The following is a 288358-nucleotide window of genomic DNA, read 5'->3' on the forward strand; positions in this document are numbered from 1 at the left end:
ATGAGCAACCCACAAATGATCAAGGGCAGAAACTGGTTGGACAAGTTACTCTCTCCACCTGCTTTTCAGACTTGCACCAAGATGTGCCACCAAGATGCCTGTCCCACCTCCTAGTGCCACTGCTGGAGACGGTGCTGCACAGAGAGGGGCCTCATCCAGCAGGCCACGTTCAGGTTCTCGTGGAAGGCCCACCATCCTCTTGCAAGCTCTCTGCTTTTCAAAAGGAGAAGAATTATGAAAGTGGTGACCAGTGATGAGTGGCAAGGGGGGGGACTCTTTATCAGGGAGTGGAGCAATAAGACGAGGAGTAACAGTTTTAAACTGAAAGAGGGGAGATTTAGATTAGATATCAGGAAGAAATTCTTTATTCTGAGGGTGGTGAGACACTGGAACAGGTTGCCCAGAGAAGCTGTGGCTGCCCCATCCCTGGAGATGTTCAAAGCCAGGCTGGATGAGGCTTTGAGCAACCTGGTCTAGTGGGAGGTGTCCCTGCCCATGGCAGGGGGGTTGGAACTCGATGATCTTTAAGGTCCCTTCCAACCCAACCCATTCTATGATTCTATGAAAGAGGCAAAGGGCATTGTGACTAGAGGTCAAGAAGACGTGAGGTGTGACTATAACATACAGCAGTGTGTGATAACAAGGAGTTGAAAAGCACTTCAGCACGTTGCCTGCTCTGTAGGTGTTCAGGATACAAAGCTAAAATGTCGGGCGGTTTATATCCTCTTAGCATTCACATCCCATACCTGTGAAAGCTCCAATTATCCCTGTGAGAGTGGGTTTTGTTATCCTTTTAAAATTCTGCTGTTCTTTTGTCCTCAGGTGGCTGAAAGTTCCTGACATTATTTCATATTGTGCAAAAAAGAAGTCTTTTATCATTTTAAGAGTGATAGCTCAGTTGTGACAGTTTGCAAGGAGGAGACAGTGGCAGAATCAAGATGCAAAATTCAGTACCTATGGAGGAGTTGAACAGGAAAATGGCTCAGCCTCCTCAGGTAGAGAAGGATTTATAATTGTCAACATATATTGTAGGAACATATAAAAATATTCAGTGGAACTTTATCTTTTCTTAATTTCAACAGCATACTGAAGGTGTTTGTTAGGAATTCTGCCTGATTTCCAATATATCCTCGTAAAACTGTTTGCCACTGTAGCAAATTATCAAGACACCATCAAAGCAGACCAAATGTAGGACTTTTCTGTATCTCTCTCTTCAGCAGTTGGAATAAAGTGGCGTATCCCTTCAGAAGCGTGAGGGTATACCAGCAGACATGGCTTCAGAATTTGTTTTCATTCATCAGCATTACAAGTCTGGTGGAGAACATTCTGAATAATAATTAATTGATTATATGATGATTGTATTTGTGCGAGTACTTTGCTTTCCCATGAGCTCTGTCTTTAACCGCATCCCAGCATAGCATTAGCAGTGTCTGTCTTTTGCTTTATTGTTCAAGTTCAGTCATTCTTTCCATTTCTAGAGCCACCACAGAATTCATAATTGAACAATTCGATGCAAAGGAAAAGTGTCTTCTGCTATAATTAAACAGTCTCTCTGTGCTGCAAACATCATAATAAATCAATCAACATGCCGAAATTTGTTCAAATGACTATAATTCTTGTATCTCAAACTCTGATAATGGTCCTTTAAATACAAAGCCACAAACAATGGGTAAATAAGAAATAATCTAAAGGAATGGTAAAGGGAGGAAACACATAATTTCTCTGCAACATAGTGGCCATATTGTATTCCATCCAAAAAGTCTAGCAACAGCAAGGCAGTGACCGTGTATTAACCACTGAGCAAACCTCATAGCCTTTCTCTTTCACCTTCCCCTGCTTTAAACTTTGGAATAATAATCTTCCTGCATGTTGCAACTCCTACTTAACTTCCATTGATGGTTTTAATTGTGTAAGGATCTAAAACACATAAGCTCTTCTGCTAGTCCCCAGCTTTAAAAAAAAAAGTAAAAAAATCAAGCAATGGGCAGCACAGAAATATTGTAGAACCTCTAGGCTGATCTTCATTATGTTTATATTTTTTTTCCTGTAGCCAGGGTGATCTGAAATGAAGCCTTTAACTAAAATGATATCCAAGACTCCTCCTCTATCACTTCTAGAACTGGGCCTTAAGAAGATAAACAATGGTCCTAAGACTTGTGATAAAATCAGCCAAATTAGCACAGCATGTAAATCTAGCATATTAGGAACATTATGCAGTGAAGATGGAAAACTACAGTGCAAGAGGTAAAAGTAATTCTACACACAGAATGGCAGTCACTTCAAGATTAAACATTTTTTGGGTCACAGGCATTCTTGTCTGTGTTGATTCATCCACACATCTCATCATGTCTGATTCCTTTTTCCCAATTAAATAAAATGCAATCTTATTATCTGATTGGTTTTCTGGCAAGGACACTGTGTTTTCATCTTTCGCTTCTTAAAAAGAGATGCAGATTCTTAAACAGCTGGGCATCCAACAGAAATGATCTCATTCTTTAAATCTGTAGTGTCAAAACAAGACAGAAATAACCTTTGAGTGCAATGAATATTTTTTACAAGATTAAGGTCCCACGCAGGAAATGGGACACAGAATTGTTTTTATAATCTTTAATATGTCTCTCAGAAGAAGGCTGAATTGACTTTTGGAAAAAAGTGCACTTAGAACTTTCTTGTGGCTGTACCGTAATTAAAGTTATTGTTGCCAGGCTAATTTATACTCACTAAGAGCCTCTGCTTTCCCCTTTGACTGCATGAGGAATTTGATTGCAGGATGGAGTAAGTTTTTCCAGTAGCCCGGGTAATCCCTGTTCTTCCTACCCATCGCTAAACCCTTTCTTTACATTAGTGTGGTTTTCAGCTGCACTTCACATCTGAAAGCAGAGCTTTCAACAGTTACTGAAATAAATTCCAAAATATTGTGACTTACGCTACACGCAGAGCTACAAATCATCATACCAATAAAGGGTAAGGTCTAAAAAAAATTATCTTTGTATTCCTAAGAAACTAGAATTTTAATATAAATCCTGAAGTATTGGGGTTTCTCAGGGCTCTTTGTGGCTGCATGAGTGCTGGAGTCCTCAGGAAGCCATGAAAGCAGAGGCCAGGTATGGGTGCAACTTCCTGCAAGGTCCTCAGCTCCTGCTTCCTGCACACCACCGCCTCATACCAAAGCCTTAGGTGATTTCAGAAGTGAGATGACTAACCGAGATTGCTTCCCTCAGGAGTTTTGGGGTTGGTTTTTTTTGTTTGTTTTGGTTTTTTGGGGGGTTTTCTGCTGGCTCAGGAATTTGAGTAAATTTTCTGTGTAAGCTGGAACAGACTAAACCTCTGAGAAGGAGAGGAACAGCTGTGAAGGGAAGAAATATTCCTGCTCGGAATGGGCTGTCTTTCTCACATTCACTTGAAAAGTAGTTATACTTCTGTGTATGTGTTATACTTCTGTACACATGTGCTCGTGAATACTAGAATATAATTTATTGTAATAACAAACAGGATACTCTGGTCTCTGGGAAGAGCTGCAAGGGGCTCTAGAGCAGCAGTGTGGAAAGAGCGACAGACCAGCAGCCAGCCCAGCGGAGAGCTGAGCCACGGGCAGTGGTCTCGGCTAATCTCAATCCAAGTCCCCCTGGAATCCCTCCAGCAAACAGTATTTGAAAAATTCCTGTGACAGATCCGTCACAAAGGTTATGTACTACCTGACTTTCTGCCTGAAGCTGCCTCTTTTCCCAGCATCCTGGCAGTTGCCCAGGCTATCAAAGAGGGGCCAAGTGCCTTCGCTCTTTTTCGGGGGAGAGGGAATTTGGGGAGGCAGGAATTTCAAGGCTGGGAGTTGTGTGAAGAAACCCACCGTCACAGGGGGGGGACACGGGGAACCACATTCAGCAAACTGTATTTTCAACATCCCATGATCTCAAGTGTCAGAACAGAGTGCTCCAGATGGACAGCAAGCCAGCTGTCCCGCAGAAGCGTCTCAGGGCCAGGCTGTCTTGTGCGCTGCTGTCACCGGCTCAAGACAACTTGGAACTGAGCTCTATAAATATATATCTCTTATGCCCTCCTCACTCATTTCACAGTTCCCTCGAAGAGCTGACAAGACTGCTCGAAAATAAATTAGCTTTTCCCACATAGAGATGCTGATAATGTCATAAATAATTAGAGCTGGTCAAAACCACTGAGACTTTTTTTAATATTTTGCCCTAAATCGGGACAAAAAGTAGCATCTTACTCTAAAATAAGAAATTCTAAAATATTATAATTATAAATATAAAAGTTATAAAAAGGCATTGTAACACAGAAGTGAAACATGTCTTTCCTTAACACATTAACCTTTTAAGGAGGCAGAACAAACCAATATTCACTCCAATTTTATTTTTTTTAATTTTCTACTGAAAAGTAATTTTCTTTTTCTTTTTTTTTTTTTTTAACCTGAGGTTACACCCCATTTTTGAGAGAGGGTTTTGAAACAGCAATCTGTTTCAAACACCATCACCATGCAGCCACCACGCTGGGCTCTTATCTGGCACCTTGTATCGCTGTGGTCTACACTTCCATAAATAGATATGCCCCGGCTTGAACCACCATGACGGGAAATCACACCCTTTTTGTCGATCAAGAACGGGTCACACAGATAGGAACTGAGCAGAGCTATGACCAAAAGCTGAAAGGGCTTTGACAGACCAGGTCAAGCAGCCTCACGCTCTCACTCAAAACACTCTATGAATGGAGACCAAACCATTTGTTATGAGAAAAGCTGTGCATATGATTTGCATATTCCAATTTTTTATGGTTTTCTATGAATCAATGCCTTGGAAAACATATGTTTTTTCATGCAACCTCTTCTGTCAGGAATTCTCTGAAGAATGAAATGTTAATGTGAAAAAACCTCAGATGCCGTAGCATGCCGCCTCAGTTCCAGTCAATTATTCCACCTTTTTTACTTGTTTTCTGGAATTTTTCTTTGTCAGCATAAGACCTTGAGCCACTCCTTTGTACCGTAGCCCACCTGTCCTGGAAACAGTGACTGGTGACTGGCTTCATGAGCAACTTCTAACTGACCCAAAGCTCCCACAGGGACATCTCTAGTGGACTGCAAATCCCACTTGGACACCAAACTACCATGAACTCTACAATCAAGAGAAGCTTGCTGCAACACAGAATAGTGTTTTTGCAAGGCAGCACTTGAACGTGTTCTTAGTTTTTAGAGACAGAAAGGCCTTACCTCTGTTCTTCTGACTACATATCTACCAGAAGCTTTTACACGGAAACCCAAAGTTTTCATAGTTTGTGAGAGTCCCTTTTGCTCAACAGTTCAGAATTCCAGCCCCTTCTGCAGGACCTTCAGTCTGGTCCCTGCCCCAACCTCCCTTTTTAAGTTTCAAGCTGCATTCAGATACATCTGAGCTGATCCCCTTCCTGCTGTCCTGGGCTCAGCAGAAGGAGAAGAAGAAAGGAGAAGTTTCTTGCCCAAGCAATTACAAAAAGGGATGCTTTGGCTTTTGTTCTCTATTGTGTTTCCAAAGTAAATCTTCTCATCTCTTGATTGTCTGTTCATATGCACCCTGGCAGGTCTACCTGACTGACACCATCTGTTATTCCTGTGCTTGGGGAAAGAAATTAGTCTCTTCAGTCTCTGTAGGGAACCACGTAAAAACAAACACTGAAAAACTAGTTGCTGTTTCTAATATACTGCAAAGGCTTAAACCAGTGATGTTTATATCTTGAGTTGCATTAAATTTAGGCTGTGGGCAAATGCCCAAATCCTTTAGCAAGTTGTTGCAAACGTTTATTGACAATAAATATGTGACATGAGTATCCAGGATGTCTATGAGTAAGAGGTGTTAAAACAACATTTCTGCAGACAACTGCTTGTAACATATCCTTGGGAACTTGTAGCTGAAGTACGTTTGGTACCTTGACATAATTTGTAGATGTATTATTTCAAGGCCCAAATTTCAGGGGAAAAAAAAAGTATTTTTAAAAAATGAGAATGCCTTAAATGTTTAAACAAACAGAATAAGAACTGGGGGTGGGGTGTGTTTATGACTATGAAAATTAATCCCCCCTTTTAGGAGTCCTTCTCTACACTTCGTCTTTTCATCACTGCTTTATTGTGATGCTTTGGGTCAATTAGATATTTATCTGAACTGGTAAGGAAGGGTAAATCCTTAAGAGAATATTAGTTAATTGTAGCAGAATTAATCAGTTGGATTTCATGAGGAAACTTGCTGGGAACGCTTGAAACGGTTTTTAATAAAATGGATACTGTAGTTCCTCAGAGCTAAAAAAAGTTAATGAGTGCTTAAAGCTTGAAATGTTAGATCTTAGTCACAGAAAGTCTGGAGGGTGGTAACCTACAATAACTACTACTAATATTCCTCCTTCCTTTGCTTTAAGGAGAAATATCTCCATAGCTGTGAAATCAGCAGCTTAGAAAATTCTTAAATTACATGCTATGTAGCTTTAGTGGCTGCTTTATTGAAACAAGAGTTGGCTGACACTGCCATAGCAGTGTCAGAAGCTCTTTCCTTCATAAAATATCTCCCTGATTAGACTGTGGGCAGATATTTTGGCATTAAAGCTATTAGACTGTGGTTGATTTCATTGAGTTTAGGAATACATTTTCCTTAAGTATTTTATTTCTTATTTCAGACAGTAAAATTAGAATTAAACACATACGCATCTTTGTTTAATCAAGGCCTATTGTGAAGGACCTCCCACACAGCTCTTATTATTACTGTCATCTTTTTCCTGCTTGCAGGGGACAATAACCCAGTGCTTCTCCAGTAGACATCGCCTTGAAAGAGACCTTGAACATTTTTCTGAAAGATCTGTTCCTATTAAGTTCCTCAGATTAAGTTTCTCTGTTTCAAGATAGCAGTTTTTTGTGGGTGACTGGGGCTTTCCTGCCTTTCCCGTCATTTTTTTCCTACTATTTCCAAGTAGTGGGACAGGATCAACACTGTTCTGGAAGTTCTCTGGCAGTTTCCAAAAGTGCTAAGTGACAATTAGACATGCAGTACCATGCATCACAGCTTTTTTGCCAGCCACAGGGGAAGATACAGGCTTAATGTCTTTCTGTCTGAAGATGTTTTCATCACCGTCCTGAACCAGGTACTATTTTACATCCCAGAAAGTGAATATAAAATAGTAAACATCAGAGCGGTATCATATTTACCTTGCATTTATAGCAGTGTGTATTACCTAGCAAAGTGCAGGGCAAGGGGAATTCATGTCCCCGGTACCCTACAGACATAGTATCATTGTGCTAAGTGATTTCCAGATGTAACACCTAAATGTAACACAATTTTGAAGGTCATTATCATGATCTGCTACAATGGTGATAAATGCCACACAGTCTTAAAAAAAGTGCAAGCTACCAACAGGCACCACGTTATCATTAGTAAGCAGTTTGGCAAAGAGATTTCTGTGAAGACTAAAAATGGTAAGTACTCTCTAGTCATAATTAACTCCAATGCTGTGGACAGTAAAGGTCAGAACTGAAATATCTGGCAGACTCAGAGACTGACTGCATGTTGCCGTGACCTAATTCTATCCAACTTACTACAGAGACTTCTTTATCACAACCAGCAAAATTATTCAGTTACAACGAAAAAAAAATCTGGTGATTTCTACAGTTTCTCTCTTGTATAGTAAGGGAGAAAATAACATGCCTGAGCTGACTGCCATCATCCCAGTGAACTTGTAGCACCACTCAAATGTTATCCAGTGGCAGAAAACATTTCCTCACTCACCTTAAAGTGATTGCGATAAGCTAATTAAGTATTTTATACTCTGCTAGATGACTGTCTGCTTATGTGTAAAGGAGATTTTGTATCTTCAGGGTTGGCAGGATACATGCTCACAGTTCAAATAATACTCAATTCTCACTAAGCAAACACAAATCTACCTCTAGACGCAAACTACTGCAGCCAGATCGCAAGCATTGACCTCCAGGCAAAAATGGAGGTGTCAACTGGTTTATGTATGGAATTGAATCATATTGGTTGTCAGACTTCAGTTAAGCTTTCCTCTGAAAATTGTGGAAGGAAAGACTGAATTGCCTTTTTTGTTTCTTAAGCTATTATTAGAATCATAGAATCATTCAGGTTGGAAAAGACCCTTGGGATCATCGAGTCCAACCATCTTCCCTACACTACAAAGTTTTTCCCTACACCATATCCCCCAACACCACATCTAAACGACTCTTAAACTCATCCAAGGATGGTGACTCAACCACCTCCCTGGGCAGCCCATTCCAGTGTCTGATCACTCTTACTGTGACGAACTTCTTCCTAATGTCTAGTCTAAACCTACCCTGTTGCAACTTGAAGCCATTCCCTCTTGTTCTATCGCTATTTGCTTGTGAGAAGAGACCAGCACCAACCTCTCTACAATGTCCTTTCAAGTAGTTATAGAGAGTGATGAGGTCTCCCCTCAGTCTCCTCTTCCTCATACTAAACAGTCCCAGCTCCCTCAATCGTTCTTCGTATGATTTATGCCCCAAATTAATTGACATTATTTCTATAGGTCCACGGCCATGCACCTTTTCCCTTGGCTTTCAGTTTACCACTGAAAGGAATGGCTAAACAAAGAGTGGCAGGGATCACCTGCCATCTCCTTCACTTTAGTGGCAGCAAGTAGGGAACTGTAAAACTGTAGAACAGTGAGATAAAGGAACAAACATAGTATTTTAAAGACTAACGATGAAGACGCTGTATCATAGTATGTGGCTATAAAGGCTTCCTTTGGGAGCAGCTGGGTTCACAGCCCCAACTGCCTATCGATATGTGTGCAAGGAGATGTTGTCTTAAACAGCGTGTGAGCGTCACTGCCGTGGGGATGCCACAAATATGTTCCACTTCCATGAAGAAAAGCACAAACCGCCCTGCTGGTTGCAAAACTATGGAGAAGAGACACCACTAATGAGGCTTTGCTTTTTTTGCTTTTCTGTGAAAAAAGTCAGCAGATCTTTTTCATTCACAGGCACAAAAGAAAGGGTAGGGGAAGATGCTCACTTCCAGGCTCTGCAAATGCTAACAGAAAATGCAGTCCAGTGACAGCTAATTAATTTATTGTCGTTATGTTGTGAAATCACCATATTGATTTGCCATAATTGTGGGAGGATTAGATACTATGTGTTCAAGTGGCCTTAAGTGTAGAAATAAGCTGCCTTCAGAGATCAATTAAACTGTCCCTGGAAGTACCCATCATTTTTGTACATGAGAACCCATTAATACAGTGAAGATGGGAAGCAATTGGGAGGGATGAATTTTAGAAGACATTTAGTTAAAACTAACGGAAGGCAGGTACAAAACCTAATTGGACAACAATATGCTAAGACTAATTATTAATGGACCACTGTCAAAATTGACGGATCAACCAAGCGACATTTTTCTATCAAGCTTTGGGCTATAGGAACCTGGCCCAGGACCATTTTCATTCGAAGTTTCATTTGCAACCTGGATGATGGACTAGAGAACATTCCTACTAAATTTGCAGACAACATGAAACTGTGAGGGACTAAAAGGATATTGGCTCACAGGATTAGAATTCCAAGTGATTTTGACATATTGGGAAAATATTCAGAAGAAGGTATGAGAGGGAATTCAGAGGAAGTGATGCAAAGCTGTACACTTAGGTCATGTTTCCACAATCCTAATTGTGAGATCTGCACATTGCTCAATCACCTACCATTATGACCTGAGTCGGTAGCAGATGTAATGTTTTACATCACCATTTGTAACCTGTTATTGCATGAGCAACACACCACTGTCACCTCTACCTCAAACAGCAGCAGTAGGCTCAATATCTCCACAGAAGTGGTCAGAGAGCTGCGTGAAAAGGCATGGACCCATCCAAAGTACCTCATAGACATCAAGGCGAGCACGTTCAGAAATGGACTGTGCAATTGTAGGGCAGTCAACGGTACCAAATCTGGGTTGCTGCAGCCAGCCCTCACTTCCCAACTGCATTCCCAGCCTTTTCTTTTTGCTAGCACTGCTTCTTAATGCAACCACATGCTGAGACAGTTCAGGGGCTGACAGCTGGCTCCACAAAGAAAGTGATTATTTCTCAGCCAGAGCAGTTCCTGGAGGCAGCTCACCACATAATTGTATAAGCTTGTGCAACAGAAGGGACAGAAACATGCATCTGGGGTTGAGGGGGACAGCAGGACCACAGCAGCCCAGATGTGGTCAGCTTCAGGTACCATAGCACTATAAAAACAGAGAGGACTCAGCTAAGACTTCTGTGAGGAATTCACTCTAGCCATGAAGATAAAGGGACTCCGCCTCCAGAAACATCTTGTCCCGTGACAAAAGAGATATCTCATAGCTATGAGATGAGCTCCAAATACAGGGGGATTGCCTGTAGAAAATGTGCTTGATCACCTAAAGGCCAGAGCAATAGCACTTAAAACGAAGACAGGCGGATCTCAGACTAACCTTAACAAGACTCTGCTTCTCTGCTGTCTCCTGCACGGTATTTGCAGGAGCAAAGAGGAGCAGATGGCACAAGGCAGAGAGTGAGAAGCCCAAATGGAGCCACGGTCACCACCTGTGCCTGCCACAGCTTGTTCACTCACCCGGGATAAACCGGAGGGGCAAATTCTGCAGAATGCCCTGACCAACTATTTTATGCAAAACCCCTGACTGCTGCTTGCTGTGCTGTGAAATTATGCATATGCTGGAGAGAAAGCAATAAGCAACTGTTTTCTGCAAACCTTGCTCCCAGTCCGGTTTTTAATGGTGCTTGCCCTGCTTTGCATCCCAGGCCCCCAGCCTGCGCCAGAGCAGGCATAGGGCTGGCACAGCCTACGTCCCACAGGCTGTTATTTCATTGATTATTCCCAGCACTGTCTTAAGAGACCCCAAAATTACTATTGCAACTTTCCTGCTTTGGCAAAAGAAAAGTGCAACCGCAACCCCAATCTGTTAAAGTGTAACAGAAATTGTTAAAATGTAAGGAGGGGCAGAGCTACAGGCAGGCAATTGCTGTTCTGAGAGGCAGGGGTGTACGGGCAACCCCAGAGGATTAAATCCCAGACTCAGCGCCTTGCTGCGTGTGTCCTGCTGCACCCAGCCCATCCAGGGACCCTCACAATCCACTGCTCCTCAAGAGAAGGTATTTTCCAGCACTAGAAGGAATGCTCTGGGGTGCCCTGGCCACACAGGACTAATTTCACTTCTATTGCTTGGGAAAACTGCACTTTTAGAAGACTCTTGTGTCTGCATTTGTGAAAATACTTACTTTACAGCCAGCTACGGTAGGTTGGTTTCAAGGTCCCAGTGTTTTCGAGTCAGCCAGGTGCAGGGATGAGGAGGAGTGAGACGTGGGCACTTGACCTAAGCTGCCAACAGGGTTATTTTATACCATGAGCATCACATTCAATATAAATTAGAAAGTTTGCTGGGAAGTTCTCTCTCTCTCCCTTAACGACTGCGATCCTGAGAACTTCTTGCCCCAGTGCTGGACCCCTGAGCCCTTCCCTTCCTCCCCAAGCCATAGCGAACGTGGGGAAATATATCAATTGCCATACTTAGGGCACATGCTGAGGGTGGCATGCTGGAGGAAGCTGCAGACAATGCAGAAAGTGGCAGAGAATGCAGCGGCCTCTTGGCTACTGGCACCAACTCTGCATCATCTGCTCTCCCTTCCACAAAAGCACAGAAGACATGATCACCTGGACAGAATCCATAAGGGAGCAAAAAGAGCAATTGGAGGTCTGGAAACATAAGGAAAGATTAGAAGAATAAGACCTAATTATTCTGTGGAGGAAAGACCAAGGAAGCCTCCCAGTAGTCTTCAAAACTTTCTAATGGTGAGGAGTAGAGCACTGGAACAAACTGTTCACAGCGATTACACTCACTCTTAAGTCTTTAGGAGCAGCTCAGACTGGGCCCCATGAGGAATGATGGTGGTACAATCCTGGGATGAATTGGTGGGCTGTGCCACCTCTGCCTAAATTTTTAGGATTTTATAATTGATACACATCATTGCATTTGCATCCTAGAGCATACAAACCAATAAAGAGATTCATTAGATATTGAAGAGGATTATAGGGATTTAGTTAAGAATATTGTTGTACTCAGAGTCCCCTCTTATTACATGGAAAGGATTCTTGCTCAGAAATCAGAGGTCCAGACAACTCTGCAAGCCATATTACTGATGCCGCTCCTCTTCAGTTTTCAAGTTACTATTCTATTGCTCTTGTAATTACCTTTATTATAATTTATTTTAATTAATTTTACTCAAATTAAAAATAATTACTCATAACTACCGAAGCCAGAAGGACTTTATAACTTGTATTTGTTTAAATAGAATATGTTGCCACCTATTTGGGCACTATTCTGTGTATTTAATACTGCTAAACCACATTAAGTTCTTCATCCAGATCTTCTTAAGTCTTTCAGTATATTGCACTAACAAGTACGCTCTGGAGAAATGCTTCTGGAATCACCTCCTGTCTTTTAAGATAGCATCAGAATGGTTCCAGTAATTATTCTTTCAACCAAATGCATTTTACTGAACTACCTGCACAATCTGAGTTACCTATGCCAAGTAATAATAACAATGAAATAGAAGATCAGCACAGGAACTGCTTCACCAATCCCTGACCCCTCACTTAAATGCCTCTATGGAAATGTTCATTTTGCGAAGCTTCTCCTGTTTTTGCTGGTCCCCTAGCAGATATTTGGTCCTTTTACTGGCACCCTTGTGTACCCGAAACTCATTGCTTGTTTCATTTCAGCTGCCTGGGTGTGCCCACACAGTGCTGCAAGGAGGAGGAAGCCCAGAAGTAGTGTGGGTTGCCATCTCAGCAGTTGCCCAAAAGGACAGGCTTTGCTACTGCTTATACTCTGGTGCTGAGTGACAGTGCAGGATACAAGTTATGATCATCCAATTCTAGACTTTGTGGTGGTAAAACAGTTCCTGAGAAAACAAACATCCTGGTACACCGCAGGTTTATTCTGGATCCTATTAATAATTCCTATTCCCTGCTTCCAAAAACACACTCTTATTGCCTTTTGATCCAAAAGGTTAGCCAGTTTTCTGGGTTCTAGGTGGGTTGTTCCAGGGAGACTGGGCAGCTGATATTGGGGCAATTACTGTGTTTCTTCTATTTCTCTAAATACAAGAAAAATCAAAATAATAGTATATAATTCCACATCTCCCATCTCCAAATCTCTGCCATACAAAATCTGATTAAAAATCTCTTTTACTTTCTCAGCTTTTTCTCAGGTCATAGTACCAGGCTTCTGTGGGTGTGCCCTATTCCATATTTATTTATATGAGTGATGTTTCTGCCTCCTTTTGTAAAGACAAGCAAAAAAGAACAAAGCAATACGCAACAAATTCCTCTGCTGATACATGCTTTCTTTTGGGTGGAGCCTGCTGCTGTTTCAGTTGCTTTTTTCCATTAAAGTGTTTAGTAACTTCTTAGAGTTAGTCTTAAATGAGGAATCCTAAAATGCTCTGTACATAACAACATATTCACCCTTGCTGAATGTGCATGAATCTTGATTTTTTACTGTAGTACAGGAGTTTAGGCCGAGAAGAATATCGTAAAGCAATCCTTTCATCTGAACTTCGCAGAAGTTTCAAGTATGCTTAAACTAGCTTTGTAGACTGTACTTCCCTTGGTCTTTGTCTTCTTTTCTGTTTATTTATACTATTTTAACCCCTCCAGTAACACACAATAAATAATAATTTCCTTTCTGTTAACATCTACCATTGTATAATGATTATTCCACTGCATGTTTACTACTGTTTTATAGCCAAAAATCACCATCACCACCAGCCTGAGGAAGCTTAATTCAAGAAATTGTTAGTGCAGGCTAGTGATTAAGAATTTAACTCACAGAAATTAGGAAAATGAGCAAATGCAGCTACAGTTCAGCTATGTAGTTCACACAATCCTGCACGAAGTGAAAGTCAAAGAATTTATTATTTATATTACACATTGCATATAGAATCAAAATACTCTTAATGGAATAGCATTTTTTGATAAGCATGTAACAGAAGGAGCCAACAGAAGTGTATTTCCCACTGGTAAGTCAGTAAGTCTGATTCAGCTGGAAGCTGAATTACCGTTTGCAGACTCAACAGACTTCCAGTCCTAGTGGAAGAAAGGATAACTGCATGTTTTTCCAAGAGAGAACTACTCAGAAAGAACAGACAAGATCTCAGGATTTTTGAGATCTTTAAAAGACAGAAGATTCCTTAGTACTCATTGGGCAGAATTGTTCTTTCCTTTTCTCAGACTGAAAATAGAAGTGCATTGAGAGATTTTTATACTAGAATGACTGTGCCATGCAATACCTCCGCTAGCAGGTGACAAGAGAAGCACATCTAAAGATGAGCATCCAGACAGATATTCAGTCTTGCTATAGTCCACCTTTAATATGCTACTCACGCAGGCATCCATCCATCAATGCAGTTTTACTACTGCATCCCCACAGTCATACCAGTAAGTACGTTTTCTTCCTTTGAAACAACACACTTTGCTGTATGAACATGTCTCATCTGAGAAGCTTTAAATCATCCTGGGACCTCCTTGGCCAGGCAGACCCTAACACATAGCCTTTCTTTAAATCTTTGTTGGCACGTTCCTCATGAGACATACAGTAAAGTCACTCCCATCCCACTGTACCACTGAATTACTGCATAGCTCCCATTCCTGTGCTTCAGACGCAAGTACTCTGTTTTGCCACTCCGTTACATTTTAGCTATTTTCCTTTTATAAAGTGAGTCCAAAGCATCACCAAATCAGAGTTCTCCACGTGTTCTGATGATAGGTTTTATAACTTCTTGGCATAAAAGTTTTGTTATAAAATGAGGTCGTTACAGGACTGCTATATGAGGTCACTGAAGAGCTCATACACCACCTGTTATATACGATGTCAACTAGTAAAAGTGAACTACCAGTAACAAGCCATGACAATAGCCACACTAATGATAATGATGCTTCGCTACCTCATAGTTGTTTGGAGTTTTCCACAAAAACAGCACTTTTCATGCAAATAGGAAGTCAGAACCTGCTAATAATAATTTATGAAAATTACATACTGTTTTGCAACAAGCAAACATTATGTTAATGCACAAAGTCTAAATGCTCTTTTGGACTAAATAATTACCCCCACTGTACTCCTGGGAAGGCAGAATTGTGCAAAGGAGAACTGCACTAGATCAGACATATGGTCAAATAGTGGCACAACTGAGACCTCAGTGCTTACGGGCACATTTTATTATTGCTATAAAATAACGATAATTTGAGGTAAAATGAGACAGAACCCTTCTTCTGCAAACTCCTATAACATTGCTTTCATTCTCATTCCCAGATATTTCCAGGCAGTGATTGTAGTCTTTAGAAGAGCTGAGCTGGCATCACACAGCACCAGGGAAAAACAGAGGATTATAACAAATAATGCACATAGGCTCTCACGGGGAACTTAGAATGAAGATAGAGAGAGGTTAAGCACCAGCAAGAGGTCATTTTATGTAAATAGAAGTGGAGAGCACTGAGTTTAGTCAGCTGATTATTTATCTCATATTAAATTTTGCTTGAACATTTGGCTGTGGGATACAAAAATGCTAATGTGACTCTGTGGATATTCTTGAAGGCACAATAAATTTGAAGAGTAGATAGATAATCTCATAGAAATAAATACTTTGGACCATGCTAAAATGGCACTCACGACAATACCACTTAGACATTAGAGATATTACAATAATTGGTTCCATGTAAAACAGATAGCTAAAGACATTGGATTAGTTCCCAGGAGCGTGCTAGAATACATCACTGAAGATGGGTTCTTTAATTGAATGCATATAGGAATAGATATAACAGCTTGAGCCATACCCAGTATGTCACAACCCTTAACAATTATGGCTACATTTCATTTTGTACACCATCCCATCCCCTAAAATAGCTTGTCTCAATTTAAAGGTACAGAATCCAATCTATTTTCTTAAGTGGAGTTTTATATTCTTTGAGGAAGGAAACACATCAACCTGCTTTATACTGAAAAGAACCTAGCACAGTCCTGGAGCAATATAAATAATAAATCTCTTACACATTTATAAAGAATCCATCAGTATGATACATATTTAACATACATGCACTTTAAATTTCATTATATATGTATGTGAACATTAACTCCACTTTCTGGTTTTCCATAAATTGTAGCCTATAACTGGTTTATAAATATGGGCTAAGTATTTTTATTTTCATTTTCCATTTTTTTAAGTACGCTTATAAAAGCTGAAAAACTATTTGCAGCTATGTTTACCCTTTTCGTACTTGGGGAAAGTGGTATCTCTCCATTTTTTTAAAGGGGCTGCTAATATCTAGACTGATTTTTTTATTAAGTGCAGGAAATTAAGTAAATTTCCATTGGTAGAGTGCACCTACGCTGTTCTGATTTTGCAGTTGTACATGTGGAAAAGCAAATACAAAGCTACTCAAGCCAAAAGGACCACAGACCACTGTGATCAAATAATCAGACATCCTGTATTAAAGAACTTCCTCCAAATTTATAGTTCTTTTTCCAAAAAGATAGGTATCATAAAGCAAATCATCTCTACCTTTGGCCAAAAACAACTGTGCACTGTAAAGGCTCTCTTATGAGAGCTATCACAAGACAATAGCTTTGGAAATGAAGTGCAGTATTATCTGTTAGTGTAAAGATAATGAAAATATGTGAATGGAAACCATGTGATTTCCTTGGAGTGTTATATTAAATCTCCTGATTGACTCATAAATTGCTCTCGAATTACTGCACTAACTCTTTTCCCTTGGTTAGAGGGTTACTCAACAAGTTTTCCAACATTGAAAAAATGCTTCAGAAAAAAATCTGAGCTGCTTTCGAAATGGCATATGTGCTTTGAAGCATATACTGGAATTCATTATAAGTTTTTGCAGACTCTATTATTCTCTTGCAGGACAAAATTAGATTGTAAAGCCATAAATCTCAAATTCGGTTGCTTGCAGTTTGCACCAGGGTAGCCTCACTTCAGAAGTGTTCAGAAACCACACGCTCCATTCACAACTGTGGAAACTGTGGTGGCTTTGTTTTTCTGAAATTAATTACTGTGTTTCATTACTTATAGATACTGTTAACCTAAACATAAATGAATCACACAAAAATAATGATTAAATCTTGCTTTTTTAATTCATGAAGATAATCTAATTCAGATGAGTCAGACTGGTCATGTGGATAACAAAGCAAAAAAGACTCAGATTTGGATCTGTAAATTTAATAAAAATACTGTTCAGGTATTTTTAATTTAGGCTAGGAAAAGCTAACAGTCAATTAATAAGCTGAGCTCAGAGAGCCTGAATTTCCTGGGAAGCCCCCCTGCTGGTCCAAGATACTCCCCATGACACGCCATTCATGCACAGAGCAAGTGCGGGGCAAATTCTCATGCTCAGCCTACTCTGACCCATATGAACAGTCTGGTTGTGTGAAGCCAGATTTTCTTCATGTACCGCTACTTGGGATGTTAATGCAGAGGAATTAAAAGGCTGACTTTAGGGTCCTTAGATGCACTGCATCTAAGCAACTGCACTGTGTACAAACTCTACTCCATTTGAATTCTTCATGGCAAGTCAGTTGTTACTATTTTTTTTTTTTATTTCCTTCACATGATACCGTAAATGTTAATGTTAACATAAATGAAGGATTTTTAAAATTAATATTTTTAAGCAGGTAAACTTACTAGCTACTACACACCAAGCAACACACTGGCATGTGATTTCTTTCTCTTCACTGATAATATGCTCATAGTTTTTTGCGCCCCAAGGCATGAAAAGTTCATTACTTACAGCACAGGATATTACATCTCCTTGGATTATAAGTGTCGGTATTTTCTTCATGGACTAAATAGTTCAAGGCAGAAATCTCTTCTTTTTTTTTTTTTTTTTTGGTTATTTTAAGGCACATGATGATTGTGTTCCTTTTTTTCTTCCTATCTAGACTTTAACAACTGATTGTTTGCTCTTTTTCCTCTGGGTACTGATGATACTTTTAGCCACTGAGAACTGTGTACTCATTACCACTTTTCACTACCTTTAGTCATTAGATAGTGACACCAAAAGAAAGACTGGCAGATACCTTAATCGAGAGTTAGTGCAACTCTGCACAAACACAAATAAAGCTGACGTAAAAGGACTGAACTTTGTGGCATCCACAAGTCTGTACATTTCTGCTGAAGCTCGTCACTGTCTGCCACTAATCCTACAAAGCTTGGTAGGGATCAGCTGCTGATAACACCAATGAAAGAGGGTCTTTGTTACAACACTCTTGGGTTTTTGTACATATTGAAGACCTTGTAAGCCTTATTCACATTGTCTGTTACTTACCAAACATTAACAGTGTATATAATTCAGTGCTTCAGACACTTCAGACAAATCTGTATTTTTCTTTTTTTTTTTCCTGATATTTCCATTAATCACAAATGTTTGTTATTTACAACTCATGTTTATGATTTAATTCTCTAGCCACAATAAATGACTCATAAATAAACATTTGATTTTTTTAGCCTTCTCTTTAGTGGCAAAATAATGATTGAATTGATAAAGTTCAAAGCTAGAATGTTTTGCCTGTAGTGGATTTCTTATTACCATTATAAATGTTATCTTCAAAGAGTTAAAGTTAGTTATCCCAATCCTCTCTGTTTAATGAAATTATTTTGTTTCCTTAAACTGTGTTTAATAAGTAATAAGGGAGACTGGAAAATTAATATACATCTTGCTGTATTGATTTACTTTTAGTTCATTCTGCTTTCTCTCTGAAGTCTATAAGCCTTCAGGTCCTATCTAATCTATTCATTTCTGACATGCGCATCTTTCTCCTGCCTAAGCACCCCTGCTCTTCTTGGAACAGCCTCAGAGAGGATTTAAATCCTTATGGTTTGCTTTTTCAGCTGTTTACGATTTCCCACATAATTTTATTATGTATTTCAAAACATTATAATTGTACTCTAAGAAACTCCATTATCATATCAAGTCTAACTTAACATTGAACAGCATTATCCAAGTATAGTCCCTGCATCCATTGTCCTGCAACTGCAGGAACACCGCCAGACCCTCCCATGAATTCTAAAAGTGCCTGGCAGCAATTCCATACTTAGGACTGCATTTTAAAATTGATAGCTACTAGTGTTGGAGGGTAATGACTTAGTAATAGGTTGTGCATAAACAGGTAAGATGCAAGCAAAGTTAAGACTGTAGTGCCATGCACTATGATAAGTGCAATGAGAGCAGACTGCATAATTATTTAGATGACAGCATAGGATATATAATGGTGTGCTTAAAACCCACAAAATGCTAAATTCAAACCTACAGAGTGCAGGGCCACTGTGACTGAAGCAGCTAGATTTAGCAAAGTGAGGTGCCAGCTGTAGCATTACTCAACACATTTAGGATGCGCCCGACAGTTTGGGAGACAGCCACATTCAAAAACAGACTCCTAAACATGATGCCAAGAGGGAAAGGATGAAGAACCGATCTCTACATATCAGTTTCATCCCTTTTTGGGTATCAGACATAAAGAGACAGGTAAGCACATCAGCAGTTAAACTGAACTACATGAGAACAGGGATTGTATTGACCAAAGCATTTCTTGTTTCATTTTTCTCAAAGGAAATTAAAAATGTCTTATAAGATTAATTTTGTTTTTAAATTGGAATCAGTGTTTCACTTTCAGAAGTTAAATCCAAGAAAGGGAGCTTAGACTCATGGAACTGGTGCAGAAGACACAGCTGCTTTTTAAGTCCAATGATTACAACATACTTACAGTCATTCTCAAACTCGTCTGACTTAAGGGATTTTCAAACACAAGGTACATTTAGTAGTGTATATTAGTGTACATCAGCACACTGTCCTATCTCCAAAAGTGCACTTACACATTTTCTGGAAGACTTCAAGAATTCAAGACCTATGGCAGATTGCACTCCAGGCCCCATGCTGTATTTTTGTACATTTAACTTACCACTGCAGATGTGAAAAGCTGTCCCTCTCCGAGGAGATGGACCACGCTCTGCTTTTCGGTGGAGCTGTTCTCAGTCTTGTCTGCTGATTGTGTTCAGTTGCATCAATTACTTAAACATTTTCTGAAAAAGAGGGACAATGTCTCAAGTCTAGAAGGCAGAGAACTCACTTAAGCCATAGACTGAAATCGTTGACTTCTGTGTCTCAAGAAAAACTCCCTGATGTAAAAGAAAAATTTCCAAACTCTCCAGATGTTGACTGGCTATTAATGGAAACTTAAGACAGACGTATTCACAATCTTAAATCCACTGCCCACCAGTCTAGAAGCGCTTCCTATTTGATAACTCCATAAAATCAGACCCACAATTGAATCTAAGTTTTGTAACTATAATCCTGATACGCAAAGCACTGCCTGAAATGGAAGATGCAATGGCTGCACCAATACTACCCTGTAAAATCATCCTCAGCGACAGCATCAAGGTCAAATCAACGAACTTCGATTAATCCAGTGAGAAAACACCCCTACATCAAATGTCAGACACTTACACTCACATTCATCTCGGCCCAAGGCTGCTACCCACTCCAAACCTGCCTTCGGTACTCTGTGCTTTCCAGAAGCCTGGCTGTTGTCATGTGCTGCCTCAATTCCCTTTCCCCAGGAGCAACTGAGATAGGCAATGATCACACTCTTCAACCATCTCTACTTCTGCCTGTGGGCAGCGCTCAAGAACACAAGAGCACACAAGTTAAAATATGCCAATAATTAGAGATTTAACTTTCTCTGTACTGCAAGGGGAATGCACTGCATGGGCTAGAGCTGATCTGCCACCCTCCAGCAGAGATGGACTGGCGATATGCTGTAGAGATGACATGAAGTTTTCCTTTGTCCTCCCAAGAGCTGCCAGACTCTATGGACAGCTCAGCTCTAAGTTTTAAGCGGATGTCAGAAATGCAGTTAATCAGCTGGTCCTGCATTAGCATGACTCATCCCGTAGGATGGACAAAACAGGATACACTACCCTTCATCTTCACGCTCTTTCTATCCCGACCACTTCCTTTTCTTTTTCACCTCCCGACCTTTCTGAAAGACCACTTTCTTGCTATCACACCATTCAGTGCTACTGCCTGTTACCCCTCAAGCTCTGGTACAAGTTCTGTGAGGTCTTCAGACCACAAAAGTCCGTTCCCAAGAAGGGTCTGAGCAGTCAGGCTGGAACTCCACATGGGAGCCTGAGGCTTGGGTTGCCATGAAGCCCTTGGGAAACTGGCCAAGGCAGAGGAGGCAGGCTTGATATTTGCCTCAAGTCAATGTCTCACACACCACAATCTCATGGTATCATGATGTAATAAATAAGGTGTCATTGCCATTCTGACAATGTGATACCTGATAAAGCATCTCCTTGCTGGGACACCTTGGAAGCACAGTGAGTAGGCCATATCGACAACAGTGCAGACAGCACTAACCCATAAAGACAATCTAACTCCAATTTTTGTCAACTCCCAGTCTTCACTCTCACTTCCCCTTTCTCCAGCAGTTAACTCTTGGGCTGAAGTTTGTAGTCCATTAAGATACCTCCTACCAACTGATTCCACATTTCAGTATGCCAAGTACTAGAAGATAACATTAAATAAGAAACAAAGATGTATGGAAATTTATTAAAAGTATGAGTAACCTCAAAAGATAGCCAAAAAAGGTTTGTGGCAATTAGATTCGGAACTGAGAATCGGGGCTTTCCATTGACAAAGGTCAGCAGTCAACTCAACTGTGCGTCACCAGCAGACATCTGTGTCATGTTGCTTTCCTAAGATAACTTGCCTAGATAAGACAGTATTTCCTCACTGATTATAAAAGGAAGAGTTCTGCTCTGAGACCAGGGTTCTTCTTGCACTGGACTCACCCTACAAAAGTGTTCACCTACAGCTGTCCTAGTATTTTTTACAAATTTGTGAAAACTATGTAAGATTTCCTCTCTAATAGTCTGGACATATCTTAGTTATCCCCAAGAAAAATTTAGAGCTTTGTCTGTTGACAGCAGGCTCAAATTGAGTCAGCAGTGTGCCTCGGCAGCCAAGAGGGCAAACTACATGGTGGGGTGTCATCAAACACAGCATCACCAGCCGGTCAAGAGGTGATTATCCCACAGTATTCAGCATTGGTGTGGCCTCACCTTGAGCACTGTGTATAGTTCTGGGCCCTACGATGTAAGAGGAATGTGAAGGTCCTTGAGTATGTCCAGAGGAGGACAACAAAGCTGGTGAAACGGCTGGAAGGAATGTCCTTTGAGGAGTGGCTAAGGACTTAGGACTTGTCTAGTTTGGAGAAAAGGAAACTGAGGGGTGACCTCATTGCTCTCTCCAGCTTCCTGAAGAGGGGAAGTGGAGAGCGAGGTGCTGATCTCTTCTCCCTGGTATCCAGTGACAGGATGTGAGGGAAGGGTTCAAAGCTGCACCAGGGGAGGTTGAGACTGGACAGTAGGAACCATTTCTTTACCAAGAGGGTGGTCAAACACTAGAACAAGCTTTCTAGAGAGGTAGTCAATGCCCCAAGACTGTCAGCATTTGAGAGGCATTTGGACAATGCCCTTAATAACATGCTTTAACTTTTGGTCAGCCCTGAATTGGTCAGGCAGTTGGGCTAGATGATCGTAGGTCCCTTCCAACTGAAATATTCTATTCTGTTCTACTTGTATAGTCATAGTGCTGTACAATACAAACTATGTCTTCTTGGTATAACTTGAGGGAATTACCTTCTCCACAGAATCCCTCCTGCCTGAGAGCCTCCTGAGGCAAGAGTTAGCCCAACTGTACAGATTTTGCAGACTCTCTCCCTGCTACTCAGAGCTGCTATAAGCACTTCCCCCTTTGCAGGTCTGAAACGCCAAACTAGCCAAAGGTGAGGACTTTACCATACAAGGATAGAAGACTTCAGGCTAGAAGACTTATTTTTGTTCCTAAATGTATTCTCCACTTAAAAGGTCATCATATTTTATTTAACAGACATTCATGAAGTACATGATCACATATGTTTCACTCTTGATTGGAAGCCTGATTCTGGGAGACAGAATAGAGTTATGGTCTTTCATTAAATTCTACTTAAATTCATTGCAATGTAGCCAAGCTTCATTGCAATGGGGAAACTGAATTTCTATGTTTATTTTTCTTGTTAAAACAAGGTGAACGTCAGTCTTAGAAAGACTGTCAAACAAGGAAACTATCTCTGTCCTGCTCAGGCTCTAGCCAGATGAAATTGCATTTAATTTCTTAGGGCTTCATAGTATTCTAAGTTGTCTTTTTGAAGACAGACCACTTTTATTTTTCAAATTCCAGTGGGGCAACGGAGCACTGTTATTTTCTGAACTGGCTTTCGGGATTCTCTCCTTGACTGCAAATTTATGAGAGAAATAAAAGTGCTTTGTGTTTGACAACAAGACAGGCTTTTTTTTTTTCCCCTCTTTCTAAAAAAATCTTGAATCCGAGAACATTCCTCTTGTCTCTTCACTTTGTGCCCATAGGAACTAATGTCTCTTCATTCCCAAACACGATTCAGTTGTCTTTGGTGTAAGTCCCGTCACCTGAAAGTTTGCTGGTTCTGGGACCAAACTGTAATTCTGCAATTTCTCAGAAAAGATATCACCTTGTCCCAAGTTATATATCAGGGAGCTGATGCAACAGAGCACAGTGTACTGAGTATGGTCTAGCAAGTGCAAAAGTGGGTCAGAGGCTGCAGATCTTGATGATTTTCATTGGTGATCTAGAGCTGTAGGATCAGAGAAAGATCAAGAAAGTATGTTTATGGAAAGGCAGTCTACCTCCATTGCGTTATCTTCTTGGGGCACAGCTGACCTGCTGACAGGGAGGATGTGGTTCAGGGTGACATGAGGCTTGAGAAGTGACCTTCCATGATGTGGTTGTTCTCGTGAATACTGTGATCACAGTGGTGTTTCCCTCTCCTGACATTACCTGAAAGGTTGTGGTGGTGAAGTAGCAGGCCATCCAGTGGAAACACAATCTGTACAGCATGAATATTAGAAGAACCTTTCTGGGATTCTTCAACAGCAGGATAACTCTTTGGCAGTCGGCATCCCCGAGGGCTTGCATCTGATGCACGTTCTAGAAATGGCCCAGCGGCCTGCAGCTTGATCCACACAACACAATCCAGCCTGAGGCACTGTGAGAGGGGCAGCACCTGAAGGCATCTTGAAAGAGCCGTGCAGACATATTCAGTCTGACCCACTGAAGCAAACACTGGATTCCAAAACCCTGAAACATTCTTATAGAACAGACGGGAGTACACACATTCATCCAGAGCATACCTTACAAATACTGTGACCATAAGATTATTATTACCAAATTCAAATTAAAAAAATGGTGCAGTTCTGGAAAACCTCAGTAAGCAAAATTCCCACCACACTGAAGGGTGTGCAGACAGTCCTGTCCAGTTTCACGCTCTAAGTAGCATACTCTCCTGCTACTGGTTAAAATAGTATCCTTTGGGAGTTTTGAGGGGAAACAGCACACAAAATACCAACACTCTTCTCCACATTTTCTTTCTTGCCTTTGTCTACATGCTACCACTTCAGTTGCAGGTGATGTTTTTGCTAGTAATACTATAGAAAATAGACCTTTATAAATTCTCCACAAAAGTCTGTAAAAGCAACGCAAGGGAACATGATTACGTGGTAACAGTGGGAAAAGCATGTGCTTGTAACTTGTAACAGAGGTTCCCAAGTAGGGACTTCCAAATGCAAAAGGACTTAAAAATTATACTTTTCTAAACTAACGTTTTTAATTTGCAGAATTTGCACTTATTTGTAGAAATAAATCTCTAGAAATATACATATAACAGTGAGTACATTTTCAAATAGGAATTATTTTCAACAGAATAATGCCACGATTTCATTCTTAAACAACAGACACACTTGCTATTCTAAAGCTGCTTCAAGCTGTAATCGGTATTATTAAAACATGATTTAGACCTCCAAAATCATAGGAGAGACTTAAAAATAACCAAATATCTGTTCTTTTGGGGGTTTGTACCTTTAGAAATCATGAGAAGTCTTTCTCTGAAACTGTGGGAAGTAATTTCCAAAAGTGGAATCTCTTTAGAGAATGTTTATCTGAACACCAGGGATTGATGCTTTAAGAAAAATATTGTAAGACTTGGGATAACAGGATCCAGTAACCAGGCATATCACACAGCATTTTACTTATCTGCTGTGCCTTATACGTGTTACATAAATTTCTGAGTTTAACATATACTTGCCTGAAAATTGTCATCCAGTAATTAGCAGCTGACAGACTACATTTATTTGCATGCTTATTTTTTAAGTTCAAAGTTAAATAAGAGAAATTAGATTTTCTATGAACCACCTTCTTCTTGTGTTCCCTCAGATCACCTTTAATAGAATTAACAAATACACCTCAGAATCCTTGTAAATACTGAGTACATACAAAGAAGGCCAAGAAAAAAATATTTCCGCAAACTATCTGGACGTATCGAAGAAAGAAATTCTGTGAAAAAAAAAATATCAAAGAAAGAGCAAAAACAATCTGTTATTGAGCTACTCAGTGAAGGGCAATAATGACATGCCTGCTGTGGAAAAAAAAAAAATTCCGTACACATCTTGAGTCCTATCCCAGGCAGCTGCTTCAGGGATCATCGAATATGCTAACCAGCTCATCATGTTCTCTCCCGGCTATTTTCACAACTCCTTTAGCACGTCCTTTCATTAAACAGACATTAACTTTTGCCTCTGTCTGATCTGTGACGTTAACCTCCAACTCTGAACTGTCACATTTGAAGGACATGAAGTCTTGTCCCTCATTCTTGTTATTATTCCCCCTTAAACATCCCAATCTACCTCATCATCCTTCTTGAAAACCCTACTTAAAATGTCCTAAGAAACATTTGGGCTACAGTGTGTGAAGATCACAGACTTTCATACAGACCAATAATGGTCCAGTATTTCCCTATATTCACTCAATTGCCTTTCCATTAGCTAATTTTAGATGCTCAGATCTCCAGAGGCTGCCTTATTGTTCTGTGTTTGTATAGCACCTGGTCCTTGGTTTGGGTTCTTAGTTACTGGCAGTGATGCAAATAAATATTTTGAGATATAGGTAAGATTTCTAAAGGCTCAAAACCCAAAAAAAGAGAAGAAAATTAGTTATTTTTAAATCTATCTTACGATTTTGAAGGTCTGACTTTTTAACAACACTGCCTGATGAAACTATTAATGTCGGTTTATAGTCAGAGTAGGAAGAAATGTTTGTACAAATCAAATATTACAATCTTCATATATTCTGCAAGGGAAGGAGACCTAAACCCTAAATTTCACACCACTTCATGGAGTTGTAGTCTATACATATCCAGAAGACTAGAAGCTTCTCAGCAGAGCAGAGCAATGTGCAAAGATTGGATCTTTGGAAGCGTTTTTGTTACTTATTTCTCTTTAGTAGAAGACCTCTAACGGCATGACTGGGCTAAAGATGACAGTGACATCTTATCTAGTATTAATTGCAGGAAAGAAAGACAGAAAGACACTTCCAAAGCGAGAGGAGAAGAAGCAATGGTGAGCAAGCAAGCAGGAAAAACCTAGAGACAAGATAGTAGTACCAGATCCCGCATAAGCAAGCCTCATTCATTATCAAGCCATTCCACTGCAAGACTTATTCACAGATTCAAAGAATGGGGCTGGATGCTGAAATTAAGCGTCACTCATAAATACCTAGAGGCCAGAGTGGACAGGAAGATGAGCCAGTATGATACTGGGCCCAGAAAGTCTAATGACACTCTTGAATCTAACAGCAAGGGAGTAGAGAACCAGAATAATAATTTACTGAGGAGTTAGAACTATAAAAATGATGGAAGTGCTGAGAAAATATCCTTTCAGTGAGAGACGCGGGACTTGCACACACTAATAAAAGTGTTACTGCAGAGTAACGAGTTGCCACATGTCAGTTGACCCACAGTCACCATCTGTGTACTCAATCTTGGTTTGTGGCCAATGCAAAGCAATTCAAATTAGCTTTGCCCTCTTTAAAACCGGGGAGTTGATCAGCTTGGTTTATCAAAAAAAACAAAACTGAGAAATGATTTCATTATACTGTGCAAGAATGTTCATAGGGAGAAAAGTCTGAGTACTGAATAGCTCCTTAACCTGCTGAAAAAATTGTAATAACAAGCAATAGGTGGAAGACACAGAAATCGTGACAAAACACTAACAGAAACAGTGGATTCTCCAAACTGTTGAGTCTTTATATCAAGACTAGATGTCTTCTAGAAGGTTCACCCAAGCACAAGTCTTTAGATGCAGAAACAGGAGAGCTGAGCGAAACGCGCAGTTTCTCAAGCAAAAAGGCCTAACAGTTTCATTAGGATGGCAAATTTTTGTATTTATTAAGTTAAAGATCAGAAGATACCACTGTAATCATGTAACCTAATCTGATGTGTAAATATGGTCTATAGAATTTAAAGATTCATTGCATGATGATACTGTCTTAGTTGTATATACTCCATTATCAAACTGAAGATGCAAGTGCTAGATACTACATTGATATGCTGCAGATTTGCACTACACCTGGTAGAAGAATTGTTCCCAAAAGTGAAAATCTAGTATTATTTGCCTTTCAGACCACAACTTTTTCATCCCCTTCAAAATTTCTAAATAAATATGCCATATCGGAAGATATGAGAGATAATTTAAGCACACTATTACCCAAAATAGCATTCTAAGTATCACTAAAGGTATAACCATCAGCTGATAAAAAAAGCAAAGATGAAACATCATACAAATTCTTAGCAAGAAAGACTATTTATACTCAGCCTGGTCACAAATATGCTCATTTATTTTGTGACATACAAATATAGACAAGAAGTTTAATGCATTCGCACCGGAACAATTTATACCTGTACAGGCCCCATTAACTGAAACGTGCACAAGTCTTAAGGAGGAGAGGGGTTTTATAACACAAAATTATACAGAGGCAGAAGTAAAAAGCAAAATAATGCTGCTGAAATTTATGAAAGGAAAATAAAGAACAATTAGAATGGAAAAACTACTAAGAATTAGAATAAGAAAAGGACATGCAAATAGTCACTGCTTATTCATCTGCTTTGCTACAACCAGTAAAATAAATACAGTTGACAAGCTTCATCGTTTAGATTAAAGGAGAACTTTGTATAACCATAACAAGGATTGCAAAGGGCAGTAACATTTGGGTAGGCCTGTAGCTATTTATCTGGACATTTTACAAACTGCAGCAAAAGAGTACCTGCTTACTCAGCTGAATTCCCTGGAGAGTTTTAAATCACAGTAATAAAGAATCACTTATAGAAAGCTAGTAACTGTATCACCAGAGGGGATGGAAAGAGCCATGGGAGAGTTTCCGGGCCAAAATACAAGACTTCCAAAGCTTTCTGCACTAACAGGCTGGAAGTCCTAAGGGCTTTGAGGCCAAGAGAAACCACCGCCGTGGATCACATCCCCGTATTCCCAAGGCAAGCAAGCACCGTGCCTGCTCGGTGACACCTTGCCCATCTCCCTTCTGCTGCGACAAGTCACCAACGCCACTGCTGCCGCCAAGTTTTGCACTTTCTGCCTCGATTAATCCTTGTGGCTTTATATGAAGGAACAAAGTGTCTCCTCTGATAACAACGCTTCCTCTTTGAGTACAGAAAAAGCTTTCGAAGAATTCAGATATAAACGTTACTTAGCCCAACAGTATTTTTGCACAGAGCTCTTGGGAACGACAGCATTTCTTGATTTTAGGTCCCTCGAAACTAGGCAGCGAACTCATGAAACAGATTAAACTGTTGTAATACAGATGATGGAAAAGGCGAGGTGAGGGAAAAGGCTGTCCCTGCCACTCCGAGCAGCCACGGCGGGGACAGCATGGAGACCTGTGGGCTCCCTCCCGTCCCTCCTCGCATCAGGTAGGCATCGCACCTCACCTTCCCCTGCCCTTGGGTTCTTGTTGTTGTTAAACACGATCTTAATTACACGGCTGGATTTGTCCTGCCTGTCCCTGGGATTACCCAGCCGCTGCCTGCCGTTAGACCCGCGCTGTTCCCTCACGTCCGCCCGCTCCTCTCTCCCCGGCGGGCGGGCGGGGAAGGAGGGGGGCCGCCATCTTCTCAGGGCGGGGGGCGAGAGCCGCGGCGGCAGGTCTCCTACGGGCGTACGGAGACCGAAGGGGGGTGTCCACGCGGCCGCGCCTCGGCCCGCCTCCGCTCTGTGTGTGCGTGTGTGTGTGTGTGTGTGTGAGGGAGGGAGGGAGAAAGCGAGCGGGAGGGCGGGGTGTGGAGGCAGCTCCCGCCGCCGCCCCCCCGCTCGCCGCTGGGCGTGTGCCCGGCCCCCGGTGCTGCGTGACCGGGCGGGGAGGAGGAGGAGGAGTGTGGGTGCGGGGAATTTCCTTGTGTGGCGACGGAGGAACAACACCGCTCCAGACGGCGGGGCTGCGAGGAGGGCGCTGCCGCCGCCGGTTGTCGAGCGATGTGAGGGGGAAGCCCCCCCTGGGCCCTCCCCTCCCCCCGGAGCCGCCTGCTTTCCCCCCCCCCTCCTCCCCTCTCCCCTCCCATCCCCGCCCCGCCATGCCGGACCAGATCTCCGTGTCGGAATTCGTGTCCGAGACCAATGAGGATTACAAGTCACCTACCGCCTCCAACTTCACCACCCGGATGGCCCAGTGCAGGAACACGGTGGCGGCCATCGAAGAGGTGAGCCCCGGGCGGGGACGGGAGGCGCGGCCCCCTCTGGCCTGGCTGCCCGCCGCGGCGGCGGCAGCAGAGAACAAGGCGCTACCGGCGCTGGCTCCTGCCGCTCCCTCTCCCCGCCCGCCCCCGAGGAGCGCCCTCGGCTGCCGCTGAGAGGAAATGGGGCTCGCCTGGCTGGAGAGGGGAAAGAAAAGGAGCGGAGGGGGAAGGGCTGAAGCGCTGCTGCCCCCCGGCCCGCGGGGCTCCCGCTCCGCCCGCCTCCCCGCTCGGCGGGGCAGGGGCGCCGGCCGCCTCCCACCCCCGCTCCTCTCACCCTTGGGGGCAGGGGAGCCCCAGCCCTCCTTTCTCTCTCCCGGCGCCGTCGGTTCCGCCCGTCTGCCCCCCTACCTGAGGGGGAACCTGTACTCTCCAGCTTCCCTTTTCCTTCACAGCCACACCTGAAACGCCGCGGCCCCGCCGCCCCTCCTTCCCGCCCCGCCAGCTGCCCTGTGGGGCTTGGGCCCCGGCCGGAACGGGAGGCTGGAGCGTCCTTTCCCCCGTGTGTGTGTGTGTGTGTGCGTGCCTGCCTGCCTCCGGCACAGGTGGGATTTAATCTCCTTTGCAGTCCCCCGCACCTAGAAATTTAAACACCCTTCCCCCCCTCGGGCGTGTGTTTTAAGGTAGTCTTCCCTCAGGAGCCGCTCCTCCGCGGTGGTGAGGCGATGCCGGCCCGGCCCCGCCGGGGCGCGGGAGCCGGAGCCCCCGCCGTATTGCCTCCCCTTGGGCAGCCCGGGCTGCGGATACTTGGTGTGAGCCGCTTTTGTCTCGGGAAGAGCGCTGTTTGTTTTTCTTTCCGTAAAGGTACTCGAAACGTGCCGCTGAACCTGATGGTCAGAGCCCTCCCTGCCACGGAGGGTGGCTGCCAGCGCTGGGGAGAGAGAGAGAGACTCTTTTCCCTCCTGTTTCAAATCAGAGGGAAATCTGGGACAGGTCTGAACACAGTGAGAGCACATTCCACATCCCAGTCATATACGCACGATGAATTGAGAAGCGTCTGTGTATCTTGATTCCTCTAGCAGCTTCTCTGAAGTAACTTGGCGGGGAGGGGGAGGAATCTTACTTGTGATGCAGATTAATTTGCTCCATCTACCTGTTACATCAGTTTTTACAGTGTGTGTTTAGTTGATTTGCTTTGCAGTAAGCATATATTTTTAAAAGAGCCTCTTCAGCAAAAAGAGTCTTGTCAGTAGTTGATGTCCCTTCTTACAAAAGAACTGCCACTAGCAATGGATTATTAACGTGTCTTAAGTGAACAAAACCCAGGTTAGGTGTTTAAACACCCTTTTCAAGATTTTCCTGTTTTGCCAGTTCCCAAAACCACTAAAGCAAGGAGTTGAATTCAAAATAATCTGCACAGAAGGAATTACTGTTTTGTTCCTGAGGTAATTTTCTTCCCTGCAAGCTTGCACTTAAATGCCTGGATTTAATTATACCTTATTAACCTGATAGTCTTAAGATCAACAATTCTGTATCAAAGACAACTTTTTCTTACAGAATATTTATAGTAGTGAATCATTTTAGTTGTAAGGTAGAGCTGCCTAATAATTGATTAGTTAGTGTAAGCGTTTGGGTCAAAAGCAGTTTTGCTAGATTTAGAGATTTTTCTATTACAAGTCCCACAAAAATTGGTCACTCTCTAAGTCTCAGTTTCTAAAGCTGTATGGTTGCAAAAATGTCAGAAAAAACATGAAAGAAGTTTTTGATTTTCATTTTCACATCTGATGCTACAAAGTTTAGATATGATGGTGTGAAATTTGTAACATATGCCTTTAAGGTCTTTTAAAGATTCAACTCAGTTAAGTTGCATCTTGAAAACCTTTTTTTTTTTTATATTAAGAGAATGATATTAATTTAAAAATTTGAATATGGTGGATTCCTTTCTTATTTAATCTGTCGGCATGGCATTTGTTTCTGTGTCATCTCTCTGATACATTGATGTTTGATTTTTAAAGAAAATCAGTATAGCAACTCTTTTTTTGTGTCTGCACATTTCATATATTAGACACTGTCTGCTAGCTTAGGTACAAAAATGATCTTTGATGATAATGATCATAAAGAATGTATGTAGTGTCTTACAGAGCCAAGTAAAGTTTGCAAGGCAGGAGATGAGAGTTTGCACTGGCTATAGCTGTTCTTAATAACATTGATCTATCTAGCACTTCTGGCAAAATATCAGCAGTTGCTGCCTGTTTGTGCTGCTGTCCTAAAGCACGTGTTGAAATGACTACTGATTTTTTTTTTCCTTTGTGATTTATCAAGAGCAACAAATAAATTCTCATGGTTTCAAAACTGTGAAATCTTTTTTCATACTTAAAGTTGTTTGGTTTGGAAATACTCAGGTCCTTTAGCATGACGTGCCTGGTTTTTCAGGTTAAATGTGATCCTTTGATAAAAAGCTGTCCATACATTGTGTAATAGAGAAGTCAGTGCTCAGCACCTTTTTTTTTTTCCTAAAAGGCTAGGGAAGAAATAGTTCATCAGCTTGTTATGAACTAAGACTTAGTAAAGTCTAAAAATGTACAGGTAATACGAAGAACCTGTTTGCGTTTCTGGTGTCCCAAGTACTGTGAAGCATCGGTTTCTAGCATGCGCTGCTGTGTTGCAGTCAACAGTAGGGTTCTGAGAACTAGGAAGCCTGGTTGTGTACGGTTTAGAGAATGTGTTACTCAAAACAGTTAATAGGTAAGTCGAAACCGTGCTGACTGCTGGCTTTCTGTATGCATTGATTTTAACAAGTGACTGTACGAGCTGGTTTATTAACTGAAGACAGTTAAGTTTTCCTTTTCCAGGGTATTGTATACATGTATTACATAAACAAATTAACTGGTTAATACTGATACCTTGAGGATGTCTCTTAACTGCTTTTCCCAGCAATCTGGTTCTGGAATGGACTATGCAACTGTCTACATGAAGCCAGCTTGAGTCTCCCAAGCCTCACACTCCAGTGGAAGCAGAGGCGCAGGGAGAGGCACTGTAGAACCACAGGAGGTGGGGGCTAGTGTGGCTTGGAAGACTGAGCTCAGCTTTGTGCAAACACAGATATCTGTTTCCAGATCCCAATGGGAAGTCTTTTGCACTTACCATTAACACTGCTGGCCATCAGTTTTGTAATTCTGTCTTGCTTAATTAGCAGGTGTCTAATAGTGTCTTAAAAGTTTAGTTAATGAGGCCTTGCTTTCAGTGATGGAGTGGAAAAGGCTTGTTAAATGAGGAAATCAATAAGATGTTGGGCAATTATAAGTGTATAATTTACCAATATGTCTCTGTGGGCAATGGTATTGCCTTAAATTGGTGTTTTCTGAACTTGGATTAACTGACCTCTGTCAGGTGCAGCATATGATTGATTTTTAGTATCAGTGGAAAATACTTTGAGTTTTACTGTTTTATGTGATTGTATGCGCTGATTACAGACCCCAGATCATGGCCTTTGAGACCACCAGAAGCGCCTGCATTGCAGTTTGGGAACCGGTGCCTATTCAAACATTGGAAGAAAGAGGATCTGATCCTTTGCTCTCGGTAGTGAAAAAGGGATTAGGAAAGGCACGCTGATGGAACACAATGTGATTTCAAAGGAAAAGGAATCATATAATTTCTGCATTGTTCTCAGATTAGGATGTTGCTTAGCAAAATGTTGGGAATCTTTAGCTTCTGCTAAAACAAAATTACAGGCGAGCAGTATGTGCCACAGGCCCTTACAGGTTACTGTTTAATCTTTGCATGTATGATAGTCACTAAGATTAAACAAGTTTTAATTGATAGAGTGCAGAGCATAGTCACATGATTGGGGGAGGGGTTGCTTGAAATCAGGAATCCAGTCTGAGAAATGCAGTCTTTTGAGTTGACTGTTTCTATTAAAGGTCCCGGGATCTAAAAATGTGTGGTGACCATTCTTAAGCTATGAATGCTTAAATCTGGTTTTAGTACTGCTGTTACTTAGAACATACACTTCTTTCTTTTACATGCTATAAGTTAAATAAAATAGTCCCTAAACTGTAATGGGGCCTGCAGAGAGGTCCTAATATCTGTGATCTTTAAAGATTTTTAGAAAGTATTTTATAGAGTGATTTAATGAATAGGATCCAAGTGTGCCACTTTTTTTTTTTTTTTTTAAGCACGGATTATGTTTTACAATAAAGATTGGAACTGAAGCCCATAAAAATCCTACCTACTTATTTGTATTCTACCTCTTTATCGTGGTCCAGTGCTTCCGGACCAAGAAAGAAGGGCAGGGGGCTTTTGTGCAGGCTATTGTGTAAACAGAGAGTAGCAGACAGTTCATGTGCTGAAGACATTTCTATCTTAAGTCAGGACTTGAGGTGTAAAGTTTACCCCGCCTACTTAAACTTCACTGCATACACAGATTTCCCTATAAAGAGAGGAGAATGGAAACATTGAGACAAGTTTAATAGGTTACTGGAACACCCTCCCCAGCAAAGTAGCACTTGCTACTGGGATGAATGTGTTGTAGGAAACAGACAGGACAAACGTGTGCTGGAAAGATGTAAAACACGCAACAAAAAGAAACAGTTTAGTGGTACCAAAGATGGTCTTAATTCTCTGGATAGAAATAGAATTTAATTGTTTGGGGTCTATTTAAAAGCCACTTTCCAGGAATTTCTGTAAAATTTGTGAAATTAATGTTAAAGCCATAATTTGAAATTTCAGATCTCTACTTGCCTTTGTTCTAGAGGTCCTAATCCATGATTATTGCACCTCAATTATTCTATTATTTTTTTGCAGTTTAAAAGATTTTTTTTGGGGGGGGGGGGAGGGGGTGTAATTTCCACTCCTAGGAATGCAGCATGTCATTTCGTTGTCAAAACCTTTTCTTCCTCACTGTTGCTTATAATGCAAGTTTTTTTATTGGAAGTGGTATCAACTTCTTGCCACCTAAGGCTATCCCACAGTTTTCAGCTGGCTTGAAGAGGTGTCAGAGATCAATGCTTATTACATTTCATTCCCTCTTGTACGTTAAAATTCTGTACTTCTCACTGCTCCATTTTGGTTCTGCAAAGCTAACTGGGGCGAGAGGTAATAGCAGCTTGGTAGGGTGGGCAAATGTGAGGCTGGATACATGCATACACGTTTGTGTTTTTAAAATTTATACTTTCCCCATCATGTATATTTTGTGTGTTAAGTCTTTAGGGCTGGAGTTCTGTTTTCCTATACTACATTGTCGTGACTTGCTTTTAAAGCTATGTGAAGAAGGCGTTTTTGTATAATTTTAGAAGCAGTAGGAAATGTAATATACTGTAGTGTGTTTGGGGAAATTTATTGCGATTATTTGTATATTTTCTTTTATCTTTGTGCCCACTGTAATATGCTCTTTGGTGGAACATATTTGCTCACTTTTCTTACCTAGTTGCTAAATACAGTTCCATAAATACTTGCTGTTTAAAACTTTTTTTTTTTTGTTCCACTTCTGCTTCCTTTCTGGAATCGTGATTCTCTGTCATCAGCATCCAAAGCGCTTTCTGGAAAAGTCATTATGACACAAATGGGAGGATGATTTCAAAAGGAGTGTGGGAATTTTTTTCTTTTTGAGAGAAATATAAAGGATGGAAGTTGCAGAGATACAGGAGCTAAACTGTAGGTCTTCAGCTGAAGCTTTGTGCATATTTTAGAATACCTTAATTTAAAAATTTAAAAAACCTTAAACCTTTTAAGTACAGTGTGCAGTCAGTTAAAACAGTTTCTAGCCGTGCAAGTAGATTGCTGTACACCTTACCATGGTGCATTCGATGATGCATCTGCTTCCTATTATCAAATGCCCCCATAGGAGGATCAATGGAAAATATGTGCATTTCTGAAGTATTTTACTAACTTTTTGTCTTTTGATTATTTTTTTCCCTGGTGAATTTCTCAGAACCGTCTTATCTGGATTTAGCTGTACTTCATGCTGCTAAAAGAGAGTAGATGTGGAAGGTGGCTGCCTCTGCTTAGGTTTAATGCACCTTCACTTCCTCTTCTCATTTTTGTGTTGTTCTCTCTGTACCATAATATAGAGCAATGCTAGGTAAAGGTGAGGCCTTCGTTCTGAAAGGCCTTGCAAAGTCACAGGACACAAGCCTAATCCCTCCTCCAAAGTACTTGCAGCCCACATGTCCGGTGGGCATGGCTGAGGAATACAGGTGGAAGAATTCAAAAAAACTTGGTGCACCTGACTAGTGTACTGTGTTTGTAGCTGAACCACTCTGAAGTGGTTTCTTTTTATTCATATGCATTCAAGTAGTGGTTCTTAAACATTGTAGTTCAACTCTTAAATTTTTTATTTTTTTATAGTTTGCACCTTACATATATGTGCGTGTATACATATTGCATACAACCATTCCCTATCTAAATTTCTGCACCCCAGCTTCTGAGCCTCACTTTTAACCCACACATGATCTGTCTGCCCTGTTTCCCCAGAAACAACCTTTTGCACCTGGAGCTCCAGAAAAGTTGGGCCTAGCCCTATTTAGGTTAGCTCTTCCTTATGTTGTCTTGGGTATCAAGCCTCTCTATATTTTCTTGATGTTTACAGTCTTCTTATCTCTCTTAATTTCTTAGAACTCCTTTGCTACAGAGGCGACTGGGGCTTTGCCCACCCTCCATGGAGCTCCCTGGCCTTGCCCCCCCTGCAGCGGCCTTGGCCCAGCCCTGTCCATGGTACTAACCACGGCTGGGGCTCAGATGGGCTTCGTGCCAAGCTAGGGTGGGTGTCTTCACCCCAGGGCAGGTCTTCACTTCACCCCAGGTCTTCACTTGCCCTCAGTCCTCACTGGCTCTAAATAAATGTTATAGCCTCACGAAGTTGCTGGGGGGGAAGAAGAGACGTTCTTTGGGGTGAATTTTTTCTGCAGCTTCTCCGGCTGTGGGGATTCTATGTTTAGTGATCTGTATAGCTCAGGAGAATTTGTAGATGCTATAAAACGTAAGTGTTGGTAAGAAAAGTACCGACTAAGCATTGGTAGGAAATCATGAAGGTGTGATTCTAAAAACAAAATTGGTGTTCATGGCTAGAGTTAGTCTGATCAGAGGGAGATGGAGTCATGACTGAAAAAGAGATGATTGATGTTGCCTGCTAATAAGTATTAGAATCAAAGACCACTGTCTTACATTTGATGCAAAGGAGAGTTCTGTTACAGGTATGGAGAGGGATTCATTGCACAGAGGACAAACCGAAAGGTTTAGTATCATCAGTGGATGCAACTGAGGAAGACTGTATTTGTTAAGGCCGGAATGTTGAAATAGCAAAAATTAAATTACAAGATCATGGCTTAAAAACCTTTAGCTTAGAGTGAAAGGCTGTATTTTAGAGATACTATGCAGAAGGGATCTGCATCATTGATGGTAGACAGGTTTCAATTTAAGAGAACTTGTTGGTTATGGTCTGATAAAGTCAGTTGTCTGTTAACACTGCAAGTATGGCAGAAGAGTGTAAGAGGAATAAATAAGAGCTGTATTTCAGCCACATTATGGTCAGGCATCTGTGACAAGCCAAGATGCTGACTTTTACAGAAGGAAACAGAAGCGGAAGCAAGAGAAACTAATGTGAGAATTGCTGGTTTAAAGGCAGGAATCAAGTGCATGTTGTGGATGAGACTGGAAACAAGTGAAGTGTTTGTTGAATGGTTGGGGCTCAATTCACCGTGTACTAAAAGCAAAAGCAAGGCAAAACAAACAAAGGAATTATATTTAGGGGAAAAGTCATTAAGCTGAGAGCTGGTGAGGTCAGCAGAACTGAAGAGTGTATATATTAAAGCATAAGGAATGTTCATGAAGTATACCAAGAAAGGGGAAAATTATGGGGTGTTTCAAGTCTGTAGTTTTCCCCTAAGAAGAATGTCACAAATTAGCAGAACCTGTCAGAAATAGGAATAAAAAGCCAGGTAGTCAGAGGAAAGTTTCCATTAAAGAGTATATATAAAGGTAAAAGATGAATTTGCAAAAATCAGGGTTCTTTAGGAATGGCAACAGGTAGTAAAGAAAACAAAAACACTCTTGAAGCACGTAGAGTCGCGAGGAGAAAAAGAAAGGATAATACACAGTTAGAATGTTGTAGTATTAAAGGTAATGTAGATATTGCCAAATCTAAGCAAGTGCTCTGCTGCAGTTTTTGAGCTCAAAGTGTGGGAGAAGGTAGAATGGATAGCAGGAGTAGAGATGCAAGTAAGTAAAGCAATAAACAAAACTGTGAGCTTAAAGCACTCGGTTTTTTGGGGCTGGTTAATGTATTTTCCAGGATTCTGAAAGAACTAGGATGGTAATGAGCAAATGCATCTAACAAATCCTCTGAAAACTAGGGCGATACCTGTTTTAAATACAGAGGGTTAAAAAAGCAGGAATGGAGAGAAGAGAAGTATTTACAGCTAGTAAAAAAGATTGCAGTAGATGCAGAAATGTAGAGGATGACTTAAATTGAGGAGAGGAGATGTTCATACTCAAAGATTGCAAGTGTTCCTGGGTGAGTGGCAGGCTAGCAAAGTAACCAGTTCCCCTTCCTGCTTCCAGAAATGCTTGAAAAATAGTGTAAACAACTATTTACAGCAACTGCCACTGCTATGCAAGAAGACAGTACTTTCACATTTGCTTTCTTTTTTTAATTTGTAGCATAGTCAGATATGCAAGAACTTCACATCAGGAGAAATTGTGTGGCTCCTTGTTTACTCTTGTATTGGTGCTGGCAATTTCTTATGGAAAAACAGGATTACCGAGAATCATATTTGTAAATCTTTAGAAGGTGGTTACACCCAGCTTTCTTGTAAAGTTAAAACGTCTGCTTTGGTCCATTTTAACTGTGACATTTATTTTTTTTTTTTTCCCCTTAAATCCATCTGGAAAATGTAGATCTAGTTACGGGACAAACGGAAGTTTGGTGTTTGTAACTATTGATTTTATTGCAAGCTGATGGTTGATTGTTTCTCTTTTTTCCTAGCCTTTTCCCCCCACTCAGTCTCATGTGTGTTAGCACCAAGCTCAAACTCTTCTGTATGCAAAATGCTCACTGTACGCAGTTGCTTTCAGTGGGGACAGAGACATAAACTGGAAGAGCTTTGGAATTAGATGAGAGATTTTTCTGTGATTTGAAGATGACCATCAGCTTCTATTTGGACTAATTCCAGACTTCTTTCATGAAGTTTACATCAATGTAGGGATTAAATGGAGGAGTAAATTTGGCTAGGGAAAAATGGGAACACAAGAAAAAGACTCAGAAAGTAATAGCTGAAATGTCTAAGAGGTAATATGAGGATCAGTCAAAAGGGAAGAGCAAGGAAATGGGATCTGAATTCAGGACAAACTGGGAGTCAAGAGAATCATCCAAAGGCAGAAGTACTGTGATGGCCTATGAGGAACGGAGAGTCAGGAACTGGCATATAGGCAGAAACATTAAGGAGGGGAAAAGGTAATGTATCAAAAGTCTAAGGAAGTTCAGAGGAATCAGAATTTACAGGAACTGCAAGGGAAGGGGGAGTATGGCAGTGTTTATGCAGGAAGTAGGATGAAAACGCCAGGCAGAGAATGTGGAGGGGGGGCTAATGTGAAAAGGATCACTATAGTAAGGAGGCAACCAGGGATACAGGGAAGGAATAGTGATGGAGGAAAGTGGTTAATGGTGATATAGCTATGTCCTACCCATTAGTTTAGAAGCGTGGAAGAAGAGTTCTTCATGTTTTATATCCAGAAAATGGGACATAGTACTAAGTATTATGCAGACCTTTCTAGCCATTGTATGTGTCTCAATTTTGCTTGGAAAAAGAAAATAATTTACCTTATGGGGGAGAATTTATTGATGGAGGAACTGAGATACAGCGCTGTAACTGAATAGCTTTTTTCTCATGAGCAATGCTGCTTTGCAGGAAATAAGCTTGGGTAGTGTGGTTCAGTATTTTTCATGTAGAGTAGTAGGCTTTGTTTTCAAGTGAGTAGGTGCTGGACAGAATTTGAAAAATTTGCTTCTTTCTATATGTGAACTCTGTTTCACAAAAATATTTACTATGGAAGTGACATTATGCAGTGAAGCGTATTTCTTTGGAGTATATTCTTTAAGAGGTGGCTGTAAAAGTTACCATGAAAGAAGCTATAGTATAAATTCTAGCATCTGACTTGTTAAACCGGGAAGAAATAGAGAATTGAGGGGGAAGGCTGGAACTCTGCTCCTCATTGTCTTGGAGCAGTATGGTGTATAGAACCATCTGCTGTTTGTGGACCCCTCAGCTATCCCTGATTAAAGATCAGATTATCAATGTAGTTCTAGTCTGAAATCTATAATTCTGTCTGGGCATTATGCTAAGTATGCGTGTAGATACATCAAAACAGCTGAAGTGATTAGAGCTCAACAAATTAGTTTTACATTCCTGAAAGCTTTGTTCTACATTTAGAAAGCATATAGGAAGGGGAAAAAAAAGTAGTGAAGCGACGTGAACATTCATACAGATTATTTTCTTATATTTTATGGTTTCCGTTCTTTGTTAGTGAAAGATTTCTTTCCTAGGATATGCAATTTCAAGGAAACTTAGACTGTATTCTAGGGAAGTCAACTTAGAAACAAATGCATTTACTAATCATTTTAAGCCCTTTCAATCAAACAGGATTACTGGTTGGTATAGCAATAGGAGTGGAAATTTCCTTAGCACATGCAAACACAGAGCCCCTGCTCCATTGTCACATGCAAAACATACAGTATAGAGTTTTGCAAAGCACATGTTTTTAATCATTTGGGGTTTTTTTTCCAGAACTGTAGGTGTATGTTACACAACAACAGAAAAGATACAGCAGAGTCCTCCTACACTTTGAGCTCCATGTAGACCAGATGCTAGCTGTGCTGAAGAGAGTAGCATTGAAGAAGCCATGAAGGAGTAAATCTTTTGTAAGCTGCCTTTTGTTTGATTTCATTCATTCTTTTGCTTTGTTCATTCTCTTCTCTTGCTTAACTGCTCTGGTTGTGGATGGCAAGCTTTTCATGTAGGTATTTTCAGTCAGTCTACTCTGTGCTAGGGCTGGAGTGGTTATGTTTGCCACTGCCTTCCCTGCCCCTGGAAACATATGGATGTGCTGATGGTGCTTGGTTACGTATAGGTTCAGGCGTTTATCTCTTCAGTTTCATTCAGCTGATTCAGTAGCTGTTTCCTATTTCTTTTAAGACACAACAGAAGTGTTGATAGGCCTGGACCTGCTTCTCTGTTCTAAACTGCTTCAGTTTTAAAAACAGAAGTTGCTCAGTGTTTTGTGTTAGGTAGTGGCTGTGTAGGAATTTACCTTCCTAATGCTTAGTGGTATAGAGAAGTACTGCTTACTGATTTTATAGATATCTTTTATGTACATGAAATCCCTAATTATTTTGGTAAAGGTAACCCTGGGGGGAAAACTTTTATTTTTACATCAAATACGATGTAAATGGGTGTTTTATACCTACTGTTTGGTACACTAATAATTGTGGGACTTGAGATTCACTTACACTTCTAGGAAGCTGCCCTTAGTGACGCGAGTGCCTGAACAGTAAGTTTCAGTTATACTTAAAGCTGTTGAAATTCCAGCAGAATTTAAGATCATTGTTTTCAAGACTGTAATAGTGTCTTGAGATTTCTCTAGTTGGGCACCTAAAATTAATGACAGTATATGACAGTTTGGGTGCATTCTTTCATTTAAAAACAAATTCCCAAATGGAAATTCGTATAATATTATGTTTATGCATATATAAAACAAGAACTTATGCTCTTTACTGATAGCTACAGTGAGACAAAGCATCAACAAAATTAAATTAGTGCAACTTCTTTTTTCCATTTAACCAAAAGAGGAAAATACTGATGTTATCTAATGTTTGATTGCCAGAAGTTGACTGATCTTAGATTTGCTGCTGTTAATTATGCTATCATCCAGTTACTTTTTAATGGGGAAAAAATGTATTAATACTGAGAGACCATGCAGAGATTTTCAAAGGCGTTACACTGAATTATAGAGAGGTTGGAGTGAAAATTGCAGGCTGAAGTCTGGAAGTCACCATAGAATAGAAATAACTTTACAATGTTTCAAGGTAAAATGAGTTTTATCATTTGACATTGGGCTTTCATGTGAGAACTGGCTGATGAAGCTAAAAGGTTAACTATCCAAAATGTATTAAGTTGTAGAAGGAAACAACTCCTCACTGAAGAAAACTAAGTTGTAGTAATTCATATGCCACCAGTATTATAGGTAGATGCCTTTCATAAATTTCTACCCTAATAATAGAGAGGTGATGTCTGATGTATTGCTTTACCTCTACTTACCCTAGTTTTGACAGCTGGTTCAGTGTTTCCCTAGGAACACTGAGTACATTTGACGTGATTTGTCTTTGTCTCTTCTGGAGTCCCCTCTAGTTACCTGCCATTCTTTGTTGTGGGAGTCTGGTGTCCTAGAAGTTCCAGGTGTGTCGTGAACTAGATAAAGTTTGTGTGCCTTTTTTTTCCCTTTCAGAATGGCACCTCATATATAAGTCTGCCAAAGAGGTTTGTAATACAGATTTTATTACTTATTTTTGTGAAGAAGTTCTCAGAGGCCTGGTAAGACTGAGATTTGATTGTGGTGTGTTGGTGTGGGCTCTTTTCTTGGTTAATTTCTGGTCCCTAGAATTATTGGATAAATAAAGAAGAAAAAGTCAATGGAATGTTTGATGGGGAGGGATAGGTCATTTTATGGTACGCAGTTCATCTTTGCACATACCATAAAGGTTTTCATTTTTATGATAGAGTGAGTGCATCATATATAGGGAAAGCTTACTATTTAGTTTTTCATCATTTTATAGATACTGCAACGGGGATGTCTGCCTGGTTCAAGTAGAGGGTTTGAAGACTACTGAAACCAAATTAGACCATTGATATGGGAACTTTTGATTCTCTGGAAAGTGTTTCATTTGTTGATTACACCCATAAGTAAAAATTCTCTATTCAAAAAGCTTGTCATATGCAGAATAAAAGGGCATTATGTTCTGCAAAGATTAATTCTTCTTGGCTCTGATGGTGTATAAAAGGATTTAATGCTGGGGAAAAGAGTACTGAATTGAGAAATCTGCAGAAGGAAAATCCTGTCAGCCTAGCTCATCGTAAATGCTGTTGAGCGATACAGGGTGAGGATCAGCCTCTTCCCGACAGCTGGGCTCCGAACCATGCAGGGCTTTGATGGATGCTGACAGCAGACAGAAATGCAAAAACATGAAGCCAGAGAAAAGTCTCCTGCAGGCTGAGGACCGGCGAATTTTGACATGGGTAAAGGGATGGGAAAGTTTGCTTGGCCGTTCAAGACAGTCGTCACTGGAACTTTATATTGTTATCTATGTTACTCTGTTTTACATAATGCTATATCTGAGGATGTTGAAGCATGCAATACTAAATGCATGGATGGGGATGTCAGGAATTGGCTAGTGCAACTGGAAAACTAAACAACAAATAATAAATAAGGGAGTTTTCTTTACACACTCTTTGATTAAAAATGAGCCACTGTAAAGATTAAGTGCGTCAAATCTACTATATTTCTTATGAGGTCTGCATGTAAAGTCCAGTTGTCTTTGAAAGCAGATAGCTGCAATGTTGGTGGTGAAATTAGGAAAAGAGAAGGAAAATTTATTTCTCAGTATAAAATTTGGGTAATACAGGAGGTGGATGTGTTCTGCAGAAATAGTTGGCCTGAGCAGTCTCCATTCTTTCCTCTTAGGCAAGAGGTTTTTAATGAATAAAATTAAATAATAAATAACATTAAATAAAAATGCTTGGTGTCTGCCCCCTGCTTAAGTATCTGTTGCATTTCCAATTTTATGTAGGGAGGGAAGCATGTGGAAATGGAATGATTAATACACAGACACAGCACCTTTTTTTGTTCAGTGTGCAACAGTATCATGTAGTGACTTGTATTAACCACATAACATTTTGTAGGCTCTGAACCTCTGATTGGGATTTTTCTTTACTGATAAAAGTGGTTTGTTAAAGAATTCTGATTTTTAGGCATCGCTTCTTTGTTTTACTAAAAGATAATATCATTGTACAAAGTCATTACGCTCAAGTGTGTGTTTGTATACAGCACACAGTAGTGTCAAATTTTCCTATCTTTTACCTTTGCAACAGAATTACCTTTTACTTCCAAGTGTTAAGTTCTCAAAGCAGTGGTATTACTCCGTTCCACCATGCACACCCTTAGCTGTATGCGCAATAGTTTAGAGCCAAAATGTTTACTACATTTTTCTGCTGGAGAGACCAGTGCTTGTTCAAACAGACTGCCTTGGCATCGGGCCCGCAGGAACCACATACCCAGATGCTGGAGAAATAATGCTTTGGTGGAAAGGGACTTTGCAGAGACAATTCTGCCATAAGCCCTCTCCTTTTTATTACACGTCTGTCTCTGTACCTTCACAGTCTCTTAAGTAGATGGGTCTCATGCCTTAGAGTTTATTTATACAAATAAACTGTCATAGCTGCTGTAGGATATAACATTCTGGAACATTTCTTCACATACACACTCCAGATAAAAATAATTACCCCAAATTAAAGTTTTAAAAATTATTATTCTTCTAGAATACGTTCAGAGGATAGACTGCCTTGCCCCAGACTGTACCTATGAGGTTTTTTCCACCCTTTGTATCAGTCCCTCCCTGAATGTGCCAACTGATCAGTGGAAGGAAACTGGAGAGGATTTAGAAAAGAAACTAATACATGGAGGGAGGAAATGACATAACAGTAGGAGAATGGAAAGAGGATCTTGGAGGGGGATAACATAATTTAGGAAGTTTTTTACCACCTGTAACAGAAAAAGTGGATTGAGACCAGCAGTGTAGACGGTTGTTCATTTCTAATAGAAAAATAACAAGTGAGATAGGATGTCTGTGGATATCTCAGATCTTTTGAGTCAGAGAGGATTAATTACAGCAAGTATCAGATTGCCTGTAAAGATACACCAGAAACGCCAAACGATTGTGCTTGGTGGGTACGAGTATTCAAAACTTGCTGTTGTTACTTTTTAAATAAGACCAATCCAGTAAGGCACAAGAGCTGATCCTTGCTCTGCTGTTTCTACAGTAATTATTTGATCACTTCTCTTTTCTTTGCAAACTGACGGAGTTTCTTCCTCCGTCCTTTTGTTTTTGGAAAGGACATTCGTATTTTTGTTCAGAATCTGCAGCAGCCTCTGGCATTATTACTTATTCTGAAACACTGGAATGGGTGAAGTACAGGAGGATTTATGGCTACTGATTAGCCCATATTTTAATGCAAATTGCTAAAATTGAGAGTGAGATTAGATTTTGTTTAAAAGATGTAGTGGTTAAGATAATTGTTTATATTGGATCTAAAGTCAGTATGTTAATATTTTATTTGTATCTTTGTCAGTTAGATGTGCAGTATGGGGAAGAACACATAGGTTCCTGTCTCCAGGATTATTTTTCAAATGACTTGAGGATTTAGTTTCCAAAATTTTCTTACTGCTTTAGCAGTACTTCCAAGCATTTGTTGCTGTTGTTGTTCCAATAGACTCTTTATGCCTTTAAAAAAAAAAAAAAGGAAAAAAAATTGGTTGCCTTGAGACTTTTCACAAATTCAGATCCAGTTCTTTGAATATTTTCAGCAAAAACCCCATCCAAATAACCAAAAATATGAAATAGTTAATTTTAGCATTTCTAAAATGAAACTGCTGTGGGTAAGAAGAAAGGAATGTATTAGAGACTTTCAACTGTTTTAAATAAAAAATAGAGCAAAGATGATGGCCTCCCGCTTCCCCTTCCTCCCTCACTACTTCCCACAGTAGGCTGTCGTGCCATCATGAAGGCACTCATACCGAGCTGTGAGAAGGCAAGTTTAGATTTTTTCTTTCCCTTTACTGAATTTAGAAAATGGGCTTCTTGTTTCTCTTCAGAATAACCTGGGGGGCTATCTAGTGTTTCTGGTTGAAAGTGTCTCAGTCTTTTGTTTTAAAACTGGTTGCTGGAAACTGGGAGATTATCCTGGGGAAGGATGTATATCTGCTTTTCTTTGCTTGCTGCCCTAAACATCTGCTGTTGGCCACTATTGATATAGGGTATCAGATTAAGTGGAGTGTTGATATGACCCAGGGTGGCTATTTTTCTGTTCTGCTACAGAAAAACAATTATTTTCTGGGCCACAGAGAAATAGTGCACTGGTGTAAGGACACTTGTGTAAGATTAAAAACCCAGACTTCTGCTGTAAGTTTGGCACAAAAGATGTTTAATGAACATATAACCACTAGAGCCTGGGGACTCTCCATTTATGCTGCTACTGCCTGTTTTTCCCCATACCCTTTGGTTCTGTAAAAGGTGCCAAAATCATCTTTGGGATGTTGAGTTACTCAGTTTCTGCCTTCCTGCTTTTTTAACTCCCCCAATTAAATATGATAAAAATAGAACAGTTTGGTTTCCTCCCACTCCACTGAAAAGAGCAAATAATACATTCATTTTTTGTGCCAACCTGAAATGTATTAAGTATATTTATTAATTTGAGCCAATACCCCTTCCAGAAGAAAGAAGCCTGTATATTCAACAGGTCTATTTAGACATGAATTGGGTTGATGCTAGTTTTGAGGTTCTTTTTGTTGTTTGGGTTTTTTTTAGAGAAGCAGCAATGAAATGTGTGAACATTGTATTTCCCAGTGGGCTTAAATCTTTCTAAATGTGACATGGACTTGAACAGCTTTATTGTTATTATTATTTTAAAGTGTCAGGGCAGATAGTGGCGTATGGAGTAGGATGCAGAATAGCATTTCAGGAAGTTTCAGTAACTTCGGACTGATTTCTTTCTGGTAAGATGGGGTTGGTTCTAATTAGTTGGCAGGTTTTATTGTTAAGAATAGAAAACTTTGAAGCAGTTGAAATGGAAATTGGCCTTTGGCAAGTGAAACTGGACCTTGTTCCTACATGAGGAATAAAGCTTTGCTACTAATCACTGGTAGTTGAGTCCTCTCTCTAGTGCTTCTTTTGAGAGCTGTGTTCTCTTCTGTTTATTTTGATATGCTTGTCCCCCTCCCTAATGTATTTGCTGCAGACATGTTTGTTGCTAAATTCTCATCAGGCATATAGAACTTTAAAATATTTTGTGTAATTATTTGAATTGTTTCTTCTACACTCTGTACGGGCCTCAGAAATGCATTTTCTTCATTATTGTCATTTTGAAATTTTCAGTCTGTGGCACCCCAAATACCTAACACTTGTATTACTGAATACCTTCTGAAAAATACATCAGCAGTGTGTCCAAAGCTTATTTGTGATGGGTGCCAAAATGTTAGCCTTAACTTGGTAGGAAAAAACAGCATGAATTACAAGTTTAAAAAAATTCAGCTATTGCAGGTAATTTTAAGGTTGAGGTTTTTTGTGGTGCATTAGGAACATGTGTGGTAACTGCACAGAGAGAGAAAATAATTGAAGATACAGCAAGAGAAATGAAAAATTACAGATTTTTCAAGTGTAGCAAATAGGCATCTTTTGTAATCGTTTTCAGTGTGCAGCCTTAGGTTGTAAGGTACAACAAAAAAGTTTTCAAACTAAATCATGTTTCTGTGCCATTTTAAGAGAGATTAGCTATGCATTTTGAAGAAGAATACTGATATGAGCACCAGGTTTGATAACAAATCTCCTAACATTCATGTATTTTAATCCAATATTGCCATTTATTTAGAAGCCTTGAAATTCATGGCAAGAGAACAAGATCAATACCAGGCTGATCATAGCATATTTGTTTTAGACTTGTCAAACAAGTGATCTCTATGATCTCTAGATGCTCTACAGCAACACCACATAGATTCTGATGTAAAAAGTAATTTACCTTAAAAATGGTTTCACAAGATTAACAGTAGAAGTCACAGAAAAGTAAATGAACAGAAGACATAAATACTGTGTTTGGAAAAATATTGCACTGACAAGGGCACACTCAAGAAGGTCACTTTGGAGTTTGTGTTTCTGCACACTGCATAAAACACCACTCCTACATTAATGTAACTTCTTTTTTAATGTACTGTATAGAATTTGGGGTTTTTTCCATAAATCAAAGCTATATTTACTGTTTTTAACAAGAAGGAAGTCTGAGCACTCATCAGTAGAAACTGAGTGGGACTATGGAAATGATTTATATGGCCTCTTTGACTACACTGGGCTGAAATAAACAGATGCCAAAATAAACAGTCTTTTTAAGAGGGTTTTTTGAGTCAAAAGGAGAAGCGTTACATGAGAGGACAAAATGATCCCACCATATGAATTACATGGTCACTTTTTCTTCCGGTTCAGAAGTTTACTGGCCATTTTAAGTAGGTAAAAAGAAACGCTAGAAAATGCAATGCCAGAAGCCATTTAAAATTTCACTGCTTCTGACACTGTACTGAAAGTGCACAAAGCAGTTGAACTAGGGGAAGGTAGCGTTTTGGCATGTGTGTGTGCATCAGTGTAGTGTGTGTATATTTATGAAACAAATACAGGATTAGAAATTCAAAGTATAATAATGCTACAACTGTATTTACACTGATTTCTAAGTGCTAAGGTTTGGACAAAGAAAAGGACAAGAAAATATGAAGAATGGTACTAAAGACAAAGAGCCATCATTTTCAAGTTTTGTGCCAAAGTGGCTCCTTTGAAACCCTATTTATGAATAAGCACCAATATCTTACAATTAAACAAAGGCAAAGTCCCCCTCCCCATTTTTTCGTCTATAAGCAAGACTAAAATACAGTATTAAAGATGCAGATTTTTTCAGTATTTTGTCCATCAGGCAGCATTATCAAAAGATTTCACAAAGGAATGGAGGACTAGAAGAAACCTCCTACGGGAGCAAGTCTAGGTTCTTACCACAATAGGAAACAACATAATAATATTTCATAAATTTATTCAGGTCCCTCTTAAAATGCCTAGATATGTTACCCTCTATCTCCTGTTTGGAAACCTTTCCAGAATTGGATTTGTTTTTCCCAATTCCTAATCCCAGTTAGTTCGGGTACAGCTTTTACCAGGTGTTCTTATGCTGACATTATTTTTCAGCTTAAATCCTTTTTCCTCTTTGTTACCACCAGTAAGGAATTTAGGTAGGACCCTTTCCATTCAGGAGAGAGGAGGCCACCTATGGCCTGTCTGTCAGGGGAACTGAAGAAGCACAAGGTTTGGGCAATCGGTGCCGTATTATCCAAACACAATCACGTTGATCAGTAGTTACTTAGATTGCCAAACAATCTAGGATGCCTGAACATCCTTGGGTGACTGGGGATCATTTCAGGAAGGCAGCCTGTTCTTCCTATGTTTTGTGCTTTTACATTTTTTTAAAATTATTTAAGCGTTTTGTGCTTTTTATTTATTTATATTTGTGCAATGGGCACATTCCAATTCCCTCTAGCTATCTGCTTGAGCTAGCCCGTTTTGAGTTTCCTACAGCTTATTCCCAGTAATCTAGTTATAAAACTAGAGCAATTCAAGAAAGACTTTTCATTCCATTCCATGCTTCACAAACTGGTGGATGAAACAACACCTACATTGCCTCCAATTTTGTGTGTATATTTTTGTTGTGTTTATCAGAGTAAAAAAATCCAGTGGTTCAGAGAGACATGTAAGCTGTGAAGACCAACAGTTTGGACCTACACCTTTTTTGCATTCCAAACACTATACATATGTAGTATTCACTGACTTTTTTTTAATTTTTATTATTTGTTTGTTTCCTTGTCCTTGGTGGAAGGAGATCTCTTGTATCTTAATGTTTTTGTTTTTCATGGCTGTATCATTTTAACACCCTGTGGTGATTCTGCAATCGTCTGGTAAGCCTTTATTCTCCTTAATTTTTTTCTGACTGATCTCCTAGTTCATATACATATTTTTCCCTTGGATACACAACTTTGCAGTCTTGACTGTTGAATTTCTTCCCATTCTCATTAATCACATCAGTGAATTGAATCAACAATAAAACACATTTTTAAAGAATGAAACATAGTTTATTTTTGTGACAGTTTGTTCATATTGCTAATTACAATATTCTTTTAGGTTTTATATGCAAATGCAATTGCATGGAGTACTGACTGTCACAAATTACTTTGATTCCTCACTCTTTGGTTGATTTTTTTTTTTTTTTTTTTTTTTTTTTTTTTTGTCTGGGAGAGAGGAGAAATAACAAATTGAGTCCATGTTGCCTTGATACAAAGGTAGGATACTTTGCTATACTGGGATAATTTGTCTCTGTTTCTCGTGGCTTTGGAGTGGATCACCTACCTGAACAGAAGCTGAGGTGAGTCCTCAGCTAGCAAAGTCAGTGTTGAGTCAGTGTTAGTCAAGATGGTATCTAGCCGGCTTCAGTCATATTGGTTCCCTGGATGTTTCAGCATCGTTCTACAGACTCAGTCTCTGCTATCACCATCAAAATGTGGTAGCAGTTTCCAGACAAACTGAACTTACAAAGCCTGTTTCTATTTTGGTGAATGAATATATGAAGAAATGTTGAGACTGATGTAACGATAAGGGTTAAAAAACCCCATAGCTGATGAAGATAGCAGCGTAGTAAAAGTGCTCACCACACTCACGCAGCTACTGAATTCTTGTTCAGAGATGTCCCTGGAGGATTCCTCAGCAGGGGCACCTGGGTATGTTGGTCCTCCTACTCATTCCTGTTTTTTTCCCATTGCCTTTCCCATTGGGTTGTGTTGTATCAAGGCACTGCCTGCTAGCCAGAGCCAGAAAGTTTACCCAGCTGAAAAATAGCATCCCCACCCCGCATCATTTTCAAGAGATCAAGATCGCTTCTCTCTGGTGGTTTACAACACATACACACAAGGACTTGCACAGGCCCAGCTGAGGAGGCAGGCAGGGGAAGAAGAGAGGACCCAAGGAAGCCCGACTTGACAGCCCTGTACGTTTTCACCACCTTAGGGCTTTATGTTTTGCTTGTTCTGTTGCCCTCAGTAGTGTCTGTGGTTGCTTTTTTCCTGTCACCCTTGTTTTGAGTTTTTATGTGGACTGGCTGGCTGGGATAGCGAAATGCTTGAATTGTCATCACTGCTGTGTTGGGGCAGTAGCTGTCATTTCTATTGGGCCCTGGCTATGCTGTCTTTTACGGGCTTGCTCTTCCACTGCCTAATTCCAGTAAAAGCAGGAGTTGCTTGAGAGAAGGTGCAAACCAAAATGATGACTTTGATTGAGGAAGAGGACTTGAAGTGTTTCCCTTACTGAGGGTCTGTGGTTTCTGACTGAGGCAGTCACGGACCAGAAGATTTTCCTGAATCCATGTCTGTCTGGATCATTGACCACAGTAGTGCAAGTGGTTCATAATTCATCCAATGCATTTATCCTTCCAACACTTCTCTTTTTTAAGAAGTACTGTCTTCTTTTCTTTCTTCTCCCCCTCCCCCAAATTAAGGTGCGGAGATTAAATAATTTATCAACTGCGCACACGAATCTGAGACTTAGCTGGGAACTGAATCTATAACTTGTAAGTCTCTGGCCATCAGTCTTCTCTTTGGACTGTTGTTCATAATGCTTGTAGTTGGAGACATTCCTTTCACTTTGTCTCCAAGAGGGTAATTGCCCTTTGATGCAGTTGTCGGTGAAATTATCATTCCTCTGTAGTCAGCTGATCTGAACTTATTTTCTGAGGTTATTTTTAGAAATCACTGAATACACAGTGAGGGAGTTTACCTGGTGTACTCCCATCCGGACAGGTGACTAATCTAACCTTTGAGATCGCACTGTGCACAGGTTTGTTAGAGTGGATGCAATTCAAATTGCTGGAAAGGGTGAATAGAACAATGTGTGACTTTTATGGGCTTTCTTAGAAGTTTTTTTTCCCCTTCCTCTGTATTTCAGAATTCCAGGTGAAAAGGCCTCTGCATTTTTCCTACTAATATGTTTCAGATGTGAACTATAAAGATGCTGGAGGTAAAAGTTCCAATGGATATAGCAGTACCATGACACTATAACGTTAAGGCAACATCTAAATCTGTTGGTTTCCATGGAATGCTGCAAAGATTTTGCCCAGCTATTTGTGGTCTGAAGGGATTCAGTTTAAGACTACTCCCATAAATATGAGGGATAATATTTCTTTTTGCATTCAGTATGTTAAAATAATGGGATAGGATCCTAGGAACTGGCTTTTCCACATCATTTCTCTTACACAAATTATTAACAATAAAACAATGGTAGATCAGATGTGTAGCTGCTGCAATTCACTGAAAGCTTTTGAATGGAAACTGGAATGAATTTGGTCCTTTTTGTTTGCTTTTTTAGCATGTATCATGCTAAACAGCTCTTGGCATAATATAATTTGTAATGTTTGGTATTGTTCTTCAGTGGAGTCTAAAAGACATCCCCATCTCTGGAACTCATACTTATTTTCTTGATGGTTCACAAAGGTTTTTTTCTTTCTTTTTTTTTTTTTTTTAATCATTTGTAGAACCATAATTCTGCTTCTCTGTTCCAGAACAATTGTACGGTTTTGGGTCTGCCCATATTTCATTTCAGTAAGAAAATCGTTACCTGCTTCCAATTCTTTCTTTGAAACAAATTGGTTATAAGTGCTTGTGTGTTTTGGACTGGATTTAAACTTTAATTTTATGTTGTGTTGGTGAAAGCTTTGCCTAGTGATAAAATGTGTGAAGTACAGTTGAGAGATATGCAATTTATTTTGTTCGGCATAGCAGTGAGAAAGTTCATATGGTTGGGAGTGCAATTAATTAACTACATTATCCAGAAAAACTGAAATTAAATTCCATTTTTAATATTCTGCCTGGGGAAGTGATATTGCTTGTTTCTTCAGCAGTGTCAGAACATACGATGGCTGAAACTGTTTTAAGCTTCTTTAATAATTTAACATAGGAAGAAGATACTGTGTAAATAGTTTCATTTTAGATGCTGCTGGGTATACGTGATGTTGGTCACGAGCGAAAGAGAGATGTGTTTTTGTGGACAAGAGTACAGAGTAGGTTGTATGGATGGATGTGAGAGCAACTGGCAAGTCATTTATTAATTACAGAAATAAGGTTAACTAACATAATAGTGTTATAATTGCAGAAGGTTTCCAGGGCACAGGTTTACCAGAGGACTATCCAGCATTTCATATTTAATTTTTCTCTTCTTTTTCAGGCTCTGGATGTCGACCGAACTGTTCTGTATAAAATGAAGAAATCTGTCAAAGCCATAAACATATCTGGTTTGGGTAAGCACATAATAATTCCTGGTAGTTTATATTGGCGTAATTGGAGGATTTAAACAGTCAGTTGTCTCACTGAATCGGAAAGAGTTATATGGGTAACTCTAAGAGAAAAATGTACATTTTAAAATAGGAGTCTTGAACTAGCTGCTTGATCATGAACTCAGTAAGGATGAAATTTCGTGAGGCAGCTGAACCCATCTAGCTGGCACACTGCTACCAAGGGGGGGAAGCCATGCTCTCCTCTTGCCACCTCCTCTGGGCTACCTGCTCCTTCTGCCACCCCTGGTGTTTGGCAGATCCCAGGATGAGATTTTTAGCACATATAAAGCTGCATATGCAGTGAAATCAACTGAACTGGGATTAGATGAGCACCTGAAACGGTAAGGCATATATGTATTATCAAGACCTGAGGGCATGGCAGGGGTGAAATTACTCTCTTTGGCAGCGGTAAGAAGCTCCATTGGTTCTACTGCTTTGTAAAACCTCACCCTTCCTGGGGGCTTCCAGTTATGTGTGTTGAGAACTTCATGATGAGAGAGCTGATGAGCTGCAATTTTTTATTGTCATGATGCACAAAGTCAGATATTTCTCTTACAACGCTGATAAAAATACAGAGAACTATTGCTGTATGCATTTTTATGTGTGTGCCAATCTCATGGAGTTTTGTGTTTATCTTCTTTGAAAAAATAACTGAAGCTTTTGTTTTTGTGGATCAGCAGCATTTTGTGAATAAGAAACAGTACTTGTTTTTGTAGATAAGAAACAGCATATTTTTGGCTTTTGTTCTCACTTTGCAGTTCATAGCAATTAGAACTAACAAAACCTATATTATATGCAAAATAGATAGGCCTGGCGACCTTGGAGAGCCACCAATATCTTAAAACTTGTGGGCACATTGGTGTTCAGATATATGGTTGTTACAAGGACTGCTGTTGTGGTATAATTCTTATCAGCTAATTGAAAGAAAGTTCTTTCTTGCCTAAAGTAATGAAGCGGTTATCTTTGGACCATGGGGAGTCTAGTTTAAGATTCATCTGGAGCTATGTCATCTGTTACACATTTATTTGGCACCCTTTCTTCTGGGTTTTTGATTGGGCTTTTTTTTTTTTTTAACTTTTGAATGCTTGACTATGCCTTATGATCAGTGTACTTGTTAGAGCTTTGTAACAAATCACTGCAGTTTTTGCATAAAATCAGTACCTTGCCTAGTTTTTTAAATTCATGCTGCCCAATCTTGACAATAAAAGTCTGGAGGAATTTCTCTTCCACCAGCAGAAATATCGCTAACCCAGCCACTTGGCCAGCTCTCGGGGTTTCTTTTGATAAAACAAAAACTGTGGCCCTGCACTCATAAGTTACTGTTACTGGATTTTTAATGTAGGTTCCCTGAGTATTGAGTATACATGGTTTTGCTTTCTTTTTTAATGTGTGAATTTAGAAACCATTATGGAGGTTCGAAAGTGATTCCAATTTGTACATAATTTAGTTTCTTTCTTAAAAAAAGCCTCTAAACCCTTGAACAAACCTGGCTCAGATTTCTTTTTTTGATAGATTCCAAACCTTTTGTTTGTTAGGAAACTTTTAAAATACATCAGGAAGAAACTGTAGGGGAGGGAGAGTATTTTGGAGGGTTCCATGAACAAATATAATTTTGTGTTCTTCAGAAATACTTGTGGAGTACCAGCTCAGCTAATAGTATTGCTGCAATAACTGCTATCAGCATTCTGGGGAATGTCTCAGAACTGCTGTTGAGCTGCTGGTTTGTTGGCTTTGTTTAATCTGATACATAGATCCAGAAGAACAGTCCCTAGGATGCTGGGAAATAGAAAACTCTTGGGGATGCTGTATGGAATAGAAAGCTCTTGTTTCCTAAAGTAAAAAGTCAGCATGATTCAGCTGCTGATTGCACATCTAACTACAACGATTAATGGTAGGAACCTTTTCACCTTGTTTTCATGCTGTGGCAGCCTTCTCTTTTTTGCTGTATGAATTGTGCCCTGACCTCCACCCTCACGTGGGTTCAGATACGCTAAGCTGGAAGCAGGAAGTAGAAAGAGTGCAGAAAATAATATAGAAATAATTCAACTTACTGGGTAGCCATGTGAACTAGAGGCGTTGTGACCTGCCACATCCCTGGCTTTTGCTGTCTGTGCCAGCTTGTTCCAAGCTTGTTCAGGTGTGTGTACGTCACACAATAGTGTTAGTTGAACATCCTTACTTCGTCCTACAGCTCAAGTAGGCAAAGAGTTTAGTAAGTGCTCAGCCCCTGCTGTTGATGCTGAGGAAAAAGAAGTACAGCTCAGTGCTAGGACTTAGTTTTTAAATTGAATGGCTATAAGCAAACTATCTTTTACAAGCTGCAAGTTCAAGCACTGAATGCTGAAACTTGTAGAATTAATGCCGTTTGTGTAACTTCAATTCTGCATGTACGTTATGACAGTTTTTAATTACTTTATATTATACCACTGCTCCACAGGGTTTTAGTTTCATATATTGGAAATCAAAGAAAATTTGTAGCGACTTGAGAAATAAAGTTCGTGAATGGCTGTCCAAATAGGAATGTGAACAGACAGGCTTGTTTTTAAGTTGGAGTGTGCTAGGTTTATTGAACAGGTTGTATAATTAATTCATAGAAATTTGGAGAAAGGACATTGCATCAAGAATCCTTTGGATATTAAATGTGTTGATGTATACAAATGGGCTTGAAATGAAACTGGATCATTGATTGTTTGAACAGATTAATCCTCTCTAAATAATCTTCAGGGTTTATGCTGATCTCATGTGTTCAGTGACCAAGAAAGGCTCTTTGTTCTTATTAATGCATAATTTGTTTTCTAGGGTGTGGGTTTTTTTGTGACTTCCTTTGAAGAGTTAGAAATTGGCCATGGATAGAATAAGAAATAGGCAACATTAACTTTTCGAGGTGCCAGCTTGGTGTGCTTTGTCCATGTGCTCAAGCTTGACATGGTCACTAAGCTTGGGTTCAGAAAGACTGTTTTATTCCACAGATCAAATTGACAGGGACTTTTTATGCCTGTCTACACAAGCAAGTAATCTGGTGTCCTAGGAATTAATCGCTAGGTCGGAGTAGTTAAGAGTAAGACCCCTCAGAATTCCTTTGTATTTAAATCAAGGGAACTTGCTGTAGGCTTAGGTTTCATCTCATTCCCTGGGCTGAATAACCCCCCAACACGTGCAGCTCAAAGCTTTCTGAAGGGCAGAAGCCTTAGGTGGTACTGGATGACTTGTGTTGGTGCAGCCCGCACTGATTCAGAATCTGCTGTCTCCATTAGACACTGGACCACTTCTGGGGCAGAGCTTCTGGTTTCCTTGTCTCAGGAAGGAATCTAGTTGTCGTGAACCAAAACTGCTTTGAGAACTGAACTGGCCTGTGGTAAATTCAGGCTGCTAGGATTTGCTTCAGGTCCCCACTGCTGCTCTGAATTGGCGAGCTAACAGAGATACGAGTTTTGTCCTCATCTGTAATGGAGTTTGTAGTCCCATTTCTCTCCTAAGATGACCTGAGAGTCTTATTTGATCTCTTGCCTTCAATTGTAGAGATCCAGGACTTTGCCAACACACTTAATCTCCTCTGTTTCTTTCTTCAGCACACAATTAAATGTAACAGCACACAGTTAAAGAGTGTTAATAAAAGACTCATTATAGGAGTTGGGAATTGTTATGCGGTCTCTGGTATGGTACAGAAATATTGTGGGTCTTTTTAGAGTGGATGTGTCAAATGATTGTCTAGTCTTGATGACATATTGTCCTTTGTACAGCATGTGAATAGATACACATAAACCAGAATTAGTAAGATACGTCATACTTCTGGCATCAGCATTAAAATATAAATAATATGTTTATTGTATCAAGTACACATTTTTAGCAAGAAATCTTCTGAATTTTTTTTTAAATCAATTATAATTTCAATAACCTTTATATACTGATGACATTTTCATGTTTTTCTCTTTTTGAAGCTCACGTGGAAAATGAAGAACAGTATACACAAGCACTGGAGAAATTCGGAGGCAACTGTGTTTGCAGGGATGACCCAGATTTGGGAACAGCATTTTTAAAATTTTCTGTGTTTACAAAGGAATTAACTGCACTCTTCAAAAATTTGGTAAGAATTACTTAAGAAGAACATGTTGAAATTTTAAGGCTATTACAAAAGCTGTATTTCTGAATTATAAAAGCTCTTCATGTGGAAGACAATTTGTGTTTTAGCAACCACTATTCTTAAAAAAATTCTTGGCTTAGGAAAAAGTCTCATGCCCTGGCCTTTCTTCTTGCAAAACACAAAACTCAAAAAAACCCAAATCATAACAAAACAAAAAAACCCCCACACCACAAACCCCAAATAAACCCAACAAAAATCCCTTTTCCAACAATTCTCACAGCTAAAAGTGTTATAAAAAAATAGTTATAAAAGTAGTTCTCACAATAAAATTGTTATGACGTATTATAAAATGCACATATCAGTTTGCTTTAAAATTGATAAACCAGCAAAACCTTACTTGGTTTACTCTGTGTTCATGTTGCTATTGCTTTACTTTTTCACACTTTCCATTTGTATTTATAAAGGAAGATTTCAGCGTCCCTGGAAGAGAGAGTCCCTTGCTTCTCAGGGAAGAGTCAGGAAAACAAAGTCAAACATAATGCTATAATGACAATAGCGTCCACTGGGGACCAATACTGCAACTGAAGCCAGTAAGGCTTAAAAGCACTCTTCAGTGAGCCAAATGGGATGGAGCCAAATGGAAGAATGGGAGTTTTAATTATGAATGGAGAATTTTCAGCCTCAATTTCACATTAATCAGAGGGCACAAAAAGAGCAGATTCTGACTATTCCTACTAGCTAGAGTTTTCCCATGTCTGAGTAAGTCCTAAATTTACTTGAAACCACAGAACTTTTAAACCAGGGGCTAGGAAGGGGAGATGACCCGGATTCCTACAAACATTTAAAAGTCTCTGCCTGCTGAAATCAATGGGATGGAGACACATCAAATGCTTTTGTGAGTCTAGACCAAATGTCTGTAGTTTGCAGCCAGCTGGTCATAATCAGTTCTTTGGGGAATGTTTCCAGCTGATGGGATTTAGGGCATTCTCATCCACTCCCTGATGGTGTCCTCTCTTTTTGCCCAGTTGTGGTATTGATGAGAGAGAAACTAGCCCCGAATGTATTTATGAACAGTGAAATGTATTTCATATTGGTCATATTGATTTGAATACCTCTGGATGTACAAATATTGTCTGAGATTATGTATCAGAAGAGACATCCTTATTGGGTGTGAGTCAGTCAGTTATCCTGCGTCTCCCATACAGAGGTAGACTGCTCATATGGAAGGGGAAATAGAGTGGGTCTTCTAATTGATGCCTTCTGTTGACTGAAAAACCCTCTCTACCGTATATTAATTGCAATATGGTGACTTCATTAGGCAAATGGACCTGGGAAATGTGATGTTTAGGTGGATTTAAAAAGCAATCTGCTAAAAGCTGCACCCCCTCCCCAGAAAAACCTTTTAATGTATTATATTTCAAGGAGACTTTTAAAAGCTAAAAAATGTTGCCATTTTACCAAAAATCTTAATTATTTGTTCTCTTAAAAACAGCAATTACTACCTTTGCAAAATATTTCTGACAAGAATAACTTTTCTTCCACAAGCTGCAAAGGAAAACAAAACCAAAATAAATGTCTATAGGAAGTGTGATGCATGTTTTTATTGGTTTTTTAGCCACTTAGGTGTTTTGTGTGTCTTCTCCAATGAATATTTCTAATTTTTTTTTGCTTTGTACTGCTATGTATTCTTGCTTCAGTTTGTATGTGTGCAAAGAGGATATGTCATGAGACAGTAGCTAAATCTTTAGTTTTTCTCAGTTTGTGGTTTGGTTTTCTCTATTTTTGAAGCAAATAATTTTGCATAAATATAAATGTAATTTTGGGTGGTTTTTTTTTTTTTTTACATTGCAAAAGTGTAGGTACCTGCTCTGTTCTTCAATGCTGTCTGGTGAAGGACAGGTCTCTGTATGGTTCTGCTCTTTCCTAATGTGCATCATGTTGTTGAGGTTTGAAGTTTTCTGTTTTCTCCTGCTTAGGAAAGGAAAGCTGAAGAAATAGGCGAACCTAATGCTTCTTGAATTGGTGTCTAAGAAAATAGTTTCCTCCAGAAAGAAACACATATGAAAAAAAATGTAAACTTTATTATTGCCTGAAAATACTATATTTGTAAACAAGGATTCTAAAATTATAAAAGAATTACAAAACAAAATTATAGTTTTATGTAACTTTGCCTATTAGAAGTTAATACCTCTAGAATAGATTGTTGGTAACCAGTCACTTTGAAAATCTGTTCTCAAGCTCACTGAGGGAGGTCTACTTTTCTAAGAGATTACAGGGCCATTGACTAGTGTAAAAAGTCCTATAGAGTAGCTGGAAATAATTTGGGGTCCTATTTTTTTGTAGGCATACCCATATATGAAACAAGCCCCATGCATTCTCACAGGGTGGTGAAGTATCCAACTCTGAATGTTTTAAGCATGTTGGCAGTAAAAACATCCCCTTCCTCTGGTGTTTCCTTGTAGCACCCAACAAATTCTGGTTGTAAATAGTTTCATCAAAAATGTAGCCAGGGTCATACAACCTGCTGCTGTTTAAAAAAAAAAAAAAAAAAAAAATCTGAAAGATACCTTTTTAAATAGATCTTTCCCTGGAGTTTCATAGGGCACTGGATTTCCACAGAAGACATTAGCTGAAATGAGTGGGGAATGTGCAAGGAAGTGAGAGGACGTGTTCGGACTGGAGCAGATGCCAAAGCTATTAACACTGGCAAAGCTTTAGGGTTACTGTCAAGTTTTGCTTTGTCGTATGTTTTGCTTTTGTTTCTAGAAGCTGATGTGTTCTGTCAGCTCTGGCCTGGGTGGCATTTAAAGCTGTAGCTCTAAAGTGCTTCTGCGAAAAGATTTTCCTTAAACTTGTCTTTAGTAAGCTAAAGGAAAGCTGTTAGAAAGTTCTTCTACATTAGCAGGGATTTTAGGTTCTTGTTTTCTCTATTATTTTTAAAGTTTTCCCAAAAGACTTTGATGTTTTTGTGGACTTATCAAGCTATCAGTGTTTTAAAGTATTTCATTAACATCTGGAGTTTTTTTCATCTTGGAATCCAATTATTCAACTGTAAACTATTCAAGTTAAAGTTCAGGTCTTGGGTTTTTATATGTGTTCTGCTACACTGCTTTTATGTGTGCACTTTTAAATAGTGCATAAAACTCAAAAAACACCTTGAAGAACATTGGTTCTTCACATTTGAAGTGATTTACAAAACGCATCTTTAAGAGAAGAATTAAAATGACATTTACTGCATATCAGGTCCTTGTAACTACTCATTTTAGCCTTTCTATCACATTGTTTGCAGTTTGGATCAGTTTATGATATACTGTGCCTTTTTTTTTTTTTTCTCTTGCTATAACTGAAATATCAAGCTTCAACTTTTTCTGGATTAGAAACGTTTTTAAGATGACTGAGCAATCAATATGTCATTTTTTGGTAGTGAACTATCAGAAAATACTAGAGGCTTTTTCAGAAGTAACCCAGTGCCTTTTGTGGCACGTACAGCATTGCTTCTTGATGGTAACCTTGGTGCTAATTCCCGATGGAATGGTAGCACTCGCAGTTCCCAGGCAGGTTAGGTCTGTATGGTGCTTGCTTATAGTGTTAATTACTCTGTCTTCCTAATAAATTTAGTGCCAAGTGGTAAAGGTGTGAGTCTTAATATGAATAATGTTTGGATAAGGAAAGGCTCATTGCAATGTGTTTGCACTTTAAATGTTTTTTTCCTTTCAATCCTATTAGATTGCTTCACCAAGAAGAAATAAAATCTGTAGTTGCCTGTCATCCTTGTCAGCACTCCTTGAAAAGGGATTTGATCTGTGAAGATGAAGTAGCTATATAACAAATTCCATTTTCTGTATCTGTTGTTCTTCTACATATTATTGTCCTTTCTTTTTCATTTATTTAAATTTAAAGCTAATGAAACATGATGGATTGAGAGAACTGGAATCTGATATTTCCACTCTGTGGAAGGTAGCTGGGAGAAAGATTCTATGTGAGAAGTTTTTCTATTAATAAACCTTGGATTTTTAGCCAGGAAAAATGGAAGAACAACATAATATTTTGTAACCATATGCTCCTGTTTGACTTCAGTTTTTATATGTAAGAAGGATATTTGCTTAAATATAAAAGACAACAAAACTGAAGAAAATATCTTTTCTGTATTAGACAATGAATTTAAGAAATTAATGCCCAGAATTTTCTTTTCGGGATAATAGGTAAGACTAAGGTTGTAAAAATATGTTTAGTGCCTGAACCTTCACAGGCATATTTAGTTTAGAAGGACTCATCTTAATTAGTGTATAAAAAAAGCTACTGATATACATATTTGAGGTTGGAGTATTATATATTAACAATACATATATATATGTATTGTTTCTGTTTTTCACTAGTACATCTGAGGAAAGATTGGCTTAATGGTGAGAGGATAAACGTAAGAGTACTGTTTGATTTACACTTGTAAAGATATAAACCAAGATGTAATAATTCCTCCTTAGTGGCATGGGTTCAGCTCCACCTGGAATCTTATCTTTATTTCTTTGCCAAAAAGATATTGATCCAACTGGAGGAAATTGAGAGGACAGTAACAAAAAAATGATCAGGGCTTGAATAGGTTGATTTATGAAGAAAGCTTAGAAGAATTGGAAATGTGTGGTTTGCCTCACAGATAACTTTGATTATGGAAGAGGAAAATAATAAATTGCATATAAATGGGATCTCACTGTGAAAATATTAGTTGAAGTGTCCCAGAGAAAGTGGTGGAAGCCTACCACTTAGGTGTTTTAATTTAGGTTAGAAAATGTGCAGTTGGGAATTCTCCATTGGCAAGGAAGATGGGCTGGAATAACCTCAAGTCTCTTTCTTGCTTTGCTTTTGAAATACTTCAGTTTGGGCTTTTAAGAATACCTTTAACAATGTATTTCCTGTCATTCTGCGTTTGCACTTCCTAATAGAGAAGTTGCCGGCCTGTAGTTCGTGTATCAGTGGTGGTACAGGGGCTGTTCCCAAGTAGTGGTAACATGTGGTATCTTGTGTGAAGGCATTTTTCTTGGCAGCTGAGCCAGTAGCTCCACATGGGCACTTAGTGGTGTTCAGCTCCTGCTTCGCTGGAGTCACTTTTCCTATGGCACACACGGGTGGTGGGTGATGTCCCACCTCAGCCACCAGCCTGGGGGGATACAGTTTGTGCTACAGGATGCACCACCTTGCTGGAGGTGGAGCAGGGGGTGAGGACAGCGGAAAGGCAGTGTTGTGTCCTTCTGCGTGGGAAGGAGGTGTGGACAAAGATGAAAGTTTGCACTACAAGTCTGTACGTTACGTGATTTTCTGAAGTCTTGGGCTTAGATGCTAAAAGCTCAAAGTTCAGCCAAACAAACTGTGTCTTGTCTACAGCGGATGTTCTGATTTCCATTTGTTCCCTGCTGTTTTGATTGACATTGTCGTACTAAAGCTCACACCACTGGGAAAACTTTGGGAAAAGTATTCGATCCGATAGTACTTGCCATAAAAAAATGAAAATAACAAACAATGATTTGTTCACAGGCAGTACTTTTGGCACTTGGGCACACCCAAGTTCATTGGGGGCTGGGAAGCCCTCAGCCAACTACATCTACAATTTAGTAATAGCAATAAGAGTCATATCGTACATTGTTCAACTGCCTGAATTTAGTTTGAATTAAAAATGTTTTAAGGTCCACTCTCTTTATCTGCACATTAAGAAAAGTTTTTAACTTTTTTTCCCTTGGATTTAGAAAACAGCAAAGCCTACTCATGTATTGTAGGCACCGCTATCTGAAGCTGTTCTGAAAAAGACTTTAAAATAAACAGGAGGGCTGGCAAGTGAAGAAGTTCAGTGTTTAGCCATAGGGTCTTTAAGTAATTGAAAATCTTCTTTCCCCTTTGCAAATGTTGGCTTGTGTGTTGCCTCTGCCAGTTGCTTCTGGCAGCTACGTGTTTGTTTATTTTTACATTCTCCCTCCTGCCATTTCTTCTTCTCCTCCCCTGAGCTTTCTCCAACTTAGGAAGTTTTAATTTATTACCCTGTCTCTGTCATCTTATCTTGTTGGATGCTGTCAGAGGAAAACTGCGAGTGTGCCAAAGCTGCAGTGTTGGAAGTGGAAACCAGGTCAACTATTTTTTTTTTATTTTTTTTTTTTTAAAACACATGAAACTTGCTAGTATTCCTCTGACATAGGATGACTTTAATTTCTGTGAAGCTTTTCTGCACATTTGTGCACGTCTCTTTTTAAAGAATATTTTAAAACGTAAAATAGTCAAAATGTAGAGGCTGTTATATACGTTTTAGCTCCCTGTATACACACAAAGTAGGAGCCGCAGCATATTAATGCCTCGCCGCATGCCAAAAATGGGTCTATATTTTTAGATAGTTCAGCTCAAGCTTCTCAAGAAAGAGGGGAAAAAACATGTAAGATCTTTTATCTGTATCCTTCTTGCCGATTTATAAATACGAACAAGTATGATTCATCTAACTAGGTTAATAATGACAACTTCATGCATTATGTATGTTTACATTTGTTGCAAGTAAAATAGGAGCACCGTGAATACAATAGACTGGTAGCAATATACAGGTGATAGCATATAGAAGGAATTAATTTGAATAGGCAGGGGTTCTCCAAACTTCTAAAAAGAATGTTGGCGTTTTTCTCCTATTCTTTTTTTAAAGTTACTTTGGACTTTCAGGCTCCACGACTTGAAATTCTAGGAAACATCCAGAACTGTTTTAGAGGCCGATTGATGTTTATACGAATATGTCTTCAAGCTCCAACGGGGTAGGTTTAGACTGAACATTAGGAAAGAATTTTTCACAGAAAGAGTGGTTGGGCATTGGAAGAGGCTGCCCAGGGAGGTGGTTGAGTCACCATCAATGGATGTGTTTAAGAGACGTTTAGATGTGGTGTTGGGGGATATGATATAGGGAAGAACTTTGTAGTGTAGGGTAGATGGTTGGACTCGATGATCCCAAGGGTCTCTTCCAACCTGGATGATTCTATGATTCTATGATTCTATGATTCTATGTCTGGGCTAATATTTGAGTGCCTGACAGTCTTTCTTTCTAGCTTAAGGAAAAAACTATTTGAGCCTGCTGTTGAGAAATGCTTTACTCTTGCTTTGTGCCGAATTATCTGGATTAGAAGAATAATTAACTGGAGGCTATAAAGTGTTGATCTTCAGGTTTGACATCTGACTGTAACATACTAATAAAGTAGAATAATAAAGTAGAGAACTTTGCAAAGGATGAGATCTTAGATGAGACCTCTGCTGCTTCTCTACCTGGATAGCCATTCTAGATGTGCATGCCCAAAGATATGTGTGTTCTTTCTGTCTTTTTCCAGAAGTTTGTTTTTTTTTTACCTAAGTTTTGTGTGATTTAAACCATTTCACTTATCTCTTTTATCTACAACATATAATTTTATTAACTTTGACCATGGTTACGTTGATATGCAGAAGTTGCAGCACTGCTGTGAACTTAGGAGCTGGATGGTTTCCAGCTCTGCCAGCTAAGCATGTGTAAATGTTGCTCATTCAATTTTTATAGGAATTATTTCAAAAACAAATGCAGAGAGTTGAAATTTAACTTATTGATTCAAAAGGACTGTAGTTGAGTCCTGCAGCTTTTTGGGGAGGAGGAAAAGTAGGGTGAAGAAGGGGAAATGTCACTTGTGGTAAGAGTTTAAAAGACCGGATTTTTCTGTATTTCTTCAACCTTCCCATGCAGAGGCAATCTGATTAAGCTTGAAAATTGATGTATATTCACTTTCTCTTTGATTGCTGGCTAAAATTTCAAGCAAATACATTAAGGCAGTAGAGGAAGAGGAAGGGTTGGGGTTTGGGGGGCTTTGTATGTTTTAATAGCAACTGTTGAGTACTGGGGGTGGGACTTCTGAGTCTGTTCTAGTGAGGCTACCAAGTAACTCTAGAGTGATAATATTTTGTATTTTTCCATTCTGGGGCATCCTAAGCATAACAACTGGAAATACTTTTTTCTTGAAGTTCCTGTTAGTGTCCTTGCCTCTCTGGATGGGTTATGCTAAAACGATTTTGAAGTTCCTGAAGAAACAGAAACATTTGTTGCTACATGATGCAAAGTACTTTCTGTACTTTAAACATTTGAAATCCATCTCCATATATACATTTCAGTGCTTCTTAAAAAAAATAATCACATTTTAAAAGAACAGCTAACAATAACATCAAAAAAAGAAACTCATCCAAAGGCAACCTTCATGAAACTGCTGCAAAAGTTATTCTGATTTTTTTCCGAACTCCGGTTTTTACTCTTTAGTGCAATCCATTTGACTTGTTACAGTTTAAACTCTGTGCGTAGACATCATGGCCCATACCTTGAATCACAGAGGATTACACATGAAGTCTTTCCTTTCTTGGTGTATACTAGTTACTTTCTTAGTCCTACTCTTTCTTCAGCCTTTTTCTGTAACAAAATATTATTGTACAGATACTTATCTAAAACCATGATTTGGATACTGTTGTCTTAGTTTGAAATTTTTTTTTCTTGAAATTTTCTTTTTTCTTGAATTAATGGCATACTCAAGACCTCATAAAATCCTATTTCAAAGTTTGTATGAGATAAACAAGGCAGATGTATTACTTTTTAAAAATACATAGAAAATACTTGAATAGTGGCTTTTTTACAGGCCAGCACTTTTTTTCTTTATAACTTCTATCAGAGTAAGATGCCATGTATTGTGAGAGTAGCAGATACATTTTATGACATACGTCTGAAGAGAATGAAAAATAAACAAGATTAATTTAAAATATACAGATGAACTTAATATGTAAGTGCTGAAAAATTGCACGATTGTTTTCATGTAATTTAAACAGTGAAATCAGGCGATGTAAAAACTAGTGGTCTTACTTTGTAGTCATTGTTGGATGAAATATTAATCATCAGCAGTAATTCTGCAGGTTTCCTGCTGGCTTGGGTTACAGTGTTTTCAGAGTAAGTTTAATTAACTCACGTTGCCTCCATCTTTGATTACTGGCTGTACTGATAAACAGCTTCATAAAGCAGGGTTAGGAAAATAATACCTTGTGCAACACTCTCGTAGTTCACACATTTCAGAAAGTATGTTCTGTGTTAAAATATATTAAATATTTTGATGTAATTTTCTTGTTACAGATTCAGAATATGAACAACATAATCACTTTTCCATTGGACAGTTTGCTGAAGGGAGATCTGAAAGGAGTAAAAGGGGTATGGTTTTCTTATTTATATATAAAAATTATTGTTGGTACATAAATACATTTAGCTAGCATATTAATCTTATTTGATGGAAGGCATGGGATACTAAAGTAATGTATTAGCTTAATAAACAAGAGATGTTTTTCTTGTGTGTGAATCGAATCATCCCTTCTGCTTGTGGTTTGATATGCTCTTGACCATGTATACAAAACAACATTTGAGAAGCTTTAAAGCAGCCCTGAGGGCAGCAGAGGAAGAGATGTAAGAATTTAGATATTTACTTAGCTAAGGAGGGGGTAGTACTATATTTAAAAGGATTATTATTAATATATTTATTTAGCATTCTAAACTTACCTGTGTCTATACAGACTATTAAGAAAGACACATTAGACTGCATGAGCATAGGATTTTTCTTAACAAAGCTGGGATCTGTTTGTGCCCTGAGGATATTTCATATTTGAAATAATAATAACTTAGGACTCAAATGATGATATGTTTATAATAAATTTCAAAGCCTATGGCCAACAAACTTACTTGGCTTATGCTTCATTTACTACTGAGCAAACAGGAAGCGACTGGCAGCTATTGTTCTAGGACATCGAAGGAAGAAGAAAAATGTACATAGACTAAAAATGGTCTCTGTAAATTACTGGAGGATAAAGAGATTATTTAGTAAGATAGGCTTATTATCTTTGTGTTGCTTGCTTACCACATCTCACTCCTCTTGTTCTTTTCTTTTTCTATGTCAGAATAAATACATTTATTACAATACAGTGTTCGCCCCGTGTTCCTGACTTGAGAAAATAATCAAATACTGCTTTGATTAATTTCAAAATTGTTGAAATAACTAGCTGATATGTAAGAATTAGTTCCTAATCTGTAGTTGTAAAGTTTTTCCAGTGTCTGACAGTTAACAGTGAGGTTTTTTTGTAGTTAGCTAATCTCTTGAACTCCAGCAGAATTTCAACTGCTGCATTTTTAGACATCGGTGAAATAATTTTACAACCTGTTAAGAACATTTTATCCAAATTGGCTTTTTCAAAGGGAAAAAATAAAGGAATCTGGAACATAAGTAATTCAAAATTCTCACAGAATCAGTTATGTTGAGCCGTATGGCCTATGCTGTTCCTATTAAGTCAGTGGGAAACTGATTTCTTGAACTTCAGTGGGATGAATCAATTTCTCAGCCAAAGCTATGGCACAGCCTCAGGACAGGTGCTTCTTTACAGTGCAGACAGAGATGGAATAATGAGAAAATAGTGGATTGGATTAATTGTGTACTGTGCTCTTGGGATGACATGTGGTTTACTTTTAAGGAGTAAAACGGAGCTCTAAAAAGCATAGTAAAAAGCATCCTAGAGATGCTTTTAAAAACATGAGTGAATTAATTCTGTGTACAAGCTTGTTTTTCCTATATGCAGGATTCCTTTTACGCAATCCTCAGGTGAGCTATTCGAGAAAGAGTGGAGGCCCTTATTCTGGTAGATGCTGCAAATGCCAAGGTGTGTCTTCATCCTTAGAACCACAGTGTTTTTCATGTAAATAACTAACTGTATTTTTTTTGTTTTTCTTGACAGGACCTGAAAAAACCCTTTGATAAAGCGTGGAAAGACTATGAAACAAAAGTGTATGTATCTTTTAAACTTTTATTTACAAGGGAAGTATAACTGAAATCTATAAAGGTCATTATTTAATGTTAAGCTGTTAAGGTCCCAGCCAGAAGTCCTAGTTGGGAAGCTGAGCTGTTTTTTGAAAATACAAGTGCATGTACACAATCATTTCAAGTTCTGTAATATCCAACTTATTTTGTGAGTAAACTGCCTTTTGTGTGTGTTTATGTGTCAGTGTGCCATGACAGTTAGTGCCTGTGGTAGACTTCTTTGCTTGATGAAGTTGCAAGTAATGAACATAATTTCCCAGTGTATGTTCTTCCACTGCATATTCTTCCACTTCAATCGAGAAAGTTTTGCTTTAATTGGGAAATAAATCTTTGAAATTTTTAATAGTGTCCATATTACTACCCTGTAATCTACTACGTGTGAAAGTCCACTTCCTTTTTGTCTTCCTTTACTTTTGGAGGACACTATTATATAAAAGGAAAAGTTAGCCACCCTGTGTTTTCATCCTTAACTGCCAAGAGTGCAGCAACATAATTGTACTTGATGTTCTTTTAAGCATGTGTTGTTGGTGGTTTTTTTCTTCTTCTCATCAGTGACTAATTCATTATAATTAGCAAGTTTCTTTAGTCAGAAGAGCACAGAAGAAATTATATACTTTATGCCTGAGTGTTTTCAAATGTCTTAAAAATATATCAAGAATATGCAAGTCAAGATTTAGTTCTGAATTCATCAGCCTGAAACTCTTGTAATGACTCTTTAATGTCTCTGGCTGTAGTGCATCTTATGAGACCGTGCTCAATGCAGATGTCTCTAGGAAGGTCTAGAAAGACCTTATTTGATACTGAGCCTTTGGCACTTAACCATGAGGTGGTAAGGCTGGTGGGGGCATGGGTTTGTTTGCTGCTACCATTCCAAAACTCGTGATTCCAGATTGACCCAGTAACCTTGCTAAACCACATCTAATTAATGCGGTTTATTTAAAGATAGGGATAATTTCTGCATTTCATGCCAAGGTTGGATGCTCTTAGCAGGTGTCTTGTGTACTAGAAGTGGATGAATACCTATATGAGTCTTGTCACCTGTGTCTCATGTTGCATGTTCAGCCCAATCTACTATAAGCCACTTATTTTAAGGTGCCTGATGCACAATATAAACAGCTGTAAAATTAGTTTTCATAACAGAATTTTATATCCAGCTAGATTAATCAAATGAGTCAACAAAGCTCAGCACCTACAATCAAACAGAATTCGTTTTGGTACCTTTTAAATCTTCAAGTGGTTTAGTGCCCTACATCAGAACGGTTGTTTCCTGGGTCGACCAAGTCAATTTTATCAGCACAGCTGATCTTCTTAATAGTGCTGTGTGTTTCAGACCATTTCTGATGGTACAGGTCCAGAAGAATCACATATGATGACACTGTTTAACATAAATAGCTTGCAGATCCCCAGCCACCTAGATAGTGCTAGATTCTCAGCCAATTTTTTTATTTTTTTTTTTTAATTGCGCAAAGTTATAATGATTATCTGGTGGTACCCAGTGTCTTGTACAGTCTTCAGAAATTATTCCTGTGGGTGGTTTACTCACAACTTAGCTAAATTTTATTATTCCTTTTGTGAATAACAACGAGAACAGTCTAATTACCGCTTTCTAGGCTCAGTTTGTGTGGAGGACTTGTGTGGCTTTTGGTTTTTGAAACTGCCTCACTGTGGCTGGATTTTCATAACAAGACATTCTGAAATGTTGAGATAAACCTCCAGTCCGACAGTGTGAATCCTTAGAAGATTGTGATGGCTCTAGTGTTTCGTGTTCTTAATACCAGTGGACAATCTCATTTGGTGCCGTGCCAGTTATCGGCTGTTGAAGTAATTAAGATTTCTAACCATTACCCATGGCAGTAGTTGATCTCTGAGGGTGGGCCATAAAGAACAGTCCTGTAATTTAGTCTGCTACTGTCTACCTGTGCTTGATTGCTGGATCTGAAAGCTTGTTTACTTATGTGTAAATTATTCATAGTGACATCCCAGAAAGTTTATGTGCAAAATTTAAAATACATTTGCACACTGCTGGGACACATACCAAGAATGCTGTTACTACTGGACCGAGATCTCTGATGCTTTTAGAATTTCTGATAGAATATTCACCGGGATGAGTATGTTGCAGTGATGTAAAGATTTGTACTTAGATCCTCAGTTTGGTCAGAGCAGGTGGTCTGTTTCAGAGTCAGGTACTCCAGAATATTTTTGTTTGCCTTTTTAACTTAGTTAAGTACTTGAGAAGTAAAAATGCCCATAGAAAATGTATTTGAATCTGTATATTTGGGGGTTCTCATTTGAGTTTAAGGACAGTAGACACTTGGAAATGTTGTGCATGTTATTTCATTCAGGACCTGAAAATGTGATGTTGACATGTTTATTTTCTGTCTGTGGGATTGAATCCAATGCTGTGCGTATGATATCATGAGGTTGGGGTTTTTTTTTTCCCTTTTAACCAACAGTCCTTTAGAAAGCCTGCTTTATGACTTTGCTTTCAAATAAGACACTTGAGTTTTGATCTGAAAGAGGTTCTTTTTTGCACTGTAAGGACATACCTCTTTCCAAGTTACCTCTGTAGTTTCTGCAACATTTTTTAACAAATGAAGCACACCTTCTTGACAAGGCTTATTTCTAAGCCATTTATTTGTCAGGTTATCCAACATGCAAAAACTGAAGGTAGCAATTCTTTCAGATCCATTACCATTTTCTGTGATATTTCCAGGAGATGGGATGGTGCAATTGCTGTGTGCTTTAGTTTTTTTAAATGGTTAGATGAAAGCTCCACATCAATATTCTAGAGTTTAAAGCTCTTAGTCTAGCCTGTTGGACTCCTTCACTTTGATCAAGAGCAAAGGATCATCTGCTTGAGGTTTGGGATAGCGAGCCTGGGAATTCTGTGTACAGGAAAATTCTTTCAAACAAGGGACATTGTGTATGTGTGTGTGTGTGTGGTTGTTTTACAACAGCAGAAATTACTTAGTGTGGCTTAAGTTTGGCAGTTAGGGAATATTGTTTTTCAGTGCAAGCTACCTCACTTCTACCAAGGAGCAAACCTATTTTCCATAGTTTTGTTGAGTTAAATTCAGACTGGAACTTCCCCAAGGCCCCTGCTCCTGCAGTAGGACTGTGGGATTTGTCTGACCCTCTTATGCATAAGATCAGTTCCCAGATAAATTGAGATGTTGGCAGCTGTCATTATCGAGCGCTGGTCTTTACGAATCAGAGACGGGAAGTTTAATGATGTGATTTTTGAAGAGAATTTTGAGAATTTTCATTTGAGCCTGAGCCTGTTCCGGTCAGCTTCATCATCTACTGAATTTTGGACATAGGAAAACAGTGAGGTTTTTCTGGGTTGCTATTATATAAGCCATTGAGGTTTCTTGAGATAATAACTGTTTTGATTCTGTGGCTATCCCAAATGGATCTGAACTTCCTTATAGCTGTGCATTTTGGTCATCTGTAGCAGTGGGTAGACGCCGAGTCATCTCAAGAATTCTATATTGCAAATTGAATTTCTTTGTTGTGATATCTTCACAGTCTCTGCAGGGCACAAAAAGGGCAGAGGGGCAGGGAGAGCTAACCTCAGTCTCACCTACAGCTTGTGTTGCCAGAGTGGGATGGTGGATGTAGGTGTTGATAGCCAGAGGTTTGCTCAGCCTTCTTCAGTCTCTTACCTTAGATGACTCCTTGTTTGGACTGTGCCTAAAACCAGCCCTAGGTTTATGCTTAGTTGGCTCTCTTTTCCAGTGATACATCTTCAAATGTGAATATTTCTTTCTATTCTTTTTTTTTTTTTCCTTGCCTTTTCTTTTCCCTGTGGGTTAACAAACCCTTCAAGGCTTCTAGGCTGCTCTTTGTCTGCATATCCCTCTGTATCATACGCTTAAAATCACACTGTTCATCTGCATTTCCTAGTCACAAGTACAGACCTGTGAAGCTAAGTGCCAGGTATCAAAGTGGTATTTTTGTAGTCTGTGTAGAAGTGACAGTGTCTCATCCTGATTTCTGTCTTGATAGGCTGTCTTTATAAGGAAGAATTGGAGCTTATTTGCCTCAATATCTTGTCTCTCTTACTTGCACCTTTGTGATGACATATCTGGTGCTAATATACCCAAGCGTGACCTATTTGAAAAGAAGTTCAGTTAATTCAAAAATGGCATTTGTTTTGCTTTGTCGCCATAGCAATTTCTGAGCTGCTACTTCAAGCTCTGTATGTAATTAAGTGTGCTTAAAAATTACTATGTATCTAGTTTTGTTTGGGAGACTAATGTTAAGATCCATTCTTAAGCTCTTGAATCACCATCCATCGACGTTGATTATTGTGCAACTTCTTCAGCCTGTAGCTACATAACTTCTTGGAGTATTTTCCTGAAGATCACCGTAGCTGAAGTAACTGAGAGGCTGGATCCATTTTTCTTTATACCTCGGGACTGTTTTTGAATAAGGGAGTAAGAGGAGCAAATAACCCCATAGCTTTATGCCAGCCTACTTCCATCAAAAAATTGGGAACATCCTGAGGTGACATTTATGAATAATTCATCTTTTCTCACCATCATTAACATGCTTCAGTTGAAGCTCTAAAGATTTTAAAATGTTTTTAAAGCTTGAAAGTAGTTAAAAGCAGCGCATTTCTCTTAGGACCTCAATTACAATCTTTGTTTCCCATATAAGAGCTGGGTGATGCTGCCTGCCGCTGCAGCACCGCAGCGGGATGAGCCTGTCTGTGTCCTTTGGGGAGAACTGGTGCAGACTGGGCCCTTTTTGTTACGAGGCAGTTGCTTTCCCCCATGTACTTAAACACTAATGGCAGACGCGCCGGGGGAGCATATGGGGAAGGAGTACACATGTCATGAAAACTGCTCATTCTCCCAGCAGGCAGACTGTATTCAACAAGGCAGCGAGCCAGATTTCACCCACATTCTTCAGTGTAATGGGTCCTGTTGTGGTAGATTTTGAGGTAAAGACATTGTATCAATTTTGCCCAGGAAACAGAAGCATGAACTTACTGAAGCATATTATTTACTCATTTTTTAGCTGAATAGTAGTGTCTGTATTCTAGACATAAACCTGTCTTTCCTGAAAAGAAAGAAATGTTAATTTTTTTAATAAAGGTGTCTTACTCTTAGGCCTGTAAATATATATTATCTTCAGAAGTCCTCAGCGAGTAAGTGTTGTGCTAATGCTATGAAATGTAAATGCTTAATGAAAATGAGCAAGCTTTTCCTGGGAAGGCTGGCTCCCCCTCCTTCTTCGACATTCTCCTTTTAAAAACCGGGCATGAGGTCTGTTATGCACAGCTGTGTGAAGAGAACAAGTTGTCTGAATGTGTTTATGGGATTATCAAATCAGGGCAGTAGGCTGAGATGCATTACGTTACTGTGCAGAAATGCAGGCACTTATATCTGGATATAACTATCATTAATGGTTTGTTTCTGAACCATTTGAAGCCAATGGAAGAATGAACAAATTCTACAGTCTTCTGTAAAGATGTTTGTACAGCTATTTGATTGTGATGAAGTTTCCAGTTTGGCAAAATAACTTTTAAAACAATATCTAAAAAATATATTTGAAAAATGTGCAAATTACTTCTTCAGAGCTATAATGTGACTCGGAAGATCATTGATATTCATAGATTGTAGGTATTTCTGCCACATTTCCTTTTAAAGCATGTACATGAGACAAAGCGGAGGTCACATCTTTAAAATAGCGGCATAGAATGAAAGTGCTAACCAAGGTAGCTTTAATATAGAATCATAGAATAGAATAATAGAATCATTTAGGTTGGAAAAGACCTTTAAGATCATCAAGTCCAACCGTTAACCTAGCACTGCCAAGTTCACCGCTAAACCATATCCTGAAGTGCCACGTCTACACATACCTCCAGGGATGGTGACTCAACCACTTCCCTGGACAACCTGTCCCAATGCTTGACAACTCTTTCAGTGAAAAAATTTTTCCTAATATCCAACCTAAACCTTCCGTGGCACAACTTGAAGCCATTTCCTCTTGTCCTGCTGCTTGTTACTTGAGAGAAGAGACCCGACTCCCACCTCACTACGCCCTCCTTTCAGGTAGTTGTAGGGAGCGATAAGGTCTCCCCTCAGCCTCCTTTTCTGCAGACTAAACAACTCCAGCTCTGGACATGCTCCAGCACCTCAATGTCTTTCTTGTAATGAGGAGCTCAAAACTGAACACAGTATTCAAGGTGTGGCCTCACCAGGGCCCAGGGAGACAATCACTTCCCTAGTCCTGCTGGCCACACTATTTCTGATACAAGCCAGGATGCTGTTGGCCTTCTCGGCCACCTGGGCACACTGCTGGCTCATATTCAGCTGGCTGTTGACCAACACCCCCAGGTCCTTTTCCATCGGGCAGCTTTCCAGCCACTCTTCCCCAAGCCAGTTCATGAGCAGCCAGTTTCTCCAGGAGAATGCTGTGGGAAACAGTGTCAAAGGCTTTACTGAAGTCCAGGTAAACATGATCCACAATATGCTGATTTGAGCCTGAGATTTCATACTAAGTATTTTTATTTTGAAAGAGAATACCTGCCAATTAAGTGGAAAAAGCTTTGAATGGATCTGCAGATATTATGGGTGAAACACTGGAAAGATCTGGACACGTTTTGCTCACTCTGCCCTCTTCTCCCCCATCCTCCAGTGCAGGATGAGTGAAGGGGACAAGCTTTCCAGTGTTTCCAAAGGGAAAAGATGACTTCTCCATTCAGGACTTGGGTGATAAGAGGGAGAGTCATGCTTTACTGTCAACCTTGACAGATAGTAGGATAAAATATAGCTCTGTCACTGAAAGGCTAGGATGCCAGAGCTGAACTTGGACAGTCAGGCTGAAAAGGAAGACTAGACAAAGAAAGAGTATTTGAATTGAAAATGTGTTATATTACTTTGTCAAACAAAACAGCCCTTGGAAGCGCTTCATTTTCCAGAGTGCTCCCCGTTCAAATCTGAGCCTTCCAGGTGCTATTCCCAGCCTCTGCACCTTCTCTTGTACGTCCCCAGACTCAGTCTGGGTTACTGCTATATGGGGAAGAAAGGAGAGGAAGAAGGACAGAGTTGCTGCCCAGCCAACCAGTTCGCTACGGCTGCATGTACAGAGGCTGGTCTAGTTGTTTACCCTTGTTCACTGGCTGAAAAAAAATACCAGCCTTTGGCGTGTTAAACAGTAAAATAGGTCCTATCCTTTTTAAAGTTTAAAGAAAATAAAAATGCCTACTTTGATGTTTATTTATACTATGATATGTACGACAAAATTGATGTCTTTGAAATACAAATTAAAATTTATACTGAAAAAGCAGTTGGTTTTCACATTGGAGCTGTAAAAATAGTCATATAGTAGAAACTGAATGGGCAAGACCATTTACTTTGTACCTGATCGACTTTTCTGTTGTAGTAATTCTTCATCCTGTTCTTCAGCTTTACTTGTCTATTACACAAATCTGAGCTCACTGTATATTAGTCATGTGCAGCTGCGTTGTAAATGGACTGAAGTGTGCTCAGATTTTAATTTTAGTCAGTAAAGTCTATATATGTGATATATGTTGCATGAGCTTCAAAAACATCAGCTTGAGAAAACATCTGCTTATTTCTTATTGCTCCTAGAGGATTTTTCTAGAGTTTTCCTAATTTTCTTATTAATTTTTCTTAATTGATCTGCCTGGAAAACCTGAATACCCTACAACACTAGGAATCCCACAGCGGTACATTGTAGAACTGTCTTTGCCAGAAGGATTTGGTTAATGTCACGGTAGAGTGACACTTGAATCTGAGTTGACCCGTGCATTTGGGTAGGAAACAGCCAACCTTTAGCACGCGGAAGATTTCCCGGCAACACTGCTCTACGTGGTTTCTTTGTTGCCTTAGAAACAAAGTGCTCTGTAGTATCAGTCAGATAGGAGGTAGCATATTACTGTAGCAAAACAACAGGTTAAATCCAGGATTACAAAGCTGAAAATGTTAGGTAGAGACTAAAAGCATAAATAATAAGGAAATGCAAATGGGAAATGCACCATCATATATCTCTGGTATTTGTCACCGAGAGAGGGTTTGCTTTTTTTCTAAAGCATCTCTGAATTTTTTGAAGCCATGGAGCCTGGAGCTCCAGCAAACAGCTTCAAGGTTGTCTTATTTCTCTGAATTACTTGGTACATGTCGGTATACTTTAGTCTTGGTTTAACTACTTTTTGCCTGTGGAGGATGATTTATCCTTTAAAGAGAAGAAAGGACTCTTTCACCGAAATCTAGCTCTTTCTTTAAAAGGAATTCAATTTCTCAAAGCAATGTATGCTGTAATATTGTGCATAATGTTTGATTCTTTGGCAGTATTAGTTGTCTTTTGGTTTAACTAGCACGTAGAGATACCTTATTACATGTTAATAAGCTCTGAAAATTGTAGAGGTGGCTATGTCATCCTGTGTTCAAGTATTGTTCTCTGTAAACGATGAGAATATAACTATCGATTGCTATTGTGGTGTTAGACTTGACTCGCATTTCGGTGAATTCTCTGGCCTTGTGAATTGTTAGATTAATGTGGAAATTGGGAGAACTAAAACTGACCTGAATCTTTGCTCTGAGGTTTGACTTTTTTAGAACTATCAAGTGTGATAGAATGTAAACTCTCCTAGAGTGTGTGCTAGAAAGGAGATGCGTATTTGTCATTTTCTGTGAATCTTTGTAATGGCTTATCTTCCTTGTCCATGGCTGATATTTGGTTGATTTTTGTGTTTGAACTCTCTATTCTGTGGCTACCAAATGGCATAATTGGCAGTAAGTGGGTAAGAGTACAGACTTATTTTTGATGAACACAGAATGTTCTGGAATCGACTTTTTATTGAAGCGAGTGAAGGTTCTCAGCATATTTAGGCTGTCTGCTTCTGGCGGGACGCGATGGGCTGAGGAGGAGTGCGGAGCTGGCGGGATGTGCTGCCTGCTGGGACGCTGTGCTGCCTGCCAGTACCCAGAGCGCAGTGATGCTTCTTGAATTGCTGTTCAAAATGTTTCCCTGTGGGAATGTTATGGGATGGGATTAATTCTAGTTTTCCCTGGCTGCTTGAGGTGTAAGAAGAGGCAGCTCCTCATTCTTGAGAGGTACAGAATCTATTGTTGACTGGAAGTCCTTAGACCATCTCGGACATTTTCCCATAAGCTATTCGGGTAATGTTAACATCAGGTTAAGAGAGCACTTGAGACATGTCATCTTTTCGGAGAGAGGGCTGAGAGACACTTGACTGCCCACGAGGAGGTACGACAGTGCCTGTGTTATTTGTTCCTCTCATCTGCTTCCTGTATTCCTGTGTAATGCTTCCTCTTGTTCAAAAGCAGTATAGCATTTCCTCAGGAAGCTCCTTCCACAATTTTCAGCTTCTAAACTGTACAAGTAGCAAACTAAAAGTCTTTCACCAAAAAGTAAACACCCTCATGTATTTTCTTTTATTAATGTCTCTTTTCATATCGGGCTTGTCTAACTGGGTAGTACAATTATGCTACCACCTTTAGGAATAATATGGAGAATAGCTGTAATAAACACAAGTGTGTTTAGGGGAGTTATACTGCACGGCAGACATTGGTTATTCATTTATATTCTGCAGGAGAACCTGTTTTATTCAGAGCTCTTGGAAAATGTTCATGGAAACTTTTAGGGAATTAGGACAGCTGGTCTAGCAGACTTTGAAGTCTGCAACACAGCCGGCTGGCTGGCATTCCCAGTGCCAACTGGCTCAGTAGCAAGTAGAGATGGCAACTGTGATTTTGGCTTCAGGAACCCTGTATATATAGAAGATGACTTGATGACAGGCAAGACTCAATAAATCTGATGACATAATTGAACTCTGTTAACCAGTGTTTGGTCAGTTGGGATTAAACATCTCCCTACATTTTAAATTAAAATTCATTATTTTGTTTCTGGATTTTCTTTCTTCAATGCAAGAACTTAGTAGCTTCCTCTCACTTAGTATCTTTTTTTTGTAATATCTGTCAGGAAATTATTTTAACAGATGATTGACTTAGATTTCAGCTACTGTATGTCATTGCTGATCTTTAGTCATTGTCAAATTTCAAATGAAATGTCATCTGGAAGTAAGTCATATGCAAAGCTACAGAAGTCTGAGTCTGCATCTGTCAGTAGACTTTGTGAATAATCAGATTTCCTGAGAGGCTGTGGATTTCTCTCTTCATTGATTGATTCTTTGCCTTACAGTACAAAAATAGAGAAGGAGAAAAAAGAGCATGCTAAGCTGCATGGGATGATCCGTACAGAAATAAGTGGAGCTGAGATTGCAGAAGAGATGGAGAAAGAAAGAAGGTTCTTCCAGTTACAGATGTGCGAGGTAAGATTCAACATGAAATTAATATTGTTCTGCTAATATTTTGAAGAAAATTTTGAATAACAATTGTTTAATGGCAAGTGTGATGTTAAAGGGAAATGCCAAGTTATTCATGGACTCCATTTGTTAAAACACATTTTTTTTATCCTGATGTGCTAACTTTGCAGGGAACTTGGATCTCTTCTAATTTCACTTAACAAGTAAATTGTAGAAAAAATAAATAATGCAAAGCTCAATTAAATACTAAAAGATGATAATCAATATGACTTTACACTACTACCTCACTGTAAGTTATTTAAAGCCCTAGATCATTCTCTGAATTGTTCCCTATGCTGACAGCTGTTGCGTTATTATGAGGGGAGACTCCAGTCTAGCACACTGTTGGGCTGGTGCTGAGAAAAAAAGTGCTAAGGATGGAATCTAGTTGTCTTTCAAGATGTTTCAGAATGTTTCTACTTTGAAATCTTCGCGATTTTGAAGTATGCTAAATGTGATGTGAGTATTTTCAGTTTGATTTGTTTAAGGACATGTCAGGTTCCGTGGCTGGGAATTCAAGTTGCTGTGTTCATTCTTTCAATGCGTTAACTCGAAGATATACCATGGGTGTTTCTTCTATTTTTACTATGGTGATTAGAGCTAATTTGCCTCATTTGCCAACGTAGCTTATCAGCAGTTGTCCTGAAGACCACTTGTAGTAACTGCATGCACTGATACCTAGTAGAAAGGCTTCACATTCTTATACGGAGTCAGACTAAAGTATTCAAAACTGATGAAGGGATTTGAGTACCCAATAAACATATGGATGTTGCTAGCGAGTAGTCATAAACAGGGACTTCATTTTGGTTTAGTTAGTATATCGGAAGTGTGACATATTGAAGTTGTATCATAAGTACAGGCTAGTTCTCTATAAAATGTGAAAGTGAACTGAATACCAGGTGCCTAGAGATCAATTTTAAATTAACAGGAGCTAGATTGGTGATTCTTCTAACTAAACACTATCCAGTGCACATGTCTACATTTAGGCTAATCATCTGTTCACCTGAACCAGCATAGAAAAGCTGCAACTTTGAAAGCTGGCACTTGGATACTGCTTTATTTTAGTGGGCTTAAAACATTTAGGGCGTTCTGTGGCTAAGGGAAAACCAAGTGCATTAGAGCATTGCTAGGAAGACATTCACTCCTTTGCTTGGAGGTCAGTGTCTAAACAGGGGTTAAAAATTGTCGTCATTTAAGGGACAGTTAAGGACTCATGTAAATATTTGGTCAATCTTACTTCTGCTTGCATGGCTGACATCTTTTGTGCTGTGGCATTCAGGGGAGCAGCTGTCACTTAATGTGGACTTTGATTGTGCCTAATGCAAAAGGACACTAATTACACTTCTTTTTTAGCTTGACAGTAGATTTTTAAAATCTCCTGCTAAACCAATTTGCTGTAATTATCGTGTATAAGGAATTGATAGAGAAAACAATAAAATCAGAAGGCAGATTTTAAAAATGCTTAAAATTATCCCTCACTTTTTTTTTGAGTAAACTGCTTTCTTCCTTACTGACATGTATTTAGTAATGAATTAAACAACTAGTGAGACAGACACCTAGGTGGGCTGCTAGGATTAAGATTGGTTTCCTAAATTTACCACACAAACCATTTTATGCTTCCTTTAACACAGGCTTCCACTAGGAGCCATGAAGGATGTTTTAACAATTTGAAGTAATCATAGTGAAGTATCCCCCCAGAGTATTAAAAATTGGTAATGACAAAAATTGCTTTTGTGTAATTAACCCTTGAAGCTACTGTTTGATGCATTCTATTTAGGTCTTCTAAATCTGCAACTGTTAAAGCTTGTTGAAATATAACTGAAAATAAAATACTTTAAAAATACTGTAGCGGTAATATTTAATTTATTTTGTGAATTTCTGTTTTAACAGTACCTGCTGAAAGTCAATGAAATCAAGATTAAAAAAGGGGTGGACTTGCTTCAGAACTTGATCAAGTATTTTCATGCTCAGTGCAAGTATGTTTTAGTTTTCTTTTTATCTACACAATAACTGGAGCAATGTTTCGTTTTAAACTTCTGACATCATCATAACACTTTTCTAGATTTTTCAAAATGTATCTAAGATTCAACTATTCTCACTGTCTTTTCACAAATTGCTGTTATCATAGATTAGTCATTGCGTTTGCTACTGTATTCCAAAACACGTAATGCGGTTGAGGTAGTCCCATAGAATATAACTGTCTGTTCCCAAGGAGCGATGCACAGTAATTTGGCATATTTCATAAACTACTCTTGAAACAGAGCTATTAGTTTGGTGTGTTAGTGGTCCATTAGTTTTGACGGGCTTTTTTGAGTGTGTCTAGGAATGATCTAAACTAATTCTGTGCTCAAGAAAAATGAATTGCGTAAGCAGTGGGATAAAACTGTATTGAAAGAATCGCTCTTTTTCTAATTAATTCAGGACTCAGTGGTAAAACACGAAGCTCTCATTAGAATGATGTACTTTTTTATGGTAGTCTTACAAATCAATAATACGTCAATAAAGGCATAGCTATAAACTTGAAAAAGCTGCTGTTAACCTGTTCAAATCAGTAAGTTTTCATCTTAAAAGACCAATCTGCATCTATGTAGGTTTTTTCCCTGTATATTTCCCTGTGCTGCTTTTAAAATCAATTTCACTTGTACGGTGTCATTCATCTGCCCTGTCCATTTAATGAGATCTCAACCATATAAATGCTGTGTTGTGTTGTCACTTTCATGTCTGCTTCCCAGAGTGAAAATATTTTCTGTTGCAATTGATGGAGCGATTTTTAATCAAATGTGTGTGTAGTTGGGGGTTTCTTTAATTTTTTTTTTTTAATCTCTTTTTTTTTTTTTTTAAAGAGCTGTAATACTTGACATTGATAACATTACTGTGCCAATACAAAAATACATATGATACAGTAAGATGTAACATATTTAGTTTGTATATAGGTCATAATTAATGCTTGGGAAACAAAAGGGTTTTGCTTTTTGTAGGAAGATTGCATCACACATTAAATTAATGTGGCTCCAAGAAGTCACAATTATTTTATATCTATTGGAGCTTTTGCTGTTCTGTTCTACAAATGAGTCTTGCTTGTTCTGGCCCTTCAAAAAGTGGGATGAGGACCTGTATTTGAGATGAGAATGAGCAAAACTTATGTGGCAGTGGATTGTGGCAGTTCTGAATCTAATTGGGGATTTTGCACGTTAGAATAAACTATGATGGAAATAAAGAGGTGGGTCAGTCAAAGATGCATAAAAAAATAAATGTTTAATGTTTTGAAGTTTATGGCACGGCATAATAATATGCACGTCTGCCTTTGGCAACTTTTAAAACAGAAAATGCAAAGTAAAGTTAAATAACAGTTTGCTTGTTTTTTTCTTTTAAAGTTTCTTTCAGGATGGACTAAAAGCAGTTGAAAGTCTCAAACCTTCAATTGAGACACTTTCGACAGATCTTTATACAGTGAGTAGCAACCTTTCATGTTTGTGTTGTAAACTTAGTTTTTTACAGTAAAACTGTGATCATTTTGGTTCAGGTTGGCTGAATGTAATAGCATTTTAAGACTGAGTATATTTTTGAGTAAAATTTTGGTTTAATATCATAACCAGAAGCCTCAGTTTCAGTTCGGGACCCCACTGTGTAAAATGTTAGGAAAACAGCTTTTGCTCTAAAACGTTTACTGACTAAGTGGAAAATAACGTGGTTTCAGATTGAACACAAGGAGGAACAGTGTGAGGCAATATCAAAATCTTAACCCAGCAACATCCTAGCCATTATCAGGTTTTCTGAAGATAAGAAGGAAAAGAAACTCATCACATTATCTTTTCTCTTTGTGTTTTCATTCTTTTTGAATATTTCTCAGAAAAAATGAACAAATGAAGTAGCAAGCTTGGAAGAACTGTGTTGAAACAATAATATTATTTTAACCTGTGTTTTTCTTCATTCAAGATTAAACAAGCACAAGATGAGGAAAGAAGACAATTAACACAGCTTAGAGATATTTTAAAATCAGCACTCCAGGTTGATCAGAAAGAGGTGAGCATATAAGGTGGTTTAACTTTGGAATACCCATTTTAATTACTTCTAATGTAATGTATTTGAAATACAATTATTTCAGCTTTTATCAACCAGCTAATTTCTTTTGTCTGTTCATCTTTGTTTTGATGCTGATATCGAATGTTTCTGACACAGGCAGGTTTTTTTAAAATTAATTCCCACTAAAAATATATGAGACTTACTGCAAAAATTTCTTTTTGTTACCAATATTGCAAAATACTTTAGATGGTGCACTGTGTAAACTAATGGACAGTGGTGCCTATGTTGCTCAGACTGAGAATGGAAGAACTTTGGCAGTATCGAGGAGACTCCATTAGTTCAATGTTACCTCACAATAATATTCCAAACTATATAAAGATTATGTAAAGCTGAACTTCAAATCCCAAAACACCTCTTCTCCTCATCTGCAAAAATGACAATTAAGGTTGCTATTCTGCTGCAAGGTGCCAGTTTTCAAATGTGCAAGAGCTGGGTCAGTTCGGCAATGCAACTTTTTTGAGTTTCAGTTATGATTACTGTTAAAGAATTCTGGAGTAGTTTTGTTTGGCAAGCTCTGATCTGGAAGCAAGCATCTTTTGTATAATCTAACCCTAAATATTGGGTTTACTTTTGTTTCAGATTGCTAGTGCTTCCTCTTCATATAAATAAATGCCAGCCAGCTTCCTTTGGGTGGCTGCTGGGCCATAAGTAAGTGATGAATGAATCTCCTCCCTCCTTTTCAGATTCTCTTTCTGAGAGGGATCACAATGAAATAGTTTAGTCTGTAGAGCTCAGACTTCCTTGATCTTTTCCGGTCTTGCTTTCATCTTCCCATAAGGGTTATGGTGACTCCTAGCTATTATCAGTGGCCAGATGATGGTTGTTGAGCAACATAATGTAGTGAAACATGTTCCTGCCCATGGCCTGGGGGTTGGACGAGGTGATCTTTAAAGGTCTCTTCCAACCCAGACCATTCTGTTATTTGAACAGTCTTAAATGCTCTTCACTTTGAGGTGCTGTTTGTTACCATGTGAAGTTTGTGACGGTGACCAATGTGTACAGTCCCATACAGTTTGCAGGCACTTTCTTAGGTTCTGCCTGGCACTTAGGACTAAGTGGTGCATTTGCTAAAAACTTCCAAATTTGAGCTCTGTGGAATGAGACACCAGTGATCCTAGTGGAAATGGTGACTACTTTGGATTCACCATTGATTGCCCACTCTCAGTAAGGAGTCCTTGCTGTTTAGGGTGTGTTAGCAGGCTCCCTATTTTATTCAGTTCTTTCTTCAAGAGAGATAATAGAATGTTTCTTCTCTATGTTTAACTGTTTATCAGTGATACTGATACTAAATGTTTATGGAAGATATGGTGAGCACACATCTTTTCACAGACTGAAAAATGTAATAATACACATAAATGTATTACTTGTACTGTTCTTGTTGCATTTAAAAATACAGGTGGAAAAAGTGCTTTTTAAAAATTCATTATTTATTAATTCTGCAAATTTAGATGTAGATGCTTACCCACAGAGCATAAGAAGTACTATAATGATTTTTAAAGTGTTTTGAAGACATCAATTAATCAGTGGGATACCAAACAATCCTGGTATAATTTACTGTACGATCCACTAATATTATTCTTGTTGCACTGTAATTTCCTTTACTATAACTGATTTCTTTTTCCTTCCTGAAATGCATTTACATTTTGTGACCGAAGTCTAGGAGAGTAAGTGTTACTATGTTTTAATGAAAATAGTTGGCATGATTTCCGTTCAGATTTCAAGAAACTGGATTTTTCCTCTGAGCTTTTTTCTGTTGGTATGAAAAGACTGGTTCTTTTTTCCTCCTTTTCTATTTGTTGCATTACCAAAAAAAAAAAAAAAGTTTCTTTTTGGGAAAGCAAATTTTAGTAAGACAAATTCTTGATTTCCTTTTCACAGTTTTTTGGAAATTAAATCCAGTTGCTTGATTTAATGTTCTTGCAAGATTTTGAAGACATATGTATTTTTAATTAAAATGGACTTCATGTACAAAATAATAGAACGTTCACAAATATTGTTTCTGTTGTCTTTAAAAAAGAAAAAAAAAAGACACAAACCCTCATAGTGAACCTTTTTAGTTGTGCCTGTATACATAGTTTCCTCCTGCACAGAACTTCCTCAAACCTGGTTTGCATTTAAACTTCTTTTTGAAACCTTAGTGTGTGTGCACCTCCATAATTTTTAATTTTTAAACTTTTATTTTTCGAACTGTAGAGCTCCTACAAGTTTCAAGGTCAACTTTAGAGTCATATTGCCTTCATTTCTCCCTTCCCGTGTCCCCTCTGAAGGTAGCCTCACTGTAGTGTTTAGATTTGCTTCTGCTTCTTCTACATGTTTGGTAGAACCTATAATCCATTTAGGCCACTGCAAAATAGGATAAATTTTGTGTTTCTTGACAAAAATGATGGTAGCTGTGCTATAGGAGAGGCTGCCTGCAGGGGCTTCTGGCAGATACATCTGGTGGAGGCTCTCTGGGGCTGTAATAGATGAGGGATGGATCTCTGAAACATCCTCTTGGCAATGATCTGCAAATGTAAGAAAAGCTCAGGCTCATGGAGAGCTGGAAGGGCTTTTTGGCAGCTTTATGCACAAGGATGATCCGGACAGTCTAAAATCCTGCTCCATGGGAGCTATTAAATGGCTAGCCAAAATTTGCTGTGTGTAAGTTAAAGCACCTTCTATGGAAAGTTCTGTTGTGTTCAAATAGTGGGGCTGATAAATAGGTTTTCAGAATCCCTCTTATCAGTAGCCACAGACAGTCTTTACAGAATACTGTTTTCATATTTCTTTCACTTTTAGTTATGCTATTCAGCTTGATTTAGAAGTCAGTTGGTCTTTATAAGAGATCATTTCAAACCTCTTTATAGTCAGTGAAGTGATTCACTATAAACACAGTGCGGTGAAATGACTCACCTTTTTTTTTGTATGCCTATCTGCATTTCAAAGCTGATAAAGTGGACAAAGTTCAGTTTCTTAGGGTTGTGTACTTCAGTCTGTTCTGATCTTGTGATGTTCAAGAGATATTTCAGATGACAATACTCTGTGCTAGGTATGTCCTACATCCTGCGGTGGGTCCATTTCCTCCCATAGGTAACGTACATTGTTCCTGCTCTTCTGATGAGGCCACTGGGTCTGACCACCGTTATCTGTGATTTGTACCTGTTATGTGCAATATGCAAACCAGAAATAAGGGAAGATCCTTTTGGGAGCCTGCATATGGAAAAGGAGTGCTGAAATTGCCTGGAAGGATGTTAATTGTGATGGTGATTTGTGGTATGGCATCCCATCTATTAGGAGACAGATGAAAACCATGAACTTGCTTGTCAGAGAGGTGTAGAAAACCATCACCTTGCAATCGTGTTGGACACTTGATTTGGGCACGGCCTGAAACGGGGATTTAAAATTGAAAATCTCCTTGTCTTGTCCTTAACTCCCTTTCATGAAATAGTATTACATTTTTTAAAGATACTGTCGTAATAATGAATGTGTGGAAATACACGTCAGCTACAGCAGCTTCCTTTCTGGTTGAAATCAGGCAGGAAGCTTGTGTTACTGGCTTGCCAGTTTGGCCAAACACAGCAGCTGAGTGTAAACAACAACTAGAGAGGGGAGGTAGCCAAAATGCAGCAGAAAATATTCCACAAAAAGTAGCAGCACAGTCTTAACTAATGGGAATAGTGCCACAGGCAGGTGTTGGAAGTCATCTGGGATCTTTACATAATTGAGGATGTGGAGAACTGAAATTAATTTCCTGTAAGGCCTGTAATCTTCTTGGGAATGGAGTTCCCTTTACTGAGTAACAGGAGGCAGAGACCAAGGCGTTGGTAGGACACAATAGGCACTGTCAGATCAGATTTTCTTCAGAAGTCAGTAAATGTATGCATGCGGCCGTTCTTAATCAGTGACAAGAATTCTTTTTAAATGTTGTGTTGTTTTTGTGTTGAGCAGCCAGAGTGCAAAAGCAAATAATTCTGTGTAAACAGGCCGGAGAGGAACAATAAACAGACTGTCAAAGCATCCCTTCAGATTTAAACCAAGCACAGACATTTAAGTGGTGGTTTTGTAGTGCTTTTAAAAGCCTCAGATGAATGTTTGCAGCTATCTGATAGGGCTTCCTAGATCAGTAGCCTAGAGATGGGGAAGTGGGCACAGGTTTCTTCTGCTGAAAAGGAGCACCAGGGAGTCCTGCAGCCTGCCTTGAGCTCAGCTCATGGTTCTCAGGACCACTGAGCTCAAGCACTGTATATATTCGGCATGAGCCTGAGATCCTGCAGCCTGGAGGTGCGGAGTCCCAAGTGCACTGAACAGGGGTGTAGGTGGTAGCTCTGTCCCTACCATCATACTTTGGGCCTGTCAGGTGTTGCCACTGCTGTTGAGGAAGATCCTGAACAGCTTTGGCTGCATTAGTAGCTTTGGTAGCAGAATGTGCCACTTAAATGAAAGTGAACTGCTTCCTTTGTGTTTTTTTTCCTTGCTGTACTTCTGTTTTCTGCCATAGGTAACACATAAGAAGTGTATTATGTCCATAGAGCAAAGACAGTGAAAAAGAAAACAATAAATAAAAGTACTAGTCATTGTAATTGTATGCATTGAAAAGTCCATCCCATCATGTTAATGCTGCTAATATAGCATGACAAATCCAATTCCTCATTGTCATGTTCTTATTTTTTAAGAAGTTGGAGTCTTGCAGCAGTGGGTCCTGCCTCTGAGCTGGGTAGTTCTGAGAGCAGTGAGAAGGGTTTAGTTTATCCTTGTCACTTCCGGTCCCACAATTCTACTTTGTTCAAAATATTTTGGTTTAAATTATTCTTCTTATGGAATTAACTTTTCAGTTTTCCTGTGTGCCTCCTGAATTATGTTTCCAGGAGGTCTCTTCTGCTTTTCAGAGAATGACTTGACTCAGTTGCCACAAGGAAAACCACTTCTTCAAATTTGTGCATGTAATTTTTTACAATAGAGGAGCGCACTAGGAATTGCAGGTAATAATCTGCAGTGTTTGTACACTGCAGTGTTTGCATGAGTTGGAAAGCCCACTGCTCAATTAATTTTTGGGTTAAACCCCCCATATATTAAGGTCAATAGTAAAGGTAAATAAAAGCAAGTAAGAGGGTTTTGCCAGGTGCTGATAATGGCTACTTCTCAAATGGTTTTTGTGCCCTCTGAAAAAAGAAATGGATCTTGTTCTCTCTCATTGAGGAGGAAACGTGTGCTTCGTTTGGCCTGTAGGATTAGAGCAGGAAGGAAAGGCTCTGAAACTCATTAATAGGTGGGACGTTTTGGTTGAAAGTGTGGAATGTATTACAGATTCCTGTTCTGTATATTTCAGGATTCTCAGATTCGTCAGAGTACAACTTACAGTTTACATCAGCCTCAGGGAAACAAGGAACATGGCACTGAACGAAATGGTAGTCTGTACAAGAAAAGTGATGGGTAAGTACTGCTGGATTCTACTGAAAAAAAAAATTAGGTTCTAAGAGCTGAAGCAGTGTAATGCTAAATATATTAAAAACTGAGTCACTTTTTTTTTTTTCTTCCCCCCGCTTTAAACCAGAATCAGAAAAGTGTGGCAGAAAAGGAAGTGCTCAGTTAAAAATGGTTTTCTTACAATTTCCCATGGTACAGTAAGTATTTGTTTACAGTATTTTATGTACATGGTTGCTAATACAAAAAGGCAAACTATGCTGGTCTATATTTATAATTTGGGATTAGCTTGATGCAGTGTTTTGAATATGATGGATACATTTTTTAAGGCGGTCTTTCAGAAATATATCAAGATATACACAGTATCTAAAAATACAACTGTTTTAATACTCATGACGGTTGATGGGGAAAAAAAAAATTGGCTTTTTTAAATGACTCATTTAGTTCATGTAAACTGTTCAAATTTTACCAGATTATCTAAAAATACAAATTTTAACTTCATTTTTTTTGGAAAGATATAGTTGGGCATCAAGCCATCTTTTAGATATGGGTTAAACAACTTCTTATATTTACATGACAAACTGAATCTCTTCTCTTCCCCAGCTTTGCTTCTGTGTGGCAGTCTGTTAGGAAGGATGCTTTCCTGGGGAGTAGCTCTTGGGGAAAATCAACTCTGAAGGCAACTTCTACCAGAAGGATAAGAGACAGAGAGTTAGAAGTCCCTCTTTCTTTGCTCCCAATATTTTAAATGCATTAACAAACTTTTAATATTTACACTTAAAGTTTTAAAACTTTATACTTTCATATTTCACAGCTTTTTTGAACTCAGATGGTTTTGCTTTCCCATAACTTTTCTGTTTCTATATCGCTTTCTCAAAACTTTCTTGAAAGTTTCTTAAGGCAAAAATCAATTCAGTGACGGTATTTCCCATTCTTGGTCTAATAAACAGTCCTGTTTCTTGATCCTGTTATGAACTGTTCTGTTCTTCATCCTGTTATGCCTGTTGCTATGACTACAAGTTGACCCTGGCAGCAAAAATGAATCAATCTCTCATTTGTCCATCTAACCACAAGCCGTTGCCTTCTGAATTGACAACCAGCAGTTAAGGCAGAGTACAAAACCAGGCCTGCAAAGTAGAGTCATTACTATGGCTTTGGAATTGTCCACTAGTTTATCCCTGTTCTCTTTTGAGTGCATAGGAGTGTATCTTTGTCAGAGAAAAGTCTATTAGTGTTTCTATACTGGTGTCTCCATGTGCTGTAAATGCGGTTGGCATTGGACATGCTGCGGTGGTACCAGCAGGAGCATAGCTAGGGCAGCTTGGAGCTGGCAGAGGCTACAAAATCCACTTGTGGAGCAGAATTTTAAAACTTTCACACGCAAGTACAGTTACTGAGTCTATCGAGATACTGCTGCTGTTCTCTTTTTATAAGCTGTCTACCAGATGGTCTAACATTTTTAGAAGCAGTAGGTTCCCACTGAAATCAGTGGAGCTGTAGTTGGAATTCAGTTGCTAAGGTAAATACTTAAATGTGAGTTTAGATATATGGGTTTCACAGGTTTGGTCGTGACCTTTTTACATTACAGAATTAAAAGAGTACGTTTTTGTTTTAAAATATACTTCTAAAAAGTATTTTTACTTATTTGCTTACTTTTCTGTTATGTATTGATGGCAGTTTTGTGTCAAAAATTAATGCTTGTTTCATAGACATTGAAATGGGTAGAAGCAATTTCTGTCTGTTAAGGATTTTCTGGACTGCTCTGAATGTCTTCTGAGACTTCTGAAGCCACAACATTGATTTCCGAGCTTTCTCAAGGTTGATATCTCCTGGTCTCTAAAATATGACGTGTCATTCTCTCTTCCCAGCTGTTCATCAAAATCAACCATCTCTCAGAAATGCAGTTGTCAGTTTTGTTTGCTTTATCAAATACAAATTTGTAAATGTTTTTCCTTTAAAGGCTAAGTATTCTTCATGGAATTTTCTTCTTTGGTCATATGTAGCCTGTCTTTATGAGGGACTATTTTCCAGTTAGCTTCTAGAACAGCTGTCTTCAGGCACTTGCAGATGCTGTATTCTGACTTAAACTTGCCTGCCAAGTGCTCTCCTGATAGGGATGGGGAGAATGTGGTTGGTTCTCTGTCAGTCACCCAGCTGTAACACTGAATACGTATGTCTGCATCGACATATGTGCAGAAGTTGCACTTTTAGATAACTAAAAGCTTCAAAGAAATTAGCATTCATATAGCAACATGCAAGGTCACGGTTGATGGAAAACCAGACACTGCTCCTTTGTGTAATTATTAGCAGCTGGAAGTTTTCTGACACCTACCTGACCGTGGTTCAACGCACGGGGATGAAAAAACAATGATAGAAGCAGATTGAACCATGTAAATAGGAATTCCCAAGTGGTTTCTGGATCAAGAACTCACAAGGGAAAAAAACTTACATTTGATGAACCTCAGATTCCTCAACGTTGATTTGTGTTTAAAGAGGATTTTGCTGGTTTTGCTGGTTGTCTGTATAAAAGGAATAAGAGAGACATGTTGTCAAGGAATCTTTTTTGTTATTCTTGCTTTACTGCTGGAAACTTTAATCTACTGTTATGATTAACAGGACAATCTAAAGGCAGAAGCTTCATATTTCATAAGTTATAGAAAACTAGTTAGGTCTTGAATGCGCTTCAGATCCAAAGTCCTGGGGCAAGTGGATTCTTTCTTAACCTGAATTTAGTTGCATTTTTACATAGAGCGTACAAGAAAGGTGTGTACGAGTTGCCAGTGGCTTGTTTATCAAATACATTTAGATTTTTGTTTGCTTTACTTTATATTTTCATTTTAGGCAGTTTCTGGACACTTCTTGGACAAACAGTTACATTAAAAATGTAAACACCGGAAACTTTAGTGCTACAGATATTGAGTGTATTTAAATATAATCAAGAGAATGGGCCCAAGCTGGCATTTTCAAGATGCTCTCTCGTATGCTTCTGGTTACAAAGAACTCTTTTTGATAGGCCTAAATAATGAAAACTGTATGCACTTTTACTACTAAAAGGAATGTCTGGAATTTGAAAAGCTATTTACTAGGCAGAGAATACAATGTGGTTGTCAATTAATTGTCAGCTTGCTGCCTCCTAAAACTCTCTTGGGTACAATTTATGTTACATTGCCCAGCAAGTGACCTGCAGGTTTCTTGTTTCAAAGCACGCATGACTTTGTTATGTCTGCTGCTTATGTTGGGCAAAGCATGAGCATGCTGTTTTTCAAGGACACCATGCTCCTCTCTTTTTTTTTTTTTTTTTATTTCTTTTTTTTTTTTCCCCTAAACAGGAAAAAAAAAAAAGCAATTGTTTCCCTTCTTCTGTTTTTCCATGGTTCTTATTTTTTTACTGGTCTTTAGAGGTAATGATGTTGTTACTCATTGTTTTATCAGATTGTTTCAAGGAAATCTGTATTCTTCAGACTTGTTCTCCCTTCTATTTTGAATGAAATGTTTTCATCAATAAATTTAGAAGAGATTGAGAAGATCTATGTTTCTTATAATTCATTGCAAGTTAATTACATTATGTGGTAGTTCAGCTTCATTTGATAATAGTTCTTTAGGTTAAATCTTGTTTTAGCAATTTGATAGATTAAAATTGGTAGAACGCAACAATAAGTGTGGTAATGCGTTTATGTGTTTCGCTATCTTTATTATAGTACTTTCCTAATGATTTAAACAAATTACTATTTTTCAGATATTATTGTCTAGAGTTATTTCCTCTGTAGTTAAATCTCTCTGTTGCCTCTCTAGTTAAATCTACTTTCTGATTTAATTATTCTAAAAGAGTGAAACTAGTTATCCATCATAGCAAGTGCGAGTCATTCCTCAAGTCAAGGTTGCAAACAACATCTTTCTAGGTCCTGACCCAGGTCTGTAGGGCAGGCGGGTTAAGGGAAGTAGTGATAAATAAAGTGATTTTTACCCCTCTCCCCTTTCAAAAATCTAGTGTCTATCCAGTTATCAGTGAAAAAAAAATCCAAATATAGGAAAAGGTAGTTTACAAACCGCAAAAGAAAACATAAATCAAAACCTGGGTATTTTAAAAATTAAAGTAACAGCCATTTGTCAAATCTTTTTGGCCAGTGGGATGTTATCCTACGTTTTTGGACTGCAGGGCTCAGTTAGTATTAATATACTAAAATGTGTATGCTTTGTCTTCAAATAGGCTAACCGACCTCCAGCAAAGCTCAATCTGTTAACCTGCCAAGTGAAAACAAACCCAGAGGAGAAAAAATGTTTTGACCTCATATCACGTAGGTTTGTTGTTTAGGTCTTTTTACTTGCAGCTAATAGCAGAGGGGTTTGCGTTATTTCTGTAGATGGGTCAATAATCCACTTAAACATTTTTGCAATTGTAGAATGCTTCCCTTTATAAAATGCCCTTCCTATGATGATTTACCATTTCACTTTTATTTTAGCATAATGCAACTAACTAAACCTGTTTCTTTGGAAAACCATTTGTTTTTAAAGCTTTCTTCTTCATTCTGTATCATTTTATGCTGCTTTACAGTAGAGTAACAGTATTTTTTCCTGTGTCATAACTCTATATATTGAAAATGTCATAGCTGATTATTTTGGAAAGTTATGACTTTTGTGCAAGATCAAAAGAAGCTTTTAAACCATGACAAAACTTCTTAAAATTTAAGCATAGTGGTTGCTATGTAACTGAAGAAAATATGAAAAACGTTTTTAGTTTTATTATCTCATAACAAAGGTGAGATAAAGAGTCCACATATTAAAAACACCAAAACTGAATCATTTTGGGAACTGAATGGGATGATACAAAATCGTGTGGAAGAATGTTTCCTTTCTTTTCTCACTGGGACATTTTAGTATTATATTTATGGACTCAATAAAAATACATTACTAAAATATGTATCTTTGGGGAGAAGAAAATAAATCTATTCCTCATTTTTTCCTTTGCCAAAACATAAATTTCTTGTCTGTTTATAAATGTAAGATATGCTACTTCTGTTAATAGACTAGTACTCATGTATGCAATATACAGCTTTTCCAGTCCTGCACAAGCAAGTGGTCTTTCCTGTTTACTTTGCACTTTCTTTATTGATTACCACATCATATTTTGCCCAATATCAGCTTATCACAACATTATCATTTGTCCATTCATATGTATGACAAGGAATAACCGACGTCTTAGCCTTCTCCAGATCACTTTTTCACTTCGTTTTACTATAGAGTTTTAAAACATTCCTTGTTCTTTAAAACTGTAAATTTCTGCATGATGACAGGATAGAAATCTCTCATTCTTTATCTAGCACTTTCCTTTCTGTCCTTTCATGTATCCTCACTCTCTTAACATTTTCCATGTTTGAAAGTATCTTTTAATACCTTTGCCTGAATATTTTTCAAACTTTAGGAATCGTATCTCATTTGTTTCATAAACTTAAAAAGCATTATGCTTTTTTCTTTAATAGTACACTATGATAATAATGCTTAGAATTATGAAAGTAGTAGTAAATTGAAATTTTTTGTCTTGATTTAATTGAAACAGCTTGTTCTAATTGTATTTTGGACTTTGTGTCTGGCAAATTTATCTTGCCATTTTTAATTACTGTGGTTTTAAGAGCTCATTTGGAAACTTCAGATCTTTCGTGTACACACAGATAAATATGGACTCTATATTTTACTCATACACACCCCTCCCCAGCAGAACTTTAGACTTGCGATTACGGAGGTTATATCTAGAACACTGAAAAATTACTATGCTCTTGCTTATGTGATAGAAGCACAGCACTGGAGAAAACAGTTTCTGTTTAAAGAGCAACGAGCCACCTTATGTAAATGTGGGTGTAAACATAAATGAACTGTAGGTAGTAAGAGTGATAGACTTTTTGCTTGTCAACACTCCAGTGATGAGACTGGAAAGCTCAGGAGTCATACCAATTAATTTTAGATTTTTCTGAGAGATTTCTGCAAAAACAGTTTTTCAGTATTTTTTTTTTTTAATTAGTATGTGAATTATTTATTGTGCAGATGACAGAACCTACCACTTTCAAGCAGAGGATGAACAGGAATGTCAAATGTGAGTTACTTTGCTAATGTTATTTTTGGTACTGGTGTTCTACTGAGACGTTACCTTGAACTTCAGAAGTGCCGAAACATTTAATAGCAAAATATTACTGCCATTTTAGATGGACATCTGTGCTACAAAACAGCAAAGAGGAAGCTTTAAATAATGCATTCAAAGGAGATGATAACACAGGAGAAAATAATATTGTCCAGGAACTGACAAAAGAGATTATATCTGAAGTCCAGAGGATGACTGGAAATGATGTGTGTTGTGACTGTGGAGCACAAGGTGACTCAATTAAGCATATTTCTAATTGGTAAAAATTCTGTGTCTCATGAGAGTATTTAAGATGATGTTTTATGCTTTCACTTTTACTCCTTATTTCACAAAAGTTTATACACATAGTAGAATATGTTAACAATTTAATTGTGCTATTTTAATAAGATTGATTTGCTATATGCATACTGTCAGTTGGGAGAAAAGTTACTAAGAAGCTTATTTTTCTCCCATGTATTTTGCTAATTGTAACTTTTGCTTATAGAAATCAATTGAGCTTAATTTATTAGCCCATATTTTATGTAAGATTTAGGTAAAACTGGATAGCAGTAAGATACTTCAAGCACTTTCCTAATACACCTCTCTCTCTTTTTTCACTTTTTATGTTTGACTTTGTGAGCCAGGGCATATGTCTAAGACTGTGCTCATTTGGAAAAGAATGCACCTGCTGACTATGGTTTGCAGTGTTGGGTTTGTTGATCGATGATTTTCTACTTTAATCCTCTTCAAATTATTTTTTAAATCCTGCTGTTTCCTGTGTTCTTTTATGTTACAGAGGCACTGCAGGACTTAGGTGGGATTTTTTTATCTGAAACTGTAGCCGAAAACATCGGATCTGAAGCTGTATGCACTTTATAAATCAATAGTAACTTCCAGCAGTAGATACTGTATAAAACTATGGGAAGAGTCAATCCTGCTGGCTTTAAAGGAGGCCATTCTAAATAGCTACTACCAAACCTTTATCAAATAAATTAATTTCTAAGCTGTCTGTATCTTCAGAAATTAATTATTTGTCTGGAAGTTGAGGGAATGTTATAGCAAGAATGCAAAATACCAAGAGAAAAGACAAGCAAAGGTAACGAGAGGAGAGGGATGAGCTTTAATATCTTTGAAATAGTTGAGTAAGAATTCATTGTAGTATGGTGCTGTATGTATACTTCAGAATCACGGCTGCTTCACTTAGTCTAAAGTCTGTACTTGAAATAAAAAAACCTGTAGACATTGTTTTTTCAGTTTGAACTGCACCAAAACCCCAATTGAGAATGTGTCACAAACTGAACTGTTTGAGCAGCTCCCCTGGAGAGCAATGTCTTTTACAAAAAAAAAAAAAAATTAAATAAAAAAATCTTCACTTCCTTCACCATTAAAAAAATCCTGGTTTGCGTTTCCCAATAGAGTATACGTAAAGACATAAATTAAAAAAACTGATAATTCACGCATAGGAATCTCACTTTACAGAATTTCCTTTCTGTATACTACATTTTCCAGAAGGAAATAATTAACTGAAAAAATTTTAATTCTGTGGGTGCTTTCTGTTTCAGATCCTACCTGGCTTTCAACAAATTTGGGAATTCTAACTTGCATTGAATGCTCAGGAATCCATAGAGAACTTGGTGTTCACTATTCCAGGATGCAATCACTTACATTAGATGTGCTGGGAACATCTGAACTTTTGGTAATCAGAATGCTTTAATTAACTTAAAAATAGTACTATAAAATACTTCCAACACAAGTATATTTTAGTCATGATACGTTCTTTAATGATATGTTGTTCCAATCCTGAAAGTTGCCTCTGGATAAATATAATATAAGAAAGCTTAATTTGTCAATTTTAAGGGAACCTTCTGGAACATAGTGTCTTACAGTAAACTTTGCCTGATCTTAGAATTTGAATTAGTAGAGGCATCATTTTTTTGTGTGTTTCCAAGTCTTTTTACCCTTAGCTGCTTTTTAAAAGAACACAGCTGTTTGACATATAAATGTGCCTCTCAGATTAAAAATTGAAGGACTTCACAAATACTTATGCCATTAATTATTTAGTATTGTTTTAGAAGAGAACTTTAATCCTCAAAGGAAGAAAATGTATCCAGCTTTGCTACACAAAGAGGTTACCAGATATCAGCTGCTCTGTGACAGTTCATATGTGTGTTCTTAACCAGCACAGAGTATTTTGCATTTATTCTATGAGCTGGTGTCTTGATAGATTATGCTGCAGTTACTTGTTTGTGTATTAAATCACAGCTGAAAATTGACATCCAAAAAGGTACCTAATCTGTTCATGGTCACTGACATAGTAGCAGAATCAGGAATCGGAAACAAAAAGCGCCAACTCCCATTTCCCCTCGTCCTCTCACTAGTATTTGTGTGGGCAATAACTGAACACGTTTATTAAGCGAGTTGTGGATTATTTTCTTTTTTTTAACAGCTTGCAAAGAATATTGGGAATGCTGGGTTTAATGAGATTATGGAATTCTGTCTGCCAGTTGATGAGACGGTCAAGCCTAATCCAAGCAGTGATATGTAAGTAAAGAGCCATTACAACTGAAAAAGGCAGGCTTTTAATTTAATATCGCTAATGGGTTGTGCCATTATGGTTTGCACCAGCAGTCCATGGAAGACACATAATGTCTTTATGTATAGCCTTAGACCCAAGGAGCAAATCTTTTTTCTAATGCTTTGCATGTCTGTTTTATTGAACTTTACCTGATTGTGCTTCCCCAAATAGTAAGGATTATTTTACCAACTCTCTGAATCATGATTTGTGGGACAGAACAAATTAAACATGACTTGTTGGGAATTTTAAAGACACACAAGGGTAGGAATTAAAAACATAGCTATTTATTTTGTGCTGTTTAAACACAAAATAGGAATTGGAATCAGATACACATTTTACCTAAAAAATACTGAACCACCTAGTGTTTAGAAACTACACCTAGGACTCATGTCCGTAACTGTGGAATAAAGACAGAACGTTTAATTGAATTCCTCGAAAACACTGAACTGTGACGGCAGAGACACAGCAAGGACAGCTGCCTACTTGGCTGGGTACTACTCCACCATAAAAGAGCTAGTAAACGATGCAGAAACAAACACAGGAGAATTGGCTTTGGATTCAGCTGATTTTACATTATCTGGACTTTCACCGTTCTGACAGAACCAATGTTAAACCGTGCAGTTCAAATATTTTTTTACTAGCACTATCAATAATACAGAATAATAATATTACCAATAAAAATTAATAATTTTACTTAGTATAAGAAGACTTCTAAAAATGACATTTTAAAAAATCATTTAGTTTGACACAGCTACATACCAAATTTGGGGTTTTTTTTAATGAAATGAGAACCTGAAGACGAACACTTTTTAAAAACTTTGAAGGAATACTGTCACATGCTTTAGGAAGAAGAGCTATCCTTTGATTCGATTAGTTATTATTTGTGGTTTTTTTTCTTTTTGCCCATTATATAGTATCTAGATTAAAAGTATGGCTTTGCTAATTGTTATCTGTGTAATGTTGTGTACGTCCCAGGAGCTGGTAAGCTCCTATCTTGCTGTGACGGGAAGAGGAGTAGTCATTTGGTAGTTGGGTATCAACAGCTTTCATCTATCTTCTCTATGTAGGGCTGGGTAATCTTGATCTCAACTTCACACCAGAGTTCAGAGGGGAAAATTCGTGGTCTGTCTTCGTATTGGATATTTGGTACATCTTCTGTAGCAACATTTCATACTGGAAATACGAGACTGCATGTCTTACATGCATACTTAAATGAAAAATTATCATAATGAATGAGAAATAGTCTTTCCCAGATTTCATTTCAAATGACTTGCATGTATTTATGGAAATTCTAATGTGTATCTTCTGCTAAATGTTATAGAAGTAAATTATATTCAATTTCAGGAATGCAAGAAAAGATTATATTACTGCCAAGTACATTGAGAGAAAATATGCAAGGAAAAAGCATGCTGACAATGCAGCTAAATTACATGCTCTCTGTGAAGCAGTCAAATCAAGAGACATTCTTGGATTAGTCCAAGTATATGCTGACGGTGTGGATCTCACAGAAAAAATTCCACTGGCCAATGGCCATGTAAGTGTTGTAAATTTTATTAGACAAATTGTAATAAGTGCAATATGCTTTCTTTAATTAAAAATGATTATTTTCTCTTATTTGAAACACTGTTCTGAACACTTGTCCTTTTGATGATGTAATTTAACAATAACCAAAGAGGATATTAAATAGTCTAATCTAAAATTGTTTTCAAATACTATCATATTTTAAATGTATTAAAGCATTAAACATTACATTAACCATTCAACTGTCTATTTGTTTTCAACCCACTTGTTTGTTTACTTTAAAGAAACAAAAGGGGAATCAATAAATATCTTCACAAGAGATTTTTTTAATGGCACATGTCTGAATATTTTGAAATTAAGTGTTTTAATTGACCTAATTTATGTCTTAATAAAATTTCTGCTTCTCTGTAGATCAGAAGAAACAAATGTGTTCTTTTATTTTATTCTTAGGAGCAAGATGAAACAGCACTTCACCTTGCTGTTAGGTCAGTTGATCGAACGTCCCTTCATATAGTTGACTTTTTAGTGCAGAACAGGTAAGCGTATGGAAAATTACCAAAATGTTATTGATACTGGTTTTATGTCAAGTAATACAAATACTAAATGAATACAAATACTAAAGCTAATTCTAGTATGCATTTGCAAATGTAATTTTATTCTTTGAAAATCTTGTAATGAGAGAGGTTTATTAATACAGGGTAGGAACTCTGTTTAATGAGCTTTTTTCTTCTTTCTTGTACTCCAACAGTGGCAATCTAGATAAGCAAACGTGTAAAGGTAGCACAGCCCTGCATTACTGCTGTCTGACGGACAACGTTGAGTGCCTCAAACTGCTGCTGAGAGGGAAGGCTTCTATTGAAATAGGTAAAAGGGTAATGTGTACTTCAGTTTCATGTTTGTCACTGCTTCAGATGAGAAACGGTGAAGGTGGAATAAGTGCATTTTCTCCTCAATCATAATTCTGTGAATATAATCTTCATTATAAAAAAAAAAAAAAATCAATATTCACTGTTTATTTCAAGTTTAAAATTGATTTATACATTACACTTGCTTTTTGAACAAATTTAGATAACTAAGTACCAATATTTTTAACTGATACTTTGTTGCTGAGTTATATACTGCCATTTCATGGCTATCATTCTATTTAAATGGCATGTTGAGTTACTACTGCTTGTCATGGTCAGAGGGTTGGTATGAGCTGGACCTACGTATGAAGGGAAGAGATAAATTTTGGAGTGTGTTGGTCAGTAGTTCACTTTGTACCTGAAGGTTTGTCTTTATCTTTAGTAACGGACATGTTAATAGCGATGCCTATCATAATAACTTTATTTTCTTGCTACAATATAGCTAATGAATCAGGAGAGACACCACTTGATATAGCTAAACGCTTAAAACATACTCACTGTGAAGAGTTGGTAAGTATTGCATCTTTCTGTGTGTTTGTGCATTTATAAGCAGAATCACATCTGGATATTTAACAGTATACAGTTGCATACTCAATTAATATATTCCAGACAGAATAGTTGTATGCTTAGGAATAGTTATATGCTTATACCAAGTTATATGCTTTTAAGAAGAAAATTATATTTCTTTTTAGATGCTTTGGAAATGCTAAATTTCTCGAGGCCAGGGGATGATTCTGTTTGAGCTATTAGTCCCAGATCCACAAGTGTCTGACATCCCGTTGAAATCTAATCACTAAAGTACCTTTTATGGGTGAAGGCCATGGATGATGGCCATTTTCTTGTTGCCCAGAGGAGTTGTGGATGCCCCATCACTGGAAGTGCTCAATGTCAGGTTGGATGAGGCTTTGAGCAACCTGATCTAGTGAAAGATGTTCCTGCCCATGTCAGGGAGGAAGGACTAGGTGGTCTTCAAGGTCCCTTCCAACCCAAACCATTCTGTGATTCTATGAAGAGAAGTTGGCTGCCATCGCTACTTTTAGTGAGCAAGAAAAATGGATTAGTGGGGTCAAGACTTCTTGATATGTGAGTCTGATTAAAAAAAACCCTGCCATTGACTTGGAATTTCTAAATCAAGGAAAATAGGATATGGTGCTTATTATCAGAAAATGGAGAATGGATCTACAATCATTAATGAAAAGCCTAGTTGCTTTAGATTTGTGTGTGTCGTGTTTGGTCAGAGAGCTTAATTCTTTAAACTTGCCCCGGTGCAATAACTTTCCAGATCACTGAAATCTGTTTTTAAAATAAAAGTAATATTTGTACTTAGAAAACAAAGTTCCTTCTGTATGTGGTTTTTGTTTGGTTTTAAATATGTTGTTTTAAAATATGCGCTGCACAAAACATAGGTATCAACAGTCATCTTTTTTTTTCCTCAGCTTACTCAAGCACTATCCGGAAGATTTAATTCTCATGTTCATGTAGAATACGAATGGCGGTTACTCCATGAAGATCTGGATGAAAGTGATGATGATGTGGATGAAAAGCTGCAGGTTTGTATCAATGCGTTATTATTTTTCTGTACACATATCTGTGTAAGCATGATGTTTATAGTGATTTCAATAACACTACTTTTTACTATAGATATTAAGATACTGCGAAATAAAGTTCTGTAGTAAAATGTAGTGGCTTAAATTTTAGTTCCTTAAATTATAGTTTGTCTTCTTTTTACTCTTTAATATAAGGTATAAAACATATGACCATGTGGTGATGATCAACTTGCGATTAGCCAGATGTCATATCTTTTTCTTAAAGGAGTCAATAATTTATTTCAATATATAAGGAATATTTAGATCTGCTGATCATGAAGCAGAACTAACATGAGAGGAAAATTGCCTTTACAGAGAGGTACCTCATGTTTGTGAAACGGCTCCAGTTGATGGCTTTAATTTTGGAACAGTTTATGTATTGGTTTGTCTTCAGGGTAACTAACATTGTGTATTAATAGCAGAGTAGGGTCTTTATTCTGAATCTTCCTGTAAGTATATTCTTGTTTTTCCTCCCTTTTCACATCTGAAATTTCTGGTGGTGTTGTGGTGCTTTTGAGTCCAGAGTCACAAAATGGTTGAGGTTGGAAGGGACCTCTGGAGGTCATTTGGTCCAACCACCTTGTTAAAGCAGGGTGACCTAGAGCTACTTGCCCAGGACCACGTCCAAATGGCTTTTGAATATCTCAAAGGATGGTCATATTACAAAGTATTCCAGCAGCGTAGGAACTTCATTGCATTTTCAAAATCTAATTTCCCAATTTGGGGACCAACTTCAAAAAGTATTTGAACACCTAAATAAACAGGCAGTGAACAAACTACCATTTTTTAATACCTGAACAACATTTAAAAATGGCTTGGATTTCTAGAGGACAAGTAATTTGAAATGACGTATAGGCTCCTAAATACTAATGACATACTTCAAATTATGAAAGTTTGAGAATTCCATATAAATATTGAACACAATTTTGTTCTTTTTGTGTGTGCAGTGTTAAAATTGCTGTCGTGGTTTAAGGCCAGGTTGGCCAATGACAAGATGACAAATGCTCTCCCCCACCTCTCGCTCCAAGGAGAGGAGGAAGAGAGAGAAAGAGAGTTATGAGTTTAGGGGAAAAAAAACCTGAACTACTATAATGAAATATTAATAATAAAAAGGAAATAATGAAATAGATAAAATATATATAAATATATATACAAAATTGTATCAAGTTCCCGGCAAGATGCCACTGGCAGGCCCTGGGAGAGTTCCAGACTGGACCCAGTGAGAATGGGAACTGGATTCCAGAGCTCACTGGTGGGGATTGAAGGCAGACAAACTGGCAGGGTCCTTCTCAGGCATCAGTTGTGGAAGAAGACTCCTTCCAGAGGAGCCGACCTGACCCCTTTGATCCCTCAGCTTTCATACCGAGCAGATGGGATGGAATACCCTATTGGTCGGTTCGGGTCACCTGACCTGCCCGCTCCTCCCCACAGGTGCAACCCCTCCATGGGGTAAACAACCCAGTCAGCGGACCCCGGCTGCCACAGCAAGGGGGGTGAGCAAGAGCCTCTGCCACTGAACAGAAAGTTGGCTCTGCTCCACCCCAAACCAGGACAATTGCTTATGCTTTTTCTGCTTCCTTTATAAATTGCAAAGAATACACAATAGGCTTTATATTATTTAATCTTCAGTTGTTAGCACAACATTTTTGCTCTTGAAAGTGGCCAACAAAACCCCCCTTTCTCCTCTGGATAATGAAATTTATTTTCTTTCTTTCTAAAAGTTTTAGCACTTTAATGCTTCTCTTGCAAAGTCCTCCATCTCAGCTAGGGCATGAGTTGCTAATAATTAATTAATAGTATAAAACCACATCTTGTATGTTGGGTTTTTCTTTGTTTTCAGAAATATTATCAGTCATAGGTTCATTTTCTTTATCTTCACAGAATGTCCTTAAAAAATGCTATGTTGTCAGACCATTGAATTGGCTTAATGTTTTCAAGACCAATTTTGAGATCAATAAGTTTCCTCTGTTGCAAAGTACCCTTTTTGCAGGATCTTGCCTACATGATTCTTTTCCCCATGTCCTGTCTCTTTAGTCCCAGGTAGCCATTACCTCTGGTGCTTGACTTGAACTAAAGTTAGCAACGAAGAGCAAATAACATGTCAGAAGCCATCCCTCTCAAAGCTCGATTGCTACCTTCTGAGAATTAAGATTTTTCATGAGAATTTTGGTACCTGTGCAAGAATCTGGAATCTGTGAGATTGTAAATCCAGTTCTTCTGGGTGACCTTTCATATTATATCCCAGTATTTATGTATTCCTATATATTGTATCACCATCCAGATAATAACAGCAATAATAATGAACTTAAAGTAGCGTGAAACTTTCTGTTATGTTTTAGAGATTTAATTTTTTCAAGCTATAAAACCTTTTGGGTGCTTTACAACTAGATATGTAGCAAATCTCTTTCGGGGGTACTCTAAATTTGTATTTTTGGTCTGTTTTCTCCCCTCGCTTCCTTCACTGTTGACAGTTGACTTCTGCAGATGAGCGTTCTCTTTTTGGCTGGTCCCTGAGCTCTACCTCATATAGAAGGTTATCTGCTACTCAGCAATGAGGCTAAAGAAATGAATCTGCTACTTCACTGCCCACTATTAATAGGCTTATACTACAGGGACTTTTGAAAAGAGATTAAGGACTATTAATCACAGGCTAGTGTCTGTGACTACACTGAATGCAGTGATGAGTACTGCTGTTGCTTAGGATCACATCAGAGTTCTGTTTATAGATGTCAAACTATTGCACTTGTCTCTCTCTCTGGTAAAGCAATTGAATAAATTTTGTAATCTTTGTCAGAAAAGGTCATATCTGAAATTGAAGTTCTTTTAGTCCAGAATTTTTCATATAAAAGAGAGGGTAACCTAAAAGAAGACTAAGACAATCCTACTGGCTCCTGCTGCTGTTCCACACCCCGGCTGCCTGGTCCTACCTCATCTTTTGCCTCCATTCTGGCACACATTTGTCCTTGTATTGAGCTGTTTCAGTTTGGTAAACCAGTGAAAAGCTAAATCAATGTTAAAAACGTTGGTTTAGAAAGCAGAAGCAAGTGTGGCCTGAAACAAATACCAGAACCAGGACAGGGGAGGGGGCAGGGAATGGAGGGTGTCAGCCAGTGAGGAGTGAGGCTGCTAAGCCAAAGTAAAGATAGAGATTAATGCATTTGGCTGTCACGTACATCATTCTAATAAATCTTTGAACTATATAATGCCATGCTCTAACATGTCTAAAGGCCCTACATGATCAATCCAGACTAGGCATTGAGTATATTCAGAGGAAAATCAATTGCTTATTCGTGATAGTGTTGGTGTAAATCTTTATTCTGCTTAAATGCTGTCACTATAAATGGTTATTTTATTTTCGTACAGACACTATGTCACCGATGTGTTTATCTAATACTATTTCTAAAGGTATATTTATGCTCTCTGAGCTGTGGATTGTTACAACCCATTCCTGTACTAGCCTGAATTTATAACTCCAGCTATTTTAATTATCATTTGATAACAATAATTACTATGCTTGAAACAGGAAAAATAATGCTAAGTGTGCATAGCAAGCAGATGACTTGCTGTAAATCTCAAAGACAACTAATTAGATCTCATTTGATAATGTGCATGAGATGAGCAATGTTCCATCCAAGCTGCCAACTGAAGTAATCTCCCAAACTTGTCCAGAGATACTAGTGAGCTAAAAAGAGCTCATGACAAGTTTTGGCTCCTAATTTGTTGTAGGCTGAGCTACAGGTAGAAAACTTAGATGCAGTTGTGTCCAGTTTTTGAGATCACGATCATCTATTTGGGATCTAGCACTGCTGAACTTCAGACGAGGCTTAGGATCTTCAGTTGTTTATTTACTTTTGAAAATTTTGGCTGATATTTTGATGCAGGGAAAATTTACTTGATCCAGCCTGAATATCTATATTGACTACCTATAGAAGTATAGTCCTGTGTTTATAATGATACAGTATTATGCTATAGGAGTGTACTACAGGAGAAAATGAGAAAATGATAATTGTTTTGAAATTTTGTTGTTGTTAATGTCCACAATTACTTTGTCTTGAAGAGGGTGGAATGTAGGTTTTAGATTATATATTAAAAGTAACAAAAATGCATTTTAGAAGTCATTTTTTCTTTCTAGAAACTAATGACTTTCTATCAACTAATAAATAAAATTAGTACAGCTAATGTGATATCAGTGAGTACTTTTGTTATTGTGTTTAAGCAACCCAGTCCCAATCGGAGAGAGGACAGGCCTGTCAGCTTCTATCAACTTGGATCAAACCAACTTCAGCCTAATGTAGCATCCTTGGCAAGAGATGCAGCGAACATTGCTAAGGACAAGCAAAGAGGATTTATGCCAAGTATATTACAGAACGAAACATATGGAGCAATACTCAGTGGCAGCCCACCTCCCATGCAGCCTGCAGTTCCTGTTACAAGCAGTGCACCTCCTCTACCTCCAAGGAATATCGGCAAAGGTACTAACACCAGAAAATATCATTGTATGTTAGAAGAATAGGATCATAATGGGGTTTTTTATTATTATTACATTTTTAGGTTTTCTTTTACAATTATTTTGCACAGGTAAGTATTGAAACAGTGTATTGATGACTTCATTTTATATACTTGAAGTGAGCCTCAATACACTTAAACAATTTGTTAAAAGGGGGGCTGCAGTCAATTTAGTTCAGCAATTTTTTTTTTTTTCTGGTTATACCCCATCTTTTCATACTTCTGTTTCTTGAAGATATCATTGTCAGAGTTCAGTTTAAACATACAATTTCAATAGCATTTGGCTGCTGTGGAAAATTGTTTAAGACCTGAGAGAATGGAGAGCGTATGCAGGACACGAGAGATTTTAACTTTGCAAAGTCTTCTCTTAATAAATGGAGGCATCAAGGTTGTTGAAATAAAAGTGTAAGTGTCATGACGTGGGGAACTGGATGATTTAGAGAACGGGTAGCTGACTGAAAATGTAATTGCCTGTTACTGGTTATACCCTGATCAGCAGAACAATGTAAAACGTACATGTCTCATCCTGGTTCAAGGATTGTGTGCTTGCAAAATCCGCCATTAAAGCTGATGCTGTGAACTTCATTCTTAACTTCATATATAATCTGGATCATATTAAAGAAGCGTAGAGAAATCTGTACGGGTCCTCTTTGTACAGTACGTTTGGTGTGTTTCATTGTTTGAATACCTTTATTAATCCATTAGCTTTCCTGGAATGTTAAATTTATGTAAAGTTCAATTCAAGAAAAATGACTATGTAAACGCATGCTGTTCTATGGTGCTGTAACTCAGGCTCCGTACGAGGAGGTAGGAATGGGGAATGTTCTAGGCATTCGTGAGTGGCTTTGCCTTTGGGAGCACTGTGCAGAGGTCAGAATGGAAGACCCCATACACCAGTGGCTGTGTCCGAGATGGCAAATTGAACGTCTGTGTAATATGAAAAGTCAGTTATTGGTCTCACAGGAATGGCTGCAGCATAAAATTCAAACTAAAATATGTTATGTGGGGGGCAGAAAAACTGAGAACAATAGAACAGCATGGTACTGAGTTACTTCAAAAGGGTAGCATGAGACTGGGGGAAGTTTAGCAGCACGTAAAATTTAACCAAGGTGGAATTCCTTTCATCTAACATTTTTGCATGAAGTCTAAGCTTAATATCTAGACACATTTTTTACTTGATGGAAAGGAATGTTTCCCCCACCAAACAGGAAGATTCACCCAAGGAGCTTGCACAGTCTGTTTAACTGTTAGATTCTATCTCTAAATTAGTAATATAATCAGATAGATAAAAAGACTATTTTACCCTTTGATATTATTTTAACCATGGCCAACCATACTATTTTACCCTCTGTTTGCCCTTGATGAAATGACACTTTTCAAAGAGCATAATTTTAATTTCATTCCCAGCCCCAGACTTCTTGGCACCGGTGTAGTGCAACTCATGCCAAGAAAGCACACTGCCTGACTTAGGTTATTAATTCCTTAGATATTTATATTCCTTAGATAATTCCTTAGATAATTAATTAGTCCAGCAATGTATTAGCTGATTATTTTATATTCTTAGTTAAAAGGTATAATAGTATCATTGATCTTAGCTTCTTGTTGACTGCTGATGTTGATGTTATGCGTATGGTGTATTACTACTCCTTTATCCTCTTAGCTTGAGGCTGTTCTCCAAGTCTTCTGAGCCTTTTATGCTTTTCCCTGCAACCTAGTATTTATCCATACCTTACCCTATTTCATCTTTTCTTAATATGATGCTCATGTTCTGAGTATGGAGAAGTGGCATGATATGTGCAAAATATTGGCTTTATGAAGAAAACTTGTAGTATGCTTCTATGAAATGGGGACGCAGCTCCTCAGCCTAAGAATGGAGCTGTTTAGGAGGCCCCAAAGAAGTCATACTTTGTAACTGTTTCATGACTAGTTATTATAGCTTCTTGTTTGGGTTAAATTCAGAATTACAGTTTTGTGTCAATTCCAAGTCAAAACTGATGTTTTACTTTGAGTCAGCCATTTTCTTGCAGTACCTGAGAAGATTACAGCTATCAGTCAGGGATTAAAGAAGGTAGCACAACTTGCCTTCTGTCCTTTTATTGAGAAATTTCTGCTTTTTCAATTGTTGACATATTTTAAAGTAATGACTGGAGACAAATATTACTTGGGTAAAGTGTTAGTAAGACTCTACCCAAAAACTTCTGTGTAATTTTTTACACCAGACTCTGATTTCTGCTCTGGCATTCCAGCAGGATGGCAGTGGTTCCTGTTGCTGAGTACAGTGGTCTGGCCGCACCATTTTTAAAAGCACGGGTGTGAATATTAACACTTTGTGCTTAGGGTAAGCAATAATAATAATACAGTATTTTCCTCTCTTTTTAGTTCAGCCTTCAGTTCTTGGCAGTGGTATTCAGACAATTTCTTCATCTAATGCAATGTGGAAGACAAATTCTTTAGGAGTGGAAAGTATAAGCAGGCAGAGGTCTTCATCAGATCCACCAGCTATTCATCCCCCTGTGCCGCCATTGCGTGTAACATCTACAAGTATGTTTCCACTTTCCCCTGTTTTCCCTTCTGCTGTATCTAATCATAGTTGGCTTATTTTTCCATTTTCACAACTCATACTTCCTCTTTTGGTGACTGTAGCTTTGGCCTATCGTTCTCGTCCAGTAACTTTGTATGAACTGTCTTCTCTGTGAGGACTGTACGGTGTAGTGCAGGGTCAACAGGAAATACTATCTATTACTAGAGCTAAAGAGCTCTTCACTTTTATATGTAGTTTCAATGGTGTATTTCTCACTAGTTGTAAAGACGGGTGTTACGTGTAGGCCTGGGGCTATGTCTCCACATTGTGTTTGATTCTCGCAGACCACAGGAATGCAAAAAGATGTTCTAATGCATTGCTAGCTGCTGTTTTGGTGTTTTCAATAGAAATTTTAATTAATTCCTGAACCTAATATGAATTTAGATGTTAATTTTAATAGGATTTTAAGAAAAGGAATTTCTCTAAATAAAATTTCTCAGATATTATTTACTCAGTTACTTTCCATAAAACACAAGCTGAAGGCCTTGATTGAGCAAACAAATCAGCACTTTATTAAATATATTCTGATCTACTATTTTCAAGAATATGAATGACTTTGGTAGGAATTTTCTTTGCTTGTACTTTAATACTTGAATGAATTGAAGAACTTGTGAGCTCTCTGACCTTGACTTAGTGAAACAAAAGGTAAACCTCTTTCCAAAGATGTCCATCCAGTGGAAGGATTGCTTTCTGTTTAAGTTATTGGTTACATTTTTCTTGCATGGGGTTAACTCCTGTAACAGCAAAGCCTGTGGATGAGAACCCAAGAAACAAAACGGTAAATAGAAATTTAATTCCATGTCACTGTCTAACTTTCTTCTCTAGATGTGCTTTCTCCAGCACCACCACCCCCAGTAGCAAAGACAGCCAGCATCATAGAAGCTTTGAACCAGCAATCTAAACAGCAACCAGCTCCTCCACAAACTAAGCCAACCCCACCACCACTGCCCCCACAGCCTCCTAGTAGAATCTCTCAAAGAAAGCCTATTCCTGGGTAACTAATGTCATTTCAGTTTTTAATGTAATTTGTAATTACTAGTAACTTTTCCATTTTATAGTATGTAACATGCAAGTCAATTTTAAAGCATGCCTACTTTCGCCAATGATGTATTCTAGAGCATGTGAATGAACAGAAGGCAGACACTAAGGGAGCATTACAGGGTTCCCACAGTAAAACCAAGACAGGCTAGTGATTTAAGATTGTATGACTTCCAGAATATCTACAGAATGCTTAGTGGTGATGGAAATAAGACGCCACAAAGAATAATCCACTTCTAATTCTCATATAATAACAAAGAAGAGATAATGGGATCTTATGTCTGATTGTGCCGTTTACTGTTCACATGCTTTGCGTAGGTTCAGTTCCATTCAATATTTTCATTCATGGCAAGAGTAGAGAGACCTGGAACAGAAAATATAATTTTTTAAATTTGCAGGAAACAAAGTTAGGAGGGACAAGTGTACTGGAAAACAGGATTATATCTAAAGCAGCCTTGAGAAACTGGAGCAATAGTCAAGGGAGAAGAAGGGTGTCCTTCAGTAAGCAAGACTTAGTACTTAAGAAAAATTAACTACAAAACCGAAGCATGGAGAACAGCAGAGTATGGTTAAGCAAAAATCCTTCAGAGAAGGATCTGCAAGGACATAGTGAATCATACATGAAAGTAAGTCAGACAACTCATGCTGTTATGGAAGAGTCAAAGAGAAATAGCATCGTTTGATTATAGCCTGCAAATTACACGAATTAATCCCTCTAATTGACTCAACATCAGTAATGCCTCAGCTGGACTCCTGTGTTCAGTTTTGGGTATTGCAGTAAAATAAAGATACAAAATAGTGAGGCAGAAACCAGGGGAGATCAATTAGGTAATGAGAAGTCTAGAAAATACGACCTGTGAGAAAAGTTTGGAAGAAATAAGGCTCTCATATATTTTTTTTTAAAAAGGAATTGTAGCATAGATACACGTCTTCAAATATGTACAAAGTGCTGCATTATGCCATTCCTTTTTACATCTCATGGTGGCTCTAAAAAAGACTTGTCTTTAAGTTATGGCAAGAATAATTCAGTTAAACACTAGGGAAAGCTTTCCAAAAGTAAGCATAGGGATACATCGTAGTAACTTGTTTGGGAAATTTTTGGAGACTCTGACACTGAAAATTTGGCAGAGAACAGCCTGTACAAACTTAGGTAGTTATAAGATACGGGGACATGTATGTGTGTATGTAAAATAAATAATACACGTGGTTGGTCCTTTGTGAATGAGAGAGGTAAACAACCTTTGACCTTTGAGCTCCCTTTTTAGTCCTTGGATTGCATATACTATAGAAAGAAAAAGGGAGAAACAACTTGCTGAAGCTTGTTATAATGTACAGACTAATATGGATACATAAGTTTAATGAAGAATTTTAAAATAGCAGTGAAAGGAACTTCAGAACTTAGGAAAATCAGATCTGCTCTCCACAAATTGCCATAGTTGAAGCTATATTATTATTTTGTCTTACATTTTTAAATTAAGTGCAACTTAAGATTGGTGTAATCAAAAATACAGAAGCAAAGTACTATTTCTAAAAGCAAAATAGCTGTCACTGGAATATACTAAAGACATGATAAGAATTTTATAATTTGGAAAATACTCTGTATTGTTGTGATTCAAGTTCTTGTTTGCTTCTTAAATGGGTGAATTTCTAACTTTCTGCACAGGACTGAGAAGTCGGCTGGCTTAACTAATAAAGGGCAGTCCAGAGGACTTGGGTCTCTACAACAAACTGGTAATTGTGGTTTAGAGATTTATTTGATTGTAATTAAGCTATCATTATGACAGTCTAAGGAGGAGTGTTGTTTTTTTCTTATTTACCTTACACATTTAAATACAGTCATTACCAGCATTCTTATTGTTTCTTTTCTTGAGTGAGCCCCTGATTCCTCAAGCTTTTCTGCATGAACAGAGTTATGGGCCAATTAATGTAAATAATGAGACCATGTAATAAGGAATAGAATCACAGAAGGGTTGAGGTTGGGAGGGACCTCTGGAGGTCATTTGGACCAACCTCTCTACTCAAGCACGGCCACCCAGAACTGGTTGCCCAGGACTATGTCCAGATGGCTTTTGAGCATCTCCAAGGGTGGAGACTCCACAGCCTCCCTGAGCAACCTGTGCCAGTGCTTGGTCACCCTCACAGTAACTAAGTGTTTCCTGATTTTCACATGGCACCTCTTGTGTTTCAGTTTGTGCCCATTGCCTCTGGTCCTGCTTTCTAGCTTGATGGCCACCAGCATATGTTGGTGCATGGGCTTGTTCATTTTCAGTGCAAGACTTTGCACTTCCTTGCTCCAGATTTTCCCCTGGTCTCTGAGACCCGGGATTCCTGAAGACAGGTCTTGCTAGTGAAGACAGAGGCAAAGGCGGCATTCAGTGCCTTAGCCTTTTCCATGCCCTGTGTAACCAGATCCCCCATCTCGTTGAGCAATGGGCCCACGTTTTCTCTAATTTTCCTTTTGTTACCTCTATATTTACAGAAGCTCTTCTTATCTTTGACATCCCTTGCCAGATTCCATTCCAGTTGGGCTTTAGCTTTCCTATCCTCACCTAAACCCCACTCAAACAAAGGATGCATTATGAAAACATTAGTTAGTTTACTCTCTTGTTTGCATGTGTCATAAACAAGGTAATAGATACATGCTTTAGAATAGAAAAATGTGCTTCTAGTTTGAAAATCTAAAACTCATATAGTGTCACTTTAATTAAATTGCAAATTGATATTGCACTTTTCATGCTAATGAACCAAGTTCATTATTCAGAGTTCATTATTGATTCTGCTCTTTTCATTGTTCAAAGTAACTACTACTTTGGGACATCACAATAATGTCATCTCAATAAAATATCCAAAGTAAAGTTTGTGTGGATTCATGTTGGTTGTAGCGGAATTTCTCCTACCCAGTTTCCCCTTCCACTGGATGTATTATGTTCATTGGTTCTTACTGTGATTCTTTTTTATTTCCCCGTGATATACCCAGGGGAATTTGCTAATGACTATCTGCCATCTGCATCAGGAGTCTCCTATGAAGGATACAGCATCTTGATAATGATGGTCTTTACTAGGAAAGAAAGGTTCTAAAAGCACACAGTCTGTAGTGAACGAATGGGGAAAATGGGATATTTGGTTCTGCTTTTGTCTATTTTATAGGCTTTTTTATCTTTTAGTATATTGAAGATCTTAGGTAATTGTCTTTGGGAAAAGAGGCCTTTTTTTGTAAGGAAAAGGATAGAAAAAATCTGTTCAGTTAGTTAGCAAGAACCATTAAAAATTAAATACTCATGGGATATAAAATTATTTGTATCCTTTAAAGAATAATTAATTTGGTTTCAATTTGTATCATCGCTCTTACTTTTTTTTTTTCTTTAAAGCATGCCTAAAATTTACTTGTTTTACTTACCTTAGCAGCAGGAGAGTCGTCTTCTGTATGTGAAATTCCAGTAACACAAACTGGTTCTACAACAAATACACTGGCACAGATCCAGCCACCAGCACCAATGCCAAGGAAATCACAAATAGTAAGTAGACAGTCTGGGGTTTGATTTTATTAAACCTTCCGCTTTCTGTCAAACACACTATTGACATAATAGTGTATCCTGTTATGGAGAAAGTGTGAGAATTATGAAAAATACAAAGCCTGTATCCTGTGTTAAGTATGTGCGTAACTTGTACTAATTATTTATGAAAACTTTGCTTTTCTTGCATTTCCTATTTTAAATTTCAAAAAACCCAAACAAAACCCACAGAGAAACCCAAGAAAGGAAGTATGGATTCTTTGCTTGTGTCCAAATGTGACCGACACAATCCATAGAGTGTATAGTTTGACTTACTGAAGGTAGGTGAGCTTGATGAGTGAATTACTTGTAGATCACATGTAACTTCATTCTTAAACTTCAGTGAAGTAAGTAATAAGGGAGCTTTTGTGATTTCTTTTATAACGGAAGTAGATGTGTTTATTCATAGTTGTTCACATTGATAGATCAAATGGCTCCAGACAAGACTAGTAAGAGCCAAGCTCAAAACAAAATAAATTGGTTCTTTGTGCAGTTGGTGCTCTTTACATCTCTGTCGTGCTTTCACTGCATGACAGGAGAGAAATCTCTTGGTAAATACACAGAAACTTGAGACATCCCCAACCAGAAGATGGTTGAAGGGTGAAGGGGAAGGCTGGAAGTATTGTATATTCTTCTTCTCCACCCTCCCCCAGCCTTACAGTGACTGTTAAAAGAAATACTGGATTTAGATGGACTCTTGATCCAATTGCGTGGCCATTTTATACTCTTATTTATTATTTATAGTCTAGGACCATGAATGGTAACACACGTATTAGTGTCAATACCTGTATTCTTACGCTGGTGGAGGTAAAGGGATGTATTTCCAGATGTCAGTTGAGCTGTTACATTATGTGTAGGTCAGGTAGGTCTTTAGTCCTTGCTCCAATTTTATCTTGCTCTCTTATGTGATAGACATAAAACATCCATATGCTTGATCATGATAGTATTTCCCTGCAGCAAGCAAATCACAATATAGAGAGTCCATACTTTCCAAGATGCTGTATGTCATGAGTAGGTCTACGCTGTTTCATGCTTTACATTCTATAGGAGGAGCGTGGTTCTGTAGGAAAATACTAAACTGAGAGGCAGGAGATGTGCTGTTCCTGGCTCTGCAATTGTCTTATTAATGGGCTGTAGTGAAAAGACCTGCCCTCTTCAGCCGTCACCTCTCTCCCTTCATCCATTTTCCCTTAACCTTGTCTACTGAAATAGTAACTCTCCAGGACAGACGGCCACGTGTTTGTGTGCATGGCCTTGCACGTTTGTGTTGTCCTCTTAGGGTTCCTATTAGCTGTTTCGCATCCAATAATGCTGAAAAGCCACAGAGACATCTGGAGTTCATACTGCGTTAGTTGGGAGTATAAAATCTGCTTTTCTTGCCTCCCCCACTCTTGTTCAGCCAATTTACTGTCTGTCTTGCATCAAAATAACTTTCATGGTTTAGGCCACAATAAAATTAAATGGTCTGATGAATGTAAAATGGAATATCTGTCCCTTTTGCTTACATGCACCAAGGGAGTTGCCATATTAACTTTGTGAAGCTGTTGGACCCCGATCACAATTTCTGTTGTGTGTTCTGGAATTCAGCTGTGAGAACTGGCTACATCCTTTTAACTTATCCATTGATTCCGAACAGTTTCTTACCCAGCTTTCTGTATAAATTAACGTTGTAGTAGCTTTCTATCTGCTTCTCTCCTTTTTCATTTTATGGGACAAATTGCTTTTTAGGAACAGTCAGTGTCTGCGCTGTTTAATATTAATTGCACGTAATCTGAAGAACAGATCTGACTCTCCAGATGTCTGTAGGGCTTCAGCAGGGTGAATTTTGTGAGACTGAGAAAATCAGCTGATTTTCTTCTCTCATAGGACAGAGAAGCAAGGGAAACCTAGCTCAGGGAGTGTGTGCTAGTTAAGGTGATTTAGCAAAATCAATCTAGCTAAAGCATCTTAGCTGAGATTTAGTCAAGGGCCTCTCAGCTGAAGAGCTTTAGCTAGATCAGTCTAGCTAAAGAACTTTGGCTAAATCGTTCCATTTAGCCTTATACTCCAGCCTTTTTTGCTGAGTCTTTACCCTGCCAAAGAATCCAGAGGCCAGCGCAGGTTTCGGAAATGGTTGCAGAAGTGCTCATTGAGTAAAGTAAAAAAAAAAAAAGAGGTCTAGTAGTACATGCACTTGTAGCCAGTGGCTTATCTCCTGTACAGTGCATTTGCCCAGTAGCCTGTTTTACAGATGGAAATTCCTGATGTATCTTTTTTTTTTTTTTTTCTTTTTTCCCCAATGTATATTTTAGATTTTTGAAACCATATTGTAGATACATGGGAAACTTTCATTGAATATTTTAGCCTCCTGGGAATGGGATCTATTTTCATTTCCTTGCCTTCTAAAGAACAAGAAATACCTGTAATTACTGCACTTTAAAGTTAGTAATTGCTGTCACCGATGTGAAGCTTTTCTCTCTTGACCTCAGAGGTGGTTGTGTTTCACACTGTAACCTGACTGAGCATCTGGTAGATTTGCTGTGCCGCAGCGCAAGGCTGCCAGCTCACAGGGGTGTGCCCCACAGACAGGGCCCCAGGGTACGCCTGCTCTGGGAAGGTCGGGGGGTTTTATACTAAAATGCAAATGGATGCTTACAGAGGAGCATAATGATGATGTACCTCCCTCCTTCCCCATCCACATCCCCTTTCTTCTGCATGGTGCTCAGCTCTAACAAAACAGCACAGGAAGAGGCTGTTGGGCAGCAGAGGAGGGTGTTTTGCTGGTGGAGAGAAGCAGATTTGTGAATGGAGTCTCTTCTCCCCTTACAAGCATCTTGTTCCGTGGCTGACCTAATCAGAGACTGGGACCAGTCCCTAGGGGACTCCAGGATGATGATGAGAGCTTCTTTTCCTTATCCCATCTGGAGCCTCTGTCCCAAACACCCACTGCATTAACAGACATCTCTTGACCTAAATGGCACTTACAGCTCTGCTCTGGCATCTTAGGGTAGAAAGGAGAGAGATTTTGCTGGCTATGGCTGGGCAAACTGGGGAGAAGGGGGGATTCAAGGTAGAAAGCTTATGCTCTGCCTCCAGGTCCTGTGCCTCTCCGCTCCTTGCATGGAAACACAATGCAGGTAGCATTGGATTTGGCGGGCAACAGAGAGTGAGGAAGCTGAAAATAAATACAGCAGGAGGTCGGGTTGCACTGGAAGAGGTGTGAGATTAGAATGGTGGATACTGTGATACCAGGGCAAAACAATTTCGGCATCACTTCAAACAGAACACAACTAGGATTGGAGTCCCACTCAATATCGGAATATTGCAACTCTTTACTGAACTTCCCTGTTGGAAGAGCTGACACACCGCTCCAGTGGCTTGCAGGCCTCAAAGCACTGCGGAGAGGCAGAGGAAGTATCGGGGGTTTGTGCACTGCTGAAATGGGTTTAGCAGATTAAGAAGGGGCACATTGGCAGGTGGCTCAGGCCTCTCTGATAATGCTGCTGCTGTTACGCTTGCTGTGTAGCACTTGATCTCGATCACGCCGTCTTCTGAATAAAATCAAACTTGCTGCAATGTTGTAGAGCTCTGAAGACAGGTCTGGATGAGCCAAAATGGCAGATTGCTAAGGGAAGCCTGGCCCCCACTGGTGGCGCAATGGTTGCAAAAGGCTTTGGATGCTGCCAAATTCAGCCTGAAACATGAGCACCCAGCATAAAAGATGTAGCTGAACTCTAACCTATGAAAAATAATGGTTGGAAGCAGTTCTGAAGCTTTTTTTAGATCAAGTCCAAGTCTGTCTCTTCCATGCTCTATTATTAACATTTGCTTATTTTTATATTTCAGTCAAAAACTAAACCCAAGAGAGTAAAAGCAATTTACAACTGTGTAGCAGATAACCCAGATGAGCTAACTTTTTCAGAGGGAGATATTATTGTGGTTGACGGTGAAGAAGATCAGGAGTGGTGGGTGAGTATTTTGTGTTTTCCATCAACATACTTTGAAAGAAATAAACGAGATCTAGAGGCTGACAACTGACTTCAGAAGATCCCTTGTTGCGTTTCTAAATAACAAGAAAAGTTTCATCTCTACTGTTTACACTCCAGAGCCTCATCAGCCAAAGCAAAGTCTTGGGAAATTCTTATGCATTAAAACATTTTCCCTACACTGTTAGCTAGAGAAGAACAGAACTTCAGAGTGCATCTAAATTGACAATAAAGCTGTATAAACACAAACAGATTCATGTAAAACCCAGAAGTGTTGAAGCTTGATCCATCCTTGAACTTTTCAGTGATTGTTAGGAGGGGGAAGCAGAAGCAATTTAGCAGAGGCAGAATACGGGCTGCCAGGCATTGCAGAATGCACTGAAATGGTGTAGCAGCGGCACTGCGTCAAGAGGTGTTACTTTCAAAGAACTGCATAAACCAGAATTTAAAAAAAAAAAAAAAGTCTGTAGCTGAATAACAAATTTACCTTGTAGGACTGAATTTTCTGATAATATTTCCTGTTTGCAAAAGAAACAGAACACAGCTGCAGGAAGGATGTAGGGAGAGGCTTGCAGGACTACAGGCAGGAGGTCGCTTGTGTTCATTGTGGTGGTACTGAAGTGCCCTTCTGAGATTAACTTGAAAAATATCTGGACTCTTTCAGATTGGCCATATTGACGGAGATCCCAGTCGGAAAGGAGCTTTCCCTGTATCATTTGTGCACTTTATTGTTGATTAAATTGCTACTGATAAGTGGAGACATTTCTCATTTCCAGCGGTCACAGACATAAGTTTTGCTCTATTTCATTTCATCTACCTATCTGCAGACACCTTGCCAGAGCACTGCCTGAGTCCTAGGTACTGTAGCTTACTTTTTTATTGCCATCATTCTGATTTTGGGACTTTTAAAACTTTTTTTCTATGTGAAAACTTCTCATGAGCAGTTTACACTTTTTTTTTTTAAAAAAAAAAACAAACAAAAACAACTCTTCCTGTATTTTTCAAGGTGAACTGAAAAGCTTTAACAATCAAAATCCATGTAAGTGTGTGAACATCACAACATGATGAATGTTCTTTTCAATCAATTCACTGTAACTCTACTCTCCCTTTTGTAACATGGCAATACCACGGTTCAGTGTTGCTTCCCCAGCCAAAGGAACCGTGTGCCTCCAACAGGGCAGTGAATTTATTCAGTTCTCGACACCATTTGAAGTGTTGGAACCAAAACGCGCAAGCTGCTGCCTAGTTCTAAATCGGACTCGTCCAGCACCTTGCCATTCTGGCTGTCATCCAGGATGTCAACTATTGCAAAAGGAACAATTCTATTTGGGTGTCTTTGGCCAGGTAAAAGTGAAAAAGTATTTCAGTTTACCATAGAAGAAACTTCTTTCTTTCAGAATGGATGTAGATATTTGCTTAAAGTTATCTGAAATCTGTGTTAGTCGTTGAACTTCCTAGTTCTAATTTTGTGAGCTTGAGACTGTTTCATTTTTCTATGCTGCACGTGTGTAGGACCTGTTTTTTGAATGTTCTTTATGTATGTTACATCCATTTCGGTCATTTAATGTGACTACTGCTGGTTAACTAAACTATGGCAATATTAACGAGTTACTACATTAACTCGAGGATATGAAAACTGCACTTCCTGAAATGTACTTAACTATGATGATGGATTGCAGAGCATTTCTTACACTTGTCTCATTCTAGTGTTTAGACTTTGGTTTTAAATTTCTTGAATTTTCTTAAACCATCCAGCAACGTGTTCACAGAGAGAACATATTTGGTGGAACACTTAGGTAATTATCCTTGGTCAGTAAGGTATCTGACACCTCACAAGTACACTACGTTAGGTTCTGGTTTATAAAATTTGTGTGCCACTACCTTGCAAACAATGCTAGTTTGCTGACTCACTCTGTATTTATATGATAGACCCACGTATATGGTAGCTACACTGTTGTTAAATTTGTTTTACTAATTTGTGAACAAAGGCTAGGCCACGGGTGGTTCCCAGTTGGTTGATGGAATGCAAAACACCAATACAACATCTGACGTCGTTTCGACGTTTGTACATTGTGAAATTGTACCGGTTTTTGCTTATGCTACAGGAAAACACCTGATGGCATAGGATGAGAAAAATCGACGTCTAGGTCACATTGGCTTTGATCACGTTTCGTGAATATCGTATCTCTAGATTTATCGAGAGAACTTTGAGTTTCTGACAAATGGTGTTTCAATTGGCCCGTTTCACATTGAACAGAATGGGAAAATAGGCCACCGCCAGATGGGCTTTATTTGGAGAAAAACCACGCTGCGTTAGCGCTGGAAGAGCAACGCTGACCGTACCTGGCCCGGCCCCCCTCAATGGTACAGTGGGCTGGCAGCCTCTCTCTCCAGCCTGTGGGTACAGCCGAGGACATGCGTAACCTTCCTTTCCTAGATGCTGTTGCTGCAGTAAAAATGGGGAACAAACTGGAACGTTTCGAGATATTGTTGTTGCAAGTTGAAGCAAATTAGTCCGTATTTTCAAAGTTCCCAGTAAAAACTAATAGAGTAATAGTTTAGCACTACAGTTTTATTCACTTACTGATATGTTCAGTTTGCAACACTATTTTGTATGTTTCTATCCCTGATAGAGTCTAGAGAGTAAATGGGCATATTATTTTGCACAGATCTCCTAATGTACAGTATTTTTAACACAGAATCTTATAGTGTATGTAACAACTCGTAAAGTTAAACAATGATGCAAATTTTCCTTGAGTTCTGCTAGAAGAGGAATCCACTTTGCAATGTCACAACCTCGTTCACTGGTTACTTAAAAACTAGGAAACTTGTAGAATAGAACTTAGCAGCACTAACAGTGCAGACAGATACAATCTTGAGGACCAATAAAGAGCAGCTAAGCAAAATTTATCCCTAGATTTTCCACGTTTCTCAAAAGTTTGCTCCTCTGCCAGAGGAAAAAGAAATTCTAGAGCCTGTAGATATCTATTTATAATATAAAATTAAGAATTTTAAGTCCAAAATTTTGGCATATTTCATACAACTTTTCAAATCTGATTAAAATGATTAAAAAAAACCCTGTTAATAGACAGACTATTAGGTTGCTGTGTTAACTGTTTAAAGGAGCAAGTGACACTTAAAATGCAGCTTAGAATGCTATGAGATGTATAATATTCAATTCAGTTGTTTTTATTTTGTTTAGTTGCAGAGCAACTGTATATATTGTATAACCTAAAATCAACTCTTATTTTCAATGTCCTGGATGCAGTGATTTATAATTAGAGCATGATTAATAAATTTTACTCTTGTTAACCAGTCAAATGTCTGGAAAAAATAAAACTACTTTTAAAATCACTTTGGCTACTTCTCTTCTGTTACTCGGCACTGCTTGGGCAACGTTCTTCTTTTCAATGTGTACAATGAGAAACAGAAACAAGTAGCACTTGAGCAAAAAAATGTACATCTTGTGGATTTTCTGTTGAATGTAGAAACTGTGTAGAGAGCGCACTTAAGAGTAAATTGGAGGTGCAAAGCACCAAATGACTACCCTTGCAATTAACACCTTGCTCCTGTTTTGTTCTAATATCTATGTTAAGCAGAACTGAAGTCTACATTAACAAATTGTTTTTTCAGACAGAGATATAAGCAAGTGTCAGTTTTATTTTACATTTCTACAATATTGACATTAACATACAAAACACGATTTAGGAAAAAAAATTCATGTTAAATATAAAATTCTGTATTGTCCTGGAAACTGAAGATGGAATAATTTCTTCAAGTCACGTTTGGGGAATGAGAAAGTACCATATGCAAGGCTGCGTGGCTCTTCTTGGCACAGCCAGTCTTCTCTGAGTTTGGGTGTAACTACAGTCAGTCCGTGGTGTCACAAAGGAGCCCCGTTTCCTCCTCACACAAACGCCTCTTGTACTACACCCTCGTGTGCTGCTGAAGGAAATCAGGACTTCTCCGACATTAAAACTGAATCAAAGGCTGTAGATAACACTTTGCAAATAGCTTGTGCTTGTTCCTAAAAAAAACAACAAAAAAACCAAAACAAACCCAAACACACAAATTAACTCTTTCTGCAGGACTTCTAAACCGTCTCAAAACTCACTGAAAGCAGAACGTGACCTTTATCATTCTTTTGGCAGAGACATGCAAAATGGAGGAGCACAAGTGAGATTTAATTTGATTTCTGTGGTCTGCAATGACATGTGGGAAGCTGTTTTAAATAAGCTCTTTTGAAACAAGTCAGAGTTGTTAGCTTTCATCATAGCAGGACACCAGCATTCAGACAGTCACTTCATGTGTTCCCCCTCTGCTGCTAAGGGGGTGTGTCATATCATAGTGTCTTGACAAGGAATTCTCCTACTCTTAAGAGGAGATCGCTTCCCTTGCTTATGAATACGAATGCATGCTCTACTACCAGACTCGTTACTCAAGCCCTCCCTGCTCTGTCTGATCTTAAGGAGGTTTTTGTCTTTAAAAATACAGAGGATTGTCCTTAGCAGCTACGATAACACTCTTGAGATTGCAAAGAGCTTTTCTCAGGCACGTACATTCACCGGCAGTTTTAGGGAATGTAGGTATTTCTCCTCAAAGCTGATCAAATGCAGTCAGCAGGGCTTTTCTCCCCTCCTCAGCCAGGACATATTTATACTCTTTTTTAATTAAGCAATTCCCCTTCTGGCAAAAAGTCTTCACAGGGGCCCTGGGTTTTAGAATCTCCCTTTACAATCGAAATACTGTAAACATAAACTCTTACCAAACTATTGCACTGATATACCCAGAGGCTGCATTCTTCAGAGGCTGCATCTGTTGTCTTCAAAGCCAGTAAACTTTTTCCTGCTCCCAGACCATCATCATAGCAGACCATCCGTACAATTAAATAGAGAGCATGCCTATGTAACACATCCTGAAACCATGTGGCAAATAAACGTTACTCTGGAACAGCGCAACAGCTATTTCAGTTTCCCACCTCTTTTGATTCTCTCTCTGTCTCTCTTACAAAAGAATACTTCAGGTTTATTTACAGGAGAAAAGTATTCCTCGGTAAAATTATCATTTTTTAGTTGAGAGTTTAGTCAAGATTCAAAAAGAGTAAGTGGAGGTTTAGCACAACGTTAGCTTTCATTTTTGCTTCTATTTTAGAATTGCATTCACGTGTGGGCTACGTTCCTGGCCGTACCACGAAAGCACACATTTGGTTCCCACCGTCCTCACCCGCCCGCTGTGCGCAGGATGGGTGGCACGCTCCGTACCTCTGACGCAGGGATAACTTAGAACAACTTTTTACTTTTCCAGTATTTTTCCAGACAATCCCCTGTCCCAGTTCTGGGAAGGGTAAACAGGAGAAACTGTTCCCAGAAGAGGGTATGGACAAGGCTAGTTGCTTTAGGGTGGAGGTAGCCCATGCGGCTATAACCGGGCCACTCGTGGCCTGAGCCACAGCGTGGGTCCTGACTCTTGCGGAGATTAGTCTGGGAGACTTCTACTCTCCACCACAGTTGCAGCATTTCACCACATTCCCAACAGTTCTGACCTTGGCCATTCCAAAAAGGGATGGGTCGATGTCATCCAGTACAAGGTGTCTGCAGGCCTACCCTACACAAAGCCTTTCTTCTCAACCAATCCTACCCAACCCATAATACACATCTGCTTTATTCCAGTCATACCACCTCTAGGGTCTTACGACTTCAAAACAGCTCTTTTCCTACGTTCGTGACATCAAACATCTTGTCCCTATCAGTAGCTGAAGAGTGTAAAGAAACACCCACTTGGATAAAGAAGTTCTAAAAAATGGACAGTGAGCTTGATGCCTGCTGTGAAACCCTCCCGGGAGAGCCCTCTGCCACAGCTCCTGAGACCACCTGCTGAAAAACATCTCCATCCCTGACATTTCCTCAGCAATCCCTCACAATTATTCATACCATCACCAACTGTCACACCACGCTGAGGGCAGCTGAAACCAACATGGAACTTAACTGGATCAACCTTCCAGTTTCTGTGTGAAAGATGCCAAGATTCACCTCCAAATTACTTGTAACTTTGTAGAGTTACTTGCTTGGAACTTGCTACCATGCCAAGGTGCATATGGATTATCGCTAAAAGAGGGAGGATAGAATAAAGTCCACAGTCCCCCTGTAAATTCATTTCCTCCCCTCCTTCCAGTATTTGGCTATGAGGGGATTCTGCAGCTGAGAGAGAAACGAGATGGGGGATGGACAAACCGTACCATACGTGTATGTACATATATATAATGTACAAATACACTCAAACGGAACGTGAAGAAGGCCAAAGCCTCAGTGTGACTTCTATAAACACTTCACCTTCAGTTTCTAGTGGCTGCATCCACAAACAATGGAAATGTATCAGTGAACTACGTCTCTGTACATATTTCAGTCACTAAATAATTTCTCAAACACTGGCTGGAATCCATGAGGAAAGTTTTTTATTTTGAGCTTCAGTCATTTTTTTTTTTTTCATCTGAAATAAATAGCTGCCTATTCACCCGGAAAGGTATCTACAAATGGCAGAACTCTCACCGTTCCCCCCAAGTCATAAAGACTGAATTCTTTGTACGAATGCAGAGAAAACCTTTCCATCTTGCAACTCTATGAAAGAGTTAGGTGGACTAACACACTAAAGGACAAATTACATGTCAACAGTAACAGAGATGCAAAAAGCCAGAATTTGGGAAGCAGAATGCAATGCAATAAAATGCCAGTGCAAGCCAGCTTAATCACAGCGGCTTTATCAGCTTGTGCATGCTTTCAGCTCAAAGCCAGAAGAATGATGGATAAAAGTCTTAAAACTACCTATTTGATCTTTACCAAAGTACAAAGGAATTTAAATAGTAGTGTAACCTATGTTCTTAATGAGAACTAAGAATTTAGGAGGACGGGAAAACAAGACACCCAAAAGAATTCAAAGTTTGAGTAGCAACTACTACACTTCTTCCCAAGCATTTGAAACACGTGTTTTATTTTCTGAAGGGACCGAAGGAAACTTTTTGCTCCCTTCAGAGTATTCAGCTATTGAGCAATGCTATTCACCGTCCTCGTACTTGAAGCTTTTACAGACAGGCATTGAGGGGATGTTGACGGGTCATGACTTCATAAGGCCAAGTATTTATGGTATCTGGGGCTCTGAGGGCAACCAGAAGGAAACCACATGGCTGCAATACAAAGCTATACAAAGGCAACTGGAGGGCCCCAGGGAAGAGACCGGATTTTTATATTTAGCAAAAAAAGCTATTTGAAGTGCGCTAAAGGAAAATAAACTACATGTAGGAAATGATGCAAACAAAGAATAGGCTTGATCAATAAAGTGAAATCATGAGGCTTTAATGCTGGAGTGAACTCATGCTCTTGGATTTGGAGTGCAAGGCTGGAACTTCAAAGAGGAAGACTACTCAGGTACTCTTGAAAAACACATCCTTTGCTTTTTCCTCTCCACAATAACATCAACAGGAATCACACTGCTAACTCAGGCTAAGGAACCTAGGTCTTGGCCACCACAGTCATGCTACTTTTCCACATGAGAGGATGGCACAGGGAAGGGAAGATGTGCCCAAAGAGCATAAAGGCTTGCTTGCCTTTTGCCTGGTGCTCTGTCTCAAAAGTTATGGATTTTTGTCATAAATCCAACCAGAGAGCTTTTTTGTTTGTTGTTTTACTTTTGCTTAAAGCCAGAAGTGACATTTTGGTCACGCAGATCATCTATCAGAGAAATAAATGCAAACACTTTTCAACTCTCACCAAAAAGAGAGTTATTTGTGAATCACTTACATACTGATCAGATGTTGAAACTTTAATGCCGTATTTGGAAACTCCCATAATAAACTCCTCTTCACCTGGAACAAAAGGTAACTTTCCATCTTGCTTTGGAGGGAAACAAACAAAAGCCTTTAGTGCAGACAGAAGAACATGAGCAATGGAGATACATAACAGAAAACGCGTTTAGGTGTACTTCAGTCCACTGGATCAGGAACAGCACTGACCCTGCTCATACCTTGTGGTGTGGTCTGCCTGCCACTCTTGCACTCATCAAATCCCTTAGCTTTATGTGGAACGCGTTCAGGGGAGATTTAGACTGGACGTTAGGAAGCATTACCTTACTGAAAGGGTGGTCAAACACTGGAACAGGCTTCCCAGAGAGGTGGTCAATGCCCCAAGCCTGTCAGTGTTTGAAAGGCATTTGGACAATGCCCTTAGTAACACGCTTTAACTTCTGGTGAGGCCTGAAGTGGTCAGGCACTTGGGCTAGATTACCGTTGTAGGTCCCTTCCAACTGAAATATTTATTTTCTATTCTATTCGCTACATGATTCCAGAAAGGAATTTATCATCTCAGGGGGAAGTGGTCAGATCAGATGGGCTGAAAAAATAACGCATGCCCTGTCATGCTGCGCTGACTCTGGATCATCTATGTTCCACACTGGTAGCAGTTTTGCTATTTGGCTGTAAAAACACTTTTAACATATATTCAGATACTTGAAATGTCAAGTTGCTCTAAGATAAACAGACATTCTGCGCTTTTAAAGATACAATCAGCTACCTAATGAGAACAACCAGTTACGGCTTTTAGTACAAAAATAAGTACAAGCAAACACAGTTTGGATGACCCAAATATTATTCAGGTTCTTCAGTCACAGGTTCGTAAGTGACTGTAAACAGAAACTTGACATTTTCCTCTACAGGAAAACTTCTACACTACTGAGGAAATCTGGAGGAGATATTCTTTCACAGATACTAATCCTAACAGAGCTGAAGACGATACAATGACTTTCAGTTGGGATACTTGGTCAGTAATGGCTCAGGAAAAGGGCCTTGGGTCTGAGCCTGCGTCTTCAGAACAGCTTTTTGGGTGCATCTTCTCCAGTTACTTGATAGGATGCAATTGAGTGTGCCAGCTTTTGAGATTCATAGCTTTGTATTTTTTAAAGTAAACTAATTTATTCTAGCAAGTCTAAAATTTACAAAGAAGATGTCATATCATGTGATAATACGAGAGAAATACACCAAGCTGAAGATATTCTGACATTGTTGGTGTTGTCTTTCGTAACCCACTTACCTGTGCAACATCTATGTAATTTATCAAGTCCAATGGCCCTTCGAGACTTTTGCTCTCGTTACACTTCAATTTTTCAATGGCACCAACGTATTTAACTCTGAATTCTGCACACGTATCAGAATTACTATTGCTTTGTCCTGCAACAGAATAAAACAAAGCAGGAAATACAGCTTCCAAAAAGTTATACAAGATTTATGCTGTGTAACAGACTGGTAACACAACTCAGTTTTTCTTAATTAGACACTTTACTTTGAAAACTGTGACTTAATCCTAGATGAATCGTTAATAATACTTCAGAGGCCTAGAGCTATGCACGCATTAGTCACCAGGCTAACAGATTCACCCACGAGTTATTAAAAATACATATTTTAACCTTTTCCATTTTCTGCTCTTTTATACGAACAGACGTGAAGTTAATCCTGCTCTGTACGTACCTGCTTGAACTTTGAATACATACCTGAACTTTTCGTGGAGTCTGTATCTAGACTAGCCACAGTACTAGACCTGGAAAGTCCTCCAAGACTGGAGTCTACAGACTAAGAAAAAAAATAGCATTATCAGAAAGTTACTGAGAACATACTAACAATTCACTTTTAGATGCCCTGCCTCAACTCTTCTTCTTTTTTTTTTTTTTTTTTTAAACAAACTAGTGTTTCTGTTCTAATTACTTAAGCAGCACTGCAAGATGGGGAGAAAAAAAACATCTATTTCTCTCCTGAAGCTATTTTTCTGCCTCAATGTAGATTAGACTGATATAAATTCAGCAGGAACCCTTGAGAAGTCCACAAATCTTTTGAAAGGAGGAAGAAATGAAAGAAAAAGAGAAAATGAACCTTAACGTTATGTCCAGACTTTTCTGGTACTGCATCTTAACTTGAAGAAATTGACAACTACATGCTTGTCACCAATGCTTGAAATAACATAGCAGTGCAAGGGAAGTGAAACGGCACCTTGGAAAATCCAGAATATTCAACTGATCATTCCAAAACCTATCAGACAAAATGGACACATTATTCAAAACGAAGAATACTTTTTAGAGATACTGAGCAACCAACTAGTACTGAAGAATAAACTCATTCTCGGTACCTAGCACCAGGCACCTTCTTAAAGACAGTATTTATCACTACAGAACAAACGTACTACTCTTTTCTCCAAACCATAGTATTGTGCTGCCAGAAGCTCTGGTGTTCGTGGGCTTCACGATGGAAGCAATCAAGCATTCATCTCAGAACACAAGGGCTTTATAGTGGATAGGTTTGGTTTTTTTTTAACTCTCATAACAAAATCTGAGGAATAGCAGAAGTAGAAAGTTCTCCCTGTGGAACATTTTATGGAAATCACATCCTACCATCAGTGGGAGCGAACCACTGAACTGTCAACTTGTAACAAGCAAAAGTGCTTCCATAAACAGAGAATGTACCAAATTCAGCTTACCTTGCTTTTAGTACTGATTTCACTGCTTTGTGAGCTGCTGCTGCTGTGTCGCTTTTTTCCTTTTCTAAACATTTTTCATAATTGGATCAAGGAAAATCCCCTAGGTAGGAAAAATAAAAATGGAAGCTGTCATATCATCAAGGGAAGGAGTTCCTAGCAAACACCACAGTGACTGTGTCCAAAATGGACAAAAACTGGAAAATAGTAAGCTAGTGACTCCGAGAATGGAACTAGAAACGGTCTTTTGGTGCTCTTCATATGTGACTGGGGGAAGTTCCTCAAGCTCTCTGCTACAACTTCCCTATGCTTCTGATTCATAAAAAAACCTACTTCTACCTAGTTTACAGACTGCTGCAAACATCAGTTTCCAATGCATATAATGATATAGATTTAGAAACAAGACAAAATTTAAAATTTTTATTCCCACTTAAAAGCATTAGACAATTTTTATTAGTAACTACAATCTAAGTGCCCTACAAAAGTACATCCAATGCAAACCCTACTCCAAAGACTATGCTCCCATTAAAAAAAAAAAAAAAAAACAAAAACCCCTAGTTATAAAGAACTACTGATTGTAATACTTCTTGGAGCAGCCATTACTGCTTAACATGTTCCTGAAAATTAAGTAAGAAGCATGTTACATTTACTACCTTACAGCTGAGCTACTCAGAGTTCTGAGAGTATTCCAGAAGCATTTTTCATGTATCTGCCCTACCATTTCAATTTCTTCACCTAACATTTGGCCAGCCAGTGTCAAGAAGCAGGCAGGGGGTGCTGAAACCCTCCTTCCCAGCTTCAGAGAAGAATATTTAAATTACAAAGCTTCAGAAATTTTGAGCAGGTGGAAGAAAGAGGACAAAGGAGAAGGCAGCCTATTGGAGACAGTTCACTCTGCAGCAAATGATGGGAGATACACAAGAAGGAGCTTAGACGTGCAACGCAGTGCTGGATTACAGTCCCAGGCTGCTGCTGTGATTGATTGTCATTAGGCAAAGACTTGGTCCCTGGCAGACCAAAAGCAACCCTCAGCGACAAGTGGGTGCAGCGAGGCATCGTGGTGGCACCCAGCACACCCACATCCCTCGGGGCTCCCTCCAGCCACCAGCATGGACCTGGCACTCCCTCTTCAGAGCAGCAGCAGCTACAACACAGGCAAATTTGCCAGTTCTGCCAGCAGTCTCTGAGAAGGGCACAACGTAATATGGACCAATTGACAAGCTCTTTTTAATGCATTAGATGATGAAGGAGCTCTCAGCAGCTCCTTGCTTAGCACATTGCCTTTTCTGCGGTGCATCTTTTCCACCAGGGATGCAGGAAGCCACCGAGCCCTGCCTGCCTCACCCCGCCGCAGAGCCCGCAGTCAGGCAGGGCAGCACCGCACCCGCACGTCTTTCCCCTCTAGCCCCAAACTACAACCTGATAAAGGAGAAAACGCTAAACCCGCTTCCCATAGAGAGGCGAGAGGCGGCTGCCCGGGGACGGCAGGGCCGCGGCCCCTGCCACGGCAGGCAGCGCCGAGCGCCCCTCTGCATCCCCCCCCTCGCCTCTCGGGGACGCTTCGCATCAGCCCCTTCCTCCCGGGCCCGCTGCCAGGACTCCCGCACCCAGGGAAAGGCCGCGCCCGGACCACAGACCTCTGTCCCCACCGCCGCCGGCCGGCCCCTCGCCTCGCCTCACCTCAGCCCACGGCCCGCACGCTCCCTTCCGCTTCCGGGTGGCGCCGCATGCGCGGCGGGGCGGAAGCGGAAGTCGGGCTGTGAGGGACGGCGCCGGTCGCCGCCGGGGCTCACCCCCACTATGTCGGCCAAGCGGAAAGCCGAAGCCCTGATCCCGGCGGAGGAGAGCGATCAGCTGCTTATCCGCCCCCTGTGAGCGCCCGGGGCGGGCGCGACGGCGGGAGCCGGGCGTCGGGCCTGAGGGGGTGTCGGGGAGGCGCCGGGGCCACCCGGCCGCCGGGCAGGGCCGTGGGGTGGGAGCCCCGTCCCGCGGGGGGGATGGAGGGGCTGTGTATCGCCATCGCGACAGGCGAGGCGGGAGCCTGCCCCGGGTGGAACGTTGTCCCGGGCGTTGAAATCCCGGGCTGCTGCTTTTTCCCCCCCTCGTGGTTTTTCGTTGGGGGCAGGCTGCATTCGCCGGGAGAGCTGTCATACTCGGCTAGAAAGGCTGACTCCTTTCCTTATGCGATACTGAGGTGTTGTCTGAGCAAAAACCCTTCTTTTTAGCCATTTGCACTTCGACAGCACTGTGGGTTTTGTACTGTTTTAAGTTGTGTGTTTTTTCTTCTCTGGTAAAGGTGCCAGTGCAATTTGAAGGTGTTTCTGGTAGCATCACTAGAGTTGTCTTCTGGACAACTTGAGGATGCTACTTCAAAGGTTATTCAGCCCGAGGTAATTTGTTATTTTGAGTAAACTTTTCATTCGTTATACATCTCAAGACTTCGAGAGCCGAGTGCGCAGGCATGCAGTAAAAGCCGTAAGACACCACAATAATTCCCGCAAACAGATTCTTTTCATTTCTGCTGCGTTAAATATTTATCTTATTTCAATTGAGATAAATATAACTGTTCAATTACTTTAAATACCTGAACTTAAAAGGACTGTGCCACTGTTATTTCTCCATAGAAAAAGAATGCCACTAAAGACATCCAAGGTACATCCATGTGCGTTGTTGTAATTTTGGTGACTTTGCTGTCCTTTTGCAGAGGTGCTGGCCAAGAAGTCGGACGATCATGCATTATTCTGGAGTTTAAAGGAAGAAAAATAATGGTAATTATTGCATGAATGTATTTGTACACTCTCTCATTATGGTACTTCAGATCACAAAAAGATGTTATAGGTTAAAATCACAGCCACTGTGCTAGATAAGGCACATTTTGTAGCTTTCTGGAACAGTATTGCATATGTGATAGTAGACATTACAGAGACTGTCCTGTAAAATAAATCCATATCCCCAAACAGAATGTATGCCTTAAGTGTACATTCTAAAATTTACACATATTAGGTTTCAGTGGAACCAAAGGCTAGTGTTTACGTACAGTTATGTGTAAACAGTCACATGTAAACATACATATTCTCATTCCCTTTTCTAGCTGTCTTCTCAGATGGTGGCTGAAATAACTGGCATGCACTAGTTCTGTATATTCAGGTATTGTTGAAGTGTGAATGAAGGCTTGCAAAGGTACAAAATTATAAACAAAGACTATGATCTCTTGAAAGGTGTTCATTTTCCCAGTGGAGATAACTCATCTAGACAGAAGCCCAAGATATGAAATCCAACACTAAAAGCAGTGTTTAAGGAAAAAATACTTCTTTTGCATGATGCTAAAAGTTATCAGTCACTAGTAACTGTATTTTAGACCAAAACGGAAGAGGTTTTTTATATGTTCTGTTAGAAGATTTAACTTTATTTCATTTTCAGCTTGATTGTGGAATCCATCCTGGACTGGAAGGAATGGATGCTCTTCCTTACATTGATTTGATAGATCCTGCTGAGATTGATCTCCTCCTTATTAGTCAGTAAGTTGCACCTTTAGGAACAAATATACTAAGGTTGTGGTCTAAGCTGTGTTCACTTGTAGGTTATTAAAACAGGCTGTGTAAATAGATCGAATTCCATAGATGGTAATGGCATGGCATGGCAAAACTGAAAGACAAGGAGAGCCATTTCTAAATTATTTAACTAGTCTGTATAAAATCCGTAGTTTTTGTGGTATGTGTTTGTTCTACCTATATTTCAAAACTACTTCCTTAAGACAGGTCAAAGTGGAAGTGTGGCCAAATAGTTTTATTGTAGTAGTTCGTGTTTTAATCCATAGTGTCCAACCTGCAAACTTAGGATCATATTTGATAGCTTTCTTGTATCTTTGACGTTTATCTTGTTGCTGGTTCCTGTTATTTTTTTCCCTCTAAATTTATATGTAAATTACAAAAAAATTAATTCTGAAATTATATGGGCAAAACCTTTGCAATTACTGGAAAATTGCCTGTATTAGTCTTACCTTTTCTTGGTTGTGTTTCTAGTCGCTAGCGTGCAGAATATAGACCAGCATAGTTAGCAAGGAGGTTGCAAATTCTGTTTCTGGATTTTCGTGATGCTATGTTAATCCAGTGAAGTAGTGAATTATATGATATATATTATACATTCGTGTTGTGTAATGTTAACGTATTAATTGGATTTGTGTGTCTGTTTTAAGTTTCCATTTAGATCACTGTGGGGCTTTACCATGGTTTTTGCAGAAAACAAGTTTTAAAGGAAGGACGTTTATGACTCATGCCACAAAAGCTATTTACAGATGGCTTCTTTCAGACTACGTCAAAGTCAGGTAAGCTGACCCGTGGGTGTCTCTTCAACTCCTGAATTATTTCATCTATATATCCAGTAGGAAACTTAAGATGAAGCCACCAGAGGTGGCTGAATGAACCTGGATGTTGCCACAAGTAGCGATGTTATAACCAGGTCAGACTTAATGAATTATCTTACTGCCTCAGGGATAATGTGTCTCAAATAATTTCCTACCCATAAAACAAAACAAAAATATAATCTTTCCTTCTTTCCTCTCATTCTTTTCATTTGCCTTATTTCAACCTTTAATAGTATCCTTTTTTCCCCATCTGTTTCTCTTAAGACACTCTTGTTCTCATGCTTTTTAATGCCTATTTTTCTTAAGCTTCACATAACTAGTGAAAAATAAGCCCCTAAAGATACAAATCACTTTTCAGGACAAGGTCAGATCAAATATTAAATATACAAGGAGTGCTCTGTTACTTACATGTTGCTGGGGTTTCTTCTCTTTTTTTTTTTTTCTTCTTTTTTTTTTCTTCCTTCTGTTATGTGCCTTCACACATCTTTTCTATGTGAATGCAGTGGTCCTCAGCATATCTCAACTCAGCAGATGCTAGCTTGGGTCAGAAACCTGATAAACATTCCTCTTTTAACTTGTTTGTTGTGGGAAAAGTGTGGTTTAGTTTGGTTTTTGAGGACTGTTAGAAGCTAAGTGGCAGATCTCTGTCCAGGGCTGGGAATCTATTGGTACTTTTAGACAAATATAGAGTAGCTTCTGAACTGAAAAAAACTATTCTAGCATGGCTTTTCAAAAGAAAGATGCTTTAACTCTGCTCAGGTGAGTTACGTTAGAGCACCCGGGCTTGATTTCTAACGTAGGAGACATGGCGTTATTGAATGGAAGCCTTGCTGTTAGTGGGGAAAAATCCAGAAAGAGTTTTTTCCAACTGTTTTATAATCTAAGGTGGTAAGATGAGCTGATATTTAGCCATTTCACTTACATCCAGTAATATATCAGCGGATGACATGCTATATACAGAAACAGACCTTGAAGAAAGCATGGACAAGATTGAGACCATCAACTTCCATGAAGTGAAAGAGGTGGCAGGAATCAAATTCTGGTGTTACCACGCAGGCCACGTTCTGGGAGCAGCCATGTTTATGATTGAAATAGCTGGTGTGAAGGTATTTTCTTTTTATTATAAAGTTGAAATCAAGTCCGAATTCAAACTTAGTCATTAATTATTTGTCTTTTAAGCCCCACCACTGTGGCTGGTGCTGTCAAATGTACTTGAACTCAAGTCAAGGTGGGAGGCCTTGACTTAGAGCGTGTATTTTCTTATTAATTAAAACTATCAGGTGACATGTAATGAACCAGGTAGGATGTTTGGGTTTTATGGCAGTGAGTTATGACTCTGACTTGGAACTAGTAAACATGTAGTTTTCCTTGCTGGTCCACTCAGAGGTAGCTGATAGCTGAGGCAGTCTTATGGAAGCTGCATTTTAGTACAATCTATCATAACGTGTTGGTTTTGTAATTCTGATGTACCATGTCTGCCTGGCTGAGTGCTTAAACGACTTCTGTTAAAGTATGCAAGTTAAATTTTTCTGATAATGCTCTTATGCTAAAGTGCCTAAAGAAATAGGATGGTTGTTAATTTTAAGCACAGAGAGATTAAGTAAGTCATAATGTAATCACAGGCAGCACTGTGTCAAAAGCAGATACTTTAATCTCATGAATTGGAGTTCAGTAGGATGATCACCACCCGAGAAGTTTCATACAGCCTTGAAGAGGGAAGAGAGATAGTGGTCCTCAGTCTTGCTCTCTAGTAGGATTTTGTTCGTGGTTTATAATGATAGAGAATTTTAAAAGTTTAAAGTTTTTAAACAATGTAGAAATAGAACTTAATTTACAATGACTACAATAAAAATTAGATATCATACTGCCTTTTTTTGTTTGGGGTTTTTTTTTCTGATTAAGGCAGGATGGAGAAAGAGATTTTCCTCTTGCTGTGTATGACTCAAATTGATTGGGTTTCAATATCCAATATTTTCTTTAATTCTCTATGAAGCAAATAAAAAATGTGGTAGTAGGTTGCCTGTGGAACAGTTATCTGCTGTTGCTGAGTATTATTTTGTTATTATTCACATTTTCATCAATGGAATGATTGCTAAGTAAAAAATGTTCGGTTTTGAAACCATCATTTTGGGCACAGAGAGCTGCATTCCACCCTGCAATTAAGAATCCATTAAAAATTACTAACAGTTACAAATTGCTGCTTGATATAACGGGGAATATGATCATTCTGTTTGGAAAATCTGCTAGATTACAGGCTTTTTTTTTTTAGTATCAGAAAATCTTAGAAGGCCTTTAATAAGTAGTTTTATTGGATTATTAATTACATTTGCATTCTGATATGTAAATGCAGTTTTATTTATATTTTACTTCCACTTAGGACCTACTGTATTTTCTGTTATGTCAAGTTTTACTACTTAATGGTCGGTGCATGTATTGAAAAGGCTGAAAATGGCACCTTTATATCCCAAATGAAAAATAAAATCTTAATAATTGTTTACTTAGTTCTGTTGGAGTTATGGTACTGCTTGAAATACCATTACTTATTGTGGTTAAAATATTTGTATTGTAGGACTATTGACCTAATATTGTAAGCACTGTCCACATCAGAAGAGTCTTTAGTTAATATACAAGTGACCTTTTTATCATAAATTCCTTAAAACCATCTTAGCTTAGAAAATATCATTCCTCTATAGCAGCTTTAAAGACTGCTGACCTGGTAGAACCTGTGATCAGAATAACTGCTTCTTTTTGTCTCCAATAGCTTCTATATACAGGTGACTTCTCAAGACAGGAAGACAGACACCTGATGGCAGCTGAGATTCCCAATATTAAACCTGATATTCTTATAATTGTAAGTCTTACTAAATTATTTCTTTATATGAGTAATTAAATATATATGGGGTATTATTTAGTTAAAGCTAAAATGGAATGAGAAAGGCATTGCAGATTTAATGGTAGTACATGATTTGTGTTAAATATCCAAATGATTGGGTGTCCAGAACACTCCAACATTTCTTTTTACTGTATTAAAAAGTCTATTTTTCATTTTATAATTCTTCTGATGAAGCTCCCTAAGCTTCTAGACAAACCTTTTCAAGATGGGAGATTTATTAGATTTTGACTTGTGTTTGCTAGATGCGTCGTACAAAGCCCAATTTAGCCAGATATCTTTCTTTAGTAGATCCTAACCTATTTCCAACTATGTGTGTTCAGAAGGCCTGGGTGGAGGTACCCCGAGTGCTATTTGGTATTTTTGTTTTGTTTTCTGAGGTTTTATTCTGAATCCGTGTTTGGAGAATCGGAAGCTGAGGGGAAACTTTAAAAGTAACATTTTTTTCTGGAAACAAACAGTGGGATCTTCAAATTAACGTTGTGTCCCTTCTAACTGCTTTCTGCAACTGACAGTTTCATTTTAAGTCACATCAAAATCTTGCATTTTGTGTAATTCCTATCTTTTAGGCTAGGTGTTTCTAAACTGTGGCACACATACCACTAGTGAGCCGTGATAACCCCTTCATGAAAGCAGTGGCAGCATTTCCAGTTAGGAAAATAAGTATGTTAAATTTGAAAACTCTTAAAAGAAGTATCAAAATTAATAGTTCTAACTTTTTAATTTTTTTTTTATTTATTTACTAACAGGATCTGTCTTTCCAAATTGCTGGGAGGAGTTCTGGGGAGGGGCAATTTTAGTTATTTATCTTGGTGTAGGTGGTTATGTGAATTTGGGGGTGGGTTTGATTTTTCCCTTCACTTCAACCCTCTCCCTCCCTCTTCCCCCCATATTAACACCAGTATGTTTTTCTTCATTTTCTTGGTGGTTTCAGAGGAGAAGATCAAGAATTAGTGTGTGTGTCAGCACTTTTAATACTCAGTTTCTCTCTATATAGGAATCGACGTATGGTACTCATATTCATGAAAAAAGGGAAGAGCGAGAGGCAAGATTCTGTAATACCGTCCACGATATTGTAAATAGAGGAGGTAGAGGTCTTATTCCTGTGTTTGCCCTGGGTCGAGCTCAAGAACTACTTTTAATTTTAGGTATGTACCTTTGCAGCTCGTCTTAATAAAAGGCATGTAAAGTTAAATGAGAATGTTTTCAGGTGCAGTCTTTCAGATACAGTCATTTTTTTAAACAACTCTTCAGCCATTTTCCAGTGTGTTAATTACCTGAGAATCTATAATGCGTGTTTGTTCAAATGCAAAAAATCCAATAAACCAACAGCAAATAGGGACTATTATTACAGATTGAAAAGTAAGCAGTCACAACTGTTCTATTTAAACTGTACCGCTGAAAAAAAAAAGATATATTTTGTTCCAAAGTTTCACTATCTTTGCCCTTTAATTCACAAACGTATATGAAGTCTTTATGGGAAAAGCTGAGAAGACATAACAACACACTTCTAGCATTTCTAAAGTCCTAATGATAATGGGAAAGCAAATTAAGCTTTGCTAAGAAGAGCAAAAATGAGAGGGAGGGGAGAATTATACATGATCGTAACAAGCCACTTCACATAAAATACATGGGTAGTTGTTACAAGGTACTTTAGATAAAACAATTTTTAATTTTTTTTTTCCGGGTATCTTTGCTTCCTTTTAGCATATTTAATGTGTACTATGTATGTGATTTTTTCACTAGTCTTCTTTTGCTCACGTGGATGCTGGCAAGATCAAAAGATAACTATCTCAAAATTAAAATACTTATTTTTAGGGATGTTGAATCTAAAGCGTTACCTAAAATACTTGAAATTCTTCTCACTTCCCATTTCAGTTTAGCTCAACATTAGAAACTACTTTGTTTTCAAAATGTGTTACTGGTCTATTCAAATGTTACTAAGAAATTTGGATCTAGTCATGGGGAAGTATTCAATGTTGTAGGATTATTTACTACTTATAATTAATTAAGATTTTTTTTTTGTTTTGTAGAAGAGAGAAAAAATGAGCATTCTAACTCTTTGTGTAGCCATTAGTTTGTAATTTGTTGGCCTCTCCTTGCTGAGTGTAGATATGAAAGTGAGTTTCTAAAGATAAGCTTGAAAATACATCTAGTAAAGGTAGACATGTAATTGGATGCTTAATTAGGTAGAAAATGCAATGGCATCTCACATGCCTACACAATTGAGCCCGCAGGCTTCTGTGTTTGTTTTTCTTCTTTCCATAAGTGTCTGACCAAAAATAAAGTATTGCATTGTGGTGTAGAAAATCAGGATGATGGGTGCGGTCTTTTAATGTTACTGTAAGTCCTGCTGTTAGTTATCTTTTAGCGGCTGTTTATACCTCACACTTCAGCTTTTGAAGCTATTCGTGTCAGTGAGCCTCTCTGACATGTTCTGAAAAGCTTTGTTTCCAGGTCAAAGCTGTATCATTTTAAATGTACAAATACAGCCAAAAGGGCATTCCACTCTTTTTGGATAATTGCTCCCCAGTTATGCAATATAAATGTGGTTTAGACTAGCAGAGCTGTATGCGAGTGGGAAAATTAACATTATGTTTGTAGATCTGCATTCAGATCTCTTCTTTGTGTTTAGTGAAGGTCATGGCTACTGTCATCAGTGATAAAATAAGTTGTGGTTAGTAGAGGCTTTTTTCCTGTTTTTGTTTCAGTTAAGCTTGTGAAATGTAATGTTGGTGATATACAGTAAGCCAGGCTTACTGGTTACCCCCTTCACACCTTGAACTCCATGGATTTGTTTTCCGGAACTTTGGTATGGTGAATTCTCACCAACATATCTTTATGCAGATGTCCTTAGCTGTTAGATGTAGAATTAATATTTGACAGAGACATTTTAGCTTTATTGCAGCGATGTGGTAAAACTTGGGTTGTTGTACACGTAGATTTATTGCTGTGTAATATGTATACTTTATGCCTTGTAGCTGAAGTTGGTGATTGATTGGAATTTAACCTGCCAAAAATATCTGAAGTTCATCTTTTTCTTGTTTGTTTGCCTGTTTGTTTGTACTGGTTGCATATGTTTTTAGTTGGTGATTGCTTTTTCTTCTTTAGTAGAGCAGGATAAAAAAAAAGTTTGTGATTTTCTGTAATAAAAGTGAAAAAAACTCACTGCTAAATCTCTTTTACAAGAAGTATTAACGTATCTGAGAAGCATACATTTTGGAGATAATGCTGTGGGTGGAGTTGTGTGCATTCTTGATTGGTGGGGTTTTTTGTTTTGTTTCATTGTTTTCATTTTTTTTAGATGAATACTGGCAGAATCATCCTGAACTCCATGATATCCCTATATACTATGCCTCCTCTTTGGCAAAGAAATGTATGGCAGTTTATCAGACATACGTCAACGCCATGAATGACAAAATCCGCAAGCAAATTAACATAAACAATCCCTTTGTTTTCAAGCATATTAGTAATCTGAAGGTAAGCTTGAGGTAAGGTTGTCTTACAAAAGAGGAAGGGTGACAGAAGAGCTCATAGTTGCTGAATAGTTTGCATGTGATGTCCTAATAGATGGATTAGGTGCAGGTTTATATCTGAGCTATCTGCTATCCCAGTGTTTAGAGAGCTGGTCAAGGGGAAATTATGCCCCAACTTTTCTTCCACTGTAGATCCCTGTGCTTATAGTTTGCTCCTTATGGGCATCAGTAGGAGGAACTTTCCTGCAAAGGGCACTTTTTTTGAGGATGGGGTATAATCTGTGAACATAGGGCTCTACTTGTACATTGTTCAAAGGTGCCGCTAGGCTGTCCTTCATTTAAGTGAGTTATGGTAAGTGATATTCTTACTGTTTGTCCATTTAGAGTATGGATCATTTTGATGATATTGGCCCAAGCGTTGTGATGGCGTCCCCAGGTATGATGCAGAGTGGCTTATCCAGAGAGTTGTTTGAGAGCTGGTGCACAGATAAGAGAAATGGAGTAATTATAGCAGGGTACTGCGTTGAAGGAACGCTTGCTAAGGTGAGTTGCTAACGCACCACAGCTTCTTAATATGAAGTAGTATTCATGCTCTGTTTAAAAAGAATTGGCCAATAGCAAGTGTCTTTAGTTGGATTTACTGAGAAGATTGTTGTCAGGTACGCGTAATTATGTAGTCAAAGCTAATTGCTTTTGGCTCATATTAATGAAAAGTATTGAAAACTTGCATATGGCCATTTCCAGTGACGTTATACAGAATAATCTTTTCTAGGAGCAGTTATCTTGTCATGAGAAAGAATGACTGATACTCTTCTCCATCTTTAGACCTCTCCACCATTTACCTTTTTGAGAGAGGAGTCCTAACCCTAATTCTAGAGGAGTAGATGTTAAATCTAACACTACTTATGTGTCAGAGATCACACTGCTTTGCACATGCTGTGCCACTGTCCAGTTGTGGAGAATTAAATCCTTCCTGCCAAATTCTAGCAGCTAAGGGCAACCAGAGCATCTAGTTTTGCCTTTAGAGATGTAAATCACACACTTGTTACAATTTCAATGCAAATTTGAGAGAGATGTATCTGGAAGAAGAATGAAGTCCCAGGTCCACTGGGGATGCAAAAGATGAAATGGAGTGTGTTGTGCACGTTTTTTTCATTTGTGAGTGTGTGTTTTGTGAAATTTGAAGATTTTTTCAGTTCTTCACATTTAACCTGTCTGCCAATATTATTTCATTGATTTTTGAAACGTGAAGCATTAGTTATATGGTGTCTGTAGGAAGCTTTCAATTTTTTATTTAAAGTGCTCTTTTTTTCTAGCACATCATGTCTGAACCGGAAGAGATCACAACTATGTCAGGGCAAAAACTCCCACTGAAGATGTCTGTGGATTACATTTCTTTCTCTGCTCACACAGATTATCAACAAACTAGTGAATTTATCCGGGCCCTGAAACCTCCACATGTGGTTAGTATACATGCTGCCCAGTTCTCCAGAGGGGGATTCATCAAACCAGTTCACGGCCTTGAGTCATCAAGGCAGTAGCAGTAGCCAGCACCCCTATGCTTTGAATATTAAAAGGTGGAGATTTTTACCATTTTTTTGCCATGTTACTTTAGCAAAATAAAGATGAACTTGCTCTCCACTGTCTGCATGTGGGATATTGGGGGATGACTTTCAAGGAAGTGGTATGGTCCATAACCTGTTTCAGCAGTGTTTTGCACAAATAAGATAAAATATAGGACAACATTAAGTTTGAGACAGTAGTATTGGAATAATTCACTGGAATTTCTTAGAATCATAGAATGGTTAGAGTTGGAAGGGACCTTAAAGATCATCAAGTTCCAACCCCCCTGCCCTGGGCAGGGGCACCTCCCACTAGAGCAGGTTGCTCAAAGCCCCATCCAGCCTGGCCTTAAACACTTCAGGGATGGGGCATCCACAGCTTCCCTGGGCAACCTGTTCCAGTGCCTCACCACCCTCACCGTAAAGAATTTCCTCCTAATATCTAATCTAAATCTCCCCTCTTTCAGTTTAAAACCATTACCCCTTGTCCTGTCACTACGTTTCCTGACAAAGAGTCCCTCTCTGGCTCTCAATTTGCCCCAAAATAAAAAAGAAAACATTGATTGAAAAAGAGTAGGCCAATCTGAAAGAAGGTATGTAGCAGGCAACTAAAGATAAAGGCAGCGCTTGCAGGGAAGAGCATGAGCAAATCACAGGGAGCAGGAGGTGTGAAGAACCAGAATATGAAAATGAGGACTAGGATCTGAAACTTGCTGAGGCTAGGGGAGAACCAGTGTGCAAGCACAGATAAGAAATAAATCATAGTCGAAGAAAAAAGGATTTAACTTGGCAAAGAAAATTGTGAACTTAATAAGCATCCTCTCTGAATTGCGTGTTTATTATGTATATGTTTATCTACATGCAGACACAAAAATGTAAAGCTAACTAACTTGTATCATTGAACTTAATAATTCCCTTTCATAATACAATAATGTGTTCGTGTATAAAAAGTTAAATGGAATCTCTGAATGCATTCTGCTTATTTGCATATATTTTTCTACTAGTACTCAGGGTCGTGGAATGCCTTTGAATAATGCATAGAATTCAAAGACACACATAGAACTGTATGTAGTATAATTGAGCTAATAATTCATATATTGTCACCTCATGAAATTACCTTTTTATAAAGATGAGGTACAAAATGGCGGTTTTCTTGGATAATCTGTTTACTAAACATGTCTGGTTGGGCAAGTAACTTTTGCTAAAAGGAAAACTGTCTTTTCTATAGATTTTAGTTCATGGTGAGCAAAACGAAATGGCCAGATTGAAAGCAGCATTGATACGGGAATATGAGGACAATGATGAAGTTCATATAGAAGTTCATAATCCTAGAAATACTGAAGCTGTGACATTAAACTTCAGAGGAGAAAAACTTGCCAAGGTATAAAATCAATATTTTCTTACCTGTACAACAGTATTTTCCTCTAGGATAAAAACTACACATTTTCCTTTTAGCCTCTATTTTTAATTGGTTTTGGATTGTGTGAGTTTTCCAGGGACTCAATAGTATGTGAATGTTTTTTGTTCAGTGTTGTATTTGGGGCTTGGCTTTTTGGGGTTTTTTGGTGGGTTTTGTGGGGTTTTTTTGGCTCTTCACTCTTTCAGCCTTTTCTTTTGTTACATCTCGGAATGTTTGTTGGTTACCCTGATCTTCTTCTATTTTCAGAGTTAATTTTATACTATGACTATTCTGCGAAAACTGTATTTTATCTCCATAGTTACCTGTAAGCTATGAATACTTCAGATTGCCTTGTTGCACTATATGTGGTTTTTTTCTTTCCAGGTGATGGGATCTTTAGCAGATAAGAAACCAGAGCAAGGACAGAGAATTTCTGGGATCCTAGTTAAAAGAAATTTTAACTATCACATCCTTTCCCCGTGTGACCTCTCCAGTAAGTAGACAGTGATGTGCTCAGTAGGTAATTGAAACTTACTGTATCCTCTTGTCATTAAAAGGCATACAATAAAGGTTGGGTTTTTTTAATTCTGTGTTTGATAAGCAATTAGTGAACATCTTGGTTTATATTTTGGTTTAGTTTTGCCTAAAGTTCTGAACTGTTGGAGTGAGAGGAAAGGCATTCGGCTCATTGAAGTTTAAAATATTTTCTGTTCTTTCTGTAAAAGCAAAGAAGCAAAATTTGATTTCCCTTCTGGTTACTTAAAACTTCTTCCTCTGCATAAAACTTAGCAGTGAGAACAGAAAAGCAGCTTTATCAATTGTCCTGCCAGTTTCTAAAATGTCATTAATTTTTAGTATAAAAAGCTGCAGCACAGTGAAAATATTTATGTGTTGCTCCTATGCTGTTTATTACTAAAGAAATTGATCTATTCTCAAAATAGAAGAATAAATAAATGTAAGGTCAGAAGAACTTGGGGGAAAGCAATTCTGCTGTCCTGGTTCGTTGTTTGCCTCTGATGGCTATGATAAAGTAACAAGCTCTTGGTGGTTTCTTAAGCACAAATATATTATTTCTCTTACAATAGATGCTCAATAGAAGTTCAAAGGGATCATTTTTAATCCATACTTTTCAAAATTCTTTCAGATTATACAGACTTGGCGATGAGCACTGTAACACAGACACAAGCCATTCCATATACGGGCCCTTTTAATCTGCTTTATTATCAGCTACAGAAACTTACCGGTGGGTATTTGGAAAGATGTGTTCATGATTTATAGTGGTCAACTTCTAAAGCAACTTCCAGTCTTTAGAGGTCTTCTGAGCGGAAACTTCTTTGCCAGTAACTGAGGTGCCACATTTTGTTTTGTATTTTACAACTTGCATTAGATTATGCAGCTTCTGCCAGACATGACACAGCATGACACATGCTTTTTTGGGGGGCTTCTGCTGTAGTTGTACTGCAGAATCATGAGCATATAGGAATATAGAGCCCAGGCTGATTTTTATCTCCTATAAGCCACCAAAAAATGAGTGCCATAGCCACTCTGATGCAAAATTTATTAATTGATCTTTTCTCTCCAGCCCCAAAATAGAATGGGTAATGCCATCCAATTAAGAGAAGTTCTGTCCTCCTTTGTGACAGCCAGCCTCTTCTATCTCTCCCCAAGAAGTGAGAATCTAACCTTGTGGACTTTTTCTGAGTCAGAAGCCATTTAAATCTGCCACTAGTGTGATCCTCAGTGCCTCTGTGTGGCTTCCTTAAAGGTTAGGGGCAACTCCTGTCCTAGTTCGTTAAAGGATCCTTTAACATTTTGCAGGATCCTTTCCCAGATTTAAAGCTCAGGATTTTTTTTTTCCTCTAGTGTCAGAATGTAACTCGTATCACTAGTGAAGACAAAACCTGTATTCAAGTTGATGTTTGGGTGTCATAACCTGAATGCTCCCTGGCACGCAAACGCTTTTGTTTTAAGCTCTGTGCTTAAGGAAGCAATGGGTTATCCTTTAAGGGCGTAAGAGGAGCTGGTTAATTCTGCAAATGGAGCACTAAATTTCTCAGTTCTTATTTTTCATTGGGGTCCTCGCATCAGTGTACTAAGCCAGTCAAATATGAGAATTCAAAACAAGTAAAATGGCCAATATTACATAATAAAAAAAAACCCAAACAATCCAGAACAAAGAAAATAATAGTCAGGTAAGGGAAGAGAGTATGTGCTTCGATTTTGTGAGCTGTTCTGAGCAGTTCTGATAATAACAGACAACCCCTCTTATTCTTAAAATGACCTGTTTTCTTATGCAGACAAAGTTAGTCTTGCTTTCTGTATAATTTTATTCTTGCTAACCATTTGTTGTCACTTCTTAGGTGATGTAGAAGAAATAGAAATCCAACAAAAACCGGCCCTGAAGGTGTTCAAAAATATTACTGTGATCCAGGAACCAGGCATGGTGGTCCTTGAGGTGGGCATTGGTGAGGGAGGAAGAAGTATTTTGTTCTCCAGTTTCTGCAAAATAGTATCATATAGATGCCATGCAGAATTACATGTTTTAAGCAGTTTTCTGTTGGATGTCAAGTAGAGTGAAAGCTAGAACAAAGTTCCCCTTGAGCTATGGTCCTGGTCTGATGCCTGCTGTTTCCTTTAGCCACTGCTAGCTTCTTTTTTGCCGTGGCTCAAGAGTATAATGGCAGATTCAATGTCAGCCTCACCTCCGTGCCTGGGAAGATCATGGAACAGATCCTTCTAGATGCCATGCTTGGGCACATGGAGGACACGGAGATGATTTAAGATAGCCAGCATGGCTTTACTAAGGGCAGGTCCTGCCTGACTAACCTAGTGGCCTTCTATGATAGAGTGACTAGGTCAGTAGATAAGGGACGACCTATGGACGTGATCTATCTGGACTTCAGTAAGGCCTTTGACACAGTCCCTCACAACATCCGGCTTGCCAAATTGGAGGGATACGGATTTGATGGGTGGACTGTTCAGTGGATAAGGAATTGGCTGGATGGTCGCACCCAGAGGGTGGTACTCAATGGCTTGAAGTCCAGATGGAGAGCAGTGATAAGTGGTGCCCCTCAAGGGTCTGTGCTGGGACCGGTACTGTTTAACATTTTTATCAACGACACAGACAGAGGGATTGAGAGCACCATCAGCAAGTTTGCAGATGACACCAAGCTGTGTGGTGTTGTCGATACACCAGAGGGATGGGATGTCATTCAGAGGGACCTGGACAGGCTGGAGGGGTGGGCCCAGATGAACCTCATGAGGTTCAACAAAAGCAAGTGCAGGGTTCTGCACCTGGGAAGAAACAATCCTCAGTATAAACACAGACTGGGGGATGAGGTATTAGAAAGCAGCCCTGAGGAAAGGGACTTGGGGGTGCTGATGGATGAGAAGCTGGACATGAGCAGGCAATGTGCTCTCGCGGCCCAGAAGGCCAATCACATCCTGGGCTGCATCAAAAGAAGTGTTGCCAGCAGATCCAGAGAGGTGATTCTGCCACTTTACTCTGGTCAGACCTCACCTGGAGCACTGTGTGCAGGTCTGGAGCCCTCAATATAGAAAGGACATGGACTCGATGGAGCGGGTCCAGAGGAGGGCCACTAAAATGATCAAGGGGTTGGAGCACCCCTGCTACGAGGACAGGCTGAAGGAGCTGGGGTTGTTCAGCCTGGAGAAGAGGAGGCTCCATGGAGACCTAATAGCGGCCTTCCAGTACCTGAGGGGGGCCCACAGGAAGGCTGGGGAGGGTCTGTTTACAAAGGCCTGCAGTGACAGGACGAGGGGCAATGGCTTTAAGCTGGAGAAGGGGAGATTTAGATTGGATATTAGGAAAAAGTTCTTTACTATGAGGGTGGTGGAACACTGGAACAGGTTGCCCAGGGAGGTGGTTGAGGCCCCTTCCCTTGAGATATTCAAGGTGAAGCTCGACGAGGCCCTGGGCAACCTGGTCTAGTTGGGGGTGTCCCTGCTGACTGCGGGGAGGTCGGACTAGATGACCTTTGGAGGTCCCTTCCGGCCTGGACCAATCTATGAATCTATGAATCTATTCACTGCCCGTTTTTTATTTGGCAAATAGTAATTGGAAATAATGTCTAATGGTGTTCCCTCCTTCCTCCCACCCCAAATAGTTGTGGTAATTAATGACTATTTCATAAATGCGTTCAGAAACATTCAGCAGCTTGAGTTTTTTGTGGGAAGTTACTGGAGTACACCAAGTTAAAAGCAGTTAATGATTTGGTGTAAAATGTGTGACAGTCATTTGAAGCTAGAATTCAGAGAAAAGCAAATAGGAGAATGCAATGAATGTTACGTTGGTTTTATGTTGCATTATTCACTCAGCCCAAAATAATGGGCTCAAATTATGAATTTATTTTTTTTATCTTCCAGTGGGTGGCAAATCCTGCTAATGATATGTATGCTGACACCGTGACAACAGTGATACTGGAAGTTCAGTCAAATCCCAAAATACAGAAAGGTAATAAGTCTAGCGTGTGCTTATTTAACTGAGGCATTTCTTAATTTTTCTGTACCAAGTTTAGAGGGCTATAATGCCTTGCAATAGATTGCAATCCCCCTATTCTGCTTGCTCTCCTTATGACACTTTTTAGGGAGTAAGATTTGCTACTTGAAAACAGAATTACAACTTGGTCTGCATTATTTGTAATGCTTTCATTTGTTGAAAATATGTCTTAAATGGCAACTGGTAGCTGCCTGTGGAAAATGTGACCTTATTTAAAATAAGTAAAGGAAGTGTGAGAAGTAATGAGCATTAACAATAAAAAGGAGAATCAAGAAGTGAGAATTAGACTTGCAAGGTTTTCTATTTTAAAATGGGATAAGTACAGGGATTGTGCATTTTAAATGTACGTAGTTCTTTGACTCTTCCATCTTTTTTAATAAGTTTTCTTTATAAATTGTTTAAACATGTGTATCGTATGTAGCTTTTGGCTTGTTTTTCATGAAAGTCAGTTAGGAACCAGGATGTACCAATTAGTGAATTTTCCCTCTCAGCAAATGTCTGTGAAAATAAAATGACTTTTTCTTTTCAGCTGCAGTAAATAAAATTTCCAAAAAAGTAGATATGGATGTGTATAGGAAGAGAATGGAGATCATGCTTCAGTAAGTTGGCATATATTTTACTAAAAGAAAATAATCACTGTTAATCGTGTAAATACAATAATTTTAGGATAATACAGTTTAAAGATACAGTTACTTAAAAATAGTTTATGCAAATTCTAATTTCTCTGGGGGCCAGGAATTAAGTTAGGAAAGAGGTACGGGAAAAAGTTCTCAACATCATTAAAATTTTGAATACAGGGCCCAGTATTTCTTCTAGAAACAGATTTTTAAGTTGTCTCCCAAAATTATGCTACAAATGGTTATGAAAATACCTTTTTGGATCATGTCTCTTTTAAAACTTACTCTGATGTATGTTCTGTTATTTACATAGAAATCTCGCCTCTTTTGAAATCAAAGGAATCTTTCCCTTCATTTATGATAAGATTTGGTAAAATACTGTTATGTGACACCCACTCTCATAATAATTTAGATTGGTATTTGCTAATTATATTAGAGTGGCTTAAATAGTAGTTGCTGAAAGGAGATACTCTGCTGACAAAATGCCTTTGGAACCCTAAGGTTAATAGAAAGAAAAACATTGTGTGCTGTTTGGCCACGTCTTACACACATAGGTCTTTGTTTTAGGGATATGTTTGGAGAAGACTCTGTGAGTTCCAAAGAGGGCTCTGTCCTGTGTGTCACGGTTGATGGAAAAACTGCAAACATTTCACTGGACACTCGGGTACGTACAGCAAAACACTTGCTTTTGTGTGCACTCTCTTCAGAGAGGTGAGTCTTCCAGGTAGTACACGGTGCTGCCTAGAATATCATGTACCCATTTGCTGAGGAGGTGTTTCTGTATTTGGTATCAAAACAGCTTAAGCCTGTTCACTTTCCATTCATTTCATTAACATTTTCACCAGTCAAACAGTACCCGGCCTTTCTGAGAGAAATACCGACCCAGCCTGCAAGCTGGGTTATGAGTTTGTTACAGAAGCACTTCCTAGAGTTTTCTTCATTAAAAAAAATGCTAGCAATGTTTATGTAGCAAATGTACATGTAAATTTGGAAGAAAACCCAGCATTTTTCAGCAGCTCTCTACTTAAAACTTAATAAAAAAAAGATTGTAGAGGAGAAACTGATTTAACCTACAAACATTTTTTTTAAATGCTCTGAAAACATAGGCTCTGGTCTGGATAGTTGAACAATCAAAGAGAAGGAATGATGCTAATAAATTTATTATTTTTTTTTTGTCATCTTGAGCCTTTTGTAGCTAAATTGAAAGCCTGAAATACAAAAAAGAAATACTTTTATTAATTTACTAGCCAGGTTCGGAATTGGATGTCATGCATGTCAGAAGGCTGCTTTAATAAGCTATCACACCTAGTTATTCGAACAGTGTGGAACTGTTTATTCAAAAACCATGTCCTTAAGCATGTTAATGTGTTGACTTTCTGTCATTATTAATAATTTGTTAAAAACATATAATACATATAATGTATTACCACTGTCCACAGAAGTAATACATTGCACTGGAGTAGTCTCAGCTCTGTCCTTAGGGACCACAACAAATATTTTGAGTGTTCTACAAACCCAGAAGAAAAGGTTGGCCCCTGCCCAAAACTTGCCACCTATTGAAACAAACCAGGTGAATGCTAATTATCTTCAGAGGACGGAGAGTTACAGTTTTGTGGTTAACACACAATACTTGCTGTGTCACGCCTTCTCAGTTTTTTTTAATAAACATATGCTACGTTTCAATGCGTACGCAGCACAGAAAAAACACAGGGCTGATGAAAAGAGGTCTTGCAATAGAGAAAAAAGTAACAAGACTGGAAAAAAAAACGCTGCTTAATCAAGAACTTAGGTTTCATTTTCATATAATATTATACCGATACATGTCATTATTGTTAGGAGACTTGCATACTGACAGAAACCTTAATGGTAACTCAACTGCAGCAGTGTGTGTCTTTATAATACGTATTTTACATACTGTATTGGCAATGGCAAGCTTGTACCATTGTGAACCAAGTTTTACAAGATCTGTCCTTTGTGTGCGTATATATCTTCTTATAAAACTTTAATAGCTTTAAAATAAAAAACTGTTTAATATAGCTAAGACTATATGGTGGGACATACGGATTTATTTTTGCCACATTAACTGTGAACACAATGCCCTTACCGTTAACATGCTTTTACCAGCGTTGTTAGGTAACATTAAATGCATGTTTGCTGCTTCAAATGCATTTTTTTCCCAAAAAAAACTGGTTGAAAGGAGTTACTTGTTCAGAAGAGCAACAAGTTAATACTGAGTTAGAGAAGGTACAATCTTAGAGCCAAGAAAGTCCACAGGATCAAGAACAGTATTCAAGAACTGTGCAAATGTTATTAGAACTGCACAAGAACTGCAGAACTGCATTATCAGAACTGCACAAGAACTGTGCAAATGCTGCCCTTGTTTTTGAGATAGAGCAGTTGGGGGACTGGGTTGAATGTTGATGAACTTGCATGTTTGGGGTGGGCATCTTTCTCTAGGAAGACATTTTACATTGTTTCAGTGATAAATGAATCTCTTCAGGGTTTTGTTTTGATGTAAATGTTACTTATGGGTGTGGGAAGATCAATGTGGAGACTCCCCGAGTCCGGCAGCCTGTACCTCTGTGATGAATGCACGCATTTTACAATATTAATCTGGTACAATGTGGGTGAATTCACAGATAAGATCAAATCTCTGAGGATTAAACCTTGTGTGGGTTTGAATTAAATGAATCTATAGAACCGAATGCATTTTACATAGTAGTTTTGAAACAAGTTATTAATCAAACACAGAACTCAAGGTTAGCAGGACTTGGTAAGTCTTCTCTGAACTCTTCTACGTGTTGGCACACCATTTAAAAACATACAGTGCCGCTCTCCATGACTTTATTTCTTCATTTTCAATTTGCATGACTACTTTTTCCTTTCCCCTTGTGAGCATTCTTCACATGCTGAAAAGGGATATGAAGTTCTCCTAGTTCTAATATACTTCTTGTTTCATTCCCAGACAGTGGACTGTGAGCCAGGAAGCGAAGATGACGAATCCCTTCGTGAAATGGTGGAGCTGGCTGCACAGAGGCTTTACGATGCCCTCAGCCCTGTGTACTGACCTCTGTAGATACCTAGCACACATCAGAAAAATCTTTTACATGTTCAGTTTATTTTGGACTATTTTTTAAGAGTAAATAAAAATTTTTTCTTCAGTAAGTGAAATGTATCAATTCTGTGACTGTGAAACTGCCGAGTTATTTCAAATAATGGATGAGCAGCCTTATAGCAACTATATGTGTGCATAATGTTTGTAATAAAATCAGGCAAAGTATGCGCATGTTCTTTTTTCTTATGTGCATATACAAGAAATAAGAAAAAAATCTTAACCTGTCTAAATGTAGAATTACAAAAATTAAATTGAGTTTTATATTTTTGACAACCAGCTGGAAGATAAATTGGATGTTTTGGGTTTGCATATGCTCAGATTCAAGCTCATACATACGTCAGGGAAGCGATTACCTGTGTGCTTGTATCTGCCTGAAGTCAAAGAGGGCTGGAACGCATTTTAAATGGAATCCCTGTGTCCATCCTGGGGTTAATTGGAGCTGTAAAATCATGTGTGCAGGTGTTGCCATTAATTGGGCTCGAGGAACCAAACCAGCTTCAAGCAAAGTCGGTGCTTATGACCTGTAACAGCTCCAGGGGCAGAGCAGTGGCTGCTGTCACTGTTTCTATGCCACTGACACCGGCTTCCCGGGCAAGGAAACAGGGATCAGAGAAGGATTTTGGACACAAACGCGATATTCCGAGGCATCGGGGGTTGTTGCCAAACAGTAAATCATGCTGAAAAATGTCCACAGTGAGTTTTTCACAAAAGGATATTGATCTTTCTCTTGTACACACAACTGCCTCCCCTACCCCTTTTCTCAGCTGATTTAATTGGCACCTGATAACCTTTATAGCAGTATTAGTAGAATTAGTGTATTATTAGTATTAGCAGAATTAGGGACAACTTTCCTCCCCAGGCTGGATGTCATTAGCTAACTAAACAGGAGCATGAAGTCTTCTTAAGAAGAAAATCGCATTTTCTTAACAAGGAAGCCTGTCTTCGGAACAGATAACCTTAGGTTTTAAACGATGCGGGTTTTTGTTTTTTTTTAAATGTGCTTTCCGCCCATCTAAGGGGGATGGAGGAGGGGTTAAAGGTGCCATGGGCTGGTGTTGGGTTCCCCACCGTTGTCCTTCCTTACTCCCGGGCCCAGATCTACCCCCAAGGAAAGAGGGGGCAGAAAGGGAGCCTCCCCCGAGCCGCGGCGGCCCCCTTTCCCGCCACAGAGAAAGCGGCGAGGCCCCTTCCTTCTCCTCTTCTTCCTTCTCCTTCTCCTCCTCCTCCTCCCCCGGTGCCGGCGGACGTCCGGCGGCAGCCATGGCGCTGGCGGAGGCGGGGGCCCGCGGGCGGCTGCTACTCTGGCCGCGCGTCGTCCTCTTCGGAGACTCCATCACTGAGGTAGCGGCTCTTTCGCGGCCCCTCAGGACCCCCTTCCTCCCCCTCAGGCCGCCGCGGAGACCCCTCGGTTCCCGCCCGGAGCCCCGTGAAGGTCCCGGTTCCTCGTAGCGGCTGCTGCCCCTCTGGTTCTCCCTGAAGGCCGCAGCGGCCCGGCGTTCGGCAGTGCCGCGCACGGGGCTTTGCTTGTTACTGATTTTTGAGGAAAAAGGGGGAGGCGGCGGCTGCGGCGGGAGGGGCTGTGCGTGTCCCAGCGCTGTGGGGGCCCACGGCCGGTCGCCGCCTGGGCGGGCGCGGGAGAAGGCGGTCCGGCGGGACCATGGCGGCCGACCCCCCCTCAGCCGCTCTCCTCAGGGATCGCCCACCCTCCGGGCGCCTCTGAAAGTCCGCTTTGGCGGAGGATCCGCGGGGACGGCCTGGCTCCGGGGCGGGGGGGGGAGTGCGGCCCGGCGTGGTTCCGCCCCTGCCGGGTCTCCCACGAGAGTGAGCCGGGAGCTTACATCCGCGGTGGTCTTCTGTGAGATTTAGAGCCTTTTTGCAGAAATTCATGAAGTTCCTATGTTAGGAGCGTGATCTGGTGGAAGCGTAGCTTCTGGTATTTTGGTGGCAGTGGTGATTTCATAGAATCGTTTAGGTTGGAAGGGAGCTTCAAGACCATGAAGTCCAACCATCAACCTAACGCTGCCAAGTCCACCACTGAGCTATGTCCCTCAGCACCATGTCTACCTGTCTTTTAGATACCTCCAGGGACGGTGATTGTACTGCTTCCCTGGGCAGCCTGTTCCAATGCCTGACAACCCTTTCGGTGAAGGAATTCTTCCTAATATCCAATCTAAACCTCCCCTGGTGCAACTTGAGGCCATTTCCTCTCCTATTTTCCAGACAGGGAGGAGAGCCTGTTGTCTGTCCCGACCCCACACTCCTCGCTGTCCTGGTTCCTGGTGTGTCCCTCCTGTGCAGTTCCCTGCAGTGAGCTCCCCCGACCCAGAGGCTCATTCTGCATGGATGTGACCACACCATGGCTTGGTGAACATCTCCTTTGAGGCAGCACCAGCTTTGTAGTGTTCATTTTGGGTTCCTGCCTTCTGTGGTATGGTGATGGGTCACAGAGCTGCTCTGATGTGTAAAGATTGGGCCAAAGACAAGGGTTATCTTTAGTGAGAGATGGGTTGTCTGAACCTACTCACGGTGTAGCTCTGCAAACAGGAGCAGCATTGTACCAGGGAGCGGTGGGAAGAAGAAGGGGTTCACTTTTCCACTACTAGAAGAGGTTGGCATTGAACTGCGGTCCAAAGCAGCATGAGGAGAGAGGGTTTTTGAGAGGTGCTCTCCAGAATGAAGGTGCAGTGAAAGGATCTTAGAAAGAAAGTAGAAGAAGGGGAAAAAAAGAAAAAACCAAACACCTTCACTGGCCAAAATGAAACTGCAGCCTGAGAGCCATCGGCTTTGATTACAAAGGGACCACAGGGTCCCTCACTCTGTAGGGAACAAGTCTTATGAGGAGCGGCTGAGGGAGCTGGGGTTGTTGAGCCTGGAGAAAAGGAGGCTGAGGGGAGACCTTACAGCTCTCTACAACTACCTGGAAGGAGGGTGTAGAGAGGTGGGGGTTGGTCTCTTCTCCCAAGTCACAGGCAATAGGACAAGAGGAAATGGCCTCAAGTTGTGCCAGGGGAGGTTTAGATTGGATATTAGGAAAAATTTTTACACTGAAAGGGTTATTAAGCATTGGAATGGACTTCCAGGGAAGTGGTTGAGGCACCATCCTTGGAGGCATTCAAAAGACGGGTTGACATAGTGCTTAGTGACACGGTTTAGTGATGGTGGGGTTTGGTTTTTTTTTTATCAGAGTTATGTTGATGGTTGGACTAGATGATCTTAAAGATCCCTTCCAACCTAGACAATTCCATGATTCTGTGATGGTCCCACATGTCCTCTGGTGCCAGTGGTCTAGGTGAGACCAGGGCTGTTGGACATCTGTGGGGACAGGGCAGGCTGGGAGGGAGGCGATCCAGCTGCAGCCGTGCCAGAGGCCATGCACCAAAGCCTTCTGAGGAGGGAAGATGGTGGTGGTGGGACTGACCTGCTGGGGGGCGAGTTCTTCCAGGGAGGGTCTGACCCTGTTCTTTGCTTCCAGCACTCCTTCCAGGAAAATGGCTGGGGGGCATCCCTCGCTGAGAGACTGGTCAGGTAAGAGCTTAAATTTCAAAAGTAATTTCTAACATGCAAGAAGGCGCGCAGCTTTTCTAAAAGAAAACCATCACGTTAATATTTCATGCGTATTTAGTTATTAACATTTATTTATTTATTGAAGTGGAACTGCCTTAGTTATAACCTGTCCAATACTGGTGGAAACACTCACTGGGTGTTTCTTTCCACTCAAAGCCTGAGTGGAAAGAAAAGAATCCTTAGTGATTGCCAAGATTGTTGTTCTGGTTTCATAGTCTATGTGAAATACTTAGTAAATACAGGTAAATACTACACCTTCAAAACATAAAGTTGCAATCCCACTGAAACCTCCTGTGACTTCTCGTTGTTTCCGAGAGGGACAGAGGCAGGTGTCCTGACAGAGTGGTTCAGAACTTCCGAAGTTTTGTTCTGGTGGGCAGAGGAGAGATGGTCTTTTTGATACGTGTCTCTGTTTCAGAAAATGTGATGTTGTGAACCGTGGGCTCTCGGGGTACAACACCAGGTGGGCTAAACTGATCCTTCCCAGGCTGATCAGTAGAAGTACCGGTGCTGAGAGTACTGTTGCAGTTACTATTTTCTTTGGAGCCAATGACAGTGCTTTGAAAGGTACGGTAGCTTGCTTTTTTCTTTTTTTTTTTTTCTGTGACCTGTTCTCTTAAGACAGTTTAAGAGTTTAGCAGAAAAGGCAGAACATTACACAGACTTTTCCTGCTGCTTCTCTGTGAAGCAGTTGCCCTTTTTTCTGTGGATTGTTTTCAATCATTTTATTTGTGTTTAAACCATGCGGTGCCTTCTATTTCTCTCCCTCTCAACAAGTTTTAATATTAACCGTAAATTTCAAGGTGCTCAAGAATTAGTTGTGTATCCATCATCTAAAACTGGAATTGGGCACCTAGCTGATTTTCCTGCCTTTAAGGCAGTCTAATGAGTTTTGGCGGATGGATGGAGGAAATCAGGGAAGGTAGCATTTGGCTCCTCTTTAAGATAAGCACAGCAGCACACAGAGGTACTCTGAACAAAATGATAACCTCAGTGCATGAAGGACTCTCTTTATGTCCATGGGAATTTTGAAATTTTTCTCTGCATCCAAGAGAGCAAAAAATCTTAGCTTTTGTTCCAGGTGAAGTTTGAGGTGATTATGTGATCTAATACTAAGATACGGAGTTGCAAGACAGCATCTTTGAAAAAAAAAGAAAAAAAAGGTGGTTTTTTTTCCCCCTGTCCCTCATTTGTGTTACCTGGAAGTGCTGCGTTTAAACTCTTGATTTCTCGGCTTTGGGTACTGAGGAACGGCATTTCCCCACGACACCTCCTGAATCAATGACTGAGGCGAACTACTCGCTGAAAGCAAGTGCCCACGTTCATACGCTGTGTAAAAAGCACGTTATGTTGTGTAGTAAATCTGTCAGCAGTTTAACGTCGCTCACGCCTGTGCTCCGTCCCCGGGCAGATCTGAACCCTAAGCAACACGTCCCTGTGGAGGAATATGCCGCGAACTTAAAGAGCATGATACAGTACCTGAAGTCTGTGGACATTACCGAGGACAGGATTATTTTGATAACGCCACCACCTCTTCAGGAATCGGCTTGGGAGAAGGAGTGTGTTGCCAAAGGTAAAAGGATGATGTGGATGGGCAGAATTTCTGCGTTTTACGGGCAGAGCGTAGGTTGCTGGCCCCGGGCTGATAGGTGATGAGCTTCGTGCTTGTGCCAGACTGCAGTCAAGGGCTTTGAGTTGATGGAAAAGGGCTGCCAGCCGTTCTGCTGAACAGCTTTTGGATAAGCTTGCAGAGCAACTACCGACTAATTAATAACATCCTTTTGAAAGCGTGGATTGATCTGTTCGTGCGTGGAACTGAGAGAAGTGGCTGCCAGTTGAGAACACAGGTTTTGCCGAGATGTCCCAGACTATGTCATGTCCTAGCAGCTTCCAAAATAACATGAGTAATGGAACAAATTTTGGCGTTGTGTGCCTTAGAACATTTCATAATAGTCACAGCGTATCTATCTTGCGTCTATTTGGATAAGTAGTAATATCCTAGCCAGGTTTATTTTAAATTAAAAAAAAAAAAAAACCAACAGAGAATGTCATATTCTAAGGATGCTAATAAAAGCACCTGAAAAAGAAGCAGAAGGTGATTAGATGATTTCTCATTATGTTGTTCGACTAATTCTGAAAATTGAGGCGTAACAGCACTGTTCACTTCATGTTTCTCAGCTGGTGGAAACTGCTATAATCCCAGGGACTCCAGCAGTGATGGTTTATACCTCCTGAGAGCGTGTCCTCTTTTCCACTTGGACACCTTGTCCAGCTCTCGCACACTTTTAAAAGACTTTTGGGTTAGATTCAGGTAAATACAGAGCTGTCAGCTTAGGTTTTGCAGGTTTTTCTCTAATTTAGGTGGTATTGCAGATCCTGAGTTGTGTACTCAGTCAAAGCTGTAGCGTTTTGAAGATGACCTCATGTTTAAACTGCCCAGAAGCCGAGCACACGATGAATGCTGCTTATCTGGCTGCGAACTATCAAGTAGCAGTTTGAAAATGTTTTTAATTCATTTTCACCATACAGCTCTCCTTTTTGTGAGCGAGGGAGGGAGGAAACTTGCATTTACGATGTTGAATCTGCCAGCATCTGTCCAACAGCGGTTGCTGTCTAGGGATGGAACAAGAGACGGGGAGATCTCAGACCATGGACCACAAGTAAAGGATTGCGGGCACAGCGAGCAGCAGTAACAGCCAGTATCCAGGAGGAACATTCTGCTCATTTCTAGTTTTGTCAGGTAGATACCAAAGCAAAGGAGACCTGTGACACACGGGGATGATGGCGTTCACAGGAAAAAAAAGAGTTCACAGTGAAAAGAGGCAGGAAGAGAAACTCAGCTTCCAAGTGAGAGCGCTGTGGGAGACACCGGTTTGTAGTTGGTTACATCCGCTGGTTTAACTCCTTGATGCCCAGAAGACTGAACTCAAGCTGTGTCAGTTGCGACTGCTAAATGTTTTGTTTCGGATTGCCAGGTGACAAATTAAATCGCCGCAATGCCACCACCGGGGAATACGCCCAGGCCTGCGTCCAGGTGGCGAGGGACTGTGGGACGGATGTACTCGACCTCTGGACACTGATGCAGAAAAATCAGGTATGATGTCACGAGAAACACCTTTCACGACAGTTCCAGTCTAATTTAGTGCAGAGTAACCAGTAGTGCTGCATCATCACGGAAATGATACAAAATATACCCACATCCCATTTTGGGAGAGGGGAAAAAACCATTAATCTGGAACCCTTCATACAAGCAAACCGTGTTAATTCGTGGTTCTGACCTCCTCTGCAGGATTTCTCTTCCTATTTGTCTGATGGGCTCCATTTATCAGCGAAAGGCAACAGCTTTCTGGCAGCACAGCTTTGGTCACACCTGGACAAAAAACTGTCTGCTCTTCCCTCGCTGCTCCCCTACTGGCGTGACGTGGACCACATGGACCCCGAGGCCAGTCTGCTGTGAGACCCCCCAGTGGGATGGAGCCGAAGCAGCCGAGCCCAGCCCGGCCTGGCCGGTTACAAGCCGCCGGTATCCAGCAGGACACTGCAAACGCCGGGTACCTGGGGAACGGGGAAAACACCGTGTACTTGGGGAACGGGGCAGGGAGCAGCCCCCCATCGATACGCATCCCCCTCCCCTTCCCTTGGTCGCTGGGAGAATAAAGATAAAGCCAGTGGGGTTGTGTCCTGGGGTGGTTTGTCTGCACCCTGCACACAACATCCTGGGGTGAGCACCTCTTCCCTTGGAAGCCTTGGAGGAAAATGAGTCTCGGCTGCCCTGTGAGCAAGGGGTGGAGGCCACCCTGAGGTGTTCCTGGCTGAGCTGAGCTTTGGGGACTACACTTTGGTTAATACCATCTACAGGCTTCAAAGACCCAGGAGCTGGTAGGAGGCAGCAGCGGGGAGTTTGTCGAGAGCCATTAATGTCAGCCCCAACTAATTAATTTGGCTGTAACACAGCAGTAAAAGCAGTTTCCTGAGCCTTAGCAAGGCTTTTGATAGTGATATATTGTAGGGCTTTTAAAACTTAGCTTACTTTGGCACCAGGTTCTTGCATAGAGACACGGATTTCAAAATGCTACCTGGTTTTGGGCAGCATAAAACTGGTGCTGCACGTCCTCATTTTGAGAGGAAGTAGAAAGGGTCTGCACCTCTGCTGACGAAGCTGCGTCACAGGTAATTTGCCACCAAGTTGTTAAGGAGACATTTCAAGGGCGCTTTGGCCTTCATCCAGAGTTTAACAACTGGTGTAACAGATGAGTGCTGCACACTCCATAGAGTTTTCAGCCGAGAGAACACAAAGTACAAAATTACCTTTACAAACTGCAAAAAATTGCGTGAAACCTAGATGAACTTCTACAGCACAGGGGAAGAAAGTGGTTGGGGAACTAATTGGCTAGTCAACCAGGTACAGAAAAAAATAAGCCTACCCCTGGAGCATAGATTAAAGAGAACTAGTAATCGCTGCAACTAAAACCCTCCACGTAATTCTAGGCTGTATTAAACTGTTTCACTGGCACGAAGCAGATGAGGCCAATGGTGAGGCCGTGGGTAAAGTATTTGTTATGCAGTGGGCGAGGCAGAGGCTGAGGGGAGAGCAGCACCAGGTCCTGCTGCTTCACTGAGTAACTAGGCAAGTTGGCCAAGCCCTGTCATGACTCTGTGACAGTGTTATAAATTGGAGCGTAAGTAGTTATTTTTGATTTAATGTTATGAATATTAAACTGGGACTGTCCTTTCTGTAATAAATGCTTACAGCAAAGATGGGCTGAACAGGGGAAGGGGCTCCCCGCAGAAGCTGGGGATCTTCCTGCATTAGATGTTACAAACTGCATAAGTACCGATTTCACAGTTTCAGGAATGCTGCTTGGATTTGGGGATGGATTCTGATTTCCTGCTCCAGACCTCTATTTTCATGCTCCCGAGCACATGCCACTGCCTGCTTTTCCTCTGGGAAGGAAAGACCTTGGTGCTGAGAACAAGTACTTACACATTTGCTACCTGGAAAGGCATTTCCAGATACCTTAGATACAAACGTCACCATCAGAACTGACCCCAGGACACGTGGCGAGACCAAGGCCACCCCCAGCAGGAAGCAGGACAGCCCCAGGGGTGCAGGGCTGCACCCCAGACACTCAGCGTCAGAGGGGAACTGGCTCGAGTCTGGCTGGGTCTGACAACGAAAGGATTTAGATCTTTTCTGAAAGAACTGCACCCAAACAGCTCTTGTTTAACAGATTATTTTTTTATATATAAAAAGTTTTTATTGTATTGGGAATTAAATTAACTCCTCACACATGTACTTTGCACTGAATCAAACAAACAAAAAAAAAACCCAAACAAAAAAAAAAATACAACAACAAACCCAACGCCAAAGTCCAACCCCAGTCTCTAAAGCACCCCAGCGAGTCAGGCAGGAACACCCTAAGGCACACATTCAAGTATTAGTGTAACAAGTATCCGTGGGTGGGGAGGGGAAGGGGGCACTCGCAGGATCCCTGCGGCACAGGTTGGGTTCCTTTCCCTCGCATCTAAAAACACACAGACTTCCCGCAGCCGCGGCTCCCCCGTGGCTGAGCGCGGCCTGTAACAGTTAAAACGCTTCTACCCTTGGGCGCCTCTTACGTCAGTTTTATCAGTAAATCATTATGGGAGAAAACAGGTACAGAAGGAAGATGCTGCTTTATCGTCAGGACCGTTTCGCCGTGACTCCCCTGTGCCGCTCCACCTGCTACTAAGCTGAACCAAGGCTCCTGCCGTGCCCAGCTCCCCTTACGGAGCTCCGGGTACATCAGAGGACACCACTGAATTATCAACTTCGAACCTCACATTTTATACCTGTGGGGGAATTTGAATTCATGAAGTCTCCTCCTTATCCTTGCCCTGTAAGTTTAACAAAGGTTGATTTCTTTTGCGATTAAATCCATAATTGTTTTTAAACAGGTGCCTCCCCTGCAATGGAGTAAATTTTTTCCCCGTTTATTTACGCAGCAGGAGCTTCCAAAGGCCACAAAGACCCTGAAAACTCAGGCTCAGCTCTTTGAATGGTCCCAACAACAGCATTTCCCATTTCAAAATAACATTCAGAGAAACAGTTCTGCACCAAAACAGCTGCTGTAAACAGCTGGTTAAAATGCTCCTCGTCCGAATCAATTTCTCCCTGACACATCCTTCTCCTACCAGACACCCAGGACACAGCAGCCCCTTGGTGCCGCGTGGGAAACTCCCAACGAAAGCCTTTCTCTGCCACGGAGACAAGACAACCCGAACGGCAGAGGCAAAAGAGCTCCATGCCGGAAGAGCATTTCCGGGCACTGTGTAAGGTTTAACAGCCTCAGCGCGACCCTTTTATTTATTGGGAAGCTGTGTATCTTCAGCTTCTTGATTCCAATTGCGCATCTTCATCCGACGCTGTGAGACCCTATTTTTTCATGTCTCGTTACTGTCATTCTGTTCTCGAGGCACCTGTTTAGGCTTTTGCTTTCATGTACCTTAAATTGCTAAATGACCTACTCTCTGTGGAACATACTGCAGCGTTTTCGTTTTCTTTTAAAAAGCCACTTAATTTTGTCTCAGTGCTGTCAGACTAAAAAATATTAAATTATAAAAAAAGGCTGATATACACAATGCAATATCCAGCAGGATATTGGATTTGCACCACAGGTTGAAGGAAATGTTAAAGGTCAAGGAAATAGAAAAAACAAATCCAAAAAGCTTCAAAAACAAGCCAGTTTTAGTTTGGATTTTCCTTTTTAAAAGATAGAATGCTCTAATAAATGTAATTTAAGGAAGGTCATACACATGACCAGCATCTGCAGTAGGTCACTTCCTTATTTCCCCTGCTCCCTCACAAAAATATATATACATATATTTATATTTATAGAAATGAAATGGTTTTAGATCCTTATTTTGCAGACGCAAGCGGCAGCTGTAGAAGGCAGCGGGACACTAGCATTCTGTTTCTTTGCTGTCCACCCGGTTCTGGCGCTGCAGTTTGAAGGAGGAAGCTTTCTCACTCCTAATGACAGGGTGGTCTGTCAAGTCCTCAAAAGATTTGGCGGCCGAGCTGCTGTTTGGGAAAGGGTCCTTCTCAAACCCGTCCTCGTCGATGTGAGAGTCGGTGCTCGGGTCCTCCTGAATGGTGTCCATTCTTTGGTGGTCCTGTTTGGGTGCCGGGACGACGGCGGGCACGGCGGTGATGGGCTGCAGCGGCTGGTGCCGGCTTGTCGTCTGCGCCGCGGGGAAGGGCTTGATGATCCGAACGGAGGCGGAGTCCAGGCTGCTGAGCATCTCCACGTTCTGCAAGACACAAGCGGCCACATCACTGGGAAAAGCAGTCAGGATCTGGTCTGGAGTTCAGTTTTTTGCACCATTTTCAAAGGGAACAGGCACCTTCTAAGGAGCACCCGCACTTGCTAGAGCGGTTTAAAGGCTACCACGTCCTCCCCTCCGCTCCCAGGAGATGCACTGGCTGCCCTCGTGCTGCCACGGGGTACCCTGCGATAGCTGGGCTGAACCCACTGCACCGTGTTGGAACAGGAGTTGGGTTTGGGATTTTACATTAGATTTATGCTTAAGAGCAAGGGAACATCCAACGGGAGTAATTTGTTGCGTTGTTTTTTTCTCAAGAAACCCAGCTGCTAAGCACTAAAGGCAGAAAGGCCCTTTTACCTCCACTGGTTCCAACCCCTGCAAACAACCTGCAGCTGGTTCTGCAGCAAAGACCCCACATTTTGCAGAGATTTTTCTGCAGCATCACCCCGCTGAGCCTCGTGCTTCGCTGACACCACTTGGCTGGGAACAAGCGGTCTGTGGTTGAAGCTGCCAATGACCCGTGCGGAGGGGACCCCGTACCCAGGCGCCTGCTGCGCAGAGCGGTGCAGAGCAGAGCCGAGCCGCTTCCTGCCCCGGGAGCTGCGGCTGCTGCAAGAGCTGCTTTGTCAGCAGGGTCAAGGCACAGCTCTTACAGGAAGGAAGAATCAGACCCCACCAAGCTGCAGGGCTTGATAGATCAAACGTGGGCTTGCTCGAGAAACAGCTTCCCCTTAAATTGATTGATCCATCTGCAGCGTGAGACACGGGGCTCCAGGTCTGCCTGCTACCGCTTCTTTGATCAACACCCCGCACACACTGCGGGCTCAGGCTTCCTGACACACACTGCACAGCTTTCTACCAATTCCGATTCCAACAGCAACTTACACTGGGGCAAAACAGGGACTTCGTGTTCTCCTCGTACTGCTTGTCCAATTTCTTGTCCTATTGGAAAACAAACAAAAGCAAACCAAAACACACATTTACAAAACAAGAAAGTTGGTTTCCCAGTCGCAAGGTCCCTGTCCCCATTTCCCTACTGGGACACAGCGGGGCGTGGGGCTCTTTTCCCTTCCCATCCACCCCAGGAGCGCTTGCAGGCGCAGCAACCCTCTGCTCTAACCCCACGCTGCTGTCAGCATCACACCCCGTGCCCACGCTCCCAGTTGCCATGAAGTCTCTCTCTTATCTTATCTCTCTTTATCCATCCACCCAAGCTCAAGACCATTTCCTGCTCTGGGTCTCCCCACAAAACACGAGTGTTATTTCTTAGCAGGGTTCTAGAAAACTTTGACTCTAATGGAAGTTACCAAAATTATACTTGAGTAGTATTCATGAGGCAGAGGAAGAAAATCTGCCTAGGAAAGAATGGGACGGGCTTCAGAAGGAACACTGATGGGAGCACTGGGTCTGTCAGAGCCCGGCAGAGTTCAGCAGGAGTTTTGCCAACTGAAGGAGCAGTAAGTCCTACATATGCTGGATTCCCCCCCTGGGATTTGCTACAAGCTTCCCATCACCTTCTCCCACAAACATCTGCCATTTCATATATGAAGGGTATTCTCTTACAGCTCAATCCAACAGAACAGTCATCTCAAAGACAGCTTACTCACCACGCAGTGCACAAGGATGCTGAGAGGAATCCAAAAGAGCAAGGAGAAAACGAGCACAGAGCCCACTATATTATCCGCTAGGAACTTCCCTGTGAAATCAGTTCAAACCCGTTAGTTACCAACCAAACACTCTTTCACGAACATACACACCTATCCCCATCCTGCAGCCACTGCTCATGCAAGCCAAGCCACAGAATGGCTCGGAGAAGCACGGGCTGCAGGACTAGGCAAAGATAAAAGAAATTATACAGTTTTAGAAAACTGTATCCAATACATTAACAATAACAGGTTTTTTCCTCTGTTGTTCTCTGATGAGAAATGCTCACAGGCCCTAACATTCAATATGAGCTGATCTGGAACAGGCCATATTGAATTAGCCACGGTGCCCCTCTCAATCGATTAATACAAGACACTGCGAGTCTGTTACCCAATTCTGATCTTACAGTCACGTCATAACTACCTGCCTCCACAAATAAGTATTTGAAAATCAAAGATATACAAACTTCCTCTACCTCAGCAGGCTAAATAGCTTTCACGATTACCTAACAAACAATTTTTTGACCCTAGAACTCGAGATTGAACAGCCCAAATCCAGATAATTACACTGCGTAGGCACAGCATTACCATGGGCACATGGAGTTACCCAGACATTGCACAGCACCGGCTTATTAACGGGCTTCATATGGTTCCAGTAATAAGAGTGAGACACCGGGGGGTGACACGGGGGAGCCACCTGCTAGGATTGCACGCTGGGGATCACACCAAGGAGTCCCACTCACATTCGCCGGGCAGTGACTCAGCTCAGGCACACAGCTTGAGGCGCGTGACCTCAGTGGTTTTCTTAAATAAGAGAGAAATTAAGTTTTCCTCTCCCACTCTGTTGACATTTAAATCCCCCCGAGAGCCCAACTTTATACTACACTGCATCTAGCTGACCTCTACAAAGGCTGTCTGTTATTTCCTTTTCTCTAATTGACCTACTTCTTGGTATTCAGACAAGAAGCTATCGTCTCCTTTACAAGCTTAGAAGATGCCTAGAAAATAACAGAGTGGAAAAATGCAAAATGATCCCCCATTCTTTCAGCTTTAAACCGTAAGATCAGTATTGTCAAACTTTAGGAAAAAACCACATTTTTATTTTTTTTAATATATATATATGCATGCAGATGAATAAAACCAGCCAGCTAACTTCCTCCAAGGCTTTAGAGGTTCATGTCATGAACTGGAAAACCCCAGATGGTTACATATCTTACCAAAAGTATTGATGCTGAGTTGGTCTATGAAATCCCAGAATCGTTCAATCACATCCTGTACTTGCTTCTCACATTTGCCCTGCAAAAGAAAGCACTTACTTACAAAATGAAGCTAAGCATTAACTACTGCCTTCCTGGAGAGGGAAGAAGATACAGACAGTAATGAAATTAAATCTACAGACGCAGCAGCACTTGACTCACATTCTGAATATAGGTTTACACTCATGCCCAGTACCAACGGTCCATTTTTACTCCCCTTATTTTTGGCAAAACAGTTTCAATTCTGTTGCTGAAACAGATGAAGTTTTAATGTCTGAAACATGCAAAAACCACCCCACCCTTGCCCCATGTTAGGTGACATAAAGCTGAAGCTTCTGGAGAGGTTGAAATACCAGAAGGCTCGGTTCCCGTTACCTGTTGAGAAGGCTGCAGTTCTCAGGAGGCCAAGGTTTCAGCCAGACTCCCAGCTGTAGCCGTGCTGGTGTAACACAGCAAATCATCTGTCTTTCAGTTCTGCTGACAGAAGGGCAGGGCCATGCCCTCCCAAATTCACTTCTGCCAGCACCCCATTCAGCCGTGACCATTGGGCCTGCAGGTGACACGACTCTGTGCGGCTGTACCACTGAAACAGTCACCGAGCACCAGCAAGCCACCAGTCTCCCTGCCCCTTTCAGGTACTGCCAACTAGATTTTCATGTGATTGCTCCCTGACCTGAATTATTTTAGTCAAAATTAATTGAGCTAACGTGAACAGCTGAAATAGCAAGCACTGCAAACCTAGATGAGCTTACGGAAGCACCCGTTCACCTCCGACACAGAGCACGCAGTGCAGTGACATCTGGGATAACTTACATTTGTGTCACAGAAGCCCACAGTGCACGGCTTCCCCTTGCGCAGGAAGAGGAACTGGTCGTTAGCATCGACGTAGGGTATGCACCGATCCTGCTCGTCCCGGCAGCACACCTTGCAGGAATTATCCGTTTCTGTAATAAAGCAACAAACTCATTTCCTCAGCAGCACCAGGAGTCACCTGCAACCCGTAACCATGCAGGTGCGTAACCCCACGCGTCCCCTGGCTGACCGTGTTCCTGCCCAGCTTCCCCACGGGGAAGGCAGGACTGTGCAAGTCACCCAATTTCGGGCACTCTGATGACCAAACCTGAAACTCGACCAGGTGCCCTGTGCAGCATATTAGGAGACACAGCGGGACCAAGCTCTTCAAGCTGATACTCCAACACTGCAGGAATCAACAGGCAGGTGAAGAGGTTCCAAACATGTCCAAGATACAGATGTAAATATTTCTTGGACTTGGAACCTCTAGGTACCCTTCTCCTTGGCTACGCCCTCCATCTCAAACGGTGGGGCTCACGGCACTTCCCTGCACTGCCCCTGTGAAGCCCTAATCCTGCTCACAGCTCTTCACCAGTTTTAGGAGCCGAGATGAAGAGCAGGAGAACAGCAAAGTTTATTGACCGAAGTACACGACGTGCGGGTTTGCAGTAGCAGAGGCCTGGGCTCAGGGATCCCGTGTCTCAAGGCACTTCAACCTCTTTGAAATCATTCTGTAACAAATTGTTGGAGGCCACCACTCCTCTGCCAGATGCCTGGTCGAGAGGTTGGTTGTGATCTCTTTACAATCAGAGAACAGTCAGACCTTCCCTCCCATCCACCTGTGCCAGAAGGGGTGGAGGGTGGGAGAGTGCCCTCTCCTTTAACTGGGGTGGCCAGACTGTAAGTCTCATCTTAATGTCTTCAAACCCAGACCATCAGAGGACAAGAGGACATCCACATTCCCTTTCCAAACAGAAAATATTAGCCCTAAAAAACAGTTTCAACATTTTCAGAAACCATCAACTCAGCCCTCCAACGCACAATCCCATAGCAAGGCCAGCACTCTCCAAGGAGCAGAGCTGAAGCACGCGTTTCAGTTCAGTCCCGTGTCACTCACCGTTGCATGCACAGGACCGTAGGTTCTTCTCCCTCTCACAGAAAGGGACGCACTCCCCATCCTTGCACTTCCCCATGTCCACGCAGACTGTGTCATCTGGAGCATTCCCTGGAGGGGGGCACTCGCTGCTGTTCCCTGTGGATGGAGGTCAACAGGGTGGGAGGACTGTGTTAGAGTGAAGGGCAGAGCACCAAAGTGTCCAGAATTACAAAGGACAACAAAGGAAATCCAGACTCATCCCAGGGGACACCCCAATAGCTTGTTCTTGGCTTTCATCTGCAGGCTGCCTGCCAGCTCCTCCAAGAGGCAGCAGAAGTTTTTGAGGCTTTCAGCAACTCAGGCACTGTAGCACTCCAGCAACCAAGCGGTAGGGAGCAGACCCTGGAGGCACCATCAGCAAAGCAGGAGCTCTGACGACTCCTTGCCTCCAGGAACGATTATGAGAGGGAAATAAACAAGTGGGGAAGTGAAGCAGAGTTGCAGTAATTCCACCCTTTCTATGGCAAGATTCAGCTCATTTTTATCCCCTTCCCAGTGACACACCCTGTTTTGCTTTTTCTTTTTTAAAGGGAAAGAAAGAAGGAAAAAAGAAAAAGAAGAAAAAAGTAATCAACATTTTTCATGTTCTTCTGGGCAGTAAATCACCAAGTGACTCCTGAACTACAATGAAACTCATTATAGGGCAATTTCGTGATGCTTAACTGGTCCCTAAAATTACATGTACCGGATGAATAAAGGGCACTAGATCGAACAGGACATTGAGCCCGGAGCACTGGACTAGCTGACGTAAAGGGGACAGAAACACGTCCTACCAGTACAAAAAGACTCTCCTTTACAAGTGGCATTTATGGCTTCTTGGCATTTCTTCTGTGCACTTTCAAACTGGCAGCCTTTACAGCAGGGACTGTTCCGATCACTGTGGAAAGATCAAAATGAAAGGAAGAAATATTAAGCAATTTTTCAAAAGAAGCACAAGCATGACAAAGCCGAGCAAAAAGGATGTTTAGGAGGAAAAAAAAAAAAAAAAAGCTACTTCTTGCCGACTGACTCACTGATTCAAAACTCTTGTCTTCTCTGCCCTCTCCCACGACCACTTTTCTACACACCCACTCACTCTTCATTTACTGAAGGTGAAAGCATGTAGACAGTGCTTATTGAGAGACAACACAGGGATCCTTATATTTATTCAAGGCACCTGGATCCTCTTGTCACTTGCTGTGCAACTTTGGACAAGATCTTCCATTGTTTTCTTCCCCCGTTTGTCCTGAAGGTTTACTGCTCTTTATTCTGCGCTCTCTTTATTCTTTTTGTTCTGCATCTAACGTAAGAAGGCCCTTGGTACAAACACACCTGACGGCAGGTCATTAAAGCTGTTGCACGAGCCCTCTACTGTCACATGGTGTAGAGCTCAACTCTGAAAAACCACACTGGACAATGCATTGTAACAGGGCCACGAACACCCCAAAGCAGCACACAAGCAGCAAAAAGAACAGTGCCGTCACTGTTGTCTGCTCAAGCAATTTTGCAGCAGTCTTGAAAATAGCAGAATGTGACCCCAGTTTACAGCCTCTTTGCAATATAAGCAAAAACTGTATTTGCACAGGGAATTTTTAATATTAATTTTTGAATGCTTGGTTTTTGCTCTTAAATATACCAACAATCACCTCCAAGCCCCCAGCTCTTGACACTTTTCAGAAATGGTAGCAGAACGCTATAAAAATTAAACGTATGCAACCAGTGCATGCGTACAGCAGCCCTTCCTGAAAGCCTTTATTGTGTTCAGCTCCCACGTTCAGCCGTAAGACCAGGAAACAGGTCTGTGACACTGCAGGTGGCTCAGGGAGCTTTCAGCCCAGCCGACCGTTCTCTCCCATGTAAGAGAAGTTGCAACTTATTTCTCCTTACCTGCATTTGGCACCGTCTTTCAGTTTACAGTCTGCAGAGCAGCAGGGATCAGCCTGTTGGTACAAGAGGCCAGGATCGCATTCCTCCCCTTCATCTACCCTGGAGTTCCCACACACTTTGTTGTTGCGCTCCTTGAAGCACTCCTGGGCCTTGATCTCTATGGTCCTATGGATGGATTTTTTGCTGCAGCTTGAGAACATCTAAAGAGTCATGAGGGGAAAGAGCAGCACTGAGGAGCATGCCTTTCTGTCAACACCTGGCACCTAAGACAGCCTCAATTTCCTCAGGCCTCCAAATTCTGGCATCTCAGAAAGCAGTTACTCCCTCTATATTGCAAGTTTGATACCTTGGAAAAATTTTAAGATGGGAAAGTAATGGTTGGGTCCATAAAGGACATTGCTACGTTACAATGCAGGGACACTCGCACACAGTCTGCCTCAGGGTCACAGAACCAACTCCAGCTCTCCCACAGCTTGAGGAACACTAGCAACCATCCCCAGGAAGCACTGTGAAGTTATAGCAGCAGGGAGAGACTGCGCTGCCTCTCGGCAGCAGGGCTGGCTTGAACCCCAAGGAGCCAGACTAGGCTGCAGATTAATCATTCCCTCCTTAATCTTGGTTTCTCATCTGCAGAACGAGTACGATGCCAAGTCCCCGCTGACAGTGCCAGCTTCTGAGACTGGCGAGCACCACGACTGTGGCGTCTGGCAGTCTCTCTCCAACAAGGACAGCTAGGGACCACCTAAACACTATCTGGTACTGGAGGTCCTGTATTTGACTCTTGCTGATGACTTGCTCTCAGGAGCATGCAGCCACAGTTAATTACAAACAATTAATTAAAAAAGCACCTGAACGTGCCATGAACTCCAGTGAAACTCAGAATCCAAAGATGAACTTATCTTGCAGAGAACTCAATGACATACAAGTATGTTTTCTGCTTATGGGTAATCCATTACACTCCTGATGGTTTGAAACTACAGGAATCATTAACTAAATAGACTTTCCATGCAAAGGGTCATTGACCATAGCAGAAACTTGCAAGCGGAAGCAAAACTATGCAACTATACCTTGTTGTTTTCATGATCTCCACTGACAGCAATTGGATACATAACATATTTCCCTCCCTGGTCTTCAGTGGGGGCGCACTCTGGCAGACTATCAGGATCGTGCTCTGCTCCAAAGTTATGTCCGAGTTCATGCGTCGTAACCAGGTCAGCCTCCTTTTTGAACACGAAAAAAAGCAATGCTGAAAAAAGTTAGTCCAAGCAGGACAGGACAGAAAATCCCAGCTACTTCCAGTCCACCCACAATTCTAAGATACACTGAGATGGAAACATTTTTTTTTTTTAGTTTTAGAAGTGGGGAACTGAAGGCAAAAAAAATTACGGTCCATTTCCAAAGGCAAGTCCCAGGCCTAGGTTTGAATACTAAACTACTGTTAAAGGCAAAAGGCAAAATGTCCTACAATACTGATTCAATCTTGTTTTCAATGCAATGCAGACACTTAAAGTATCAAAACTTGATTTTAAATAGCTGGAAGGCAAAAAAAGGTGAAACAAAAAACAATCCAAACAAATATCAGCTACTACAATTAGTCAATCTCTTGTTTAACATACCTTGCCATTAGAATTACTTCTTCTAAGTGGATGACGACATTAGGAGTGCTGAATAAGCTCTTCTATTGCACGACTACTAGGCAAGACACCTGCAAATGTGGCCCAACAGGGATGGATTTCCAAAGTCATTTATGCAAGACAGGGCTCCCTGTGCTGAGGTTCCCAAATCAGCTCTGCCTCACTGCATTGCGTGCTGCCCTGCTGTGCCTTGACCAGCAGATGGTGTCAAGCTCACAAGGTGACAACCACAAATAAAACTAGCTCAGAAATAAGAGTTAACCACAAGGAGACCGAGCAGTTCATGAGAAAGAGAAGCATGTTTGAAGAGCTAACGGTCATTGCTGCTGCTGTGCAGGCACAGGAAGGACCAAGCACTGCAAGGAGCAGCACCAGTACCCAGTGCAGCATAGCTAATGCGAGAGCCAGAGACAGGACAGCTGCCCAGAGATCACACCTATGCTTCATTCTCTTTACTCTGAGGAAGGGTTATAAGCAGGTTTGTTTTTTTTTTTTTTTTTTTTAAACCCAAGTGGACACCATGCAGCACTCTCCCTGTGAAGCCAATCCATAACACTCCCGTTGCCTCAGCCCAAGCTTTGTGCCTGCCACTGGGAAGACAGCAAACTCAATTTCCTTTGTAATCCAAGGCAGAACTCCAGCCTGGAGATTGAACAGCAAATGCAAATAGCATGGCAACAGCTACAGCTCTTTGTCAACATCCCTCTAACACAAAGCTTCACTGTCTGTTTTTTTTTTTTCTAGCTTCTTGACAGCTTCTGTGCCAAGTTCTAGCCCACACACCAATTATGAATTCTCTTTATAATCAGGCTACAGAAAAACACAGCTGAGAAGTCAGCAGAAGTCAGCAAAAGAGAAATATGCCCAACTGCAAAGGTCTGGTAGATGCAAACACAGGCACTACTCTGGTATCTTTACAAGTGAGACAAAGCTCATATTCAGGCCTTTATGTATTCACTATTACATCAAGTATGAAGAAAAAAAAATATCCACAGAGCATCAATTTACATTAGGCTTAGTATTAGCACTAATAAGCCCTGTCTATTCTGCTGTTTTCTGTTCTACTTATTCAGGACACACATAAAAATCAGGTGGAGGAATTTCATTAAAAGGCCCAAACTAAAACTCCTACTTTGTCAGCACTACTTTCCGTGCTTTACCTTGCAAATGGAACAGACTAAGTGTAATGCAATCGTCCATCTGCGTGTTGTAGGCATACGTAACAGCAAACATATAAGTTTTTTCTTACTTTATTCAGCAGACTAGTTTTATTTTTACTGTGAGGCTACTTGTTGTATAATAGTGCTGCTTCTGTTTGAGGTTTTGGTTTTTGTTTTTTAAAGCAAAATACATTTAAATTCATCTTTAGATATCAAAATCCTGTTTGTATCTGGACAACTACAGCTCCTATTAGACACTAGCTATTTTTCCCTATTCCTGTTCCACAGTGAATTCAGTCTTCAATCCCATTCAGTCCTGATTCCCCTTGTCAGCAAGAACAAAAACAGTGATTTTAGTTTTGTGCCCTACATCCTTGTCTCCAGGGCTCTGACTCAAATGGAAAGCCAGCAGCTTGTCTCTGGGAGCATGGAAGCTTGTCACAATCCCATGGCACACGTCACCAACACACCAAACATTCACGCTCTGCAGAGGAGGATACTCTCCTACCTTTGTGAGGATGGTCTTCCCATAGTTCTTGGTGCTGGTTAAGCCACTGTTCAAATAGATGTCCTTCTTTGCAATTGGACTGTAATAAGCTATAGAAGTGAGAAATAAAAAAAAAATAAAAATTGCCAAATGTTTTTATTGGTTTTCAGGGATTTGGGGGGGAGAGAGAGATCCTTGTTTGGGGAAATGAACAGCTTTATTGTTCTCACAGGCTCACCAGTGAGACCCTGCCTCTTGCCAGGTTTTGGAGTGGGGAGACTTAAGCACAGCACAAGCGGCTCATGTACTGCAGTAAAGGGGAAAATATAAGAAATTTCCAAGACAACAGCGCCTGCCATTGCAGAACCGCTGCGAGATGCACCCGCAGAAAACAGCCCTCGGCCTAGGGTCTGTTCTAGCCAGCTTGTTTACACCAGATAGCTTAGTGACTTTTATCCTTCCCTCCCTTCTTCTTCCAGCTCAAGACAAGAAAACAGCCATCTATTCCATTTGAAAACCAATGACTAGAGCCTAGGCAAATAACACATCATGCTCCATGAAAGCTGGAGAAGAAGATTAAGCACAAATAACAAAGACTAGCTCTCAACCCACAACTAGGAGAAAGAAAAAGAAGCCTTGCCTTTAGGACAAATGCCACCATGGCTGTTAGGTCTGGGAGAGCCAACATAAGCCAATCCAAGCGTTCCCATGTCAAAATCTTGATACGTGAAGAGATGAGCAAGGCACACGTGAGCTGCTTTCTCAGCAATATCAAAGCTAAATTGCTTTAAAGAGAAAAAGAAAAAAGCCAAATCTTTGTAAGACACTTTATGGTACATACTAGAAGTCTATAGATAAGAACATTTATTTAATAACTAAACAAGCACCTTCTAGACCTGGTTAAGTCAGAAGAAAGCAGCTGTTTAGCTGTTCTACAGAGCTGTAGAAAATTAAATTAACACCCAAGTACATTGTATGCATTCATTTACAAAACTTGTCTATTCATTTCCCCTTTTCACAGAAAGGAGAAAACCAAGTGCAATAACTAGACGAAAGTCACAAGGCAGCCAGTCTCAGAGCCAGACGTATCAGGACTGCCTTTCTGACTCAGGCCACGTATTAATAATTCTAATTGGTGTGTGCTCTATAGTTATGCAACAGAGCCCTTTACCATGGGCTACAGGACACAGCGGCTAGTTAGACTTTGTGTAACATTCACACGTCATGGGAAGGAAGTAGAGGAGTTTCATCTGTTACTACAGAGCAGCTGTATGAATGAGTAATTCTCTGGAAGGGGCATCATTTTTCAAGGGTTACAACCTACCTCTAGCAGCATTTTCACATCCCAGGCATCTTTCTTATCATCTGGGTAACTTTTTGCCATATTGTAATGCTTTCCTCCAGGTTTTACAAGATTTGGCTCATTGTGGATGATAATCTACATTTCAAGAAGGGTGACAACAACGTAGAGGAATTTTGGTCAATTTTATAGCTACAGAAAAGCTTTCTATGTAATCTTAAATGTCTCAACAGATCTGCAAGGAGGAAAAATTCAGACTCAGCATGCTTCTAATGTTAACTTTTCAGCCTCTGCTAGTTAAGATACACCAACTACATCATAAGTAACTACACCCGCCCTTTTATAGGGCAATATCAACAGTTTTCACTGTAACAGTCTGCTTTCAGATGCATGTTTCTCTATCAAAAACCCCAAATACAACCAGGATTTACATCTAGTATAAATAACCCCAAACCATTTCAGAGTTCTAGCTAAGCAAAACTTATTTTAAAGGATTGCTACCTTGCCAGTAACCTAGAATCAGTGTATCATGTTCTTTCCCTCTCCCCGCCCAATTAACCCTCCTTCCTTGTTCCTGCAGACCTTTTCTCAGCAAAGGGGCAGCTGGCTTGTACCACGAGTCTCCGTGTTCCACATCACAGCTCTAACAGTACTCTGAGCTGATGGATTCCTCTTCCTTTTAGTGTCCTTTTCCAGATTTCTGGGCACTAACTTTCAGAAGCCATCATCCCCTGTGTCCACCCTATATCAGTCTCTACACTATCACGATGTCTAAGGGAGTCATAAAAGCTCTTCAGCCAGGACTTGTGTTTTTTCATCTGTGTTTGAGGCCCACTCAGGCTTTGTAAGCTAAGTGCTCCGACACAAGCATTAAACACACGCGTAAGAGTATGTCTGACAGAAACATGAATTAAAAAAAATTAGGATTAAAAAAAAAAAGCACCTTTGAATTGAGATTAACTATGGAAAGATACTCCCTGAAAACTCCCATCTCAAACGCTGCAAGGAACATGGGCATGCTGTGTCAGATCATTAACACCACCTCTAGCAAGATGCTACTTCAGCGTGCTCCTGGCTGGAGTTAATAACGTAGGATTTGATTATTTTAGCTCTAATCCAGATAAAATAATCAGAAACCCTGATATCTAAACCATGTTCTTATCCTTTAAATTGGAAGCCCTCTGCATAGTCCAGTGAATACCTGTTCTATCTGTATGCCGTACCCATTGAAGGCTCCATTGTCCCAGGAAGTATTTCGGTAGATGTCATCTACTCTGTCTATCAATTCAATCTATACAGAAAAGAAAAACAAGTTACTTAGTTCTAAGCTAAGTTATTAAGTTCAAGACACTCAGAGAAGCTGCAACATACTTATCTAGAAACACTCACTTCAAATTAAAACTGAACCTCATATAACATAACAGACATATTCAGTGATCCAAAACCAACAGCACTCCAGAGAGTATTATCAAATATCCTTGAAAATTTTCCATAATAAAAAAGCAGTACAAACTTTCCCATTTATCTCTTTCGTTTGTGTAGTGGAAGAGCGATAACATTAAGAACATCTTGTGAAACCCTTTGTTCACATACTAGATTTCCATGTTTCTTTGAGGGGAAGGGCAGAGGAGGAAGTTGTTTTTACTGCTTTGTTTTACCACTATGTTTAACTAGTTTAACTGACCCCTGGGGCTCGCTTCCCTCTCCCAGCCAAAAACCCATTATTTTCCTCATTATGGTTTAAGCACAAGGTTCCATAAAGTCTCTCATCAGTGCTCACTATCAATACCTCTCTTTTCAATCTGTTCTCATCTTCTTAAAAACCACCTTCTACTAAATATAAACCATCAAACTCACTCAGAATGAGAAGGGACCTTCAGAGCCACTCCATAATATTTTATGCTTTAGTTTTCCAATCACTGTGTTGTTAACAGTACACATCTACCCAGGAAACACAAGAGTAAGTTAGCCTCAGCATATGTCAGATGCTGAGATAATAGCATTTCTGCAAACACACAAATTGAGGCTCCGTTACCTAGGGAATGTAAACATTTCTGGAGACAGAAAGGTCAAAAAGCCAGAAAAGGTGGAACAGAGTGATTAGCATTTCAAAGATTCAGGCTCAGAAAGAGACTCTTGACAAACAACAGACCCCCAAGAGCGGTTTCATTTGGTTTCGTCTCCAGTCCCCAAACCCATACTCTCCACTTCTGCTGAAAGGCTGTGGGCAAGCATTCTATTTCACAAAAATCGGTCAGGTAGACAACCCAATTGTACTGGTTTTGGCTGGGTTACTTGGTAACCGGTACACGTGATAGAGCCCTGTTTTCTTGAGGATGGCTAAACACTTGCCTGCTGATGGGAAGCAGCAAATTAATTCCTTATTTTGCTTTGCTTGTGTGTGCAGTTTTTGCTTTACCTATCAGGGAGTGTAGGAATAGGACAAGGGGTAATGGCTTTAAATTGAAAGAGGGGAGATTTAGATTAGATACTAGAAAGAAATTCTTTCCTGCGAGGGTGGTGAGGCACTGGAACAGGTTGCCCAGAGAAGTTTTAGATGCCCCACCCCTGGAAGTGTTCAAGACCAGGCTGAAAGTGGCTTTGAGCAACCTGGTCTACTGGGAGGTGTCCCTGACCACGGCAGGGGGGTTGGAACTCGATGATCTTTACAGTCTCTTCCAACTCTAACCATTCTGTGATTCCATGATTAAACCGTTTTTATCTCGACCCACCTTTACACCCCGCCCCCCATCCCAACAGGGAGAAGTGAGCAAGTGGCTGGGTGGGTCTGAGCTCTCCGCCAGGGTTAACCCACAACACCCATGTACAACCAAACAATTTGTTTACCATGCCTGCTTCTAATTTTATTGTTCTAGACAGAGGATCCTGGAAAAATTTGTGGGGGAATGGGCATCTATACAAGTTGGTTTTGCCTCTCATATGAGCTTTAAACCTGTTTGAACTTTAAGGATGCTTGGATTGTTAGCAGTGGATTTTAAAATCCAGGAGATTCTAAAGCTCTGACTAGAAAAAGAAAATTTCTTAGACAGAAAATAGCACAGCCAGGAGAAGTATATGAAGGGGATGGACTTGTTTGTAAACGAAACTTAAAGACTATTTAACTACAGTATCACCATTATAAAATATTTTTAAAGCATGATTTAGCACCTTCCCAGGTAAAAAGCACACACAGCCATAAGAAGCAAATACATTACATTGTACAAAAGCAGTATAAACTGTACGCTGTTTTAACTACTGAATCACTATTTTTTCCTGCACTTATTCCAGCAAATTGTAATAGAGTATATTTACTTACCAAATAGTTTATAGTGGTACTCTCTTCCCCACGGCCCATATACTTGAAAAAACGATGATCTGCCACTACCAACATCTTGCACGTGTTTTTGGAGGTCTCTGGAACAGCTCTTTTCTTTCGATGGATGCTTGCTAATGTGAACATTTCAAATAACATTAAATAAACACTCAGTATAACTGCCAATACTGTGTCTATCATCCTTATTTAAGACACAAGTGTGAGTTCGGGTGGGTTTTTGGGGGGAGAATGGGAATGTTTAATTTGGGGTTTTTTTTAATAACTATTCTTAAATTTTGTCTTCCTAAGAGCCTTCAAACTTCTTGTGAGGAAACATATGTATATACTAGTGAAACTGAGTATCAACAGATTTACTTATTGAACTTTTATGGTCATCATCTCAGCCTTAACACCTCTCCTCCTCCTGTTCCTAGTCATTACCCCAACCCCTGCTGACACAGCAAAGGATGGAGGAAAAAGGGACAAAAAAACTCTCAAAACCCCATCATAGCTCAAGGTGGATTCTCTGAGCCACCACTGAGGCCAAACAGGTCCTGCTGCACAGGGCACAGAAGTTGTTTTAACATTCGCCTCAGAAAGCGCCCCTACATTGCTGCCAGCTATCACAACAAACATGACCTAGGCCTGATGAAATCGCTTCCTCTCCTTGGCCAACACTTCGGTAGGGCCAAACATCCTTTCAGCAAGCCAGGAAGAAACTTGCCCTGAGTGATGGTTTCTTCCTTTCATCAGTTGTTGGGGCTGTTTTGGACAGGGAATGGGCATGAGGAAGAGTGCTGCTTTTTTTCCCCCATCAATGAATTGAAAGAGCTAACAGTTAAAATAGAAGCAGCAACACAGATTATTGCCCTTATTATTCTGATCTTACTTTCTGACATAGCCAGGATTCAAGCATTTGTTTCAAAGATGCTGCTCTCCCAAGGTACGGACACTCACCTTCATTTTGTGTCCTGTCTTCCAGTCCTTTTGGCAACAGTTCTTCTTCATTCAGCTTTAAATAACCACACACTTTAGGGGACTGCAATCTTGAGAAGTCTTTAATATCTTCAGACCTGTAGACCAGCAGTCTTTCATCTTGAGCATTATCTACAAATCTCCACAGTGGCTGACAGAACAGAAATGCAATTAGTTAGGAAGACGGTGAATGCAAAGCCTAAGTCTGTGTAAGCAGACAGCTTTCCATGTACACGCACACAAATGCATTGACTATGATAATTTCACCCACAGCAATAAGTCTACTGATAAAAAAATGTCCTCAAGAAAGCCAACAGATTTGAACTCTCTTATGTTACACAAGCATCAAAAAAATCTAAGATTATCTCAACAGAGCAGCGGCAGTCACCTGATAAGGCTGTAGAAAGGGCAGAATTTTTCTTCCCCTCCAGAATATGAGGAAGCTGAGGAGGCTGCTCCGCTCCCTCCAGAACAGTATGGAGACTGGCACAGCCAGGGATGAGGTGCTTAAACTATGTTAACAAATGCACTGGAGCTGGCAGGTAACAGAGAATACCTAACTGCACAGCAGAACATGCTCTTCACAGCAGAAGGCAGGCTCTTCAATGTTCGATAGCTACACAAGTCACTTATGAGCCTGAAAATTTCTCCAAAACCAAAAGAAAACAAGAAAACCACGAAAGCCCAACATAAGACACTAATTCCCATAGCACATGCATACTAATCATACTTTTCCTTTACCGACATGTCCCTTTTATTATCTGTATATAACAGCTACAGCAATGCCACCAAATATCACACAGACAGAATCTGTTCTTTGGGCAAGGCCAAGTAGCATAGATTGCCCACATCCACAATGCAGAGGACCTGGGTCTGGGTCTCCTCTGGCCCTTAGGCAGCGATCTTCCAACTTGAGACAACTATTCTTTAACATACCATGCTTTTGGTTTACAGCAAAAAGATCCTGAAACTTGAAGGCTGTGTGGGTCCAGCAGCCACGTGTCTGCAGCACAAAACTGAGGGCACATTTCACACCTTTGGGTAAGGTGTGAGTGCACCAGGCTTTATACAAACATCCACAGCCTTTCCAAATGGCGCAGGAAGACAGCAAAAGCAAAGGCAGGCAATGGCAGTGGCTTTGTCCATGTTGCCTTTTGGGAACTGTCTCTGGCCCACATCATCTCTGACTGGACACAGGCATTGTCTTATCCAGGGCTAGTGAGGGGCAAGCCAGAGCCTCTATGCCGTTGCCTGCTTTTATTTAGCTGTACAGACACAGCCAGTGGGGAGTAAGGGGTGTGGCTGCACAGAAAACCAAGATGTGCTTACCTTACTCAGGACCACAAACACAAAAACGCTTTAAATCGCAATCAAACAACTACTATATGCTCTTAATGTAAAACACAAGCACAGTGGTTTGGGGATTCTAATCACATTTTTATACTTTAATATGACTAGATTTCCCAGGTTTACCCATAATTCTGCATATCCTTGGGTTTAGAGACAATTACAATATCAATATAACAGTCATAATTACTGTTATTCAGCCATTCTAATACAGTTTGTGTCTGGGAATATACTGCACTGAACAACTCATTAGGACAGTCTCTAATTATGTATTTGTTGAATATTTTTAAACCAATAGTTTAAAATAACACAAGCAATGAAAATGGAGAAAAACAGAAACAAAGGAGCAGGGAAAAGTAAAAGATTCTCAAATAAAGCTCTATGAATGGGAAAAATTCCAAGATGTAAGAAAGCCAAAATTTTAGAAAGCTCAGCAGACCTCAATTCTGCTCAGAAGGCTATACAGTTTATTTTAAAGGACACGATCACCATTAATTACTAATGCTATCCATTTCTGTTTCTAAAACCCCTTCCTGTTTGAAACATACCTTCTCCCTGATGTATCTCAAACATGCAAATGCTAGAGAATGTCACTCACTAATAAAACTCAGCACTTGCGAAAGTCAAATTGGTTTCATATTTCTCTCCCTCCTCACCCCAAAACAAACACCACCACCAAGTCTATTTTGAGCTACAGAGGTGTCAGTGTGAATAATTAGAAACACCCACAGAGAAGAGAGATGATTGTTTAAATACTGCTTTTCAACAGTAAAGTGTACCTCTATATTGTATTCTTCTCCATCAGTATTGATTCTTACTGTAAAGTCTTCATCCCCAATATGTGCCACAACCTTGGAATTATGCTCTCCTTTAACATAAGCAAGGAAAAAATAAATTAATTTGGCTCTACTGGCATGCACTCCTTCACAGATCCTGTTGGTTTTCTTAATAGGCTTTAAACTTCAAGTCAAATTACCTTACTCAGTCCACTACACTGTCCAGTTTACAGAAAACAAAACAAAACAAATAATAAATGAACCAGCACTCTCCCTCAACCCTAACTTCCCAAAGGTTATAGTCATCAAGACTTAGATTTAGTTGATAATTTTGCAGGAGGAGTTTAGATGGTTGTAGGGATTAGCAATGGGACACAGAATACTTCTGCCAGCAAAAGCAGCTTGCATCTTACCATTATCAGACAGCAGTTTCATGGCGTCAGCCTGCATTCCAGTGGAAAAGACTTTCACCACATCACAAAGGCAACATGAAAATCAAAACAACTTGGCAGAAACATTAGTGCTGGACTTAACTGAAGCAAGATACCCTTTCTTTACAGAAAAGCAGTCTGCAAAGAACCATCTTAAAGACTTTTAATATAACAATCTGGGCAACACCGCATCATCACTACCTGGGCTTTGTGTTCCAGGACAAGGAACACTTAAGTCCTACATTCCAGTTGTAATTAAAGCCACCTTCATCATTTTCAAAAAAATCACAAGCTGCTGCTTGAGTAAATTATACCTTTGTGTTCTGCCAAACCGAACAGAAGAGTCCTAATCTTAGAACCTTGGTGCAATAACTCAAAAAAACAAACCAAACCCAAACCCACCAAAAAAACCCACAAAAAACAAACCCAGAAAATCCAAGGGGCATGAGAATTGAGTTTGTTGTTCATCCTAATTGTATCTGACGAAAATGAGGGCAATATATCATTTACTTTGGCCAAGAGACTTGTGCAAAGCTGTGCTTTCTCAGCACTGAAACAGTCTAGTCCATACTAACCAACGACATGTCCAGTGAAAAAGTCTTGCCATTGAACACGATACTCCTTTTCTTTGCCTTCACCATCCACAATTAATGCTTGAAATTTTTCTGAAAAGTGTTCAGCAGTTGCAGTTAAGTATAATTTAAAGTGCCTGTAAAAGAATTTACTTCCATTTATTTTTAAGCAAAGTATGCACACAACAGACACATCCAGACTCCATTTTACTGAGGGTCCCAAAGAAGTTCAAAAGCATTAACTCTGATAAGCAGGCTACAAAAACATATGCTGTGTAATTCATAACTATAAACATTTTTAAACTGTCAAAGATGTTTAATTAAAAACAAAATCATATAAAAAAAACCCAAACAAACAAAAAACAAAACCCCACACACCCTACCGCCCAAACAGTCATGGTTTACTCATGATGGACCTTCTTCATATGCAGTGAAGCAAAACTAGTTACCAGTAACTATTAATAGAAAATCAGACCAAATAATTTGTTTATCTATTTGAAGTTAAATTATTTTAAAGTTCTTATTTTCCAAAATAATATAGTCAGAAGAATATAAACAGAAATCTGAACTCTGTAGATTTTTATAATATAGCGTCAAAAAAACCTGAAGGCTATCCCAAGAAGTAAGTAGAGAACTTTCTCTGGAAGGAGCCACATGGGTTCTTGGTTTACGTGGGCTTTGGGTCAAAGATTTTTGGTACGTCCCTCTGCAATTATCATTGGCAGTATTGCAACCTCACCATAAAGTCAGGGGGTGGGAGGCAGGGACAGCCAGACATTTGATCTCATTAACCTTTTATACTTGCTACCCCCTCTAAAGATTTAGAGATTTAAAAATATTCACAACAACTTGCATGACAGTTGTAGTTGTAGGTGACAGATGGGGAAGGCACACAAGAACACAGCAGACAAAGACATCAGATGAACAAAATCAACCTACACTTGTTAATACAAAGCGTTACTCTTGCCCTGCTCTCCCATTTCAGATTCACAATTCCAGCATTTGGATACCTGTCAGGCGCTTTTCTGACACTCAGAATAGCATCCCTACAACCTTTGTGCTTGCTCTCTTCTACCTCTTCCTTCCCCTTTTACCTGTGCTTCTATTTCCCTTGTTTCCCTTCATCTTGTTAAAAAAACAAAACTGTTTTATTGAATGGGAAATTTACACTCAGTAGGAAGAAGATTAAACCTCCATGAAAAAACAAACAAACAAAAAACAACCTCTTGGGCAATAGACCACATGCACTCCCCAAACTGAAAGCAGAGATTTTGGAGAACCAGAGGACAGCCCAGAAGTATGACTATGTTGCCAAGATGGGTTGGTTCCCACTTCTACCTCAATCAGTGGAAGTAATCTACATAAAACTAAAGCTAAGAACAAAGCAAAAGAAATCTTAAAATCACTGCCACTTCAGCAAAGAGAGCAATACAATGCAACTCACTTATTTCTCTGTTTCCTCCAAGCCTCTCTGAAGTCATAACCATGCAGATCACTAACTTCCAAGAACTGACCAGTCATGACAGAAAACAAGATAACTATTTCTGGGTTTGGAACTGCATATTCATCATGAATAACTGAAATAATCAGCAACTATTTCACTGCTGGTGATTTAATTACCTTTGCAAGGCTGAAAAACTTAAGAGCCTCTCCACGTGCGTCTCAGGCTGGAGGTCCCTCTTTTTCAGTGAGTGTTGCTGGATGCTAGACTGAGAAAGGATGTCATAGTCTGAAAGCATGGACTCAACCGTGTCTGGAAGAACAACAAGGGAAGTTTTAGTTTCAGGAGACTCTCTTTTTCACAAACGCACACATAAAACAGCAAAACAGAGCCTCTCATTTCAACCTAAGATCACTGTTGCTCTAATTGAGGATAACTGTTGTACATTTCTGTAAAGGTGCATTTTGTGCAGGCAAGTAGAAATTGTTGTGCGAGACAAGACACGATCTGAGAGACGCAAACAAAGAATTTAGCTCAGTTCTTATAGCAATTTTAGAGCAACCAAGCCATCAGTTTTACTGCCACAGCTGTGGAGATGCCAATGCCCTCCTTGGCTGCCCTCTGGAAACTGGGGAGAATATCCCTACTGCTCTGGAGCGAATCACTCTCCTCCTTGCCTGCTGGTCCCCATATGAGTCTGAGGAAGAAAATAATTTAACATTGGAAACTTCTACCAAATTCAATGCAGATCAGGACTGCATTTACTACCTTTCTGTCTGACAGGATCCAGAAAACAGATGGCTGCATAGCTCAATCAATCAGAAATAACTAATGAGGCACCTCCAGGTACCCCAGTTTCTCAGTACCTTATCATCACACAAAACACCTTTGATTTCCTTACTCAGAACATGAAAACCTGCTCAGAGGAGGGAGACCAAGGGCCCAAACACCTGTGTGGAGCAGCACACAATTTACAAATTCAGGTCAATATTCTGCAGGTACTTCCACCATTAACAAGTGCACAAGATGGTTCTCAACAGTGTTTGACTTCTGCTGATAAAGCCTCCTGCTGCTTTCTAAAGCATCCCTTCACCAGAGGTACCCACCCCCACACTCCTCCTCTCCAGAGCACCCACCACCCAGCAAGACACCTGACAACCACCTTCGCTTCCACAAGCACTGATCAATTCATTTGCTATTTACAGCCTTAATTAGAGGCCCTTATTCCCACATTACCATCTTCCTCCTGTCAGAGATGTTCACTCTTTTCACTGCACCAAATGAGGAGCCAGCTGTGTTTCACAAGAGGCAAAGAGCTCATCCAGTCATTTTTTATCTAAAAAAATTATCATTTTTTCCCCTCCATTTCCAGTTGTGCTTCTAAACCATACATGACAGCTACCAAATTTTATTAAATGAAGATGGCCTTCCAATTCTTTAGAGCCCCTGATCCCTATCTTACACCACCCAGCAAAGTAACCTCATGTGTTTTATTGGACTTTTAAATGAGCAGCATCACTAGGAAGCTGAGTTTTACTGGGTCTTGTGCAACAAGCAAAGACCGACAAATTGAAATCTAGGTTGGTATAGCTCCTGAAACAATTTTTTTCTTTTTGAACCTGACAATCAGTACCATCATTTTTTTCATTTATCCCCAAATACATGCCTCGAAAGCCCAAGAAAGCCTTTAAGAACAGGCACACTGTTTGGGCCAAGGCAAGCACCTCGCTTTTTCCTTTGCGAGGGGGAGGGTGAGAATTAACCACTAGTGTATGCGTACACGTGTGCTTGTGTCCACTGGAAGTGAGGGAGCTGTAGACACAAAGATGACCCTCACAGCCCTTCACCAGACCAACCAGCAAAGTGACAGAGTGGTGACATGGCTGCCTTCTCCTGCAGCAGAAGCCACCGAGCAGCGGTTCCCAGGCTTCTCCCACCCAGCTGCCCCTCCCCTGCCGTTGAGCAACACAGGAAGGGCAGTGCAGTTGTAATTTCCTGATTTCTGTTTACAACCCACAGGTTGAGAACACCTGCAATCGATTACCGTGCGTTTCGGTTATATGCAAAGGTAAGTTTCCACCACCACCTTCGTGTTGTGGGTTTTTTTCCCCTTCCGCGCCCTGTTGCTGCACGTCAGGCAGCACCATCATCGTTCGCTTGCCCCATGCTGCAGAGTGGGTTCACTAGAGCCACGCAGTGGGCAAATACCTAAAAACGCCCAAAACATCCCTTTTCTTTAAAAAGCCCATCATAATTCATTGCTTATAGTCTGGCACCCACCCTCATCCAGAACCACCTGGGAGGAGGGTAAGGACAGGCAGGGAAAATCAATTCTGAAAAACACCCTCATTAAACTGTCTAGTCCTAAACTTTTTTAATTAAACTTGAGATTCTTTCAACACATTCAGCTAGAGCAGACCCCTCAATTAAAGTGAATGTTGATATATGGGATACCAAATGTTGGTTCATGATATAGAGCAAGCATGTGGTATGTGGGCCACGAATCAAGAGAGGTGCGGTACCACTCCTGGTACCACTCCACTGCTTGAGGACTTACTGACACAGGGACTTGCCAAGCACAAGGTCTGCCCAAGAGGCACAATCCCAGCTGTAAAACACCACTCCTGCCCCTTCCCACCTCTGCTTGCAAAATATTGCCCAGAACCAGGGAAAGGTCATGCCAAAGAGCAAGATGCAGCTGCCATTATGGCCAGACAAGATGTCTCAGTTTCGTGGCATGAGGCCTGAGAAGTCTGGTAAAGAAATCAGGTTCTTTTATTTGGTAGGCAAGGAGAACTTCAGAAGTCCTGCTCTACCTCACCACACACAAACACCCTTCCAGAAATGCCTCACAGAGACATGGGAAGGGTAGCAAGAACAAGACCTACAGAATTGATGAAGATGAGTAAGATGATTCTGTTAAAGTAACAAATGAAACACAGGACACTCCTAGTTCCTGTAACCCTGAAACAAGAATGCACTTGTTCGTATTTCCTCTTACTCTTCCTAAATTTGTTTGCTTTTAATTTTACTTGCAACATAAGTAAAGACTTAAGACATGCTGCTGCCAGACCTAAATCTGTGAACTAATTCAAGTATCAGACAGATATGGAAAAAATATACTGGTAACACACTCAAACCAAAATTTTTCTGTAAAATTTTCATACTGTGAAAATGAATCCATGATCACGGCTTACTGAAAATAAAAGATAAAGTGTCATTATTTTTTAAAAAATACAGAACTGTACAGAGTCCAACCGTACAGCAGTCAGTGGATGGGAGCCACAGCAAGCATATACTTGACTACTTTTTATTGAAGTTTAGTAATTTTTCTGGCATTCCTTCCTCATTTTCTTCACTATGGTCCAACAGCCATTTCCCATGGGCTTCAACAGCACTGAGCTGACTCAGGTCTTCCCAAACCACTTTCCTGTAGCTCCTTTCCTTCTGATCCCTCCTAGATTTCTGCACTCCTCTCTTTTTGGAGAGGATGACCTTAATTTCATCTTGATATCCCAAATATTTATTTATTTATTTACAACTGCCAACCTTCACCTCATTGCACCTTCTCCCCTTGAGGAGGGGGGACACGACCTTGCCAGAACATAACACATCTCAGGATTGTAAGAGAAACAGGGAAGGAACACTGGTGACAAAGACAATAACCCCAAAGTCCTCAAGAAGAAATCCACAGTAGTGACTTTACTTCATCCCCCAGCTTTGAACTCACTGTTTCCTCCTTTTCTTCCATCTCATTTCAAGGCTAAAAGCCTACTGCCACTAGACTTTGCAACTTATAAGACACAGGAAAGTATCTTTAAGGTAAATTACGGGCCAGTACATATTGCACCAATCTACTCCAGCAGCAAAGAGCTCAAGAATGTGCTGGGCAACAGCTCAGCTCACCAAGTTGGAGCCCACCACATATTTTTTAAAAGAGGAGGTTTCCCTTCAAGTGCTCAGCTACCAATTCAAATACCAATGGCATCCTTCTTCAACCAGCTCAGCTTTCATAAGCAGAACAGTAAATTCCCATGATCTCATGCCCAGTCTATTGCCCGGAAAGCAACATGTGAATGTGGCAAGTCAGCCATTTCATAAGTACTCTTTTGAACTGTAGTATTTATAGAAAGGTTAGGCTTATCTGGAATCATGAAGTTCTAACCCAGGAGATATAATTAATATTTTGAAAAACTCTATTCATACCTATCTGATAATAGAAAAATGTCTCTACTTAAGACACAAGATCCAACAATATTTAAACATATTACTTTCAGGATTTAAAAATGACCACAAGAGCATCAGAGGGATCTGCAGCAATGATTGCAGTTATTTTTCCAACCATCCCAAAGGCAATAAAAGCAGAAATAAACCTCCTGTCAAAAAGCACTGGGATGGGATGACAAGCCTACGGAGAGCAGGCCCAGAACAAACAGGCTTGGGGAGAAGTTTGCTGTGTGACTGTTAAATCGTTGGTACCTTCAAGCCTGAAAAAAGGGCTCCAGCTGTATTTTGTGTTGCACTTGTTGACTACAATCCAGGTACTGATTTTGAGCTGATTTCCAATAGATATCAAATGCTTAACAAAAGCTTGTGAGCAGCTAACTGATAACATTTTTTCTGATTTGGCCAGGCAGTGACTGAACGGTTGAAGGGCTCCATATTCTTTATTGCTTTTATTTTTTTTTTTAATTCTTCAAATGATGGTGCTCTTTATACATAAAAATATTCTAATTAAAGTAACCAAATACAGTCACTTCAAATATAATTCGCAGCCTCAGTCAGAATTTGGACCAGGAAACACATTCTGGAGTCTTTCCAACCTGAACCATAAGAGCTAAAGCAAGTTTCCACCACCCTACATAAAACAGCTGCCCCTGTGTTTGTGGCAACAGCCGGTTACTGGCTGCAATACAGAGGAATTGTTTGACTGGAGCACCATTCCAGGGAGTGCTAATGGAGAAGGCCAATGTGTTCATACCTCAACTGGGCACGCAAACGGCCTTCACCAGGCAGGAGGTGATGCAGTCACACCTAAATGTTTATGGGTACCTTCTCGTAACAGTTTACACTGCTTTGAGATGACTGTTGATGAAGAGGATGTGTTGAGAAGATCCATCTGTGGGAAAGCTGTTCCATAACAGCTCATTACACGTGTGTTACATCTTTCTCCGGTACATCTGGTACCAAGCCATTGCCAAAGACGGAAAACAAAGTAAACTGAAACGCTTATCCCCCACAAAACAGCCCATGCTTTTAACAGTTTAGATAAATCACATTTATTTGTTTCCACCAAAGAGTGGCTGCTGTTTTGCTCATCAAGTATACATGAACAGAAGTTGTGTGAGAAACAGGCTCAAAGCAAGAACCAAACATACATCAGACTGCTTATAAACCATAACAGGATAAAGCTTTACACTCTCTGTTTAAACACATTTCTAGACAAACCTGTTAGTAAGAATGGCGAGCCACATCAGCATTGCTGAATGTGTTAAAAGGCATGTTTTTGACTTGATCCCAGCTGCACCAAACTTGCTGAACCACGTGAGAAAACAAGGTGACCAAATTCAGTTAGTCACCAGTGCAGACAAAGCCTCAGGGTACGGTTACACAGACCTTGCACTGGGAGGTAAAGGCAGGCTGACGATTTACCCTCTACCAGCTACTCCATAGTATAGTTTTCCTGCAGTTACACAGGGTAAACTACTCTGTACTTATCACACATTGACAAGTGCCCAGTGATAGACACCGTGAAAACTTAACAACATACAAAACACCCTGTAGCTCATCTCAGGAAAAACTTGCTCATACAGCTGCACCCTTATACTACTCCAAAGATTTTTCCCCCTACAGTAAAATAGACATCTGTTGCCGAACTGCGCAAATATTTCCTTAAGGGTGCAAATTCTGTTCAGCAGAAGCTGTGCAGATATTTAAACTGCTATTTCTGGTGGTTTTGAATACAGCAGAATGCATCCAATGGCTCCTACATGTTACCTCACACGCTTCCAACCTTGCAAATTTTCTCCTTCACTAAACACATCTTAAATAGGGACCAGTGAAGAACAAAATTTATTCTGTTTGATCTACTTGATTTAATAACTCAGTATGTCCTATTAGTGAAAGTAGAAAGCACTTCCTGAAAAAAAAAAAAAAAAGCAATATCCTGCTCAAATATTGACATTATAAAAAACATAAGGAAGCCCACCGAATTAACAACCTCATATTTAAAGTGAAACGAGGGCAATACAGCTGTCTCATCTTAAACCAGAACAGCATCATATGACTCAATGCTCAAAAACAAACCCCCAAAAAATCACATGCTTTCACATATCCTGCAGACAAGAACAGCCAAGTCACAGGATGTAGTCTTCTCTGGAAACAGATCATTTGTCTGGCTCTCCAAAAACTGTCAACCTCGTTACTTAGATGTGCTTAGATACCACACCACAAAATCCTGCTCTGTCACAAAGTAAGTCTGATTAGAGCTGATTCTAGATAGAGACTAATTACTGTCTGGGCTACACTTGTGAGACCAATCCCTTCTCCCCATCTGACTGCATCTCTTCTCCTTGTGGATAATGGACTCACTCAGATAGGATCTTCCAAATTTCAAGGCACGTCACAGGTACTGAGGGGCAGAACTTTAGGATTTCAGTAACAATCTAAAAAGTTGAGAAAGGAAACCAGGGAATGGAAGGGATACCATGTTCTTGTTCAACAGCTCTGTAATTACAGATCAGCATCAAGTGGGTGGCAGCTACAGGTGCAGCTATAGGGTCCTCCCTGCCGAACAGAGCCCCATTCCCTTCCCACCGCCCAGTCCACGTACCTACACAGGTTAAAAATGCAAGTATCAAGGAAGGAAAAAAAAGTACAAATAATGCATATTAACAGCAGCACAGGAAGACAGGGATGGATATTGTGAAGAGATGCAGGGCACGAGTGACATAAATATGGGCTATAAAGCATACAAGCTGCAGGCTGGCAAGCAGGACGGTCTCATACATCTGCAAGAACAAAAGACATGAGGAGGACCATCAGAACCATTGAGAGGATTGCAGGGTATCCCCAAAATAAGCAAGTTTGAGTGTGGCATATGAAATCTGTAGAACAGGACAGCAGGATGTACTGCTTTTTGCTAAAGAAACCTGGTTCCTGGTTAACCTTTTATTACACACAGCAAAGGACTTCCCTTGATAGCAAACTTGGACTCCTGCAGTTTATAAAAAAGCTGGGGCGAAAAAAGAATCAAGCTGTTTATAACAGAAGTTAAATATAAACTTCTATCTCCAAGATAAATCTCTACTGACTACTAAACACATAATTAAATCCTGGTGTAACATTAGAGTGCAATCAGGAGAACCCTGCACTGAAGAGCTGGCGGGCTGCACTTCCTCACCGGCTCCTCCAGCCACAGAGCAGAAACCCACACTGGGGCTCCCGCACGCACACACAAAAAACTTCCAGAGCAGCAGAAGCGTGAAACTGAGATGAGTCACTGCTGCTATCAGCAACGAACAGCAGCAGTTAAGTTCTCAGCTTTTAGCTTTTACGGTGGGGGGAAAGAAAGATAAACCCACCCCAAATCTTAAAGGCAAACAAGAATTTTCCTTTTTGGCTGCTTAGAGATCAAACCAAATTGGCAGCACTGAAAACCAAACTCACACTGAGCACTTGGTTATGTTCTTAATAATTCTTAATAATTAGAATAATAATTATTAAGAATTAGAATTTAATCTAGTGTTGACATTCTTTACTTTGTTGACTTTGAGTACTTCTCTCAGGAATTACACTTCTATCATATTTTCTTTTTTTTTTTTTCCAGTTGGAAATAAAAACATGGACTGATTCACATGACCAAAAGAAAACAAACTCAAGAAAAGTACTTTAAAACCTCGATATTAAGAACCTCCAAAGAATAGATTGCCAATCCACGGCACAAAAATCACACTGATAATTTGCATTCAGTGCACATCTACATGAACAATTTGCTGCTTATATGGAGACAAAGCGAACAGAAGACTGTGTATTTACCACTTCGCCTGCAATACCACCTATGGAGACGCTGCATCTACAAATTCTTGCAATGATTTTGAAATAATCCCGCAGCATCACAGGCAGGTATCGCACTCTGCAACATACTGCTATTAGGCTGTGTGTTCTTGGATTCTCCTCCACGTAGTGCATGGTGAGATGCACACCCAGCCCTCAGCCTGTGGAATCAAACTGCAAAACCAGCTCAATCCAAAACAGTCGTCTTGCTTAAAAGCATTTTAAAATGGGATAAAAAACAGTAATAAAACTGGCAGACTACAGTCAGGAAATTAGTCACTTGGCCCTTATCTAGGTCTTGCCTTAGTCTCTAACAGATGCTTCAGTCCAGAAGGACAAAATTTAATCTTGCATAAGGATTTTGTTGCTAATTATCTCACTGCACACTTTTGACACTGCGCTAAACCTCCCACCCCTTAACTCTTCGGCAGCTGGTTACGTTCCTGACCTTACAGACTTCCTGTGCTTTGTCACACCAAGTGTGAAGTAGAATTCAAAACTGACTGCAAATGATTTTATGCTGACCTCTGTATAACTCAGCTCCCCCAGTTTATTCATCAATACCACTATCATTTGTTTTTTTCACTCTACAATTCGTAAATTTTAGCCTTTTGATGTGTATTATGTAGGTTTGTACCAAACCATTTGGTACAATGGTTTATAATGGGTCATTTCTTTTCCTCTTGAGTTCTGTGTGGTATTTGAGCAGTGGGGAGGAAAAACAATTCAGGTCCAGGTTACCTCCCTCAGATTTTATTAGTACAATATAGCAGGTAGAAAGACCACCAGTGAGCGATTCAAAGAATATCATCTGCCCAGGAGAGGAACAGCTATCTTATTTCTTTTAGTTCCCTGCCTAGCTTGTGATAAAAAGATCTCATCTGAAACAGTAGAGTAAGACACATTTTACATATCGACTCTTTTCTGGGCAATCCCGGATACGTGCTGCTTAGTGGCAGTACGCTACTAATACACTCTGTTGTAAAACAGATTTGAGCAGCTCTTTAGAGATACTCAGTGATGTATTCAACAGCAGTGAAGCTGAGTATTTGCACCGCTATTCAAGTACATTGTCTTGTTATCATTCAGATAAGTCTGAGCTCCAAGACAAACAGCATTAATATTTAATAGTTATAAAAGGTTACATTCAGAGATAAACAGCAATGGAAAGAAAAATTTTAGAAGACCTGACATTAATTTTTCAGAGGCAAAACTATAACAACATTATATTGACTAGAGTCACACTGCTCCCAGAAATTAATCCCTGCTGACAACATTATTAAAAAGAGCACCGCTTCCAGATCATCTAAAGGCAACAAACTGAGGTGGATCCCATCCTACCTTCATGCCTCACCTTGAGCACAACCCCTACCAACCCACAACACACAGGGCAGGTACTTGGACACTCATGCTGTGCGCTAGTCCAGGGAGTGGACTCCACAAACAGAAAACACCCAAATGAAGACACCCTACCCCTTACTGAAAAAAAAAAAAAAAAAAGTGATTAGCTTCCAGGTGGCTTAGCTCCATGAATGTGCTCACAGGAATGGGGAAGGGATGAGAAAGCTGAGGCCAGGATTGTGGCAGTCCCAATTTAGATCAGTTTAGACTGCTGGAGCACCACACCCTGAGATTGCTTCAGCTGAAAAATGCTGGGAAATGACCCATGTCTTTACATCTACTTATTCTATTTTTTGTCAAATTCTATTTTCACTGTACGATCATTTTTTTCCTTCCTGAAAAACTGAACTTTTAGAGAAACAAGCAAGAAAGTTCTTCATAGAAATCACAAAATGGTAACCCTTGAAACTTCCTTAAAGATACTGCTTGCCAGAAATCTGATTTCAGTTCACAAAACTCAAGCTCTGTGGTTTAGGAGAGCTCTCAAAATAGCACAGTTGAAGTTATTAGAAGGAAAAGAAGATATTTTAGAAAACCAAGCTGTGTGCAAGATGAGGACAACAGAACTACAGCAAAAGATGAACGTAAAACCACAGTACAGGCAAAGTTATTTGGAGGGCAGCTTGTAAACGGCATAAAGCTAATACCTGAAATAGCTTTTTATTATATCAAAAGAAACCACCCAGCTAAATAATCAGAGGGGCTTGTAAAACAAGTAAGCTGCAAAGACGACAAAGAATGGATGCTAAAGACCAGTAGCAAAAAGTAAGAGAGTAATTGACCTTAGTGTTCACTGCAGAGGAGACTAAAATGATGCCGGAAAGCTTGTCTTGATAGGATGAATCTGAAGACCTGCCTCCCAGACTCAAGAAAAGGGGCTTTAGAACAAGCCAATAAAATGAGCAAGAAGCAAACAGGACATGAATGTATTAACTTAAGAGTTATAAAGCACTGAAAAAATTAAACTGGTCAACTACTCATCATGGTATGCAAGTCCTGTGCTACTGGGCTTGCTGCAGGTAGCCTGAAAGGTGGTAAGCGCAGGACCAGTGTCCATTCCAGGTATCATCTCGGGTCCTAATCACAAATACACTCAATGTCCCTACCTGACAAACAGGCAGTAATAACAACAAACCGTGAACTACTAGACTTGTGGCTAAATAAGATACTAGGGAAGTAGTGCCTCATATATACTAGCATTCTGAAAGAATGAAGCGTGTGGATAAATGCAACACAATGGAGCACACCTGGATTTTTCAATCTCCCTCACAAAATGCTTTTATATATTTTGTTTACTGAATGACAGAACAAAACGTTTGATGAAATTCAGCATGTGAATGTGTGAAATAACACCAGAAAAAGAAATTCTCGCTGTATGTACACAGCAAAGTATTTCAACATAGTTGTTACCACTCAAAAATAAAAAAAAAGAAAAGAGATCTTGGAGTGACTACTAAACAACAAAAAAGGTGGAAAAAAACACTCATGAAGAAAACAAAACCAAAAGCATTCATCATTATAAATCCATGGTACCTTTGCATCACAAATACTGCCTTGAAGTCTTGGTCATACACCTCAAATAAAAATCCAATACAAATAGAAAGTGTATAGACAAAAGTAACAAAGACCAGTAAAGTCAGGATTTTTTTCTCATAGTAAGAATTATTATATAGACTAAGATTTTTCCCACTTAAAAAAAAAAAAGAAAAAAAAAATGATTACAAAGGAAACAAAGAACCCCAGGCACCAATATAGGTTAGGGGTGGATCTTCTGGAAAGCACTACTGAGGAGAAGGATCTGGGAGTCCTGGTGAATAGCAAAGTTTCCACGAGCCAGCAATGTGCCCTTGTTGCCAAGAGGGCCAATGGGATCCTGGGCTGCGTAGGGAAGAGCATGGCCAGTAGGTCGAGGGAGGTCATTCTACCCCTCTACTCTGCACTGGTGAGGCCACAACTGGAATACTGCATCCAGTTCTGGGCTCCCCAGTTCAAGGGAGACAGGGAACTACTGGAGAGAGTCCAACGTAGGGCAGCTAAGATGATTAAGGGATTGGAGCTCTCCCAAAGAGCTGGGGCTCTTTAGCCCGGAGAAGAGAAGGCTGAGGGGAGACCTTATCTATGTTTACAAGTACCTAAAGGGTGGGTTGAAGGATGATGGAGCCAGACTCTTTTCAGTGGTTCCCAGCAATAGGACGAGGGGCAACGGGCACAAGCTGGAACATAGGAAGTTCCACTCAAATATGAGGCAGAACTTCTCTACGGTGAGGGTGACAGAGCACTGCAACAGGCTGCCCAGGGAGGTTGTGGAGTCCCCTTCTCAGGAGATTTTCAAGACCCGCCTTGATGCGGTCCTGAGTAATGTGCCCTAGGCAATCCTGCTTTGGCAGGGAAGCTGGACTAGATGATCTCTAGAGGTCCCTTCCAACTCTGACAATTCTGCGATTCCTTGAAATTACACAGGTCTGTAAAAGTCACTAAAGGTGTGAAGAAAATTAATAATTCTTCTATATTGACCATTTCTGATAACAGAAATGGTCAAAGTTTAGAAACACAGGAAAGGAGCTTTTTCTCTAAGCAGTATTTCATAAAATGGAAGAGCTCACAGTCCAGGCATGATGGTAAGGAGGCCAAGAATGCGAAAGCTAATGGATAAAGATTACACAAATTCATAGCAGACAAGTACTCTAGAAGACATAAAAATCTGACAGGCCAAGATGCAACCTCTGTTTGAGGAGCTCCCTGACCTGCCTGACGTTGAAAGGACGTGCTGTGTTTGTTCTGTTTCTGTTACGCTTCCTGGAGCATCCACCACTGAGCCCTATTCCTTCCCAGCTTCCTGCAGTCACCGACTGTGGAGGTCTGCACAAAACCACAATTCTCCACTTCAGGTGCAGGAGAGGGGGACAGTGACACAGCCTAGACACCTGTTGGGAAATCTACTGAGAGATCTAAGCAAAGGGGACTTGAAGTAGTCACCACTGGCCACACCAACTGGAGACAGGACATCTGACTGGGTAAGACACGATTACTGCCTCTTGCAAGAGCTCATCTGCCATTTCAGTGATAAACTTTTGCTTATTGAACAGAAGAACGCAACTTCTTCACTCAGAAGTAAAAGTTTTGATGCAAAACTAAGTTTACAGAAGTTAAACAAAGCAACGGTTCTCCTCTGTGTTAAGCTTTCTAGAAGTCACACTCAGCTGCAATAGCTTCAGGCTCTCTCTGCAGCAGTGACTCTCCAACCAGAACTATGAAAGGAAGCCATTTATGTGATTATCCTGCCCTAACATAACGCAAACTCCTGTGAGGAAAACTCCTCGGCAGACCTTGGGTGTGAAGATAGAGTGGTCTCACCACCCCTGTGCAGAACATAGCGACCCCCAAACACACTGCCCACCACCAGTGATGCCTTCAGCTGAAGGGGGACCACCACCACAGCAGGAGAGGACGGGGCCTACACGGTCTCCAGGGCCCCCTGCACTCCCCGGCGCACACCCACCCGGAGGCAGGCCACGGGAGCAGGCCGCGGCCTTGCCCACGGCCACGGGCCGCCCTCCAGCCGGGCGCTCACCCAGTCCACAGGCCTCCCAGCTCCTTCCCGCGCCCCACAGCGCCAACCATGCCCCACACCCCTCTCCCCACTGCCCCCCTAGGGAGAGGCGGGGGTGCCCGCCCCTCGGCAGTGGTCTCTCCCTCACCGCCCTCCCCCTCCCGCGGCTGCCATGGTCCCGTCCTGCCCCTCACCGTAGCGCTGCCGGCGCGGCGGGCGCCCCAGCGCCTCCAGCCCGCCTGGCCCCCACAGCAACACCAGGGCAGGGACCAGCCACAGTCGGAGCCTCATGGTCCGGGCGCGGCTCCCTCCTGCACCGTCCGCCCGCTCGTTCGCATCCGGTCGGAGAAACTTCGCCCTCCGCGGCCCCTGGCGCCGTGCCGGGCCCGCCGCCCTCCTGGGCCCGCACCCGGAAGCGCGGCGGCTGAGCCGCGGAGCATTGTGGGTGCGGGCGGGGCCGCCATCTTAGGCGGCGGGGCCGGACGCTGAGGGGAGGCGAGGCCCGGCTGGGGGCCTGGCTCCTGCGGGGCGGCGGTGGGGACAGCCCGCCCTAGGTGCGGCGTGGGCGGTGTCACTGCGGTTGCTCGCCGTGGCGACGGCTGCGCTGTGAGGGCGTGGGGCTCTGGGAGCAGCGTTCTTCATCCCAAGGGCATTCGCTCTCTCGGGGCATCCTCGCCAGAGCGCCCTTACCTGTCTCCCGGCAGGAGCACAGGCCTTCCGTCCGCCTTTGGAAAGGGAGGGGGCTCAGGGTTTTTGCTGCCCCTCTTTGGGGTGAGCTCGGGATGCAGGACCGCCCTGGGGGAAGTTCCAGCCTTCTCACATCCCACATGCACAGCAACGTCTCACACAGTTATGTTGGCAACGTGTAGAAGGTGGTTTCCTCTCAGTCCATGTGAGTGACTTTAGTCACACTTGTCCTGGTTTGAGCATTGCAGGACTAATTTCTAGTGCTTGGAAAAGTTGAATTTTTTGAAGACTCTAGTGTCTGAATCCATGAACATATTTATTTTATAGCCAACTAGGCTATAGCTGGTGAGATTCAAGGTCTTGGTGGTTTTGAGCATTGCCAGGTGCAGGGATGAGGAGGAGCAAGATCTGGGCACTTGACCCAAGCTGTCAACAGGATTATTTCATACCATGAATGTCAATATATTCAATTTTAATATATTGAATATTCAATACATTGAATATTCAATATATTCAAATTCAATATAAATTAGAAAGTTTGCTGTATAGTTCTCTCTCTTCCCTTGATGGCGGCAGTCCAGAGAACTTCTTGCCCCAGTGCTGGACCCCTGAACCCTTCCCTTCTGCCTGAAGCTGTAGCGCTCACAGTGTCTGACATTTGCTGTCCACTGCTGGGAGTGCACAGCTCCCTGCTGATAGAATGGGCTGAGTATAATGCTTGTATATTTTATGTTGGTATTGGGATCAGGACTGGTTCTTTAGTATTATTGTTAATTATTTAGTCTTACCCTATTAAATCAATTTATACTTCAACCATCGTATTTCCTTGATTTTCCCTGATTCCCCTTCCCGCACTTATCGAAGTGCTTGCTGACACCTTCCGAAAATTTCATACCAAGTGTATAAGGCAAGACTTCTCTTTGCAAAAGTAACGTTGACAAAAACCATGTTGACCTTCCCCTAGTAAATCATATCTGTCCATGTATGCACTGATTCTAGTTGCTACTAATCTGTGCAGAGCAGGTGTCACTTTTAACTCAATAGTTCTCCAGTTTTCCCCTAGAAATATTTTTAAAAAGATAATGTAACATTTGATACAACCCACTCCTTAGATGCCAAGAAAGTTTTAAGCAAGAATTTACACCCCAGTTAGAATTTAAGTTACTGCATCCTCAGGTTCCTTTGATGAACACCAGCTAGTCTTGAGAATCAGTTACTGTTCATTTTGTCTATTCTTAATTAATGAACCTTTTTTTAAGTTAACATTTCAGTTTGAAACAGATTGGAGAGAAGGCTGATAATGAAGTGTTCCAGCAGAGGAACATGGACATGGGAAGTTCTTTTTAGGCTTTCCACTATGGCCTTTTCACCTCTGAGTGCTGCTTTTATACCCAGTTCAGCTGGTGGGTTTCAGAACTTAGCAAGCTTCTGGTACTTGGTACACTAAGATTATTGAAATCCTCTCAAATCCTCTTGAAAAGGAGTTATTGTTGAGTTTTATACCTTTTATAACTCTTTCCTTCCATGTAATTCATGAGTTCTATTGTAATGCTGTGAGGCTTTTTTTTTCCTAAATGAAAAGTCTTATTTCTGTTAGTCTTCCCTTGTGTGGAACTATTTCATATTTACATAATAAATTATAATATTTTATATAATTATTCTAATTATCTCTTTCTGTATTTTTTTAGATATATTATGCCCATTCTGAAGTATATAATATATCCTTTTCCTCTGCTCATGTCTTAATTCTAGTGACTTTCCTATTTTTTGACTTCCGCTGAGTTGAGATTTCAGAGAGTTGATACTCCACCAGCTGCCAAAGATTTCTTTCCAAAGTAGTAACAACTAAACAAGTGCTCATCATTGTGAGTATTTGGTGAAGGTCATACTTAACATTTATAAATACCAATTTTCATTTGCCATTTTATCAGGTGTCATTTAATATTGCAGATCTTTCTGCAGCTCTTGGAATCAACTTCAGATGGAACTTTTTGGAATAGTCTTTTTTTATCTGCAAACTATCCCTGTTTTCAGATCATACGTTGAACAGCAGACATCCAGTAGAGATCAGTTTTTTTCTTGATGGGTAGACTTTCTTATCCCTCACTATTTTGTAACTTGTCAAAGCAAGATACAGAAAGCCAGGTAAAAGATTTCTTTTTCTGTTATCACTTGAATTTTCCCACTGAATATGTTTGTTTCTTCCATTTACTTGTTATCTTATAAAGACACCTTAACAATAAAAATTGATTGCTTGTAAATATTTTTAGGGTCATTGACTGTGATTTGTGTTTCGACAGAGCCCATCACAATGAAATTGTTAGATTAAAGTGTTTAGACAATATAATAGCAAAACAGTAAATAGTAATTAAGAAAAGGGTAATTGATTTAGCAATATTGTTTGTTCCACGTTAATAACAATTTATTTTGTATCAGCAGGTTAGTTTGATGGCATGTCTGGGTGTGATTTATTTATTTATACAAACATATCCTCTTGTGTCCAGTACAAGAACACTTTGGGAGTGTGTTGACACTCAGTAATGCTAGGAACACATTCTTCTCTTCCCCCATTAAGGAGTTGGAGCCATTTTATTAACGTGATTAGGGCCTAAACAAGGATATGATAAATATATAGCATATGATTAGGAAGGAGTGGGAAACAGCATGTAGTGTGTTTTGGTTTGGAATATCACAAGTACAGCACACTGAATAAAAAAAAAAAAAAAAAAAAATTGAATGCATATAGCTAGTAAAATGTGTTTTCCAGTGTGAAAAGTAAAAGCTAGAGAGGTGCGGAGACAGCTGACTGGACAGCTAACCCTCTTCAGAAGAAGAGATCCTTTAAGAACAAGTATTTGATAAAAGAGGTTAGCCCACTAACCAGAGTGGTTCCTAAAATATACAGTTTAATAATTCAGTTAGAAAGGAAGGCAGATTTTGTGGCAGGCCCTGGAGGAGGATGAGGATTACCTTTGTTTTGTGAATGTTTGAATAGTAAATGATGCCCGGAGGAAAATCGCCTGATGTTGGTTCTGAGCTAGAGAGATAAGCAGAGCCCCACCCCACCCATGTGGGAGCTGGGAGGCGGCATAAAGCTGCATGTTTTCCCATGGGAATTACTGGATCCCCTATTACTTGTGGCTTTTGAGTCTAAGTTGGGCAAAGTCCTGGGAAGTGTGGTGACTTATAAGGAGTGTTCTTCCTTTGGGAGGAGGATAGAATGAATGATTTCATAAGTCTCTTCCGCTTTCATGATCATCTGCAAAAAAAAAAAAAAAAAAATCCTTAAAAGTGCTTGGGAATTTCTCAAAGTAAAATAACCTCCAAAATATGGAGGTTTGTGTAACATGTTTGTGTAACACAAGGAGGGTTTTGTGTTTGTTTAATACCAGGGAACGTGGGACTTAATAGCAAGAACAGATCTGTGAGAGTTAACAGACAAGACGACTGGTGTAGTTAGATCTTGATCGATAAGGTTAAGTCTCTCTTGCTGATTGAGACTGTTCTGATAAATGAGGTCTGGATTTCTGTGGCATACCAGTTCTGTACTGTTCAAGAAAAAAAATGCAGAAATTTCCAGAATCCCTTTCTTCCTCTCCCTTTTCTTTTCGTTTTCTCCTCGGGTTTATTTCATGACCATCTTTCACCAACTCATCTGACTGAGTCTTCTCTCTTTTATCTCCTTAGATGTTTTTTCCCATACAGCCTTTCATTACTCCAGAGGCCTCACCCTCTCTTACTGCTTTTTTACCCATTGTCACTTTCTAAATATCTATAATAGCATTCCACATTAATGATCCAGCAGTTTACAGTATTAATAGTCTTTTCCCTCTATTTCCCCTACCTACTCAGCAAGACAGAAGCTTCACTACAACTCTTGAAATCTACACATTCCATTATTTTCTTACTATAGGGAACGTCTATGGTCTTCTGTGGTCTTCCAGGACTACGCTAATACACTGCAACTAGGCTAACTTACCTGCTGTGCTGATTTTGAAATCTGTTACTACAATATACAGGAAAGCAGAGAAGCCAACATGAGAGAGCTTTTTAAATGCAGAAGGAACCTGAATTTGTTCTTTATAATTGTGAGTATGTGTTCTCCATAATTATAATAACACATAATGCTTTTCTTCCCTGAAGCATATCAAAGTTAATGTTCCCAGGGAGGGAATATACTCTTGTGAAGTTACTTCCTGCTACGGTCTTTTTAAAATCCACAAAGAAATTACTTGGCCCTACTTTCTAACACAAAGTGGTCCCTGTTGCTTAGATCTGCCAGGAGATGGTGCTGCCAGTCTTCCATCTATTCCTTTCCAGTTCTTAGGAAAGGTGGCACATGTTTATGTAGAATTACATGTAGTGATAACGAAGATACTTCCGCCGTATGACTGGTGCACTTTTGTCCTAATAGGGATCTTAAAGGAAACAGAAACACCTTTCTATATTTAAAGCTTGCTACTGTCTTAGAACTGGACATACATGTTTAAGATCCATCATATGTCAATGACAAAGCCATTCAGGAGTTTTCCAGAGTTTTCTAGTTCTCCATGGCAGAATGATGAATATAAAACACTCGTCTGTATGATTTGCTGGGTAGTTTCCACACCTGCCTTTCTCACCTTTACAGACATCTCTGGATGCACCCTGGCGAGGTGGTTCATGCTTTCACAGGCATCCCAGCCCTCTTTAGAGAACCAGAGCTTTGACGTTGCTTTAAATGGAAGCAGGAAGGGGTTTGAAATCACATCCTAAATCACTTTAAGCAATTTAGGCAATTCTGTTAGCGTCAATGCTGATGTGAACAGGTCCCTCAGCCCTGGTTCCACTGTGCACACAAAATTTGCCCTGAAAAGACCTTGCAATATGTAATGGATAGCTTATTTGTAATTTTTAATCTACTGTCAGCACTGGAGTTACATTTATAAATATGTATAAATGTCACAGAGCAACATACTTCCTTTTAAGTTCAAAGGATGCATTTTTTAGCTTTCTTAGTTACCAGATTTTCTTTTCACCAGTGCAGTTGTTTGGTAACACTCATGGCTACGTTAAAAAAAAAAAGAACTGGACCTAATTTCAGATCACTAGGTTTTGTTATGTTCTCCACAGAACAGCTGTCACAGACAGTGGTAAAAGTTAACATCTCTGGTACTAATCTCCTGCTTTTCAGAGGACATAAGATACTTTTATTGGTTCTTTTTTCTCTCCTAAGAAAAAGCTTCTCTAATTTGAAATATAATAGAAGAAAAGAGAATCTGAGTATTCAGTAGGATAAAATGTAGTACTTCTGGGCAATATTTTTGATCAGGCTCATATATCTCCAGGAGGTATTGTTAATGTAAAGGCAGCTAATGTGGAGCTTTTGGGAAGTAATGAGATGTGGGCTAGTCTCCAGCTGTAGAGAGTACATACATAATGTAGCTGTACATACTATTTTGATGTATGAGACACAGAGGGAACTGATTACCAGTGTACTCCAACAACCCAAGCAAAACCTGGCAGCTGGACAACTGAACATCTACTGAACTGCAAAAAAAAATAGTAGAAATTTTAACTGATTAAATTTGCACACATTTGGATTTGGAAAGATCTGCTGGGAATCTACCTTATGACAACTGCTTTGGCCATATATTGTGTGTATGTGTCTATGTCTATATATACATCATATGTGTGTGTATCTATGTCTATATATAAATAGGAACAGTCCCTGTCTAGGCTTAGAACTGTACAGGAAGCTCTTTTGAACGAATTCTGAAATCAGTATTCAGTGGCTTCACAAGGGAGGTTTATTCTTATGAGTGAGAGTTGCAAGGTGGAACTCCTGTGTTGTTTGGGTTTTTCTTCTCACAAGCTACGTTGGGAATATGGGATTTAAGTATAAATGGAGACTTAAGCATGCTATGAAAATGTAATGTATTGAATGCTGTACAATCCGCATTACAAAAAAACAGAAAAAGAGTGGGCTATAAAGACACTGTGCTGGAATGGATTAATGCCATCTAGGATTTTTTGGCAAGATCTCAAATAAGAGCAATTAATGGAATACGTGGAAAGTAGCATTAGGCTTTGCGTGATATTCCCCATTAGAGCTGTAGTAGACTGCTCTTGTGAATGTGGCATCGCTGAGAATTCCTTGAAAAGAGTCAAGTGCCTCAGCCAAGTAAATAAGACCATGCATCTTCCTTGGGTTCCATGGTGAAAACAGGAGCCCAGAGACTCTTGCAGAGTCACGTCCCCTTGAAAAAAATCTGTTGTGATTCTCCTCCTGTACAATGAGAAGTTGTGTGTCTGTCTCCTCTGGGTACCATCTTGAAAGCCTCAATGGAGGGACAAGACCAGGACAGGAAGAAGAAGATATTCAGATCTCCTATACTGACCTGGGGCCTTTACAGCAGGTGGCCAGGGCAGATTTACTGGAACTTTCACCGCTGGCTGAATGAACCCATTCGCCCCAGAGCTGGAGGAATGCAGGCAGCTTTTTGTTGAGCCCTCAGTGTCAACAAGCTATCAACCTGTTCAGAGTTTTCATTCTCCTTATTTATTTTTGACCCTGTCAAGTCATTGGTATCTGAGCAACGTAAGTGTGAATTATTACTGCTCCAGGCTAGAAAGTACTTCACACTATGAATAGGTGTAAGTGACTGCACTGAGCAGGAAATCTGGATCCAGCTTCTCGCAGTTCTTTCTCAGACAAAATAGTCCTGCTGCCTATGTGAGCAAGACCAAGAGGATTTATTTTTGAGTCACTTCTTTTCAAAGAAAATAAGTTCCCCAAGTGCCTTGGGTCTATGAACACTATACCAAAATCTTCACATGACCAGAATCCACATATGCCATCTATTTCCAAAGAGAAAAGGAAATCTCTGTGAGCAGGCTGCATCAGGGACACCAGTTCACCACTGCAAAAATGGGTCTGCGTGTGTGTTTGACCTGCAGACAGCCCACCAATGTCGGGTTCAGGAGCACCAGCTGGCTCCCATCATCTCACAGCTGGGGTTCAGATTGCCCAGACTGGCCATCCTCACGACGGAGCTTTGATGCAGGAGCCGCACTTGAACTGCTTAAGACCTACACGCAATTCAAGAGTCACCTGCCCATCAGCTGAGATTTCAACCATTGTTTTTATATGCCTTTGATATCTCATTTTCATTTTCTATCCCCACTGCAGGCCTTTCAGTTCCATGTGCTGAAAATGTGACTCATACAATCACCTCAGCCCTACCTGATGACACTCCTCTGATTTGCTCACCAGCTAGATCTGATATGGAACACCCAAGAGAAAGACAAAGAGAAATGCACTTCCAAGGGACACTTCTGCCTCAGGAGAGTGCTGCTAGAAGGCATGTTCCCTTGCTACAACTACACACGTGCTCATCCTGCTCCTGGCCTACCTGTACATCTGGAGGTTTGGTTGGAAGCATACCCTGCATATAAAACCTTGAGAGATCTGCCCTCTGGGTCAGCAAATATGCCGCTGAGCTGGCTTGTTCATTGAGCTGTGACTTAGATTGCGCTGGTAATGCAGCTGTGCCATCATAAGGCATCTGGGAGCACTTTGGTGATTCTGTAATCATAAATGTAAAACTAGGACAGTAGCCTCCAAACAGTTTGGACCACTGGAGTGTAGTCAACTCTCAAAACTTGCTGTACCCTGTTATTAAAATTCTACCTGAAAACATGTTTTCATATGGTTCTGCAGAGCCCGTACCAATGGTTCATGGGGCACAGTAAGGAAACCAATGGCCAAAATACTTCTTCAGCTGTAAGTAACTCAAGGTACCTCTACAGAAGTGGGGAGACCTTTGGCTAAGGCTCTTCACCTTTCTGTGTGTGAATTAGTTTTCCAATGGTGGAGCATGGATATTGACATACATTAACTATGTAATGTAAGTGCCAAGTATTCATAGTTATTATACACTTGCTGACCTAAAGCACCAATTTAAAAGAACTGAGAAATAGCCTGAAAATAAGCACAGCGCTAGACCCATTTTTAAGTGATTATCTTAGAGAAAAGAGACAATTTTCTTTATGAAAAGCAAGATAGATTGATACTTGGAGCTCCTGTTTCTCACGTGACTGCGTGCTGTTAATGCTGAAGAACTGGTAGGCAGGAAGTTTCTAAGGTCCCTAAACCAGCAAGCACAGGCACGGAGTTTACTGCAAATCTAGGACAGAAACTCATACTCTCTTATCACTCTTTTAATGTTTTTGATCTCACAAGGATACTCCTTTATATTTAACCAGGGATGTTAATATGGCTGTTGGTAAATGAAAGTATTTTTGCACTTGAGGGAAAAGATAATAAAGGGAGTGTTTGAGTGAATGTCTGTTCTGAGCAAATGCCTGTTAGTTAAGATAGTAGGTAAACAGTGCGGTAATCAAAGGACTCGCACTCTTTTGAAGTTGCTGAGGAAGTGTGTGACAAATATCATCAAGAATGCAGTTCAAAGGATACAGTTCATATCTCTAAGACACACAGAGAAGGCCTGATTCTGATCTTATGCTCCTTGTGTACCTGCCTTCAGCTGAATCAAACTTACCCAGCAGTGGGTAACTGTCCCTGTTGCTCTGGGACACTGAGAAAAGCTGACCCCATTGGACCAGGGCAAAGAAGGAGTCTGAAACAGGCCATAAAGAGGGCCATGAAAGATGAGGATGTCAATAAGACATCCAAGAAAAAGTTTAAGAGAAGAAAAATTAAACTCTCTAGTGCCATTAGAGCTTTTGCTCTTGCACTTGTTCCCTTGATACTTCCCTCTCCTCTGCCTTTCTTTTCCCCTTTGAGCTTCATAAAAACTGTTCCAGTTTGACCAGTTAAACGGCGCTAAATATGGTTTGTCCTTGTATGTATTTGTAATTAAACTGCACTGAACTCTTAGGTACATCCATAGTTTATTTCATTGGCTGGTTGGTTTTTTTCACTTATTTGTGTTCTTCACAAATATGGATAACAAAAAGGAGGGAAAGGTGTAAATAGTTATGCAGGATCAAGGTCTACAGTTGTTCCAGTTCCTGGGTTGTCTCGAAGACTCCCCAAAGACGGCCGACTGAGAAAAATAAGACATGGGTGATAACACTTTGGATGAAATACCTTGGGCCTCCACTTGCCTTTTACATAGGAGCTGGTGTTCTCAAAACAACTCCTTGGGCAGCAGCATCTGCATCAGAAGGCTCCTAAACTCTTATAATGATGGTCATCCCTGTTGGGCGTCTTCAGCAGGATTACAGGCTGAGCAGATGTACAGCCAGCATCTTCCAGCTGTACTTACAGAGGCCTTGCTGTAGGAGTCATTTCCCAGTAGGAATTAGTAAGATCAGCAGACTGTCCCCTGCAAATTAAACCATCCTTTTGGTCCAAAAGCCAGTTCTTCTATGTCTTTTCATGAGAAATGTTGCTGGCGCCAGTGTAAGCAAGGATGTGTTGCTACTTTTTAAATACAATTATACTGAGATTAAAGAAACCATCACTTTTCAGGACCTTTTACAAGCACTAAAGTGATTAGAATGAAATTAAACCAGTTGAATTTTAGTGTGTTGCTGTTGGACATGTTTTCTCATTTACCACAGCTGATACAAATCCAGGTCGTTTTCCCTTAAGAATACAGAATATTGGCTTTTATTAGTATTTGAGTAATAGCGGTCTAAAGTGTAGTCCACCAAGCCCCACTCTTCAGATTGCAATGATAGTTCACCAAGAATAAACCCACCACCACTGACTATGCAAACATATTTGTACTTACTGGCTTTTTGCAATAAGAGGTCTAAAATAAAAATAAGATAGTATAAAAATGAAAGCAGTTAAGATCTTGCAAGAAAAACAGCTAAGTTGCTGTTTATGGAAGATGAAATAGGTATAGTGCTGAGTTTAACCACAGGCTAAGTCTAATGTATCTGCTTGTTAGTGGCTTAGTGAGAACAACCGACTATGTTAATATTTTTAATGCTATGTAGAGTATTAGGGCTATTTAGTGTTGTGTTTCAAAGACAAGGCCGTGAGGAACCTGTAACTTTGAAGTTGGACCTACTTTGAGAGGAGAGTTGAACCAGGTAATTTCCAGACGTCCCTTCCAGCCTTAATGATTTTATGACTCTAAAGCATTAGTGAAACTAGGCTGCTTTATTAAAATATTTACCCTGTTAGTGGCTGACAACGTAATCTAATGATAAGAGCAATGCAGGTGTGATGTTAAGCTATAAAAAGTTATAATCAGTAAAGTACAAAAACATAAACCAATGGCTGTACTTTATAAATGCATGTGCAATTTGTGCAATGTAGAGAAACAATTTAAATATGAGATGTATTTGTAAGATCTCTAAATGTATATTACTTGTCTTGCTCCTATTAATGCAAAGATATTACATATAAGATAGTAGGTAAACGTGAACAGTTTTTTATATTGTTTGAGTTTATTAGACTTTTCAGTAGTTGTTTTTACTGTGCAAGCCTCTAGTATTTCCTATAATAACTTAAACATTGTTCAAATGAGCTATTTGAAAAGTTAAATTTAATTAAAGAATAGGTATTTAACTGGCTATTCTTATGTAAGTCTACAAGAACATACAGAAAATAGGAGTTTGTCTCTATCTTTAAGCGCTTACACTTTTATTTCTGTTTTTCCAGATAACATGACCAGTAATTATTGTGTCAAATGTGGTTTCTAAATAGTCTTCACCTAAGATGCCATAATGAAAGTGGTGTATTTAGCGCAACATTTTAACTTTACCAACATTTTTCTGTCCCCGTTTGAGTCCAGAAGTCTGAGTTCTGCAAAGGCAGGAGTCGCTCGGAGGACTGCACACGTACAGCTGATGATGTGTAGTTACTGGCAGGGGTTCAGCCTAGGTCCTTAGTAACCAAAAGTTATTACCATCTGATTATAACTAATTTCCAAAATGAAATGAGTCAGTCTTCTGCAAGCAGACGTGGTCACCTCTCATAAATAAATAAATATATACACACAAATACATATAAAATATATACAATATAATACAATATTTATAAATAAAATATATATTTCAGTATACACACACCAGCACAACTGAAACTAATTGCCATTCTACTTATTATTTTCCCACCCTTTTACTTCCCACAAATGTTGTGGATCTTTTAGGTTATCATTTTAAAGTGGGGATTCCAAATACTCTGGACTTCCCAATTGAAATAAACAGGAGTCTTGGCCTAGTTTGTTTCATTTTAATCAGTTAAATTTTTTCACTAATTTTCTGTGGATAATTATCAGATCATCTTTTTGTTGTACTAATCCCATATTCTCCCATTTCCTTAATTACAGGCATCAGTACCAGGACATTTCATTCTGGAACACTACAGAGACAGCCTCCCACACAATAAAGCACAGGAAGACTGAAAACAAGGTTTGTCTTTTGATGCTTAAAATTGTTTTTTAACCCTAAACCCAACTGCAAAGGTAGGAAGACATTTGGATGGAAATGTCTGGGGGGAATACAGAGAAAATTTCTGAGCAGCCAGGGATCAGGTTAGGAAGGCTAAAGCCCAGATAGAGTTAAATCTGCCAGGGGCATCAAGAAAAGCTTCTATAGGTACGTGGGTGACAAAAGGAAGACTCGGGAAAATGTGGGCCCTCTCTGAAAGGAAACAGGAGACCCGATCACCCAGAATATGGAGAAGGCTGAGGTACTCTCTGACTTTTTAGCCTCAGTCTTCACTGGCAAGGGCTCTAGCCACTCTGCCCAAGTCACAAAAGGCAAAGGCAGGGACTGGGAGAATGAGGAACTGCACACTGTAGGAGAAAACCAGGTTCAAGACCATCTAAGGAACCTGAAGGTGCGCAAGTCCATGGGCCCTGATGAGATACATCTGCAGGTCCTGAGGGAACTGGCAGATGAAGCTGCCAAGCCACTATCCATCATATTTGAGAAGTCATGGCAGTCCGGTGAAGTTCCCGCTGACTAGAAAAGGGGAAACATAACCTCCATTTTTAAAAAGGGGGAAAAAGGAAGACCTGGGGAACTACAGACCGGTCAGTCTCACCTCTGTGCCTGGCAAGGGCGTGGAGCAGATCCTCCTGGAAACCATGGTAAGGCACATGGAAAACAAGGAAGTGATTGGTGACAGCCAGCATGACTTCACTAAGGGCAAATTGTGCCTGACAAATTTCGTGGCCCTTCTATGACGGTGTTATAGCGTTGGTGGATAAGGGAAGAGTAACTGACATCATCTACCTGGACTTGTGCAAAGCATTTGACACTGTCCCACACGACATCCCTGTCTCTAAATTGGAGAAACATGGATTTGATGGATGGACCACTCAGTGGATAAGGAATTGGCTGGATGGTCACGCTGGGGTTGCAGTCAATGGCTCAAAGTCCAAGTGGTGACCACTGATAAGTGGTGTTCCTCAGGGGTTGGAACTGTGACCAGTGCTGTTGAACATCTTTGTCGGAGACATGGACAGTGGAATTGAGTGCACCCTCAGCAAGTTTGCTGACAACACCAAGCTATGTGGTGCAGTTGACACACTGGATGGAAGGGATGCCATCCAGAAGGTCCTGAACAGGCTTGAGAGGTGGGCCCATGTGAACCTCATAAAGTTCAACAAGCCCAAGTGCAAGGTCCTGCACCTGGGTCGGGGCAATCCCAAGCACAAATACAGGTTGGGCGGAGAATGGGTTGAGAGCAGCCCTGAGGAGAAGGACTTGGGGGTGCAGCAATGTGCACTAGTAGCCCAGAAAGCCAGCTGTACCCTGGGCTGCATCACAAGAATCATGGCCAGCAGGTCAAGGGAGGTGATTCTGTCCCTCTGCTCCACTCTCATGAGGCCTCCACCTGGAGTACAGTGTCCAGCTCTGGGCCACCCAACATAAAAAGGACATGGACCTGTTGGAACGAGTCCAGAGGAGCACCACCAAGATGATCAGAGGACTGGAGCACCTCTGCTATGAGAACAGGCTGAGAGAGGTGGGGTTGTTCAGCCTGGAGAAGAGAAGGCTCCAGGGAGACCTTATAGCCAGCCCATTGCAGTAGCTAAAAAGGGGCCTACAGGAGAGATGGGGAGGGGTTCTTTATCAGGGACTGCAGCGATAGGATGAGGGGTAATGGTTTTAAACTGAAAGAGGGGAGATTTACATTAGATATAAGGAGGAAATTCTTTACTGTGAAGGTGGTGAGGCACTGGAGCAGGTTGCCCAGAGAAGTTGTGGATGCACCATCCCTGGAAGTGTTCAAGACCAGGCTGGATGGGGCTTTGAGCAACCTGCTCTAGTGGAGGTGTCCCTGCCCATGGCAGGGGGGTTGGAACTCAATGATCTTTAAGGTCCCTTCCAACTCTAACTATTCTATGATTCTATGAAAACAAGTAAACAAATTACTAATAGCAATTAAGAGTTTGGGGAGTGGGTGGATGCAAATGAATATGAAAGCTGAGTGACAAGGAAGAAAACCAAAGAAAAATACATTAAACTACATCTGCTAGTTACTTTTGCCTCAATTAGGTAGGGCTGAGGCAGTTGCCCTGAACAGCAACAACCTCTCTATTGCATTTGGAAATGGAAAACATGGAAAAACTTCACAAGTCAAGGGAAAAAACAAGTAGTGACAGACAGGAAATATGCTGTTAAATGTAGGATTTTGAATTTTTGGTAATTTCTTCCACAAAGGGCCCTCAGTAGTCAGACATTCTTCATTTCTAAATGCTAAAGTTAAACTTTCTTCATTATTAGAGTAGTTTTCTTATGTACCAGTAAGATTTTTATAATCCCCATGTATTTATTGATATTGAAGGTTTTTTTCTCCTTGTCTCTTTTAGAAAATGGGATTGCTCTGCTCAGGAAAGTACTTTAGAAAGAGGAATGCAGGGTATGGCAAACAATCAACATCCCTATATCTTGTCCTTGTCTCTGGCTCCACAGGTGGCAGGGTGGAGAGAGCTCTTCCTTTTACATGAGGTGAAAAGAGTTGATTACCAGTGCCAAAAGAACACAGAACTTGTCCAAGCTTTAACATCCAAGTCAGAGTGTAGCAGACATCTACTTCAAAAGGCTCCACAAAACATTTAGTCCATAAATCTGGGCTACAAAACAGGTTTTCAGCATCCTATAACACAAAATACCTACAGAAAAAGACTGAAAGGCACAACTTCTTTTAAAAAAAAAAGCCACAAGAAGAGGTCAGGAGAGACCGGGCACTGCAGAGACCCTAGGTTTCTGCAGTAGTAGGAAGTATATAATATAAAGTTCCAGCAAGAAGCACTCTACTCCACTATCTCTTACAGAGAAGGAAATAAAACTTAGAACAGTTCTTCCAAAATGGATCCGAGAGGCAAACTCCTCCTGGGTCTCAGTTGTCCCGACCAGGATCCATCTAGTATTTGCAAATCAGATTGTGAGAAATCTCAAGGGTAAACATCCGCTTCCAGATGATAGAGGGAGTTTGTATAGTTTTCCATCAAAACAACACCAGTGTTTTATTGGTCAGTGTATTCTGCTTTTCAAAGTTCTTTATCTCATCCAGCCTCACCTCTCTTCATCGAAATGCAAGTCTTTCTAAGTTCATTCTTGTAATCCGTTCTTGTCTTAATGCTACATTCAGGTTTCTTTGGCCTTTGGTAGGTGATTTTGTTTGTAGATATGACATGAATAATGTTAATGGAGAATTATACGGGTGGGATACATGAGGTGGGAATAAAGTTTCATGTACAAACTCTGCAGCATGAGGATATGTTAATAACATGTATTTCAAAGACATGTTCAATGATAATGTTGTGCATTATCTAAATACTGATTCCAAAATTCTTAATACTCCAGATAAGGTCTGGTACTGCAAGACCACAGGCTCCCTGGCTGAGGGAGAGCAGTCGGTCAGCAAGAAGTGACGGGAAAGGAAAATTTGGCAAATGGTCAGGGAAGATTTTACTTGCCAACAACAACAACAACAACAAAATTTAAAAAAAATCCTTTGGATCACAACAGCCAGGTCATGGCCAATTTATGAACAGCAGCAAAAAGCCATCTTAACACCAGTTTAACCAACTGAGCAGGCAGTGATTTCACACCTTGGTGTGGGTTGGCACAGCGAGCCCATGTCATTTGTGTAGAAGGCACGATAATGTAGGAGTGGTCAGTAGAGTGCTGCACTTCCAGAATCTTGTTGTAGATGAGTTGTGAGGGATATTATTCAAATAGGGAAAAGAGTGTATTACCCCTGTGACTTCTTGGAGCTGTTCTTCTCAAATCTTCCTTATATTCACCCAAGCAGCTGTCTCATGCAGCTGAGAAAGCAGTTGTGAATTCCAGGCAGAGCAGATGGCAAGTCAGTTCTGAAGGTTTCACCTAAAAGATCAGCATAAAGATAGACGACTATACGGCGTTCAGTTAATCGGTGCTTGCAAGGTGATGGAATCTAGAATAGCAGGCTTGCTTTGTTATGCTGGGAGACACGTTTTCCATATTTTCTTGTCCTTATTATCAGTCATGTGCTTGCATGACTAGCTGGGGAATCAGAGACAGCTCTAATGGAAAAGAGAAATTAGGTCATCTGGTCCATCCTCACTGCCAGGGCATGACTGTTCCCTGCAGTGTATCACTTCCCACACACTTATCTTTCCAACTGTCTTTTGTAAGATGGAAATGCAATTCAGAATCCCATTTGGCTATGACTACCGGGGCTTTTGAGGGCTTATTATTTGGACAAAAATGCTTAATGAGAGACTCAGAGCTAATGATTTTTAATATATTTCAAAAACAAAAAAGCAAATCTCAGAATCTGATTCTCAGAAAAAACTTTTTAATAGAAAAATGGTGCAATATTGGGGATAATCAGGGACACTGTTTTTATTCAGACAGGAAATAGTTTCTATGACTCAATTCTACAAATTAAACAATAGGTTTCCTGCTAAAGAATCAAACAGCTAGTTCAGTAAGTAGTTTAGGAAGCAGCCAGTACTCGTGATGCTCTGAGCAGACCCTCATCAGGAGACTCGGCACTAGTGCTAGCTGACTGCAGGTATGCGAGGTTGCCTTGAGACATTACTTAAGTGCTTGGATCCCCATCCTTCAGTAGAACATCTCAATGTGCAAATACTCGGACTGTACAGAGCAAGACTGGTTTATTAAGGGAAAAAAATGAACAAACACAAATGGAAAAACAGTGACAGAACTTACACGTAAGGAAATGGCAAACTACTTCCCCTTCAGCAGCTTTAGCGTTACTAGCTTCCATGCTGACTGCAAATGAGAATAACCCCCATCTTTTACCCCTTGACTACATCACCACACTCATCGAGTAAGTCCAATGGTTTGATTTAGGAAGTGGCAGTCCAAATATTTCCCTATGGGTCGATCTCCTTTCCTCAAGGACCTGTTTGCTTGGCGTCACCAGGAGGTGCCACCATGTCATTTGGTTTAAGGATTCACTTTGCTAAATTAGGCAGGGATTCTCCAAACTCTACTCAGCTTTGCTATAGCATTCCCTTTTGCCACCAAATTCTCAGCCTTCTCTGTCTTCACAGGCTCATCTACATCAGTTCTTGTAGTTTTTAGACCATCAGCCTTTACTGGGGAATTTTGTTAGCACTGCACCCTGCAGCAACATTTTCACTGGAGAGGACCCAAGAGCATTTAAGAAACTTCAGCTGAAATACAGCAGTTCAGAAAAAAGCTCATCATGAAAAAATGAGTAATTTCTTCTCTAGAACTTATCTGAAAAGATCACAACCACTGCAACCTCAAATACAAGTGCATGTACACCTTTTTCCCTTCTCCAGCAGAGGAAGAAGACTGCTCCCTTCTCAGGTGCTTCTGAGTTCAGGAATTGAACAGGTTATTCTCTACAGCTGCCGTATTAAATCTACAAATTAATCCACGTAAGCTTTTCCTTTTGTCTCCAGCAAATTAGACTCACGACTACAAACAGATGACAAGGTTATTCCATCTCTATTATAAACCCAGAAGTCACTGTCAAGTTCTTATCTTATGCTACTCATCTTTTAAAGTGCATGAGAGCACTCTGCCTTTCATTTTTTTAAATAAATAATGCTTGACCTTTAAAAGAGTTTTAGGGCTTTACCCCATGTTTTCAGGTAGTTTTTGAAGCACAAGGCCGGTTACCAAAGGTTGTCAACAAGTCATCAGTCATGAAAGCAGGGTTAGCATTTCAGGTGTGGCCTCCTTGGGACGTGACTTTTCTGGATGTTTGTGTATGTAATACTCTCCACAGCAAGGCTGTACAGCTTTACTGTAATAAAAATAACAATTAAATCCACTCTGACATGACAATTTTTGTTGGTTTTCTTGAAGTAACAGGTTTCTGGACTCCACTTGATGAGGAACCATGTGATTACTAACAGAAGAACACACGAAATGACAGTGCTTTTGTGGGTGTAGCAATTTCATACTGTAAGAGAAAACCAAAAACCATTCCAGTATTACAAATCCACTGAGCAGTCAATTTATTTTATTTCCTATTATTTTTCCTGCTAGACTGTTTGATTCTAGTGATTTATTAATTAGTAATGAGGCCTGCCTAGTTGTCTTGACAAGTGAAATTTAGAGTCAAGGAATAAAGTTCCAGGATGCTGATATTGATTTTATATTTGCATCTGCCTGGAAAAAAAAAAATGCTATGTTACATTTAGAAGGCTTGAGCATCTTTTTAAAACTGAAGCTCCTTTCACAAGAATGATCCACCCTTTCTTCTCTGGTTCTAGTTGGACAAAGATAGCATTTGCAATTGACCCATCAATCAAGACAGACAGATAAGTAACATTTCCTGTCAATAACTATCAACTTTTATATTTTATGACAATGAAGTAACAAGCGAGCTGCCTTTATAAAGGGCAGCAGTTTGGAAAAAGAAAATAAAGCGTTTCTTTCTTCCAAATGTCAGTGTCCATGCTGTTAAAGATCATTCTATTAGGCAACCAAAATGAGAATTTACAGATTCCTCCTTCCTCAGCTGCTTTTTCCCTTTGCAATATAGATCCTGTGCACACACACCCCAAAGCAAAATGGCCTCCTTGCCTACCAAATAATTATTAACAAAATACAAATCTAACTGTTGCAGACATCTATGAACAGAATCCCCACTAAAATCAGCAAAACTTTGAGCAAAAGAATGTGCAGCGTTAGGACCTGCCTCTGAAAACCAGTTACTGTTACAGATATTGTGAAGCTCTGCAATTCCTGACATCCCTGCACACCCCAAGAGGTTCCTGGAGCACTGGGATCTATTAATCCAAGGTTTTTCTCTGTGCATCCCTCCTGACAGCTGAATGCTTGCTGGGTTTTAGCCCACAAGCAGCACTGACACAAAAACAAGTGGGTATAAACTGGCTAAGACTAAGCTTTTTATTTGGATTTCAAGCTATCAGCAGGGTGAGGACCTGGAACAGGCTTCCAGTAGCAAAGGAAGAAAAGGAGCTAAATATAAGGCTTGATAAACACACTGTGTGGTGACTGTGATGGGACTGAGTGGGATGTGATGATCCAGGGGGTCTCCTCCACTCTTATTTTAAGTACATAAACCACGGCATACGTTGTCCCACTTTGAAGCAAAATTCTCTTAATTGGTTAGGTTGGCACACTTACGGCTTTCTTCTCCATAAGACCCATTCATATTATTATTACTATAAATTCATATCGTTATTTATCAAAGCTGCTGGTTTTGAACCACATTCTACAGCTCCAGAGGTACCCGTGCACTCTTGATACAGAACAACACATAAATGTATTGCCTTGTTGCTTGTAGACAAATACAGCGCCACATACATGGGGCTAATAAACATCTTCTCAGCCTTCACCACAGAGGAGACCTTCATGCCTCTGCGTGTCCATGCATCACTGGGTGTTTAAAGTGACAAAATATTTTGAGTTCTTTCCGCTTTAGAGGTAGTAGAGACTAGTAGAGTCTAGTCTAGTTTAGACTAGTAGAGACTCTCTTCCTTTTTTTATTCTCTTGCCTCCCAGTGCCATCATCTACCTGTACCTTCTCCCCTCCAGGGTCCTGTACACCTTGCATCTGGGTGCAGAGACCATCCCCTCCTATAAGTATTTTCAAGGTGCAAGATATTAGAACCGTGCGTACCTTCAAGAACAACACATCTTCGCCAACCACACAGCCTGCCCAGCCCTCGCCCCAGATCCTTAGAAGGAGGGGGTGGCAATGAAGAGCAAGGCCAAGGACAGCTGGAGCGGAGCGGAGCAGGAGAGTGACCAGAACACCAGAAACACGTTTGTAGGAACAGAAGTTTTATGGAGAAGTAGTTCTGAACTCAGCTGGTAAGTAATTAAAAGAGTGGGCCTAACAAAAGCCATCGTGCCGTCTCCCACCGAGTATTACCGAAATTGTCACAGATGGGATGAAAACTGCGGGAAGGGATAAGATGGAAACGTGGAGCCAATTAAACTGCCTCTGGCTGTAGTAGCGTACACAAACTTCTCTAGTGACGCTTAGGTACCGCTTGAGAAGATCCTCCTTTGCCTCCCACTGATAAAAACATCAAAACTCAAGCACAAACTCAACAGTGGCGTGAGAGGAACAGAGTTTCCTCTTGACGCAGTATTTACTGGGCACTAACATTTATTTAACGCATTTTGGCATAGCTACGTATTAACAAATATATATACTTTGAAGCCTCAGAATGAAAATAGATCTTGCGTGGGTCCCTCAAACTAATGCTAATACTGTTTGCATAAAATCCTACTGAAGACCTGATCTGTGGAAACCGAGTTATATTCTCAAGGTACTGTATTTAAATTGATTAATTCTAACATTAAAGGTGAATTAAGTGATGAATGAAGTTCACCGACTACTGAAACCTTTTAAATCAGAGAGCAAGATCTTGTTCAGACCATTTATTCCCATCAAATTAGCGGTATAAATGGAATTTAAACCACCTACACATTAAAACCAATGGAAATTACGCTAACTGAGCCAAAGCAGCTTTTTATGGCAGTTTGGATTTTTCAGAAGGGATGAGAGCGCAGCAAAACCCTGATTCTGCCATTTTATAAAATAGCCCCAAAGCGTCCTGCTGCCTCCCAGCTCCCGTTGGCGTAGTGTGTTCCGGGAGCAGAAACTCAAGCGTTTTCTAATCTAAATTTAACTGGGCTGATTCCCGCATCCTGTACTACCCGGGCTGCCGTATCTCCACACACACACACACACACACACCCCTCATCTCTTTGGAAAACTGAGTTATGTGAAGAGTGTTATAATGTACAGCTTTGTTACTGCTGTCACTGCCGAGACCAAACTATATCGCTCCTTGGCTGTAACACACCGGTTTTCCTTAGAGAATGCAATTTAAGTAACTTAGGGCATAGAAACAAACATCTCTTCTCCCTCTCCTTTTCCTCCCTCTCTTACAGGGCTGTAACAAGCCCCTTTTATTATTTCTAACAGATTTACAGCACATCTGAAATACCCAGCGTCTGCTGAGCAATAACAAGATCAGCAGCCATTCGGAATTTGAAGCCAAGGCCTAAAAAAATCCCAAACAGGTTTTACAAACCATCCTTTTGTTTCCAGAAGTAGAGGGATTTTACAATTATGACGATCACAACAGCAGGAATGAGGGTTTAACTAAGCGAAGAGATTGGACAACTGAGGATATAATTTGCAATAAAAAAAGCTTATGAGCCACTTCCAATGGCATTTACAGAATCTCAGCTCGGGGATTCTTACCCTGATGTCAACTCACAGATCCTCCACCACAGACAAACTTCCCTTAAATAAGTTTGAAAATACAGAAATTTAAGTTTTAAAATACTCGATCACGTGCTTTGAGGCTACACTTGGTTATCAGAGATGTACTCATGTCTGCTTATTGATTTAAGGATCCTGGCGGAAGACGACAAAGGCATTCCTCGGGCATGCTGGAGCCTTTGCAGCGTAGTGGAAAATATCATGGCAGGGATCCAAAGCTGGTACTAACATTTCACCCTTCCCACACTGGTATTTTATTCATCTGAAAGCCGGCCAAGCTGTAATTGCTGGAGCTTTCGGCAGTCGCGTCATCTAGCTACGCTCACACAGGAGAGGGCAGTTAGTTCTTGTGACAGAAATCTGGGATTTCAGCTGTAGAATTGGGATCTCAGCTGTAGAATTGGGATCTCAAGCGTGTAGCCTTCCAGAACCACTGGGAATAAATTGCAAAGTTTGTCTTTTTCCTACATATGATGATTTATTGGCCCAATTTACCCTCTTGGTTTGATATGGAAGATGAGTTTAGGTGACATCAGACCATTTCTCAGACATATTTAGGACATGACTATTACTTTGGAAACCACACTAACATTCAAAACAGTGTATTTTCCATGCTCATGTCAATTCTGGTTACCCAAATCAACATTCCTATTGGCTTTTTTTTGTTTGTTTGGGTTTTTTTTTTTTTTGTTTTGGTTTTGGTTTTGTGTGTGTGTGTGTGTGTGTGTGTGTGTGTGTGTGTGTATCCAAGTAAAAGCCTTTCAAAAAAATAATACCCCCCAAAAAACCACCAAAACATCCCCCCCAAAAAAACACCAAAACATCCCCACAACCCCGAACTTACTCTCATCTCCCTACACTGCTTTGTACTGCATGGAAGTCATATGCAAAGTAGCAAGTGCTCTATTTGTTTTACAGAATCATAAAATAATCCATCATCTGCTATAAGCTGCCTGCTCTCACACCCAGAACACTGCAACTGGACTTAGAGAAGAGGAGGCGGTGGCAGCGTGTTTGTGACAGTAGTCATTTCAATGAAGATTCTGAGAAATTAGGTACAAAACTCCATGTTTTGCTGCTGAACTGAGTTGTAACACAAATGCCTCAAAAAAGGAAGAGGCTTAGCCTGAAGTACCAGCTCCACCATCACCCATCTGGCACAACAGTCGGAACTCTTTTTTCTTAATATTCTGAAAGTACTAACAAGGAAGTCGAAGTGATCCATGCACTACTGTGAAATTGGTTGAAGAGGTTAAGACAGTAACTCTGCCCCACAGGATTTACTGCAGACAACCATATTCAGCACCCGAATATCCCCCCCTTAACCTAACGAGCCATATTGTTTTACTGAGGTCTCTAGGATTGCATTGTCAATGACATGTCTGGCCTGGATGCGAGGTGTTGGTCTGTCCAGTGTTTTTCCTAAGCTGTGGGGCAGGTCCTCCTGAGGTGGGGCAACACACAACTAAGTGCAAATTATCTCCTGGAGCTGGAAACCATAATACCACATGAATGCACCTAATTAGTCTGGGTATTGTACTAATAATGGAAATTTACCTGGGGGGAGGGAGGGGGGAAGACACAATACACTAGGGAAAAGAATTTAGGGAATTACAGTCTATTCTTTTTTTGTACCATCATCCTATTCCCCTGCACCTTTCGCTCCCTCCCCCCTCCAAAACAATACATCTCTTTGGCCAAATTCTGGAAGTAACAGTACTGAGGAAAGGCGATGCTGCACTCATTACTATTAAAGTTCAAGAGCTGACGTTGCGGTTTCAAGATTCATTTTTTTTTCACAAAATGTAGATGCAGTGAACAAGAGACAGCCAGAATCTCCCCAGCTTGACAGACATTAGAAAAAGCATGTAATAAATTAAGCTACAATCTAGCTACAAGGCCCAGATGCTGTTCCTGTAAGGAAAACTGACAACTCTCTCGACAAGCTGCAAAAGAAAGGAAACAAGAGAACAGCGTTTGCTGACAGCGTAGTGCAAGCCGAGACAGTACTCCAGAGGACAGCAGAGAAAGCAAACCCTTAAACAAGCAGATAAAACTGACTGCTCACACGTCAGGACCCAAACATCTTCACTAGAGAATGACAGCACTTAGGAGTTGAAAACCTTTATGAAACAAATAAAGGATCAATAAGAAATGCATGGGGGAAGGGAAGAAATTATGAAACCAAAACACCGATTAAGAAGCATATGAGTTTATGTAGAATCCTGCCACACAATACTTTGACAGCAATTCAAAGTGACTGCATGAAGAAAATGGAATTGATACAATTTTTTTTTTTTTTAAAAAAGCAATGCATGTCAATTGAAGCACATAATCTCAACAGTTTTATTGTAGGAACACTTGTTGTGCACACCCAAAGAATGAACAAAAACATGGAAGGTGAAAGATGTACCATCAGAAGCCTGCAAGGACTAGTAATATGTCCTTTTTCATAATGTCATAATCCTGTCTAGCCAGGACACTAATAGAAGTTAAATATTTTCAAAAACCCACCAACATTGGAAACTAAGAGGTAGAGGCTTAGGAAAAAACTCTTAAGTGATCTAGGGGGAAGGGAAAAGGGGGGGGGGGAGAGGAAAAAAAAAAAAAGGAGAAAGAAAAAGCAAAGCAATGTATTACTACAAAAAGCTCCAAAAAACTGGGGGAAACAGTAATACTAAAAGCAGTCTAAGAACAACAGAAAGCAGGTTATGATGTGGCAGCACACAAACTAATGTTCTAGAGCAGGACAAATTCCTCTGCATTTCTAAAAGTGTAGCTGGAATACTGTAATAATAATGATGACCATCAGAAAAAATACAACAGAAGGACAAATCAGAGAATTTCAAGAGATTACCAAAAAAAAAGGCATAATTTAGATAAGAAGATTTGCAAGCCATGGAAGAATATCCAGAAAGTGGCTATTTTTTCTTAGGTCATTATTAAGGTGAAGCCATTAGCTCAAGTAGATTTAGTTATTAAGAAGTCCACATGTCAGGTTAACTACAAAAAGTTATGCAGATATTTTCATAAAATGCACATTGTTCAAATATGAAATGAGTTGATTTAAGAGCAGACTTTTTAAAAGTATGCACTAGATTTGCGAAAGACACTTCTAGCACAAGATACTTACATTTAAAGTTTAGCCCTTAAGCGATTACATGGAATTGTTACAAGTCAACGGTAAGTGGTTTATAAAATGTAATTTTATTTAATGTTACTTTGCTGTTACAGAGGGCATAACATTTTCACAAGGCTTTTTTGGGACTACAGTCAATGATTAGCAACACACAATAGTGGTCCAAACTCTCTAAATAACAATCACTGGACAAACTTGACACCTTCTCACATGTGCACAAACCTGCATGGAAAAGTACTAAATTTTATACTTGGACATGTGAACTTCAATTGGTTTTCCCATTCCAGTGTATTAAGAAAGGACATGCACTTTAGTCTGCCAAAAAGCACTGCCTGTACCCCGGCAGTAACATGCTGCTTCTAGTACATAGTAAAGTGAATACCAGAACTACAAAGGCAGGAGTGTAAGTGAACTTTTATTGGGAAGGGATATCAACTTAAACAGCAGCAACTGAAGATTAAGAGAAGCCCCTGTTATCGAACGCACAAGCTTCTGTATTACATGATACAGGAAGCATCTCAATTTGTCATTTTCCCAACTAGAAATGCACAACCTGATCTGGCCCAATACTTCCATATTCCTACTGAAAAGAATACACAGTAGCATGTGAAAGTCAATTATGGAAAGGAAACCCTGCAGAATAAGAAGGGAATGTGGAGAATTAAAAGCTATGTGGAACACTCTTTAGTTGCAATTAACTACATTTTCATCTTACTGTAATACAAAACACAGTCAACTGGCAGGAACTGGTTCAGATTTGTTTTTAAATACCAGGTACACTTTAGTCCGCTACATAAGTGTTTGGAAGTTACTTATGTTTATATGAAATGAAGCTATTAATACTTTTCTACAGCAGTAACCGCACACCAGGAAGGCCAGGACAAACACAAATCAAGGAATGGAGTTTTCCCAAAGCTGCAGTGTGAAAAGACTATAAATTGATTTCCATACACATGGATGGGTTTTCTTTGCTATAGGAAATCCAAGTGGAGCTATAAGGAATGGAGACGTGTAAAAAGGTTTCTTGAGAAGGAAAGGGAGAATGATGCCCCACACGCAGTTTAGTTTTCTGCACCTTCTGCAGCATCACATTCTTCTCCTGCACTGTCTGATGTCCATAACTAGAAAGAAAAGAAAAACAGTGTCAGCTTTCAGAAGTGCAGCTTTACTCCTAAAAAGGGACAACTATTGGCTGTATAGAAACAATAACGAATTAGATTTAAGGATGTCTACAGAGGACCAGTGCAGTGGAGCTGTACAACCCTGGTTTCCAGCACTTGCTTGGCGAGAGGAAATAGTTCCACACACACAGGGCACCGCTGGCTCTGCACCTCTGGTATCGGAGGCAGAGCAGAGACTGCTCTAAACAGGGCCAGACTTTGTGCCTAACAGCAAGATACGTCATCCATCCTATAGCGTTCAGCAGCTCTGAACGGCAGCTTCACAAGGAACAGCAATTTCAAAAGCAGCAGTCTGAATCTTGACATGAAGACTACTATTTTGGTTATTGAAGCTAAGCTTTTTATAGCGCTAATAAAAGACATTTCTACTGAAGGAGTATTGCAAAATAATAAATGTTGCTGTAATTTTAAATGCAGTGAATATCCAGAGAGGATATTCCCCCCAAAATTGCCTTAATTACATACTTTAATATAACCTAGTGGCTCCATTAGGCTCTTTTCTTCCACAGGTAATCATTATAATACATGCTCGAACATCAACTGATTCTCTTCTTCGCACATCGAAATTCTGGATATTTTCTTTTAAATGAAAATCAGGAAAATGAATAAAGCAAGCTGCACTGGATGTACAACAGGAAAGACATTTTATTTCTGAGGCAGTCATCAAAAGGTTTGAGTAAGAATCCCTGACAGATCATGGACTGCTATTTTTTGACTCCTTGGCCTACCTTGTTTATGTTAAGACAGCTAAATGCACCTTCTCTCCCTGCACCGAAAAGGCCAGCAAACACAAGAATATCAGCTACCCAAGCTGTTCTTGTAGATTACACAACATGAAGTTTCTGACACCAACTTACACTACATTAAAACTAAATTATGAAAAGCTGTAATCAGGTAAACAGCCCGAACCAGTGCTATGTTTTGCACTAGAGCAAAATAGGGGTTTTGTTTCATTAGAAATTCAGTCTAACTAAGCAAACGCACGGATACAGAACCAGATAGTACATAAAAAGGCAACTTACTGTTAGGTTGTCTCTAAGCAACTGCATGATGAGAGTACTGTCTTTGTATGAGTCTTCGTTCAGTGTATCAAGTTCTGCAATAGCCTCATCAAACGCCTAGAATAATTAAACCATCATTAGTCCTTCTATTAACTGATCATTAAACAACTAGAAGCTAAACCCATGAGTAAAACTAGCTTAAAAAGAAAAAAAAAGTAACATTAGAAGTTAGTGACCTGAATGGCTCTATTTTGCAATAGAAACATAATAAAGGCATAATACAAGCTTGTCATGCTGCTGAAAATTTAAGTCACGTTGTAAATAGAGCCTGCTTGTACCCCTTTAGTCCCACTAACAATAGAAGTTTGGAAGCCAGACACATTAAATAGGATAATTTCCTGCATAAACTCCAGGATATAATAACTCATATTATTTTAAGCATAAACTCTCTTCTACTGTCCCTGCAGGCATACAGGTGAAAAAAGTAACTTACTGTCTTTGCCAGTGTGCAGGCAAGCTCAGGATTGTTGAGAATCTCATAATAAAATACAGAGAAGTTAAGAGCTAGACCCAAGCGAATTGGATGTGTTGGCTGCATCTCCTTCTTGCTGATATCAAATGCCTCCTGATAAGCTCCCTGTGAGTTTTCTATTGTTTCTGTTAAAAGAATGAGAAACATTAAGGGTTTTTTTTTTTGTTTGGCTATTTTTTAAAAAGATATGACTATTTAAAGTACTCCATTAGTAGCAGACTGAACGATCCTCTATTTAAGCCCACTCTTAGCAAAACACTGCACTTACTTTAATCAAGGTAATTATTTTAAACCCATTTTAAGTACAGCTGCCACACTGACAAAATACAGGGAGCAAATTACGCTACTGCAGAGCACAGGTATTCAAAAGACAGATAAACACACAGAAGTTAATAAATACAAACATCCAAGATTACTATATTACCACAATGACCTTTGATACTTTAGGTACAAAAAAAACCCCCAAATCCCACAACAAAAATGCATGCATTGCTTTTCCCGCAGGACTCCTGCTTCATTCCTTGCACAGGATGGACATGCTAGCGTGAGTCGGGTGTGCCGAGCAAAGACAGCTGTCTGTATGGCCCTACTTCTTCCTGAGAAAGTTCGGAAGGCATGTACTGCATGTTCCTGAAAAACCGAGAGTCTGCCTCCAAAAAGTGGGTGTAGACAAGTCAAGATAAAAAAAACGACCAAGGTCGTGCCCAAAATAACTGGGAGAAATACCACAGAGAAAAGAGGTTACCAGGCCAGAGTGAATACTTTAAGAGTGCTACGTATAGTCTATTCCAGATTCTCTTCCAATAGACAATCAAAGAGCCAACAGCCACCCTAACCACACCTGCAGAACGGAAGGAGACTGCAGGAAAAGAAAGGCCATTGTCAGAGCCCAGAATACAGCTCTCTGAGGGAGCTAATACCATAATTGCTCTAGAAAGTCCTGGGAAAAAAAAGTTTGGTAAGTAAAATCTGTTAAGTATTCAAGTCACAACACAGACTTGGGGTTTTCAGTATCCACCTGAGAACAGGTGAAAAGAGGCAAAAATCCTAGCAATGCAGGAAATAAATTAGCTTATAACTACATAAAATATATTTGAAGCTGAGAAAATAAACAGATGCTTAGAGGTGGAACATCAGAAAAGCTTCAAGTAAAGCTCCTAGAAGTTTGTGAGAAGTCAGGCTCAGGACGTAGGCACAGTGATGCAGGTAAGCTGTGACCTCCCAGCAAAACCCCAACATCTGCTAATAAGTCATCAATCAGTCCCTCTTCTGCAGTAAGCACCACCTCAGCGTGTGTATCATTTTAAATGCAGCCTTTTTAGCCAAGATAAACTGGCATTTCTCTGCTCAGACAAGCCCACAGATTTGTAATTGTTGCTCGAGACAAAATATAAATCAGATTATCATTGTGAAAGCCAAAGACAAGTGGTCTCTGCTACACTTGGACCTGCTGTTGTCATTCGAATCAGGCAGAGGGTTAAGTGCTTCTGAATGCAACTCATGGAGTTTTACACTATTTTGCACATTTTCATCTTTCAACTTAAATGCTCTTACAATACAAGGAGACCTACAAAGCCTTTATTTGAGTGACATCAGCTCTGTCCTCCCACTTTGTAATTCAATCGGTTTAAACCGGCCAACACTGTCAGATGCCAACCACACCCAACCCAAAGGGACAGTCACTTCAGCGTCCTGCCCGCTCCAACAGTCCATCTCCTTTCTGTGTCATGGCACCACTCCAGGACTAATTTTAGTTTGTTATGTAGAAATGTATCACTAGCTTATGCCACACCAGGAGTTTTTAACATCACAACAGTATCTGGGCACCTTGAAAGACATTTCTAATACTTAATTCAATACAGGCCCCGAATAGAGAGTTAAAATCTTCCCCAGAAGGGCTTCCTGAGGTACTTACAACCACCTTTGCACATGTTCTAACTTCTAGGAATTTTCTACATTCTCAGGATGCCCAGTATCAAGTGACAGTACCAGCTGCAAAGTTTCCCAGGCCTTTTCCGCTGGATCCAAAAGGGCAAATGAAAATCACAGGGAGAGTATTATCCCTGTAAACATCAACCATTTCAGAGTGCAGCTCGCACTTCTTTGGATTGTGTACTGACCTAGTAATTTTGTTGCTCCTTTATAAACTTTGGTGACTACAGTGAAGTCTGGTTCATACTGAAACAGTTAAAGCTTCCAGATCAACAGGACTCCATCATGGAGTAAGAAATGTTGCAGAGATCCCTTTACCATTCCTCACCAACTTTATTTTAGTGAAGAAACACAAATAACCAACATTAAATATGTTAGCAGACCTTCACCTGAATTGTTTTCCAGAAGGTCTGAATAAACATTATGGAACAGCTATCCAGAAATTTAGAGTAGATGACACGAACAGCAGCTAAAGTTACCTGGCATACTATGCTTAAGACCTATTCAGAATTTTACTCTCTGTCTGTATGAACACTACAGATATTTCCAACTGCAATGTAGTTGTTCCCACTCAGCTAACTCGCGTGAATTCAGAGTCAGATACTGGCAGAGGTACTTCATTTACGGTTCCCTCCCCTATGGCCCCAAACTGAAGTTCGTTAGCTATTAAAGAACCAAAGACCACAAGGTACTTACGTTTTCTGTCATCACCACAGGCAACTTCAGCAAGGTATCGGAAGTAGTCTCCCTTCATCTTCAGGTAGAATACCTTGCTCTCTGGATTAGTTGCATTAGCTATTAAATATTTGTCCAACAGCTCCTGAAACAACAAAGACCAAAAAAAGACATTGGCTTATTACACACACCATTGCAACCAAGTTCAATCGATTTTTCTTCTCTCCAGGAAGTTTGGATGGACTCAAATGTTTGCTACAAGGCAAAAAAAGGAGTTATGAGGGTATTTTAGATAGATGCACACTTATTAAACAAGCGGTGTAAAGTCACAAAGCTAGAGATGACATTAAGATGATCAGCCAGCCATCCAATCAGACTGCAGAGAAAGTAACTTCGAAAAGATTTACTGCCGTATAGTTTTAGGACCAAGTTTAGTTTCAGGATATGAACTTCTCATTTCAAAAATGTTACTGCACATGAGTAAGCTTTTACTGGAAGAATGAAACACTGCGCAGGAAGTCTCAAAGCTACTTCTAAATAAGAAATTATTCCCACTTCACAGGAAAAAAAGAAACCAAAAAACCAACTTTGCTATTTTTTGTATAAATCAGTCAGCCTCACCAAACCATACCAGCTCTTTGCAAGGCTGTAAAGTAACACCCACCCCAGCATAGCAGAAGGCATCCTTCGTGTCTGCCCGCCACTCCCGGGAGCGTGAAGAGCCACGCAGTACTCTCCAGCACACCCTGAGCCCTGCTAGCAGCTGTCCTACCCGATAACCAGAGGGACAGGGAAATGTTTACAAGCCTCCAGCTAGAGGAGATAAGTCTCACTCCAAGGCTGCAAGGCCTCCTAACCCTTCCAAGATAGGGATGATGACAAAGGAGAGAAGAGGTACGAGATTTTCCCCCAAAGGGAAAATTCTCCTCAGAGAACTGCCAAGGAGAGCAGCAGCTCCTGCCTGACCTCCTTGTCCCTGAGCACTGGTGATTTTACCCAACTTGTTACCACAACTGACCCACGTTCTCTGGAGTTGACCAAAGATGTGAATAAGCTCCAGTAGACTCAAGGGAACCCCACAATACTCAGAGCAACTTTACACTAAGAAGTTAAGTGATAAAGATCTGCATTCAGTTACTTGGAAAATAAACAGGTCATAAAAGCAGCAGAAAGTTTCCACAAAGCTTGCAAACTGTGGCTAGTTAAGTAAGTTTTTTTTTTTTTTACAGGAACGTGTATCCAAATTCATGAAGCAGCTACAAAGAACATGTTTGAGGAACTGTAATCTTCCAGGGCAAAAATCCTTTGCATTTTAATTAGTAACTCTATCACTATAATCAAAATGAGCTAATTTTAGACACAAACCTACTCCCTGTGCATACCACCATACCATTATTACTTCCTTTAATAATCAACAGCAGCAGAGCAATCCAGCTGAAAGCGTTTACTCATTCCAAGTCCATTTGAGGTGTTGGCAATTATTGCAAACCAACACTTGTATGGCACTTCCAGTTGGGTGAAAAAAGCATTTTTGCATCCATGCAGTGCGCTTACCACGGATGTAATATTGCATATGGCACCACAGACAAGCTGCCTTCAGAGATACTCCTGCCAAGGCATTAAAAACCAGTAAAGAGTTACAAGTTACCACTCTAGAGAAAGCAGCAGGAGGGGAAGATGATATCGAGCCTGACATACCCTTCCACTTACCATATCAGAAACAGACATTTTTAGGACTTTCTGTAAGTAGGGAATTTGTGTAACAGTTTAACACAGTGAAGTACGCAAGGGCTTGAACAAGCGTATTCAACAGGGCATCTTGTTGGTGTTATGGAAAAAGCAGCAAAACCTTAGGTATGTTTCAAAACAAGAGTTAAGACATAGTAGGCAGATGGGTAACACAACCCCGTATTAATACTGCTATTTTGCATGAGTCATTCCCATATTAGAATGAGTTATTCCCACTCTATAGTTTTCTGCAATGAGGAAAAAACTTCACATTTTGGCTCGATGTTTTCCTGACACTTTCCTCCTATGACAGATGTCAACGCCAGCCATAAAAGCACAATATCACGTAAATCAGTTTCAGCATCTCAGAGACAACAATGCAGTAACCTCAAATTTAACATAGAAGTTTGATTTTACGTGAAACTGCCCAGAATCAATAAAGTTGACACATAATACACCTACGCTTAGAAAGGTTCCTTGAAAAAGTCACAATCAAAGAGTAACTAGCAGCCTCTAAAGGCCATTCTCAGGTTAGGACTGCACTGAGCAGCAGAGATGGGATCTATTCATATGCTCAGATCAGACGTGAAGAACTCTGCCATGGTCTAAGGAGCACTGACCAGACAACCAAGAATGGTTTGTTGTATGGGATTTTGAACCAAGTATTTGACAAAACTGTATCTTTGATTTATCTTTTAAATGCTGAAATAAAACTTTTCAAGATGTTACAACTACAACAAAAAGAGAACAATCAATCAGTCATGTTTCTTTTATGTCTTCCAAAACCTAAAGATTTATTGTAGAATCACGGAGGTTGGAAAAGACCTTTAAGATCATCAGGTCCAACCGTTCACCCAGCATTGCCAAGTCCACCACTAAACCATGTCCCTAAGCACCACATCTATGCGTCTTTGAAATACCCCCCAGGGATGGTGACCTCACCACTTCCCTGGGCAGCCTGTTCCAATACCTGACAATCCTTTCAGTGAAGACGTTTTGCCTAATATCCAAATCTAAATCTCCCCTGGTGCAACTTGAGGCTGTTTCCTCTTGTCCTATCACTTGTTACCAGGGAGAAGAGACCGACCCCCACCTCGCTACAACCTCCTTTCAGGTAGTTGTAGATAGCGGTAAGGTCTCCCCTCAGCTTCCTTTTCTCCAGGCTGAACAACCCCAGCTCCCTCAGCCGCTCCTCACAAGAATTGTAGCTCTTGTACACAAAAAATATTACTGATCTTATTACAGAATTCTGTCTTTGCAGATAGCTCTAGCAGTAGAGTACCGTGCATAATTGATGTGGCTTGGTTACTAACATTCGGGAACCTAGCGTACGCTAAACTATGTTTATAGGAGAGTTTTAGCTTGTCTAATTTAAGCTGATCCTCAATCTTACATTCTCTAGACCATTAATGGCTGCTTCTCTTTCCTTTTTTTTTTTTTTTCAGATAGGGTAGGCCACACATTTCTTCCAGGAGCACAGAAGGACTTTGCCATGGTCCCAGCCCTACCACAAGCATACAGCGCTACAGCCTGTGTGTAGATGAATCCTGAAGGTTCTGCCTCGACTACACAGGTTTGAAAACCAGTGGTTCTGTGCAGATTTCTGAGAAAAAAAAAAAAAAAGTAGATACTGGGAGTGAACTTTAGTTTTTCAGCAAAGAGTGGGTTGCATACACTGCTTTATCTCCTAGGCACTCCTCAGCTGGAGGAGCTGAGCTTCCCAGTCAGCAGCTCCCATTCCCAGTTCATTTCGACGTCCTAATCCTCACCACAGCACACGGTAAGGGAGAGATCTGTGCCTCCATCAGCCAGAGTGGAACATCCTCATTTTGGACTTTATGTATCCGGTTTTGGGGTTTTAATAGGTTTAAATGGAATAAGATCTCATTTATGAATCAAGTGGGATAAAACAGAATACAAACAGACTTTATTTATCTATGCACACATCTTTCAAATCAGTAATGTATTTGGTACACTTAGTGAGACATTCACCTCAGGACATCATCATTATTTCTTGGAAGGCATCTTACCCTCCGACAGACAAAATGTTGGCAGGGCAGTGAGAGCAGACAGCACAATAAGCTCAATGATTTACTTTACACTGTTGTGAGTCAGTAATAGCCAGCAAAACTCAAGATTTCCTACATCTGTTCTCTGTCTTGCCCCAGTTGGGCTTTTCTACCTTTCCATCAGAAAGCAATCAGCCAGGAATGCTCATTTTAAACATCAGCTGATAGTAAGTAAAATGAATACAGGCAGCCTGAACAATGAAGCAGACCTCAGCCAACCTCAAAATGTATTACAAATTTAGGTAAAGAGAGACAGGACTGCCACAGGTATGATTCTGTGATGAAGTCAGTCAATACAGCAGACCACCATCCATGTTCACATACAGCAAATATGCCCACCACTTTTATTTTTGGGATCAGAGAAAGCTATGTACCAAGATATAGCTGCCACCGTCATTAAGAACTGTGACTGCCTTACCACCTTCTAAACCAAGACCTGAACAACCAGCAATTACGTGCTCTACAATGTCAAACATACCTCAGACGCTGCCAAGAAAAGCCACGTAGTGTTCGAGCTGCTGGCCTGCCCTGTTGGTGGGTGACTCTTAGAACCACGAGCAGTACGAAGATGCAGGAATCAAAACTCTGTCCTCAAGCCAGAGCCTTCGTGTCCTGGTGCAGTCGCATTAGAACAGGTTTGCACTGAGACAGCCTGTGGCTGGTCTCTGCAGCTTCCCCCACACCGATGCATTATTCTCAAGTGCTGGTCCTCCTGTAGCGTGACAGGATTTCCCACCCCACTTCTTATCAGTGTTGGTCATCCATCTCAATTTATTTCTACCCTCACAGCATGCTAACACCCTTGCCATCCTAATAGCACTGTATTCTCATATATGATATTCTTTTCTCCTCCTACAGAAATCATGCTTACTTATTTATCTGTTAAAGAGATGCCAGCAACAAAGGGCTACTGGTCCCTGGGAGAGATCTGCAGCTGCCTGGAGGAGCCATGGGGGGCAGGCTAGGAGCCTGGCAGCAACCCACTTCTTCCCCCTTGAAAGCTGAAATTTTTTTTTATTTTATTTTATTTTTTCTCTCCATTAGCAGACTTATTCCTTTACATGCCAAGAGAAAGTTACATTTCAATTGTCTTTTTGGATCCTTCTCCAGTTCTACTTTTGTTCTTTCCCAACTGAGTAACCGTCCTTTCTTAATCTCCTTTCTTCTCCGCAAAGGGTTGAACATGTGGTTGTAGTATCAGACCACTGCAATTAACCTGCGCCAGAAATACTAAGTTTAATTCATTTGCTCATCACTTTCCCATTATATCAGCTTTATGAAAAGCAAGCCCTGAAGGAATACGTCAGCTGTATCTTTACTCGAAGTGCACGATACAGACAAAGAAGCTTCCCTGAATACACAGCTCTGTCATAATTACTTGTTGAGCATGCATCCAGCCAGCCTCTCCTTACATGCACCACACACACATCCCCTGTATTTCATCCACCAGTCCCACCCCACATATGCTTTCTGTTACCTGTTTTCAGGACATGCCCTTCTTTTAAAAGCTGACATCAGAACAGGAAGTCCCACCAACCTCCCCCCATGTAAGCCTATTTTAAAAAGCAAGCCTGACTGAAACATCAAGTTCAACCACAGCGTACACCAAATACTTTCTGTACAATTTGACTATGTGGTAGGTTCAAGTGGCAGAAAAATACCATCACTGTCTGATCTGTGCTGCTCTCTCTTCCCACATATTGAACTATGAAGAATCTTTACAGCAAAGATGAATTAAAGAAAAAAATCCTGAATACTAAATTGACCTTTGAGCTGCCTTTGGCACTTGCACCATTTAGAATTGGACTTCAATAAGAAAAGCATATACATGAGTGTAAGTCTCTGCATATATTCCAATACCGTTAGCTAATAGATATACTCTTCACACTTATCCTTTCAGTACCAGAGGATGAACATGAACCAGGTCAATTCCAGAGATTATCTACTGATCACAAGTAGTTTAAGGTCAACTTTCAAAGCAAGCTAAAGATATCATGTGCTTAGGTACCAAGAGAAGTTCTCAATGTGGTAAACTGAAGTAACTCAAAATATTTACAATGCCACCATCACTCAGATGTCAACACTTATGACATGTTTGGGTCACATCACCAGCACCAAGTTATTTAATGTTATGCTATTAAAAGACTGATCTACATTGCCATTTGCATTTCTCACCAACTTAGTATACTGTATCTTTACTTTTGCTCCACCAAGGAAAAAAAGTCGGTGTAAAAGCAGCAACGCTCTCTAAAAGTTTGCCCCTACAAATATGTACTGGTTAAACTGCCACATGATCTTCAGCAAGGACGATTGTGCCAACATTCAAAATTGCTGGCATAGAGTTTTGGGAATAAAGTTTGATTTTCCAGACAAACTGTTTGAGCAATATTCTTGAGCCGAACGTCCACATATCTTACTCCAAGTTGTTTCAAACACCTTATTCCAACACCACCTTTATCTGTTGAGTATATGACTCTAAATGCTGTTCTTAAAAAGCCAACATCATTAACAGTTTGTGGGCAGTAATTTGGATTTGCACATTTTAGTAATTTAAGACAAAGTCCTCTGCTGGGCTTTAACTCATGTGACATAAAAACCATTTAGAGAAAAGAAAATTTAGTATTATTACTGGGTTTTGATACAAGAACAAACCAATCAATATCAATGCATATAATATAAAAGAAAATTATATTCCTCCTCATCCCATTATGGCAAAAGTCCAATGATGGCAGGGAAAAAAAAAAAAAAAAAAGACCAGCTTGAACTTCAAATCAGCTCCTGAGACGCTCTCTGCTGTCCAAGTGCTCATAGCAGACCTGCCAACAGAGGGGGTGCTACCATTCCACCGGGTACTGATTTTCACAGGTCTTACAGAGACCAGATTGGGTTTTATCGCCATTTCCTAGGTGTTCCTTCCCTTCCTGAGCTGACACTGAATGTTCCCTTTTTTGAGCTTTTAAGGGCCCTCTTTTTTTTCATAAAGGAGTATTGAAGGTAGCCACCAGAACAGATGGGTGATAGCAAGCAATCCTGATTCCTTAACATTGTACTTGCCTATAACAGCATACACTTACTGGCCCAACCTCACAACCAAATGCTCACATGCAAGTGAAAAAACTGTTTTGAAATAAAAATATTTTAAGACAAGGTTCGTTAAAAATAATGCATGGGCACAGAGTGCATGTCAACACCACTTTTTTTAGCAAGTTAACTCACCACCCTGAACACGGATTCAACATCACAGTCCCATCTAGAAGATGAGCAGCTCGCATGCAAAAGGCACACTATGCGAAGTGTGTGACACTACATAAATTCAGTTAAGGCTGCAGCGTGCTAAATACTTGGAAAAATTCTTCAGTCTCCAGTATTTCTGATGGTCCATCCAGCTCCAATACGAGAAAACCACCTACAAGCAGCATGCAGGGAAATGGTTTCCACTCTAGTTGCAGTCAAAAAGTAAAGCTAAGAAGTTGGTGAGACAGCTCAGACCAATATATTTGCTTAATGTAACTGTTAAGCGCAAATTTAAACACATTAAATGTTCCAGTGTGTGACAGCACAGATGATCAATGTAGGCTCAGACCTTTCAATAGGGCTTGTACTCACAAATGACTGCCTGTTTTAATCATTTAGTAAATTGGTATTAAGGCTTCTCGGCTATTTCAAGTATAATCAGTCATTCCAAAGTCCACACTGTGACTCACTGCAACCTAGGTGTGTTTTAACATTCAGTGGTTGTTTTCTTGACAGGAAAGGGAGAGTCCCCTGCTGCAACAGTAAGATCACTTTACTTTCAAAAGCGTAATTCAACAGAAGCAAACCTTCATCCTTCTGGATTCAAGCTCTATGCATCAACTCCTTTTGGGAGAACATTAAATAGTTTTCATACAGACCTCCTAAGTCCATTAGTATTTCAGTTTATATATTGAGGAAAATAGGCATACGCCTTTCCAGTAATGGCATGGCCTTAAGATGACCTGCAAAGCACCATCAAAAGCAGTGACAAACGCACCTGGCACAGAAATGGTGAGGGTGATCTAATTCGTCTTTTCCATTCAGTTCTGAGTCTTTGTCTACATAGTTTTAAAAACTGGCAATAAATATTTAGGATTGGCCCTAAATGAAGTATCTGGAATCCCACTTACCAAATGCACTGGAAGAATGAGCTGTAGCACGTCTGCCCACACTATTCCCACCTGAGGTTGAGATTAATTTCATCTAGAATTTACATTCACTGCTTATATTTCTTCTAAAACAAGAAGTTAGAAAGTTCTGTGGTCCCTAAAGAACTGTGTAAACCAGGAACTAGAAGTGCGTGGAAATGCAAGTTCTCCTTTCTATAGATTTTCATCAGACAAAACCAACAATACAGTGAAAGTCAAAGAATTATTCAAGCTTTTATGGAAGAGTCTAAAGTCTTCCAGTTTCCCCCTGCCAAATGTAGAAATGAGTCTTCAAAAAAAATGTCATTCCTTTTCAAGAATTATAAATTTTTGCTGAAGTAATGGCTGTACAACACAGCCAAAAGCTTTTGGGAAAATTTTCTTAGTATCAGACAGATTTATCTCATATTGATTCTGACATTCTTTCGTGATTGCATTTTCCATATTTCTAATTCCTCAAAATACTTCAAGTGTTACTTTTCCCTTGGTAAACATGTATTACTGACATAAAATTCTTCTTTTCAGAATCTTGACTACCTAAAAGTATATTCCAGCATCCTCTATTTGTGATCTTCCACAACATGATAGAATCAAACACAGAAGCCTAAATTTGCATTTAAAGATATTTCTATCCTCTGCAGCTACAGAAGCCCTAAAGGTATGACTAAACGATTGACTGAGATATATCTAGACTAACAATAATCAAAATGAACATGCAGGAGCTACATGGGTTTAAGGTATGTTGCCCTTGTGCAGATAACTGATTTTAAAAGTCAGCCTTTCATGTTAATAAACTCTGGAGGGCCTAGAAGTTCTACTTGCTGCAGTTCTGCTCTGTTTGGGAGCCCTAGATCAGAGGTTTGTGATCACTGAAATCCAGAAAGATAACAAAACAGATGCACTTTCTTCCCATTGCTTAGTGCAGCTGGAAGCATCTTTTGCATTGTTCAACTTGAGCTCGAAGAAAACCCAGCAATGTATTACTGCATTTGGTGTATTAGGAGTGTGCCAGTAATTTGTTATTCCCCAAATGAGACAACATACAACAATGAAGTCTAACCTTTAAGTCACAAAAACTAGAAACCAACATTTCAGATAACCTTGCTATAACAATTTCTCATAGCCAGTGAACCTTGACTTTCTTGCTAAGGCCCTGCCTACCTACTTCCATTTATAACAATTTCTGCCTACAAAAATTTTGCAAAATGTACTCAACTTCAGAACAGAACTTCCTGAAGACGTTTTATGCAGGAAATATGAGGCTGTCAGTCTGATAAGAACGTACATAGTGTATTCAGAAAATTTATTATCAGAGCAAATGGAAAGTTCTCTGTTTCCAGAGCTTAACAGACTCCTATATCCAACTCCTTCAGTGGATGGACAAAATAAAGGACAGAATAAAGATTGCTAGAGCAAGGAATAAACCTTTATCTATGTCCAAAATTGGTAAATCAAACACTTGGTTCCTTTAACAAATTAAGAGAAAGGCACGAGTAAAGTCACAGCTAATTCAGGACTTCCTAGTTCATAGGTCTTTACATCTGACATGTTTTGGTGGGTGCATGGAACCACAGGACATGGAAGTCAGCACTTACGACATAGTGCACAGTAAAAACAATTTAAGTGTCCGGTTCACATGAACTGTTATTCAGATGTACAGAGTGAAATAACAAATTACAAGCTTACAAGTCAGCTGGAGCATTCCGATATTGGTTCTGGCATCCTAGGAAGCAGAAAAGATGAGGAGAAACCTGTAAGCATCAGGCCAATGAACTCAGTAGAGCTATACGGAGTGACACAAATGCAGTGTTCAAGAACAGTCTTACCTACCATACGGAGTTAGTCTGTGATAAACTCAGCTTCGAGCTTATGGTTAAGTACAAGAGCACTTAAACACATGCAGCAAGTGACATCTAGGGGCACTAGGGCCATCATTCTAAAAGACCAAGAGCATATAACTAAAAAAATAGCAAGATCTACACAAATAAGAAAACATTGATTAATGAAGCACACACCTTCACTTACCAAACTTTCAAAGAAAGTATATCAATCACTTTTACCAGCCCTCCCCACCCATTTTTCTCACTGCCTTCCTCTGAATATCAGGTATCCCTCACTACTGAAAACAGAACGCCAAGCTTCTGTACCCATAAAGAAACCGGTACAATCTACTGCTTTAATAACGTGCTAAACAACCCCAATTTGTGCCTTCATAAAGAAATCAACCGCTAATAACCTTCAAACTCAAGTGTGTTCTTTCCTCATCAAGTTCTACTTCTCCGACATATAGCCTTCCACATTTTACTTCAAAAAGGCATCTATCATATTAGTATCTAATGTACCAGAAATGCCTGCATGACAACTGTCTGGCAGGTAAGTATGACAGTGATTTACAAAAATCTGCTAAAAGCCTCACTGCATTAGTAGAAAAACAGAAATTGTGTCTTTGTGGTCTGGTTCTATCTAGTGAACACATCCTACCTTCTCAAGGCCACCAAACCAGTATATGTCTTCTAGGAAATTGAATAATTCTAGATCATAGAATGGTTAGAGTTGGAAGGGACCTAAAGACCATTGAGTTCTAACCCGCCTGCCATGGGCAGGGACACCTCCCACTAGAGCAGGTTGCTCAAAGCCCCATCCAACCTGGTCTTGAACACTTCCAGGGATGGGGCACCCACAGCTTCCCTGGGCAACCTGTTCCAGTGCCTCATCCCCCTCACAGTAATAAATTTATTCCTAATATCTTATCTAAATCTACTCTCTTTCAATATAAAACTGTTACATCTCATCCTATCACTACACTCCCTCATAAAGAGTCCCTCCCCATCTCTCCTGTAGGCCTCCTTTTAGCTACTGGAAGGGGCTATAAGTTCTCTTTGGAGCCTTCACTTCTCCAGGCTGAACAACCCCAACTCTCTCAGCCTGTCCTCACAGGAGAGGTGCTCCAGCCCTCTGATCATCTTTGTGGACCTCCTGTACAAGTGAACTGAGGTATAGTCTAGACAAAGCTTTAATAGCCTTGACTACAACCAGGCTAGTTAATCTATAGCTTACCTTCATTAAAAAATGGCTTTGACACTAGAGATGGATAGGGCTTTCGCTGCTCCATTCTCAACAGCTGGTCACGTGCATTGGTATTATGATTTCCTATTTTCAATTACTCTACACCCCGCTTTTTATAGGATGTTATCAATCAGGACAGGCCTTTCAGAGCAGTTAGGAGCTGTTACTTTGCGGAAGTGGAATTCCACATAAGGTCATTTCTTAAATTTTTAAAAACAGACAAGGCACTGCTCTTCAGGTTTTTCTGCTGTCAACAGATATAAGTTAACCCTATTCTCAGCTTCATCTCAAGATGGAGATATCCATGCAAATCAAAGGAAATGACACTGTACACACAAATAACACAATGGTGCAAGTTTTGAGAACCTCAGACAGAATACCTTGCTGCCGTTTACCTTGTATCCTTCACTAGCTCGCTTGCCTGTTTTAGAAATTCAGTATCCAGTTGCAGGGGGAGGGGGCAGCAAACGACTGCAGGGGATGGGGGCTTCCTCTACCATCAGAACTCCTTCAATGATTTTTAGTTGGGCGTTTAACACTTTTCAGCTGCTTCAAGAACCTCAGTGCATTCCAGCCCCTTCCTCTGCAAGTCTCAGTCCTTTCACAGAAATGGATTCAGTTTTCCTTGCACAGAAGTGTAGCACTCCAGCAGATTCTAACAAAGGGCAAAAACTGACTTAAGAGAAGGTACAACTATGAATAAGTCAAGTTCAGTTCAAATAATGAAATTTAGTTTCAAGCATATTGAACTAGAAAAGATTCATGCATTAAGTTCCACAATTCTTACCACAAATGTGTTTCCTAGAAATTGTGCTAAGAACACCCAAGAGACTCAACTCTCACCACGTGTGATCTTCAATCAAAAAAGACGACTGTTATTCCAAATTACTTGGCAAATCCAGAATTGTGGGGAATGCTTTAATGTTCCCAACCTAAGGTCTGGCTTTGAGTCATGAAGTAGCTACTCCTTTTTGTCAGTTACTTAAAAAGGATGAGTCAATAGCATTAGCTTTAATTTACAAAAGGCAAAAAAGTAATACTTGAAACACTGTTCCAACCGCTATCGGGACAGCTAAGTCAAGTCCAAAAGTAGTCTTAAGTGATTAGCATGCCCAACCTTCAGAATGAAATTGCATCCTACATAGTTCCCAGTGTCAAAAGATTGTAATATCCTTTTACTCGGATCCCAGTGTTTCACCTCTGCAACACTATGTCTCTCTACAGAAACTCTGCCAGTTCACTGAAAATAGGAAAGCAGAGAAAAAGGATTCAGAAGACATGAAACTAGTAAATTGTTCATACAGCAGCATCAAGCTGATACTGAATCCGCCAGATTTCTGCACATATAATAAAAATAAAGATTTCACTTTTCTGTAGGCCAGAGGTAACAGTAGGGAAAAAAGAGGGTTATGGTCAAAGCTTATTCATCATCTGACATCAGATATTTTAGCTGACATGAGGAATCATTTTGCTGCTGCAAGAAAATACCAACTTCATTTTCAATGAAGCTCAGAACTGGTGCTGTTGAAAAAACTGCTTTGAACATTACCTTCTAACATGGGGATTTTTGTTTTATTTTTAAGCGATTAACTTTAGAACTAGATCTGCAAAATAGGTAAAAATTAGAAAGTGGACACAGATTTTCACCCTTGTTTTTATTAGCATTTATTGTTTCTTGATTAAACAAAGCAGAAGTAATAACAACATTGCAACCTTGGGGGGGAAGGAAGGAAGGAAGGAAAGGGGAGCTGGCAAGAGCACCACACTAATACATGCTTTCAACAATTAACACTGCAATCTCACAGAAGATCAAACATTTACAAGCATCCTCTCAACCTTAAGACAGTAAAAATTGAAATAAGCTACACCTTATAGCTCAAGAGTATTTCATTGCAGGCACTGCCACAGGGCACAGGAAGTGATCAACAGCACAAATAATGCTACTGTTGGTCCATTTTTAAAAGTTCATGATGCCCTTGCTCATTTCTAGAAAAACTGGCCAACGTGGGCCTGACATAGTGCAATGCAAAACTGTTTAGAGAGGTCACCGTAAAAACAGATGCAACTTTTCTATGAAGAGAATTTAGAAGTATATTAAAATAACTTTTTAAGTTTCAGCTAGAGACAGAGCAGGAAGTAACCATCAAGATACAGTTGTTTCCAAGCTGTAATGATTTTAGCCATTGCATCTTAATCAAGTTTTAAGCTGTGGGCAAGTAGTCATCAAACCTCATCTCTATTGTTCTACAAAGAGCTCCAACATCAGGACCTAGAAATTTAACATATGCAGAACTCCATACATGAGAAAACCCTCAAGTTGCAGGCAGAGAGTGAACTCCTTCCAGGCAAGGTTTGATGTCCTTCCTTCCTTTACACTAGTTCTCTCTAAAGAAAGAAGGAGCTTGAATGCAACATGTGTTATCACTATGTAAAGGGACTGAAGCTCTCAGCAAACCCAGTAGTTTGATCTGCTTCCCCAGAGAACTTCCAACCCAAAAGTTATCCTTTTTTGAAAGCCTGAAGTCACTGAACAGCAGTGTGTATATACAATAAAGCATTAGTATTATCATACATTCCATCTGCAGTTTCACATTATTTCAGTATGAGAAAGTTGCTGCTGCACCCATCCCCCCCCAGAGGTACATTATCTAGTACCTCTGCCTTGAAATCACTCAAAGAATATAAAGAAACATGAACTTTGTGCTCAGAAAGTATCTGAAACAATATAGTTCAACTTTATCTTGAAAAAAAAAAATAAAGTTGCCAACCTGTTACTATGATTCATAAGGGATGATTCAACATTAATTCTCTAAATTACCAAAGAACTAGTCAATCAATAGAGGGACTTCAACAAAACCTGCTAATGTACCTTTCAAATAAAACATTTGTGCAAGTTGTTTGACAAAGTCACACCATTTCTTCATTAAAGAGACACTCTCACCTGAAAGACCAGTCATAAAATTAGCACTTAAAAAGGGTTCAGATCACATCTACTCCTACTTGCAAGACCAGCTAGTTAAAGCAATGTCTTCACTGTTTGGCACGAGATGGACTATCTTGCTGCGACCACTGTTGGTGGTTATAAATTAATTAATTAGTATACATTTTTATAGACATATATATATTTAGGTATCTCAACATAATTTTTGATGTTTATATTCTAGTGGTGACGAAATTTAAGTTCCTTATCAAACGATGCCCTAAAAGAATGCCTTACCTAACTGGCTTGAGGCATTTTTCACAGGAATAAAAAAAAAATTAAATGCAGATTCAGTGTTGCTACCTTTTTAATAAAAAATAGAAGTACTTTGTAATGCTAGCACAAGTATTTCTAAGTGAAGGTTTCTACAAAGGCAGCTACACTTCATTTGAAAAGCTCTGCCATACCAGTAATAAAATAAAAAAAAAAGCGCCTTTTGAAAAAACTGTTAGTAGTATGACTAACAGCAGTTGCACTCCACCCAACACATCCACCCTTGCTAAATCCAAATACTCCAGATGACAAGCAACCTTTCCATACTGCTTGCCAGCAGTTGTTTCAGTTTAGCTGCCTTCCTAGAATTAAAAAAGCATCTCTGAGATTCAACTTAAGAGATCTAAAAAGGCTACAAGCATTTACTATAGTATTAGTAAAAAAGAAATTATCATTCAAAGGAGGAGGAGGAGGAGTCAAAACCGCTTTGTAGCTCAGCTTTAGGAAACCCATCCTTTGTAGTGCCTGCACATTGTGAGTTCCAGCCTCTCGGATGCTGACTCATGGATCATGGGAGTGGTAGATGGAGGAGGAAAGAGGGAGAAGTAGAACGGAACGTAACTGCACATGGTCCTCAGAGGAAGAGTAAAAATCGGAAGGCTTGCAGCAAATCGCTGACATCTCCCCCCACCAAAGGAAGGCACACCTTTGCCAAAAGGGCAGCACAGGAAAAGCTTGCACAGCTGTAGGTTTCGGTCTTCACTGCTTCCTGCTGCCTTCCAGGCGAGAAGGGAAGGAGAGAGTTGCCAACCAGACCATCGCTGAGAACAGAGAAAGACTAGAACACATGGAAAAATTTGGCTAGCACAGGAAGAGCTTGCTTTCCCCACACCAGGGGTTTGTGTTAGCATGGCTACCAGACTACCTGCTGTCCACCATTTGATGCAACTGGAATAATTTCAGTATAGACACTGCATGAAACGGCTTACTACCTTTATCAGAAACATTCCATCTCCCTATGGAAGCATGAGCTCCTTGTTAAGGTGGCACAGCCACCAGTATGAGATTTTATGCATAACTCTCTCTTAGGAGCTAGATTTGGTAGCAGGACAGAGGGAGATTAAGAATTCTGAAGAGCGATCTTATTTATGTTGAAGTCCCAAGAAGTTAGTTCTGAAGTGGGGCACTGAGGAGAGGAGGTTGAGAGGAGTGACAACAGCACAAATGGTGGCACCCCGAAGTCCAGTGAAACTCACAGGATGCAGCAATCAGTGCCCTACACAAGTCATGTAATTTTCACAAAGGTGAAAGTTTTACAACTTAACTACGCCTGAAACTGTAGAAACAGCTTCTTTGGAAGACATAGACTCTGAAATGTGTTAAGGAATTAACCGATTCATTAAGCTAATAAATTTCCAAATGATTTTCAAGCAAAGGTAACTCGTTTTGACTAATTTAGAAAAAAAAACAAAACAACACCACCCCAAAATCTAGGTGGCAGCATGCATGAAGCATAAGGGTATTAAAGAGAAGCAAATAAACCTCTGAAGATTATCTGCCACACAATTACTATTGCATTAGACACATGAAGCTTTCTGCAGCCACAACTCCCTGGTGACGGAGAACAGGGTCCAGCAGCCTCCACGCTGCTGACAAGCATCTCGTCAGCTCCCACTACAGTGCAGTACGGTTCCGCTATCGATGCCATCTGGAATTCTGCTGCTTGTCCAGAGATGCATTCCTGGGCTTTGATGCACACTCAGGGTGTCATGCCAGTCTTCAAACTTTAGTTTTACATTATTCCAGAATTACTGCAAATTCATCTTAAAGATTCCCCTGAGAAGTCAGCTTGAATCTGACAATGCCAATTTCTACATGACCTTATTTCTTATCTTCAGTGTGTCTTACCTCATAAAATCATGTTTTATATTTAAAAAAATCCTCAAAATGTCTCGTAGAAACCCTTGAAAGTATTTTTCTTCATGAGATGTAAATGAAATGCACACCCCGTTACTTTAAATGCTTTTAACAGGCTACTAGCTCTGATCTGAACAAATAAAGGGGTTTTCTCATTTTCTTTTCAGTTTATCTTATGAATAGATATGGTAACTAATCACAGCACAAACAGGCATGAGGTTAAATTCTCTGCATCTCTGCAGTTACCTAGTGCATATGGATCATTCCATGCAAAAACGTACTTCAAATACACTCAATTTTGAGTGTATCTCAAATGCCTCTACACATGTGGGGCCCATAGCAGAGTGCAGATGATCTTCCTCCTCACAGCAACCCACATAACCGTTGCAGAAGTTACTGACTGCACTGACTTCCCCTACCCCAGCACAGTACTTCAGATGATATTCCCCAGCCAAGTTCCCGGTCTTATTCCCCAGTACAGCAGCATACATGAATACTGTATTTCTTTCTCTTAAAAAAAAAAAAAATAGAAGAAAAAAGAAAATCCCCACTCACCAGCACAGTGGTGCAGATGGACCTGAGCTCAGACTCCACCTTCTCCCGATAGTCCTTGATAAGCTGCATCTTCTTGTCACTGGTGTCCGTCTTCTGCTCAATGCTAGAGATGACCCTCCAGGCAGAGCGTCGCCCCCCCACTACGTTCTTGTAGGCCACTGAGAGCAGGTTGCGCTCCTCATTGGACAGCTCGGCACCTTGCTCAGTTACTGCCTTCATGCAGGTGGCCATATCATCGTAGCGCTCAGCTTGCTCAGCCAGCTTGGCTTTCTGGATCAACTCGGTCTTATCCATGGTGGCTGGCAGTGGGGCAAGAGGAGTATAGTAGCAAAAGCAGGAGAAGCTGGGGACGTCGCACTATCGACACGAGAACACACCTCAAAACCTGCCAGAAAGAAGAGGGTAACCATGATGCTGGGATAAAACACTATGGAGCACGATCTCACACCACCCCTGGCGACCCACCAGAAAACAAGGATCATGCTGAGCCTCCCCTTCCCCATCTCCAGGAGCTTCGTGGAGATGATGGACTGCTGCATCCACGTAGGGCTAACGACAGAGGACTCGTCTCAAGGGTCCATCCATTCCCCGTGGGAAACCACGACCTAGAAACCCAACTGGGGAAGGCACACTCAGTGCCAGCAGCCTGAAGAAATAGCTATTTTTCCATCAAAAGCGGACTTTCTGTCCTCACCCTGCTTTCCATCCTTATGCGAACGTATTAATATGCTGCCTAACGGGGGGCCTAGAGAAGGATACCTAGAGATACCAGCCAGACTGAGGAGGCCTTGCCCAAAGCCCCTTCCCCCATGCGCCACAAGACCTGCGGGTGAGAGCAGAAAATGCCAAAACCGGGGAAAAATAAATACTAAAGGAGCGAGACGAGGAGGCAAGGAAGGGGTTAAACCCCAACGGGCTTCGCCTCATGGCGGCGGGTGGGGGGTAGGCGGGGAGGCCCGGGCCCCGCCGCGCTCCGTAGAGCTCCGTAGAGCGCGGCGGGGCCCGGGCCTCCCCGCCTACCCCCGGGCGGGAGTGGCCGAGGCTCCGGGATGGCGGCCCCGCACCGCCGGTGAAGGAAGCGCGGTGGGGCACGGCAGCGGGTCGGGGCTCAGCCCCGGCGTCCCCAGGGAGGGCGGTGGCGAGGGGAGCATGAGGGGAGGAGGTCGGCGGGGATGGAGGGAGGGAGGGACGGCGGGCGGCGCTGCCCCCACGGCGGCCAAGGCGGAAAGAGGAAGCCGGCGGCCCCGCCGGGGTGCGAAATGGCGGCGCTGGGCTGGCTGCGCCTCCCGCTCCCCGGGGCCGCCCGAGCCGCTCCACGCCGCGCTCACAAAATGGCGGGCAGGCACGAGAAGGGGCCTGGGCCCGGGCCCGCGCCCGCCAGCGGGCCGCGGCACGGCGCTCACCTGAGTCCGCTGCGCTAGGCCGGGCCGCGGGCGCCACCCGATCAGCTGCCTGGCTCGGGGCTGTGGCGGAGAGAAAGAGCCGCTCCCGTCTCCGGCGAGAGCCAGCGCTAAAGGGCGTTGGCACAGGCAAGCCTACCCGCTGCTCATCCCGCGCCCACGCGGCCAATCGCAGCCGGCTCTGCCGGCCGGGCCCTGCCCCTCCGCGTCCCGGCGGCCAATCCCGGCAGAGCGCGCCGCCGCGGGGGCGAGCGCGGGCAGGGCGCAAGCTCGGTTGGCCCGTGGGCTGCGGCTGGGGCCACGGGGTTTCCTCCAATTAGATCCAGGGTGAGATGACGTCACTGTCGCCACGGTGATGCTGCCGCCCTCGGCCCGCCTCTCCCCTCAGCCGCCGGCGGGCGGGAGCTCGCACAGGAGCGGGGCGGCGGGCCCGGCCCGGCCCGGTGGCCCTGAGGTGGCCTGGGCGGGGCCGGGTATGGCCGGCGAGGGCCTGTTTGGCTGTCCCGGAGTGGCTGTGCTGGGGCCAAAGTCCGCCTTCCCGCGGCCGGGGAGAAGAAGCGCTCGGCGCGGCCTGCCGCCCCTCCCTGCCCCTACCCCGTCCCCGGGTGGGGGCGGCGGGGATTTCATACACATTCTGCGCCTGACACGTTTTTTTGTTTTTTATTTCCCAATGGCAGGTTCTTAAAAGCCATTTTCAAATGAGGGTGGCTGTGCTCAGCCCCTGGGAGTAGGGTGACAGGAGGGTGTTCCTGAAGTTTGTATCCCTGAAGCCCCATGCAGGGGGAGGCAAGCATTTCACATAAGCAACAGTCAATATATTTGCTTTTTTTCCCCTTCCTGATTTCAGATTCTTGAGGTCAGAGGTGCAAAGGACAGAGACTGGAATTTTAGGTCCGTGCTATGACATATGAATAACAAAATGTTATCCATCCATGAGTGGATAAACGTGAGGCAGCTATAGCTGTGTGTGCATCTGAAACGCTGACTGAGTGGAGGCACGATTTTGTCTGCACTCGCGCTGCCTGAGTCTGAGAGGATATGGTAAGGACACAGTGGGTTTGTGCTGTTTGTCCCGGCATTCAGCATACAAAGTCAGTGGCATGGATCGAACGCATCTGGTCTGTCAGGGCTCTGGCGAGTTCAGTTTCACCTATGTCTTTGTGCAGCGCTGAGGCTCTGTGGGAAGTGATGAGATTTCTCACCTTTTAGTTCCAGCATCACCAAATATAGTCATGCTGAGGAACTTCAGCATCCAGATGGGATGATGAATTCTCTGAATCAACCCCAGGATGTTATTGTCTCAACTCGTAAAGCTCTTCATCTGTGTTTGGACTGGGACTGGGATTATGTATGTGGAAATTGGATCTGTGCTGTAAACAAGCCACTCTCTTTGTCATTTGAGTTTAGGAAGCATTTATGTTATAAAAAAAGGACCTATCAACAATACCTCTTTCAAAGTTAATGAAGCTCTTTCAGAAAGCATTATGGAAATGTATTACTCTACCTCAGAAACTACTGTCCTGGCAACTTGCTACCGTTCTAGGTGGCCTTTTTATTTTCCCTTGTCAGTAGGATATGCTCTCATTTTCACCAAAGTCCCAAGGGATTATCTTCATTTACACACGAAGCAATGACCAAAATAGACTGATTTTGCAACAAAACCTTTTTTTGATTAATTTCACGTTTCCATCAGAGATAAAACTAACCATTTCACCTATATGGCACGTGTGAGTGGGTTTTATTTGAGGAAGGACAGCTGACCTAATCAAGATCCTTCACTAATTCCCCTCAAAAATGGGGAATATATTAGAATTAGCCTCATATAAGTTAGCTCCTGTCTCTCTCCCACCTCCTGAGAGGTTACGTTAAGAAATGCAGAGCTGTCTTAAGAGTTGGGAAGTGAGATGGATCCAGACTTAACTGCATGCCCGATACCTACGTGCAGAGCAGCCACGTGGCCTGCGTGTGCGGCCTCAGACCTGCAGTGTGCTGCTTCAGACCTGCAGTGTGCTGGAGCTGCTTGGTTTTCAGGTTTGGGTCCTGGGGGCTTATGTGCCTTAGGACTCCACTGTGATATGGGTTTTAATCACATAGCCAATAAACTCATTTCCCCAGAGGAACCCTATTGCTAAGTACGATGTTCTTTTGGGGAGCTTTTGTGAGAGGAGGCTCAAAGAATTTGTTGTGTTTGGTTTAGCAAAATAAAGGTTAAGAGGAGATCTATGTTGTCTCGAAAGGACAGCGAGCAACATGGAGGTAGAATTGTTATTTCAATGGAAGTCAAATGTGTATAAAATTGACATTAATGCATTTAGGGTGTGAATTAGAAAATCTGGAATTTTCAGAGCAATGAGACTGTGGAACAACTTCCCTGTGCTGAGGCAGGAAGCCCATGTGCTTTGAAAGTGGATCCTGATCAATTTATAAAAGTGCTTATGTGATGTAGTTGCCTGAGCTAGCAGGAGACTAAACTCCAGAAGCTTTCACATTCTGTGTTTCTATTTAATGTTTCTTTTGTTGCTTATTCCATGTGTACTTCAATGTACAGTTTACTGCATAGCACTATCCTTCATTGAATAAAGAAAATAAATTAATTTCCTTTAGAGCATTTCAGGCGTGCTATCATCCTACTAACCGTTAATGACTTTACCCTTGTCACACCATTATGAAATGGTTGGCATTATCTTATGTCCAGGAAATGAAAAATATCAACACTTCTTGATATCTATGTGGACAAACAGAACACCTTAATTTCCAGAGTGGTAAATGCTAAATCAAAGACCTTCATTTCCAGGGTGGTAAACACTTTACGCTGCTTGGCATGTACTGAAGGTCCACCTACCACTGACTTCAGACGCACCTACTCACACTCAGCATCTTAGCAGCTCACACCACAAATTACTCAGTTGGGGTGTGGGAGAAAAATGAGGAATATATATAATGCAAATTCCTTAGACTTACATGTGAACTTTACAAGAATTAGAATCCCATTTTCTAGAGGCTCAGTCATTTGCCATAACTATTAAGACTCTCCTTTATTTTTCCCCGCAGAACCAGCCCCCTCCATCACATGCTTTTTCTTCATCTCTGTAGCAAATGAGGTAGAGGTGGCACAGACAGCAGCTTCCTTCCCTGCACTCTGGACAACGGGTACATGGCATCTCATGAAGCAAACATATAGCACAGTGAATTAAGGTAAACACACAAACAAAGGACCCCCAAAAGCAGATTTCTGTCATGGGATTTGCACAGGCTGTCACCGAACATCAGTGTTGACTGAGCTCTTTGGATCCACAGCTTACTCCTGTGCTATCCGAAATAGCCCCATCGTGGGTAGCAGTAGAAAAACTTACTCATTTTGTGTCCTGCCTTGAGTGGGATGGAGATTCTTTACAACTTGTCTCATGTCTGTTCGCTTAATAGCAAGAGAATGTATTTCGTGTTTATAAAGGCCCTGTGTTCTGGTGGTCAAGGACTTTTCTCTTTTGCTCCCGTGCCACTTCCTGTCATCTCCTTTGCCTCATTATCTGCCCCTAATTTGCATTGTTATCCCATCTCCTCCTCTCCTGATTGCTGCCTTCTGCTCCGCTCCTGCCCGTACGCTCTCCATCTCGTTCTCTTTGCTGTCAGTCTTTCTGTAGTTGTACCTTCTACCCTTCTTTTCTTGTTTCAACTTCTAGTAAAACTTCTGGGCAGAGAAGAGGACTTGCTTAGCAGCACGGGACGTTCAGCAGTGAGAGCTGGAGTCTGAAGAAAATTCTGCTGGCAAATTTTAAGATGTCAACTGAGCGTACTAAAATTGAATTTTCTCAATAGATTTTCTATGTTTGAGTAGTTTTCCACGAAACCAGCAAAAGATTTCACTTCCAACTGGCCAACTTCTTGACGTGTTTATAGGAGCCACTCTGGTGGTTGTAGGTGTTGGAGTTCTTCAATAAAAACTTACATTAAAAATAAAAAGTCACACATGTAGAGGCTAAAGCATCATCAGTGTCTGGTAAGTAACGAGTAAATGCAAGCTAATGGGATCAAGCTCTTTAAACATTATTTAGCCTGATTCTGTATTGTATCTACATTCTGCTGTGAGGAAGGCCACAGGACTCCTGAAATTTTCAAAATACTTGCACGGCTTGTTCATTGCTGGGATAAGTTAATTGCTCCACGGTGGACAAGCCTCTGAAGGAAATTGTTGAGTGTGTAGCTAATGGTGGGTGCTGTTTTATGCAAACCATTTTCTTGTGCTGGGAGAAGAGGAGTTAAGGAACACTTGGGTTGGGAAGGTGGCTGTCAGCGTGGGAGGGTGGTACCGAACCTTGGTTTTGCTGCCGAGTGCCATTTGTCTGGTTAAACTGGCTGCAGGGTAAGTGTATCTCCATACTGGGAGTAGTTTGGTCTTTGCTGATGAAGGATGATATTGATGAATATTGATATCGGCTGTGGGGTAAATGCTGCTATAGTCTGATACACTGAACCAGCTACTGATAATGGTTGGTAGTAACGTCTCAGCCGTTGTCTGGCTCTTTTTCTTGCCTCCTACCACTGCAGTAGTTGATGTTAAATTCCACTCCTCTTTCTGGGGGTGCAACGTGTATCACCTTGTTGCACGTAACTGTTTCTCTGCATCCTTTCCTTCAGTGGCATGTGGCACTGAAGAGTGGGAAAGGCTCCAGGGAGCAGAGTCAAACCTATGTTACCTGGGTGAGCTATCTCCCCACCTCAGACAGCTTTCCTTTCCTCCTCTTGCCCTGTGAGGGAAGGAGGACGCTGGCTAAACAGAACCATTCCCTTCTTCGGGCAGTTGGCATAAAAAATGCAATTCTAGTGAACCTCTTGTGAAGTGGCTCCAAAGTCCTGGGGCCTCACTGGGCTGCAACTGCGAAGAGCCACTGGTGGAGGAGTCCCATGGGATGTTCCTCTCCAGGAGTACGCCGCACCTCCCCGGTCCAGTTGGACACAAAGTTTTTGCAGATCTCCCTGGGGCCTGTCTCTTGTTTTCCCTGGCTCTGTCCCAGCCATTGTGACTTGCAAGTGGGAGGACAGAGGAGCTAACTGTGGCTCAACGGCATCCCTGAAAGTTGAGGTGTATCTTTTTTTATGGAAATGAAACAAATAGTGGTTTAATGGCTTTTGTTCAGTTAAATGCAACTTGCTCTGCCAAAATGTGATAAAGGGCCCTCTTTTGCATGAACGAACAGGAGTGGCAAAAGTCACCAAGGTTGTCAAGTAAATTTTATCCTCCTGAAGCTTAAGGTATCAGGAGGCAGCAGTAGGGCCCTAGAATTAAGATAAATGCAGCTAATTTCCCTTTAATGGTGATTTGATTATTCTTTCATTACAAGTAACTAGTTCCCTTTTCTAATTACATAGCTTGCTTTTATCCAAGAAAAATTACCCAATTTATGGGAGTGGACCATTAAATTCACTCATCCATGAACAGTTTGTTGTGGTGCTATGAGATTGCTGGTTTCAGAAAATGTCTATATTGCAATAGATATGTATAGATTTTTGGCTCTTCTGCTTTTTTGCCAATGGTTATGACAAATGAGAAAGCAGGTAGCGGGAATGGATGTGCAAGGCAAAAATGAAATGCAGAGGGCAGAGAGCATAAGCCCTGCACACATTTACCATGTCTTTAGGGGAATGAGAAGTATTGGAGGGGAAGGGGGCACTAGGGAACAAGACTGAAATGCATAAAGGTGCACTGGTACTCGGAAAGGCTTTATCGGTTGTTTAGTAATTCCCCACATGGAAACTCTGTTCTAGAAAGAAAGCCACTTTTGTTCGAAATACAGAGCCCGCTAAGGGAGCAATAACAACAAACTATAATTGTTAGATTATTCCCAGTGTGGACAAACCAAAGGAAGGAAAGGGAGAGGACAGAAAAGACGGAGATTGAAAGAAGGTAGTCAGCAGTTAACCAGAGATACCTGTGGAAAGATGATATAACTATCCTTTCTCGTGTGAACTTATCTCTAACTAGTTGTGATTATGTACCTGGTACACCATTAATAATGATATATATATAAAGAATGAAATAATCCTTCAGTGGAAGAAGGGGATGGCATATGCACATATATACATACATATATGCATGTTTTAGGCTGAAATGTTCTTTGACAAGCCAAGAACAGGACACTATACATGCATCTTTAGTAACTGAATTCATTTTGGCAGTTAACTTACTGTGTCTTTGCTTTACTGAAAAATTTTATCACTGTTGTACTTACCTGCCATCACTATAAGCAAGCTGCCTAATGATGGCCTGTGCTAATGCAAATTGTTTCACTTAATTACTTGTGTTAATGTTGTAGGAAGCCTCAGACACACAGGATGAGTGTCCATGGAGCTACAAGAAAGGAAAAAAGGCTTCAGGCTAGTGAAAGAGGTATCGAGGCAATGGGTTGCCTCTTACATTAGTGGGTGAGCTTGCCAATGGGAGGTTTTGGCTTCTGGGGAAACCTACATGAGAGAGACACCTCCCCTTTCCCTCTTTTCATGTTCTGCTGCTGCTGAGGGAGTAGAGCTTTCTGTTGAGGTAAAAGACCTATGCTTACAACAAATGCCCCCCAAAAGAGCAAGTTAACACACTGTCATTTGCTGTGTTGGTATGTAATGTCATTTGTGCAGTGGGAGATACTTCCAAATAAAGAGATTCACATCTGGTCCTGATCCATGGATGGGTACATGAGAAGTTTAGTCTGAGGGTTCTAGATGTTAAACAGTGATGCTGGGAGGAGTTTTCAGATCTAATTTCCATGTATTTGAACACTGGAAACTTTCAAATAGAACACAGAAAAGCTGTAATTAAATCCCAGTATTTATTTCATTCCGATTGTTTATGGGATTCCTCCCCGGGCAGCTAAATGGTTTCTGTTCTTCTCAAATTATTCTTGTTTGTGTAACCTTCAGTAAAGTGTTTTTGAAAGGTTAGATATTATTGTTACATATTTAGCATTGCTCCCCTTCTTAAGAACAGCCAATTCTATGAATTGATGTAATTTATGTAAGTTTAAATACAATGTTTCTATAAATGTTTGCCTGTGCTGAAAAGCTATGCATGGATCATTAAAATCATAAAAGTGATTGGATTGGAGATTCTTTAGAATTGGCAGGTTATCATTACTGAGGGCAGGAAAATCTTAAATGAAAAAGGTTGTGTCCATAGGATAGTATTATAACTGATGTGTTCTTGGCTGGGTAGCTGCCCAGGTAAGATTTAGGCACAATGGGGACAAACATGGTCTGTATAGTGGTTATGTGAAATAACAAAGACTTTCTACAGTGAGCAATCATTTGAGAAGTAATTAGTTCTCTGGCTTTATTATAAGTTTACAGGGGAATCAAGAACCCCTTGGAGTCTTATGGAACAGTTTAATTGAATAATTAAAACTACTCTATTGGCTATTTAGTGAATATGTATTTATTCTTGTAGAATCATACAATCATAGAATGGGTTGGGTTGGAAGGGGAGTTTAAATATCTTAGAGTTCCAACCCCCCTGCCATGGGCAGGGACACCTCCTACCAGACAAGGTTGCTCAAAGCCCCATCCAGCCTGGTCTTGAACACTTTCAGGGATGGGGCAGCCACAACTTCCCCTGGCAACCTGTTTCGGTGTCTCACCACCCTCATTGTAAAAAGTTTCTTCCTTATGTCCAATGTAAATCTGCCCTCTCTCAGTTTAAAATCATTGCCCCTTGTCCTGTCACTACAGGTCGTGGTAAAAAGTCCTTCTCCATCTTTCTTATAAGCCCCCTTTACATATTGAAAGGCTGCGGTGACGTTTCCCTTACAGATTAATAGAAGGGTGTATCCTGGAAATGTCAAGTCTGCTTCCCAAGACTTTGTTAGGACACTTTACAGAGAGAGATGTGGATTTCTATCTTGTAGGCTTAATTCCAAGTTGCTGAATTGTTGAGCGTAGTAGCCCTAACATCCTTTTGTAGCCTGTGGGAAACATTTCCGGGGGACAATTTTTCCCATCTCACTGAGCCTCTGCAGGTGTCTCTTTCCAGATCCTTAAGCAACTAAATAAAATTCCATAGGTTGAACATAAGCCAAAGTCTACAAATATAAGACCAATTTGATGAATATTTATAATGGCTGAAGTTAACTCCCGACAGACCAATAGAAGGACTATATACTAATTATGTGCAGGTTATGTTCACTCAGGAGGCACATAAGCAGTTGTCAGGTCTGTATGTAGGACTGAATTTCATATGGTTAAAAGCATCATTTGTTAAGGGTCTGAATTCTCTAGATTTTCCCCTTTTATATTATACTTATATACTTTCATTCAAAGTCATACATTTTTTCAGGTGGGGAGGAATATTCTGTATTGCTGATGCAATTGGTTTTATTGCTATTCTTGGCACACAGCCATTTAATTGGTTTGTACGAACAGTAGTTGCAGGGCCTGATAAGTAGGATGATTGTCATGAAAAGTCATTTAGTGCTTTACTTTCACAGAGCACAAACTCCCTTTGATTCACATTAAAAGGATAAGGCCAGATTTTTGTCTGGTGTAAATCAGAGAAGAATGCTGCCTGTTGTGAATGTGTGTCTTTTGTATTTAATTAATTGCTTGAAGATTTTTCTTGTAAGCCCATTGTGGGATTTGTACAATCTCATTTAGTCCATCCTTGCTTCTGAAATTCTTCTATTATACCTCCGTGGACACTTTCTGTTTCTCGTATATCTTTGTGATGGGAGACTTGGAACTGAACACTGCTTGCAAGGTGAAACTATATTGATTTAGACGATGGTTTAATGCTTTCAGGACTTTACTCAGTCCAGTGCTTCCCCAGTCCACTGCTTCCTCATATTCTGTCACCTTTTTGGAGTGATGCTGAACATTGTGCAAATGTTCTTATTTTGCTGACCATGTCAATACTTAAATGATTTCTTTCAAGACTGTACTCGATAACATGGAGTTTCCTCTGCTTTGTGTTGTCCATTCAGCCAGCATTTGTTAGGTCTATATGCAGTTTTTTCACAACCTTATCTCAGGCTACTATTTTGACTGTCAAATAACATTGTGTCACTTGAAAACTTGCCCTGCTCGTTCTCTTTTCCAGATCATTAGTCAAGACATAGAGCAGTAGCCTGCACCTTTAGGCACTGTGCAGTTAATCTTTGGCCTGAGTGAAAAGTAAAACCAGTATTCCCACTTTTTTTGCCTGCATCAGTGACAACAGCAGAACCTGAGGCAGCTGAGATGGTGGCTAAAAAAAAATCTTCATCGCTGTAGACTTTAGCCTTGGTTGAGGTTTGAGCCAGTTTGGATAAAAAATTACGCTGTGAGCAACTGTGGTGGCATCAGAACCTCGGGGTGGTTCCAAGAAACCTGTTGGTGTTGCAGGTGTGGAGCACATGGATGAGTGTTTCCTGTGGTGTACAGAGCCAGGCACTTGTTATCTGGACTCTAACCACCCCAGACAGTCCCCAGTCAGCAGCTGACCGCTTGGGTGGGAGGAGGAGTGTGAGCTAAGGCAATAAGTGCATGTTTTCCTCTCTACAGTACGCATAAGCCTGACTGGTGTGCTGGAGATTGTACGCAGCAGACTTGATTGCACTGGGATCAGGGTACAGCTCTCTCTACTTTTTTTCTCCTTCTTCCATCAGTCTTTCCAGTCGTTACCTGAAAGGGGTATTTCTGCACGTAGCTTGTCATCACTGTGGCTTATTCAACAAGCATGAGGTAATATGGAAGTCCACAGTCCCTGGAAACTCTGCTCTCTTTGCTATGTTATATTCCCACAACTTCAACATAGGATGACTAAGTCCTGGCATCTTTTACATTCCCAAATGATCGCCTGGCTCCTAGTCAGCTATGGGCTTTTCACTCTTCTCATGCTGCTGAAATATTGATGATGCTTCATTGCAAAAGAGCTACTTAATGCCCATGTTTAAGTACAAGAGCCTGATGTGAGACATTCCCTTCTGTAGTTCATCTCATCCGTCAGGTGCGTGTAGGCAGCTTGCGGAGGGAATGGATTGGGATGTGTGGGGAGAGAATGTGTAAGCAGATGGGGAAAAATGGGATCAGATATCAAAACACTAGGATAGGAGTCCCAGCTGAGGAATCTGAACAAAAAGAAGTGTTTCATTAGTTGGAAGGAGATGGTTATGTCTAGTCCAATTTGGCAAGGGAGATCCACTTACGTTTCAACATTTCGCTAGGGCAGCTTCTGAGGGAGTCGTTCCTGCAGGCCTGTCTCCCCTCTCAGGTTTGTCTTTAGTTACGAAGAGTAGAAGTGCACTGGGGGTACCCTTGGAGAGGCGGTACAAGGGATGCTGGAAGGCTCTGTGCTTGTTCACTGAAGCACGAGATCAAATTCCGTGCACGTTTCAAGGCAGGAGCATGCCTGGTTGGCTGCGTCTGCCTCAGATGCTGCAGTCCTACCTTACAATTCACTCACACTGTCTGCATGAGTGTAGCCTAAACCCTCTGTACGCTAGCCCCTTTGCAGCTCCCTCCTCCCCTCCATCCACCAAAGCAGCCTCAGCACCTCTTGAGCCTAAATTTGTTGTTGTTCAAACCAAAAAGCCCAGCGTCTTAGAGCATCCAAGTGAGATCCCAGTAGGACTTTCAGTGCTAGCACATTCACTGGTGGAAATGAATCTTCTTATACCTCTTGGCATCACACTTTGGTTTCTCAGCCCTGCATCACATTAGCAAGGGGTTGTCAGATTGTGCTTAGCTAGAAATAACGGGTGCTCCTATTTTGCTGCTAAATTATGGGCTTCTAAGTTTATAGCAGAAATTCTGATGTTAATCCCTAAATACATGACTTTATACTCCATGGTCTTCAGTTTTATCCTGCCTGTTTTACTCTTAGCCCACCTGTATAATACTCTAATCTTCCTCTGCACTGACACAGCCTTTGAATCTTGTGATATGCTCTAGTTTCATTAGCATGTTTTCATTTTCTTGTGCCAAGGTTGCTAATGAAAGTATTAAATAAGATCAGTTCCAAGGTCCCAAGCTTGAAGAAGCCTTAATTGGTTGTGCAGGGTACATTTTGTAGATAAACAAAGGACACAGCACAGATCCTCATGGGAGCAAATCAGCCTAATCCCGGTGACTTCTGTAGAGTTATTCTGGTTATTCAGAGGATGCTGTTTCATTTCAGTCTTTTGTCCTGCACACTGAGAGCAGAACAGTCCCTTGTTCTATGGCCTGAGCAGCTTTATATGGACAACGAAATATGATTTGGAAGAAGCATGGTTGGATGGATAACACTGATGTTGAGGTGGAGGCAGGACAGAAATCCTAGTGTCTTGCTGCTGAGTGCATTTTGCAGCGACTTTGTAAGGGAAAAAAATGAAAGAGCGAGAGGGTGTTGTGCAGATGTGGGAAGAGGCGGTGGATACATGAGCCGAATCCCCCGAATAGCCAGATAAGGAGCCTCACAGAAACGCTGTATGATCTCGGGGGCATAGAGTCAGAAATGCATTGTGCTCCTGGTGTGACTCAAGCAGCCACTTGTGAAAAACAGATATGTCTTTGTTTAAAGCATTAGTCAAGCTTATTGCATGTCTTCTGGTGGATGGAATACTATTACCATGATTCATGTGTACCTTTTACCTTATTTTATGCACAGACTTAATTGCGCTTCCTGTGGAATGGGAAGATATTTTCAATGATTTTTAAACAAATAACAAGGAGTACATAGAGCTAAACATTGAGCAAAAAAACATTATTAAGCATCTCAAAAGCGGTTTAGAGTATTAAAGCCCATAGGCCGTAGGAGGGTTATCTGCTCCTCCGTGATCCCCAATAGCTGTTGTGCTGTAGTGTATCAGCCCTTTTCCTGCCCTTTTCTGTCTCTCTTCTCTTTATTATACTGAAGCTCTGGGGAAACACAAAGGAGAAGAGCAAGGAGTTACTTTCCAGCTTGCAGGCATTAACCCAGTGCAGATGTCCTTTTGCCTTTTCCTCAGGTTTGGATCTTCATTCTCACAAACTCTTTCCAGACCTAAATAAATCTGAAGTTACAAGGATTTCATCTTCCCGAATTTTTGCTGGTCCCCTGGGTCTGTTGTATAAAGGCAATGCTTTTCTGGTAACTCAAGGAGAAGTTTATTAAACACAGCATGGATTTTTAGATATCCAGGGAAGGAGCAGGAGGGTAGAAGGCTATTATCTGGTGAGAGGCTTCAGGGGATGTGTATGTCCCTGTTAGGAGAGTGGATGGCTGCTTTTGATATGGGGTGGCAAAGTACATGAGAGGCAAACCAGTAAGTGGGCACTTTTAGGGCTGTCCTCACTTTGAAGGACATCACTGTCAACCTTGCTGCCAGCAGGCAAAATCAGGTTTTTCTTAAAAGAGGGTAAGGACAGAGGAGGAAAAATACATCCTATTCCTCTAGAATACTGACCCCAGAGTAGACACGAGCACAGTCCCTCCTTAGTATGAGCACCACCAGCGAGCTGTGTTGATGCACAGTCTCCACACTAAGGGAGAGCACTATTTTTGGCATAAGTTCATTTAAGTCCAGCAGGTCAGCACGAAGTACATTGCAAAATGACAGGAAAGCTGCAGAGAATTCCCTATAGCAACTGTTAGAATTGTTTTCCTTTGGCAAGTGTTTACATAGCCTGAGCTCAGCAATTTCCTTCATAATAATAATTTATGCTGGCTCAAAGCTGAGGGCATTAATTAAACTGTAAGCCAGCAACATGTCTCTAGCAGTTTTCCCCCCTTGTTCACTAAGCAGTGTTAGAATAAAATAACTTTTCCTTCCAACTGATGTGGTTTTCCTTCACCTGTGGATTTCTTTGACTGATGTAATGCCCTACATCTGGGCAATCAGCTCAGTGGAGGAGGAAGCAACAAGCTTTGTGATGGACGTGGAAGGGTGTTCTGAGGGGATGTGGCAGATTTCTTGTTGTCTGTGACCTTATTTGTTTTGAAGAGAGGTATTTTTACCATCTCTGAACATATGCAGTGTCATGTGTCATCTGATATTCTTTGGAATGGTCCCTTCCCCAGTCTATGAGGTAGAGCAACGCTGGGATTCAGAGAGAACCAGAGCAGTTAGGTCTTCAGTAATACCATGCAGCAGTTGGCTGTTTTACTTTTTCTTGATGCCCTGGTACCATTCCCGCAGCCTAGCTCTATTTTCTTTATTTTTATCACAGTGAGGGTCTTAACTAGCATTGTATCCCTCATCTGCTTGCTTTTTTTTTCCTGTGCTAAGCACTTGCTAGTGAAGCGGCCAAGAGGCAGCCTTCTCAAACGGTCATAAGCTCCAGAGTTCAGTACAGGATTGTGGTGGTAGATCAGCTTGCCACCAGCTAGGCTACTGAAGGCCAGCACTGGGCTGTTTGCCAGAGTGCAGGAAGGCAGGTAACGGCCACAACAAAACCAGGTAGCTGGCAGATCTCTCTTGGTTTGGAAGGCCAAAAGGAAGGAGGTGGAAAAGCTTGTGCCTCCTTGACTTGAGCCACATCTGAATGTGCAGTATTTGTGATTTCTGTATTCGTGTTTCAGCTGTAGTTCCACTGTTGTACCAGTCCTTAGGCCTAAGCAGCTCTCTGAGTGCACTGGAGATGGAATTGCCATTCCCAGATGGACATGGTTATTATTGTTTATTGTGTATTGACTGTTCATTTCTGTGAAACTCAGAGCAAGTTTGTGAAATGCCCTGTACGTAACTCCTATCCCTCTCACATCCATCCAGCTGGAGTTAGGCACGGAAAGGGAAAGACAAAAAGCCTTCTCCTGGCTCACCCTTACTGTGGGAGATCACTTTTGTTCCATTTCCCCACATTCTTTGCATTCTTTCACAGTCAGGGCTGGGGCTGGAGCGGGAACCAGCCAGACCATGAGCCTCCTGCAAAGTCACTGGCCTGAGGCACAAGGATGAACCTTAGTGAATGTTCACCTTCAGGAGCTGAAGGGTGTGTGTACCTTGTTGAGCATCTCCCTCTTTTCACTGAAGGATTAAGGATCTGTGTCTGCAAAGGGGAGACAAATATTTTATTTTTCAAATCAAATCTACTCCCTTTCAATGACAGGGAGAGGGAAGGTTCCCTCTCCCTGGTGAAAAAGGCAGGGCAAGCAGTAAATGTCCTGAACTCAGGACATCATGTTACCTACCTTCCCATGTGAATGTTACCATTTGTGTTCCCCCAAACCTGGGCAGAAGCTTCCTAGTACACTTCCAGGAGGATGTGACACGCATTTTAAGGTATACTACAAGCAGTATGCCTCGTATGTGCAGTAATGGGCTCGCTCCCATTTTGGTTGCAGCCTTTCACTGCCAAATATTTGGGAGTAGCACAGTTCCTATGGTAATGCAGGTATACATCTGCCAGGATTGATCTGCTCTGAATGATGTTTGCTTTCTCCAAGCATTTATTTTTTGAAGCATTTGCCTAAAGGAGAAATTTCCTTTGTAATGCCCAGCAAAGGACAGCTTGAGAAATCACAGCAACATGCTTTAAGACAGCTTCTGAGCTGAAAGGAGGAACATGGCCAAAACATTGCATCCCACCATTTGGGAAAATAAAGCTGGGAATGTTGCTTTTATCCTGCTCAAAGAAAGCAAAGTGAAACAGAAGCCTCACAGCCTTTTGTATCAACCTAATTGAAAAGAAAAATGAAGGACATCAAGTAATCTGGACTTTATAGCCGAAACCTAATCTCTGTCAAAGCATTTCAAGGATGTGCATCATGCCTGTTAAAAGCATTATAATCATGGTAACAGAACTCACACGCTAATTTGCGCTGCCGTTGCCACAAAGTACCCTGGTGATTTTACTTCTGTCTTCATTCTGCATCGTGAGGGAGGCTGAGCCCACGTTAAAACTCACAGTCTGGTGGTGAAAGTGTGCCTGCCTCACCCAGATGTGTCAGTTGGCTGTTAAGAGACTATCAGCAATTTAAAGGCAATAACGTGAGGTGGAGTTGTGTGTGTTTTCAAGCATTGCTGTGCAACAGGCAGTGATGATACCTGCCCATGGTATCTTCGGGAAGCTCCTATCACTTTGTCATTGTGACTGTACTTGACGCATCAGAGGGAGTATCCCTGTGGGTATGCCATTACTGCTGTATGTGATTATTTAGCCCCTTCCATGTCTCCATCTCAGCCCTTCCCAGAGTTACAGAAGCTGGGGAGAACATTAGGATCTTTCTAATGAAGAAGTGTTTGGAGCATAATACAGGGCTGCATTTGTGCACACAGGAAAGCTTTGCTCACCCCGAGTAGCTGAAGATACAGGAGGCTGTTGAACACAGCCCCTGCTCTCATCAGCTTCCACTGCAGGGATGTCACTTATGTGCTGCTGCTGACCTCTGGCCCTAGAAGGTATCACATTTCTCTCATGGAGTTTCTCAGGCTTTGTCTGATTCATGAATTAGATTTAACCCCTGCTTCAAGCACTGCTTGAGAGCTTGTTAAAACTGAACATTAAACATCTAAGTTCTATTCCAACACCTCATTTAACTTCTTTCCTTTTGCACTTAATGCAGCATCTAGCTTTCATTTAAAGTCTGCTTCCTTGCCTGTTTTTTTGGTGTATGCCCTCACAATATTTAAATGATTGAGATTGCTGTGTGACAGATATTTAAAATATTTAAATTGCAATGTTTATTAAATCATTTTAGCTGAAATCATTAGAAACCCTGAAGCACCGTTTGAGCCTTAGGCCTGAAACACTGCTCAGCTCCTTCTCAAGTTTCAGAAGTCCAGCTTTCACCCACAGATCTAAAGTTCCTAAATGTTACAACTACCTCGGTTTATGAAAAAAATGGAGATTGTGTTAATAGATGTCATGCAGTTTAGACTCTTAATTCCTTGTTAGATACCTCAAAAGCATCATTAAAGTCTGTGGGAGCTGGGCACTCAGGTGCACTGGCTGATGGACTCTGACGCCAGGAGGGAAAGGCAAGCCAAGCCAAGCTGCAAGCGAAGCACATTTCACTCTCCAGATCCTTTTAGCACATCCTTTCCTAGGGCACAACTTGTTGTTTACAACAAAGGAAATATTACAACTAAAACACAGTCCCCAGGGGACACTTCCCTGTCTCCGTTAACTGGAGGAAATAAGACACACCTTCCATGTGACTGGGGAAACTGCTTTCTAACGTGCCACATGGACATGAGGTAGGCAGAGATGCCAAAACCATCCCTAGGCTGCTGCTCTGTCTTGTAAAAAGCTGCAGCATCTATAAATGCATGGGAGCTCCTGGACATCGAGATGTAAAAAAGCAATGCATTGCTTTTGAAGATCCCACCAGGCCCCTTGTCCTATCCAAAGGTCACGTATCGCTATAACATGTCTTGAAATAAGAAAGGCAATCCTTCTTCCTGATGAGTTGAAAGCGGTGCTCCACACTGATACGGATACGCTGCCCCATTTATAATGTGGATCCTTTCCCACCAGTTGCAAACTAGAGCTCCACTTCATGGAGATGCTGCATGAGCCCCTAAAGCACTTTGACTTTGGTGGCAGATGGGGCTGTTATCATCTTGTGAAGGGTTCTCAGAAGTTTTCAGGAGCAGTTTTCAATGGGACAGCAGGTCTCTCTGTTCCTCCAGTTTATAAATTGTTCTTAGGTTGGTCTCCATGTTCAGAACTGCGTTACTGAAAAGGTCAATATTTTATCAACATAGCTGTCTGCATCTCAATTTTGAGGACAACTAATATTTCAGAAGTGCTGAACATCCATGATTCCTGGGCTTCTGGCAGCTCAGTTCTGACTTTCAATGTATATATTTAACTATGATATTCATCCTGCATTTGTTACTCAAGCCACGAAATATTTGTTAGTAAAGTTCTTTTGTTAACAATAGGTCAAGTTAAGTTGCAGTGCTTTTTATACCTAATATTTTATTCAGAACTTGCTTTTAATAAATGCTAAACAATTTGAAGGAAGGAAACATCTTCCATCCCTTCCAAGATCATCTCCACGCTGTCAGGCTTATACGTAGAGTATATGGGAATCCTGCACCTTGACTTCTGGAGGTTGCCACATCCCACTGCCTGCAGCGAGATTCTGAGAGAGATGCTCAGGGCAGGCCAGGCCACAACAACAGAACCCTCACCTAAACAAAGCATCAAAAATATACCAGTTAAAATTGTTTGCAGAATGGTGCCCAGCTCTAAGCAGCAGAGACGAGCAAAACAACAGGAAAAACTGGGAAAAGCCTGAGAAGGGCTCTCCAAAGGTGGTGGTTTTGAAATCTGCCCTTATATAACTTGTTGAAGTCACCAAAGATGAACTAGGTCCAGCAAACTCATTCAATTTTTATTCTATAAATAGTTTCCTCTCTCCAGCGGCATGAGTTTAAAGCTTAATAGTGGTTTGGCAGTTTGCAGGGAAAAAACGGAACAGTCTGCCAGTTTGCTGTGAGGGAGGAGCAGAGAGATGGTGAAACACCCGGCCACTCATTCCCACCGGAGCCTACTGACTGAAGGTTTGAACTTAACCCCTTTGTGGGATTCAACGTGCCCGATTATTCGGAAAGCAGAGAAAAGCCTGAACCTCAGGGGAGGCTGCCTTCCCCAGCGCCCTGCCTGCCAGTGTGACTCAGTGCTGGAGCCTCCCCGCTCTCCCCGCGGGGCTTCAGCTCCTCTGCAGGAGATCCCCGCCGCTTTACGCACACCAATTTCTGCATAGTTTTTCAAGCAGGGGAAAAGTACCAAAAATGTTTTGGAGGTGTTTTTTTAATGATTATCCCTTTTACGACTTGCTTTCCCAGCTCAGTTCGGTGGTGCTAACTGGAAATGCAGAGTTAAAGGAGGCAGTTCTGGAGTTACTAGAGAAGCCAGGCAGGAAAGAGAAAACAATGGCTTGGATAAAAACCATTCCCCCGGACAGAAATGGATAACCAGGCTGAGAGGGGTGAAGAGGAATCCCTGAGCTCTGGCTGAGAGGCTGCGTTGGGAATGCTGGCGAGAGGCGGGCGAGTTGAACTGCGAGCGTAGGAGCCCGGCAGCAAGGGAGGGAGCTGGGGGCTGCTGGGGAGTGTCGGCGGGAAGCTGGAGATGGAGGGAGGTAGCTGTGAGTGATGCCGGCGGCTCCTGCGACTCCTCAGGATGAGCACACGGGACTTGCCTGGGCTGGGAACAGAGAGGATACACGTAGGTAAGGGAATATGCTGGGAGAAGCATGGGGGGTTATACCTTGGCTGTGTAACCCTTCGATTTTCAGGGATGGAGATGAAGACAACAGGATTCTTGGGGGGAAGTTGCAGATTCATAGCAACTGACTGGCAGAAAGCAAACCCTTTTTCAGGGGAGCTGAAGTAGCTGTAGTTGGTCACAGCTTGGTGTGAGCCTTGGCAAACCCTCTGGGAAACGAGAGTCGTGAGCCCCTCTGCTCCCTGAGCATCCCTGCTGAGACTCCAGGAGGGGGAACACTGTCTGTGGCCCAGCAGTCACGACAGGACCAAATTATCATTTATTGCTTACTGTTGTTGGTCTTCAGTTCAAAAATCACACAAACACATCAGAGTCATCCCTGCCTCTGCTCGGAGGAGGCCCTGGAGGGAGATCCTTGGAGGGCGGTGGATCAGCTCAAGTTGCAGACCTGCTTTGTGTCACTGACACAACTGTCTGTGCAAAGCCAGTACACCGATGGGTCTGTGCCTTGGCCTGACCCAAAGTACCTCTGTGCACAGCTTGTGTTCCCCTATGCAACAGGGAGAGTCTGCAGGGCTGATGCTCCTTCCCACCACCTTCACAGGTGCAGCACGCCCTTTCCTTTTGGGACTATACCCTCCTCAAACAGGAAAAGGAGGAATACCCTCTCCAGGAGACACCTGAAAGGATCAAACTAGGAGAAAGAAACCTCTCAAGATTCTCCTGATGGGAGTTTTTCATGGGTGACCCTGCCATGACAGGAGCAGGATTCACTGCTCAGTAAGTCACAGTGCCGATGTTCATCTCTTGCAGTTCTGCCTGGGTCTGCCTGTGTCCTCATGTACTAACATGTCCCGGGTGATCCACATAGCACACCAGTTGTCCTGGCTCTTGTTCCAAAAGTGTTTTGCTGTTGAGTTTCAGTCCTCCTGTGTTTTTACCTTAAGATTTCTCCTCCCCTTAGTAGTGTTTTCTACTCCAGGGCAGGGCATCATCATAGTCATCTAGTGTTCAGGTCTCCATCCATATTGTGGGGCACTTGTATGATGCCTGTGAAAATAGGATTCATTGGTATCTCAGCTGGTCCAGGTTTTTCCTGTTGCCCCTTGCCTGCTATGGATGCTGTGTGTGACCCATGTGTAAGGCTGGGCAGGGAGAAAAGATTTTCTCCAAAGACAGCATCCTGCATTGCTGGTGTGCAATCCCTGGCCAGGCATTTCCACCTCATGCAGAAAGTGGAAGCCCTACTCTTAAATATCTTAAGAGTGAGGTGTTTTCCATTCATAAAAATTATTGAGATCCTTCACCATTGGCCTTTTCTCATTTTCGTTCATTGTGCAGAGAAGAACATTTGTTTTTTTTAAGAAGATAAGGAGGATATAGGTTGTTAATTAACAAAGGTATTAAATATTTTATCAAGGAAAGTGTTCTAACAGGCACTCCTGGTTTCATGCACTATTTACTTAAAATAGCTTAGGTGAAAAGTGTTGCTTGAGGGAAAACATGATATTCTTATGCCAAGACAAAATGTCTTCCAGCCCAAGTCATTACATTTACTTGGCTGTGACCTTGATCAGAAGAGTCGTGAAACTAGTTCATAAATTGAGTTTTATATCAGTGGCCTGATGAAAGACAGACTTTAAAGATTGTGCATAACCCTGTATTGCAGAGCTTGTGCTGTTGGTATTAATATCCTGGCCAAATTTTTATCCAAATAATTAAGAGTTGCCATATGGACTGTTTCCTGCATGTGGAAAGAAACCTGGTCCTACCAAAGGCAGTGCTGAACTTCACAAAATTTGGAGTTAGATTCTTGTTTGGCGTAAATTGCTTTTGATACATTGACTTCATTGCACCTGTTTTTGGTATGTCTACATGGAAGTTAATGGTGGTTTGGGCTGTGTTTAGACACTTACATATGACTTATGTTGTGCTATTTACCTAGAGTACATTCTATAGGAGTACAGTATGCTCTTTGTAGTCTGATAAATTGCCAGAGCTGGCAGCTCTGATGCAATGTACCTGTGATCAGGGAAAGCTGAATCAAGGAGTGAAAATGAGCTGTCAGAGAAGATGTCATGAAAACAGGCTCAGCCTACAGTGCCAGCTCATCTCACCTTTGGCTGCAGGAGAAGAGGCAGGGACACATTCTCTCTTCTCCCGTGATTTAGTATCTAAAACAACTGCATTAGTGCCTGAAAAAATGAGAAATAAACCCCAATCTGTTTCTATATACTGTTTCAGCCATTAATCTAACGGTATTTTGGGGGGATTAGAGTCCTGTGGAGTAAGTGGTTTGACATCAAACGGTTTTGTTGGAAGTTGTGAAGTTAAAAGGGGAGAAAGGAGATTTCTGTTCTTTCTTCTTTACCAAAAATTGTTGTCCTCCTTCTTGGCCATGCAGAGAGGATAATTCAGACACAATGGGCCTGTTCCCCTCTCACACGCAGCAGCACAAATCAATAACTCTACCAGAGTCGGGACTCATTTGCATGGGAACTCAGACCACTGTAATTATAGATATATTGCTGCAGTTATGCCGTATAATCTCCCACGTGGATCCTCTTATTACAGGATAAAGAGTGACTTTTTTTTCAGCTTAAGCTACCTCTTAAGAAACATCAATTGTGTTGAAAATTGCCATGGTTCATATTGGAGGAGAAATGCTCACATGGAGAATTATGTTGCCAGCATGATTAATTAAATTCACACCTTCCTTTATACTGGTGTAATTCCCCTTATCCATGGTTAGCGTCAGGTTCAAGGCAGTGTTAATGCTTCTCACAGCCTTTTTAAACTTCTGTTGAGAGTCTGCTGCTAATGAGCCGTCCAAACAGAGAACCTTATTTATGACATTTTAACAGGAAGGTCTTTCTGCTGCTGCACTGTGGCTGGGAAGAGCCAGAAGTCCCTGGTGTAATTATCTCCCTCAGATCTCAAAGCCATCAACAGTGTCCAGTAAACACCACTGTTCCCAGTTCTACACCCTTTTTTATTTGCGCTTGGTACAAAAAATGAAATCTTGGCCCCACTGATGCCAATGGCAGAAATCGGAGAGGATCGGACAGGTTCTTGCCCAGAGACCGCAGAGCAGTTCTCCAGGAATTACCTTTGTCTCAGTTCCCAGCCCTGGGCTCACACCATCAAGCAATGGTTTCTTCTAAAAGAGTTAGTGAAATGAGTAAATATTCCCCCATGAGACAGGTTAGTTTTATCAGCTCCCATGGGATGTAACCGTATACTCAGAAACTTGCTCAAGTCTCTGCATGAAGGCAGAGCTCGGGCTGGTAATAAGGACCGAGTTTTAGCCCCAGGGCCATTTCTTCTGGTTGTTTGTCATGACCTGCTACACCTTAGAAACCAGAATGATCCCCCTTCCATTTCTCAATCTGACTGGCAAAAAAGATATCATGTTGGCAAATATTATAGTCAGCAGTCTCGGTGCCAGAAGAACTGTTTATTGTTCAGCAGATCCCTCTTGGCTGGCAGGACACCCCATGCCGTGCCATCGGGGGTGACCTGCCCTGGGGACAGAGCAGTGTGGAGAACCTGCTGTCGGCTGTTGGTAGTGCTTGGGTTTCAGGTGAGCTGATGCCTTTTTATTCTGTTTAAAGGAAAACCGAAATAAAACGGGTACTCTTCATGTGTTTATTAGATATAGACGTTCCTGATTTTATTCTATCAAGGAAATGAAATCCTGTGGTTTTGCTTTAGTGTATGCAAACCTTTGAAAACCTAGGTTAGAAAGAAGTATGGAATGTTTTAAAGCCAGTTAAAACACCATGAGTAAAGATGAACCAAGAACTAGCTTCTGCCTCCCAACTTGGTTATATGAAGGTTCAACAGCTGAAATCTGAGGCCAGAAATCTGCTTCCCACATCCTAGGGTTCTGGTAAGTTTAAATCAGAGATAAGATGATGCCCATCATTGAAGAGGAGAGCTGTATTATTTCTTTTTTTTTTTTTTTTAAGGGAAAATGTGGTAAATTATACTGTCACTGAACCAGTTTTGATCAGTGCCTTATTATACACAAAAAATATTAAAACCTGAATCCTGCGTTCTCCATAAGAAAGCGCACAGAAATCTCCTTCTGCTTTCTTCAGTGGAGGACAACACACAGCTCCTGCACAGGGATGACTCCAGTTTAGAAACAGTGCCACACGTGCGGATCAGAGACCAGCGGGGCACTGACATAAATTCGGGGTGGTTTTTGTCCCTCTCCTGACACAGCTTTCTCTCACATGAAGCTGTGAGGCAAGATGGAGCGTATTCCTTGCATCACTCTCAAAGCACAGCTCCACATTTTTTATGTCCGTAGCTACAGAATAGTTACAGGAAGAAGATACCATTCCAGGAAGATGATACCATTCCAGCTTGCATCCTGACTGGAAGGGTTCCTGTGATCAGACTTGCTCCTCTTTCTCAGCCTCCAGCAAGCTTACAACCCCATAATTCTGCAAGTAGCCCCCAAAGGTCTTGCTACGTGAGAGCTGATCTGTAAACTTGATGATGCATATTTATGGAGCAATATGGGTTCTTTCTTTAGCTGAGATTTTTCAGGGACTAGCTCAACATTGTGCAACCAGCTCTACAAGCCCTTAGGAGTATGTCCCTTTCTGCTCCAAACTCAGATGAACTTCTTTGACCCTGCCTTCACCGGTAACAGCGCACAGCAGGGTCAGGGAAGATGCACACCTGAAGCATGAATATGCCACACTTCCTGGAGAGAAGGAAGAACATCACAGCTGATGGATGTCCATCACCTCTACGTGTTACCACATGGATGGACGGAGTACAGGAATGTGGAATAAAGTGCCTTTCCCTACAGTCCGTGTCGTTCCTTTTCCCTTGAGGGGTTCTTACATACTAGACCTGCTTCTTCAAGACTCTGAAATAATTGGATTGACCTGGTAGGTTTGGCGTGCAGAGGTGATACTGCTGGTCTGAGTCACTGCGGTGGGATGAGGTAATGCTGCTAATGGCTTCCCCATGTGCTGGGGCGGCGGTGGCTGCTCCCCCCGTAGGAGTGGTGATCCAGAGGCAGTGTGGCTTATCATGGGGGGCTGTCCCTCACTCCTGTAGGAGGCTACTACACTTTCCTATTCTTCATTAAATTGATTAACCCCATTTATTCAGGATTTCTTTATCTTTTCTTCTCTGTACGTCTTGCGGGCAAACACCAAGCCTGGCTCTGATGGTTAATGGGGACACAGATTAGTAAATCAAGGTTTTCTTCTTACACTGCATGTAAGCACCTCCCCTGCGTGCCAGGTCCTCCCTGCCCTCTCGGCAGGGTGAGAGTTCCCACCACACACTAGGAGCAAGCCTTCACCAGTGGCACCTCCACCTGACACACTGCTCCCTGCCAGCAGAGTGTCCCTTTTCCCTTGGGGGTGTCCATGCTGCCTCTGGTTCCTGCAAGCACCTGCCTCCTCCTGCCTATGCCTGCATCCCTCTGGATCCCCCTGTATCCTTCTGTATCTCCCTGTGTCCCCCTGCACATCTGGGTGGCCAGAGCGAGGTGTGGGGCCAGCCAACAGCCTCCTGCTCCTCCTGCTCCCCTCATTCGGGAGCAGGCAAACCTGACAAAGCAAGGCTTGCTGGAGGCTGTGCCCGCTCTGTTTGCTCAGAGGCCGTTCGTGCTGTGTGCCCTATATATTTTTTTTTAAATTATTCTGCCCCTGGCTCAAGTACCATTCACCTGGAACAGGCAGGGTTTCCTCCAGTGCGGCAGTGTACTTACAGCTCTGCTAGAGCTGGCACAGAGAACATGCACCGAAGCATTAAGTTTTATTTATTTTTAAAATGTGTATTTCATATTATATTATATTGTATATTTTATAAAATACATTTTTATTTTTTACTGCTCCCAGCCCTCCTCCCCTCTGGCTGGGACCAATCCTCTCTGGCCCCAGCAGCAGGAACTGCAGGGGATGCTGCTGTCCCAGGGACCCCAGAGCACACGGGGGATCTCGTGGCTAATCATTTCTTAGCTGCTCTCCCACAGCTGACAAAAGCAGGCATGAAGCTATAAAACGAGCATAAACTCAGCATTATCTGATCCTACTAATTCTATATAAGTGTAATTACCTGTTGGTGTCTGATCTATACATACCAGCGGCTTATCTCTTACTGCACAAGTCTGACGCTGATGATCACGTAACTGCAGCCACAAGTTCTCATAAAGAAATGGTCTTCACCAGGTCTGATGGCTACAGGAGATGGTGCCAATGCTATTCTGCGATATGACGACAGTCAACTAAGAGAAGGATGTTACTTTTGCCACCTCAGGGGACTGAATGAGTTTTTCAGAAGTTTCCCATCACTGCAAGGAGTAATTTATCTCTGTGAGCACTGCCACCACTGCATCCCTCATGTTCAGCTGCTGTTTGCCACCACTGCTTTCAAAAGAGATTGATATGATACAGATTTGTGAAGATGCATGTTTCAATAGACATAAGTCTTCCAGCGCATAAACAAGGCAGGAGGTTTTTGAAGACGGTGCCTCTTAGAATGAAATAGGTAGTGTCATGGACTCATGAAGATGCAGTCATGGGGTGCAAGTGGTCTACAAATAACTGTCCCCTCCCCAAACTGGTCAGAAATCACCTACTAGATTTTATCAGAACGCTAAATCAGTTGAAGCAACACTCACTAGCCTTTAAACCTCTGATTTAAGTGGAGAGGTGTACTGGAAAGGCTGTGAAATTCCACATCTAGCTTTATAATAGAAACACCCACATTCACTCGAGAGCAGGGGTACTTGCTTGTCTGAAGTCTTCGGATTTCTTATGCATGCTGTGACATTTCCCTTCCGTTTAATGGCATGAATCCTACACCGGGATTGCCTTGGCTTGTTGCTGGGACGCTCTTCTGCCCAGCCTTTTGCTATAGTTGAACAAATGAATACTTTGTGGTATGAAAAACTTGCCATTTGGGTATTATTACTTTTCCTACGTGTTTTTTTCTTAAATCCCGGCACCACTTTTCTCTCTCTCCCTCTCTTTTGTGTGTTACTTTCTGTGTAGCGCGAGCCCATCTGCATTTAGTCGGATGAGTGGGAACTGTGGGCATGCAACAGTATACGATCCCTTCTATTACATAATAAAATTGCCATAATATATACGACTTAGGAATATGTCTGAACAAGTTGCTATGAATCATACATTTTTCAGCCTGAAACTGCCCTATTTAGCTTTTGTTAATCATTTCACTGTTCCTACATTTTGAAGGAAAGCTTCCCTTTGCTTCGACTCCAAAGGCAAAAGGATGGGAAGGGTGAAGCACGTTTCCATCTCAGTTATTCTAGTGAAATATGAACATAAGGTAAATTACACCACGTGCAGCTGAGATCAGAATCTGGCACAGTGTCTCTGTGCCCCGTGATGAAAAGTTTCTGCAGTCCCAACCTACTGAACTATCAATATCAGTAAGCAAGTAGATGGGCAATTGTTGTGCTTCAACATTTCAAATACTTTTTGGGCACAGATCTGCAGGGCAAGTAGATACTTTTTAAAAAATTGGTCCTTAAATCTGTCGTTTTCTTCTACCAGTTGCCAAAATAAAATAAAAATAAAAATAAATCCTGTTCTGAACAAATCTCTCCTTGTCTTTAGCAGGATCCTGCTCTGAGAAAAATCCATCTTGTCTTTATCAGGAGCTCTGTCTGATCAGAGAGCGAGGATCCTGCCAAATTGGCTAGAAAGACATGCAAGAAGTCAGTAATAAAGGGAAAAAAGGCCAACATCTGCTTATTTACTCTGTGTGAAGCTTTGTCTTCACTGGAGTTAATTTAGCTTTCACCATGAAGCTCAGAGCAGAGCTTGGCACTCGAGGTTTTCCTGTCTGGTTTGAGTTTATGATAAGTAGATGGGGTAGCCGAATTGGTGCGTCTGGGGAGCAGGAGCACGTGTGAGCTAAAAGGGACACACACCACTCGATTAAAGAAATCTGCCTGGTTCGGGGTCCCTGCCGAGCACCGGCATCCTTTGGGGAGGCAGCGGGTTCGAAGAGCTTTGTGTCCTTCCCCAGCGGGCAGCCGCAGAGCTGACCTGCCCCTGCCACCATCTCCAGGCAGGGTCTTATGTCCGGAGGCTGGTACCAGCCAGTAGATCACCCGGTGGGATTGCCTACCCTGTGGGTCTCACTGGGGTCTCACTGGTTCTTCCCCAAAAAGGTCAGTATCAACAAGCAACCTGCGCTTCAGACTGGAGACTCGCTTTACTGTGGATTTCGGTGATTCACACTCCGTCCTTTGTTTCTGCTCGATTTCTGCTGTGTCAACCGCAGCACAGCGGTTGCATCTAAGGGACATTTTGTTACCACGCAGAATTTTATACGGAATGAATAATCGAACCTCTGCAATGTATTTTAGAGTCAGGCTTGCGAAATCTCTGGTGTAGTGAAGGAACCGATTGCTGTTTAAAGGAAACACAGAGTTCAGTCCTGCCCTGCAGAGGGGCAAGGTACTCAATACACACATTTTGATGAGAATTTAATGTCCTATGTCTTGCAAAACGTGGTCACGGCACTGCCTTCATGGGTCCAGCCTCTTTTTTCCACATTGCAGCACGGAGACCGCATGAAGTGAATAGCGAATGCCGTGTTATTTCTCATGGTTTCACAAAGCAGAAAGAAATAGCAGTTTGGAAGGGGAGGGAAGTCTTTGTCATGCAGATTAAAGCGCTTGCATTCATACGGGCAGAGACTTTCTTGGCACAGTCTGCGATCTTTCTGCAGCTTTTCTTCTTCGATTAGAAGATTCAACAATGTTATTTCTATTCCCTTCTTAGTATAGGTGTCTAGCATGAGCTTACATTTCATTCAGAGACTACATTAACTGCACAATGGTTCTATTTATAAACGATTTACTAGAGAGCACGATTAGAAAAATATAGGTGTTGTCAAAAAGAGTGATCACCCTTTGCTCTCAGTGGTTTTGATAATATTTGCCTCTTGCACAGCATACGGTTGTGATCCCCGGGTTGTAGGGCACCTTGTAAACATTAAGTACGAATGTAATGTCCTGACTTTCATACTGTCTTTACAGGATAATAAAAATAGAAAATGTTCTTACTTTGCATAGCGAACTCAAGCTGTCCACCTGTGTGTAAAATGCTAATGGCAATAAGGCAGGACAGTACCCACCCTGAGATAGTTAATGAAAGGAAATCCCTGCTGGAAGCTGGTGGTGGGAATGGCCTTCTCCAACAACACAGAAGTAAATGTGACCTGTATCTTGCCTCCCAGGGATTTTCCATTTTAACGTAGCTGTTTGGATATACCTGCTGCAAGATGTGTTGACACTCATTGACCTTAGCCATACCTGAGGACGCTCATCACTCTTGAACCCATCATGCTCTGGAGAGCAAAATTTCAGAGGTGATCAACATCTTAAAGATTAAGTACCTCGAGGATGCTAAGGACTACAGAAAAACTGGCAGAATATGACCCTGCAGGTCAGTGGCACAAGGAGGAGGACAACCCTGGAGGCCAGTCCTCCTTCCCAGTCCCACGCTCAGCCCATGCATCAGCTCCATTGCTTGGTCTCCCACGTCAATAGTGATCGCTTAGACATTTACTCCATACGACAACGTTCCCTGAGAATTGTAACACGTGAAAAATACAGGGGCGGTTGTTCAAGTTGTTTTTTCTGTACAGCTTTTTCAAGCTATTCAAAAAACAAGTCCTTGATGTAATTACAAATGTATAAAAAATCACACAAACTGCTGTGATACAAGACTGGCCCTGTATGAAGGACATCCATATGCATCAGCAGAGCCCACTGCACCCCATTGTTTGAACATAAGGATCTGTTATAGGTTTGTCTTTGTGGGTGCAAAAAAAACTAAACCCAATTTACTAGTGCCTTTTCTTGCCAAATATTATTTAATTATTTTTATTAAAATTCTCCTATAACTTCTACAATGGAAATGATGCAAATGCCTGTCAAGGAGCGCTCCAGGTCTGCAGAGCTTACGAAGTACTTTAAAAAAGAAAAACATCCAGCACCTTGGCTTTGATTCCCGCTACAAACTTTTCACCCTGATAGGCCAGATACTAGCTTTCTGGGTGTCGCCTAAACCACTTTTTCTTAGGAAATTCATTAATTTCCATCTCACAATGTTCCCTCAAGTTAGTCCTCGGTTTAGAACAAGAAGTACTGAGCAAAGAAGTCATGCTTTACTTTTTGCAGAGACGAAGATTCACACGATAACATCACATTTTCTTTATTATAGTGCAAAACACTATGTAACTCTTCAGAAGAGGATGCTTCTGCAGTTATCTGTATCTTTGCAGCTTCTGAGCAGCTCAGAGAGGGAATAAATGAGAAGGAACTATAGAAACTAAGATCCATGATTTCCTCTACTGTGTATTTTTCCTTTTTAGAGCACTGAATTTCCTACTGAAAAAGGATTTGAACAAGACGTGCAAGTAGGTGCAGCTGAAAAATGATGGCACCGATTTAAGTGCCATGCCCTGAAGTCAGATGGTTACTCTCAAATGTAACACCTGGCTTCTGTAGTCTATAACAGGAGGGACCCCAACATTAGAAAACCGGTCCAGATCATTGTCAGCTCCAAATCTCTTCTCAGAAGTCAAAATTATACTCATTCAGAAGGCCTTTGTAGTCAATACTTTATTCCAGTCAAATGTTTCTTTAATTATTTCAAAGCATGTCTTTCTATTTTTATCACTACTGATCAACCAAAAAAAATCAATTTGGTTGTTAAATTAAAGAACTTCCCATTGAATCGAATTAGTTTTTAGCAAGACTCATTTTTAACTCCCAGTACATTTAAAACACCTGCCTTGTAGCAGATAATAATTCCTTTTGCTTAATATGCACAGATGTCCTGGAATGCAAGAGGATAAGGATTTGGGGGTACTTATCTTGTAGGTTCAAATAACAGTTCTTTTACTGGGTGTTTGTGGTTGTTTTTAAATAATGGAAAGAAAAGTAAGACAAGAGAACATTATTTTGGTGGGGCATCTAATCCAAACGCCATGAAATGCAGAGCTTTTTCCTCTGTGTAGGATGATCCAGACTGTTCATGGCAAAATGCAGCATTTTGTCAAGGCAGTCCCAACCCCACAGCTTGATTCCGTGCTGGAGCTGCCTGATGGATCAATACCCCAAACTGTTCTGCCGACGATATCCCCCTGTGGATGGGGATCATGATCATAGAATCATAGAATGGGTAGAATGGCAGGGACATTAAAGATCTTCGAATTCCAACCCCTCTGCCATGGGCAGGGACACCTCCCATTAGACCAGGTTGCTCAAAGCCCCATCCAGCCTGGCCTTGAACACCTCCAGGGATGGGGCATCCACAGCTTCTCTGGGCAACCTGTTCCAGTGCCTCACCACCCTCATAGTGAAAAAATTCTTCCTGATATCTAATTTAAATCTACCCTCTTCCAGTTTGAAGCCTTTACCCCTCATCCTATCACTACATGATCTTGTAAAAAGTCCCTCTCCAGCTTCCTTGTAGGTGCCCTTTAGGTACTGGAAGGCTGCTATAGGGTCTCCCTGGAGTCTTCTCTTCTTCAGGCTGAAAAATCCCAACTCTCTCAGCCTGTCTTCATAGGACAAGTGCTCCAGCCCTCTGATCATCTTGGTGGCCCTCCTTTGGATTTGCTCCAACAGGTCCATGATCCTGTTGCTGTTTGCATTTCCAGGCTGTGGCTGGGAACCGCTGGGTCGAGTTGGGAGATCTGGGATAGTAGTGGGCATCATTCCCCATAGGGACCGGTGCCCGTAATGCGATGGTGCGAAGGGCTGGGGCAAGCAGAGGAACCCTGCTAGTACTCCAGGGATGCTGCCCGAAGGATGTGGGCATTCTTCACTGGCAGGTCTGAGCACACAGCAGGTCTGAGACCTAAACAAATGGACAATTTTGCAGTTTCATGTGGTTTCAAGGCATATTCTTTCATGCAAATTTTTTAATAACCTAATTTACTTACTTGCAATTGACTTGCTAACAGCCATAAACCGTCTTTAAAAACAATATGAATTTTGTGCTGCTGCAAGGCAGCCCTGGTGACTGAAGTTATTGCTCCTGCTTTAGGGAATGATCAGCAAAAACCTTCCCCGTGCACTGCTGGCAGCCTGCCTCATCCCTGGCCAGCAGGAATTGCTGCCTTTGAAGTATGAGGCTGAGTTACTTGGAAAAAGTGTGGGGCTCCTCAGAGTCTCATCTCACCCCAGGTTTACTGCACAGGCAGTGGACTGGAAAGATTGTTAACACCGAGTGGCTGATCTGCAGGCTCTGAGGCTTGTTTGCACCATGCTGGGATGTTCAGGTCCTTGCTTGGTGCTGTGTTACCCCTGCTAAAGTAAAGCTTGCTACCTAGAAAAGGAAATTTATTAAACCTAAAGCCGATCATAGTTTAGACTGAAGAAAGGCTTCCACTCCCCAGATTGTGAAGATCTCTCTGGCACATTCAGTCCATAACGAGTTGTCTCCTGCAGACTGCGCACTTACAAGTGATCATTAGATCCACAGCTTTCACTCTACTCCAAAGAGCAGACCCTGAAAAGGGCTTACAAGTAGGTGTGAACCAGCACAGGAATGCCAGGCGTGGGGATGGCTTGGTCCTGCCTCTATTCAGACACTGGGACTTCTGGCAAAATGCGTCCAAGAGCAAAGATGCTGTTGTTTGGGTCACCCGCAGGCTGCAAATTTGGGAGTTTCTTGTGAGTAAATGACGGAATAAATCCACAGAGAGGCCCTTACATATGGTCTGACCTCTAGACAGGACTCATAAAGCATTAATAATTCACTGTGCAGCTCTTCTGGAGGGCCATGGTTTCCTCTATAGTGGTGCAAAGCCTTTCCTTCTGCAGCTTCCCCTGTCAGTTCCTGTGCTCTGGCTGGGGCTGAGGGCTGGTCCCCTCGTGTCTCCCTTTTCTAGCATTTCAGTTGTTATATCTGCTCAATGAGTAAGTGATGGCTGCCTCTCCCTCCTTATCAGGGACCATGAAATGTGCGTGAGTGTGGAGAGCTGGACTCGGAGCACCGGACAGCCGGTCTGTGAGCAGGGAGCCCTCCTATACCTGCCCTGGAGGAGACGGGCTCTCCCCGGCGCTGGCTGAGGAAGGCAGGACACGTGTGAGTCTGCACGGTGATGCTCAAGGGGCTGAACTCCCTCACTGTTAGTGTTCTGGGGTGACTGGAAGTGGTGTCTAAGGAGATGCAGACTGTGATTAAATCTTGGGTCTGACACTGCAAAATAATGTCCATGTGCAAAACTGAAAGCAGAGACAACCTTTCTTGAGACTCTCTAGTTGTAATTATCTTTGGAACAGCAGCAAGGGAAGAAAAATCATGCTGTTGTTTTTTTCTTTAATGATCGTCCTCAGTTGAAGGACGTTATCACAACAGTTATTTGGCAGTGGAGGTGAGTTGAAGCTGAAAGACCAGATGCTCAGGTGGTGTAAAATGGTTTTAGCTTTGTGGAAATCAGTGGAGCTTCATTGCTTTACCCTTTACCATCTGATTCATAAGTGCCAACACCTTGCCTCCGGTTTCTAACTGATAAAATCACTTTTTCTCTTAAATAACATTTTTAGGGTGTTATAAAAGAACTTTCGCTAAATTAAACAAACAGAAAATTAAAACCTTGCGAACTAACAGATTTAACACTCTGACTTATCCTAATTCAGCCTTTGGGTGGTTTTCTCTGACAAAATGTTATGACACGAAACCAGGGGAGAGGATTTTAAATAAAAACCCAGCTGGATCACATAACTAGACTTTTCTTACTTAAAAAAAAAAAAAACAAAAACCCACCACTTTTGTTTTTAAAAGTAGTTATGTGATATAAACTCTTCTCATTTGCTGGTATCTCAGAGCCAGCTGAGATAAAGGCTTACCTAAAGCCTTTGGGTTTTTTCCCAGACCATATCTGTGACATCCCATCAGTGCCGTGAGGTTCTTCCCGTCCCCTTCCCTGCCTGGTTCTGTTGTAGTCGGTGGCTGATGGGGGTGGAAGTGGAAGCTCTCTAAGCCTGGCAGCACTGTGCCTTGCTTTCTGCTGGTCCCTTGCCCAATGGCCATGACATCTTTTCCCTTGGTCTTGTCATCACGGAGTCTGGCGTTCCTGTAGGTTATTCCCCTTTGTCTTGTGTTTGCTTGATATTTTTCCTCAGTGTCTCGGGTGAGGTTAGACAGGCTGTAACAGTCCCCAGCACTGCCGATATCATAGGTAGGAGAGCCCATCGCACAGAGCAGGTCAGTCTCTCTCATGCTCCGTGTTATTGCCCCAAGCACAACTCTGCTGTCGGCTTGCCTGTCTCACCCCCTCGCCCCCAGACAATCCTCACCTTCAGCAAAACCCGGCTGGGGTGCGATGCTGTGCCAGAGCATACCTTCAAAATGCACTTTGAAAAAAAATGCAACCAAAAGAGACAAATAGATTTCATACCCTATTTTTTCCTAAGAATTTAGTCAGCAAAGATAGACTTGAGGGTCTCAGCATACCTTGCACAGTTTGGAGTGGATGTAATAACACAAATAACTGTGCAAGTGCGGACAGCTACTTTTGCACCAGGTGACAGCCAGAGGCCCCTTCCAACCTTAACTGTTCTGCAAACCTGCACTGAGAGTCTGGTGCCATGCAGTTGCAGAAATGCAATCATAACCTCCACGTAGCATGTGCTGACAGAGGGCTTAATCCTCCATCAGGATGAATAAGGGGGCTCTGCTGAGGAGGGGGCACAGTCTCTGCAGCAGGTGGGGTCCCAATCTGTGATGGTGCTGCATGGGAAGCTGGCACCCACTCTGCCTTGCACAGAGATTTCAATTTCCTCTTACCCACGCCCTGGTCTGAGATATTCGGGAGTATTTTTTTCCTCCCTGCGTACGGATGACATCATTACAATCACCATGACATCATCTTCCAGGAGAACTGCTGACGCGGAGGGCAAAGAGGAGTGAGGCTTGCTCCTGCTGTACCCGCCCAAGCGAGTTTGCTGCTGGCAAGCCTTGGGAGCGCTGATGCAGAGGGAAAATGTCAGCAGCCCTCATAAAAATTTGATACAGCAGTTTTTGTACTTCACCATCCTGAAAGCAAAGATCAAAAAGGAATTGAACCCACCAGTGGATGAAACGATAAGGCTGGAGCGAACTGAATTTGAACACTGTCAGATTTATTTCTATGGTATTTTCAATTGAAGACTAAGTATGCAAGTAAATAAATAAATAAGATTTCATGTAATTGCTGGCCAATATTAAAAAAAATCTTGGCTCTTGGCCCTGAGAAACCATCTGTCTTATACCTAGCAGGAGTTTGCCCCTAAGTAATCTTTTTTCTTCTCTGTTTTTTTTTGTCTTTTTTGTCTGCTTGTAGTAAGAGTTATCCTTTACCCTGGATTTCCTCCATCTCTGCCTCTTCTCAGGCTGAGCCAGTCGCATATGTCAGGTTTCAGCAGGCAGCAGGCTGCCTGCCCGGGTAGCAGATTTAATGAAAATTCTCTCTTTTCCCATCCAAGACAACCAGTTATCATCCCGTGTGCACACAGGAAAGGTACAATAGTCTCCCAGTCCAAGAGCTGTCTGATCAGTGACAGACCCCGGGCAAAGAGTTGCCAGGGACAGCGGTGTGTTCGCGAGTGTCCTGTCCTGTCCTGCCTGCATCCTGAGGTTTTTCTGCGCTTGCTGACATCTTTATGAATGTCCCCTTCATTTCTGTTTGCTACCTCAATATACTGTTATTGTTGTCACACAAAAAGGAGCCAAGCTGTTAGTACCACAACTGAACTGTAAACTGCACCTATGTATATATGTGTATACAACTAGAATTGTTTGATGCAAGGGTGGTGGCATTCCCTGTGGCAGCCTGACACAGGGTGACTCCAGCATGAGTGTTGTCCAGCTCAGTCCCACTGTAACTTTTCTAATTCTTTTAGCCCAATTAAAAACATTAGGCACTGAAGGCACAGTCCAGCCGTAATCCCGTGCAGGCATAGCAAAGCTCAGGCAGCTGGCTCATAAAACTGCAGTTTGGAGGTCAGAAAGACTCAACAGAAATAAATTAAGGGCATGAGAAGAAAGAGGTAAAAGGGGAGAAGGAAACTAAGCAATGAAATGCAAAATGCAAGAACAATTTCCACTTTCTACGGGACCTCCAAGTGGGGCAAGGATGCTGTGATACCAGCAAGAGGGACCTCTGCAGAGCGACTACTTGGGCAGGGTCACCCGGGACTGTGTCCTGTCAAGTTCTGAGTATCTCCAAGGATGGAGACTCCACAAGCCCTCTGGGCAACCTGTTCCAGTGTTCAACCATCTTTACAGTAAACAAGTCTTTTTCTTATGTTTAAATGGGATTTCCTGTGTTCCAGTTTGTGCCCATTTTCTCTGTCACAGAGAAGCGTTTGGCTCCATCTTCTTTACTCCCCCGCCATGAGGTATTTAAAGATATCAATTAGGATCCCACTGAGCCTTCTCTTCTCCAGGCTGAAGAGTCTCTCAGCCTCTCCTCGTATGGCAGGTGCTCCAGTCCCTTCATCGCCTTTGTGGCCGTCACTCGACTTGATCCAGTATGCCCACGTCTCCCTTGTACTGGAGACACCCTCAGCTTCCAGTTTCTATAACAGCCTGTAGGGTTGGGTTTTCTGCCTCACAAATCCTTCACATGCTATCAAATTATATAATAGCCATTGCTTAATGCCGTAATTTTTGAAAGAAATTATTTCAAAGGCAAGACCATTTTAGGCTTAAATTTAACTTCTGCATGGGAGTGGAAGGATGACTGGGCAATGGCAGCACTGGGATATGCTGGTTCACATAGATGCTTCATGGTTTTGTTGGCTGCACATCTGCACACAAATAACCAAAGCACTAATAATGTGTGAAGGGAATGGAGGCCATGTGGAAACCTGTATAATTTTGATGGAGCATAGAGCAGAGACTTTTTTTTTCCCTGGCCATGTGCTTCATCACACTTGCCCATTTTAGTTATCCTTGAATAGACTTTGATCTTTTAAAATTGTACTTAATATTGAAATTATTTGGCCAGTGGTTGAGTAAATACATTTCCTCCTAGAATTTGCTCATGTTCCCCAAGATAATCCATTGTTCATGCTGTGGGAAAAGTCACCCAGCTCATATAATGTAGTTTTTGCATTCTGAGCATCTGACTGCCAATTCATTCATGCATTTCAGTTTGGCAAGGCAGCAATTTCCTGCAAGCCATATGATCAATGTCTGTCTCCAGAAGTATTTATGATGCTTTTCCTATGGATGTGTTAGCAAAAAGTTAGTTTGTAGAAATATTAATCGAAAGTGGATAAAGTGGTTTTTTGTGTCATCGAAGCATCAAAAGGTGGAAGTGGGATAAGATCTAAGCATTATATACCTGTCAAAGCTGTACCTTGCTCTCTTATTGCAAAGCAAGGTATCGGTGACTGTGTGGTTACTGCAAGCTAAGCCCTACTAGGGCAGTCCCAGAGCTCTGGCACAGCAGAGACCCAGCACAGCTGTGCTGTCTGTTGAACACCACCACAGCTCTTCCATCAGGCTGGCCAAGCTGACCAAAGTCAGTCTTTTCACTGGCCCCTTATAGCAACACAGATATAACATCTTTAATGTTTATTCCAACATTTTTTTTCCAGTAGAGAAGGTAGATAATACCTGTACCTAGTGAGACTACTTGGATTTAAAGACTAGCCTCAAGGCATTTGTGAACTTATGCGTACAAAGGAGAAGGTTTATTCCTGAAAAATATCACTGTTACAATGCAGAAGAGTAGCACTAAAATGTAGTCATCTCCAAAAGAAAAAGGATAGTGCTTCTCCGTGGTGAGGGTAAGGAAGGAGGAAAGGACTCAGTCCCAGTTCATTATATGACCTGGAATAAGCAGTCCAATATCTTTGCAGGCAAAGGTGTCCCATCAAGTCTTTTCTGTGGAAATCTGTAAATATCTCCATTGCCACCTTCGTGATAGAAAGAATTCAACTGACTTCAGTTTTCCTCTTTTTTAAAATGAAGGTATGGTCGCACTATGTCAATTAAAGACTTGATCTTTTGCAAATATACTGGGGATATTAAAAGCCTGGTACAAAAATACTGGCTTAAGATTTGTATATTCATCTAGCACCGAGTACAGCGTGATGCGGGTGTGTCGCTGGGACAAGGAGGTGCCACGTACAAATAAACATCACTCACAAGAGTATTGTTTATGTTGCTTTGCATAGTTTAAATAAACGGCATTGAGATAACAGATCCTTGGTATGGCCACTTTTTTTAGGGGTTGTTTTTTCCTGTTGTAAATATATCAGTGTAGTTAAAATGACTGAATGCTTTGAAACTTAGGCCAGGCTTCAGAGGGTATTGCAAATCTAAGAGAAGTTTAATGAATACTTTGATGAAGTCAAATGATAAGCAGTTGCTATTATGAATAAAACAAGAATATTTGTTCATATTTGGCTTAGTACAGGTTCTAAACAGAGGTTCCAGAGTATGTGCTGGGGTCCAAATTCTTGGTTCCTTCCTCGTTTTTCACTCTGTCATGCTTCTACTGAACAAGATGAGGATCCTACCAATGCCCTTGTGTCATTTTGAGCTTTCCAGCTCTCACTGGCACCACTTTACACAGCACAAAGCAATTTGTTTCCATTAAAAAGGACATTAAGGTGATGTAGCTGAAATTATTCTGTGCCCTAAATCTATATAATTTGTTGCTTTTGACCAATTCGGCTCAGCTTCCATTACCGCAGACTGACATCAACAAACCATTTCATCTTCCAGGCCTGTCACATCAAGTGTTTTTTACAGCACTGTTATAACTTCATTTCAGAAAGTGACTGTGACAAAGAAGGGGCTGCATTAGATTCAGTGTCAATAGCAATCTGATTTGCTTCTCAGAAATTTCATTAGCCAAAAATAAATTAGAAAGTGACATGTGTACAGCATAAGTAGTTCAAAACTGTTGAGAAATGAAGCCCTTTGACAAAGCAGTGCAGTTTCTTATGCATGCCCCAGCAGAAGCACCCTTGACTGCTGATGCTTCCTTAGAGGTGGCATGACCATTGCTGGTCCCATCCTCTCTCTGCTCTTACCAGCTGCCAGGAAAATCTTTGTTTCTCAGATCCACGCTCTCTAGAGTTGCATGTATCCTTGTCAAGGTGGCTGCTTCTCAAGTGATTGGTCAAACTCTGGTTTTAAGTAACAGGGGATTAAAACCCAATGAAAGCAGCAGCATCGAGTGAGATGGATGCAGGCTTAGGTGGGGGGAGTGTGGGGAAGAGCCTCAGGGCCCAGCAAGGGCTGCTGATGGCTTCTGTGAGTCCGGAGGCATTAGAAGGGGCTGAAACAAATGTATTCAGTTTCTCTGTACTCTCCTTAATAATAGAGCATTATTTCTACTGCCTCTCTGCCCATTAGACAACTCTTTTGCCTTTGCACATTGCACATTGCTCCAGAGTCACTTCTAAGACACAGTTTTTCTTAAGGCTGCTCTACCTTGCTTGGGTCAGACCAACTTGGAATTCGACTGCCTTTAAATGCCTTGCTTTTGAAAAGTCTCAGTTTGCTACGTGATCCAGATCTTTCTGTCCTGCCCAGCATTTGCTGCATTTGAAATTTTACCAACAGTGATTTTGTATCTTATGGGAAACGGATAAAAATTTTGGAGAGGTACCAACTCCTGCTGATCTTCCTAAGACCCCATAGATAACAAATCTGTTGGATGAAGAAAATACTTTTTGAGCTGTTTATTAGTCACTGCTTGATCCACTTAATGCTTTATTAATATTCTATATTGATAATTTCTAATCAGAAATGCCAATACAGAGCTCAGAAAAAAAAAAAAAAAAAAAACTTGCAAAAATCTATTATGTCTTTGCAGTTATAAATCAAACACATAATCTCCTCAAAGAATTGAATCTTCTCTTTGGCAGGTCTTATCTTCCATAATTATATTTCTACTCTTGTCCTTCATCAGCTTTTTAGTTATTTGTCTAATACCACAACTCACTGTCCTTCAGTTGTTGAGGGGTGCTAATCTGCTATTTTTGAATTTGCTGCTACAACAGCAGCCCTCTCCTAGGCTTCACAACCCACTCAGGACGCTGATGTTTATCCAACCATTAGCACCAGCAAAGTGGACATCCTGTCTTTTTATTGTCACCTGCCCTGCCAGCTATGACCTTTCTTGGAGGTACTTTGTTTTCTTTATAAATTTCCTACGTTTTATAACATTGGATTTTGTGCCACAGAAAGCATAAAATATGGCAGGGGAAATATCTAACTGGTGTCTTCCTTACATTGTTTACTGACATTTAAAGGGCATTTCAGCTATGCCCATGTGGTCACACAGAGTTGGCACTAGCACTCATGGGACAGGAAAGCGTCCCTGGGGACACTGCACAGCCCTACAACAGTACAGCACACCCGACCCTGCTCACACTGGTTTTACCATCAGTCCGTCCAAGTCAATGTTTCTCAACATTGAACGTACAACCTTGTTTTGGCTCATTCATCTAGGTACGGCTCCCCTGAGCACAGCTCCCCTGAGTTAACAGCCAATCTCAAAGTGTTTCTGTTCAGAGCAGGTCCATTGAGACCTTATAGCCCCTTCCAATACCTGAAGGGGGCCTACAGGTGAGATGGGAAGGGACTCTTTATCAGGGAGTGTAGCGATAGGACAAGGGGTAATGGTTTTACAAAGAAAGAGGGGAGATTTAGACTAGATATTAGGAAGAAATTCTTTCCTGTGAGGGTGGTGAGACACTGGAACAGGCTGCTCAGAGAAGCTGTGGATGCCCCATCCCTGTAGGTGTTCAAGGCCAGGCTGGATGGGGCTTTGAGTGACCTGGTCTAATGGGAGGTGTCCCTGCCCATGGCAGGGGGGTTGGAACTCGATGATCTTTAAGGTCCCTTCCAACCTGAACCATTCTATGATTCTATGATTCTATGATTCTATGATTCTATGATTCTATACTTAGCTGATCACTTCCATTTAAAGTCAGTAACCTTACGCAATGCACAGCTGCATTCACACACTGCAGATGCTCCAAAATCACACCTAACACCTGCTCGTCCACCCTCAGATGAGGCAGCAGCAGTTAGGTTCCTTCACAATGCAGAATAAGAAATATGTCTCTCGTTCCTATACGAAATGTCTATACTGCCAACTACCTTCCACTGCTAGCAGGTGCTCAGCACACCCATGGTGAGGATGAAGTGTGTGCTTTACCTGCAGAAAGTAAAGGCTGCCTGTCTTTTTTCCCAGACCCTGAGAGGTCTGAGCGACTGTCCTTCCTCTGTAGAGATGTGTGTTGTGCACCTAGCAAACAAACCCTGGCAAGTGGAAAGGGGTGGCCAAGACCCACCCCAGGAACTGTGGCTCGTAGCTCACTTTTCTACCACTCTGGGCATCACAACATACAGGAAGCCTGTGAAAAGGCGCTTGCACAATAGCCCTCAGCAGGAATTTTGCTGGTTATCCCCAAGCTGACAGGGGCTGGCATGTGGCAATTTGGCTGAGAGTGAGAAGGAACGTACAGGAGAAAACTGCAAAGTTATTTACGAGTTCAAGTACCAGAAAAAGGCCTTTTTTTTGGTTCTGTTGACCAACCTTGTCTTGTTATTATTACCCTCACAATTAATAATCTATACTGTTCTTTTCCATATGATTTTGTTCACTTAATCATCCACTGCATTAAGCACACTTCAGACACTATACAATACCAATGTTTTTATTAATGTCCCTGCCAGCCAGAAAGCATTAGGACCAACTCTGCACTGCTGAGACTGGATGGTTCGTTGGTCAGCAGATTGCCCATGTCTGGAAGTAGAGACAAACATTGTGCAGGCCACAAGCTGCTGCAGATCAAAAGATGTCAAGACAAGCAAGAAGATCATAATTTTTCACTGTTGCCATAGAAATCCACTCTTTTAAGAAGTGCCTGCTCCTTCTGTGACCTGGGTTAGCACACCCTGGTGTCATTTAGTCCCCTGTGAGCTTGACTTACATTTTTATGAGGTTTCACTGCTGCATCCTCACACCTCTGACAGGACCACAGAGCAATATTTAGAACTATGAAGAAGTTAAAGCACAGAAAAAATTAGGTGACTGATAATGGTTGCTTAGGGAAGAGCACAGAAGTGTGGAAGGTGTAGGAGAACTTCCCCAGGAGGCTTTGCTGAGGAACTTCTGTGTCAAGTATGATATCTATGTGATTAATAATCTTCGATATATTCTCTCTTCCATATTTTTTTTCCATTCACTCTTTGAACACATAGAGCTGTGACATCCTTCAATATCATGTGTCAGTGAGTTCCCCGGTTTGACGACACACTGTGTACACCTCTTGTTTTCAAATCTGCCTAACTAAAAACTAGAAAGTTTTAGGTGAGATCCCCTAGCTTTTTTTTTTTTTTTTTTTAATATTATGAGAAATTGAATCATTATTCCCTGTTATCCTTCCCTATGTGCCTCATGATTTTATAAACCCTAACATATATTCCTCACGATTCTCTCTTCCTTAGGTTGAAGATTCCTTATCTCTGTCAGGTTGTTCCCCATATAGGAAGATCACCCTTATGGCATGTCTTTGTGCTTTTTCTACTACTATTATATTGCTTTGGAAAGAGGTGCCAATGCTATATACAGTAGAGATGTACAGTAAGACGCAGACATACCACTATTATAATATTTACTGGTTTGTTGTTAATTTCTTTTCTAACATTTCCCAATAATATTAAAATTAGTCTTTTACAACTGTTCCTGAACTTTGAGTAGACAGTTTAACAGACCTACCTATTGCTCTCTTTCCTGAGTGGTAACAACGAGGTTAGAGCCTGTCACTGCGTACATGGAGTTGCAATTGTCTTTCCAGTATGCATTATTCCACATTTATCAATATCGTATTTCACCTGTCTTTTTATCATCCAGACAGTTACTACTGCAAGATTGTCCTACAACTCTGTGCAATCACCTTTCTGTTTTATTGCTCTAAATCAGTTCATATCACCAGCAATCTTGGTTCCTCACTTTTCCAGATCATTTATGAAGATGTTGTTATATGATCCATATTATTCATATGGTCTAAACCCTGGAATAAGATCCCTGGGGGACTTCACTGGTAATTGTCCATGTCTGAGAATACTGCCTGCCTATTTCTACCTTGTTTTTTCTGTCTTTTAATGGTGATGTGCTTATGCAAGGCCCTTCCTTCTCAGGAAGTTTATGAGGAAACTAGCTTGCAGACTTGCCCAGGGAGAGTGAGGATTGTTAGTGAGCATGAGACAAAATGCACCTTGTCTGCTCTCCACAGGAGAACACAAATAGATCAGCTACATGGGATATTACTCATGCCTTACACAGGCCATGCTTCCTGTAGCAGAACATCACCATGGGATGAAATAGGAAAGTGTACAAAGCCAGAGACCTCGAAATATTTGGTATCTAACTGTTTGAACAGAAAGGGATAACCATGAGATGTTCATGCCCACTTGTTGGGGCTCTTCTAGACCCATTCTTGAAAACCTGTCCTAATATAAGGGCACCTGGTAGAAGAAGATTTGAATGTACATTAAACTCTTGCAGGCTGATTCCTGAGTGTGCATTTGACCAATGAAGGGCCAGATGCCTGGGAAATCGCTGTGACACTGATGTTTCCACTGCTGGCAGTGCTGCACAGCACACTGCTTTTGCAACGAGAAGGGGGAAATTTCCTCAGGAGAGGCTGAAGATGGTGCTGGGTTATGGGTCTGCTGTGGGGAGTTTGGAGGTGCTTCCAGAAGAGCAAAGGAAACAGGCAGTGCCACCTCCGCCCATGCCCTTGCTGAGATGTGCCAGCAGTGACGTGAGGCAACTTTAGCTCACAGTCTCAGAAGCACTTATCACCAAGGCTCCTTTTTTTTTCTCTCCATGGCTGCTTGGGGTTGAGTGAGGAGTGTGCATCAGCCCAGGACCACTCCCGTCCCAGGAGTCTGTGTGTTGGTACATGTTCCCCTCTGGACTTTCTAATGGCAGCAGGGAGAAGGGCAAGTTTTCACTGTGTTTCCCTTTGGAGCCAAAATTGGAGAGGTTAAGTGCTTTAATTTTCTCTTGATGTGTCTAATTTTCTCTACGCAGGCTGACACACGCTGTAGTGCCTTTATGCCCTCTGAGAATGTGAAGAAGCTGTCTCATACAAATACCTCTTGTTAATAAACATCATAGTTCACCTTCAGTCAATTGTGAATAGTTTAGAGGTCTTTGAATAGGTAATTCCATTATCTGGCAGTGGTAATGACTCATACTTGTTTATGAAATCCTATTTGTCTATAGGACACTGTACATTCCAGCCAGCACCACGTTCTGATATAAGAAATTTGCTAATGAGCACTAAGGCCGAAATAAAGCAATCATTGCTAAGAGAAAGTGGTCGTGATATTTTCCTGTAATAATAATACTATTTTAAAGAGTATAATAATGCAATGAATACTAAATGCTTCATTTGGTAATGACCTGTAGGACTTTTGTTCCTGTGGTGAGTATTGGGTTATTGCTTAGCTGCACTGGGACTGGAATGCAGTGGGCAAGCCTTTGCTCCAGCAGTCTCATCTGGTGGGTGCGTAGGGCTGAGCCATGTCTCGCTGGAGTCAGGGACTTTCTGCTCCAGAGCTGATCCGTGAATACAGAACTGGAGCCCAAGCACAGTCAGAGCTAAGGGAGATGCGACTGAGATCAGCATCACCACCTCTTTCCTTCTGCAGGCCTGCTTAAATGTGCTTGGCAATATAAACTCCTAACCAGTGTGGCTCACGAGAAGTGCATGCTTGTAAGAAAGAGAAGGGTTTCACTTCGTTATAATTATGCTCCGTGGTGAAATGAGAACTTGAGGCTATGTGGTTGGGTGGCTCTTGTAATATCCAATCCCAATTCGGAAAATTCTGCCTGCAACCATGAGGAATAGAAAACTCATTCATTAACAAAGGAAAAAAAAAAAAAAGGAAAGCCTAAGTGCTGCTGAATCTGAACAGGACACAAGTGAGCTGTGCAGCCCGTGCTGCTCCACACCCTGCTGTTTAGTGGGTCTGGTGTTTGCAAATGCAAACAGTGAAGGTACTCCCTGAGGTAAAGCTGGTTTCCTGAAGCCTGGAGAGGCAGCCCAGAGCAACCCAGCTCACATGGGCACGTTGGCTTTGACAGACCACCAAACATCACTGCTGGCCCACAGCTCCCTGTGCCCACAATATTTATCCCTCAGTTTCCCCTCCCTCTTCTCCACAAGATGCCAGGTCCCTCCTCATTCCTTACGTCTGCTGTCTGTAACGCCTTAAGACTTCTACGATGCAACACCTCCCACATCTCTTATTTGACCCTGAATTTGCATCCCTGGAGCCCTCCATGTCCCTGACCCCCAGACACTGTGCTAGCCACCCTCCATCACTCTCCAGCCAAGACAACATCCAGCTTCCCACTCGCTTGCCCCTTGGCCCAGGCAAAACGAAATGGAGACAGCTTGGCTGCTAGCCAGCGGTACATATGTGCCCCTTGGCCAGCCAAATGGTACGCACGTTGTCACCGGCCAAGAGCCTGACTTCGGGTCCCTGCAGGATGATGGGCCACTTGGCTGCTCCTTGTGGCCTCTGGAGGGGCTGTGCAGCTCCTACTCCCCCTCAGCAGCTGCGGGGCCGAGCAAGTCGCCTCATGGACCATATGTTGCACAGATTTTGTCCTAGTTTCTCTCTCTGATGCTTCCTGGTTGCTATCCGGGAGAGGGCTGGGGCTGGTCAGGAGTTTGTTTCGGTCACCGGTAGTCCTTCTGCCAGTGGGTAGGGAAAAAATTTCATTTTTAAGCATCCCAGTGGATGCATAACCTTGAAGAGGGATGCTAAGAAATGAAATGAATTTTGTAATCTTCTGCTGACAAGTCTAAAAGCTTTCCAGTAGAAAATAACCCTGCTGAGACAGTATAAACTTATGCTTCTCCCTACTCTTGGCTTCCAAAGACTTCCAAAAAATGAGGCATTTTTTCTGATCCTGTTAATATAGCCTGCTAATTCTGCATATGATACTGAGACAACCTGGATTTTAGTGGTGGAATGCATCGAGGAATAGATGATCTTTCATGAACAAAACATCTTATTTTCAGATAAATATCTGCAATAAAACAAGAGGAGGGAACTGACCCATGAGCAGACCTGTCTCTGTTTGGAAAAGCTTTTCATAAGGGAGTAGTAGCTCCTTAGCACAGAGGATTTGGAAACTGCTTTAGAAACAGTGCTTGGCTGATAACAAGTCAGTATTTACAGCTCTGAAACCAGGGGCTTCAGTGCAAGCTCTGACAGCACACATGGGCTCTGACTTGGGCTTCAGAAGATGTGCTCTGCTGTCAGGCGAGTGCAGTGATCTCTGACCAAGCTAAAAAGCAGGAACGCCGAGAAATAAAAAGCTTTCATTTGTGTGTTGAAGCACAGTCAGCAAGGGAGCCAAACCTGCCGTTCAAAGCCTCCAAAGGATAACATTATATAAATATTTTTTATCATTGAACATGTCTATAACAAAAAGAATTTGGATTTGGTAGCTGAGCTCGTTTAAAGCAAACTAAATTTCCTGATGTGGGATGGTTTGTGTTCCTTGGTATTCGGTACACTATTTGAGGGAGGTGGCTTTGTCTGATGACACTTACGGTACCGAGGTGGCAAGATGTGAAGCATACATAATGTTTCCAAGCTGCAGCAGGAGGGCCGTGCAGGAATGTGTTCTGCAGACTGAGAGGTGTGTTGTTTCCACGTGGTGGCAAACGTGTAGGATTTATTGCACTGACCTTCACTTCTGGGTGCACCTGGTAACCACAAAGGTTTGTACCGGTGAAGCGTTTTTCCCTACAGGGAGAACACCATGGACACCGTGCCGAGGAGCAGCCTCGGGGAAAGCGCCAGGGCTAAGCCCTCCCCAGCATGGGGCAGTTTTCTCATGGGCTGGTCCAAGCAGATGAAATGAATTCCCACCTCAAAACTTTCTCCTGTCTTTTCTGAGGGCAAGGTGGCTATTCCCCCCTAACCATCACTAACACAAGCATTCAGTTAATGCGGGATTTTAAGTGCAGCCTTAGCTTTTCATATCCTGTCTTGGAAACTGCCTTGGGAATATCTAAAAGGTCCCAGATTTTCATTTATGACAAGCTGTTTTTTATTTTAAACAGCAAGAAGATCTTTGTGCATGAAAAATTTGCTCAGCAGCTACCAATACTGGGCAGTTCCGAGGAAGCTGTGTTCAGTGTAAAGCTATAGGGGAAGTGGGTATGAATTATCCTACACCTACCTTTTTTTTTTTTTTTCTCAAAGTAAATGATATTAACTCGTGGTCAACACCGTGTGATATGCTGGGAATGAATTTACGCCAAGTGCTACTTTGCATCTCCCTCTGATTTTGACATAACTGACCACTGTCGGATATGAGTTTGTACATTGCATGGCTCATCGGTTTGTTGTAGGAAAGCAGTTTCGGTGTTCTTCCACAGCTTTTGGTGAATACTTCACACAATTGGATTTCTGGCAATTGCCTGCTTTGAAGAAGTATCAGAGCACTTTGTTCTGCTTCATAAGTTCAAAGCAGGGATCAAAAATCATGCTATGGATTCAATTTTATTCAGAACAAGGACCACAAACAAATAGAGCTTGAAAGGATCTCGGGATGCTTTCTGGTCTACCTTCCTGCGCCAAGACAGGCTCAGGTCTGCTTACAAAATGCTGGCAAGTATTTCAAGAGAAAAGATCATTTGGGGCCAACTATGCTTAATAAGGTAGTCAGACCTGTTTTGGATATGCCATGACCCATTTATATTTCGTGAGTACGGCTTAGGCATTCATGCTTCAGTATAGTCTAACACAGACATGGTCATGAAGTGACCTTTTAAATCCTTCCTCTAGAAGCACTGTGCTGGTCTGAGTTGTCCTGCCTGTGGGTGAAAAGGGCAGAACCATTCTGCAAGAGCTCTTTCACACCCAGTGCAGCCGGCTGCTGGTCCAGTGACCGGCGAGATACTGCTCTGCCACCCCATCCCTCTTCCTAAGGCACAGTGGTCGCTTTGCTGTTGGATTTAGAGAAGGGTGTCCTATGGGTGATTAAGATTTTCAAGGCTGCAGTTTTAAACTCTTTATGCAAACATTATTTCCTGGGCCAGTGATGTTGACATGTGAATATAAATGTCCCACGGGTGACTCTGAACGTTGTCACTGAAACGCTGATGCTCAGAAATGGTGTGACCCCCGCATCGAGGAGGTGCCAGCAGCATCTGCTGTAATGGCAGCAAAACGTCCATGAGTTTATATTATTAGGCAAGGTCTGTGTCAAACAGAGCCTGGAAACAAGATCTATTTCCAGCTCTGCTGTGTCTATCTCACCTTGGCCCCTATTTACATTCTGTCCATGTCCCTCCCTTTGTAAGATGAGAATAATCATGCATGTCAGCCATTAAAGGCTGATCCCAGGTGTAAGCAAATGAAATACATAAAGCATCAAATGTAAAGCCACAAGTGAAAAACTCTCTACAAATGCTGTCAACTTATCATCGCATTGCTCAGATAACAGCAGTACAACTACCGCTGTGCTGATGTATCTGGTGTTTGCTTCTCAGAGATATTCTCATGGAAGTGAAAGTAAATCTTCCAAATTGCACATGGATTTATTTTCCATTTAGCTACTTCTCTGGGTAGTGGCCCATCAACGTTCAGCTGAGTAGCACAAGAACACCCTGCAGATAACCTTCCTACACCAGAGATCAGCTTGTTTTCAAAGTGATGAAACTGTCTCAGGCTTTAACCTGAGACAAAACATATGATTGATACTCCATGGTTTAAAGAGTCATACTAATGCCTTATGATTCATCTATGATTTATAAGTAAGTACTTGCACTGATATAATGATGGGATCACTTGATGACTCATGCGTGATTTAACGTGTGTGCAAAGTTCCCGTGTGTGTCACTCGGTGAAATTTCAGGCTGAAAGGAGGAGTTCACTGCCTCAGCCATGTCCCCAGGCAGGTTCCCTGAAATGCCGGCTGAAGAGCAGCAGGGAAGCCACGGGTGGTCTCCTCTCCCATGCAATCTGTCCTCTCTGAAGTCCAGACGGTCGTGATGCAAAAGGTAGGGGCAGAGTGACATGTTCTCCAGGGTCTTGCTGTTGCAATTTCTCTTCTCCAACAAAAAATTGCTATGGCAACCTTGCTGCTGCTCAAGTCTTTTCACTTCCTATTTATTCTAAAACACAGATCCAAACTGTGACTGCTCCAAACACTTATATATTTAAGCCATTAAAAGAAAGAGTGGGCAGAGAAACATGATCAGCCCAGAGAATTAAGAAGACCCTGTAAGGCCCTGTCTACACGTAAAATTCATATCAGAATTTTAGCTAGGAAATTGTAGTTTTCACTGCTGTTATGGTTTCTTATCAAATAGTGAAGGCTTTTCTGGCCATGGCAGGGTGGTATCTGGTGGTGCCGCTCAGGAAGGAAGGATGCTGAGCACTTGGCCTTCCTCTTAGATGCTGGAGTGTGCCCAGGGCTGGGGGAGGTGGGTCTGCTAAAATGAAACATTTATCAACAGGCAGTTCACTATAAATCTTTGCAAGATACAAGAAGTTCATACGTCACCTGAGAGGACACTCACCAGGAAGGCAAAGAGACAAAGAAACACCCCAAAACATCTAGGACAGGGCAGACAGGACACAACCGCATCTCCTGTTTCCAGCAGGGTTTGCCACCACACCCACCCACCCATGGAGACCTGCAAGCCCACCAGACTGCCGAGCTCTAACGAGACACCTTCACCCTCCCATTATTTTTTAAAGGCTTAAAATGATTACTAAGATCCTTGCTTTTTTCAGTTGCCTGTTATTTTTTA

General features: G+C 41.0%; 6 protein-coding genes across 12 annotated transcripts; 3 read left to right on the top strand and 3 right to left on the bottom strand.

Moving 5' to 3' along the window:
* The first annotated feature begins 29410 nt into the window (after positions 1–29410).
* ASAP2 (ArfGAP with SH3 domain, ankyrin repeat and PH domain 2) lies at positions 29411–116762 on the top strand. 2 transcript variants are annotated; one of them, XM_074154197.1, is made up of 28 exons: positions 29411–29708; positions 52792–52864; positions 56839–56984; positions 66121–66195; positions 67761–67810; positions 78041–78170; positions 80094–80179; positions 81578–81653; positions 82140–82226; positions 87592–87695; positions 87817–87886; positions 91894–91981; positions 93723–93771; positions 93881–94047; positions 95358–95491; positions 96242–96336; positions 97715–97904; positions 98342–98427; positions 98640–98755; positions 99239–99306; positions 100233–100346; positions 104599–104854; positions 107280–107429; positions 108295–108463; positions 110171–110247; positions 111967–112022; positions 115884–116006; positions 116688–116762. In XM_074154197.1, exons 1-28 carry the CDS (start codon positions 29583–29585, stop codon positions 116760–116762), a joined length of 3036 nt encoding a protein of 1011 aa, XP_074010298.1. In that variant the 5' UTR covers positions 29411–29582. The 2 variants fall into 2 exon arrangements, with proteins under 2 accessions (XP_074010298.1, XP_074010299.1); XM_074154198.1 differs by lacking the exon at positions 107280–107429 and having other exon boundaries at positions 110171–110238; positions 111910–112022.
* A 2902-nt stretch (positions 116763–119664) lies between these two features.
* On the bottom strand, positions 119665–128250 carry ITGB1BP1 (integrin subunit beta 1 binding protein 1). Of its 4 annotated transcripts, none has more exons than XM_074153951.1 (7): positions 128209–128250; positions 126532–126631; positions 125555–125633; positions 125098–125234; positions 123814–123906; positions 120789–120938; positions 119665–120050 (listed from the first exon to the last, which is right to left on the bottom strand). In XM_074153951.1, exons 2-7 carry the CDS (start codon positions 126601–126603, stop codon positions 119979–119981), a joined length of 603 nt encoding a protein of 200 aa, XP_074010052.1. In that variant the 5' UTR covers positions 126604–126631; positions 128209–128250; the 3' UTR covers positions 119665–119978. The 4 variants fall into 4 exon arrangements, with proteins under 4 accessions (XP_074010052.1, XP_074010051.1, XP_074010054.1 ...); XM_074153950.1 differs by having other exon boundaries at positions 128166–128227; XM_074153953.1 differs by lacking the exon at positions 120789–120938 and having other exon boundaries at positions 128166–128227.
* Positions 128251–128270: 20 nt separating this feature from the next.
* On the top strand, positions 128271–148635 carry CPSF3 (cleavage and polyadenylation specific factor 3). 2 transcript variants are annotated; one of them, XM_074153954.1, is made up of 18 exons: positions 128271–128399; positions 129233–129296; positions 129949–130046; positions 130724–130852; positions 131820–131997; positions 133653–133742; positions 134779–134929; positions 137086–137261; positions 137642–137800; positions 138574–138720; positions 140048–140200; positions 140603–140711; positions 141363–141461; positions 142579–142673; positions 144605–144692; positions 145267–145336; positions 145922–146018; positions 148320–148635. In XM_074153954.1, exons 1-18 carry the CDS (start codon positions 128329–128331, stop codon positions 148419–148421), a joined length of 2076 nt encoding a protein of 691 aa, XP_074010055.1. In that variant the 5' UTR covers positions 128271–128328; the 3' UTR covers positions 148422–148635. The 2 variants fall into 2 exon arrangements, with proteins under 2 accessions (XP_074010055.1, XP_074010056.1); XM_074153955.1 differs by lacking the exons at positions 128271–128399; positions 129233–129296; positions 129949–130046 and having other exon boundaries at positions 130801–130852; positions 131948–131997.
* Positions 148636–149498: 863 nt separating this feature from the next.
* Positions 149499–155706, top strand: IAH1 (isoamyl acetate hydrolyzing esterase 1 (putative)). Its single transcript, XM_074153504.1, has 6 exons — positions 149499–149810; positions 151942–151994; positions 152452–152600; positions 153445–153606; positions 155009–155127; positions 155323–155706. The coding sequence occupies exons 1-6, from the start codon at positions 149514–149516 to the stop codon at positions 155488–155490; spliced, it is 948 nt and encodes a 315-aa protein (XP_074009605.1). The 5' UTR covers positions 149499–149513; the 3' UTR covers positions 155491–155706.
* A 1553-nt stretch (positions 155707–157259) lies between these two features.
* ADAM17 (ADAM metallopeptidase domain 17) lies at positions 157260–192897 on the bottom strand. Its single transcript, XM_074153357.1, has 19 exons — positions 192691–192897; positions 179670–179802; positions 178053–178186; positions 177050–177138; positions 174906–175074; positions 173952–174082; positions 171837–171926; positions 170660–170773; positions 169976–170120; positions 169357–169445; positions 167122–167274; positions 166055–166254; positions 164962–165065; positions 164150–164284; positions 163054–163184; positions 162202–162280; positions 160949–161037; positions 160227–160283; positions 157260–159326 (listed from the first exon to the last, which is right to left on the bottom strand). Exons 1-19 carry the CDS (start codon positions 192785–192787, stop codon positions 158976–158978), a joined length of 2490 nt encoding a protein of 829 aa, XP_074009458.1. The 5' UTR covers positions 192788–192897; the 3' UTR covers positions 157260–158975.
* Positions 192898–215471: 22574 nt separating this feature from the next.
* On the bottom strand, positions 215472–245040 carry YWHAQ (tyrosine 3-monooxygenase/tryptophan 5-monooxygenase activation protein theta). Of its 2 annotated transcripts, none has more exons than XM_074153996.1 (6): positions 240421–240588; positions 239018–239402; positions 222348–222471; positions 219681–219844; positions 219209–219304; positions 215472–218126 (listed from the first exon to the last, which is right to left on the bottom strand). In XM_074153996.1, the coding sequence occupies exons 2-6, from the start codon at positions 239309–239311 to the stop codon at positions 218067–218069; spliced, it is 738 nt and encodes a 245-aa protein (XP_074010097.1). In that variant the 5' UTR covers positions 239312–239402; positions 240421–240588; the 3' UTR covers positions 215472–218066. The 2 variants fall into 2 exon arrangements, with proteins under 2 accessions (XP_074010097.1, XP_074010096.1); XM_074153995.1 differs by lacking the exon at positions 240421–240588 and adding an exon at positions 245028–245040 and having other exon boundaries at positions 216065–218126; positions 239018–239316.
* Positions 245041–288358: the final 43318 nt, after the last annotated feature.

Source organism: Numenius arquata, chromosome 9 (assembly GCF_964106895.1).
Source record: "Numenius arquata chromosome 9, bNumArq3.hap1.1, whole genome shotgun sequence".
Classification (NCBI taxonomy): domain Eukaryota; kingdom Metazoa; phylum Chordata; class Aves; order Charadriiformes; family Scolopacidae; genus Numenius; species Numenius arquata.

Coding starts and splice junctions, on each gene's coding strand:
- YWHAQ (XM_074153995.1), bottom strand. Junction 219,305..219,680: donor CCTGCACACTGGCAAAGACA/GTAAGTTACTTT, acceptor TAATTATTCTAG/GCGTTTGATGAGGCTATTGC. Junction 218,127..219,208: donor TGCTTAGAGACAACCTAACA/GTAAGTTGCCTT, acceptor TTTTCTTTCTAG/TTATGGACATCAGACAGTGC.
- ASAP2 (XM_074154197.1), top strand. CDS start 29,583: ATGCCGGACCAGATCTCCGTGTCGGAATTCGTGTCCGAGACCAATGAG. Junction 87,696..87,816: donor CTGTACAAGAAAAGTGATGG/GTAAGTACTGCT, acceptor GCTTTAAACCAG/AATCAGAAAAGTGTGGCAGA. Junction 98,428..98,639: donor GACTTTTTAGTGCAGAACAG/GTAAGCGTATGG, acceptor GTACTCCAACAG/TGGCAATCTAGATAAGCAAA.
- ITGB1BP1 (XM_074153951.1), bottom strand. CDS start 126,603: ATGTTTAGAAAAGGAAAAAAGCGACACAGCAGCAGCAGCTCACAAAGC. Junction 125,634..126,531: donor AAATCAGTACTAAAAGCAAG/GTAAGCTGAATT, acceptor TTTTTTTCTTAG/TCTGTAGACTCCAGTCTTGG. Junction 123,907..125,097: donor ATTACATAGATGTTGCACAG/GTAAGTGGGTTA, acceptor TTCCCTCCAAAG/CAAGATGGAAAGTTACCTTT.
- ADAM17 (XM_074153357.1), bottom strand. CDS start 192,787: ATGAGGCTCCGACTGTGGCTGGTCCCTGCCCTGGTGTTGCTGTGGGGG. Junction 162,281..163,053: donor TGGGCTTCTGTGACACAAAT/GTAAGTTATCCC, acceptor TTTCTTTTGCAG/GGCAAATGTGAGAAGCAAGT. Junction 159,327..160,226: donor AGTCCCTGTTTTGCCCCAGT/GTAAGTTGCTGT, acceptor TGTGTCTTGCAG/AACGTGGAGATGCTCAGCAG.
- CPSF3 (XM_074153954.1), top strand. CDS start 128,329: ATGTCGGCCAAGCGGAAAGCCGAAGCCCTGATCCCGGCGGAGGAGAGC. Junction 133,743..134,778: donor AACCTGATATTCTTATAATT/GTAAGTCTTACT, acceptor CTCTCTATATAG/GAATCGACGTATGGTACTCA. Junction 134,930..137,085: donor AGAACTACTTTTAATTTTAG/GTATGTACCTTT, acceptor CATTTTTTTTAG/ATGAATACTGGCAGAATCAT.
- IAH1 (XM_074153504.1), top strand. CDS start 149,514: ATGGGCTGGTGTTGGGTTCCCCACCGTTGTCCTTCCTTACTCCCGGGC. Junction 149,811..151,941: donor TCGGAGACTCCATCACTGAG/GTAGCGGCTCTT, acceptor CTTTGCTTCCAG/CACTCCTTCCAGGAAAATGG. Junction 155,128..155,322: donor CACTGATGCAGAAAAATCAG/GTATGATGTCAC, acceptor CCTCCTCTGCAG/GATTTCTCTTCCTATTTGTC.